Source organism: Tyto alba, unplaced genomic scaffold (assembly GCF_018691265.1).
Source record: "Tyto alba isolate M040663 unplaced genomic scaffold, T.alba_DEE_v4.0 Super-Scaffold_9, whole genome shotgun sequence".
Classification (NCBI taxonomy): domain Eukaryota; kingdom Metazoa; phylum Chordata; class Aves; order Strigiformes; family Tytonidae; genus Tyto; species Tyto alba.
Window position 1 is genome coordinate 32,004,180 of NW_024881330.1, and position 288,358 is coordinate 32,292,537.

The 288,358-nt window shown below is 38.8% G+C and overlaps 1 protein-coding gene and 1 long non-coding RNA gene across 5 annotated transcripts; one reads left to right on the forward strand and one right to left on the reverse strand.

Annotated features, from left to right (window-relative positions):
• Nucleotides 1-359: 359 nt before the first annotated feature.
• On the reverse strand, nt 360-40,104 carry STMN2 (stathmin 2). Its single transcript, XM_033007938.2, has 5 exons — nt 39,851-40,104; nt 13,724-13,819; nt 12,918-13,090; nt 4,582-4,773; nt 360-1,721 (listed from the first exon to the last, which is right to left on the reverse strand). Exons 1-5 carry the CDS (start codon nt 39,867-39,869, stop codon nt 1,662-1,664), a joined length of 540 nt encoding a protein of 179 aa, XP_032863829.1. The 5' UTR covers nt 39,870-40,104; the 3' UTR covers nt 360-1,661.
• Nucleotides 40,105-41,800: 1,696 nt separating this feature from the next.
• Nucleotides 41,801-153,891, forward strand: LOC116965311. 4 transcript variants are annotated; one of them, XR_006164715.1, is made up of 5 exons: nt 41,801-41,861; nt 43,764-43,804; nt 94,670-94,737; nt 151,083-151,222; nt 153,248-153,891. It is a non-coding gene; the product is annotated as an uncharacterized LOC116965311 (long non-coding RNA). The 4 variants fall into 4 exon arrangements; XR_004409277.2 differs by lacking the exon at nt 41,801-41,861 and adding an exon at nt 42,525-43,222; XR_006164716.1 differs by lacking the exon at nt 94,670-94,737.
• The last annotated feature ends 134,467 nt before the right edge of the window (nt 153,892-288,358 follow it).

Consider the following 288,358-nt stretch of genomic DNA (forward strand, 5'->3'; position numbering starts at 1 on the left):
TGCTGCAGCTATTAATGTATGTACCCAGAATTATAATATTCAATTTTCTTTCCCCAAGAAGATTGGGTAAAGAATAAGGGGACCATGTGCATGTGTGTGTAGCTAGTTGTCTTTTTTAATAAACTCAGTGCTAGAGGTCACATTTATAGGCCCAGTTTATATGGTAATCTTTAAAAACAACCATCCTAAGCACTGGAAAACACATAGCAGGGGTTAGCCCTGTATTACCAGAGAAATAGGATTAGTTTATTAATAAATCTTATTTAAGTCTCATTTCCATGCTTTTATGACTACATTAGGTTTTCAGCTCACATGGGCACATGTCAGAGAAGTAATGGAGCGAGAGAAGAGACAAGCCCTTTTTCAGTTCACAGAACCCCAATTCTTTATTAATCACAGCTTGCTCACAATGACATACAGGAAAATAGCACTAATGAAGAGTAGAATATGCAGGCAGCAACCTCCAGGGGGGTAGGGACAACTTCAAAACTGCAGCTATTTTGGGGATGATGTGTTAGGTTTGGTGATACTGTACTTGGCACAAGCACCCTGTCTAGTCATTCCTCCTGCTTCAGCCCTCTTAGTCCTAGATGTCTGTCACTAGGTAGGCTTCGCTAACACTGAAGAGTATAGGTCATGATGAATGGAAGTCAGCAGTGTCAAAAAAAAAAAAGTAACAACTGGCTCATGGGTTCCAGGTAAAATATTCGGTAGCCTCTTATACTATTACACATGTAATGTGGTAGCATCAGATAAGTATCAATAGATCATGGCACCTACAGATAAAGCCACTTGATGCTATCTATTAGTTGCTCCATCAATAAATTTTCAAGTGGTGAATTAAGCTCACTTTACAATTAGCATTTGTATGGCTGCTTGGCATCATCCAGAATTTTCATAGCGTGATGGTTACAATGTGCCCCTTAAATTTGCCTCAAACTGCTCCTACTTGTTTTCTTTGTTACACAGCTATATTTGTTGCCTCTCACCTCAAAAAGGAGAAGCAACAAGTACTGCAGGTGGCGATTTAACTTCAATTATATAGAACACTACAGTGTCCTGTATCGTAAGTTGCATTTGAAGAAACTACATTTTAAGAGCCTTTTGTCTTGGGCAGCTGAATGTGAAGTCACGATACCTCTGATCTAGTCACTGTTTCAACAAAGCTTATTGATGGCAAAGCAGTCTAGGTTATTAGGCAATGACTGGTCTCTAGCACCATAGAACTACTACTGACCTCGTGGTGGGTTGGAATGAAAGTCGCAGGGAATGGAAGTAGACGTGAGGTGCTTCAAATGAACAGACCCAGCAAATTCAACCGAGTGGAAATAGACAACATCAGAAGCCTGTTACAGGACATGTAAGATTATGAAATAACTTGCATAATGCAATACTTGTATTTTTTAACAAAAATGTAAGTATTTACAAAATAAGATCCAAGTTTTTTAAACATCAAGCAAATCATTCTGCAAAGAGACCGCATTGTTTTTGTCTTTATTTTTGTTTCTTTTTAAAAGTTTTTTATTGAGTTCTTGATTTTTATTTTTTTTTTTTTTAAACCATGTCATACATTTCCCATACTGATATCGCATGATCCATAATAATATAGGCAGGGGGAGTTTACTAATGGTGGGGATGGGTCACATCCACCATTGCTGTTTTCAGCCAGACAGTTCCACCTGGAGCTCCTTGTTTCTACGGACCTCTGCAGCATGCCTCTCCTGGAAAATATCAAGAAGGGAACAATCAAACCTCTTTCTTATTCTGTCTGCCCAGGGAGTCTCCTGATGACAACCTCTTTAGGTTGTGCATTTTATGCTTGTGTAAAACTTGTTTCACAGCACAATTATCTTTAAGTGATGCAACTCAGGAAAGGTGTCATCTACCAGACCAGCCTGAGATGTGTTGGATGCTCACATTCTACTTACGCTCTGGATCTCAGTCTTTTATCTGATTGACCTTATAACCCTCAGTGCCTCAGAGAGTTCCATTTTAAAGGCCCACATAGAGAGGTACTGCTTGCAGCATAAAATGTGCCATGTGCTCACATTTGCCTTTTGAATTCCTAGATGTGAAACTAAATATAGGGAAGGATGAGTAGGTTTGAATTAATTGCTTGCACACTGTATGCCAAAGAAGTGTTAGTTACTGTGTTATCTGTAGCATTTAGGAACTGTAAGTAAAGGTCCAAGGATTTAGTACTACCAAGATGGGTCAGTCTGAGTATGTCAAACATCCCCTGGAGCCAAAAGGTGAGCTAGCTGTCCTCTCCATTCTTTCTCCAGCTGTGATGAGGAGGGACATGGTTACCAAAAGTCAAAGCTAGGCCCTTCTGTCTACTTTCAGCCATGTTGTCTTCCCTTTTACAAAAGCAGTCATAACTAATTTAGACTTACTGAGCTACTGTATATTCAGATACTTCCTGTGGAAATTGGCCTGTGGTCAGGAATAACAGCTGTCAAATGAATTTAGGAATGTTCTACTTGGGGTGTTTGTAAAACTATTTTTGGCATGTTCAGGGTTTTAGAGTTTTCAGTTTATGTTTCTCTCCCTTCAGCTGTCAAACTATCAGGCTTTAACCTCTTGTGTCTGATCACTGAAAAAAAACCCCAGAAAACCAAATGACAAGCACAAGGTGACTTTGCAAAAGCAAACATCCATTCCTAGCTGACTTCACTTTAAGGCAATCCTTAAGTATTTCCACTAGAGCATCTTTTATGGTAGAAAATTCACAGAAGTCAACAGTTATGATTTTATTGTCTGAGTTGGACTTTGGATCACAGGCCAAGACAACTTATCACAAAAACTGAACCTGTAAATCACAGTTATTATAAGGTGCATAATTTTGAATGCTAGATTTTGTAAGAGACTTGTTCCTCAGGGCTCCTATTAACTGCAGTGTACAGAAGTTATCTTTGATTGCAGGACATTCGAGACACCAGTATCTCAGGGTGTCCACAGTTCTGTGTAACTTTTGAAGATTTGGACCCAGATATTTCACTTTGTCTTTTCCTGCATATTCAGGGCTCGCTTTCATGCTGCCAAAACTGTATAGGCACACAGTTTTTAATTACTGCTCTGTACAAATATTCCCAAATGAGTTATTGTTATTTTTGTTCAGAAGCCTTCTTTGGATTACATGCACATATACCATCATATTGCTGTGGAAATGGGGTTTAACAGACAGTTAACATTAACCTAGGACAGAGAGATGCTTCAGCTGTCCTTCCCATTTCCTTTTGGATCTCAAGGATGGCTAATTGGCTTTTCTCTTTGTTTTCATAAGCTTTGGGATATGAGCCTGCAAACTAATCTAATGCAAAAATGTCAAGTAAAAATCAGGTTCTTAAACTCAAGAATTATCCTGTTTACGTAGTTACTTGTAACATCATCCTTTGGCTTCTGTTGTTCCTTTCCTACTCTCTGAGACTTTTGTTTCCATCACAGAAGCAGAGGTGCTTATGGAGAAGATCTCACTGAAAACCACTGAGGGATACTTTCTTTCTGTTAGTCAATTTACTAACATATTAGGAAGTTCATCACTGAGAGAAACAAGTGATTGCTCATGCAGAACTAATTATTTATTTCTTAACACTTCTAAATGTTTATTCACATTTTCCCCTCTCATGTGGAAAGGTTGTTTTGGAGAAGGGCACACCGGATCCTGCACGGTGGGGTTTGTGATTTACTTGTTTCCTCCAGCTGTACCAAAGATCTCCAAAGGAAAAATTACTCTCTTTTAGTTGCAAGATTTACAGAAGAACATACTCCTTTTGATGTACAGGAAAGATTTTTTTCCCCATATTTTTTCATCTTTCTCCTCTGAGAAACCAAGAACTACGGACATAGGACAATTGTTTGATTTGATCAATGACTTTTCTTAAAAGCTGAAATCTAAACACAGGTGACCTTTCATTTGTTCACAACACTTCTTAAAAGCTAGAAAATCAACCTTTCTCTGGAGAGAGTCCAGTGAAGGGCCATGAAGATTAAGGAACTGGAGCATCTCAGTCTCTTCTATGAGGAAAGACTGACAGAGCTGGGACTATTCAGCTTGGAGAGAAGACTCAGGGGGATCTCACCAATGTGTATAAATACCTGAATGGAGGGTGTACAGAGCCAGGCTCTTTTCAGTGGTGTCCAGTGACAGGACCAGAGGCAGTGGGCACAAACTGAAACACAGGAGGTTCCCTCTGAACATCAGGAAACACTTTCTCACTGTGAGAGTAACCAAGCATTGACACAGGTTGCCCAGAGAGGTTATGGAGTCTCCCCCTTTGGAGATATGCAAAAGCCATCTGGACATGGTCCTGGGCAACTGGCTCTAGGTGGCCCTGCTTGAGCTGGGGGTTGGACCAGATGACCTCCAGAGGTCCCTTCCAACCTCTACCACTCTGTGACTGTGTGATTACAGAAGTTCAGTCTTTAAAAAGTGAGTGGTGGTTTAGAAAAGCATCAGGGGCTCTGACTTAAAAATTGCTCAAGTGTAGCAACTGAGGTAAGAGCTACCCACAACATCTTTTCAGAACGTTGATTAGATTTTCCTCTCTAGTCTAAGGTGAGGAGTGATGGTGTGGTTACCTTCTCTTGGAGACGTTCAATAAGAGCAGCTAAATTAGCTTCACGGTTTTCTTTGATCTGTTCCATTTTCAGTATCAGCTTTTCCTCTGCCATTTTGCTGAAGTTATTGTTCTCCTCCAAAGCTTTTTGAAGCACTTCTCGCTCATGTTCTCGCTTCTCTGCCAGATGTTTCAGCACCTGGGCCTCCTGGGACTAGAAAAAGAGACACTTGGCTGAAATGCAATACTCACGTGGAGCAAAGTAACCCCCACGGAGCAATGGATCACCGAGCTTGGAAACTGCATAAAGTTTGTTGCTTTGTTGTTACATGCACTGTTTGGAAAGATCACTTCTGTGTATAAACTGGATTAGCATCAATAACAGGGGCTTAGAGACACTGGCTAAATGTGGGGTACACACCCAAGGCAGCAGCCCAGAAGTGTCTGGAGCATTTCTGTTAACAAGAAGTGCTGTCATGTATTACTTCCCTGGGGTGTCCTGGGTTACTGCAGTGGTTGCTCAACCTCTGACAGCTGCAGTCTTTTAGCTGTGAGCATTTTATTTGCAGAGAGAGGGGACTAGGGGCTGAAGGTATGTACAGTGCTAAAAGGGAAGCTGTTGACATGGGAGAGCTGCATTTTTTTTTTGCCTTGGTTAGGTTATCCTTTAATGTGCTTGAATAGTTAATAACAAGTTTTGAAATCTACTGTTTTAAGAGACAGAATCAATACAGACAATGTTTTTTTTCCCATGATTTTTATGTTTGGCTTCATGTCACTGATTAGAAAGGGAAAAAAGGGGGTTTATTCTATAGAAAGTAACAAAAAAGCTATTTTTAGTTAAAAGTTAAAATTTTGCAAGGAAGATGAAAACTGCAGATAGGAATTAAACGGATGCAGCCTATGTGCAATACTGTGTTATTCTTCTTTTTAAACTCATTGCTCAGAAGCATAAACTTTATCATTTATTTTAAATCAAATTACTAACATGAAACCACTAATCCTAGGAGAGAAGCCAAAGAACTTGCAGCATTGAGCCCACCCTCCAGGCAAGTCTAATCAAAAAGACAGTATGTTTCAGAGGGTTTATTTGGAAATGATAAACAACATTGTATGCTTTTGGATAAAATAAATTAGAGGGAGCATGAGAAGCAAACAGAAAACAGGGAATGAAATATGGCTCTGGGAAGTGAATTGCTTACTTCAGTGCAGATCACAATGCACTGTTGCCATTGTTACCCATGAAAATGAATTAGTTTAAGGCCTAAATTAAGGGCTTTAACCAATAATTACAATTAGAGGTAATGAATCCTATTAAATTCTATCGTGTGGCTTTAAATGGAGTGAAAAAGGCTGCTATTTTTTTACATGAGCGAGGTCCACCGAGGAGGAGAAAACAAATATTTTAATGAAGGTAAGATACTCATAAACCCAAATGCACTGACAAGGCAAATTAAGCAGATTCTAGAAAATGCTGCCAAAGTCAGGCAGAACATCTTGCAGCAAGACACTGGAGTAAAACATATCTGGCTTTGAAAGGCTGTAATGGCTTGCCTGCCATCAGAGGAAAGAGCTACTTTCATCCATCTTGGCCACTTACTGTATTTGCTTTCACCTCTGGTCTGGTTGCAGTTAAGGGCTCATTTTTCAAACTGTGATCCCTGAAGCACTTACTGATGGGAATGGTCTACTGAAATGGTCGGTACCTTACAAAGGCTCTTCTTGGCTCTTACCTCCATTATAGCATATGCTGAACAAAGAGTAATAGAGCAAGCATTTTTCTGATCTTTGACAAAGAGAAAATAACTGCTGTGCAGGCCAAAAAATGTTGCAAATGGGAACAAAAAGTCCCCAGATGGGTGCAGCCAAGAGCAGAGGGAGTTTCACTGGTGGAGAGTGGAAAGAGGATGAGCCAAAGGGAAAAATTGCTGGGCAAAGAAGGAATTTTGTAGACTAAGTGAAAAACCATAAAAGCCCAGTAAGTTTAACAAAAACCAGCATAATTTAAATAATTGTATAATAAAAATAGGTTATTTTGAAGCAAAATATTTGATTTCAGACACTTTGCATTTGACATTTGGTACAATGTAAAACTGAAATAATTGAACATCTTCATCCTGCTTTACTATCTTTGGACCAACTTCAGTGGCTCAGTTTGACCAGTGCTTATGAAGCAATTCTGCATTTTCTGTTTAATTTAGTATTCAAAGGCAACATTTAATCTAATTTTTGGAAAAGCTATCTTCATTAAATTTTCGGTGATGATACGAATTTTGTGAACCCATTCCTTAAGTGATCTAAAAGTAACTTTGATAATTTAAGAATCTATCTTCCTTCCTGTTGGAGTTTGACTAGAAAAGGTGCTATGATACTATCTGTAATGTCCCTTCACATGAAACATTTAAGAAGTGACTTGTAAATTTGAAAGGCTAACATTTCATGAAGTTTGAATATGTATATGTAATCTTTTATAAGATGAAAACTTTTCAGATTTGGAGAGCTCTAATTCAGACTTGGAGATGCTATAATAAAAAGTAAGATTTTGTGCCTATAGGCAGCGTATTTGAAAAGAACATTGGCTTTCAACGGATGGTAGAAAGATGCCTTTGAGACTGGAGTACCTGCCCATTTCTTTTTTCCATTCAGACCCTTTGCCTTCTGGAACTATTCCTTATTGTCATAAATCCAGGAAAATAGTGCAAAATTAGAGTTCCACATCAAAGTAGACATGGTTCTGGAGTCTACACCGGCAGCCAACACACTCAAAAGTAATTTGTCCACAAATGCATGATAATGAAGAAAATCCTAATACTCTAATTCAGTATTTACTGGATGCAAATTACATTGGCACCAGTAAGAGTCTGAATGAAAGATAAACCAGGTCTTAGGAATTGACTGCACAACCCTAATGCAATTTTCCTTTACTATATGCCTTAAATGACATTCCTTTTCCTCACTCAAAATGTTCAAGGTACCGAGGACTGGTTCAAAATAAAGGGGCCCTCCTCCTCACCACAAAAAATCCATGGGGTAGAGTCTCATTTAGACTGAGGTCTCTCTTTTAATGCTGTTGTATCACAGCTGCAAGTCTGCCTGTTTCCCTGGTGTTCCAACCATTTTTGAAATCCCCTTATGACAATTTTGGAAGGCGGTTAGTATGTTTATGTACTGGGTTCTCAAATGATTTTCTGTTTCCAACATATTTGGCACAAGAACTTGGCCACCCTGTCTGTTCGAAGTCTACTACACATCCAGAAATGGGTAAATGAATGACCCCAGACACCTAGTGGGACTGGGATTAATAGACTCCTTTTGCTGTTTGTGTTGGCTTTTAACTGCTGTGTTTGTACTCCCATGGTCTTGATACAGGACTCCAATGTACATATGAAGTTTTTATTCCAAGTTTGTTTTCAACATTGTATTGTTTGAAGTGCTGGAAAGGGTATTTTCAAATCCCTGATAGTCCATCTTCTAATACACTTGTAAATGGCTTATGGTAAGTGCTTCTTGTACAGCTGTTGTGAGAAAATGAGTAAAAAAGGCTAGGAATGGGATGAAAGATAAAGAAGATTAATAAGCAGAGAAGAATATGAAATAGTGGAGAAAGAAAGAAAAAAGCAATACTTAAGGGGAAATATCCAGAAGACTTCCTAACAAGGCATAATCAATGCAGCTACAGCTGTAGCATCAAATCCCAGATGTGGAGGAATAAAAATGATGCAAAACATTCCTGGGACAGATACGTTTGCTTCAAGAAATGTACTGCTGTGCTAAAAAGACGGCTAATGCACGCAAACTCCTATGATATTCATGTCATATTTCTAAAGGATCATGTGCAGCCCCAGTTTTCAGAGATGAGGAAATCCACATCTCATACTTGGCTGGCCAGAGATAGATACAGACAACTAAACACTCACTTCATGAGGAAAATTATTTATGGAAACTGTCTTTGGGGATACATGTATTTTCTAATTATTACTTACAGGAAGAAAATACCTGAGTAACAAGGGCTTTATTTTCTCACATTTATCTATTTTTCTCTGACACATACATCCAAATATTGAAGTAGTTTACGCAGAGATAAAATTAGAGGATTACTTTTAAGCAAGAAATGGGCTCAGACAGCTGCTTTTCAACTGGGAATTTCAGCTTGAATGCATTCACCTTAGTTACTAGGAGGTATGAGGCACACTGCCAGTTATGAGAGATCCACTTTTGTAACACATTCATTCACTGGCTGGATTTTTAAAAATTCAATTGTTCAGCAGAATCTGCATTAACCTTGGTATTCTTCAGTGTATTGTGTATTTCAGAGATACTGCTATTGGAGCAGAATGCAAAGACAGGATTAAAGGCTCCTACTGCAACATTAATGTTAAGGTGAAGCCTAGGTATTAATTGGAAAGAAATGGTGACTTGAAGTAGTGATGTTTCCAGGTGGAGGAATTGAGGTTGGGATTTTTCCACATAAAAGCAAGGGAATGGACTCAAGCTAGACCTCACTCATGGCACTGTCTTTTTCAAATCTCTGCATGGTTACATCCTATTCCCCGCTGGGAATACTATTATTTGTATTACATTAGCACCTCTTCTGGCTGTTGTGAGCATGCACTGTTCCAGGCAGTGTGCAAATACACAGGGAGAGGCAATTCCTCTCCCAGAGCAATAAGTCTAAAGAGTCATGAAGAAGAGGGGGATGCTCCTGTTCCATGGCATCACAGAGCAGAGAAGTGAAATGGCCATACAGCCGGAGAGTCAGAGACATACGAGCTGTATCCGTAGGTGAAGTCCTGCTTCCACTGAAACTAGACAGTGCAAAATTTTGCCTGAATTTTGATGAGGAACTTATTTTTTTTTTTCCAGTCTGAGAAGGGATCTTTGGGTCAGGGCTACTAAGAATATTAAGTACAGTAAAAAAAAATAAAGAGCCCATCCACGATGTGATTCAAGAAAACTCACTTTCTGTTCCTCAGCTGGCACAAAATTGCTGCTCTCAGGGTTGTGACCCATGGGGGTGAGCAAGGCATGCTGGAGGGATGCAAGAGGTACCACCTGAGCCCTCTGTCTGATGCTTCCCTACCTGCTCATGAGGCATTTTGCCATCTGCTGCAGTTTGAGGTCTGGCATTTTAAAGTTAATGAAGATCAATGTCAGTTTGTCGTATGATTGTTGATTAGCAGCAAAGCCCACGGCAGACCGCAGGGAGCAGCTTTGCTGGCATTGGGATGTAGGCTGTCTCTGCTCATGACTCCATGTGCTCCGAGGCAGACCCTGATGCCTAACACCAAATCCTCTCCTAGCTGGTAGCAAGTATCTTCCTGAGGGCACAACTCCATAGGCTTACGCTTTTCGGATGAGGAACTGCAAACCGGCTTGCAGTTTTGACTATCTTTTGTAAACATTAGGGGTGAAGCACCATCTGTGGAAACACTGTACTATAAATCAAAATGCGGCAGAAGCACCCAGTACCGGTGCTGACTCCACACGTATAACTGGGACCCTTACATGGAAAAGCACCTCACGCTGTATTCCATTTCTGCACAAGCACAGCTGAGGGCCAGCAGTAACAGAAAGGGAGATCAGTAGATGGGCAAGACAGGAGGCAAATGTATTGGACAGTGCTTGTCCTCCCTCCCAGCCTGCTTGCTTACAAATTTGGTTGGAAACCAAGGAGGGGAGCAGGAATGAGTTGGAAGAAGAAAGCAAGCTCTGATTTTGCCAGGGTAGACGCTGGCCTCTTCTCTCCCTCTCCTCTCTCCTGGAGTGCCAGATTTGTAGGTCCCATGCAATGTCTAGGAGTGACCATCTGTCCCCCAGCTCTGCCAACTTCCCCGCCTGGGTGAAGCCTTTTTCCCCCAACAGCCTGCTGTACCCTGCGATAAAGCAGGAGTGGCTTTGTCAATGCCAAAGGAGAGATGGCTCAAGAGTGTTAAGAAGTGCCTCGGGGCAGGCAGTGGGGCTGGCTGGAAGGGGCAGTGAGCTGGGTGCTGAAGCCTGAGGCAGAGTGCTGCCCTGATGCTGGCAGAGCCGCTCCCGGGGCTTGCAGCGTTTCACAGTAATGGTATTAAAAAACTCATGTAACTGTAAGTCTATATCCAACAGCATGAAAGCTAAAAAATATGACTGTTCTCCTGCATTCTTTGCAGTGCTAAGCACTAGGGACAAGCCTGATTCAATTTCATCCCAATACAAAGCCATTAAAAGGATTTAATTACATACAATTTCTCTCCCATAATCCAAAGTCTAGTAGAAATGTGCATCCCTTTAGTGTTTCATTTTTACACTAGGAAGTTGAACATGGGCAATAAAGATATATAATTCTACATACGGCTCTTGAAGTCTGTACATCAAGGGTAATAATAGCTGAATATTCAAGGCCAATGGATAAAAACTGGTAAAAGTTAGAGATTCTGTAAGAAATAAAATTCTGCTGCATACAATGTCATTGTGCTCTGCTTTCTTAAATGGGAAAGATGAAAAAGTCTGATTATCCACCAAGGTGGGAAAATATAGCACATATATGCCAAAAAAAATAATAGGATATTAATGACATGCTGTAAAGACGATTCTATAAATGGAAAGGACAAATCTGTAACTAGCCCAAATGGGTCTTGCTGCATGGTGCAAAAGTTAAAAATGCCTCAGGTAAAACTCTTGGTTTGGTCTGAGAGTATGAGGTCATACCTGTCAAGTGAGGTAGAGAAAAAGGTGGAGTCTTGTACAAGCTTATAAGGGAATAAACAAGAACAATAAACAGGAAACAATGTAAGCAGGAGGCTGCTGAAGTGCATGCATTGCTGCAGATGTTCTCATGAGTTTGAAAATTTATTAATGAACACTGCCTAATTAACAGAGCAGAACCTAATTCCTAAACTGTGTGAAATCAATTAGTATTTTTTCCAAAAAGGCAATTCTCCTCCATTAGTTATACTTGATTTTAATTAGAACTGTGCTGGAAGGACACAATCTAGAATGGTCACGCCTGACAGCTGTTATACATAGATTGAAAAGTATGATAGCAACGGCTATGCTCTGACATCAGAAAAAGTCTGCCTGGTTTGCCTAGCAGCAGAAAGTGGAAGATGCTGAGGGAAAGTATAGATGAAGTTGGGCAAATCTGCCTTGTCCTTTCCTTGAGATTGATTGATAGATCAATTGATCTTTCTCTCTCTCTCTTCCTAACTTTCAGCAGTCACCAAATTAGTTATTTTTTGAGCCAGAGGCTGCATTCATATAATAATTTCCTATAAGCTAGTGCTCTACCAATTTTGCTTTTACATTTTTGAAATAAATAATATTTTAATAATCTCTAAATAGTCTGTGATAACATATATAGCTTGATTAAACAATACATGAAAAGGTGATTCCCTCTCTCTGTTTTGAAACTGCTGTCTGATGATTTCATTGAGTGTTTCTTCCCCTTTGAATTGCGTGAAACAGAATATAATTGTTCCTATTCATCTTCTCATTGCCATTCATGACTTTGTAGACTTCTATCTTATCTTTCATCTGTTGTGTCTTTCCAAGCTGAAAAGTGGACTAGTTATTTTATCTTCTTATGGAAGATTTTCTGTTCCTCTGATTGCTATTTTTACCCTGCTCTGCACTATACTCTTTTTCAGGCCAAAAATGAAGACAATAGTTGAGATGTGAGAACACTGGGGATTTTAGTAGTGATGTAATGAAATTTTTTGCTCTGTTCTTTGTTCCTTTCCCAGCAATTTCTGCTGCAATGCTAATGTGGAGGATCTTGTCTATTAAAATAAGTCAGTTATATGTTAATTCAAAATGAATATAGTACCAAGGGGAAGAAATGGCAGGTGTCTGTATTGCTATCACTGATTACCAGTTCACTGCATAATGAGTTTTTCTTTAGGAAGAAATGAACAGTAGATGAAATCAATGAAATGAAATCTCAGGACATTCAATTTATATTTCCCACTAAGTATATACATAGAATCAGTCTTAATTGCTGCCATTTCATTCTGTGTCCATATCTTGACTTGAATATTTGTACTCAGTACAGAGGCACTTCACAGATTGAGTCTTTGAGGCATATCATCATTTGGGTGTGTGAAAGCTTGTACTTCTGGGCAGCTGCTAGTGCAAATGCATATTCCTTTCACATACAGTCATGTCCTTTTACTGAAATGAATACCCTGACATAAATATTTATTGGAAAGAAGCAATAGTGCTAATAAACTCCTCAAAACAGGAAACATATTAATAACTTTTGTCTATGCAGGCCACTGTGAGTCAGTGATAGCAATGGAAAACATACAAATGGGCAGGAAACTTATCTGTTATTCTGTACATTAAGACAGGTCTAATTGCCAGAATTTTTTTAAGGAAAGATACCTTTCTCCTCTCCTCTGCAGCCTCCAGCTTCTTCTGGATCTCCTCAAGAGAGAGTTCTTTCTTCTTTGGAGAAGCTAAAGTTCGTGGCGCTTCTGAGACAGGAGATGGCGGCTTTAGGATCAGTTCAAAGGCCTGGCCCGAGGCACGTTTGTTGATTTGTTTCACTTCCATGTCTGCACAAGAAGGTGAGAAATGGTAAGCCCTTCAACACCTCAGCGGTGTCGAGGAGAGAAGCAGCACAGACGTTAGTGTAGGATCAGAAGTACAGACAAAAGATTTAGCATCCTTGCCTTGGGCATTTTAAATGTGATGGCAGATTATGGGCTGAAAACTGTTCTCAGGAGAAGCACATTCCATTTTATCTGTAATAGCTTAATTATACCTTAATCTCATAAAGATAAAAATTTACAGCAGTTTTGGAAGCTTATTGGGGTTCTGTGCCATTTCACACCCCCTGTGAGCGGTGCCCAAGATGATTAATTTTTTAAGCATGCTTTCATCTTTTCTACGTTTCCTTGGGAATTATGTCAGCTGTGAAGAGCTGTCATTCTCAAATGAGTAGTAGGAAAAGTACAGCTCAGTATGAGAGGACTAGCTTTAAGAGTACAGTTAGTTACTATTAGAAATAATATCCAGCATCATGGGTAATAATCATTAGAAAGTAATAGCCAAAACCAACAAAGAAATTGTTAAATCGGCAAAATATCCACTGAGTAGCACTATGGACTGGGATGGTGAACCGAATCATTTCCCAGCACTAACATATTATCTGACCTGCAGGATGATTTCCAGTGAAAGTCACTCACCATCATATTTATAAATGTTCATGTTGCGAGGTTCCGGGTAAAAACAGGAGCAGATCAGAGAGAGCATGGACAGCTCCTTCATCTTTTCCTTGTAAGCTGAAATGAGAGATCTTGTTAGTGTGCTTCACTTCCCCAGCTCCTCCTTAGTGCATCTTTAGCTGAGGTGACTGGCTGGAGACCAGCAAATCTGCTCTAGCGCCCACCTAGCAGACTTCTCTAGAATATTTACTTTCAACCTTTTCTTCTGAACATTGAGCCTTTATCAAATCACACGTGAGATGCTCAGTACTACAGAGACTGCTTCTGATCTCCTACATGACCTCAGCCTTGGGTGTAATGCAGACAATCCTCTATGGTTTATAGAAAGTGAATCTGGCTACCAGTAAATGTATTTAGCATTGGAAAAGTGCCATGACTCCACTCTCTCCTGGCAGGTGGAGACATGAAGCTCTTACAAATTCTCTGACGTATCCAAATGCAATTGAGAACAGTTCTGAAACGCTGCCCATGTGTTGCCATAGGCAGATGCTAAAGACATTATCTGTTACAAATGAAAATGTCATCCAGATAATTAAAAATAAAACCAGAAATGAGGATACATTTATCAAATCCTTTGCCTAATGTCTTTAATATGCGTAACTACTTGAAACAAAGCTTTTCCTTCCTCACTAACTGGCCAAAATATGTTGCTTCCACGCTCAGGTCTAGTGTAGATCAGCTGATGCAATAAATACCCTTGTAATTCACCTTCACGGTGCTACCTTTACTGACTTTGTAATGCCTGCAGGCCCCAGTCATGGACTGAGGAGTTGGTCTACAAATGGTAATACCAATACCTAACCATTATACAATGTTCTGCATTCACCTTTTTAATTGCTATCATCCCAGCTTGTAAGCAGGAAAATAGTCTTGTATCTGGTCACTTAGCAAGTCAATGACAGATCCCAGACTAGAGCCAGCTCTCCTGGGTCCCAGGCAATACCCTAGCCACTGCCCACACTGCATAAAGTATCTGTGTTGAGAGAGGGGTTGTTTCAAAATTCATCTTGGCACACACAAATCCATGTTACTGTCAAAATCATATCTACAGAGGCAGACACACATTTGCTGCCAGCATGTGAAAACACGGCTGAAAATACAACTGCAACTGAAAGTATTGTACTTAGCAGAGTACACCAAATTAATCCTTGAGGTTACTGAAGGAAGATCAGACAGCTCTTTGATCGTCAAATTGTGGATACATATGAAATTGTCATTCAGACTTTCTCATGAATGCTCTTGTGCTTTTTGAATTTGAATTTCCTACTCAGAAAGGCCCCTGAGGTTGATGAGGGCTTGAGAACCTTTGGGCGCTGCTCAATATGGTGGCATTTGAATGATCCATCAGTTCAGGAATGGATTTCTAGCTGCCAGTGGATTAATTAATCTAATTAAGCTTTGCATGGGGGCCTCTCATCATGGACACTAAATAACCCACCTAAAGGACATGCACCTTTTTGGAAACCACTGGTGAAATCCAGCATCTCCAGTCAAGAGTGTACTGAAGATTCTGCTTTCTGTGAACTGAGGAAACTGTCAAAGAATCTTGGACTTGAGAAGTTTTTTGGTTTGAAACATAAGTACCAACTTGCAAGGAACAACTCAGAAATCCTCTGAAGAGACAAATCATGTCCAACTCATGTCTGTTAATAGTCAAACATAATGAGATGTTCATTTAGGCCTTCATCCAACAAAGCCTTTAACTGCATGCGTAATTCGAAGCACACAGGTGTGCTTGTCCACCCTGTCCTTCGAGGAGGTCTTGCCCAGCCGGTTGCCCACACCACCAAAATTGCATCCTTTTCAGCAGGGCGGTTGTGGACACCCCACGTGCTGCCTGGGAGGCTGCTAAACATGGAAAATGGAGGGTGGGTTGCGTGTTAAAGACACTGCCATTGATAACACAAGCTGAAAGCTCAATGTTCTTTGTACAAGGTCTGATGAATCACTGCTACAACGTACGCCTTGAAACATCTTTGTAGAAAGAGGCATGCAAAGCAGTGTCATAGGAGCCCTTCCTCTTGGGGCCTTCCTTATTTTTTAATCTTGACACTGAATATGTCTTGTTTTCTAACAGCATTTAAAACAATTAGAAAAAGGTGTTTGTTCTCCCAGCTCGTCATCTGTAAAACATGGCTGGAGAAAGATAAGAACATGCTCAGCTATCTTTCCTTTCAGTAGAATATCTGCACGGGAAGCATGATGGCATAATCATTGTCCTATTTCATTCTGGCCACTGACAGAATTACAATGACTTTCCATGCTTTACAAACATTACATTTTCTTTTTTCATGGTATTGATTTAGTCTCCATTTGCCCTATACAGTCTTTCAACCATAGTTGGAACTTGGAACTTGGCTTGAATACCCACAGAAAATTCTGGAGACTGCTGCAACCCTGGGAACCAAGTGTTTTTTCTGTTGAAGACTTAAGGGCTGAAGGTCTCAAAAGAACTGAAGAGTTCCACATCCTCCCAGGCATCCAATATCAGCACTGTGATGACCTGTCCACCCTGGCCAGCCAAAGAACATCGTATTGGGCAGCATGGAGTAGCAGGAGCCCTGCTTTGCTCAGCTGTCCCTTCCTTAAACTGCCATACATAAGAAATAAAAAAAAAAAAAAAAAAAAGCAAGCAGTAATGTTAGCCCAGTTAGCGGTCTGATTAGAATGGCTGGCCCATGGCACACAGGTTGAACAAGGAGATAACTGTGCTTTCCCAAATCTCGAGGAGTTAGTGTTTTAGCCAGGGAAGCCTGTTCTCCCCAAAAGAAGCATTTTTCTATTAAAAGAGCAGCACACCTGGGCCGGAAAGTCAACAGCTCAGCATTTATGCAACCTGCTCAGGACTTCTTGTGTTAACTGAAAGAGGCACAAAAATTATCTGTCTTATAGTGGAACTTTTAAAAACCCTTGAAGACAAGCAGTGATTGCAACTAAGTCTATTTTACAAATGTGTTTCAACTGGCTTCCTAATTATACAGCTCCTTGTGAAGTCATGTAGGGTGCATATCATTCCATTAGCTGTGCAAGTTAAATGAAGGGAAGTAAATGATGGTAATCGTAATACTATAAAAGCTTTGAGAGGGAAATTGCTAGGAAAGAACAATGTTGACAAAAGATGGCAACAGAGTCTTCTTAGTTATATACAGAAAGATTTAAATGATTACATGCATTAAAAGGTCAAAAGTTGGGCAAGAGCAGAACACTGATTTTTGCTAAAACCAGAAGGGATTTCAGTATTAGCAATTCTTGCAGTTTTGCTGTGAATATCCTAGTATTTACAGGTCTTCTTAAATTCTGTAACTGTGTGATTATTTCAGAACCTCATCTATTTTTTTTTAAATAAATGCCTCATATTCAGCTTTGCAGAGAACGCCTTAGAAATATTATCTAATGCCCCTAAAAGCTTCGATAGCTTCAGAGAAGAAACTCATATAGCTTTGAAACTCCAGAATGCATTATTTCTTTCTGAATGCATCCCAAATGCACCTTAGTATCATTGCTTTAAGACAATCTCACCATTTTCTCAAACTTCAGGGACTATTTTTTACAGCTCTGTTTAGAAATTGTGAAACCACTCCCTACGTCGGGTGAACATTTCCATGCTCTTTCTTCATGGGCTCTTTATTTGCTGGCCCAGGTAAGATCTGCCAGAGGCTTTCAAGGGCACCAATGCTACACCTGCAGGAGCAGGCAGAGAAGCACAGCAGGACTGGATCTCTGGAGGGAAACAATTCTAAGGACTCCATGCCCATGCTGTATGTATTTTGGGGGGTCTTTTCTTTAGACCAGTTCGGTCCCAATGTCTGAACAACCATTAGTGCCTGAAGCATAGTAGATATACTGCTGCTAATGCACATCTTCCAGTTTCATTATCTACCAAGTAAACCAGTTTGTGCACTCTGAGACTGCTCTTCAGTGTGAACCAAAGCATGGCCAGCTGGGGTGTTTTGATGATTTTCTTTGAAAGTACTCTCCTGACCTCAAATAATATGCTTATTCAGATACATCCCATAGTCCTTCACTAATGACAGAAAATTGGTCCATCGCCAGCTCTGCAGCTTGCGGGCCCATTGAGTGAAACTAATAAGGAAGAGTGCTATGGCTGCCATTAGAAGTCAGCAACCACCTTTTTTGTTGCTGGGAGAAATAGGAAGATTAGGGAAAACACTGGTAAAACCACCCTGCCTGTTCTCATCTGTTATCCACTAGCTGTAAGGAATTTTTTACAGTTTACACTGTAAAATAAAAATCTGGCCTGACTGACAGGCCATGGACAATTTGGGTCACGTTTTGTTCCTTGGCAAAGCACAGCTAGGACAGATTGCTGTGTCACAGCAGAGACCATTATTCATAAGCAAGACTATTTTTAACACATGAAAGCAGAGAGATAAGTCTAAATGTTAGTTATAATTAACATCTGATGAAGGCAAATCTGTTGATTCTTTTTGCCTAACTGAATCCAGTCCACATATAATAAATTGTTACTGATTTTTGACACTTCAAGTTCCACTAGCCAACTAGTTCTTGAATTTCTGCACACCTGGAAGGAAACAGAAACTGGCACGTTGCCCATGGTCAAAATGTGCAACCTGTAACAGCTCAGCCACGTCTTCCCTTGCCAGACACCTGTGAGACAGTCAGTTTTTTGAGACTGAAATGAAATCCTGCTTTGTTTTCTGATTTGGAAGAGACTGCAGGAGTAAGGAATAAGATTAGGTGAAGCATGAAACACAAGGTAGAGAAGACCTACCACAGCCATCATTTACATCAATTTCTCATGGATGTCATTGACAATGCAGTTTGTTACAAATTTCCCTTTGTTAATGCTCCCTTTGAGGTGCTAGAGTTCCTGGTTTGTCAAGACAATGCTTTAAGTCATGAAAAGCCATGTCATTTTGTAAGCATCACTCTGTTGGCCAGTAATTTTTTTTATAATCCATTTTAGTAGTGTGCTGCATCTTTTTTCTGTCAAATGAAACAGTATTATATGATCATAACTGTAATTGCTTCCCCATAGTTTTTGAACAAATCTGCATGACGAGTGCTGGTAAAGTGGTGAACTAGTACTGGGACTGGGAGATGGGGCATGAGTGATAGGGATTCAACAGATCATTTACTTTTTGTCATCCATCTGAGATCTATGAGTGTTGGATTCATTTTAACTAATGCTGGACATCTAGTATTTAAGACAGCTGGTTTGCAGCACTCATAAAAATTTTCGGTTTAGTCACTGGAGAGAGAAGCACCCCAAGAGTGACTGGTCCCATTCCAAGAGAGATGTCTAACGTAAAAGAGGTTGTCCTAAAGCCAATGAATCTCTCTCTGTTGTCAGAAAACCTAAGGATGTTTGCAGGCTTATGGAGTTGCCAGTGATGGAGGGACTGAAAGCAAAAGCCCCTGAAGTGAATACACCTTACCCATCCCTTGCGCTCAGTCATGAGTGACATCTCATTCTGGCGGTTCACATAGGTGGGGCTTACTTTGTTACCATCTCTCTGAATGCAAAACACTGCTCAGCAGAGTATTTGGTGTGAGTCCATCTTGCAATCTTACGTACATGTGTGCTTTTCCAGTTTCCTTAGCAAAAATAAGGTTGCTTTAAATTGTACTAACAGCTCATGGGCTCTTTAATGCCCTACAGTGCTCATCTTTTTTCACTGGTGGGAAATGTGGCACAAGATTCTCATTCACCAGGGGCCATTCTTTGGTGGCTGAGTCTTTACAATTGCACTCTTCATATACCACACTGTAATATAGAGATGAGCACAGAGTTTTGGTCATCTCCCCTGTCCCTAAATTTCTTGATATTTCTGCATCTAGGCCATAGAGCAAGCAGGTGCTATGAAAAAGAAAGTAGAAACAGAAAATGAGGAAAATAAATTGTGAATTACCGAGTTTCTTCTGTCAACGGTGACTCTAGTATTTCCTACCATATATCCAGAAAAAGAGAAAGAAAGAATCTGGTCAGATCTAATCTGCTTTTGTGGCACTTCAGAGTTTAAAAAGTACTTTTAGGCATGAATTTCTGTAACCCTCATGACGGTTCTGAGGTCACTAAAGGTAAGTAGGTCACTACTTAGGTTTTGGCAGAATTATTAGCAATTTTATTCTCTCCAACAAGAGATCCTTTTAACAAACGGCTTTAAAATGGTTTGTGATGGATGCAAGCATTAGTGTCATTCATAAAAGCATGGGGTTGCAATGAAATCAGCGAGCAGTGTAGCACTAGTTCTTCAAAACACACAAAAAAGATGCCACAGGTCTGACCCTTCAGCTCCCCATTAAGACCATGTCAAATTGTATCAGTGAACCCTCAAGCACAAGCCGGTGCATGCCACTTCTGCGGCATAGTTCAGGTGACAGAACAGGATCTGGCTGGAAAACCAATCCCAGGGAATATATAAGCAGCTGTTGGCTTATGCAAAGTCTTCCCAGTACGGATTTTCTTGCATCTACAGTATGTAGATGCAAACAAACATGCAGACTGCAGGGTGGGACAAATCTGACTTAAAACTGCCCCTGAATTTACAGCTTAATCACTGATCATACCTATGGATTTCTGGACTAAAGTGGACTACTCTACACGCCATGTCTGTGATTTTTCCTTACTGTGATTGGATTAAAATATTTCTCATCACTTTATTTTTCTAATGTCAGAATGCTAATCTTAAAATGTAAAGTTACTATTTCATATTATTTCAATTTATGTAATTTCTACTGCTCAATCAATGAGAAAACTCATTTACTGAACCCTGACTGTTACAGTCACCTGTGACGAGTTAATGGGACTATATTCTTGGGTTAATACAACTGCATTGTGAAAATGAGATTTTAATGGGATTTTTTGATGAGGTTTACTGAGATTTTTCGAATTTGGAAAAAAACCCACCAAAATATCTTGTCATGGTTACTCAAACTGTGGTGCAGATGCTCTGTCACAGTCACTATTAGAGTCTTGGGCCATATTGTACTGCCCATTTACAGAAATGAAAACACACACAGTTCCTTCCAGTGTGGAAGGAGTACAGATGTGTGCCTGTCCAGAGCCTGTCAGTGCACTCAGGGCCCTGACAGCCTCACTGCACTGTGTGCTGGTGGAAACACGGGAAGAACAGACAAGAAAGCTATGGGTAAGATTCTCCTCCTTCTCCAGTGCTGCAGGCACTGGTCCTTAGCAGCGGCAGAGCCAGACGCTGCACTCTCTTCTGAGCCATCCCTTTGGAGATCCAGTGCATCACATTGGCATGAGGAAGCCCTTGGCAGTTCCGTTACAACAGTCCTCTGGGACTGCAGGGAAGGCAATGGAGCCTATTATCTAATACTAATAGAGAGGTCTGTGCCCCGCCTGAAATCCATCTGAACTTCAGGGAACTTCAGTCAGGGTGAAAATGAAAATTTCAGTGATTTTCTTCCCAAGGGGAGAAGACCTCCTTCTTTAAGGCTTTTGCCTTTGCAATTTTTTCAAGGCATCCCCCCATAATTCCCTCCCCACCTCCACGCCTGATCTCCCTTCACTCAATTTTCTTCCCATAGAGCATTTTATGTAGGAAAGGGTGTGAGCTACTAAAGCAGACTTCAAAGACAATTGAGACGATGAACAGTGAGGAATGAACTTGATGACTACAGTACTCCTAAAAGAGCTTTATTTCCTGCTGGTGAACTGAAAACAACTGTTTAATTTTTTGCAGTGAGAAGTTCAACCCCTGTTCTTCAGATGCTTTGGCAGGATGCTGATGTTTAAGAGGCTAAACTTATGTCTACCTTCCTAAGAGGCCACCACAGCTACAGATAGTTCCTGACACGCTAGTATCATCTAAGTGTGAAAGCCATGTAAGCATCAATAGTTTGCAAATCTTTAAGGCAGCCCCATCCAGTAACCATCCTGCTGTCTCCTGTATTCTGTGGAAGCACAAAAGATTGTGGAAATTCAGCTATGGGATGATGTGAACCAAAGTGATTTACCTGAACGTGAACTAGTTTGAAAAAGGGAATAGGCTGTAGCAGCTGCACCAGGAGGACATATCCCTCCTTACTTGGCTCACCTTACCTGCTTGAGAACTGTTGTTGGTTTTGCTACATAACATGCACATGGGGAAAACAGTATCTTTTGACTGGCATTGTAGCATGGTTGGCTCTGTCATGTCTTATGGAAAAATCCTCGGTTTTAGTTTAGGATTACTGATAGAGTAGTAGTAATGATTCTGCATGTATCATTCTGGGTCTGATGCTATAGTTAATTTTCTTCTTCTCAAGAAAAAACCCTATGCCTTGAGCCATCACTCAGAGTCTTGTATGAATGACTTAAGAATGAAAACCTTACGTCTTGGAATTTTTGAATGGGCAGATTTGCTTTCCATGATTTAATGCTCATTGTGTGTAATGTATTTCCTTCACATCATATGCCTGAAGGGTTCTGACATACCCTTTTGCCAGCACACAAAGCCATTAAACTCTTATTTCTGAGACAGGATGCATATAAAATGGCTTAAAAAGCCAGATATTCCACTCAAAAATTTCCACTAATGTGGCTTTGAAGATCCCTCCTGTCAAGCAACACTGAACCAGAATCTCAATCTCCATGCAGGCTAAAAGCAGCGTTTTCAGGAATGCTAATGTTCACGTGTAAAGTCCAGAGAAGCTGAAGGCTTCTCAGAGACTCTCCTCAACACACCCACCCTAGCCCTGCTGTACACAGATTATCTTGTCTCAGCATTTCTAAGATGGTACTAGCCTGCCGTAACAGCAGCCTAGCAGAGTTTGCTTCAGGACTTCCCTGCAGCAGGACAGCCCCCAGATTTATGAGCCTTCCCTCAGAGGTGGCTGTGTAGTGCTTAGGAGCCCCCCAGGGTGCAAAGTTGTGGTGCTTGGCTTGGTCCTGGGGCCACGCTGGTGGCTGAAACACGAGGGAAGGACTTTGCAAAGGAGGTGGTACTTCTTCAGCGTGGTGTGGAGTGGACTGAGTTACAGCTTTGAAGTCGCAGAGCCTGCAGGCAGCCTGGACGATCCCCCGGCACGCAGGTATCGGTCACCGCAACGGCAGCGTCCTGCAGCTTGCTGCTGATCCAGGCGCTGGGCAGGAGTGAGATTCTGAGTTCTTGTGCTGAGCACACTAGCTTCCCCTGCACCACCCAGCAGTCAGCGACTCAGCTATCAGAGATGGCTGCTTCCTCCCAGGATACTCTTCAATTAAGTCATCTTGGTATTGTATTGCGGGAGGACGTGGAGGCCCAGCTGAGATCTTCACGACTTTCTGTACAAACATGCTGGATGCAAACACGCTATGCCAAAGTGCTTATGGCGTGAGAAAGACAGGCAAGGGATGCTGGGGGAATAATGACCCAGAGGTGAAAAAAAACCAACTGCCTCGGGTCACAGACCTGCTCTGTAGGAAAGCTTTATGGAGAACACAGGTCTCCCGATTTCGGGATGACTGACACCTCTGTTGGCACAGCCTGTCTCTTTGAGAGTGCTGCAGGCAATACAGGTGCTGGCTGGTGAAACAGCCCCTAGAGTGAGGATGCAGATCAAGTATGATGAAATAGAATGGCAACGATTTAGTTATGCAGCCTACGATGATCAAACAGCATCTTCCCAAGGTACGAATTGTGCTACGGGTTCTGTTTTCACGCAGTAGGACTTGGTTACTAGAGCAGGGTGTGACAGAGATGGCTGTCAGTATTTCTTTTATTTTTCTAAATCTCACCCTCAGCCATGTCTGTTTGAAATGGTGGCATTTATTAATTTTTTCCTAATGATCTGTTCAGAGGCTCCCACTGACTTAATTTTGCATCACTCTGATCCCTTTATGTAGGCTCAACAAACTCTTCCTGGTATTGCATCACCCAGCCATGCATCACCCCCTGATGTTGGATGTAATTCTATTCCATGGCGGCTGTGTACTATCATGCCTAGAGTAATGACATAATCCTGGCATATTGTCAGTCTTCGTAATTGAAAGAAGAGTTCTGCTACTGTTTCTTTACATCTGGACACAATAGATCCTTTCTGGATTTGTACTGATATTATTTCAATTATGTTATGAAATCTCTCCTGTCTTTGGTCTGAGATTACAGTCAAATTGTTCTAAGAGCCATACTGAGCTTCTCAAGAGAGATAATTTTTATCAGAATTACCAACATGTTCTGAAAGCAAGCCACTGGTACAGCATCAAGCAAAGGAATGGCCCAAAATGCTTCAGCAAAGCAGGCACTTAAGAAAGAAAGGGTAAAGAATCCAACTTTGTCTGTTTTCATCATTCATGGAGTATCAGCTGTTGTGGAGTACCTCAATCAAGGGAACAGAGGTGTGCTGCTACAGTGCCAGTTTCCGTTAACAGACAGGCTGGTCCTGGCCATTTGTCTGAGATCAGACATACGTGTGGTTTTAATAGAACTGTAAGTCAGGTAGAAAATCTGACTTTTTTTTTTGTAACTTATAGAGGGGTTGTAACCACAACTGTCATTAATACACATCCTGTGCCGTTCCAAATACCAGATATCTCTGATGTCTTCCAGTATTTTAAAAATTGTGCTTTGGACTGATGAAGGCCAAACATTAGCTAGTCATAAATTAAGGCTCAGAAAACAATAAGCAAATTCAATTTCAAGGTGTGTGGGTTTTTTGCTTTAGATAAAGAAAATACTGAGGGCAATCAGCCAGACAGAAATTTGTGTTTATATTATACGGCATAAATGCAATTATAATTTGCAGTGGGGTTGGACGGACTCTTGATCTTTACATTCCAGTAATTAGATGTATTCCTTGCTTGCTGTGTCATTTCACTGACTGAAGAACCTACTGCAATTGTTTTCACACCATAATTACCAGGATCATCTGTTTTAGAGACATTATGCTGCTGTGAAGGCTGTGGAAGGTACCCCTCAAGCTAATTATTTCATATAGACTAGAAACCCTTATTTATAGTGTCTGAATAGCAAACACAGAGAACCATTCATTATTTAGTTTATATATATATATATGTGTACACATAAAAACTTATATATATTTTTACCAAACCTTATTGATTCTGAGCAATCTGCATGTAACTTAGCTCAAAGTTAAATATGTGTAACTGCATCTTTATGCTACACATTCACTCTTACTGGCTGCCATGACTACAGATTAAATGTCAAAATGCAAAAGACAATGAGAGGGTACAGTTTGAAAAATCCAATTTTCTTCTGGGTTTTGAATAGAATTTTCATTTTGCGGGACATTTTAAAATAAGGATGTCTCATTAGTTTGAATAAAGGCATTAGTTTTCTTTCTGTAGACAATTGCAAATGACATAAGTAAGTAGATTACTTAAAAATGGAGGGTTCCTATCCTTGCAGTAATACAGACAACGGCATACATATTATAATCGTATTAATCAACAACAGTATTTTAAATGTAAATGACTTTCAAGTTTCTGTATAAATCTTACAGATATTAGAGTTTTCCTGTCAATGTAATTTGTAATTGTGGAGGATTTTGCTTTAAACCCAAAGAGGTCTGATGATGGAAATTGTGTTGCAGATGTCCTGATACTCTGGTTTATACCCTGGTGCTTTACATCATATAGCCTAATTCCCTTTTTTCATGTCAAAGACTATAGAAATGTAAATGTTTTTATACAAATTTAAGAGTCTACTCAATTGGATACATGCAGGAGCAAGTGGCTGTATTTCTTTAACTACAAGAGATATTCCAAAGGACTGAATTTCTGGGTTTAGAGAAATTTGGTTCCTATTTAAGAAAATCTCCCCATGTAAGAGGTCTATCAAGGGTTTGTTTATCCTAACAGAACTCCTTTGTTTCAAAAACAGTATCTTTAGGTTTTGAAGGGCTTTGAAAGAACTGCACAGAGTAAACAAAAATGACAGCAACTCCCTGATCGATCATGTTGATACAAAGCAGATTCTGTAAAACTCATCTTTTCATTTGGCATTATCTCCTAACAAGTGGGCAGCAGAATGACTGGGAAAAGTATCTTTTGGCAGGTCCCTAAATCTAGAAACTGGGGCTACTTCTAGACATTTCGGTGTTCAACATGTTCACTGCAAAAATCTATTTTCACACCATTTAAAGACACAAGATAATTTTCTGCTAGTCTACACAGTCCTAAAGAGAGTACAAATGCCTAAGTGGGATTTCAGATGATGTTTCAGTGTGTGGCTACATAAACTCGTAACCGTTCACACTGAAAGCTGAAGCCTAAGCACCAAAATGGGAATGGATATTGGGGCAGTGACTTTTTTAAAAAATAAATTAACAAAAATAAATTCAGCATATGTAGGTTGGCTCTGAAAGTCTCACGAGGAAGAATTTTTTTGCTATTCCTTCCACCTCTCTTTTAAAGGGGCCAGATTGGGAAAATGTAGAGAGGAAGCAGGCCAGAAACAGAGGTTTGTGTGCGAATCGACAGGAGGGGAGGCTGGGTTCGCCAGTGGTTGAAGGTATGTGGTGCTGTGGGGCTGCACCTGAGGTACTGCATCCAGTTTTGAGCCCCGCGATTTAAGAAGGACACGGAGGAAGAGGTGAAGGAGGGCTACCACGAAGGCGAGGGACCTGGGACACGTGGCCTGTGAAGGGTGCGGGAGGGACCTAGGTTTGTTTAGTTGGGCAAAGAGGTGGCTAACGGACAATATACTAGCTGCTTACAACTATTTGAAGGACAGATCAATGAAATGACAGACCCAAGCTCTTCCAAGTAACCGAAGAAGGAACAACAGCCACAAATTGCGGCTTAGCAAATTGTGAGATCATCCATCCAGGAGTTGGCTAGACAAAGTGGTGATAGTCCATCTTCAAGCAGGAGGACAGGCTAGATAACCTCTAGTTGCCCTTCCAACCAGATTCTCTGTTGTTTTATTCCCAGAGCGAGCTCCATTTTACCTGTGTCGTTGTGGGAGGGAGGGCTTGCTAGCAACTTACAGCCCCTGCTCCACTCCTCTTTGTTATTCACATCTTTCAGTGCTTGCTATCCCAACAAAAACTCATCTCATCTCACTGAATCTCTGTGCTACTCCTGTCACTGAGGATTTGCACAGTAGCTTCAGACTCTCGGTGAGCTCATCCCCAGCACATTACAGAGCAAAATCCCTCAGGCTCCCTTCCTGGCTCTCCCCACAACCACTCACTCACTGCTCTCCACCCTACCTCCTTTCTTTTTTTTTCTTTGCTTTTGCCACTTTCCAAGGGAACTCATTGGGGTAGCATCAGGAAAAGGCACCAGCTGTTCAGCTGCTGGACTTCAGATGTTCACCACAGGCCACTTCCTCAGTTATCCTACCTCTTTTCTGAAATGCAGTCTTCTAAGTGCCCTTTCAGATTTCGTCAAAATGCTCTCAGCATTTAAGCTTGCTTGCAAAGAAAGCAGTAAACCACAAAAAAACTAGACACAGGCAATAAAAAAGATACATAAAAGCAAGTAAAGAGAATTATTGTCACTACTCTTAAATTTTGGCTTTGCCTCGCTGGGAAGATTTTGTATAGCTTGCAAAGTCTAAATGATCATTTAATTCTTGGAACCATTGCAAATAAAATAGCAGTCTGGTCATCAGTGAGTACTAACTTCTATAGCACAACAAATCTGGTGTCTCTGCAAGTTCTGTTATTGAGCAAAACCATAAAATCATATTGGAAATAGAGCATGTGGATATAAATGTGTCTATTTTAACCATGAATTGGCACAACTGAAAACATGTACACAGGTCAAATTTAAGACGTAATCCAGGCCATAAAATAAATCTGAGAGATTTATTTAATTGGACATTCCTTGCTTTTTTAGTAAAACTGATTTAGGCAGTGACAACAATCAATTAATTGACTTGTGTGAAGTGATGGATTAAATCTTCAATAACCTTGACTCTTGCTAAGTGACAAGCATTTTCCAATTTGTTACATTCTTAGCCTGAGAAAAAAGACATGCAAAGCATGTACGCTAAAATAAAGCTTCAGCTTGAGCACCCACTGAGCTGTGGCCATTTATCAGTGGCCCTCTAAAAGCCCAACTAGAAGATATAGCCAATGCCCTGCATCATTCTACTACCATGAACTTCTCCTAATTCCCAGTAAAATTAATTTTAATAGTTTGAAGTTTCTGTCAGTCCTGATATTGAGTTGATTAATACCATTTTACTATCAATCAGATAACTTGTGGACAAAATCCCAGACTTTTTTTAAGTCAACTAAAAAGTTCTCTTTGGTGCATTTAAGTTGTCTCCCCTAGATGTTTTCTGGGGTGCTTTCTAAGATGAAATTTTTGAGCTATTCATATCTGCTATTCTGTGGCTTTCAGTTTTTTCCATATGATCTTTAACTAAACTAACTATGGAGCTATTATTACTAATTACCTGATTTATACTTCTACTATTGTATCCTGCCATGTCTTTATGCATATATTCAAACATTTGATTGCCTCCATTAAGAAAATAATGATTCTACTCAATAGCATATTGCTAAAATTTATCATAGTTAGGCATAGATCATAAATATTATCGAGTACTTTAATCAGAATGTGTGTAAAATGAATGAGAAAAAAAAAGAAAAATAAAGAATAACAGCCTCTTCTTTGAAACCATGCTGATGGTGCAAAGAAATTAGTATATTATTCAGAACTCATTAAGTTGGTTGAGAGCAAATATTTGCTGGTGGGATATTTTTGTTGCAATTGATGCTACAATAAAACTAGAACAAGAACCGTTGGTCAGAGGAAGTGACATATGTTTTAAGTAGCTTTGCTCAGATTTGCATAATAGAAATGCATTGATTTTTGAAGATGTAAAATTAATGCATAAATGTCTACTTTGTAACAATTTATATGAACTTTCAGTAATGTGACTGTTCCTAATTAAGTCTTTCATGACCCACCTCTGTTTTTCATCTTTCTCTTCTCCTTCCCTGTTTTATACTCTTTTTCAATTTAGTGATTTTTCTCTTGTTCTGAAATATTACTGAAGATTTCTAGAATTCATTTGGTCTGTCAGTCTATTACTCCCTCTGTAGCTATCTATCTGTCTCTATTTTTTTGCAGTACTGGACTCCACTTACACAGAAGAGGATCACGAGTTCTGAGACACTGCTCTGCTACTAAATTAATGACATGAGGAGTCGGTCCCTGCAGAGATGCTCCACTGATTTCTGTGGGGCTTTGGTTTGAAGGTGCTTGGTTCATCTAGAATAAAAAAGGATCTTCACTTGCTATAGCTAGATTTTCAGGACACTGTGCAACAGTAGATCCCACCATTGACAGTCTGCCATCAAAGGCAAATCAGAACTTCTGTGTTGTTCAGCCCATCTTTTATAATAGACTTATCAAACTTCCAGGACTGGCTTGGCCATCATAGTTTTCAGTGTGTTCTAAAGGCACGAGGAGCTGGAGATATCCAAATGTCAAGTTGTAACGGCCTGCTTTTTCTCTTTTGTTGTACAATCAAATTATTTTTCCTGTACAAAAAAAGTCTCTTTTCCTCTATAATCAAATTCGCCTTTATTAGTGTAGCTGTCTCTTATATGACTTTTCAAAATAATAAAGGAGATGTTTTCTTCCTAAGCTGATGCTTCAGGAGATTTAAAGGGGGAAAAAATGGGTTCATCAGATGTAAATCAACATGGGTCTATTACCATAGATTTCCACAGGCTTAGGATCTAATTCTAGCAAGACTGGTGTTCCTGGCCTTTGCACATCTTAGCCACTTAAATGTGCAACCCATACACCACAGCGAACTATTGCCATCTCCCATATAGTGCCACTTTTTGTCTTACACTGCATGAGAAAATACAGGAGTCCTCCTTCCACTGAACATCACTTTGTTAAATTACAATGATTTGGCCTACAGTTTTTCTTGGCTGGAGGGCTGCCTCTTGGTGAATTTTGGAGAAGCTTTTAGCAAAAAATCATTTCACTATTTCTGTAAAGATGACTAAGGAAAAATACATGCACATGGTAAACTAAACAAGTGCTTATTGTATTTGTTTGAAAGGCTCTACCATTTTATGCCAGCAAATCATTCCTCATTTGAAAAATCTGCCCAGGCCTGGTCATGGAATAAGTCATTGAAATATCTGATTTCAAGCTTCATCATGGCTGGGAGGGTCATATCCAAGCTTTAAGCCAATTTCTCTGAAGACACTTTGTGCTGGACGTGACTGATTCCACATGGGCTGAGAGTGGTTTCAAGTTCTGCTCCTCCTGGTTGCTGCGGACCAGAGGAAAAGTGCTGCTGGAAAGTGGAAAAGGAAGAGGAAACACTATCCCATGGTCTTAATTCCTCCCCTTCTGGCCCTGCAGAAGTGTAGACAATCATCAGAAGGAATGAGCTGTGTGAAGGGACGAGAGTTGAATTTGCCTGGTGGACGAAGTTGACACGAGCAGACCAATTAAAAAAAAAAACAAAGGGAAGAAAAAAAAGGTAACGTGAGTCAGGGGATGGGATGACTGAAACTGGACCGAGAACGAGGGTGACTGACTGGATTATGAGATTGGGTTAAGAAAATGATGGAAAGGGTACCAAGGAAATGGACAGGGTCTGGAAATCAGTAGGTGATGGGGATGGAGCAGATGGAAAACTCTGATTACGATGGCAGATTGTTCAAGAAAGTTCAGAATCATCTGAAATAGAAACTTGCCTGACTGCTAGCTCAGATTTTCCTCTAGTATGTAAATGACACTAAAAGACTATAAAAATATTAGGGTAGCGATTCAGGGACAGACTAAAGTCCCTGTGATATAATACTTTGTTTCCAGGACACTTTTTCTTAATTTTTGTTTTAATTTAGGAAATTATATCCATATAACTATATAAAAATGTAAAAATATATAAATGTAACTTTGTAACTTTTGTATTGTAGACTATTCCTGTTTGCTTCTCTAACTGCCTTAAATTTTCTGCCAGGGTTCAGTATTTATTCTTACTATCGCAATTTTTCACTCTCAACAGTACTGTTTCAGATCTTTTGTGCAGAAATCAGTATGCCAGCAGAACTGATACCTCTAGAATAGCACTGGCAAGCTACGCAAACTGGTAATTACAATTTTGCAGAGCACTTAAAAGTACCTCTATCATGTTTAATCCTGTTTTTCAGGCCTCCCACCACTAGAAGGTGAAATTCTTTACACCGTTCATCTAATGCATTATGATTCTGTAAGTGAGATATTCCTCTTATTGATGTTTCACTGCAAAAAATGTGAATGCACTTCTAAAGGGAATAACTTGAATCCTTGATGAAGATTAAATAAGTATATTACTACTACTTTCCTTAAGAAGTCATTATTGATATTTTACTTAGAAAATCAAGATGTTTAGAAGTAGAGCATTGTTTCCCCATCAAGAAGCTATGTGCCCTGAGAACAAGTATATTGTTGTCAAATATTAAACATTTTGTTTTTTAAACCATAATGAATATGGCTTCTTTCCTATCTACAATGTGTAATATTGAAAGCTCCTGACTGCAGTCTTGACAGTGTCAAAAAATATCCAAACACATAGAAAAGATATTAGCTTAGAAATAGTCTTTTGTATTATATCTAAACAGTAAGTTGAATAAATGCCAGTACCTGGAGGCAAGACTCCAGGTATATTCAAGTGACTATAACTATGCCTAATGAGTGACATTAGTTGCTCTTTCTTTTCACATGAATGATGTAAGAAACAAATATATCAAAATAGTTAAACGTGATACTTAGTAAAGGCTAACAAAATGGGTTACAGAAGTGCATTTCACTTCCAAAAAATGTCTTTGAAAAACTTGAGCTTGATCCATTCATTCATTTTAAATTAAGAGATTTCCTAGGAGCATACAAACATTTCTTACAGCTCCATTCAGGTAATTAGAGGATTTGCAGTACAAAAACAGTAGTAAACCAAAATATTAAATTTTTGCTACACTTTTTTACACAAATGTAGGTAAAAATTCTTGTGCATCTTTGATCTGGCTGTAGTCTCTACAACCTTTTGAAAAGGAGAAAATACCCGTAATAATATTAGACACTTCAGGGAGCCCTTCCAATGAATTTACATCAGGAGTTATCCTAGTGGAAACCAGAGGATGAATTTGAACAGGCGTCTATCAGAAATTTTAGGCCAATAGGACAATTTGTGTTTTCAGTAACTTTAAAAAGGATCAAAAATAGTATCAAGATCAAAAGTTATACCTATGTAGTCACTGAGTGACTAGTGAATATACTTAAATGTAAAAAACCTGAGCATTAAAAGGTACCTTAGCCAGTTTCAGGTAAAGCATACCCTAGCTTAAGGTAAATTCTCAGTTTGTACACTTCTATGCATATCAGTAGTATAAAATATACACATAATTATTTTTTCTTTAGTTAAGAAACTCCCTAAGGATTATAAAAAGTACCTGAATATCACAGAATGCTAATACAGCTTTAGAAGGTAAATTGCTCTGTTTCCTAATCTGATCAGTATGGAATTTTGCAACTTCTGTAACATCAGAGCATTGTTGCACAGTTCCATGCAGTATGAAACATAACCTCACATGACAACTCTGAGTTAAGTATGTGAGATTATCCCATCTTAATGAAGAGAAAGTCAGGTCATAAAATGATTAAGGGACAAATCCAATACAGGAGATAGGTGCCTAAAACGATATTTAAGAAAAATTCAAGCTTCTAAATCCAAAACGTGGATTCTGCAAATTCCTGCACGGCTGTAGAGACATTGTGAAAATCCATAAGTACCACAATTTGTGCTCTTCAAATTGCTGGTGCCTTGTAAGGTGCTACTTTTTTGTACAAGCAAGGGTGCCTCAGACTTGAAATGTTTAATCCCTGAACACTGGGAATCAGGTGTTCTTCCAATCCAGACCCCATTCTCTGGAGAAATCTGTGTAGCCTATTTCCTGAGAGCATGTGGCACACATAGATAGGACAGGGTCCTTCATAAATGCAGGGGCAGCCACTGCTTTCTTTTACACTTTAGCTGAGGGTAAACGTTGCTGGTTGTCTTACTCCTGCCCTTTAGGACAACTGCCCACAGGGAGCACCTTCAACTGGGAAATGCCAGAGCTGGATTCAATCCCTTTCAGAAATGAGGGGGTTCAAGCTGAAGGGTCCCAACTGCCACCCAAAGAAACTCAAGTTTTATTTTCTGCTCCCACAACAGTCTCTGTTTTGCTGTACCATGCAAAATCCAGTGACAGCCCTATAAAATAGGGCTTCCCAGTTCCTAGGTGGAGGTCATCCTCGCTGCTGTGCGCTCTTCTGTCCTCTCTTCAACATGATGCTCTTCCCACGGGAGGGTGGGAAGGGGCCACAGCTTGGTGGCTCTGCTGTTCTCTGGGTAAGGAGGACATGCAGGAGCAAGGGCCACCACATCCCAGCACCACACTTGGAGGCCAACCACCGGCTGTTTGGCTGAGGGGCAGGACTGCACCCATTACCACCTCTTTTTCCTCCCACCACAACGGAGGAGACCAAAGCAGGGCTTCTCCATGGCCGTGGGGGGAAGTGCCCAAGGGCTGGTTGAAGTTTCACCATTCCCCCCTGCATTTCCCTCCAGGTCACTGCGTGGTGAGTACATTCACACTGGGCAGACCCCAGCAATGTGTTGTTTGACCACAGCCAGAGGCACTGACCTCTCCCCAGGTGTTGTGGAGGTACAGTCACAACCTGAAGCCCACCACAGCTGCCTTAGAGCTTTACTAAGTGGATCCTCAGTCACCTCCCTAAACTAAACCACCTGTCTGGGGAAAAACTAGTGAAAAAAACCCCACCAAACCCCTCAAATCCTGTTTTGTGATTGTGTGCGTGAAGGATCATAATTTCTCCACACAATAACTGCTACAACAGTGGTGGGGTTTGTGTATTAGAATGAGTGCATAGATTATAATGTTTATGAACTTCTTAGATTAGACAGCTATACCTTAAAAAAAAAATAATTCTAAATGTATTCAGCAAAGCTTAATGTTTAACTGCACATCCTGGCAGAAAGAGCTTAAATTCACTTCATTTGTTAAATTGTGTATTAGCAGACAGGAAAAAGAGAAACATAATAAGTGAAAATTAAATAATCACAGAGCAGCTTTGTATGCTGGTATTGCTCAGACACACGTCTTGAGTATTTTGTTCTCAGGAGCCAGCATTTCTGCATCAGTCCATTTGTTTCAACTGAGGATGCAGGTCTGTTCAGACTGAGGTCTCCAAAGCAATTTTTTCTGTTTTTGAAAAGTGCTGAGCAACTAGAGCAAGAGATACTGCCTGCATTGTAGTCATGGGTGCCCAGCACCTTGCAGGATTGAGGTAGGTGCTGATTGAGGCAGGTAGAATTGCTGATGTTCACATGGAGACTCACGCTTCCAATTGGGATCAACAGTATTTTTAAACTGAATGAAAAGCAGCAACACCTCAGATTGTATCCACAGAGTTCATAGTGTGAGGATTGTTTTGTAGCCTAGAAACAACTGTGAATAGCAGACATTCCTCCAAATCAGCCACCAATTTTGGTGTCCCCATGGGCCAAGGATCAGCTGACTGTACTGAGGCCAGTGGCTGAACTCCACTGGCTCCAGTGAGGCAAGACTCATTTGCAAAGCTGGTTCATCTATCATCCATTTTATGGTTACTGCTGAGGAAGACATGTTCTCTACAAGCCACCTGACGACAGCAACAGTTTTTGTTTATAAAGGTGACTTGCATGGAGAACTAACTTTGGATTTGTGAAGGCAGTTACTGCAGAGGTAAGTAAGCACTGCTGGTTCATGATGTGACATTTGCTTCTTCTTAAAGCAATGAGCGTGGCAGGATAAAGGGCCCTGAAGCCTCATAACATAAATTGAAAGGCAAATGTACTCAATGTATATACAGCCTGGGGGGAGCACACCTGGCAAGAAGACTTTTGGAGGGCTTTACTTCCAGCTGAGTTGTTGCCCACTGGTCATAGGGCTAGGAGCCACCCTCAGTCCCTTACGTTCAAGTAGCGGCTTTCTCGCTGTACGTAATCCTTAGTAAGGCTTCTAGTGAGTTCATTTTCCAACTGTATCAATTATTTGGAGCGACACCATCTTAGGGCGTCTACTTGAAGATACCTAGGGCTTGATGTTTTTCGAGAGTGCTCAGCAACTCTTGTTCCTTTTGACTATGAACTAATAAGGTAGTTAAACTAGACCTACATGAAAATGCTGCAGAGGTCAAGCATTGCCCAGACCTACCTATCGTGGGAACCCTCTGATCTCTGTGCTTCAGACTACATAATAATACCTACTTCTCACAGAAGGCTCTTAGGAGAATTAATGAGTTAATTTTGAAGGCTAAAATGCTACCTAAATATATTGCGGGATATGAGTGCCCCATCTGTCTTCTGTAATGAGTTTTTTTTAATTAATGCTATTAATTTGAAAAGGGAGGATTCTTTTCTGAAGAAATTAATATAAATGTCACCTGAGAAAAATCTAACCATGAAGTCAGATTACACATATATTTATAGGTGTGCAAAATGAAATCTATATAAATGTCCTATTGCGGTACAAATATGAAATATTTTTTTTTAATTCCAGGTTTAATTAATTAATTAAAGGAAATTAAAATTAACAAAATCGGTATGAATACAGGAATACATTATCAAATAGGGAAGCCTTTAGTCTAAATAGAATTTATATTAAGACAAAGAGGTGATGGAGGTGGAAGTGAGAGAACATTTTGGAAGTGTTCAAGCTGCTGAATTTTATTTTTATTTCCTCAGCGTGTTATGGGATCTCTTCCATAAGATGATGGAATAGATGACGCTCCATCCTCCTGCCTGTACACTTCACAGGGTAAGTAAAGACCTGGTATGAGGCAAAATAAATTCTTAGCCAAATGGACTGTTTTAGAAATTATTACTGCCTCAATTCTCAATAGTAGGAAGAGTAATCTGCTCTTTAAAAACAGGCAAATAATATGAATAGGTGTTAACCTTCAATTGTCTAGTGAATTGTACTTGCCAGCAACTTTATATTAGCTTAGTCATCAAAATTATCGGAAAAATAAACTCATTGAAATGTTTCTTCTGCTAGATCTTGACAACATTTACAATAACAGTGTCCCAGTCAAATCACATTTCTGCTAACATTATGAGACAATAAACTCTTTTCTGAATCTTGTCTACATTCATTCTCATCTTAAAGTAATTTCCTAATTGTCTATTCAGATATGTAATCTTCTGACAGTAGAAAATAATTCAGTGCTGATTTGTGTTCGTTTATTTACAAAAGGGGAAGAACTGTATTTATTTATAAAAGGGGAAGGTTAAAACCTTCTGCTAAAAACTGCATAATATGGGAAGGAGCATGATCAGTCCAAATTCAGTCTGGCACTTAGCCATATGTTGTTTAACTTCAAGCTTGTCGCTGCCACTGGTGTCCAGATGACTACTCGCTCATGTGCCATTGTCAACGAGCAAGCAATTGTTTTCAGTGTACTGGCAGATGAGAGGCAGAATGCTTACCCCTTTGCAGTAAAAAAGCCTAGTTATTAAAATAATTGAACCAGTTAAACCTAACAACCATACACTTATTTATGACTTCATATGTATGATTACATACCAGATAAAACAATAGTGTAGTACTCAGTTAATAGACAAACTCAGCAGTGACACTGCATCCATCAAGCTAAGGATCGAGGTCTGAGCTTGTAACTAAAATGGAAATGACAAAGTAGAAGAACAACTCTGAAGCACTTTTACAACAGTTTAATCAGTCTTACTGAGATATGCAAAGGAGGCTGTGTAGGGCTGCCTGAATTCCCATATCCTCATAATCCCACCCATTTATCACTTCACAGAGTTCCTGACTAGCTCAAAAGGACTCTGAATTAAAACACTTCTTTAACACATTATGAACACATATCCCATGTATTTCTGTTAAACAATTTCCTATAAAATAAACAAGAGCCATAATCGGGACTGAGGCTTTCTGCATGATATTTGTCTGAAGATGTTTTCTAATAAATATTCTTTAAATTAAACACCATAAGGAAACAGTGAAAAAATGGCTTCAGACACCATTTTCAGTTCCAGTGTCATCACTGACTGCTTCACCCTCACACTGCCTTGTACATACCCTAAGCAAGTTTATGCAACCAGGCACACGGCCTATCAGGTCTGTAGTGACCCCACCTGCAAAAGCTGATTTATGTAACGCACATCCAGTATGGTAGGGAGCATAAGGTACGAAGGAGTCCAGCCATACAATCCAGATTTCACTTGGAAGATGGCGTCATGGGGAGGGTGCAATTTAAAAGCCCCAGAATTCCTGTAGAGCCGTGTTATATGAAATTTTATAAAAACCACACTTAAATACAATAAATAAGTAAATGGGGGTGTGTGTGGTGGTGTGGTGTGCCCTGTGTGCATCATTCATATACTGTGTAAAGTAAACAGAAAAGAAGAACTTCACGGGCATTCAGGGTGTACTGAGCTCAAGAAGTTCTTGCAGCTGTTGAAACTCCTACGTAAGCCAAAGGAGCTTTCCTTGAAAACCTTTTATTTAACTGAGCCTAAGAGAAAATGAGGCTTAATTTTGCTTTCTATGGCAGAATATAAACACAGGCTTATCAAGGTATTTAGTATCTGCGTAACCTGAGTTACGTGAAGAGTTCTGTTCAAAGCCAGTAGGACGATTCACATGCTCAAACTCAGACACCTGCTTAAGTGCCTTGCTGGACCAGGGCCAGAAACATAATAGTGGGCCAGCTTAAACTGATTAGAAATGTTCTGTTGGCTCCAGTGGCAGCAGGATCCAGCCTTTATTGCCACTTTGGAAAATATGGTGTTCAACAGGGGAAAAAAAATCAGGCACTCTATAGTTCTCTCAGTGGTCTATTGGGTAAAGCTTGAGTACAAAACAAATGCAGCTTATTTAGCACTAACTGGAAATGTGCATGACTGAGAATGCATCTATTTTTCCACATGAAAATTAAATTTATTGCCTTGAAGACACTCTTGAAATAAAGTGGCTTATTTTAATAGGCTGTCTAGATCCAAATTTTCTCTACAAATAACTGTAACAAGGAAGAATAAGGTTTGAAGAAATGGTGAAGAGACACCTTAACCTTTGTGAGTTTAAAGAGGGAAGATGCTTTTAATAACGCATCTTAAATTTTTTAATTGAACGCTATTGTAATCAGTGTTTTTAGAAACCTGAACTAGGTAGTTACATTGCTTTTCATTGCTTGTGTATGTAGCTTGTTAACCAAGCACTAACAGGCAAACTGGTGTGACACAGTCAATCCATCTCTGGGCAAACCTAATGATTCCAGGCATCCCTCCCTCTTGCTGCAGAAACCTATTTGTGTGCTGCGAGATCATTAAGGAAAGGCTGAAGAGCCCTTTCTTCCCTAGTGACAGAATTCCTAACAGGGCCTTCTGCAGTGATAAGTCTCCGACTGACTACAAATTATCAATACTGATTACCAGATTGCTGCAGTGGGGAGGGGACGGCGTGCTTGGCGCTGCAGGGCTGGCCACACTCCCACAGCCCTTGTCTCCCTCCTCTATTTGCCTCTACAGCTGTCTCATGCCTTGTTCCCAGGGGTGCCACAGCCGGGTTAAAAATGCTTTCAATCCACACCGATTATTCCTCGGGAGCAGAACTCCAGCATTCAAATAAATAAATGCATAATGCATCGGTTACAGCCAGTGCCAGGAGGATTCGGTGTAACTTTGTGCGACGTGATTTAGAGCGGTAACAGAGCCTGCACAGAATGGGAATTCGGATCGGGATTTACTTCTTGGGGAAGGATCATAATTGTGTTGGAGCTCTCTACCCTTATTTTGCGGGATTTGGGTGTGCATGGCTTTAACGGTGAATGATTGTGAAAACTTGAATGCGTCAAACGTAGGTCCTGCCTCATTTCCCCCCTCAAAAAAAAAAAAAAGGGGGGGGGGGAGGAAAATCAAGGAGCAATAGGGTCTGGCTGCTTTCAGCAGCCTGACCCCACGGTTGCTCTCCTTCCCTCGCACCCACACCCATCACTGCGATTTTCCGCCCCCCCCCCCCCCCCCCCCCGCCCAGCCTCCCTCGAACAAAGGGGCGGGAGCCGGGCCGCCGCCTTTCGCTCCCGCCGGGACGAGCCCCCCCCCCCCCCAATAGGAAACCGGGGGGCAAAGGGCTCCCCGGGACCCGGCGGCTCCGCGGCTGCGGCGGGGACCGCGCAGCTCCCGCGGCCGCGCCCCGGGGCCGGGGGGGGGGGGGGGGGGGGGGCGGCGGCTGGGCGCAGGGTGCGGCTTCTGTCCGGGGGGGGAAGCGGGGGGCGGGGGGGGGAGGATGCTTCGCTTGCAGCTGAAAAACGCAAGCTAGCAACAGCCGTGTCAGCTGCCCCCCTGGGAGAGAAAAACAGGGTGGGAACTGCTAGAAAATCCCAGCTATCCATTCAGTGACCTACTTCAGCGCACCCCCCACCCCAATTCTCTTCCCCCCCCCCAATTCTCTTCCCCCCCCCCTCCCCCACACCCCCCCACCCCTCCGGCCAGGCTGCAGGTGCGGGCAGCGCCGGGGCAGCGAGCGGCGGCTGCTGCTCCCCCTCGCCCCCCCCCCGGGCTGGGCGCGGCCGGCCCGCAGTGCGCTCCGCGGCCGCTGCAGCCCCCCCAGGGCCCACCGGCACCCCCCCCCCACCCCCACGGACCCGCCGCGGCGTGGGTGCTGCTTCCTCTTTTCCTCGCCGCACCTCGCGGTTCGTTTCAGGGGGGGAGCGCTGGCGACAGGGACGGGGGGAGGCGTATTTATAGCGGGGGTAACTTTCCAGTTCTTTTTTTTTTTTTTTTTTTTTTTAAATAAATACACATATTAACATACACATATTAATCTTTAAAATAAATGTTTCAAAATTCGGCTGTGCTCATGTGCCGACCTCACCCATCAGTAAATAATTAATCTGATCTCAGGACGTTAAACGAGCCCCGAGATCCCACACCCCCTCTTTTTTTTTTTTTTTTTTTTTTTTTTTTTAATTTTCTCCTGATCAAATAAATTAAAAATGCGTTGAGCGTTGTCTTGATTTTTTTTTTTCCTAAACTCTAGGGACACTGAGAAGAGCACCCAGTGTGGGTCGCGGTCCTAGGAAATCGTGGCAGTTGTACTGGCTGAAGAAAAAGAGATGCGGTTTCTTACCCATTGCTGTTTTAGCCATGGTGGGATGTGCAGGCTCTCAGAGGTGCTGAAGGCAAAGGGGTCCAGCTACAGCAGTGGAGAGAGGGAGAGAAGACTGAATAAGGCACTGAGTCAGCAGAGTGGGGCTGTGCAAGAGAAGGAGCAAGAGGCAGGAGCCCATGAATAATTATCACTTCTCTACCCAAGCAGATTGGCTCTAGAGGTCCCCTGACATGACTCCTGCAGAGCCAGAATCTCCGGGCATTAAATATTGATCCACCAATGGTGCTGGAGTACAAAGTGCCAGAATGCAGTTTGAAATGGAAATCAGTCTTTGAATGACTCTCCCCCCTTGGTCTGGCTTTAATAGTACATTCCATGTCAAATGTTTTATGTCTTACATGAAAAAAGCCTATTGGTGTTGAAGGCTCTGCTGTTGCTACCTGTAAAACATGCACAAATTCATTTTAACACATTTTGTTCCAAAGATATGATAAAAAAAAAAAAAAAAAGGACCAATGGAACTATTTTCTAAACCATTTCAGTAAAACAGCTGCTCAGGTTATTTTTACCTCTGCATCCCATTTTGTACAAATGTATACAGATAACATATAGAATTGTTTTACACTGAATGTTTCTGCATTTCAGTATTTGTTTTAGCATCTCCAGACCTAACCCTGGACACCTTGAACTCTACTAAAACTTGGGGAATGGCAGCTGGACCTGCTCACACTCTCGAAGGGCTCTGGAAAGCCAAAACCTGGGTAAGTGTGAAGAGAGGTCAGTAACCCCTTCCCCGATGAACTATAAGGAGAACCACGGGGTAGTTGTGAGCTCGATTCACTTGATAAAGGGTGCAGAATGGGACTTGATGTGATTATTAAATGAAAGGGGATGGACACATTCTAAGGATTCTCTACATTCATTTTAAGGATTCTCTATCCCCAGCAAGAGGAAAGCCAGTGACATGACTGACAGCTGCTAAACAGATGGGGGTGGCTAACTGAAATTCTTGCTAGAAACATGGGACCTGTTTGTACACCTCCTAGGGCTGGAAGCAGTCACTGGCCTAGCGGAGACAGTATCCAAGACGGTGGCACAAAGAGGATGACACTCCATCTTTACCTTCTCGTCCTTACACTGTCCAGCTGGAGCTCATTCACCTCTCCCGAGGGAGAACCAGCCTTATTAGCAAAAGCTTGCAATGACAAGAGGCTCCCCACACTGTTTGCAGACAGACAGGCACAGGGCAGATTTTCCGCTTGGCATTTGGAGAACACTCCAAACCCCCGTGGAGTTGTTTCACGGTGTGTATGGGTGGGTGAGGAAAGCAGGAGAGCGGGCAGAGGTCTCCAGGGTGGAGCTGTGCCCTCCCGGAGCAGGCAGGGTGTTGGCACCCTTCTTCCTTCCGCGGTGCCATTTGCAGCGTGCTGTCACTAACTGTCACGCTCTTTCTCTGTGCGTGCTTCCCTAGAACAGGTAAGGCAGGATTATGCTTTTCAAGCTTCCTTGAGGTCAGTAAACAGCATTGAGTAAAGCAGGGCCCTGAGCATGAGTCTGAGGCCAGGTTTCTCTTTTGAGTTGCTCCTGATGATTTCTGAATTGCAGGAACTAGTTGTGTTGGTTTTTTTTTTTTTTTTTTTTTTTTCTTTAAATGAGAATAGTAAAATCTGGAGGTGATTTGGGGGAGGGAAACATCCCCAAACTCCACACCGGGCACAGAGAGAAGTGTGTGATCGACCCGCGTGCGAGCTTCCCTGCTGAGGCGGCTTTGGTCGGTTGGCGGGAGGGGGATGAGGCAGGTTTGGTGGGGTGCAGGGGGTGATCTGCCCTCCTGGAAGGCCCTGCCCTCCCGGGGAGCAGGCAGGCAGCCCCCCGCGCCCGGCCGCCTTTTTGGGGTGAAACACTTGAGGGCCTTCAGCTGTGTGACTGCGTGGGGGGGGGGGGGGGGGCGGGTAGGGTGAGGAGGAGGCGGAGATCTAATTACGCCGGGATGGCTGTGGCGAGACTAGCTTATCCCTAAAAGCAAACGGTGAGAAACGACTGAGTGCTGCGCATATTAGGGCGGAGGGAGGGGGTGGACGCCTCACAGGGCTGGGGAGCCTCGCCCGAACCGAAAGACGCCCCCCCCCCGGCCCGCAGCACCCCGGGAGGGATGGCCCTACCCCGGGCACTCCGGCGAATGCATGCCGTGGGGGGGGCTGGCACGGCGTGGAGCTGCGCGGCGCGGCGCGGCGTGGGGCGGGGCGGGGCGGGCGGGGGGTGCCCGGGCGCTGTCCGTGGTGCTGGAGGCGGCGGCGGCGGCGGCCCGGGCGGGGGGGGGCGGGACGAGGAGGGGGTGGGGCGGGGTTAGGCGCGGTAACGCCGCGTTGCGTGGGGGGGGGGGGGGGTGTGTGTGTGGGGTGTGGGGTGTAGCTGTGCTCCCCCCCCCCACCCCAGCGCTCAGCCCGCAGCGGGGGGTGGAGGGCGGCGGTACCGGCTCGGCCCGGCCGCTCCCCGGGGACACCGGGACAGCGCTGCCGGCACGCAGCCTGGCTCGGCGGGTCCCCACCCCCCGCCGCGGCACCCGGCACGCCCCGCAGGCGGCAAACCCGCCCTGGCATCTGTCTTTTTCTTTCATTTTTTTTCCCGCCCCCCCCCCCTTTTTATTTTTTTTTTTTTTTTTTTTTTTTTTTTCTCCGAGCTAAACCGGCAGGCAGAGCGGGAGGTTTCCCGCAGCCCCGGCCACCTCGGGCTCTGCGGTGGCCCCGCGGGAGCGGCGTTTCCCCGGTGCCCGGCGGTGCGGGAGCGGCCCCCCCGGCCCCCCCCCCGCAGCCCCAGCCCCGGGAGCCGCCGCGGGTTTGGCACCCCAGGGAGGGGGGGGTGCCGAGAAAGCGGTGCGACAGAAGGCAGGGGCATCACTGTCGTGTCAAACCCTCGGCGTATACGGGAGCAGTTACTAGACACTCCATACATCATTTCTGATCCGCTGCCACCTTCTAATGTTGTGTTTCGCATAAATTCTAGAGGAGCATGACCTGAGCTCCAGCACGTCCTAGCGAGGCTAGGACTTGTCTTCTTTCACAGGCTGGGCCTTTTCTTGATTGGCAAGAAAATTAATTTCCAGCCAGGCCTACCACCAGGTCTGTGGATGAAGGCGCTGTAAGGATGTGCTGCTGAGCAAAGCGCTCCTTAACTGCTTCTAAATAGCTGTGGGATATAACTGGGACTGTCATCCCACTTTTGCTGGACACTTCTTCTGTGGCCTTGGCCAGATCATTGAAAAGCTTTTGTTCTTTTTTTCCCATTTGTTAAAAAGGATTTTACTTTTTACCCCGTTGCAGGCAAGGGAGAAGGGAGGTGATTCTGGGAAGATAAATGTTCATGCAGCACTGTGAAGACTGTTGTTGCTAGGTAAATTAACTGTATTGGCACTGAAATAATGCAAGTGGCTGAGATGGGAGTAGGTCATGAATCTCTTGCTCTCTGCCTGTGCTTTGTGTCTCTGCTGCATAGGCTGGCAGACTCTCGGGCCTTGTTTAGTTTTTTTTAAATAACTTGAGAAATTCAGCTTTTTCTTACTGACTTTTAGGAGACTTGTTTACACTTAGCCTTTGTCATTAGGAAGTATTATGGATCTTATTTAGAGCAGCTGAGTTTTTTTGTTTAACTTGGTCACTCCTACTTCTTCTCTAGGCTTCCCAGAGCGGTTTCTCTTTGTGTCTATGCAATATAAAAAATAATTAGGAATTAGTTCATGATTAGCTTGTTTTCATCCTTATTGCCTCCAACCCCTCCCCAAAACCTATGGTAAAAGATATTATTCAGACTGTATAAAGAAGCCCTCAAAAGTCAGAGAAGACTGGTGCCTGTGAAACCTCAGTTACCCTTCCTATCCATATACATCATGATATAGTTTTTAATGATATACTTACATGCTATTTTTTTCCACCAGATTCTGCCTACATACATAACAAGATGGACGATACTCCCTTGGTGAGCACTATTTGATATTTTGTTTTCATTCTGTTCTCATAAAATGGAACCTTGACACAGTCCTCTGTGCCCTTGAAAGTATGGGTACAGTAAAGATTTTCTTGCAGGAATGTTTGCCAGAATATTTTCCTAACATGGGTGCAAAAATCTTTTGTCTAGCCTTATTCTTCACAGCAGGTTAAGTATAGAATAGATGTTAACATAGTTTGTGTATCAGTAAGCAACTAAACCCTGCATATTTTAATGTGCAATTTAGAGAGACTGCAAACATATACATGTGTGATTTTGTAATTTTTGTAATGTTTTGGCTCTTTTTGTAAGTTTTTCTGATATTTTCTGCAGAATGCTATAAATATACCAAGCAGATGAAAAGATTAGCTGTGTACTGAAAACATATGGAGAAAGAAAGAGCACTGATACATATACGTAACTGTGTTTTATATCTGAAGCATGGTCCTCATTTTCTTCTTGAATAGTATTTTTCTAATCCCTTCATTTTCCTAAGTAATATTCCAGTTGTAGAGCAGTAACGTGCTGTTATGTTTCTATTAGCATTTCTCCACTTCTGAAATTGTACTTTTTGGCTGAACATTGCCTATCTAAAAATCATCTTGTTAAAGCTTGATAGTGGTTTGATAAGCCAGCTGCAAACAATGTAGCCATTAGTGATTTCAGTTGCTACTCATTCCACATACAGGTTGGAATAGTGCAGCTTTACTGCTCGCCTGCTTTCATGCAGGCTTTTATGCTCGTGTGGCTGCACGTGGTGTTCCTTTCAGCAGCATTCAGGATCACCGTGGGGAAGCTTAATAATGGTATCACGATATTTGCGGATTTTTTTTATTTTCCCCTAGAAATTACTAAGCAGTGGCTTAATGCTAACATGGGGATTGTACATAATGAGATCTCCCTCAACACCCCTGTCCATGAGACGTGAGCTGGAGCTGTGCAAGGCTGCGTGCTGGGGGGGACTTGGTTGCATCTAGGCTCTGTCCCGTGCTGCAAATACATAAACCACCATAGGCCTTGTGGGGAAAGATGGGGCAAAATGAGATGGAAGCCAATTGTATGATTCTGAATGAGGACAGCATGTTTGTGAGACCATGAGAATTGTTATATGGGGTCAGAACAAGGAGCCATCTAACCAGTAGCCTGTAAATTTTATATCACGCCCTTCCAAGGCCCCACCGTGTTCTTGCCTTGGGTGAACGGGTCATCAGCAGCTCTTAGGGGCAACTTGGATGGGAATCTCAGTGCCTGTGGGCCTGCTTTGGTTTCTCATTCTGAGCCATCTCCGGGTAGGCCACCACTGGGCAGTCTCCCCACACGCCTGCGTACATTCAGAGCGCTTGCAGAACTGCTGTTAGAGATGCTCAGCTTGATTCCCTCTGTGAATCTCTATTTTCTACATTTATAATCCTTTGACTCTCCCCTGCCTTCTTGTTTCTACTTCCATATTCCCTTGCATTTGTTTTCCCTAATTTCTTTCCTCTTGAGTTCACTGTTCACAACAAAAGCCTTAGGGTTTTTTGTGTTGGTTTTTTTTTTTTTTTTTTTGTTTTGTGTTTTTTTTTGTTTTGTTTTGTTTTGTTTTTTTTTTTTTGTTTGTTTGTTTTGGTTTTTTAGGGGAGAGCTGACACTTGTCCCTGAAACAGGAAACTGTGTAGGAAGAGTAGCCACAAACACAGGCGTAGGAGTAAGGCAGCAGAGAGCAATCATATATGATAGAGCTCCCGGTATTCTCCCTGTGTATGCAGTTTGAGGCCTTCCTATTGTCTCTATGCATTTAGTAACTGTTTAGTAGTCCAATCTCTCTGTGTTATCACTGGCTGTATGTGAACGCTGGGGGAAGGCTGAGAGTAGAAGCGCATGCTGTACCTCTTCAGGAATTGTTCCAGCCACAGACTGTTCTCAGAAGATGCCTGAACCTGATACTGTTTTCCTTCTCAGTGACCCTTGGCAGATCTTTCTTTCTTCTACAGCGTCCACAGTGTCCCATGGCAGTTGGTTCCACAGGGCAGCTCCTTGGTGTGTAAAGAGACATTGTCTTTTGCTTATTTTAGGCATGTGTCCTACCAAGACCTATTTTGTTTATCTGGGTGTGAGCTACTAAGTGTGCTTTCAGTCCTAGAATCATAGGGTTCTTCACTCTTTAAAGTAAAAAGAAGCAAGAATACCAGATCCAATTCTCCTTTAAAAAATGGGAGGAGACAAGTAGATGCTGGAGAATGAGTTAGATTAGGCTGATGGGGGACCGTGCCATCTGCTGCACCTGAGAGGTTCACAGTGAAATTTTCCTAGAAAAACAAAAGTGTCAGTGTTAGGAAGATCTATATCACAAGTCATTTCAAGACCAGGAGGCCTAGTTTGAAAGTGTCCTCCAAGTCCACCTATTGAAATGAGGTGTATACTGGCACGTTCCTGATTTGGTTTCCTATCTGTACCTTTCTGAATAGTAAAATGTTTCTAAGGTAACAAGAAATCAACAACAAAATTATGCTGCAAAGTGCCTAATTCACTTTGCTCTGTCTTCCTTACTGTTTGCAGTGAGAAAGTACATGACTATTTTAACTTTCTTTTGCTGTTTTTGCTCTTCTTCAGATTGATTAAATTTCTTATGACTGTTGGCTGGTTATCAGCTGTTTCATCATGGCTTTTGTATCACACCCCTTGGAGAAGACCAACAGACCATTTGATACTCCAAGTATATTCCAGACTGTTTTTTTCCATGTTGTAAGGTGTACCCTAGATACGTGTGTTTTAGGACAGTAAGTGTTATGTTATTGTTAACTCTCAAACCAGAATTCAGTTCTGGATATCAGGATCATTATCAATTCTTTTTGCAACTAAAATTTATTTTGACTAACTTGGTGATTTATCACAGTAAAGACAACAGATGATGATAAAGTAAAAATATGCTGAGGATAGATAAACTTTGAAGGTATTAGTTGCATTTGGGTGAAACTCACACTTAGAGGGAAAGAGTAGCAGAATACCACTTTGAGAATGAAGTGTAGGAGAACTTTTTTCTTTCTAGTCTTGCTCTTAACCCATTAAAAAGTTTACAGGAAATTTCATTTAACAACTGTTTTTGCTCACAACTTTGCCAGACTTCATTATCTTAATCTGACATTTTCAATGTTGCATGCCCATTGATTATTGTTTGTGTTTGAAAAAAGTCAGCTGAGATGTCTTAGCTGGTTTTGAGGATAAATTTTATGCAATATGACAATGTTTTGCTGATTCTGGTGGTCTTTTCTTGGAAATGAAGTAGCATGCCTTATTCTGCAGTTGATAATTGAAATCAGGCAGGCAACTGTTTTGGTAGCAGATAGATGGACTGTCTTTTCACTGTAAAAATCTGCTTAAACTTGGCAACATCTTAATGCTTTAGAAAAAACTGTGCTTTATAATGCTTTTGGAGACACTTGCTAAAATCTTAACAGGTAAAAATCTCTGAAGTTTCTCTCTTCACTGAGCATGTTTATTTTCTTTTTTTTTTTTTTTTTAACAGTGTCTGTCTCATCTTTTGGGAGTGAGACCTGGTCAGGGAAATAGGAAATGGGATGGACTAAATGCTAATTATGAAGAACACAAAGAAAGAATTACAACTGGAGTAATGAGGGAAAGCTGGGATTGGCAGGACAAAGAAATTGCAATGAAGAAGCCTTTGGGAGCACGGATAATTAGGGTTGCAGGAACAGACCAGGGAAAGAGTAGGGTTGTGAGACAGGGCCTGGCATTTGTTTGCTGAAGAGATGAAAGACAGGATTTGTGGCATAATGTGGGGAGGTGGTTGCTTGGCAACCTTAATTCAGTCCCCTTATGATACATGTGTGATCAGATACTGTTTTTATGCAGGATGGACCTGCTCTTAGGGACGTACTAGGGCTGTGCAGGAGAGATGAGTGATGCCCGCGTGACTCCTGTCTCATTTATTGCTTGAGCTGGTAAATCATTAATGAAGGAAGCAAGGGGGGGCAAAAGGGGGGTCATGTGACTGAAACAATGCACTGTTGCACTGGACTTTTCCTATCTAGTGCTAACATCACCACTTAAACCAGTTCTGTGATCTCTCTCTGTGGAACCTCTAATAGTCTAGTAGCTTCTAATTATCTGATTTTTCATGACTACCTTTAAAGTACTAAATCCAGTTTGTTCATCAGTCACACCTGTGACTGATGCTGCAACCTCTGTGTTTGAAATATAGTTAAATACTTTTAAATTACATCTATGATGCCTCAGACAGGACATCTAAAACCAGTGTGTACCTCTGCCTTTAATTCTTCTGTTCCTCCACACCCTGTGTTTTAGACAGCAGTACTACCTTTTCTTTGCCACTGTGGATTTTTATGAAGCCAAATTAATTTGCATTTGTGCAGCACTCAGTTATTGAAGTGATGAGTACCATTGAGAAGCCCTGGAGGAAATTAATAATTCTGCAATCATAACGCAATTGAATAATGGGCAGTAAACAAAGCATGGGCCACACAGTGAGTTATGAGGTGAAAGCAAAATATTGATTAGCTGTTTGGTGAATGAAGCAGTGGTCCTATGCAAAAATAGTGATTAAAGACTGTGACAAAATACATGTATGCCAGATGTTGTTATCACCCTTGTACAAGAGAGATTTCCAGGAGGGGCACTAAATGATGTACTGATGCCCCATTTCCTATTATATTCTGTCTCTAGGGCAGGGTCATTTGTTTGGATAGTATGGAGTTTCAAGTTTGTGATGAGCACTTTAGTGGCTGTCCTCCTGTTTTAAATGTGTAAGAGTTATGAGTGTACTCTCTGCTCAGATAAAAGGTGACAGAGATTTTGGAGGTTCTTGTCTCTTACAGGAGTTAGCTCCACACTATGTCCTACATAGTGAGATACACTGCTCATTGCCTCTGACTAGTATGGTTGGGTACATTAAGGGTAAATAGGGCTTAGGCAGAGATTTAATTGGTGTCATGGAAGGTAGTGGCAGTGCATTAACACCTTGAGCCTGGTTGGAGATTAGATAAACATATGTAATGGTATTGTTTTCAAGGAAAAAGGTATTATATTTCATACAGGTAGGGAGCTTTCTAACAACCTAAATTGTCCAAAGAGAATAAAGAATTGTTTCCTTTTGTGTTGACCTTTCGTTTTGATTATTGATACACACAGAGTGGTTTTTATTAGTGTCTGCTTGGAGGTACTGTAGGTGTGGGTCTCAGTAGGAATCTACTTTTTGGATCACATAAAATTTCCCCTCATGTTTGTTGGTTCAGCTCTGAACTTAAAAAAGCCCATGTACCACTTGAGTTCCAGCTCTGTTATATGGGTGGTGGTTCTACTGACTGGCATACATCTGTTCTGTACCTTTTTGCTTTTTCTTGGTTTTTATTTTTATATGCAGCTTTACAAGGCCAGTATGGTGCAGTCTGATGTCACTAAGTGCCCGCTCAGTTTTTGCTCTGTAGCATAATTAAAACAGGTCTTTGTGTTTGCCACATGGAGAAGGTGGTAAAAAAACAGTGCTACCAACAGCCTATACTATTTATGTGTTTTGCTTTGCATAACTGTTTCTTTTTTCATGTCTGGAGTTTGAATGTAATCACTATGTCCAGAAGGAATGAATCTTTTCCAGTAAATCTGCAGACAAAGAAGTAAAAGGGAGTCTTATTAAAGGACAGAACTTGAAAAGTCTGTGAGCTATTATTCATATGAGCTAATTCAACAGCCAATTAAAGGCAGTAACTCACTTTTATCTTTTCTAGGGCTGAAAAATTCCTGTCTGACTTCTGATTTCCTATTCAGTCAGATGCTACTGGATTCAAGTCATGTAAGGGCTCTAACTTTAGCCAGAAAATTAAAAAAAAAAAAAAAAAAAAAAAAGAGCAAAAGCTGCCTTCCTTTGTCAGTGACTCCATGGTGGATAGCTATCGTAATAACCAAATTATATTAGATTAAACCTTCCAGTAGCAGCTGAATGGGACTGACTAGGAGTACATTTTCATACTGGTTTTTAAACTTAATCTCAAATTGTTCAAAAGTTCTTTGAAGTGTGGGGTTTTGGAGTGGACTTCTATTCCTCCAGAGAAGCTGGTAGAGAGAGGAATCTGGATGGGTCATATTGTTGGTAACCCACGCATTACAGCTTCACTCAACACATGAGCAAAAGGAGAGATGATTGAGGGCAGTTCCTGGGGAACAAATGAGGTTGTAAGCTGAAGAGTGAAGCAGTTTCATTCTAGGGAAGGTTCAAGTAGGAATCTACACTGGCAGAGGCACATACACTTCTCTTGCTAGCCACAGTTGTAGTCTGTGGACTGCTATAGGATATCAGCTTCAAAAGGCTGGTAGCTTTTAGAATTAAGTCAATTTTAGAATTAGAAATATTTTATTACCCAAAATTTCAGAATATAGAATACCATCTTTGTATGATGGCTTGCAGTAGAAAATCCAGCTGCTTTCATGTACTGAACAAATATGCAGTTACTCTTACATTCTAACAATTATTTGGCAAAATTACTCTCATTTTCCCCAAAATTTTCTAGAAAGGTATCTAATCCTCACCTGGAAGCACCGAGAGATGAAAAATCCGCTAATACTTGTGAAAAATGATCACTAGTTTTTAATTTTAATTTCTCTGCCTTCTATCTTCTGGTTTTCCTCTTTGCGTCTTCTGTTTTAGTATTCTGGTTTAGTTTCCAGTTTCTTCTTTTCCTGAAAAACCGAGATGAACCGGGCCCTGAAGTTTCTTGCTTTAAGGCATTATCTAAGTCCTGAGCTTTATGGTCCTTATTACATTACTGTCCTTTTTAACATCTTGAAAAAAAAAAAAAAAAAAAAAAAAAGTAGTAGACAGGTACATATTATTCTTAAATGATCTCATCAACAGGCAAAAACTGTCTCTGCTTTTGCTCATTTTTTTTTTCTTTTAACATGTTCAAAAACTGTAGTAACTTTTCTTGCCATAATGCAGCTGCTTAAGAGTTTATGCCATTTCTCCATGGGGACCCACAGACCCCTTTCAGACTCTGCTTTCCAAGTTATTGTTCTCTGTTATGTTAGACTGCCTATTGCCCGATCTATGCCTTTGTATTGGAAGATAATAAAATGCAAATTTGTATTATTTGCAAAATGTAACAATTTTATTTTTCCAGATCTGTAACACATGTTCCAGTGTGTTGCAGTGACCATCTACATCTTAGAATCATAGAATGGTTTGGGTTGGAAAGGAACTTTAAAGATCACCTAGTTCCAACCCCCCTGCGCTGGGCAGGGCCCCCTTCCCCCAGCCCAGGTTGCTCCCAGCCCCGTCCAACCTGGCCTTGAACCCTTCCAGGGAGGGGGCAGCCACAGCTGCTCTGGGCACCCTGGGCCAGCACCTCACCCCCCGCACAGGGGAGAATTTCTTCCTTGCATCTAATCTAAATCAATACTCTTTCAGTTTAAAATGGTTACCCCTTGTCCTATCACTACACTCCCTGATGAATAGTCCCTCCCCATTTTTCCCGTCAGCCCCCTTTCAGTACTGGAAGGCTGCTATAAGGTCTCCCCGGTGCCTTCTCTTCTCCGGGCTGAACACCCCCAACTCTCTCAGCCTGTCTTCGTAGGAGAGGTGCTCCTGTCCCTTGATCATCTTTGTGGCTATAGTAATGATTTAAAGTTAACTGATAAAAGAAACAAACCAAGTGTTCTTTCACATCTGATTTTTAACAGTGTTGTTTCATCCAGTATCAGATCCTGCAATTAACATGTCTCAAGTAGCCTTATATTCATATATAGGTAAGCATCGGTTACCTGAAGTTAACGAGACACTCCCTGACTTTACTAGGACAAGCAGAAGCTCCTCAGTACACCACTCTGTGAGCATGAAACTGTTTGAATGTGGAGAAGTTTGCAAAGACTGGGGCATAGTGTCATCCTGCTAAGTACTATGTTTAATTCTGTGAACAGTTTCATTAATTAGACCTATTGAAGGTGGAGTAAATGCTCCAATCAGTAGAGTGTCATCAGTTCATAATTTTTTAAGTCTGGAAAGGGCTATTACTTTGAGTCATTCTGCAAATAATGATTTATGAAGTCACAAGTTTTATTAGTATTTTCATATCTACTAGCACCAGTTTAATAGTCCCATTTAGATTACTGACAAATGATGCTTAACAGCTGATTTAAAGTAGATCCTGTTTTTTTGGCATCTATATGACAAGTCCCTCTTTAGATAAAGATGCTGTGCTTGCTATTGCTTCTTCAATCTCTCTGATTAATCAGCCTTTAGACATGTAGTATGATCACATTTATTTAGGGCATTTCCAAAAATCAAAACATCACGTTAGTTCAAGTTACTTTTTACAGAAAACTGTTACATGAATATAACAAATTTATATCCCTCATGAGCTTTTCCATGATACTGCTTAAGTTTTAATTACTAAGACTAAATAAATACAAACTTTTAAATGGGATTCCTAGGTATTAATATGGATCAGTGAAGTATTCCTGTATTGCCAAAACAGTTCTGATTCCAGTCATTGGGTTTTAATTTCAATCCTTCCTCTGGTAATAGTTTTCACAAATGGGAGAAATTCAATTGTCTGAAAGGATGATAAGAATCCTGAGCAGCAAAAAGAATGCAGCATCCATCATTTCTGAGAAACCATGTATCCCTTTTGCTAAAAAGGAATAATTTAAAAAGTAAATAAGGTACATTTTGGAGACCTCAAATTTTCAATTCAGTAATGCATTTAAATTGGCATTATTAAACATCAATTATGGCAGCAGTCATTCTAAAGTGAGAATTGTCAGCTAAAAGTTTGCAAAATTCAATAGGTTTGAACTAATATAGTACAGCCCATTCCCTTTTTTTATCTCAGTAGTCATTGATCTCACCATTCTAGCAGTAGGATAATAATTTTTCCTATGTCTACGGTGGTTCTAGGGGCTAAGAATTTGCTTCGAATAGCCCATGGAGAAGAAAGGAGTGTAACATTTAGGTGACATAGTTATTTGAAAACTTCAGTTGTAGTGAAGAATGGAATTGCTATGACAGTAAAACAGCAAGAATTTTTTCCTGGTGTGTCAGGGTTTACAAGATTTTTTTTCAATTTTATAGTTATGGAAACTGAGGTCATGTTGTAATGTGACTTTTGAAATGCCACACCTTGACAGTCAACATGTTTCACTAAGAAATTTGTTTTCTTTACTCGGGAATCTTGGTGCTCAACTAAACCTTCGTATATCAAAAATCCTCACGTGTAGTAACTGTCGGTTGTCTTGTATGATTTTATTCCATCCAAAGGAATCCAGTTTGCATACTCCAGTCAATGGTAGGATGTCCATTGGTAAACAGATTCTTGATAGGAGTGTGGAGATGTCTTACTTCTCTGCACAGAAATGGAATATTTTAAAACTGTTCAAAGATTTGGGAGAACAAGGGAAGGAACTACTAAAATGATTCATGAGCTGTAAGAAATACCTCATCCCTTGAGAAATAAAGAAATTAGGATGTTAGTGAATTAAAAACAAGATTCAGAGGTGACCTCATTAAAATGTGTGAGCATATTCACAATAAGAAAATTCTGAGTACTACAGGAGCAATAGCTGGAAGCTGTCACAAGTCAAATTCAAATTAGAAATTCTATGCCTGTTTTTAACAGAAAGAGTGATTAATCATTGAAATACATGATGAAGGGAAGAGATGGATTCCCCATCTCTCATTTTCAAATTAAGATGGGATGTCATTCTGGAAGATATATTTAAGTCAGACACAAAGTTATTGAGCTCAGTACAAAGGTAATGGCCTGTGCTAAGTAGATCAGATTAGGTGATCACAAATGGCACTTCTGGATTTAAGCACTGTGACTCCATGAGATCACGTCTCTGCCAAGAGCTGAGTGAGCAGCTGGTGTTTTCTGTGTGGATCATAAATTGTACTGCTTCTAAAATGCAGGTTTCCCAGCCCCTACACTATTATTATTCAGGTGTGTGGAATATGCCCTAGAAGAATTTCTCTGTGGTAATCCTGGCAAAATTAACTAGACCAGTGACTGGAGAAGTTACTGAAGACTGTTGACTTTAAAATGTCTTGGATCAGGTGCCACAATTTTGTCTATTAACACAGTGTAAAAACTTCCATACCAACTCAAATCGAGTGCCTCTGTAGCCCTTTGACTTGTTTCTGATACCAGCCAGGATGTTAACAGCATAAAAAAGAGCATGTACATAGGGGTGTAGCACAGTTCAGGTTGGAAGGCATCTCAGGACCACAGCAAGGCCAGACTGAGGAAAGACCAGGTTGCTCAGGGCTTCCCAGCTTCTGGTGGTCACTGGTCGAGAGGCTGCTTAAACAGCACCTGGAATGCTGTGTTTAATATGTGTGGTGTTGTTTTTTTGTTTGTTTGTTTGTTTGTTTGTTTGTTTTTCTCCCAGATTTGTCTAGGGCTATTTATATGTTGACTGTCCTTAGATCTGATAGAGAGTTTCACAATTGTACACTGTACGAAAAGCCCTGCTTTATTCTACCTTAAACCTGCTCTTTACCCACAGTTTATCCTGTGAAAAATAATGAATAATCATTTTCCTTCTCCCATGGTCCACATTTTACTAAAGATCTAGCGTAGTCCTGTTCTTCTACCTTGGTAATAAAATGCAAATATATCTTTGTGCTTTCCTACTTTAATACATGAGATTAAAATCTGATGTTGATGACATTAAAAATAATGGAGCAAACACACGTTGTTCCTAAAGGTCTTAGCTATAATGAGTTTTGGCTTCACTCAATAAAAAATCTTCTACAAAGCATAGCCTATTCAAGACTGAATATGCTGTGGAAAATCAATTTTCCATGGCTGCTTTGGCCCTGTGCAAAAGCTGAGTGGTTTTTATAGCAAACCAAGCCTTTTGTTTTATGATTTGTTCTGCTTATAAATTGTGAGGATTGAGCTACTAATTTACAAAGGACAAACAAATCTTGTGTGACAGCTTAATCACCTAATTAATATCTTAAGTCAGAAGTTTTATTGTATTTTGTTGCATTTGTGGGATTTTGCACATTAACACCTAAGCAGGAACATGTAGTAAAATATATCATGAATTTATCAAATGTCAAAACCCATGACACAGCTTAAAACTATAATTTTTACAATGAAACGATATTTGAATAATTGTCACGTTGTAAAACTGCAGCCCTGTGGAGGCTAATGGAAAACTGCATTTCAGTATAGTTCCTGAGGACTGCTCCCAATGCATTAATTAGGAAAATTACCACTAGCTTTGTTGGGATGAGATTGGGTCCAATTTCTTGGAATAACAATCTGATTTTGTTATGCACACTCATGTGCCATAAATCCTCTGCACATTAGGGTGCCAACTTTCAAGCCAAAGTCTCGTTCTCCGTGAATAAGCTTGGATTCAGTCCTGCGGGCTGCAGATATTAGTACAAAGAGTTAAGGCCTGAGCAGACAGTGTGTGTTATTTGCTTAGCACGAGTGAAGCCACGTTTCTGCGCTCTGCAGAAGACCTGGGAACACGCAGAGCCCCAACAGGAGTCCATGAGCGAGCAGCAACCGGCAGCAGGGGCCGGGCAGGAGGAGGGACCTGGCTCCACTGCAGACGATGAGCACACTTGCCAGCTCTCAGGACTTGATTTGGTCCCCAGTACGAAGTGGAGGTAGTGGCCTCCTTGGCCAAGGCTTGCAGAGCTGGTCTCTGAAGAATTTTGGCTTAGAAAGATTTTGGCAACAGCATCCCCAAAAGCTAGCGGCTGAACATCTCGCGGTGGATGCTAGGCCTAGCTTTCACAGGTCTCCTGTGTTTCTTTCCCTCATCTAATTGAAACGGAAGCAATTAATTGTCGTGCTCAGCAGCTCCACTGGTTTCTCAGTAGAGTTTTTGTAGTCAGTTTGTTGACTCCCTGAATAACTGGACTATAAAGTCACACGTGAAAGTTCTGACCAGCTGCAGCAAGCAGCCACATTTCCATGGATTTACTCTGAATTTATACCAAGGATTACACTTCTACAGGGGTATTTTACTTTTGGGTGATACCGATGCTGTGAACTACTTACAGTGGTTTCTGAAACGGAAAGCTTGCCTAACATTGGCTTTTCTTACTAACTTCAGGCAGCTTTCCTGGAAGCTTCACTCAAGTTTAGGAAACTCTGGGGTTCATGCCTGAAGGTCTTTGCTTCAAAGCAAATCCAAATGAATTTCGGTGCCTCCCCCTGGCTATTGCTTTGAAATTTTGAGTTAATTTGATACCTCCTGCAGATACTTTGGAAATTCTGTAGTGTGGAAGCAATGAAAGTGACATATTCAAGTAACAGCAATGAGAGCCATCCAGGATCCTCTTTGTAGCCTTGGGTAAGGGGTATTCCATTCCACCTTTCAAAAGAGTTAGGAGCAGTCTCTATTTTTCAAAACTAGACATTCAGGTTCCAGTCCCACTCCCATTACTTCAGTGGTGCATTGATTCATTCTGTAGTGTGTCTCAGAGCAGCATTTCTGCATGAGTGAAAGAGAGAAATACAGAAGAAAAAAAAAAAAAGTACTGTTTAAGGCTAAAAATGTCTGCTTTTACACTTTTATATCTCTAGATCTGTATTGCATCATTCTTTTTATGGGATAAACCCAGACTACTTCTTTATATACTCCTATAACCTTAACAGTGAAGTAAAATACAAATATTTGGTTCAGTTAGTGTTTTGTCTCAGATAATTTTGAATTTAAGATGGAAGACCATGATGTGTGTTTACACAATCATTTTCCAGGATTCTTTCCTGAGAATGTCAGTAAATGTGTTCATCCTATTCACATAGCAATGATTGCTGTAGTGCTGTCAGAGATCTCAGAAGTAATTGTGGGCCTGTTACCATGGTGTGCCCTGCTTCAGCTGCTGGAGTAATAAGTGAACTATTATGTAAATGTCCTTGAGGAAACATCAAGTGGTGAAAACAACAGCTGTAAGGACAGGACCCACTTATTAAAAAAATAAGGCCGACTAATTCATTGAGATCCCTGAGGATGAAGAAAAATGACTTCAGGGTAGTTTTACATGGAGAACTAAAGTTTGGTAATGGGACCTTCATTTTAGCAGACCCAGGTGTAAAAAAAGATAGTGACTGGAAGTTGAAAGAAAGTAGTTTCAGCCTGTAAGTATGGTTTACATTTTTAACCATGGATGTTAATCATCTCAATTATTTCTCAAAGGTTGTGATGGTTTTACTGTCACTGGCATTTTTACAAGTCAGTGTTTTCTTAGAGATATGTTCTCACCCGAACAGAAATTAGTTCAGGAAACATCTGTAGTAACAGAAAAGATTGTGTTGCATTATCCCAGTGCTCTTGGCTTGCTTGACAATTGCTGAATCCCTCACAATTTCTGACTACAAACGGCACAATGACATTATTTGCATTGACTTGTATACGGTCACTGTAAGCACTGTCATGACATGGGCATGGATACTTCACTTAGTTAAAGGCAGTGACATAGAGAATGGCATTTCTATGTGCTGCTTAGATCCACAATACTTACTGTTTGCTCAGTAGCACTTTCTTGTGTAAGGGCTGTCTCTCTCTGCCCTTTTGTCTATTTGGTTGTCCACCGGTGGCACCTGGTTCTGAGGTCACCACAGTTCCCAGGTTGGGTGGCAGGGAAGGAGGAGGGCAGGGCGATCTTGGTGTGTGGTGGAGGACCTCTTTCTTGTTGTGCTGTTGGGATGAGAAGGCACACCACTCCGCAGCCTTCTGCTCCCCCACAGTGGGTCTTTACCCAGTGCATCTGGAACTGTGATTTGGATAGCCCAGTGCTGGGACAAAAGTCAGGAGATGAAGATCTGAGGTCCTCTTTCCTCCTCTCTTCCTCCTCGACCAGTCCATGCCTATGAAGGTTCTGTATTACTGCTTAAATTGGACAGAAACCCTTGTGCTGTTCTGTGTTGCATAGTCTGTAGCAGAACTGTGTCCTTTAAGACACTGGGATACACATAAAAATAACTATAACTTTAATAATTTCTAACACATTATCTGAATCTACTTCAGTGAATGTTTTTTTGAGTGCTGATGAAGCATGCTATGTGTCCTGTCTGGGAGATAGAGCTGCAACAGGGTGCATCAAAATCCCCCTTTTGGAAGGATCTAAAGAAGACTTTCTCTTTTTTTTTTTTTTTTTTTTTTTTTAGTTTAAAAAGCAGGATAGAAAGCTATGATCTGTCATCTCTTTTTCAATTGTTCACGTTGGGAGAGTAATAACTCAGAAAGCCTAAGAGTGCTTGAATTTTTTTTTTTTTTTTGCAAGGCATAAGATATTAAAAAGGTTTTATTGTATTCCAGTTTACACTGCAAGTTCTAGCAAAGAGCTTTGCTTATTTTAATATATTTATTTGGCATGCTGAAAGGACCATACTTAGCAATTTTTACTTTCAATGTAGAAGCATTAAATCTTCCATATAGATATAAAGAAAATATTTCTGCACAGTGAGGATAGGAAACACTGGAATAGTTACCTAGGAAAGTTGGTGAGTTGCCATGTTTGGAGATACTTGAAACGTTCTTAGACACAGCCTTGAGCAACCTCATCAAACTGGAAGCTGGCCCTGCTCCTGGAGGTCTGCCTAGATGACCTTAATTCCTTCCAACCTAAATTATTGTATGATTCCTTAAGAAATTTATAGAACAGAGTTACTTCTTGGTTTGGAGTTATTCTGACTAATATTCTGCTAATTACCCTGCTTTGTGATGGTTTTTTATTTTTTTTCCAATGTCTGCATCATGGAATATATGTAAATAAAGGAAAAGCCCTGTAGAGACTTCTGTTTTCCATCATAGTTTTATGATAAATTATCATAGGAGCCACAATAAAAAGAATTGCTCACTGGTGACCACAGCCCTGGTACAGCATACCATACATGTATGTCCATACAGGGAAGCTCTATGAGAGGCAGCACGTCATTCCTTATCTTGCTGATATGTATCACTACTTATTGGATAGAGCTCGCCGCCCTGCCAAAGCATTTTCTGCTTTCTTTTGCTCAGATACATCCTTCAATTCTAGTTACCAGTACACACTCTAGTTTACAAAGTGCAATATTACATACCAAATGTAGGGGCATACATTTTTAACATGTACGGGAGAAATGGTAAGGTTTCAATGCCCATACGTTCGACCTTCAGCTAAAAAGATAACATAATAATAGTGATTGAATGTTCAGCCTATTTAAATTGGTGACAGCAATGAGAGATGTGCATTAGTCCACAGTTGGCTTGATGGTACCCTGCAGAATATTCTTCCCTTAGAAGTTCTCTTTCATCTGACATGATTGCTTTCTCTTTCTATTCTGCAGGGACTCACCTCCAGACCTGCTGGGTTTAGAATTAGTCCCATTAGTCTATTATTTTCCCTTTCAGCAATGACAGCCTCTTTAAGACAGGCCCTTTTTATAGAGATTTTAAAGGTTTTCTGTAGCTGTCGCTGAAGCCTGACAATTACTAAACCATCAGTAAATTAGCCCTGTTGCTCTTCGAGTCAGTGCGCCATTCTCAGGATTTTGCCTTCCCTCCAAGGTCTTTCAGGAATGACTTGTCTTGTTCTCTTCCCCCCAGAAAAAACCCTTTCAGCCATACTAAGCATTCCTCATTGCTGTAAACATAACCCCATCTTCAGTGCAAATACTTCGTAGACTCTCATGCACACATTAAGATGTCTTCTCTAAACTGTGAGACCATTGCAGCAAAGGATCTTTCACTGTAAGTCATGAAGTGCAATGTAAATACACATTTTTACATGGGTTTTAATATCAATAAGCCTGCAACTACAAAATAAAACCCTTCTGGCAAGGCAGGGATTGAGTAAAAGCAGAGAGTCCTGAGTAGAGCATCACCATCAAATCCTTGTCAGGTAGCTTGTACCTTATCATGTGAGCTGGCTGTTTTTAGCTTGGTTTCTGCTGCACTTTCCTGTTTATTAAATATTTATTCTGCTTGTGTTATTAATCTTTGTAATTATTTTATAACATGGTGCCCCTTATTTCATTTTGGGAAATTCACTGTGTAATTCGTGCAAATGGTTTTCAAGATTGCTTTCAAGCTTCTTTTGAAACATTTTCAAGGCCTTACCAATACTTCTGATTTTCTGTTTTCTTTTTTTCCCCATTTGATATCAATAATATTATAATTTCAGATGGCTCATCTCTTTACAGGTTCAGACTCCATCTGTGTTGTTTTTCCCCTAATGTTACAACGAGATCCTGATTTTCATAGTATCATAGATAACCCAGGTTGTTCTGCCTTCTTTATTTCCCTTTGTAGGGGATGGACTGTTCTTGTGCTTCTAGGAGGTTGTTCTTGAATAATTTTGCAGAATGTGAACATGTCGTGCCACCAGGAAGTAGGTCAGGGAGCTTCTCGTTGACATCAAATTAAACATAATTTCCCTCCCTGATTCAGACCCTTATTCATTATTCTTCTACTGAAGACTATTATTCTTGTAGTTTAGTCAAAAATGTCTCTAGAAGGGCATGGGGTGTTAGCCTTCATATATACTTGTGTAAAGCAATGGGTGAAGTTAATCTTTCATAGCTAAGTAGGAAAACAGGAGGAAAAATACTTAGTTTTTCCAAAACAACATGGAAAACTTCTGATTTGGAGGTCTGCCTTGGATCCTCATTGGCCATTTGATAAGGAAGGAGGTGATAGATATTAGCCTTGTCTTGGGGATTTGAAGACACCTTTATAGCTGTGTCAGGAATGTCAGGAAGCTTCATCTTTTAACTGTAGCTCTTTTACAGAATCTGCTGAAATCTTGATCCATTCATTTTCTTTTTTCTATCTTGGATTCATTTTTGGTGGTAAAATGGAATAAACAAAACCTCACAGAAATGTTGTGAACATTAATTAAGGACTGTTGACAAAACACTGGCTATTTACCATGTGGCCTGCCAAAGAGATACGCAGTTTTTTCACATTAACAGTAGAAGTAAATGGACATCCCAGAGGAAAATGATATATGCAAATATCAGCAAATAGGAATTATGGATTACCAGAAAATCTTGAATGCATTTATCCAGAACCATTAATAACAAAGCAGAGGCTTTATCTGAAGTGTAAATCTTTAACTTCAGAATAGTTTAATTTTCTATTTTAAACCCAGTAACTCTTGCTACTGCTGGTGGGCTGTGAGATGTTATTCAGGTCATTTATTCACTATTCCTGATGGAGCAAGAGAAGACAGGTACGAAAATAGTCTTCTTTATCATATGCAATATGAAACTTTCCAAAAAACGTATCAGATGTGATTGGATTTTGTAGAAAATTATTTCCCAGCATTTCCAGGGAACCAGTTCCCTATTTGGGGTGGGGGGGAGTGGGGCATGGGGATGGGTGGGAAACACACAACTGCTTTAATTTTACTATAAAAACAAAATTGTATCAGTTAAACCAAATATGAGATTATACAGTTTATTTGGGAAGTTTAATGGTTTCAGTAACATTTGATTTCATAGGAGGAAGGTGCCTGTGAAGTGAAGGAAGAGAGATTTCTTTTCCTGCCAATTTCAGTAACATTTTTATGGTTTATTTGTTCCACTGAGGATGGTAACCCTTTGTTAAAATACAGTGTGATAGGCTATTATCTTTTTGTTCCATAAGACATTTTTATGCCTTTTCTGCAGACTGTCTTTTGATTCAGAATTTGTACTGAACTGTCATATGAAGTCCAGTTTTGTGCTAGTACAAAGGTACAAGGTGCATCTTGTAACCATTGGTGCATCCCTGGAACACTGCCACAGCAGGACAACATGTTTTTTGATTTAGGCATGTGCTTTAGGAGCATTCCTGTTTGGAGGGACAAAATGTTTCATTATTTAGATGGCATGCATCAGATCAGTGCACACTCTAGTGTCACTCTGCTTAATCAACTAATTATGTTGCCAGCTGTAGTCTAAACTATCATCCTCCATGAGTCACGTTAGAAAGCACAAGGACACTGTTAGGAATTCCTTCAAAAATTATGTTTCTGAGAGCAGAACAATAATTAATTTGATCATTAGATAAATAACTGTATGTTTTCAATTGCAGTTAAATGGATTGTTGTAAAGGGCAATCTTTGTGTACCTCCCTTTGGTGTCTCCTTAAGTTCTACAGAACCCCAGGAAAAATGAAATAGTCTCTATGATTAAAATGTGTTGTCTTATTTTTGATGGTCTTTTAAGTCTCAACTGTAAGCAAAAAAAAAAAAATTAATCAGTGAATAAATCTCATTAGAAGTAATTCATCTTCCTCTGCATCCTTTTATAAGATAATCTTGTCACCCTTTCTCCTATTTTTTAACATGTCAACTGTTTGGTAATAGAATCCATTTCATAAATAATTTTATATTGCCCATCCCATCAGTGCTATGCTGTCCTTAGTACTTTGTGACAGAAAACATTTTATGATAACAGTTCAAGTGGGAGACTGCTATGAAAACATTAAAAGCAAGCTTCTATTTGCAGTTGTAGTGGAAATTAGAATGAAAATTGCTTACAGACATTGCCCGTAGAATACTTCACAGTTGCACTTCTGTATACAATAAAGATTGATTGAATTAATTGTAATGAATATTCAGTGCTTTGAAATCTGATTGCAAGATGGCTCAGTCTTAGGGGAAGCACCCGAGGCACTCCAAGTCTTTCTGTTTCCCTTGACCCGCTAGCTAACACATCTACATTATCCAGAACTGCAGCCCAGACAGAGCAAGGTCTGTACAGTGAAATGCCTTGAGACCCGATGTCCACGATGAATGCATTTTTACTTTAGACTACTATCTGCTTGTGAGCACTGAAATTACATTTCCGACAGCAGAAATTAATTTGATTTGGGTGCTTTTCTGGAGTATACTGTCTTGTTTAGTTTTATCCTGAAAGAATGAAATTCAAATTAATTTCAGTTTAAATTCACAACTGCAGCTCCAAAACCCCTCTGTGGTGCAAGCCAAAGTGAGGTAGGTGGGGGATATCAAGGCATTTGCAATTAGAAGCAGGCTCCTGAACCGAACACTAAAGTAGGTGTACCATTTCAGGTCTATCATCACTTCCAGAAATGGTGTTGTGCAGAGAGGGTATGCAGCATAGGGGTGGGTGTCACGCCGTAAGGGGCTTTGTTCCTTAGTAGTCCTGTATTGACATCTTTGCTTTGGATCAGTTCATCATTACTGTTTACCCCTGCTGACCAGTCTGGTTGAGGCTCATCTGTATCGGAGGATAGAGGTCTTCATGAGGTGCAGATAGATATTTGCTCTATTATGTGAGTCTTCTGATCTTTCCTGCCTCCTATCATAGGCTGCAGTTCCTTACAGCATTTTTTTTACCAGGGGCTGGATTGGGTAGTGAGTTGCAGAAATACCCAAGACAGGTCAAAGCTTTTTAGTGAGGGTGCAGTACTATATGAATTTAGATATTTTGCATACAGCCTGAGCTGCCTTCCACACTGCCAGATAATCCAGGAAAACAGTGGCAGAAAATAGGTGTATTAGCATTAGTAAGGCTCATCTTTACAGTATCTGTGTCTCTTCTAATATTATTTTCTAAGTCTGCTAAATGTCAAGATGTCAGATCATATACAGTGAGGTTCACACTATTGGAATACATTCCTTGGCCAAGCCATCTGGGGTGAAATTCCAATCCCAATGAGAATTTTGAACTTTGGGGGGGGGGGGGGGGGGGGGGGAATTAAGTTCTGACATATTATTCTCAATTTTCTGCTTATATTTCATTTACAGTAAGGAAAAAACAGAGTGGAAACTATGTCTCTTCTGGTGATTTTTTTACTAGATTTCACTTCTTCATGTGCTGACCATGGTGAAAGGCAGTCAGGCTCTTCCTTATTCTGCTCTACATTAAGGAAAGCTGAATGGTGATCCCCCTTCTCTTTGCCTCCCCTCCTGCCCCAAACCCTGACCAGTGGAAATGGAACCTGTATAGGAGAGAGGAAAATTAATCACTGAGGTGAAAGACACGTACCAGGTCAAGCTTGGGATCCAGCCAGTCAGGAGGAGCTGGAGAAGGAGTGTGTCCTCCATTCATATCTGCAGTGGGGCTTTTCCCTCCCATATAATGGATGATACAGGCTGGTTGCTGCCTGCCTTTTCTCTTTATCTCAAATTGTGGGATCTGTGGCTTCTAGCTTTTTGGGGGCTGTAATGTGTCTGTGCATGTAATTGTGTTTTTTTTTCTGATTTTGGTTGAATTGAAAAAAATGAAAGAGCATGGGAAGGAACGGATAGTTCAGGTCATTCCTAACTGGTGAAATTTTAGGGTGCTTTGTTTGTTTTTAAACAAGCATAAACCAAAGCAGGTCAGATAAATCAAACAGAATATTTCAACAGGGAATTTAGTTTTTAGCTCTTTTTATCCCCCTTTTTAAATGCCGAAAAATAAAATTTTGTTTCTGACATAAGAAGTCTAAATGATCCCTTTTGGGAAGGTTGAACAACAGGCATTTGGGAAGGTAAAATTATTTGTCAAATGAATTCTTAACGTGCATATCATTTCAGTGTCCCTCATAAATATTAGTTGTTTCTCTTTCCACCTATTTTTCTTTCTTTAGTCTTCAGTCCCAGCTATTGATATAATTGGCAGCTGTCTTAATTGTTTAAGCCCTTGTTGAAGGCTGTCATAACTACAAACTTAAAATTAATTTAGAATAAATTAGTCACATTTGGCAAATATAGCTTGTTCATCAGTTCACAATGTTAATATCTTAATGTATTTAGAATAAAATAAGAGAATAAGTTAGCAAAGACTAATGTGGCATCTGAAGGACACTGAAAATCTTCTGGTAAGGCTATGTTTAAATAGCTTTGATCTAACTCAAAATATTTGAATGTTTACCTTGATCTGCTCAGATCTGCTCCAGTAGGTAAGATCCAAATAAAGTGTATTGGAAAAAGTTCCATAGGTGGAGCTGATGGAGGAGCACCTAGTCTCTGAATCCTACTAAGAGATAAGCAGGTGTAAAGGTTGGATATTAAATAATTCAATATTATTGACACTTAGGTGATCCTAGCCAGAGACAGTCAGGCGACACAAGAATTTTTCTGTTAGAAAATTAAGCACCCAGTGCTGATATTCTCAAGCTCCACTCTGCAGATACTGGGGAATACCTCCATTATTCTCAAGGTCTTAAAATGAAGCAAGTTGGCAGTGGTCAAACAAGAAGTCACACAGTTATGTTTACGACGTTCACTGAAAAATGTCTTGGGGTCCACAAACTGAAAAGTTGAACTCTCTTGCTGAAGGAAATCTGGATGTCTGACTGGTTAGGTGACAGCTAAGTGCAGTTCAGCTCCCCCTCAATTTCCATCTTGTGTGCACTGGTTAATGGGAGAATGTAATCTTTGGTCCAAAAGACAGCCAGGCAACCATGTCCTATTCTGAGGTTTTTTTACACTGGTCTTCATTTGTAAAACAGAGGTAATAACCTCCAACATAAACCTTGGTCTTGTTTGCTTTGACATGAAATTTAAACCTTCCCTATGGGTCCTGTGTGGAAGTGTCATGCTTAACAGCACTTCTGCTAGCACCCAGCAGCTACAGGATCAGGTTGTCTTGAGGACTGCCCCCCCAATCTGGCAAACAGTAATATATAAATTACCATTCCATAAAGAGAACAACTTTCGAAGACTTTGACCAAATAGGATCATCATTTTTTTTTGTTATCTATTCTGACATGTGCAAGTTTGCTTTTTTTTTGGGGATGCAATGGTGGAAAAAAAAAATGAAAACAGGAGGTTCTTGAATGGTGATGTGCTCTTAGTAGTCCTCACCAGACTTTATTCCATTTGCTTTACATATGAATGACTGTAATCACCTCTGGGATGATTTTTTAATGCATATTTCTATTTTGCATCAGGAAGTGAAAAAAGTATAAATAAAAGTCCCAAAGGTGGAGAAAGGCTCATTGTTTGAACTAAATTATGAAGAAAGGAGCACAGTGGACAAGGAAGAAAAAAAATCCACCGAAAAGAATATTAAATCAGAGGTGATGACATGATGAAAACATAAAACTTAGACATTTTATTATTCATCACTTACTGTTATGGAAATGTATGCAGTGGCTCCACTATGATGCATGCAAATCCTTGACCCAGTCTTCTGACATTCACCATCTGCATGATTTTCATTAACCCCACCTTTTTTAGGTCAGCTTGAAGTGCTTCTGTACTCTTATTTACACTAAAAAACAGTAAGAGAGAGCAAGAGATAAGAAAAGTGTTCATAGTGTAATGTAGCATCGTGGTAGCTGTTACCAGAAGAGCATTGCATGCAGGAACCGAGATCTGCTGATGTGTGTCCAAGTCTCCCAGTGACACAGTGAGAAGACATGGAACTGATGCTTGGTGTAATCAGATTGTAGTGAATTTCTTTGCTATATTGTCTCCCAGCTCCCTTGTCACATAGCTTCTTGTACTTGGAGGAGTTGTAGTGGAAAGGTAGCAGGTAAGAACTATCAGTTTCCATCTGCACAGTTTTTCCAAGTGTCTCTGTTAGAAGGACAGGCCTCCCTCCGTTGCCTTATTTCAAGAAGGGGAATTTAACCTGTCAGTCCCTCCAGGGACGTTAACCAGAAGTAGGATTCATAGACATTTCTGCTTAGGTCCTGACAGTATCTTTTTTTTTTTTTTTTTTTTCTCCCCCTAAATTCAGGCCTTTTGGGATCCTAAATGGTTTAAGCTTATACTTGGTTTTGAACAGAATTCACATACATGCCCTCATGCTGAAATGCTTTATTGAATCACTACAATGGAAAGGGGCACTGCACAAACATGAATCAACAGTACCACAGTGATGAACCTCCCTAAAATAATTTATCCTAGGGCTCATTCTATGATTTTGTTACTAATCTGTTACTACCATTCTCAGATATAAGAGCCCACATACCGTCATTCTTTCTAGCCTCTAGTCTGCAGTCACATAGCTGCTTGTAGAAATAGTTGTTAATTTTGAACAGCAGCGTTCTAAATTTATCTTACAGAAGCAATGACATTTCCCATGTACTTTTAAAATGCTTACACCCTTTAGACCCAATGCATACTATAGCACAGTGGTGGAGCTGTATATGAGACTGTAGTTTCTCAGAAACATCAAGTCAGTAAAATGGTCAAAGCAGTAAAATCCTGCCCTATAGGAGATGCTGAATTTTCAGAAATATGGCCCGACCCTTCATTAGGATGAAAAATCAACATTTTGGAACTTTTCACAAATCTGAATATTCTGCAAACCTTGCTCTGATTAACCACACCCTTTTGACAATCCTATAGGTAATTGAAATGTTTTATTGATAAAGTTGAAATGGAGTATTTTAGTAATTTAGTGAGAAAATATCTGGATTTTGCAGAGATTCCTGCAAATTGCTTCATCTGAGAACTAGAAACTTGTGGCAAACACTAAAATTGGTGCTGAAAGGATGGTTTAGTTAAAATTGAGAATGTTTTTTTGCTAAATTGCATGATAATTTTTGGTACTGAAGTGTGGCATACTATTAGTGCTAGAAATATGAGCAGTCCAGAGTGTACCTGAATACTTAAAACCCTTATTATTAATTACTAATTTATTAATACAGAAATTATATAGGCATCTCTGCCTGTAAGAATGCCCTCAAGAATGAAATATACCTGTATTTCTTATCTTTCCCAGCAGTGCTGCTTGAAAAGGAAGACAGAATGGGGGAGAATTGAATTATATCATCAGAAACTGAAAATTCCTGTAATGCTATGAAGTATTTCCTAGAAATAAAGCTATGAAGAAGTGTGACTTCCTGGCTAATACTGGGAGGGAGTCAGAGATGTATCACTAGTTACTTTGGGTGGATGTCTTCTATTTCCAGACTGATGAGTCTGTATGTGTGAGTTACCTTACTTAAACATATTTATTTCTGTATTGCTTGCTGACTAGCAACTCTTAAGAGGAGATTGAGGCTGTAAAGATTCCTGAAGCTGAATATCTCTGTCAAAAAACATCTGTGTCTAAGGATAAGTTTCTGGGGGAAATCCTGGAGCCCATCAGATCTGCAGTACAGGGTACGCTGCTGATGCAGTCCTATGAGTGCCAGATGGTGGTGATTTGTTCAGGAGCCCATTTCCAGCAGGCTGTGATTACTGGTCTTGGTAGATGCCCTCCCTTAGCATCATGGTGTCTTTCTATTCATGAAAAGAAGAGCAGATGGACAGTAAACTTGCTTTGGATAGAAAATTACCCCAGATCAGTTACTGACTGGCTGATGTTGTCTAAACATCATCTCTGGCTTTGTGAAACAGTTGTACTGATGCTTGTTGGAGCTATTTCTTATGTCCAGAGCCTAATCTTTCATTTAATTTTGGGGTTTACTGTTGTTCTGATCTGTACGTTTTCTGATGCTAATAATGTAAACAAGCAGAATCATCTGTCTAACATATTGTCATTGGTTTCCTTTGGGAGCTGGCACAACTCTGTTTTGCAATGACTTGGTTGAAATCTTGGAGCTGCATCTGCATGCCAGTAGCTAATGTGAGGGTGTGGAGACCACGGCCCTCTGACTCTTCCCGTGAAGTCAGAGCCCTTCCACTTTTCCAGTTGTTGGCTTCATTGCTGATGGGGTTACATAAACTGCTAGGTTGGAGCTGAGATTTAGGCATTTTTAGTATAAAGAGTGAAATCTGATTCTGCTTTGCAGTATACCCCATTACTTTAGGATCTGTCATTTCTATAAGATCACGTTTTTTAAAAACATTTTGGCTGACCGAGTGAACAATAGTAGAAAAACACCTCCATGCCACAAACTTCCTAAGGCAGAGGGAAACTCCTGTGAGAGTTAGTTCCAGAAATGGAAGTCAAGAGAGCAGAGTTTGGGATGTCACACCTATGCTAGTGGTACTGGTGGGAAGACATGTCCTTTACAGAGCAAAAGCTGAAGGGGGGTTTTAATCATCCCTCTCCCAGAGTGAAAGAAAACACCCAGACAACTACAGTAGAGCAGCAAGGTGCTGATTTTATGTAATGGTGTTACAGAGGTATCTATGTAGCTGCCGTAGCTACTAGTAGCTGCTGGAAGTAGGAGGAAACTATTCCTCAAGGTGACAAAGCCAAAGGCAAACCTGCTTTGAATCCTCCTTAGCTTCATTGTTATTAGCTAGGAATTCATTGAAAATGTATGGTGGTGTGTGGAAGCAGAGGTTTGGTAGCTTATAGTTATCAATGTGTGGCTGTAAGCCAGGGAAAAGTGAGAGAAACTAAAGAATGAGGTGGGATAACCCATGGGCTCCTCCACAGGCTGCAGGGGAATTTCTTCCCCTGTGCCTGGAGCACCTCCTCCCCTTCCTTTTTCTCAGAGCCTGGAGTCTGCAGGGCTGTTTTTCTTGCATGTACATAAATGTATGCATATGTAATGAGACTGAGACAAGGAAGCTTCATTTTACCATCAACATCTCTCAGAAACAGCTTTAGGAGCCCATGAATATCAACTAATGCCTCAGCCCCTGTGGGAAGTATATATGACTTAACATTTAGAGCACTGGATGGGTGGAGTGGAAAAATTGTAATTTTAATTTGAAGGGAATATTTGAAGAAATCAAAGAGCCAAAATCCTTTCAAGAATGTTTCTGGATGTCTGCACATACAATTAGCTAATGACTCAGTTTCTGTGGAGCAATACATCAAAACAGGCAATGCACTGCATAACACAGTGCACGTGGAAGTGGCATGAACAGGAAAATTATAATACAGTTAGCACTGACACAGCAATACATAAATACATAACGTATATCACTGCACCCATTTTAGGAATGAGGAAACTAAGTTTTCAAGTACCTTGATAGACCTTGCTTTTATTCTTTTTTCCTTAGCTTCCTCAAAGAGTCAGAACATGGATCATAAACATAATTGAAGGCTTTAAGTGGTACTTAGCACCTACATCCAAAGTTCTTGGTGGTCCTGATGAACTGTTGGGCTGTTCTTGAATTTCCAGAAGAAATCGGGTTGTCTGGCCATAGTTAGGACATTTGCTTGCTTAAAAGCAAGCGAAACTCCAGCGCTAGATCCACTGATGACTTGTGCATTTTATTTAATGGCTGTTTAACATTAAGTCCATATATGGTGACTTTTGTCTTGATCTTGGAGCAAAACTACCTGCAGGAGAAGATGTAGGCTTGAGAACCCTGAATGAAAGGATCCACCTCCTCATAGCGCTTCATACGCTCTGCAGTCCCTGGGGAGTGGTACAATTTGGAAGTCACTCAACTTTGTCTCCTGGTTAGGGTTTAGTAGCTCTTGCCAGTCTTCCCGAATACCAGTGCTTAGCTGTCATCACACTTTACAGAGAACAGGTGAACCGCTGAGGGTTGCTGGTGCTCCTGCAGGATCAAGCCCACAGCGCAGTGCACAAGCAGCCTGACTAAAACCATGCTTGAAAGAGTCACTAAGAATGCAGAGAAGAAGGCAGGATCCCTGATGTGCTGTTTCTTTGTCTTAAACGCACAAGCATTTTAACTTCTTTTTAAAATAATACATTCTTTATGTCTTTGCTTTGCTTTAGGTCTGAATAATTAACTTAAGAGATGTTTACCTCTTACCTCTAGTTGTTTTCTGATACATAAAATCATTCCAAGTGACAGTTTATCTTTGACAAATGGTTACAAGAGCAACATTTAGATCATGAGAAATTTTAAAACACTTAGGGCCTGACAATCAAACACATTTCTTTCCTAAACTAGGAAGTACATTGTAATGAGAACAGTCTTTCCAAATGCATAGAGCAAGACAAAATTTTGGTTTTGCCATGCACCATGTGGGATCAACTTTGTGCTGTCCTGTGTACAGGTGCGAAGACATACCTCATGAAATCAACTCACTGACAGCCACTCTCAGACTCTCACACTGTCAGTGTAACAGTAAGAGAAATTTGAATAGTAAGGCAAAACTAGCCCAAGATAGCTGTTATGAGCAAAGAATGTAAAAATCTTGGTTAAAGCAAAGCAAGTTCTGCAAGTTTTGGAATACAATAGAAATGTAACTGTGAGACCATCTGCCATTTTGGCCTTATACAATGCTGTGGGCCATCACAAAAATGGAAAGATGTCTCCTAGAAAAGCGAACTTGTTGAACAATATAGCAAGGTGTCCTTTAAGCCTGGTAATATGACTGAAATTCCCATTAAGATTCTTGAAGAAAGAGAAATAATTGGGAGAAAACTGGACAGTAACATCCTGACCTCCTGTATTGCTCCAATGTTTCAGAAATGCTAATGACCCCATTTCTTCATCATGTACCTTTAAAAAAAAAAGATAAGTTGAAGCATATAGTATTTTACAGGAATATTAACTATGCCTACAGTCTCCACTCTAAAATGGGCTGTAACACTTGTGTTTGTTATGTTGGTAGGGGTGTTGTCAGTCTTGTTGGTTTTATAGGACTAAAGGACAAATCTCCCATTTGTTCACTGACACTTTTAGGAACTTGGATTTTCCCTGGCTCAGGACCAGTGAGAGCTGTCCAGTTTCTTTTAGCATCAAGTGAGGTTTTCAGATGGATTGGCTGATTGTGCTTATCTGTGAAACTGAAAAGTAATGTGATTTGCTTACAGTTGTCATCATATTTAAAGAGAAAGTTATTCCCGTATTTCTTCTGTGGAATCTATTCTGGGCTCCAGTCTTTGAGGCTTTGGCTTTTTGCCCTGAGATTGTTTAAAGAGCAAAACCGTCTTTGCATTTTCAGCTGATCCTTGGCAAAGTTTAATGTTGCCTCAATGCCTGCCTAACTTTGGCTGCTACCAGAAAAAAATGCTCTTGCAGATGGAGACTGCAGTTGCAAAAAGATCTGCATTTGTGCTTCAGGTGCCAATAGGAGTTACTCTGTTATAGACCAGAGCTGCTGAAATGTTAGGCTAGTGGGTTTGGTCATCAAATACTCTTTGAGTTTTGACAAATTTGCCTTTGTTAGGTACACAAATATGGCTTGTTAGCAAATGGAAATACAACATAAGTTAGTTTTTGTATTTAAAGAATTCAGCTAATAGTTGCAAGAGTCCAATTTCTACCTGTCTGCACACGAATGGCATTTTCCACTATATTCTTTTGCACTGTGCTGTGTAGAGTGAATGTATCAGGAACTTCAGCATTCTTGTGAAGAGTTACAGTTAGAGTCTCACTATAGAGTATAATATAGATGTTATGTATGGTTAAATTTCCTCCTACCAGTAGTCTTTATTGCTGTACTATGCAGATGAAGGGCAGTAAAGGTATGTGTGAATGACACTTTGAAAATATTTGTCAGCTACTACATACAGCCAAATCAAGTCCCCAGACATGTATGTTATTTACCTGGTAGGATCTCAACTCTGTATTCTAATGGGTACTGTTGATATACTATTGATCAAGCTACACTTAATTCTGCATACTTAGATACTCACTACTCAGTGTGAGACCTTCTTGTGTTATGGTTGGTTTCTCAATCAACTGAATTTATCTTTGCTGGGATACACAGACTTATAATTAATTTTATAGAATTATGAAATATTTTGCACATTGGTTGTAAATAGATTAATTTCCATCTGATTTACTGGTTAAAATAGAAGAAATAACTATATATTCTCTCTATATATGAAATCTCTATGCTAATGTTGATTGAGCAGTCATGAGAGTGTAGTTTCTTAAACTGTCTTTGTATTTTTTCCTTGTGCCATCTCCTAAGAAAAAATACATACAGAAATGCATAAATTAATTGTGTCCTTCTTTCTTTCCTTGTACCTACGAGAGAGCCAAAGGTTAAAGATGTAATGTGAACCTTAATGTGTGATTGAAGAATTGTATCAGCCTCCCTGGCATCTCAATACTTCAGGTGCTTCTACTGTGGCCAGCTCCAGTGCTGCATCAGGTGTTCTATATTTCTAAAAATGATGGAATGAAAAATCCCACAACAGTAGTAATGTCGTTTTAAGGAAAAATTACTCTCCTGGCTCTGCTCCCTGGTGCTGACTGTATGAGCAAGGATCAGGAGAGGATTAGCAACTTCAGATTTTGACTGCAGTGAAGGAGAAGTGAGAAACTGTGAAACAGACTGTGGCATGAAACTAATGGAGAGTATGTTGGAAGAGTGAAAGCATAGATGAGAACTGGAGATGTGGAGGGCCAAAGAGCCAAAGTTATGCCAATGTGGTTGAAATATCATAGTCATGAAGCAGGGCATAAAAATAAGGTCCCAGAGAGCTGTTCTTCCATAATAGCGTGATGGCTTTTTATTGTTTTTGTCCACAATGGAAAAAAGCTGGTGCACGAAAGCTACGACAGCTCTAGACAGTGATTTTAGTTTTGATCAAGGCTCAGTGAAAATGGGTGGTAATACAAATGATTATTTTATAATGACAATGAGAAAAATAGTTGATGACACAGGCTCAGATCTTCTGACTTGAGATCAGGGCCAAAGCAATAGGAAGACAGGCAGAGGCCCATGAATAAACATCCCTGAGATGCCAGGGGAACAATAACAAGACAACTACTGGTGATTATCTTTAGGTGTGTATTGAGGCGTTCAGAGCTGCGAATCAGTTGTCAGATATGTGACCATGAATGCAGGTTTTGATAAATTGTGCTGCGTGCTGTCCCAAAATATGAATAGCAACACTAAGCTATTTCCTGAGTTTGATTGCACAAATAAATGTTTGCTGATTGACGCACTGTGTATCATGCCTAATAAAAGAGGTGTCTGCTATTCTAAAGAGCATCCGGCTCTTTGTGTGCCAAGGATGTCAACCTATCATGCACAGCTGATGAGTGGGTAGAGTGTTTTAGTCAGATATCAGAAGACATGATAGAGCACTTCTTAATTAGCCCACAAGTGTTGGGTCATTTATTGACAACCTTCTCTTTGTCTAGGAGGCAGCAGCAAGGTTGTAGCACCTACAGTCAACACAAATATTTGGGTTGTAAGACTGGGGTGTGGAGGAAAGAGAAATTTTCAGGTGGCCTTACTGAACCGGGACTATACCTTGAGGGTATAGTCAAAGAACAGGAGACAGAATTCCAACAAAGTTCAAGTATCGCAGGCAGGTTTAGTCCACGAGCTATTTTGAAAATGGCAAGGATCTGTATGAAATACTTTGAAATAGAGGCTGGTTGAACCATAGGTGCAAGAAATAGTTTTGCATGGGGAGGGAGGAAAAGCAAGGCTTTTAAGTAGCACTTTATCTCTGTAAACCCGAGCTAAGCCTGATCACACAAATTATCAGAGGAAGTGCAAATAGGAAATCAAAGGACAGTACAACACCATAAACCTTTAGATTATGTGGTAGAGAAGTTAAGGGATGTGTTCTTTCAAGGATGAAGCAAATGCATCTGTTATCTCATCTAGACACTTCCATAAAAAAAAAAAAAAAAGGTCCTTGAATTAAGGTCAAAATCCAGAGAAGCTGCTAGTCAAAAATAAGAGCTGAGTGAGATGTAAAAATAAGAAATGACAAAGGAGTCCCATATCCTGAGGGAAAGACAGGTAGCGATGTCCTAACCCAGATGGCTTTCTGGTATCCAAATCTAAGGTATATTTGATGAAGTGCTAAATTTGCTAATTTGCCATGCCTGTATCCTCACTTTTTCACCAAGGGACCTTAGTGTATCCCCCTGACCAGAAGGGTGAAGCTGGAGCATCAGGGAATCTGGCCTTTCCACACCTGGAGTTCAGAATAATGTCATCTGGTCAGTGTATACAGTTATTTTTCATCATTCAGTTTCTCTGGCCCCATCAGGAATGTATAAAGACCTATTCAAATGTCACTGTGATTTGCAGTGAACAATGGGAAGACCAGCTACATGTGATCAGGATTTTTTTTCTGAATTTGGAATTTAATTAGGAAGAAAGACTGAGAGCAATCCCTGGGTAGTGTGTGCCAACTGTAAGCTAGTTTTGTCTGTTGGGCTTCAGGGCAAGAGGCATATAAAACACATGATGGAATAATGTCCAGGTACAATGCAGACAGATTATCACAAATGAGGAAAGAAGACAGATGTATGCATTTTTTGTGTGTGTTTGGCTAGCTATATTGAGCGGTTTGTATCTAGGTTCTTGGAAGTGGTATCACCGCTTCCAGAATAAAGAAAGAGAACAGTACCACTGCTGATGGTGCCAGATTTTCTAAACCATTTGTACTCCAGAGAGATGCCTCCAGCAAGGTGAAGGAACTGCATTATATTGATATAACATTAAGTATACTTCAAAATATAATATTAGCCTTAAGCACAAAGCTATCAGCATGGGAGAAAGCATATTCAGCCACTGAGAGGGAATCCTTGCCAGCTGGTGGGAAATTACAAGACTGACTCAGTATCTGGTATGCACTTACTTGCCTTTGATGGATACTATGTAACCCATCCTCCTGGGTAAAGAGTTGTAATTATAAATGACTGCCATCATCCCTCACTTGCAGCTCTTTTCATTTGAACATGGCCTTGGGAAGGTACAAACACAGATTTCTTTTCCTCACAAGGAGGATCCTCACCGTGTTTTTGGGACATGGGGGAAAGCTGCAGTGAGAGATTAGGAAGCCTATATTAAGGCACGTAGTACTACCAGGGGAATGGAGTGTCTCTTTGACCTGCCCACTGGAATTTGTCTGTTCAGTGCCCACTGAAGTAGCCCCTCCATCCAGGGCAAGGGAGGCTTTGGCCTGAAGTGAAAAAGGACCTCTGAGAGAAGGGGAAAGCAAATATCTTCCAAAAGCTGGTCATGACCAAGAAGCAAAAGGACAGAGATGGCTGGGCGGGTACAAGAGGCAGCCTCTGGGGGAAGGAAGCCTGAAAAAGACAATCAAAAATGCCTATCCTGGCCTCAGCTCTGTGTGATGTTAAGAAAACCTTTAGTGACAGTGGCGTGAGGTATCAGCTGAGTCCCATAGAGATGGTCCTGGAGATATGAGTCCCAGGTGTTCTCTGAGGTCTCCTTTCATGGGCAACCTACAGTGCTGATATTCTTGAGGTGAAAGAGGGCAGAAATCTCTCTGCCCACTCTATGCTTCCTGTAAGTCAGATGCCCAAATACCATCACAGAGCATTTGTATGAGCCTGAGTGGGCCTGATTTTCAAACATGCTAATTTACCCACAGTTGAGACTAACAGGAGAGCAAAGAACAACTGGAAATTTGGCCACAGCATGTAGTATATATACAAAGCTAAAAATTAATCTCTGCCTTGAGCATAAGAATAACAGAGCATTCATCATAGCCTATATCAGTATCACAGAGAAAGCTAAAGGCACAAGTGAGAAGAGAATGTCTGGTGGCTTGAGAAATTGAAAAGAAAAAAATTGGACATTGTGCAAGCCCACATTTGCCCTGCAACATGATGGGTGATGGGAAGATGTCATAAAAGGAGAGGTAATAGCAAAAGGCAGTAAGATGCTATTACAAAGCAACAGACCTACTAGTCCTTCAGAAATAACCCGCTGCCTCATCTCCCAGGCTCCGTGTGTGTCAGGGCTATTTGCAGTGGAGACCCATGATCCAATACTCCAGCCTTAGCATTGAACTACGTGACACAGCTCTGAAGTGCCCTGTCTCTCTAATTCTCCTGAAAGCACTAGATACAGGTGTTGGTCACTACAGAGTTAAAACTGCTTTGGCATCTACCCATGATTTTTGCTAACAAACCATCTGGCTTAGTAAGAGAGGTTGTTCAGCCACAAATCAGCAATTTTCCTGCAGATGTTTGCTATTTGCTACTTCTTAATTTCCTTATTCCCAGTTCTTCCTTTTGCCTTGCACAGCTCTCACTTCGCCATTTGTCTCAATTCTTTTTGCAGAGGTAGCTTCAATTGCAAATATACTGGTGTCTGGAACTCTTATTATAATTATTTCCTTCTAGGTTCAGAACACCAGGTTTTAACATCTTGGGGATAGATATTTTCCATCTGAAATGAAGGTCTGACATCTTCTGCAGACTTTACTGGGATACATTTCTGTCCTGGATGTACAGAGTTAAAAACTTACTCTCCTTCTCTTTGAATTTCATTTCAAAGGCTAAATATTTAAGGTCATGGACAGCATAGTTTTCATTACAACAATCATGTCATCATTTTGCTGTAGAAGAAACAGAAAATGTGCTACATTCTACTACACTTCTGTAAGTTATGTAGCACCCCATTCACAAATATGTCAAAGGAAACCAAAATAAATGCTCAGGAAATTGGGCATTGCTCTTGGAAGAAGGTAAATTATGGAGATCAGAATCTGGACCTTGACGTTGGCGTAGAAGAGAAATGCTGCAAAGGAAAGATAAGTCTTGTGATCTTCAGGGCATTTTTATGAACTTCAACATCCTACTTAATTTTCGCCCTTTATTTTGTCTCAGATGATACCATTCATCTGCATTTGATTTTATTTACCTCCTTAGCTCCAGGTGTGGCATTCCATTTCCCATGCAATTTACACAAAAATTAACCTTTCACTTTGGTGCAAATCCATGTAGGTAGAAATAATATGGTCTGTATATTGCCCAGTAACCAGAGGCTTTTGAGCAGACCCTGGAAGACATTCAGTAAAAACTAATTTACTATGCTTTCTGTAATAGTAGATCCTTTACTAAAGCTGTTCTCCTGCAAGGTGTTGCTATACTGAGTCAGCATGGATTTTAAGATTTTATGAAATGTTACCTGTGCATCTAGAAAATTTTTATCTGGAACAAAAATAATAATAATTTTAAAAACTGTTAGGAAAGTGGGAAAATGTGAAAGAAAACCTAGGGCCTTCATATCCGTGTGGGAGACAACAATGTCTGCAGCAGGTAGCAGCTTCCTGAGGCATTGCTCTTGCCTATTTGCTTTCTTCCTGTGAGTAGTGAGTTTAATGGATAGGGTCCCTCCAGGTAGGCTATTACAAAACTATCATTTTTATTTTTCTGACAGAAAATTGCATCTGTTTTCCCTAGCAGAAAATGACATTTCCCCTAGAAAATTCTGATGCTTTTGCATAAGTGTTTTTCCTTGTCAGAGTATCTCTCTGAAGCAACATTTCCCACTGGTTTTAACAATCTAGGAAAAATCTTGAGCAAATTCTTCTTCTTTACTCATTTATTTTTAGTTAGCATGCTGTTCTGGCAGCACAGTCTCTCCCTAGGTAGCATGGGGAACAGGTGGAGACCATAGTTCCTCTGTCTTCAGTGCTACTAGATTATTCTGTGAGAAAAGAGAGATGATATACAGATGCTTTAGATCTGGTTTTGGCTGCTTTGGAAAATTTTCTAATAATTCGTTAGGAAGAATAAACCCTTTATTTTCTCAGACTAATGGCTGGATGTGGGGAGACTGGAGTGGTCTGGCCCTCATTTCTACAGGTGCAACCACCTGTTTTTACTGGTACAAGAACCCAACTAAAGAAATTAAGATTAGTGTGTTGTAACTGTTTTCATGTCACAACTACAAGAGCCTTGGACCTCTCTTCATTAGACTCTGTCCTGTCCAGCTAACAAAGCCCATCCATGTTTTCTGAAATGTTCTTCTTGTTAACAACTTTCCTCCCTTAAAATGTGGGTATCAGCAGCATTTACCCAGTGCATTTAAGACTGCATTTTACTTTATTATATTGGACATTTCAGAAATATCTATATTTCTAGACATCTCTTTACCAAGCGCTATTAAGAGGACATTCCTCTCCCTCTGACAGTGCTGCAGCCTTGTGAGCACCAGTGGTGCCCAACCCCATGCTGGCCACTGCTTCTCATCATTCTCGTGGAGACTGTTTCATCCTCTGAGCAGTGACTGACAGTTGGTCATAATCCTCTCTTTGTAATGAGAGGGAAGCTTTGAAAAAAGACTGTGTTCAAGCCTGAAAATTACAATGAAACAAAGCATGAGTATTGGTTTACACCACTGAAAATTATGGAAGTCATAGCTGTAGCTAGAATATTAAATTTCACTGTGTTCCCAGAGAAGTCCTCAGAATTTTTGTTCTTTAATTTCCAGTCAAAAAACACAGCAAAACTGAATGTGGATGTCAGCAAGGAACAACACAATGGTCCTAACTTTGATATTATTTACTTCGCACCACTAAGTTTATATCAGACTCTGAGTATTGCTTAAGCAGATATTTTAAAAATGTTTAGACACTTATGCACAGGTTTTATATTTAACTATGCTCAATAGACCTTGAAATTAATTAAAAAACATCATTCATTTAAATCATTTCAGACAACCTCTTTTGCTACTTCCTCTCTTTGACTGTTATCCCTTTGTCAAGACAAGTTGTTGTGAAGCCTGAATTCATTAATAAGGAAGATCCTCTCAACCATCTGTGAAATACTCAGGGGCAAGTATTTCACTGTCCTCTAGAAAATCTTAACTGTGATGCTTTGGGATACACAGATGTTTCCAACACCCTGTCAGACAATCCCATCAGGTTGCAGGTGATAGGTGACCCCATTTGCTTTCACTAATTGAATTGCACTTGGATTTCCCCTGGGTTTGGCAGGGAAAGCATCTCTGATAAGGAGTCATGAGAAGAATAAAGCTCACGTGCTGGTATCAGCTGTTCTGCTAGGAGAGAGAGGGAGAAAGAGGAATTTCCTGCACAGGTAATGTGCAGGAACCTGGTCAATAAAAACACAAGCATTATTACTGAGGGCCCTGATTACAGCGGTGGTTGGTACTATACAGAACTTTTTCTTCAGGCTTCCTTGACCTCTTTCCTTCTAGAAATGAGTCTTTCTTTGGGCATTGGAACTCCTCTTTTTCTCCATGCATAGTTCATCTACGCTGTCTGATGTGAGGGGATGGGTGGACTCTATTGAAAATACACAGACCAGTGACACTTTGTAGACTGTTAAAGGAATGTTCAGAGAAGGGCTTCACAGGATTTGTGCATAGTCCTGAATTTGAACTGGAAACAGAGCCTTGAGCCAGTCAGGCTGTCCTGTGCTAGGAGTATTGTCATCAGGAATGCACCTAGGTATTCAGTTAACTACTTGTGGCTGCTATGAAATCAGAGGAGACTTGCATCGTCTAACTTTGGTTTCTGGGGCATTCATTTTAGGAATACAGTCGTCCCTTCCTAATCGCAACTAGAGGGAGACATTCGCAAAGGCAGATTCTACACTACTCTCTAATCACTGCCTGTGGCAGAAGCTCAGTGTTACCAGAATCCTAATTAAATTTAAAGTGAACCTGGACTGAACCTGGCCTGCATCTGAAACAATGGTGAGGAATAAAGCTGGCTTGCCAAGCATCTCTAGACTGGCAAATGAAATACAGACTTAATAGCTTCCATTTTCCCAGAAAACAAAACTTGCTGCATCAAGAGCATTGGTTACTGGGAATACATCCACAGTTCTCCTGCAACACTAGGTTTAACTCAAGACACCATTACTGATTCCTCATGACAGCCATACAGTAGGTCTCATACTTTTTCTCACCACAGATTTCAGCTTTCTTATAACTTATGTTCCTCAGGAGTTATGAGATCACTACCAAAAGTCAATTTCGGTGGAGAGGAAGCTTTACCACTGACTGGCTCAGGACTGTAGACATTAAGATGGAGTCATTTGGTGGCACTTCCAATGAAGGTGAGGTAAAATTCATGTTTGTGTTGGTTTTCTCATAATTGCAACCCAATCAACAATGTCAGAGTGGGATTAAATCTCAACTTGTTTAAAGAAAAAAAGAAAGCAGGATCACAGATAAAAACTGATATTTGTGTATGCTGCTATTTAGTATAGAGTTAAAGATATTTAGAACTTTAGCAGATCTCAAAGCAGTTTCCTCATATGCAGAGTACAGTATGTGTTTAACTGTTATGCTTAACATTGTTTCCACACACTTTTCATTTTTCTTTGACTGTTCTGTCACATCTACCTCCTGCTATTGCAATTATGTTCTGCTACAGCCTGAGGAGACAAAAGTTTACCTGTGACTGGAAGGCTGAACATGACTAATACAGATGTGCTGTCCTTTGTCTGTATGGATTGTTTAGTGATGCTGGAGACGTATTTGCTGTTGCTGACATTTTGTCAAACTGAAGGCAGCTGCAAATATTATTTATAAGCAAATAATCTATGTTCTTCAAAATCTGTTCCTTTAGATTCTTTAGTTGCATTCCTGGTTTTTGGAAACAGATATAAGTGTCCTCCCTCTCTGCACTTCGTTTCTTCTCCTAAGTAAGTTCTTGCACAAGAGTGTGGTGCAGCCAAGGGGCTGTCATTTAGAAAAATCTGATACCTGTTGCTTGCTGAGTTTGTCAGTTGTCCTTTGTCAAGTCAGAGAAACTGCTAAATGTTTGTCCTCGTATTCAGTTGGATGAGGCAGGTGGACTGTTGCTTCAGCTGCTGATGGCAAGGTTTAGGCAGCTCTCTGAGGAGTTGGATGTGTCTGTTCAGGTTTCTCTCGCAGAATGTGGATGCTGCACTGCCTATGCCTAGCTCTGTTATTAAAAGCAGACTTACCGTTTCTGCACACTCAGACTGCCTTCTTTCTGACGTTAGGTAGTCTGTGTCTGCTCTCAGAACTTTGATGTACTTCAGCTAAGTATATAGTAAAGAGAAATGACAGAATTACCAACCAAAAAGACTCTACCTTGTCTATTTGTTTTGTAGTTGGTTTCTAGGAGAGGTTTGCATATGCTCACAATGAAACGTCCATCAAAGTGCCCTAGTTTCCCTTTCACATTAGTGAAAAATACAGACAGTCTGAGGAACCACGTATATACTGAGCCAAAAGGTTAGTGGCTTGCACATTTTAACATTTAACCAACATACAGATAACTAGATAGCCATGGATGGCATTTATCAAGGATCTCAAAGTACAGTTCAACCATTGAATGTATTGATAAACAGTCTCAGAGAGGAAAAATCAAATGCAGAGTAAATAGGAGAGACATGACTGGCCTCACACACACACAAATGGATACACACACAGATAGATACACATGCATACATAGAATCAAATTTGAATTTTGAATTAACTTTCCCTAGATAATGTAGGGTATGAAATTTGTCTTGGTCCTGCTGAATACACATATTTTTGTTTACTCCTCCTTTGCGTGATGCTCATCTTTTAACCCTATAAGTATTTATTTTATAGTTCCTGGTTTATCAACTGGATTCTCAGAAGAGGTAGAGAACTGTTTACTGCATTATTTCTTGTGATGCTCTTCGAGGTTTTAGGAAAATAAATGTTTAAAGGATACCTCTGAGTGTTCTTGTACTGTCCCATAGATATCAGATTGATTTGTAGAGGAACACTGTGCATTTAAAAATTAACCTTAGTAGCAATATTTGATTTTTAAGGATTGCAGAAAATGGGACCAATGAAAGAGCTGTTTAGAATGTGCTGGGAAGTCAGAGAGTCAAAATTTCCAACCCCTGGAATTTCTGAGAAATGCAAAAATTAGAGGCTTTTATTGCTGGAAAAAGTGGCTCTTATTTTCATAGCAATTTGTCCTTTTTATCTGGCAAATATTTTCAGTAAAAATAATATACTGAAGAGAAGTCTTGTATGCATCTGATCACAGTGCACAATTACAATGATCAGGGAGAATAGAGCTGATGATGCTGTGAATAACTGGCTTTGTTTCAAGGTACAAATGACAATGAAGTCTTCTTTGAGACCCAGAAGATGCATGGAAGTTCAACTTTGTTATTCCCCTTTGTCATGCTGGAAATCATCATTGCACAGGGGAGAATCAATTTTATGGGTGATTATACATATTTTGTTATATCAGCCCAACAGCTCAGAATTATACAACCTTTCTGATTTGGGACAGGAATTCAGATGGGAGTTTCTGAACACACTCCCCTCTAATCCCATCTTTAGTGTCATCTGTCAACACACTAGAATGTGCTTAAAATCAGCTTTAGGCATTCAGATAACCTCAAAGAACACATTTCTTTTCACAGGATTAAAAACATTAGTGGGAGATAAGACAAAGTATATTCTGGATTTTCCTCTTGGAAGTTTGTTCCCAGCATTTGCCCATGCCTGTTTTAAATGATTGCATGCAATGTATGGGTCCTGCTTTGAGGCTGAAGGTTTGCTGGAGAGCCTTTGGAGACCCTGTCTCTCTCCTTTATTCTATGATCTTTCTGTTAGAAAGCTTTTCTGGTACACAACTCCATCTTCTCTTCTACCAACCTAATCTTTCCATACCTTTCCTGTTTTTGTTCAATAAAGAAGACATTTCCTCTCTTGTGCTTTACATTATCTCAGTGTATTTTGGACTGTCTTCTTTAAGTGTCTGTACATCTCTTTAATCCACGTTGGTTAATTTTTTTAAATTTGGTCTCATATTTCATGCTTTCCCATCCTTTGCATTGCTGGACCTTGCATCCAGTCCAGTTGTCTTTACAATTCTGGTTTCTAAAACCATGTCAATAAAAACACCAACCTGGAAGGCTTTCAGGAAATCCATGCCAAATGTCACCTCTACTGAAGGACTTAGTACAAGATTTAGTAAGGTGTTTTGGACCTGCTGGTATTATTTCCATTATTAGCTAGTAATGTTAATTCTTGTGAATGAACAGGGAACCACCTGCATTTCAAAATAATTTTTTATTCTTAAGGAGTGACAGTCTGATAAAACCCTTAGAATTAATTAGTTTGCTTATAGCTGATGATCTATTTGGTGTCTTGAACTCTTTATTTAAATATATCTTTCTCACTAGACCTAGGAAAGGACAAGTCAGATGTGAAACAATTACTGCTAGTGATGGCTATGGGACGGTGAACAACAACTGTTAGCTTTGGGTGGCTCTATTTATCAGCCAAGTTAGATATATAGTCAAGAATAAAACAGAAAGGAACAGTTGTAATCTACATGTGAAATCTATTGAGAAGATATGTAGATCCATTTGAAAAGATTTAGGTCTGTTCAGGGTTTAAGAATAAACATTTAAAGACAAAGAGTAATGTGTGCAAGTGGTGTAACTCATGCATTTTCATTGGGTTAAGTGCAAATATGGAAATGTGCACCAGAGTAGATCTGACCCTCAGTGTTACCCAGAGCATATTCCTTATTCACAGAATGCCCTGTAAAGGACAAATGTAATACGTAATCTTATTTGATAATATACATTCATGTCTCAGAAGATGCTGGGGAATTATTAGCCTTTGACAGACTTCCTTTTGGCTTTAGCAATTAGCAGAAATGAAACTTGTTAAGATTAAATTTATCCTTTGGACCATGCATAATTTTAAGACTTTTTCTATAACCCCATAAAGCAATGAAGGAAGCCAAGCACTGAATTTTTAAATAATTGTGCAGTGATTTAGCCAGCTCCTATTGAAGCTGTTCAGACTATGAAAATGACCTATATGAAAATGAAATTCATGGCCTTCAGAGCTCCTTTGAAAAGCGTGCCCTCTTTCCGACCATCTGAAAATAGCATGTGAGCATAGAGAGTTGTTGAAATGGAGAGGGGAAGCAGGGTTTGTGGCATTGTTTAAATTATTGCCCACATATGTTTTAAGTTAGGTTGAAAGTATCCTCAACGTGAAAAAAATAGCATTCTTTTAGTGTTGGGAAAGTGAAATTGCTGTATAATGCAGTGCTGAAGCCTGTCAGAGGAATAGCAGCGGTCTGTGCCTTATTAGGCAAGCTTATTGATGCAGGTAAATTAAATGAAAGTCTCTACATTGCTGATGAAATGGAGTTCAGTGGATTGTTTAGTCCATTCCATGCTGGATTGGTCTCTACCATACATTACCCTCCACCATGCCCAGCTCAGTTTTAAATAATGGGACTCCTGACACTTTTCTTGTTACATTTACAGAAGTAATGGCTTCCTTTTTCTGTTCACTTGACAGGCTAAAACATATTTAAGTGGAAAAAACTGATGGTAGACCAGTATTTGTCTGAATTGAACATAGAGTTCATTAAAGCAGCAGCCTCTGGTGAAAGTTTATTAATGTGTAAAGGTACCTGCAGATTGGGCCAGATTCCTGGTGGAAGCTGAGCAGAAGTAGCCACTTCCACCCACTTATGGGTGGAATTTAATGAAGCTGCAGCTTGTCATGATTATAGCACTGGACGTGGCGGGCATAGGAAAATACTCCTCCTCACTCATTGACAAATACGTTATTTCTGTCACACAGCAGGAAGAAACTTTGGAAAAAATTAAGCAGAACTGAAGATCTGTATTGGAAATTACTACCTAAAGTCAACTGAGTCTAGGAAATTCTTATGGAAAAATCCACTGACTATGGTAATTTGTATACAGGTGTAAGATTTTATAGTTTGATTAAAGGAGATCAGAAATGGAATTTTCTATTCTGTAAAAATATTTTGAGTGAGTAATCAAGGGTCCTGTTGCTGTTGAGTACTCACAGATCTTTCAAAAGTTTTTTTCAATGGCTGGGGAGGGCAGGGCTGTGGGAGCTGGAGCCTGGTCCTGCTGTGGCCTTGCTGGGGCAGGGGCTGATGGTTTGTCAGCTGCCAGTCACACCGAGTTGAATGGGGCACGTGGGCTGTGCCTGCCCTAACCACCGCAGCCCTGACCCAGAGCGAATCTGGCTTCATCGCAGCGAGAAAAGCAACAGTGGGGCGGTTGTAGGAGTCTATGTTCAAGCAGCGCACATCTGTGGTAACAGATCTCTTTAAATCTTGGCTTGGTAAATGACCACAAAACAAGGCCTCGACCCACGAGTAGCTGCATGAAATTAGAAATAAGGGCTTAGATGCATTATTGCTTTGGAGAGCTCTGATGATGTTTAGGATGTGCGTTTGTCCTAAGGAAGTGTAACCACTCACTGATGCATGGAAAGGCACTGGAAGGATATGCTGACTGTTATTGTCTCAGATTAGATACTACTTTCAGGGCAATGAAAAGTTATAAAGTATTTTAAATGCCTCTGCCTAATTATTATTTCTATGAGTGGCTATCAAAGCCTAAACAGGATAGGTGACAGGCATGAAGTAGTGAGCTACCTAGTGAGCGACGTACTTCCCTCTCCTGGAGCAGGTTTGGAGTATTTTCATTTCAGTCTAGCCAGTAAAGCCTTGACTGATGCTGGAACATCTGGACGACTATCTAAATTATTAAATGCTGTGGGACAAGGCCAGAGGACGAAGAACCTTATCTGAAGAAACCCTTTCTGCTGTTCAAAAGAGGCTCCTGGGCTTTACATAGTCCCGGCACTGGGTCACCAGTACAAGCTGGATTTCATCCACAAAGTGAGACAGAAAGCTCATCGGTGCAGTTATTCCCCAGCCCGTGATGCAGCCTGGCAGCAGAACCGCCCTGGCCCAGGCCCATTCCCAGCACCGCATTCTGTCAGCCCTTCCCCTGCGCTGAGTTAGGCCAGTTAGTCAGATAAGGCCATTCCTCCTTTGCTGCATCTGTCTTTTCCATCTGGGCTTCCCAGCACCGGGATCTTTCCCCACCAGGGGTGGGAAGGACAGTGTGTGTGAGCAAGCACCGCCTGCCTGTGGGACATGCCAAAGCCTGTTCATGATGGAGACAAGCAATCAAAGAGCTTAGGAAGGTACATCGTCTGCTGCCTCTGCTCAGAGAGAGCCAGAGAGGCTATGGTTACTTAGACGTCAACACAAGGAAGGCCAGGGAATTTGAGTTAGCATTTTTCTAATTAATCTTTTTATCACTTTTTTTTCAGTTCAGAATAAATCTATTTAAGGTTCCCTGCTGGTTTCAAAGAAGGCAAGAAAAAGGTTTTTAATTAGAGCTGTACAGTTCATGTACCTAATGAATCAATAGTAATTGAATACAGTGGAAGCTTCTTCAAAGCACACCCGTGGAGTATAGTAAATCCTTCCTTTAACAGGTTTAATTCCATGCCAAGTGATCTTTTAAGAGGATTTGCCATCATATATTGGACTGAATGTATGTTTTTTCCATGTATTCTCTTGAGTTCATACAGGTACTAAGTGCCTGGATGTCCAGTGATATTAATTGTAGCTCTCTTTGAAGATGTGGGTATTAGATGCAGTTATAGTCATACTTGTCAATTAATACACTTCCTAAAATTCTGATATTCTCTGTATGTAGTTTTAGGAAGTGCTAAATGGGTTATCCCTACAGACTACTGAAACTGGTCTATAAATTTGCATTTAAATTGTTTTAACTACTACTTTATTTTAAAAGTTAGGGCTACAAAGTATCTTCAGTCAACAGATTGGAAAAAGCAAATTCAGACCATCAGAAGGAGAGGCCTTCCTGAATAAGTGATGCCTTACCACTACATCAGTCACACTTCCTTAGGGAAGAAGAGAGATTCATAATGGAGCACACTTCTCCAGATCAAGAAATCATTGTACAGCACAGTTTTTGGAAAAGATCCTTCTGTAAGGAAATCCCCCACAACTGCTCCTTCAAAGAAAAGCCTTCAGGTATGGATGCAGACCTGGACCTTCAGAACTTGTCCACACATTTTCAGAGGACGTTTCAAAGACATTTGAGGGCATACCATACCAGGCTTAGGATACAGTAGTTAAATTGATACTGCGTCACTGATGAGGACGACTTCTCAGCCTCACACAAAGGCGCCTTTATTATCTCTAGCCTGTTCTGCTATGGTCATAGATATAATTCGTATTGGCTTAGCTGTCTTTATCCTACTGTGACTTCATCTGCACTAGCAGTTTGCAGTGATACACCTGCACGGTTCATGGGGCAAAGCACTTGAGCAGATCTGTGCTAGTCCTGCTCAGTCCCCCTCCTCCGGTACCCGCGTCAGCCAGGACAGAGGGGACTGCGGGAAGAGCTCAACAGATAATGAAATACTACTTCAATTTCCCCAGTAATTCAGTTTGTTCAAGAATTTTACCGATGCCCAAAGGATTTCTACCTTGTGTAAACCGAGGGGTTGTCCTGTCTTGTTTTGGGATTTTATGTGGGGTCTTCTCACTATAGCTAAAGATAAACAGGCCTTTCAACTGAAAAACAGAGACACTGACACTGACAAAGGGAAGGAAGCTCACATATATGTGCACCAAAACCACACTGTGCTTTAGATGTGTGCATCTTAAGGTAATTCATCCACACTGCAAAAGTTCATCTCTCATCACACAGGGTGAAATTCCTTATCTTGGGAAAAGCCAAGCACAAGGGCATTTGCCTCAAAAAAGACTGCATTGTAAGACCAAATCAGAGTATAGGAAAATTTAAGCTTTCATGTTCAAAAATCTCTCCAGACTTCATTTTTATGAAGAAAATGCAACCTGAAGGCAGGCCGAGACTATAAAGCCAGAAGGCATTAATATGATACACATATATATAATATATTGCAATTATATAATACATATGTTTTATATAATAGAATGTATTAAGAATATTTAATCTCATGATTTTCAGATTAATATCCTCAAGGGTCTCTGTGCTGATTCTGGAACATTCATACTATCAACACTGAAAAAGCTTTCCTTAAGAAAGAAAATAAAGAAGCTACAAAGCAATTTTTTGGACCAAGTAATTGAAAATCTGAAATTAAAATGCAAGCTTTTTTAATTTCGGCTATTCCCATAAAAAGTCTGATGTATTGGCTAGCTAGGATCTGTGTTATGTCCTGCCAGAAGTTGGGTCCCAGCTTCAATGTCTCTTTATTTTTTTTTTTTTCCCCCAAGAACTCTCTTTTTAGAGCTCATCATCTGGTGCCATGTATTAAAATTCATAAAGTTCAGCAGCTTTGTATTAAATTTATGAAACATTTAAACAATTTAATTGTCAGAAGGGTCTTGATAAGGAATCTAGAAACCCTCAATATCTCAATGTCAAAAAAGAGGGACTTTAGCTGTGCTTATTTGAACTTGATTTATTATTATCAGAGAATGTTGGTGCCTGGAGCACCTGAATGTCCTTCTACAGGTAACTCCTGGCACATGGTGAGGAACAGCCAAGCAATTCAAAAACATAATTAACTTTTGGATGCTCTTTTCTGACAAGATAACCCAAGGTTATAATGTGTTCTTTAGGTGATACTAGTGTTCCCAAACTGTATTTTGGCTGAAGGGATCAGTGCTGAAAGGAGCTGTAGCAGAAGGCATTTTCAAGGATTCCTTTCTAGTTGTGACAATTTTAAAATCTATTAGTAGGATGAATGCAGGGGAGATTCCTCGCTCCACTGATGAAAAAAACTACCCCTCATTAGAGTTTGTTTGTCCAAGTGAATTTATATCTTGAAAAATTGATATAATAGTGTATAAGTGGATATAATAATTCTTACATGCCTCAAAATAACATTGTGGTGCATAACAGGCTGATTAATTGCTTCTGTGCTGCGTGCAATGTTTCTATCAATTCTTAGATTTCATATGTATGTGTCAAAAATCGGATTGATAGATAAACGTAAAACAATGCATACAGGAAAAAGCAATTTTAGCTTCACATGTAAAATGTTGTGTTTCAAGAGACCATTACCACTCAGGAATGAGACCTTGGAGAGATTATAGATAGTACCATGAAATTGTCAGTTTATTGTTCAGCAGCAGTCTGAAAAACAAACAAATGTTCAGAAATATTAGGAAAGGAATAGAGGAGAAAACAGAATACATCATTATGACAACAAATACATTCTTGATTTGTCCACACCTTATCAGTTGTGTGCAATTCTGGTCTTCCCATCTTAAAAAGTATGTCCTTAAAGGGGAAAAGCTTCAGAGAGTAGTGACAAGGATGATTCAGAGTTATGGGAGAGCTTCTGTATGACGGTAACCAAGGTACATCCACCAGTTTTAGTTCAGATCAGGTATCTGTTTTTGAAAAAATCTTCAAATCATCCTCACTTACTGCACTTTGGTTTAAACACAAGACAGTCTTGGAGCACGTGAACCGAATTCCTTTTCCATGAAGCAAAACCAACTCATGTCCTGGAACATGCCTAGTACAATTTTGGAACATGCCTAGTGCAATCCAGCTGCTAATGGGTATACAATCTACTGGACTAATTTTAGGCTAGTTAGAAGAAAAAAGTCCCCTGAGGATTCTGGAGACTCTGCATCAATAGTTTTGTTTTACAGATGCACTCCTATTACCTACTGTATAACGTGGGCACAGCTGAGGTGGACTTGGAGACTTCAACCTGGAAAAGAGATGATTTATTAGAGATATGAGAGAGGTCAACACAATTCTGAGTGGCATGGAGAGGAATGGAGAGGAATGCTAGAGATCAACTGGTTGCTGTATCTTTCAGGTACAGATGCCATAGAATTAGGTATGACATTAAAGTGGATCAGGTTTGAAACAAAGAAAAGGATGTGGTTCTTCATGTGACATAAAGTGGATCTGTGGAACTCCTTGCCAAAGGACGTTGTATATGGATGAAGTTTAGATAGTTTTGAAGGCAGACTGGACAAGTACTTGGAAGAGAGATCTGCTGACATTTAATAACTGGGTTAGCAGTTGTATTTCTGGATCAGGAAAACTCTGGCTGAAAGTGGCTAGATCACATATGTTGTCTTTTCTTTCTCTTCCCTACCTGTCCACTTTTGACCACTGCTGGAGACAGATCACCAATCAAAGCAGGCCTTTACTCTGAGCCAGTGTTACGTTCTTTCTGGTCTTATATTATGTTCCTATACTTTTTTTTTTTTTTTTTTTTAAAGAAGTGCTGTAAAAATGATTTTTGAATAGATGGTTAGGCTTGAATTTTACTTTTGTGGCTAGTGCTGGTGATTTCTGCACTAGAAATGTTTCTCAGAAGTCTGTGGATGTTAAATTGAAGTCTATTTTTCTAAAGAAGTTTTAAATGAGTCATTTAGATGATTTTCAGCATCACAGGCTACCTAGACTCTAAATGACTGCAACAATAAAGGGTATTCATTTGAAGCAGTCACAATTTCCTGTTGATATTTTATGTTCATTTTAATTTAAGCTTTGTCATTGTAACACTGCATAATTTAATGGGTGTAGAGAAAAACTGGGTGTGTTAAATGTGCAGTTGGGAAGGAGGAGGGAAGATAGCTGACAGAGACCCCAAGTCTTCTTAGTCTTGGTGTTTATGTTATGGCAAAAAGAGCTTTTTTTTTTTTCTTTTATATATATATGAATGCCTGTGTGTAATAGTGAAATAAATCCACCTTTGGATTGAACATGACAATTTTTAACAATAAACAGCAACACTATATTTGACATTTATGACACAAGGAATGCAGTGTCTGATTGTGATGGTAGAAGATTTGAAACATTCTCCGTAGAGAGATGGTATAGTTAGGTGATGCTGTGCCAGAGCCATAGGAGGATTGTCAAACTGTGAGTCAGATAAAAAACAATTGGTTTAGAGTGATGAATTAAAGCTCTGTGCTTTGGAGAAAAAGGAGCTTGCTTGATCTAATAGTTAGATATGGTCAGAACCTCTTTTTTTTTTTTTTTTTTTTAATTTATTTATTTCACCCAGAGTGCAATGCTTTCAGCTACACCATTTTCCCAACTGCTCTTCTCGGAGGAGGTGTTGGTTCTGGAGGGGAAGCAGTTCTCAGGGTTGGATGCCTGTCTTTGCCATGCTTCGTTGGAGATGACAGGGGGCAGGGTCTTCTGGGTGGCTGGCATGGCCTTGGGTGTGGGGCATGGTTAGATCACAGCTTGGGGTGGCATGGCTGAAGGGAATACTTTTTATTACAGCTAAATGACTAAACTAACCAATAACAGTAAATATTTAATGTGAGTCAGGCAAGCCTTATGAGTCAACACTTCACAATATTACAAGATGTATTTTCTTAATAGTTGAGGACCTTGAATTCCTGTAATTGTACTTGGCTGGTAATGATCTCAGACTATGGGATGGCAAGATGTGACTGTAGCTCTGTCAGGGACCAGGTCCTTTGGGTGCTGGGCAGTGTCCTGGCTCCCAATGGCTTGTGTGGTTTGAACTGTGCTCAGCTGGAGAGCAAAGCACCGTGAGATGGAAAAGTTGCCAAAAAAGAACATAGCTCCACTCTGGCTTCTGGCTTAGTACGCTGAAAAGATTTGTCATTTAAGAGATACGTGATCATTAAGAGATATGTAATATGCTTTTTAAAGATAGATGGTCTGTTACTTATTTTTAGGTACACTTTAACTAATAGTGGGAAAAGCATTTATACAGATACTGGTTATCAGCACCATGCAGTTGTCAGTTTTAAAACTTGCAGAGGGGAGAGAGACTAACAGAACCTCCTAGGGGTGATTTAGAGAGAACTGAGCCTCAAGAGGTTGATATATTCCTACTGTTCAAGTTATCTTTTGATTGTGATAAGAATGACTTCATCACCAGTATTCTGCTCATGTAGCTGTGAATACTTGTTTTGCCCTAGGAAAAATCTGTGCCAGGGTTATTATCAATGCACATGATACCATGCACCAGGTGTTTTCATTATGAAAAATGTCTTCACAATAACTCAGTAGGAACATAATTTCAGGGGTTATTTTGTTTGTTCTCATTGTACCTTGTGTGTATGCAAGAGGGAGTGCACACACACTTTAATGTAGGCAACTAGATATGAGAAAACTGCTAAAACGCATAAAATGCTGTGGTACGGCACCTGTACAAAGACAATTAAGGAGAAACCAAGATTAGGGAACACATTTCTATTTCTCCCAGAAAGTTTTGAATTGATAGATTGTATAAAATGGAGAAACCTAACCTTTGATTTTCATTCAGAGGTTTGATTTTTATTTGACTTTCCCTTCTAATATGAAAAAGATTTTCCTTTGATTGTGGGATGTTTCTGATTCTGAAGGTAGAGGAAAGAGTTAAGGCTCTACCAACATGTCACCAATTCCTCCTCTCTAAGTCTGGGGTAATGTATGGGAAGGTCTATAAGCATGGCATTTTTGTATTTTAATCCTCTTCCATTAAATTCTAATGACCGGTTGCTAAACGATGTCATGCATTTCCTCCTCCTTTTATGGGGAGCTGTTTTATAAAGCAGCAGCTTGGAAGCATACAGGAAGGAGTCATCTCTGGAATTGATTGCATTTCTGATAGAGCACTTTTGTACCATATCCCTGGAGAAATGCTGCAGGTCATAATGGCTTATGTTCTCCTTGTAGCAGCGGCATAATAATTTACAGAAGTAGAGCAAAGATGGAAACAAGATCTACCATCCTTAAACCTCTGACTAGACTCAGTTCACTCAGGGTTTTTTTTTTGTGTTTGTTGTTTGTTTGTTTTTTTTTTTTTTTTTAAAGAAAGCAGATCTTTATTATTAGTGAAGGAGAGTGAAGGGCTATGTACAATACAATGAAAACCTCTGTCTTTGAAACAGCTGATGTTTATAAATTGGTTGGGAGTATGATCTGCAAGAAACATGTCCAATTTGATCAAGTGATGTGGAAAGGACAGTTGAACAAAAGCAATATCTGCATGCATTGGGATGGCAGTAATGATCATGTCCCTTCTGTCTGTCACATGGATTCATTAGAAATGGGTGTCAGCCATTAAGCTTTGATTTTCAGCACAGGTCAGTAATGAACAAGCAAATAGAGGAAACAAAGGCTGGCCAGACTGCAGAGCAGTGTCATGATCTGATTATGCTGAGCCTGGCCACCACTTCCTTGGCTGGCTGTCCAGTGTAAGGGGGTGCTTCCCATTATTTCTGTTTCTATAACTCTGTCCTTAGTCAAATATTGGCAAGAAATGTATGGATCTTACATGTATCTTCCCTGGAAAATTGCTTCTTTGGATTCTGATAGAAATCAACAAGACAGTCCCCTGAGTGAATTCTTCCTGATGTTCCAGATTTGGTGAGTGCCCAGGTGTGCACAGGGCATGTAAGAAAAAGCTTTTGAGGTTTATAAAACATATGCCATTTGCTGTGGCTTCTTTTTTTTTTTCCCATTTGCAAGTGTGTTGGTCCTGAAGAATATATAAAAATAGAGATGGTTTTTACTCTTTCTTTCTGCAAATGCCTGGAATTTTAGCATGGGACTAAAGGCCTGTATTAAATAATAATGGGCACTGGACATCAATCATTCTGCTAGTATCAGGCTGTCACAAGCAATGTTTTATGATTGGACTGGTGTTAGCCTGAGCAGATTTCCCATGACACACTTCCATAGTAGCTCAGGACAATTTTTCATTAATACTCTGGTAATTTGGATGTTCACTGAACTGAAATTTCAGGTGGGTCAAGAAAATACACTGCTGTGACCAGGAAAGGACACAGATACTTAAAATATGCTAGTACAGGTACCTCTGGCTTCTACTATAGCTGTAGGAAGGTCACTATACTTACCTTCTCATTATTTCAACTTGTCCATTTACATGAAGTGGTAGTAATACAATGTCATTGAATGTAGTGGAGTTTAACAAACAAATATTTGCAAGGCATTTGGAGATTTTATATAAAAGGTTTTGTAATACCAATGCCTGACAAGACTGCAAAGTCTTGCTGGTGAAGTCCATAGTGGTTACCCTGAGATGAGAGTGGTCTTGAAAACTCTGAGAGAGAAAGCAGTGGAGCAGAGGTCTCAGGCTATGAAAGGTGAAACAATGTGGAGGCAACACCCTCAGTGTCAGAGTTGAGGCCTTTTTCTCCTTCCCTTTTTTTTGTACTGAGTAACATTTAGCACTGTGAGTAAATCCATTGGTTTCAGAGCTTCTCATGTCAGAGAATCTAGCCTGCTCTTTTTCATAGAACTGTAAGAATATACTAGGGATGGCAGAAGGGAATGTGCAATATATCACTAATGAAAACTCAATATAATTGATATGATTTTTACTAATGATGTCGCTAGCTCCTAATGATGTACAATCATCTTTACATTAATGAGAAAAATTAAAAACTAAAATACAGCTACCTTAAACTGTGGTTCATCCTTTGTTGTATCTTCTCTCCCAAGCCCCAGATTTGTGCAGCAGTGGAAAAGATACAAAGTCAACAAGCTGAAAAGCACTTGAGATTTGCAGGTTTTACCTTTATAGCAAGATGATCTGAAAGTTCATGCACGTGATTTATATTGTGCTGTTCTGTTGGATGTTTTGCTTTTTGCAGTGGACACTGAGCTAAGAATAAGAGGGCTTGAGGAAATCTAAGTTTGAAACTCCTGCCAGAGTTGAATGGTAAGGACCTTGCCCTTTTTTCTGATACTCCTTTTTGGATGGTTTTAGGCATGTTAAATTTGATTGCTTATTCTGTAGAGCCAGCTAATCAAACAATAGTCCAGGAGAAAGTGGCAACACCGGGACAAGGCAAGGGAAGAGTGGGAAAATGACAGAAACCTCAGAAACAAGGCTGAATGTCAACTCTGAAAGCACAGTGCTATCTGTGCAAGGAATATGAGTGATAATGATGGATTAGTGACATCCATTCTCTCTGCCTTTTCACTGTACTGAAAAAATAAAGTAAGTTCTTGAAGAATTTGTTACCAATTATCTGTTAATGTTTGTATTTGAGAAAGGAATCATACTGGAAAACGCTATATTCATGCATCATTACTTTTGTTCATAAGACAGTCTGAGATTTTTGTTGCAAAGCAATCAGAAAAGGACTACCTGATCTTTAGTTTTGAACTTCCTTTTTACACGTTGATATTTTTTTTATGTAGTGAACACATAGTCTTGGAGAGATACATCCCTATTTTGGTGCTCTTCCTACTTGGGTCTCTGGGCTGTTAGGAAATAAAATTTTATCATGTTCCCTTACATTTGAATGAAGCTGATCTCTTTGTGCAAGGCAGGGAAGAGGAGTTGTCACTATTAATTTATCTGTTTTCCAGGGGTCAATTGGATGGGTCTTCTGTCATCTTTATAGCAGCAAAATGACAATGTGATGATTGTGAGGACTCTGGAATAGAGTAATAAGAGTTTTCTCATGTGGAAACCAAAGAAGAGTGTGGTCTATAGAACTAGGCTTTTGCCCACAGAGGTCAGAGAGTTGAATGCTTTTCCTAGGATCTTCCCTTCTCCCTCCTGGATGAGGGAAGGACTTTATCTGTAAATTCAGGAAAGGTGTTAAGAAGGAATAGCTGAGTTAGGAGTAGACTGATTAATGCTCCCTTAGTTCCAGAAAGTCTAGTCTTTAATGGAATGATGATTATTTGCATATCTTGCACCCATTACTAACAGGCCCTCCCCCCCCCCCCCCCCCCCCCCCCCCCCCCAAGAATAGTCCTAGACACGAGTTCTAGCAGAAAGAAGCATCCAGGAGTCTGAACTCAATCCTTTTGGCAAGTTTTATAATCTAGTTCTGCCCACTGCTGCTGTAAAAATCCAGTACATTTCCAATTCTTCTCAAGATAACGTATATTCCTGAATATGTATTTTACATTAACACTTAATATTTACAATGGGTTCTCTGTGCATTATAAAACATAGGTAGCATCCCTAGGGTAATCAAAGCATTAGGATCATGCAGTAAGATCTTTGTAAAGATGGTCAAAGAGAGAGAGAGAAAAGTGACATTGTGTTTAATGAAATGCCTCCACAGCAGTCTCATCCCTTTGGATGGTGACAGTTTATATAGCAACATACTCTAAGCACTATAGGATGCAGTCAGTGTGTTGAGTGAGGACTCGGAATTCCTGTGAGCAGAGCAGTCCCTTGCTAGAGTCACATACTCGGTGCCCAGGGAAAAATGTTGATCACAATGCACTGGGCAAAGTAATTTAAGTGTTAATAGTTATTTTGTAAGCATGGTAGCTCCTTAATCTGTATTTCCTATTTTTTTTTAAAAAAAAGCCATTATGATTTACATATTAAGAAACAGGCAACCCAATGCCTTACTAGATAAGCTATTTAAGTAGCTATTAAAAAAGTGCTATAACTTTTTCATAGTTTTTGTCTACCCAGGGTCCATTTTTACCCTTGGGATCTCATGGTGAGTTTGTTTTGCTAGATTAAAGAGTGGTCTGCCACCAGAAATCTCTTCTCATATGACTATTTGTAGACCACAAGCAAGTTGCCTTTGTTTAATGAATAAACTAAACAGGGCAACCTTTGAACTCTTCTAGGATGAGGCATGTTTTCAACAGATTTTTGACAGTACAACTGGTTACTACGGGTATATGGCTAGTAGTCATACTTATGTGCTAAACAAAGGAAATATTCCCTCAAATACCTATTTCTATACATCCATTTCTGCTTTCCCAGTTACAACAGGATGCAGATGTGGTTGGACTAGTTGATTATGTATTGGCACTCTGAGGTTCTCCTTACTGTCACTGCTTTCATGAATTCTTTAGGTAAGATCCATAAATGTGTGACCTTCCATCTGGCTATATTAAAATGTGTTAGAAGATATTTTGTTGTCTTTATTTTCTAAAGGATAAACTCTAATGGCCTCTGTCACTCTGTAAGTGTGACTATGGCAAGTAGGTGATGCAAGAAGTCTCTCTTCTGAACATATTGTGATTTGGGTTATTTAATTCTCTCCACCAAAATTCTGCTTGCAATTTGAAGTCTCCTACCCAGTCATCTGAGACTGTGGCGGAGTGGTGCTCCTGTATTTTGCTCCAGCTTTGCACCACGTTGGTAGTTGTTTCTCATATATCTTGTGTCCATCCACCACTTGCCTGAATCTTCTGTCGTCTATGCCTTGTTATTAATATCCACTGGAAGGAAGAGGAGTAAACTAGAAATTACCCTATTTCCTGGAAAAGGAAAAAGGTTGCATATTGTTGCATTATTCCTGCTGCAACCTTTCTTGGACATTTACCCATTTTTCCTTCCCAATCAGCATATGTCTCTACCTCAGCAACATCAACAAATCAAAGGCTGTAGTTGTACGGCTTAACATAACTCTGAATTCTCTGAACATTTCTGCAATTAAATCTCGAAAAATATTTTCTGTTAAAATATTTTTCCATATAATATAATGTGTTCCAAAATTAATTATTTTTTTAACATATGCCTGATCCTTTTAGTTTAGTGTGAATTTTGGATACATTTTCCTATTGTAAATAATGTTTCCATTAAGCTATATGTTTAAGATTGCTCAGTTTCCTGTTAGTATTTACCCTGCAGTAATCTTCAGCAATAGAACAGTGAAAGGTTCTTCTGTTTATCATTTGGTGTTCATTTATTATTAATCTAAGATTTGAAAGACTCCAAGAATCTATTGTTTTTTATTGTGGCACATAAGTGAGCTAGAGGAACTGATAGATTTTTCAGGTTTGATGGAAATAGTCATGTGCATTTTCCTAGAGTATTGTTTTCCTAAATACGCTGTCTGCTAAAGGAGGTCATTGTTGTAATCTTTTCTGCTACTTTTGATTTTAAAAGTATCATTGTAAAATTGATTAAGATTCTATTCCAGGTTTAAAAAGGAGAAGGAAATATGATAAAAAGTGCACCATGAAGACATCTGTGTTCTACTGGCATAAACTGATTTAACAAAAAAAAAAAGTCACATAATGTGCAAGAGAACAGTCAATATATTTTTTCATGCTCTCTAACTCTGAGGTCAGTAAATCACGTAAATATGTGGTAGTTTTGGTACACTTATAAATTCCCATGTTTTTCTTGCATCAGAATTCTTATTAAGGAAATTATATTTCTAATGATTATCCCCAATCTTGTTTTCAGAAGTAAATTAAGCTCCTAAATTTGAGTCCAGCTACCATTGCTATGCTCAGGGAAATTAGAACAAATGAAAATGCCTACATAACAAATGATGACATCTAGCTGGTATTGGGAATGGGTACTCCAGATCTGGAGTGCTACCAGATACAACTGCTTTATCTACACCGTGACCTCCCTCAGTATATTGGCTCTCGTATAAGACCTCCTGTTATTTCAGACTGCTGTTATCCGCCTGCTGTTTCAATCTGAATGTGTCTTAGTAAGATGTGTATTACTTGTACAGATAATAACCATTTACCAACTATCCCTGAATATGCTTGGAATCTTTCAGTCTTTAATCAAAGTTGTCATCTGCTCAGATTCCTTTACTCAGACTTTCTTGTCTTTGGGTTTATTTGACCTTTTGATATAGCAATGTCAGGTCTGAAAAGCTTTTCATCTATTTAGTGACTAATATCTAGCAATATACATAGAAAGAAAATCTATAATTTGACAGGTGGCAAGGAAAGTCAGAGTAGTAAATTTAGATCAATTCATGGTTTACATTCTTGGAAATGGTTTTAGCCTTTAGTGAGCTTTAAATTGATGCAAAGCAGTTACTGAAACAAAGGTAAGGATTTATCAAACATCTGTTCATAGTTAAATATAGTAGCAGTATTCAGGGAGATGTGTACCCGCATGATATTTTGCTAATCAGTTTTACTTTGAAACAGTGGTGGAATTGCTAGTTAAGGTTATGTAAATTGTGAACGCTGTAAAAATCAAGAGATACCTGAAGAATTGGCTAGACAGATAGTAAAAGTAAAATTCTGAGACTTTTGGAGTCCACAAAAGTCTGACAATAATTCCTACGCCAATAGAAATACAATAATTCAGATTTCTTCCCTGGGTATACCAGCTGAACTAAAACCTGTGAGCGAGGCAGTAAGGCTTACCTCTTAATTCTCTGTGTATCCCCACCAGAGGAAAGCTGCAAAAACACCAGTTCTTGTTCTTCCCCAAGGACCAGCATGCTGTGGAAGCTGTACTGCTTTAATGATAAGGTACAGCCCAATGGAAGTAGGGGGATCAGAATCATAATCAAAGTATTCTTGCAGCAATTAGTAGAAAAGACCGTGAAAGCAGAAGGGGAAACAGTTCTTTAAACCTTTCCTAAGCTTTCTCATGTAATCACAGGCAGGCAGATGGACGGTGACAAAGATGTAGATATTTAGCTCCCACAGGCCCACACATACGTCTGCAGTTGTGCACACCTGCACCTATTTTTGCTTCCAGTCTGTGTCCAGCCTGGGATTTGAAATGGGATGATCACCTTTCAGCATGGGAAGAGCTTCTGTACGTGGCTGCTGCCAGCAGTGGCAGGGGAGAGGAGGAGAAGAACACTGGAATTTGAAACACAAGACAGTGCATCCTAATGGTTATTCTCATCATTCTAACAACGTTAGCCTGACTCCATAACAGAATTTGATTATGGGGGAGCCCAAGATCACCCCGTGCATGATGACAGTCTTCTTAGCCTGCAAATAAAGCAGTGAAGAAAACAGAACAGTAAAGGCCTAAATCTTTTCCTAGATCAGTTTTGAGTAGTGTACATCTATCAAGAGCATATTACTCTGCAGTGATAAGGAATTGGCTTTCGTGTTCATTATTGTAATTTTGAAGGTTAAATGTGGTCCCCGGGTTGGAAGCACTTAAGCAAGCATTGTGCCTGGAGTAGGATGCTTTGGTACTATTTTAGATTCCTCAGGGAATCCCATCTGAGTCCCAGACACCAACTGAGGAGGCAAAACGTTCACTGCAGGACTGACCATGTCTACCATCCTCTTTTGGTTGTCTTGGATACTTAAATGACACTAAATGCTTAAGTTTAGAGCACTGAATTTTACCCTAGGACTGAAGCCACCCTATCTTTACTGCCACTGTATAACATTGATTTATGGGCATCAGTAGACAAATGCTCATCTGTGCTCCTAATGTTTATGAAGTTTATAAATCCACCGTCTGACACTTCCAGGAAACGCCTGCATATGCATTGTAGAGGAGATCAATACCTTGTTGATAGGAGATTGCCTTTTCGTTTTATGTCCAAATTGCCTCATTTTTTTTCTGGTAGCGTCAGGTTTTTTGTTTTATGTTTTGTTTGGTATGCACCTTAAGTAGAACATCCTAAACTAATAGTGGTCTGGTTTCCCACCTGTATAGATTTCCTCTCTGTCTGTTAAGAAACCAAAGCAGAAAATCTCATCTTAGTAGATTTGCACTAAGTCTCCAAGTGCCATATAGGGAATCAAATAGATGTTTCCTGAAAAGAAATGGGGATACTAGACATCTTTGATAGATTTTAACATATGAAACTATGAAATTTGACAATCTGTGTGTGTAGTGAAGACGAACAGCAGTAAAGGTTAGAGACAGCAGAACTAATGTTAGTAATGTATTGCTGGATTTAGCCAGGAGATTTAGGCTACAGGGGTCTGCCCTTATCTGATATGTGATAAAGAATAAGGTGTTATCCTCTCTTGCTTCTGTTTGCCAGTCTTTAAAATAAGCATAAAGCTGTTGACTTCCATGATGAAGAGAGTGAGCGAGAGAGAGAGGGAGACAGGAAAGAAGGGATTTTTACTCCTTAGGGGAGTAAAAATCACTCTGATGCATATAAAGGTATTATAGACCTGTAAGAGGAGGGCAGAAAGCAGCATTATTTGTCAAAAGTGATGATGTTATTTATGTCTAGATGAGAGCCAACTTATGAGCCAAAAATTGTAGAGTAGGGATCCAAGGTGGGGTGCTCTGAAAAGGTGATGCCACAGAACTAAGTTGACCAGAATAGATTTTTCTCTTCCCAGGTTACTTCCTTGCTTTACAAGTGGCCACAGCAGACAGTTCATCAGAAGGAAGATCAAGAAGGGACTTGATTACAATGTCTAAATGTTCCCTTGGGTCAAAAATATTCAAGAAGAAGAGCCAGTGGCTGGAAGTCAAAACCTCAGAAATCGAAATGAAAAATAGCATGCACATTCAAATTGAATGTGGATGGCTTTTGGGAAGATACGCTTTTGCAAAACTCAAATTATTGCACTTAGAATGGGTGTAATTGAAAGAAAATCTTTGGCCTCTAATAGGAAGATACTCTAATGGTTCCTTTGGCTTTAACATGGGAAGCTATGGAAACAAATGACTGCAGTAATAAGACTCTTTCCTTTCATTAAATGTAGTAGCTGCTATTGAAGGATCTGCCACTGTCTTCTTCCCCTGAAAGTCTGCGTCACAGAAATTTAGCTCCAAAACCAAAGCAAGTTGCCAGGTGTTGAGCTGAATGAATGGCCTCTTACTCACTGCGAATGAAGGTGGCTCTAATCAGCTGACAGAAAAAAGACTTTTGATATGGTAGTGATCAAGGACACAGTTGAGGTTATTTGTGCACCTTACTTCTTTAATGTCTCATACTCTTTTCAGTGTTTAAAAATAATACTGATATGGGATGATTCCTCAACATTTTTAAACAAAATGAAAATGAGAGTCTGCTTTTTCTTCTGGGTATGTTTTCTCTTTGTTTGTTTCTTTGTTTTTTTTTTTTTTTTTTTTGTGTTTCTGTGTTTTTTTTTTTAAAAAAAAAAAAACCTGAATTCACAGTAATGAATGCTTTTCTTTAGTTTCAATTTTATAGTTAGTGTGCACATAGCACAAAATATATAGAGCAGACAACATGCAGTGGACATTCACTCTGAAAAACTTGCAGCATAAAAAGATGACATAGTTATCAGTCATTTTATGTTTTCATATATAAGTTCTGGTTAGTGAGATGCATTGCACTAGCTACAATGGCATCAGAGCTGGGAATCTGGGCATTTTTGTAGGACCTTCAGATATGTTTAAATGAAAATTCAGATGTGAGTCTGGACATATAATCTTCCGTTACTACTCTTTCTTGGTGTTCCCACACTTTCTGATGATCGTTGCCTAGCTTCAGAGTTAGCAGCCCTTTAAAATAAATGCTGTTGCTGAGATCTGTGTGCTATTGTTTCGGTTTGCTTGCTAGTGCAGGAAGACATGACTTGCAGTTGATATTCAGCTCACATTCTCAGGCTTTTCCTTGTACCACAAAGGCCTCGCTAGAGCTGCTTTTGTGCATGATGAAAGATGAGTACCTGGAACATATTTTTGCAGCAAGGGATAAACTGCAGAGTCACCAAATCATGTAGCGTACAGGACCCTGCCTGTAGCAACACATTTGTCTCTGTGAGTTCACATGGATACATAAGTACCCATGTGGACAAAATGAATGCAAATAAATTAACTGCACGTAATTATATGCTTAGTAACACAGAGGGAAGCAAGTTAAAATTTCATTTGTCATGCTGAAACATATATATTTGGAATCTGAAGGAGCAAGGCTGTTTGTTTTTTTTTTTTGTTTGTTTTTTTTTTTGAGATCAATTCACCCTGTAATGAATCAGACAGATCTTTGTGCATGGGCAGCTACATCTTCAGAATATTTTTGCTCATTGACAATTTACATTGTGAATAATGGATGCCAAATAAACTTGATGCCACCAATTACAGGGTCATCTGCAGCTGGTTAGGGATTTTGTTTTCGTTATATACCGTCACTACAGAAACACAGATAACAAGATGCCCAGGAAAATGATGATTCAGTATTCTGTTACAAACTGTACTTTCCCCCAGTCGCATGCAAAGGCTGTGAATCTCTGCGCCTGAGAGCACAACTGGAATCATTAATTATGAGCATGGGGCAGAAGGTTTCATCTTCATTTGAAATTTACCTTGGGGTAACAGGGTGGTATCAAACACTTGTCCCTGGCTTCTGGGCATCTTTAATTACCTGCCTCCAAGTTTCTCACCACCGGGGCTCCCTCTCTGTTTCCATGACAACGTCCCTGCTCTCAGCATCCTGTACCTTTCTGTCTACACTCTGGACGCTTGGAAACCCACCCAGGTAGTTTAAACAATATGGAAATAGTACAGATGTATAGAAAGGTGGATGCAGAAGGACGTTCATTTTCTCCCTTCCCCTGGCAGCTCCTGGGAGGCGGGTGGCTATGGGGAAGCCTGCAGCCTGCTCACACACAAAAATCTGAATGGTTGGCTTGGTTGTCTTCCCGGATGATAAAACCATCTCGCCATGACTTGTTAAATCTGTCAGGTTTCTAGTGAAGTGTCACATGGAGTGAGAGAGGGGAAAGGAAAAAAAAAAAAGGCAGTGTAAGATGGGGGAAGGAGTAAAGAGGAGGCTGGGGAAGTGCCTGCCTGGCTGCTGCCAGCAGAGATGGCCCGAAGCGCTTGGGGCTCTGGGCTCCCCGTGGCTGCAGCTCTCACCTTGCTGGGGCCGAGGATGGGGTGGGAGGAGAGGGCCCAGGGCCGCAGTCCCAACAGGGTGTTCAAGACCCCTCATGCAATCTGCTGGCCCCGAATGGTTCCTTCTGGCTTCTCCAGACTGGAGCGCAATCCTGGATTTGGGTCTCTCTTGCACCCCCAGGCAGTGTTGTTAAGACTTGTGGGTCATAATGTATGAAGAGCACAGCAAACACTGTGAAAAATCACTCTCTTTTCTGCTGCCAGTTGCTGCACTTGAATATGCTGGCCCTTGCCAGTCTGACTGCCTCAGCAGGCCACAACACACATTGGGTTTATCAGCTCTCAATGGATTTATGAGATTCCTCAAATCCAGGAATTTCTGTGCGTATAGTTGCAGTTACGCTGCAGAATTTGCACTGTGGTTTTATGGACCCCTTAGAAACAGATGTGGTGGGAGTAAGGCTCATCTGTTGTTGCTCCGGTTACAAAGCCCCCAAAACAGGAACTGTATCAAGTGCTGTCTTGCACCCTGTCACCCAAAGTGTTGCTGTCTGCCATTTTTTTTGCCAGTGCAGGAATGACATATGTCTGTGTATTAATGGACTTGGCACAGGATGTCATTTCTTGGTAGAGTATGCTAGACAGTGAACCACCAGATTTATGGACATTCAGCTGACCATTAAAGGGCATGCTAAATCTTACAGAAGATGACTTTAGGAAGAAGGGGGGAGTAAACAGACTGTTGACCCATGGGCAGTCATGCTTATTACTCTCTGCAATAAGGATTCTCCGCGTCTTCCAGCTAAAAGGAAGGCCATCTGGGCTACAGGAAAGTTTGCAGACTAATGCCAAGAAAGATTTAGGTAAGTGGAAATACACATGTAGAACCCAATATTTACTGTCTTTTTTTTTTTTTTTTTTTTTTTTTGTCATGCTTTATATCTTGAGGTGCAGGAAAAAATGCTTTGTTTTGAAGATGTTTCAGAGTAATTTTGTTGCTCTCAGTTGTTAAGTTCTTTAGACTTCCAAACTTAATTTCTTTGATTAAAATAGAGGTAAGATTAGGGGCAGAACCACAAAGATTTGGTTTTGAAAGGGTAATGCTGCATGGCTTTGCCAGGCTGAAAGCAGGGAGACAAGAAGTCTTTCAGCTCACAAGGGGAAGGCAAAAAATCACCTCTCATATAGCTGGATCTATATCATTGAGCATATCTAAAGCAACAAAGAACTGAACCCCCAAAAGTACAATTTAAGTAAGGATCTTCTCATACACATCATGAAAATTTTGAGTTTACCATCTGATTATGGCTCTAGTGGGTTTCACCTTTGTGATTCTAGGTCTGTCATTTGCAAAAGTTGTTCCTCTGTTAGACTGTTTACCTGCTGGAAGCAAATTAAACAGACAGACACATACACACACAAAACCAAACATACGTCTTTTTTAGGCAAATTAAAGAAAAGTGCTCAGAGAAAAATCTGGCATTTCCCATTTTTATAGTTATGTACATTATACCATTACAAACAATCAAAACCATGTAATTAATAATTTCTGTATACTCGTGCTTTTTAAATACTTAATGGTGGCACTAATCCTTGCCTGAGCCATGAATTTACTATTTATTTACTTCAGTGTTTTAGGAAATGCTGTGTGAAGAAGAACAAAGAGCAGCTGAGGAAGGGGCTGTTGAGCTGTCTGGGTCATTCACAGGGTCACTAGAACTGAGATTCCTCATACAAATGGATGGGGACCTGTGCTTGGTGTGAAGTACTGAAGCCCTGGTTCTGTATGCCCCTGGACTTCATGTCTCCTTACCAAATTTGGATCCTGGCCTAAGTTTTGCAAAATTCTCTTGCCGGAGCTGAAGCAATAACTTGGCTTTGAACACTGAGTCTAAGTATTTAAAAAATAAATAAAGGCTGTAACTACTCTTCTAAACCTATATTTAGATACCTGAACAAGTGACCTGATTTCTGAAGCACTGAAGTCAAACTCTGAATTAAGGTCTTTGCTGACATCTGTGGGAGTTCTTATGTGTAAGAACTTCAGAAAATCAGGTCGTTCGTTTTGCAACTCTGAATTTGGAGTAGGAGTCTAATGTTCTTAATTTTTGAAACCTGAGTGTGCTTGTAGTCTCTGCTCAGGTCTGACTTGGTTTGAAGATTGGATCCAGGTTTAAAAAATATCTTGTGGAAAGCTGAACTCCGCACCCCCCCCCGCAACACTACTTTTGCTATCTTTTTAAGGGAAAGAGACCTTAAAAGTATAATTTAAGTGTTGTGATGATAGGAGGTTAGGCTACATGTTGGGTAAGGGTAAGAAATACAGGACACCTCACAGTCAGCCCCTTTCTCTGCCTAGCCAAGGTATAGGTCTTAGGATTTTACATTACCTTTCCTTTTGGGGCTTTCTGCTGTCTTTCCCACCTCCAGTGTTACATTACATGTACTGGTCACACTAGTGTAGATATCGTCTCTGATGTGTATGACCAGTAGGTATTTGTTCACATGGGATGTGTCATATAGGCACCTGAGGAAGGAAAACAGTGAGTGAGGTTACTGTCAAAATATTTGATGCTTTTCCTTGTTTTTAATTTAGTACTTTTATACCACCTTTGTTTAGGTGAGAAGGCTCTGAAGAGATACTTGGAACAGAAAGAGTTGCTGCAGTTTAACAAGTTAGCTCTACTTATGTGCAGATGTAAGGCAAATGTGATGGTGGTTTAAAACTAATGAATTTTACTTAACAAGTATTATGCTCAAGGTTCAATTACCAAGGTTCATCCCATGAACTAAGACAACTATTTAGTCCATTTTTCTCCTTAGTACTCAATATCAATACATTCTCTGCCTGCTCATCTGTTTTGGATACATGGCAGGTTAAGCCAAGAAACTTCCCTAACTAATGATGTAAGTTACAAGAGCTTGTACTAACAGAGAGCAGTTTAGCTGTTGTAACGACACATATCCTCTGTGGATTAACGTGCCCAGGGGACAGTAACAGATATCTGCTGCAGGGCCGTGTGTGCATTCAGGCATAGGTTATTGTCTTTCCTATCTTCATCAGTTAATATGAACTTGACAGTATTGATCAAACTTATTAACTTTCTCACCTGTTTTATTACCTTATTTATTTGGGTTGTAAGTGCTTTGGCCTGTGGAAAGCCTCTTATCTTCAATTAATGCTGTTTGCTCAGCCGCATCTTTAGATAATGTTGCCATATGACATTCTAAAGTAATGATTACCAGTGAATGATGGGGTGATTCCTGTTCCATATGTAAAATTGTATGTGCTGCCATATAGAAAATGGCTAAGTCCTGGTCATGTTCTGATAAAGAGTGCACCTGGTCTTCAGCTGGGACTTAGTATGGCCCTGCTGTATAGATTTACAAGAATTTAATCAGAATATGAGGAATTTTACCCTAGAACCCCCAATTAATCCTTCAGCTTGGAGCACATTAAGACCTGTCCAGTTATTTCAAGGATGCATGGTAGTCTGTCAGTGACTTCAGTGGGAGCTAGTCACTGCTCTTCAGCTTCAAAGAAATACCCAAAACAGCTGAAATGTGAGAATGCCATGTAAATATCTGCTTCAAGATCTTCCTCAGTTACCAAACAAGTATCTTCACTACTGTTAATGCTGCCATTCTTGATCATTTGAGTGTGTTGCCACCTCTAGTAAACATTTTAGTAGTGGTATTAGCTTTGTATGTCATTCTTATTTTCTCCATAGCTAGACATGTGAAAATGAACCACTTCACAGTTAGTGATGGAGCACTGGTCAAATATCATCAAATACACATATGTACTGAATAGTGAAATCAAAATAATCAAAATGGGCAGTATTAATGTCTCCAATACTTTAACTGTGTCTTTGTTAAAGTTGACAAACCTGGACAGGAGATATTGCAACATGCAGTGTGCTCACATTTGGAGAACTGATGCTTGCATTTCACTTTTGACTCTCCCCTCATCCCACAGGAGGTGAGCAGCTGATGAGAACACTTGGAGCCCTGGATCCAAATGCATTGATTTATGGGAGGCTGTTCTTCTGGTTGCCCATCCTTTCCAAGAAGGAGTTTATATCATTCACTTTGCATATTGAAACAGAGTGCTCTTGTAAAAAGATGCATCTGATTTAAGTATTAAAGGGAATAGATGCTCTAGCCGGCATGTTACGTGAGCTAGAATTTACATGTGGTTGATATGTATGAAAATAACCTATATAAACAGAAAAGAAGTGAAAAAAAGGTCTTTTCTTATCTAGTAAACTGAACAGAGTATGTTCTCTAGGTTATGATACCTGAGGGCAAGTGCCATAGCAGAATTTATAGCCACGTGACTAAAATTTCAGGAAATTGTTAGGAAAATCTATTTTGACAATCTCACCTCTGTCTTCTTTTAGATATATTTCTTCCACTAATTAATAGATAAACCTTTGTCATTTGTGTCTGTTTCGTGTGACCAACTGTCATTAACTAAGTCCTTCTTTGAAGAGGAGGATAGATTTTTCTACCTATTTTTCTTACATTAAGAACAGCCAAAAAGCTCCTCTTCTGGCATCAAGGAACCTATGCTTTCATGAGTTGTAATTGTTATGTTTCTCTTATTTCTAAGTACACTTCTTCTTCCTCCCACCCACTTTTTTATTATCCAATACAGTGAAGAAAATAGTCAGTCCTGGAAAAAGGTCAGTCCTGTCACTGTTACATACGTATCAATTCTTTGGAATCAAAGGTCTCTTTGTACTTGGCCCAAGAGTAGGAATGTAATTTAATTCCAGTGGAAACCAATTACAGCACTTTTTCATAATTATTTCCCCTTGTAAATGACATTCAGTTTTATGGCTGATGGACAAGGTTGTTCAAAAATTTTATGAGTTGTGCTTTAATGAATTAGTTTGCCTTGAACAAAGAAAATATTTTTGTGGGGAATTTCTGAGTTTTACCAAATAATTTTAACAGGTGTAATTTGAAAACAACAGCAAAACCCGTTAATATCTCCAATACCAGAAGTGTCATTGTTCTTTCTCCTAGGCAATGTTAAATTGGTTGACAGCCCCATTATCCTCCATAGCTTGGGTTCTCAAGTTGACTTGTCCCTTACTGCATTTCAGTGGTCATGTTCTTTCTTAATAATACGTTACAGATTTTCAATAAGAGGGAAAATAATTTTGCATCTGAGAGATGCTTTCCAGTTGGGGAATCAATCTTAGAAAGAAAAGTAGGAAAATTTAGTTCCATAATTTTTATAATCAAGAGATTCTGTGACAGCATCTCTACATGATCTTTTCAGTGAAGAATTTCTATTTTGTTTAAGGATATAATGTTTTGGGTTTGAATTTTTTGCAAAGCTGCTGAGTTCTGTGGGATGTGCCCAGAAGAACATGGTCTATCTATCTGGCATGTAATTACTGCTTGGAGTCAATAGGTGAAAAAAAAGCAGAACATAATTAACAACAAGAAAAACACAAAACATAGTTCAAAGATACCAGTGTGTCCTGATTCAGGCTAGACTAGAGTTCCTGTTCGTTTCAGTAGCTGGAGGAGTGCTGCAGCACCCTGAGACCCCAGGGGCTCCCCAGGGCCCAGTGCCCTCACCTGTGTGCGGGGGCGGGGGGAGCACAGCTGGAGGGATGGGCCCCGATTGGCCGATATGCCATGTCACGTGACATTGTGCTCACTATATAAGGGCAGGAGAGGGCCAGGAGGGGCTCTCACTTCCAGGGGTGTGGCTGTGGGGCCTTTGTGTTGGGGATCGCCGGCTGGGAGCAGGTGGGTGTTGGTCAGCGGGAGGTGAGCAGCTGTATGGTACATTACCTGCTGATACTGCTGTCAGCGTGTTGTTCTGTCACTGTTATTAAACTGTTTTTATCTCAACCAGCGAGTCTCCCTTTGCCCCTCCGATTCCCTCCCCGTTCCCAAGTGGGGGGGAGGGTGGGTGAGCGGCTGTGTGGCATTTAGCTGCTGAGCAGGCTCAAACCACAACACAGTGGAAGAACAGGAAATCAAAGTATCAAGGTTGCTTCAATTCCTGTTTTCAATCTGGCAGAACTGGGTATGTCATATTTTGTACCTAAAATTGTCTTTCGCCACTACATATACATGAACAAATATAGACTAATATATATATATATATGTGTGTGTGTATGCAAACACATATATACATGTACAATGGATGTGCCTGAGTATTCAACAGTTTAATATGGAAAAAAATACTTCTGGAAAAATTACTTCATGGAAGTGATTCACTTAAAGCTTAAGCTTCAAGTCATTGACAACTCAGTTTTTTCATTCTTATATTTTATTATCCTCGTAGGTTCTAGATAGAGAAAAGATAAAAAGAGTCTATATTTTTCTGCAGTGAATCATCTTTTACTGTATTGTGGACTGTTCATTGCTGGAATTTTAAGAAAAACAGAATACAATATAAGAGGACATCCTAAAATCCACATTCTCCTGTCTGTTCTCTGCATAATTCAGTAGTCTGCATATTGGAACTTTCATACATAATTCCATGCTTTTGTAGGTTTTCTCTGGATCCATTTTGAAACTATATTACTTGTGACTTGAGCTAAAATTTGGGAATTAAATTACACACATTTTAATTTCTGTCCAAAGCTGCGAAGAAAACAAAGTATTATTGTTCATATGACTGAAAAAAATGAATGACGGAAGATTATATGTCTTGAGAAACTTGGCTAAGTGGAAAAGATAGTGTTTGAAACTAAGTAAAAGATATTTTTAGTTACTTCTAAATGTAAGATTTTTTTAATAGTAGTGGTTGAGATTTTTCAGCTCCTCCTTGAAAACCAAGTTCAAACATGGATAAGTTCCTGACAAAAATAGAAAAACTTGGGCTAAACTAAAACCAAAACTGTATAAAATACCTTACTTCAGGACTTAAATTACCAAGAAGTTCACTTGACTGTTTGTTGGTTTGCAAATTTTTGCTTTGGCTTGATTTGAGAATTAAATGTTTGTGTAGTTTTACTTGCAATGTCGTTTTCACCTGAACCATGCAATCGCTGGGTCAACAGTGTTCCCACAGATGGGAGGATGAGAGCTTAAAGATTTTAAAAATTATTATTCACAAAAAAGGCCTCATCAAATGCCTCAATCATTCACAAATTCATATTGAATTCGGATACTAGTGTCTACATAAGTAGGAAGAAAAAAAAAATAAAAATTTTGAAATACTTTGTGCTTAGAAAAGAGGCTAAAAGGATTTAACTACAAGTGCAATGAAACATTCAATTTCTGTTCCAGTAAAATGTTCTAGCCAGTCCATCCTTAAACTTAAAAAAGAATTATTCTCCAGTAAAGGGAAACTTTTCATTCCTAGGATCACAAACACTTTTTTTTCCCCCAGATTGTCAGTGACACAAAACCAATTTTTTTCTGCAGTCTTAAATATTAACTGTAGATTTAAATTGATAGAAATTTGTTAATGTAGATGAATGTGTAGTTACTTATTAATGTAGATGAATGTGGAGTTAATATTTCTGATAATTTTTTAAAAATATGATTTAAAACATTCCATGAGTGGAATCCAAATAAAACCGGGTTATTTTTAACGAAGCATATTTTTAAAGAAATATAAGTGAACTTTATTCTGAGCAGTGAAGGTAGAAGGATGTCTCTAACCTTTGCATCTTCCCATGTTGCTTCTGCTCCTGAGCCCACTGGCACAGAGGAGGCCTCAACCTGGTGCATGGCTCCGCACCCCGGGGGCAGCTCTCCCACCGCCCTGCTCCTCCTGCAGAATGCAAGTGTGGCTTCTTTGCAGCTGCTCTTAGTTGGTTTTCCTTCAGTTTTAGTGCCTGGCTGATTTCTTTCTCGCTCCAAGAGGGATCTCTCCGCAGGAAGGGCTGTAGCATCTTTGTGGAAAAAGTTATTTTCTTTTATGATAAGTCCTTTTTGATCTTTTCTCAGTCTTGCAGCTGAATGGACATTAAATCGCATTCTCTTGATGTGGCAAGTTCAGTTATTTGCAGCAATAAGACCATTTAGTCAGTCACCATTGATACCTGACCAGTCAGGAATTTCTCTGACCTAGGAACAGAAAAGATTGTTTCCAATTACTTGAGTTAAAGACTTTCCACACCTGGTTATAGACTTATTAATGGTTTGTTATTTCTCACTCATCTTTTTGGGACTAATGTTGCTCTTTGATGTTTGCTTTAATCTTCCAGTATAAACAATTGCTCTGAAATCTCATAAACCAAACTCCAGAACTGCTAGTATGACATTTGCTCTTCTTAGATAAGGACAGCATGAATGCGGTTGGTTTTATATATATTTGTATAATTTAAAACTTCTAAGAGGTAATTAAACTGCTGTGTTTCTTTCGTTTCAGTTAAAACCACAAAGAATATTTATCCAAAATTTAAAATACCTTTCTCCTGCCTGTGGAACATTTGGTTGTAGTTGCATTGTGTGTTGCTTAATGAGACTGGATCCGAAGACTAAAAAAATATCTTATTTTTAATAAATAGAAAGGACTCCACCTTATTCTGGTATTGACACACTTCCCATTTTCATTCTGGGCTAGTTAACGGGGTAAATGAGCACACAGATCAAGTTACAGTTTTAAAAAAAAATGTCTGAACTGTTTCTTAGAGCTTAGACTTAGGACCCTAAAAAATCCTACCTTGGGTCTTGGGATAGAAACATAGATTGCAAAATTGCCAATAAAATTGAATTTCGACCCTTAATTCTCATCCGTTCTTAATCCAAATATCTGTCTGTCCTCCACTGTCAGCAGTGGATTTCCAACAAACAATTCTGCTTTTTTTGGATGTCTTGGTATTTTCTTTTACTTTTACTGTGTTTCACTGGGATTTCTAAAACATCAATCAATGATTAATACTGGAAGTGGAGCCTTCTTGGAAGATTTGTAGGATTGCAACTTTTGCTAGAATGTAACCAGAACTTTTATGAAAAAGGTATATCACTGGGATGAAAGTGAAAATTTATGAACACGGGAGACATCAAAGTCAACAGAAAAGTGAGGGAGATTATAAGAAACAGGAAAACCCAGAAGAATCTTAAATATGCACCTGTAAATTGCAAAAAAGGTAGATTCTGTGCTGTGGTACATTTCAGCTATATCCACAGCTGTTTTGACAGTCAGGGTGGAAAAAAAGTTTGCCAGCTCAGAACTTCTCAAATTATTTGTTTTTTTCGATAACATTTTTTAGCACTTGATTAATACGGAAATGTTTTCTTCTAACTGTGAGGTCTTACCAGGACACTGTTCTTTCAGAGTTATGCCTGAATAGTTATTACTTCTCGAAATACAATGCATGTGTTTCTTCTCTCTTGGTTTTAATGGGTCAGGAGCAAGCATGGGTGAAACTAAGTAAAGGAGGCATGCACTTCACAAGAAAAGAAAATATGAGTTTGGGAAATAAACTGTTTTTTGTATTAACAGATATTTGACTACTTCTTAGTGAACTTGTACATGTAAATAATGCTGAGGTTCTGCACACATGTATGCAATTAGTTAAAGGCTTGTTTGCTTATACCGGAAAAATTTCCTACAGCTGTAGACACTTCAGGCTGAGTAACTGCTGAGTGATGGGAACTATTTCCAGAAATATGGTGTCCCAGAGGTTATCACACAACAGAGCAGATTAAGTGAGCTTTCAGGAAGGTGTATAATATAGTACACTTTAGGACATCTCTAGAAGGCTAAATCATCATCTTTTCATTTCACAGAAAGCAGCTGAAAAAGAATAATACCTTATTTTTCCAACTGATGGTGAGATAGGGAGTGGTTTTTTTCATCATTTCTGTTTTACCCAAGGCAAATGCATTAATTCCTATTGAATGCAGGACTCTGACAGTAGTGTAGCAACACTGCACTACGAGAAGGAGCCTTGCTCACGGGAGGGAGGAGCCTTCTTCACAGGGCTCCGTGCTGTGTGTACCTTCAGCTATTTTAAAGTCAGAAACCTAGTCTAAGCAGATGCAAAAAGAGGCTAGGATGAATCACTGTCTGAAGATAGCCACTTCACTGACTGCAGGGACAGTCAAAATGACTGGCTAAGATGCAGTGCCTTTCAAATGTCTAAAATTGAGGGAGGTGAAGCCCAGTCAAACATTACTGCTTATGTACAAAGATGGTGGAATTTTTCATGCAGCTGCACTGAGCCTTTTTTTGTTTGTTTCATTGGTTTTGGGGTTTTTTAGTTTGGTGCTTGTTTGATTTGGTTTGTTTGTGTGTGTGTGTGTGCCAAAAACAGCTAGGAAAACATTCAAGGAAAGGGACTGGAATACTGTTCTGTAAAGAACCCGGTAGGAAATAATGCTGAGGAAATCTGTAATACGTACCTAGATATTAATGAAAGATGTAGGAGAATGCTGCTTACCAGACCTCTTGGCTCACTGCTGATGTTTGGTAATTTCTGAAGGTTAAGAAGTAAAACCTGGGATATTCTTTAAAACAGTCAGTGCTCCAGGTTGTTAACAAGAGGTGGAGAACAGAATAAAGGGCGTAAATTAGAGCAAAACATGCCTCAGTGTGTGGATACAGAATGTGTTACAACAGGCCAATGATGAGTATATCCCCTGTGTGGGGAATCAGACATGCCAAGGGATGTGATGGATTAGGTCACTAGCGATCTATTGAGAAGGTCAATATCTGGAGAATATGACACCACCTATGTAATTCTGAAAGATGAAAAGGTGAAAGAACATGAAAGCAAATGCTTTTATGGTATGAAAAATATCCCTAAAAATTAATCAAAGTACTTGTATTTGTTAGTATAATTTATTTTTCCATTTATCTATACTGGATTGCTGTGTTAAAAGTGTAAGTAGCTCTTACTATGTGTAATATCGATTCTTTGATGAAATGCAGATATTAATGAAGTAATATGTTCCTTTATCTTGTGAATTTTTGGTAGATTATGAACATGAATCAAAATCTAAAATTAACTCAATGATTGATTACTTTCCTGTGATTATCTGATGATTATTTTATTAATCTCTAACCTCATCAAATAGAAATCTGAAATTATATTTTTTTAGCATTTTTCAGACATTTTTATCATACTACTTATCCTGGGTACACTCTTCCATCACACACATGCCCCTGAAATAGTCAGTCTTGCCAGGTGCCAGTAGAAGTGCCCCATGCATTGTAGTGGGGAGGATCAGCTGGGAGACCGTGGTCATTGGAGCGGGTCATCTGGGCAGGGATATTGCCTTCCCCTGCCCTTCATCATGCTGCTGCAAAATTAATTCCACCAGGTTGTCACTTTGCTCCCTCCCATCCCCTCATCATCCTACCATTGGCTTTTCTTTTTATATCACATCAAATATGAAGCACTTGACTTCACCTTGAAGGCCCTTCAAAGTTGCACTTTCCCTACAGATCATCTATAATTCACAGAAAGTGTCATCTCTCAGCCCTGGTAGGTCACTGATGCCAGCTTCGACGTTCACTTGTTAACATTTCAAACAAGCACTTTCATGTCTCCTCTCATGCTGCCTCTGAGGAGCTTGCTGCACACCTCAGAGGAGCTGCCTCATTACCCTCCATCAGCCACCACCGAAAGCTCTCCCTGGCCAGGGTGCCTGTGAGTCTCCAGAAAATGAGGCTGCTGCCAGGCTGATCCCGCTGTTGGCTGTACTGCCCACCCTGTGTGCCATTGCTCCCATCTCCTCCCTCTCTCCTTCCTCCTTCTCTCATGTTGTCAGGGTTTTGCCTTTTTTTCCCCTTGACCTTGTACAGAACCAAACAAAATGGGGTCCTTGTCCATGACTCCTAAGCACTGTCGTAATAGCACCTTGTAAGAATAGAAATGTGACTAGCGCTCATGAGCTTAGTTATTTAAGCTTTGACTCAGCACAGAATTTGTCAGACACACACTTCATTCAGCAAGATGTATTTCTGTCCCACTGACTTCAGATGGAGAGAGTGTATATTTATTTTTAAGAGTGTGGTTAAGTATCTGGCTGAATCATGCTGTTAAACCGTAATTTTGGTGTGATCAGCCACGTTGTCTTTGCATTGGCATATGCAGGTCCCTCATTGCCACCTTTGCTCTTTTGGCTGCATGTGGACACTTCACGGGGAATAGCCACGGGCACAGCAGCAATTAACCATACAAGCAGGAAAGGCGGAGAAGGCTCTGTTCTAGGGCTGGTGCTTGGCAAGAAGGTCATGTCTTCAATTCACAGTTAATTGCAAATAACCTCTGTTTTGCATAGCTGCCTCCATGCACATGTGAATAGAATTAAAAGGAAGTGGAAAGTGATATATGGAAATCAAAAGGAGTCTGGAGGCCTGGAGACTGAAAATTATCTAGCACCTCTAAATATGCTCAGGCAGCCCATCATGTTACAGAACAAGAACATATTTGTCTTCTGAGAGACCAGTGTGACCTCTGTGATTTACTTTATACGGAATGCTGGAACAGGCTCCGCAATAGGAGAAAATGTGCTCTGTATAGCAGGGGTAGGGCAAAGGAGAGCATCATTAGTTGCTTTGAATTTGTGGAATAAAATACTTTGAGAGCAATATAGCAGTGCTGGATGTACTCTGCAGAGATGTAAATAGGCAATATTGTCACTCTATACATTTCTGTCTTATTTATGGAGGGCCCAACTGATGGTATTTTGGATTTTGTTGCTGTTCAGGATGACAATTATGCACTTTATTCATGTGAGGTTTCTATTTTGGATGCTGCAAAGTATGAATATAGTAAATAAAGCAACAAAGGAAAATTTAAAGAAATCAAAATGAACAGTGTGGGATGAATGCATTCTCCAGAAAAGCTTAAGTCCAGGCTGCACTGAACTCTTGTGCATCTCCTGGCACAGTTGTAGAAAGTCAGGATGACATCTGAGCTTGTGTGATTAATTAGTCTGGATCTACTAGTGACTGTTTGCACATCTATCAGATTTGCTCTTTTGGCCAGATGACACAAAATTCCACATTGAGTCCAGGCCCCTGCTGATCCCTCCTGCCTTGCTGACTATTCTGCCCTTCTCCAGGCAATATTCAGCCCCAGGGGAGCAGCAGGTCACCTCCTGTGTGCTCACTGCCATGGGGTGCAGTACTGTGACAGCAATGCAAAGATCCCAGCTCTTCCAGGTATTTTTTTTAAACTCTGATATTTTTTAATCAATGCACGGCCTTTCTGCCCTGGTCAGAAAGAGCTCAAGAATATAAGAGAAAATTATGTCTTTTATAAAATAGTTCATAAAACAAGTACATTAATTTCTATACGTTTCTAGACTAACTGCTTTAGAACAGTATTTGTTTATTTAGACTTTTAAAATAAAGTTTGGAAGGAGTTGTGAGGAGCATAGATTTTTTTTTTTGTACTATAATATCATTAAACATTTTTTAAGGTCATGTTGAAAAATACTATATTACTAACTGAAAATAGGAAGTAATCATGGATTACATTTAAATAATTGATAAGCAAGATTATTTCTGATTCCCCAGTTATTTCATTAATATCTTCCTAGATAAGAGGTACCTAAAGTTTTAAAGCGGTAAATGGTGGTAAAAATGTAAAAGAGTAAAAAAATATAAACGATAGATTAAAAGTTAATGAGATACTTCACTTACTGACTGTGACAAATCTTCTAGTATGTTAAAAAATGAAAGGGCTTTAAGTTGTCTAAGTCCAATTTTTATCTAATAGAAGGGCTGGTCAGTATAAATCCCTACTCAGGAAACCAATGCATTTTGTCATGTTGTTCACGTTTTTGTAAGCAAGTTGCCTGCAGTGAATCTCAGCAAAATCTTCCATGTGGGAATGGCTGAGGAAGATTGCATTCGGAGGTCATTCCACACCTGGAGGGGAGGCATTAGTAGACACAAGCGAAATTTTGAAATCGTAGCTGTGAAAATATAAAGCCAAGCCTCATAGGCCACCATGTGGCCAAGGAAGATCCATCATTTTTTATCCATAGGGTCAAAAGATGTCCAGACCCTGAGGGCACTACCAGGCCCTACTGGCCCTACCCAGCCTCCCCCCAGCCCTGCCCATGGGCCCCAGAGCCCCATTTCAGCACAAACCTGGGCACCAAGTCTTTGCCCAACCTATATTTTAGGTTAACCTGTCTTTGTTCACTGGATGGATGTTGGACCTGCGTGGTAGGCTTGCCTCCAGCCCTGTGTCCTCCTGGATGGACCTTCGTCCTGATTCATCACTTGGCCTTGTCTGGGACTGTTAGCAAAACCTCTCCCTACCCCTGTGACCACAGCCCAGTGCAGAGCCGGTGTGACTGTGCTAGGAAGGGCACAGTCCTGCCAGTTGCAAACCAGCAGTGTGCTGTGTGTGCTTTAATAGCATGTCACCTCTGAGCTTGGCAAACATTCTCCTGGGTGAGTCATCCCCTTGACAGCAGTGACTTGCGTGCATGTACACTCCTGGAGAGAATAAACTAACATTTCATGTTCTGACCCCAAAAGCTATGTTTTAATGAGCTATTGAAAAGCCAAGATTTCTATCTGCAATACGTGGTATCCTGCATAGCATAGCAATGGGAGAGATGTTTGTAAATTTTAGGAACATAGTCCCAAATCCAGTCTTAACGTTAGGAGACTTTTCTTCCTCAGTTAAGTTGTCAAGGGAGAGAGAGGGAAGAAGACAATAGATAGCTAAAGTAGGTTTCTGCTCTTTAATGCTCTCTGGAGGAGCTTCCCAGAAAGCCAACCATATCCTGGGCTGCATCAAAAGAAGTGTGACCAGCAGGTCGAGTGAGGTGATTCTCCCCCTGTGCTCTCGTGAGACTCCACCTGGAGTACTGCGTTCAGTTCTGGGGCCCCCAACATAAGAAGGACATGGACCTGTTGGAGCAAGTTCAGAGGAGGGACACAAAGATGATCAGGGGGCTGGAGCACCTTCCCTGTGAGGCCAGACTGAGAGAGTTGGGGGTGTTCAGCCTGGAGAAGAGAAGGCTCCGGGCAGACCTTATAGCAGCCTTCCAGTACTGAAAGGGGGCCGACAGGGAAGCTGGAGAGAGACTATTTACAGGGGCATGTAGTAATAGGTCAAGGCATAATGGCTTTAAACTGAAAGAGGATGGATTTAGACTACATATAAAGAAGAAATTCTTTCCTGTGGGGGTGGTGAGGCACTGTCACAGGTTGCCCAGAGAAGCTGTGGCTGCCCCCTCCCTGGAAGGGTTCAAGGCCAGGTTGGACGGGACTGGGAGCACCCTGGGCTGGGGGAAGGGGGCCCTGCCCCTGGCAGGGGGGTTAGAATTAGATGATGTTTAAGGTCCCTCTGAATCCAAACCGCTCTGTGAATCTATGATATACGGGTGCAAACAAACTTGCTGAACCACAATTTCTCTGGCTGAGCTAAGATGTTAAATGATGATGGCTGACAGGGTCAAAAGCACCTTGGAGTCATTTCAGAACTTTAGGATCATTAGAAAATACTCACTATTTGAGTCTCAGAATAGGCCTTTGCCGGAAAGTTATGAGAGATTTCACTTACACGAGCAACTACCACAGATAAAGTTTACTGACGTCAATGTGATATCACTTTCATGCGTGCCAAACTGAACAGCCAAAATCCATTTATAAGTATATTGGAGCACATAGGTAACCATATACTTGCACAGAGTAATAGACTTATGTCCACAATGCAAGATTTATGCAGTCAATTTAGTGATGACATTTACCATAGCTAAAATTAGAATTTAGTTTTACATTTGTTAAAAAAATCTCTTTAGGAAGAGGACAAAAATAATGGAGATTGATAAGAGTGTCCAGAAGAAAATACACAGAACAGATGAGTATTCACCAAGACATTTCATTCAGTAATCTCCTGTATCTGTGAAAGATAGCAGAAAAATTGCAAGAACCCCACAGATGTTAAAAAACCCCAACAAGCAAGGTAGAAAATATGATAGCTTGGTTGTCTGGAGATTTCAATTTCATCTTCTGATAGCATTACATATTGATGAAAACGGGAATTTGTCCATAGAAAATGTGATAGTGGCTCCTTCAGACTGCATGTGCAGTGCTGCTGGTTGTCACAGCAGAGTGACAGCTCTGCTGACCACAAGCCACATTCAGGAGTCACAGAGTACTGTGGCACTGAGTGTTTATTGTTGACTGTTAACGTGTTTCATTAAAAAGTCATGATATAGTATATTGAATCAAGAGATATATTACATAAACAAAATTATTTGTTTCATTTTGAACAGAAATTACCTTTTGTGTTACTTTCCCTAGACAGTCAGCAAAATTATGTTTTGACAAATCTAACGGCCTTAGTTAGATGGCCCACAAACCATCACTGCTCATGAGAAGTAGATGGTGTCTATCCATCTTTCATCTCTTGTTATCAAGAGAGAAAGCAATTTGAAAGGAGATAAAAGAGTTTACTAATTAAAAAACAGGGAAATCCAGCTGATGTTTTATGTGAAGAATAGAAGCAAAACAAGTTACTAATTTGACTTAATTGTCTCACTTGGTCATATCAGCTAGCAGTACATTGAAGAATAAATTCTGTTGAATGTGTACTATAAGTATTGAGCACAGAGGATTACTTCAAATGCCAGATATTGTGAACTTTCCATATATTTGTAGAAAGTAAAGTGATTTAATTGCAATGATGCAATGTATTCCTTACATTACTTTTTTAATCAAAAAGTATATTTAAATGTGTATATTTTTACAGGTACATACTAGTATAATGCAAAATTTAGAAAAATCAAATGAAGTGGCATTTCAAAACAAAATGAAAGTACCTTTCAGTCAGAAAATACCAAGGTATTCTCATATGGCCAAAAATTTATTTCCTCTATGATTTTATTTCGAAATGAAACTCTAGTAAAACCCCTGTGACAGAAGGACATGCAACAGTGGGATGTGATTAAGTTCATTACCTTTTCCTGTTATCATGTGGAGGTCCATTCAAATGACAGGCTGTGTTGTGTCTGGAAGAGTTGTGGTCCTGATTGTGCTGCAACATACCTACTGTTTCACTCTGGGTCGTTAACATATATTCATTCATATATCCACATATGTGTATGCTCATAAAGTGCACTTCAAATGAACCTGTGTGAAAGCTAGAGATCAGAGTTCATGGCTATGTTAATTTTACAATCATAATTCATTTAATCATTGTTGAAACTAACTGCTTCTGAATGTGGTGAAAAAGTATTTGTAGTCTTTGTGGTGAATGTTACAGGAACCAGTAAATGACTGAGAAATAAGGAAGTTTGAGGTTACATACCTATCCATTATGTTTTCATTTGGAACAGTTTTATCCTGTCTCTGGATAAGTACAATCTTGGAAATAAATATAGGTTAGTTAAAACGCAAAAGAACAAACACAATAATAAGCTCAGGTTCCTTGTCTTAATTAGTAGAAAAATATTTTATGTCAGATCCCATAAAAAGTGATGATACACTGATCTGATCCAATCTCTATCTGCAAATTGAAGTAGAACAGAATGTGCAGTGCCTTAAGCACAAAATGGCAGATAGGTTCTGAGATGGCTTTACAAACAAAACAGATACTGAAAAATTGTTCTAATCAAAAAGATAGTTATAACTCATGACTAGTCATCAAGTAATATCTACGTAGAGTTGGTATATGTTTTTAGTAAAGCAACTAGATAGCAAGCCTGTTTTTCAGCTCTGCTTACTTTACATCTCAGATTTTGTCCCTGAAGCCACTGTAATTTGAATGGAGTAAACTATAATTTTAGTAGCAACTGCCTTTTAAAAGGAATTGATTCATCCTTCCTCTTGCCCTCAAGTTGACTTCCAGTGCAGCTGCTCTGAAACACCATAATTTATTGAGGCTGCCAATGTGGTCCATTAAATTGGTCTGCACCAAACAGTTTGCTAATGTCACAGCCTTGTTGGCTGTTTTTAACGATTATTTCAAATAGTGTTTGATAGTCTTCTCACACTGATCACAGTGTTGTCTCCTTTGTTCTTCTGGAAGCAGCTGTGTTTGTCCTCTCTGGGACACTTTACCCCAGTGCATGTTATTGATGGACAATGATCATCCTTTTCTGGAGTAGGAATGGAGAATAAATAACCTCTGCTGCTCGCTTTTCCAGCCACAATCACATTAGGTAGATCTATGTTGATGAGGTAGATTCTCCAATTCATAAGACAGGCTGCCAAAAGTTTTACATAGAAGAGCAGGCACTTCAAATCAGCTCTTGAAATGAGGATTTGTGCTTAGGAGACTCAGGATGACTGTGTGAAACTGGGTGATTGGAAGAGATGTGGGGACACAGGTAGGGGAATGCATTTTTATTGATCTGGACAGGAGAAAACCTCAGGAAGTAGTTTACGTCAATACTTTGCTGTTTGATGTCATTTGGACTCATAATTGAAAAAACTAATGTGGTTTAAAACTTGCAAGTTGTTTGCTGCCTCTTTCTTCCTGGTGCTCACTTTGAAGTAATTTGCTTCAAGAACCATCACTGAAACTGTTTAACTTCATGGTCGGCCTCAGAGTCTTTCTTACACTTTTCAAGGAAGCTGGTGCATTTTGTTTGAAGCTGTCTACTGTTTTTCTGTTTCCTGTTGGGTGAGAGAAAGTCAGATTGGTTCCGTCACTCATAGAAAGAGAGGAATATGCTTGTTTCCCACAGATTTGTGTCTGGCATCTTCATTGCCTGACATTAACAGCCAGATCAGGAACTGGCGGGAATCCTTTCACTGACAGCAAGGGAAGGCCTAGGTGGAGGCCTGACAGCATCGGCAGCTGCTCACCGCTTCGTAACGCTTTCCTTTTATCTTCCCTCAATATAAAGAATATATATTATTTGCGTCAGGAAATACTGAAATGGATAGCCTCTTTATGAAAGTAAGAGTGAAAATAGGTTTAAGTGATATAATAGTATAGGATATGAAATCCTTCTTCAAAAGATACTTATTTAAAGATGTCTGAGTTGTTTTTTAAATTGTCAAGTTTTCTATGTGATGAAGCTGAGAACGCATAATTCTCTGGAAGTGCCTAACACAGTATTTACTGTTCATTACAATCAATAGTCATGTGACTTTATTTTAATGGACTCAGACCATGGTGGTGTGTGTTAGACCTACGCAGTCTGAGTCACCACCGTGATGGTCTCATGTCCTGTGTAAATTTTTCTCATTTCAGAGAATACAACACCTTTCCCATTGATGAAACATCTAATAACAGTAATTCTTGCTTTCCTGGAGAACCATTATCTCTATGATATGCTAATGTTATCCAGAAACACTGTATTTTAAAGCATTTAAAGGCAGGTCATGAGATTTACTGCTATTCTAATAAATGTTTTATTCAGAATGCATCCACATGATTCATTATACTGTTTTGTCCTCTTGAGACAAATCTATCACAGACTATAAAATTCACAAATGAGATATTTCACAAGTCAGTGGGATAACTGACTGGAAAAAAAATGTCAAAAAGCACCCTTTCCAAACTCCATATAAGAAAAGTGTATAAAAATACTGGAAATTATCTATGTTTTATGCTATATCATGCTTTCTGCAGGAAAAAAAAGAAGCTTCAAGAGCAATATACATGAACAACCCTAAGGGGACATGATCCAGCAATAAAAAATTTGCTCCCATTGGTTTGCAAATAGAACTGACATCAGTATTCACATGACTTTTAAAAATAATACTGCAAGTTTGTTTCCAAATAACGCAAATTAAAGTGTGAGGTCACATACCTCTGAAATGAAGTAAAAAAATATTTATTATGTTGGAATTAGACAATTTTATGAATGTGTTGCTGTTTAGGAATAAAATACAGAAAGCAAGTTAAATTTAATTCCCAAAGTCTGAAAAATTGTTATCCAGCCGCTGTGGAGTTCTGACTTACATTTTGGGAAATCAAACAAAACTGTTATCAGATTCGTGATGACTGTGAGTATATGCTGCAGTTTCATAACACACTGCTAGAGAAACTCATCCAAGTATCAGTAAAACACTATACAGAAATGAAAGCTTCCTTTATTTTTGTTAATGACACCATTTAAATGATCTTTGAATATGGAAATGGTCTTTCTAAACCTCTTGAAGACTGTAAAGATTTCTGATGGAATTAGAAATCAGTATTTTGCAATGGGCTGAAGACTGAGGTGAACTGGGAAGTGACAGAAGGTCTGCTAATGAAATCACTTCTGTTGTTCACCAAGCACACTTTCTGAAGTAAAGCCCTGAGTGCTATTGGCTGAGAAAATGGAGGTTTAGTAAAAGATGTCATAAAATAGCCCATCAGCAGCAAAGGACAATAAAAAAAAAAAAAAAAAAGAAAGAAAAAGAAAAAGAAGAGGAAATTGGAAAGAAATTTTTTACTTTTGTGTGTGTACATATATATACATATTTACATAGCCTCCCACATATTTTTGCTTATGCATGTAAGCATTTATGTGTTTGTGTATACATGTGGGCTGATGCACAGAAGCAAGGCGTTGTCTCCTTTTGAGAGAGAAGCATGGTCTATAATATAGAGTCAAAAGGCAGTAGTACCAGCTTTAAAGAAACTGCAACCCGAAAGTAAGTAAGGAAAACAATATGTTGCAATAATGTGTTGTTCCAGGGGACAGAACACAAGAAGCTTTTCAGAATAAGTAGTGAATTGCAATTCGCTCCTTTTACCCAACTATTTATTTTCACAAACTTTTAGGAACTTCATAGTCTTGGAGGCTTCCGTCCCTCTTTCATATTTCATTAAAATTGCCTACTAGATAAAAATGTCTATAGAAAGAACTATCTCTTTAGGAAACCAGGCTGAAAAATGGATTTATGATGTCTAATTTGTGCACTTGAATGGAATAATGAAAGAAAATTGTTGCCAAGAAAATTAGCAATGTTGAGAAGAATGCCTTAAACATATCTTGAAGTAGAAACTGATGGTTGCTGAACAATCAAGACTGTTTGCTAAAATATTTTAAAGTGATTTTATCTTTGAGATTTATAGAGAATAGTGAAAACTGTGACAGCAGGGACTTTGGATCAGTGATTACAACCCAACAACATCTCTACTGGTTTAAGGGCCTTGTAACCTAGTGACCCATCTCCAATAGTGTCTGTTGGTATCGTTAAGGAAAGGAGTCCAGGACATCAAGAGTCTTTCTCTGGTATGCTCACCTACCTTTTCATTCCAGCTTTAGCAAGGAGATGATGTGATAGCCTTACAATCAAAAGGTATGCTGTCTCCCTTTCTTCTGCGCAACAAATGTATTTGGTAAGAGCAAGAGAATGAATGTAAAAAGAGAGAAACCAGATACAAATGATTCATCTCTGCCTGTATCCTCCTCCATTCCTGGGATACCAGAGAAAAACCTAGAAGAGCTCATCAAACTTCATCTTGCTTTAGCAATCTCTAGAGTTGGTGAAAGCACTTGAAAATGTTGTTTTGACGATTACTCATGAACTTGTAAGAAAATTTGTCACTTCAAAATGGAGCACATCCTTTCCTCACTGCCAGACCTCTTTTCAATAAGTCTGCAAAGGAGGAGGACAGAGAGGAGTGACAGTAGCCTTTTTTCTGCAAGCAATTTCTTGATGAAATTAGAAAAGTAAAATATGCTTCATAGAGGTCAAAGTCAACACCACTCTGGTCCCTATATCATTTTGTGAAGCTCCTTTATCACAAGGAGAAGAAATAAAAAGAAACATAACTAAATCCACCAAGAAGTTCAATTACTTTAACTGTGACAGTCCCAGACCTTGATGTTGTTTGAAATACAGAACAAGAGACATCCCTGTCTTGTTTCATACCCCAAAACAATGGACAAAATTAATGAAACAAATGTATTGACGTGGAAGCAGTCTTCCAAATTTGAGGACTGTTTATTTTCTGAGAAAGAACTTGCAGTCCAAGAATTTTCTATCTCTTTTCATAAGTTCTACCTTTCAAATAGAGAAAATTCAAGTGTCTTATCGTCTTTTAGGAGTGGGTTGATCTGTATTTTTAAGTAGTCAGAATGTAAGACAATCTTCTTACTTGATTGTTACTTGAAGTTACTCAAGAGGAACTCTGTAACAATTTACCTATTTTTCAGATTCTAAAGGTTCACATAATGTGCTTGATATCGTCTTTGGGAATTTACTCAAAATAGGAAGCTGTTAATTAGTAGAAGCATGCAATTATTTTTTATACCTAGAGAAATGTGTCTTTATTCTACTGTTTTTAAAAATTAAATTATTATCCAAGTAGGCAATACCTACATCATGCAATATACTGCCTTGTTAAGGGTGACAAATAAACATCATGTCAGATCCATAGTGCAAATTCTGGGCAGTAGTGAAGACTCAGATTTATCTGCAGTAGAAACAGATGTGAATAAATAATGTGACATCTAGAAAAACAGACAAGACAAATTGAGCAGCATGATTAAAAAATTGTATTATGGTCTCCAGACATTTGTTTTAATATCAGTCATTTACTTGCCTACTCAGTCCTTCAAAACAGAGCAAATTTCAAACTCTACCCAGTGAGAATAATAAACTGAAGAATGCATAAATGCACGCAAATTGTAAGAGACTTCAAAGGAATAAACAAAACACAAATGTTAACAAATGCGTATATATTTTTACAATCTCCAGTCCATGTATCTATCCAAATTGGCTTTGCTATTGACCCTCTCTTTGCATAGGGGTAGTAGAGATTTGCCAGTACTTTACTGCTAAACATCACAACTCTTCCAACTATCCCTGCTGATACAACTTAATTTTTCATGCTCTAGGTCAGGCAAGTCAGCACTTGTTCCCTGGTCTGCTACAGACTACTCTAGGATTGGGTGTAAGAACAGGAAATAATATCATGTTCTGTATTTTGAGTGCTTGAATTGTCACTGTGCCCCAGAAGCACAGAGAAAGAATATTTGTGTGGCAGAAAAAAAAGATGCACCTTACCTTGCTTAGTCTATCTGGAAAAAACTATACTCTTGGAGGACATTACAGTAGGTTGTCAGTAGGAAATATGAAGGAAATGCGTAGATGAAGGGAAAATATTAATACCGAGTCTTAGGGGAAGATTAATCCCATAGAAATATCTGATGGCAGTTTTCTATGCTGATTTTTGGTGTGGTTACTGTGACAGAAATTAATTTAGTAATTCACTCAGTAACTCTATTGAAGTTCAGTTCACAGACATCTGAGGTCTGAAATCTTTATTTTTACAGTGAGGTGCAGAAACATGAGTGATAAAGTAATCTTCACTATAACACAGAGGAATAGCCCCTGTGCTGGGTGTCATGGCTTTGTGCAGACTTTTGCACCTAGGAGGAGGTACGTAGTGGTTGTACTGGAATCAGAAATGAGGCCCATGTTTCCTACTTTTTGTATTGAAACTGAATACAACTGTAGTATTTCAAACTATTTTCTTGAGCTTTTTTTTTTTTTTTAATTTATTTTTTGATATAGATAATTATCTATAGAATCACTGAAAAGTTATAGACCATTTTCATTTCTGAAAACTTTGTGTGGTACTTCCTTGCAGAGATTAATCTTATTTAAGGAACACTACTATGTGTAATATGTGTCGTGGGCTTATCCATGGTCACGCTTTGTGGTGCTCCAGCATGGCTTCATGCACCACCACTGATGCTTCGAGGTGTACCTGCTGTGGCACAGACTTATCCACAGCCACAGATGCTTTGAGGTCTACCTTCTCTAGTGTGGACTTATCCTTGGGCCATGATCCCTTCAGAGGTATACCTGCTGCATCACAGAAATAACTATAGCCGCAGATGCTTCAAGGGGTACTTGCTCTGGTGTGGACTTATCCACAGCCACAGATGCTTCAGGGTGTCCTGCTCCTGTGTGGGTTCATCCACAGGTCACAGTCCCTTCCCTTTGACTGGAATTCACACTGGAGTTCCAGCTTGTCCAGTACAGCAGCACAGAAACAGCAGCGATGTCCTGGCCATCTGCTAGCCCAGGCACATCGCCATTGCAGTTATCAAAATGTTCCCAGGCACAGAAGAGTAGGATGATCAGCACTACAGCAGCACAGCAAGCAGTGAAAGCAAAAAGCAGCCACTAATGAACACAAGACTCTATTTCACAGTAAGGGAAGCAAGCCTCATGGCAGGCACAGGAGCCTGCTGATTAATAGCCAAACAGCCATAACAGCTATAAATTCAATCTAGCACATTCCAATCAAATCTGTTGTTATCTCAAACCCTTTGAGCCCCACGTTGAGCATCAAAAATGACTGTCATGGTTTAGCCCCAGCCAGCATCTAAGACCCACACAGCCATTCGCTTGCTCCCTCCAGGTGGGATGCGGGAGAGAATTGGAAAAGTAAAAGTGAGAAAACTTGTGGGTTGAAATAAAGACAGTTTAATAAGTAAAGCAAAACCTGGGCATACAAGCAAAACAAAACAAGGAATTCATTCGCCACTTCCCACTGGCAGGCAGGTGCTCAGCCATCTCCAGAACATCAGGGATCCATTTTGTGTAATGTTTACTTGGGAAGACAAAACACCATAACTTCAAATGGGCCCCCTTCCTTCTTCTTCCCCCAGCTTTGTATTGCTGATCACAACGTTATATGGTATGGAATATCCCTTTGGTCAGCTGGGGTCACCTGTCCCAGCTGTGTCCTCTCCTTGTGCCCCCCCAGCCCACTCGCTGGTGGGGCTGTGTGAGGAGCAGAAAAGGCCGTGGCTCTGTGTGAGCACTGCTCAGCCATAACAAAAACATCCCTGTGTTACCATCACTGTTTTCAGCACAAATCCAAAACATAGCTGCATACTAGCTACGATGAAGAAAATTAACTCTATCCCAGTGAAAACCAGCACGTATGACATTCAAGGAATATTTACATTTCCAGTGTATACCATTTCTTTTTATTGGTTGTAAAGTACAATTCAGTGAAAGCACCCTGTTTCAGCTAAGCTTCTACTGGAAAAAGTTTCTCAGGTCCCAGATGGAGCTTCACATCTCAGTAAGAACAGCCGTGTCAGCCCATCTTCAGAAGATGAAAAGTCCGGTCAATGCAGTTCACTCAGCATGCCAAAGATTAGGACTGAAGTTTCCGTATTTAAGAGCCTACCACATCCTGGAGGATGCCTTTATCTCTAGACCTGTGTGGTTTCTCATGCTTACATTCAAATCAAAATAAAAGAATTTTTTAAAAAACAAACAAACAACAAAATAAAGCTACAAATGTCATTAAATCAGTTTGGTCACGAGACAAATACCAATTGGCTGAGGTTTCTAAGGTCATGTCTATGCCAGTATATCTAAGTGGCACAGAAGTGCCTGCACCCATACCATCAAACACTGCAAAACTGAGTAGCCACCTCCACAGTTTTAACTGGAAATAGTCCCTAACTCCTACCTGTTCCTGAGTTGTGGGTGGGAGAGTGCTGTGTGGCCCCTGCAAGGGTTTGTTTTAGCATTTTAAAAATTTCAGATTACTTTGCTTCCTTGTTTGGGGATGTTGCTTATTATTGATAAATTCCCAAGAATTATAGCCTAAAAATGTCTTTGTACAAGAAAACTGCTAATCTCCCTAATTTTGGGAAAAAATTATGTGATTAGTTTAAAAAGGTTCTGTGGTGCTTTTCAAACTGTGATTCATTATCTTTTTTTTCGTTTTTGAGGTGAGACATCAAATACAACTGAACTAGGGAAGTTGCCTGAATATTTTAAATCATAATATATTTTGCTTCACTGGCCTTTTTCTGTATAGTTCCCATTAAAATCTGAGGATCAAGTGGCTGTGATTGTCTAATACGAATGCTCATAGAAAGTATGAACAATATAGAAGAAAAATGTTTTAATTCATACTTGTGGTAGAGCTCATGTATAAACCAACAAAGAAACAGAAAAAAATGCTGTAATTTTTTATCGCTTATAATTAAGTAATAGAATTCAGATATTAAGCAGTCATCTTTTTGTATAGTCCAACCCATTTCTCACAGAGCAGTTACGGTCTACTGTGCTCAGAAGAGGTAGTAAGGAATTTCTGATTATGATCTCATCAGGTGTTGTTGGGGGAAAAGTGGAGTATTTATGTTTGCTTCTTTCATCCCTGCAGAAAAGCCTTGTTGGAGGGAGTTCAGAGCTGCCTCTTAAGATATTTCCATATTGGACTGAATGTTATAACCTCGTTCTTAAAGGAGGATCATTGATTTTTCCCTTCTATATAGGAAAACATCCTGGCAGCATATTTTTCCCTGGGTTTCTACCTACTGACATTCATTATGAACCATGGATCATATCTCAGTTCAGAGCCCTCCGCTGCCTTGGACAGGGTTTTGACCAGGCTTAAAGACACAATGTAGAAGTGCAATGGAAAAAAAAAAGAAATCTTCACAATCTGCTTGTCGCTATTCCACGGGAGAAAGGAGATAATAAATTATTCATTGTAAATCACTCAGCCTGCCCTGATAGGCAGCCTTTCATAGTAGTGTAACAACTTTAAATGAACTGCTCCCCTTTCCTCCTCCCAAAAGTACCACCAGTTCTTAATGCATAGTGACACTCGATTAACATGATAGGCAAATGACCTAAATGCTAGATGTGGCCCACTGAAGAGAGCATATTTTTTTATACTTGTGAATATTTTATAGATACTCTTTCTTTTCCACAATCAAACGGAAAAGATCTTGCAAAGTATTTTTTTGCATATTAAAAGGAAAAAAAAAAAATCAGAGTGAGAACATGCTCATTGTAAAGCAGTTTAGTACTGAGGGTATTCTCTCAGAATAGAATACTACCTACCTGTAAGCAGATAGAAATCAAAGATCACTCAGCTATTAGCTATTGCACAGTGAAGTTATCGCTTTCTCTTTCTTTGCAATAAAAATTCGAGCCTAAAACCCCTGGAATGTTGAAAGTCATGGAAAAGAAAAACTTGTTTCCATAAACACTTTTGATTTGAAGCATTTGGCATTTTCAGATGGCAAGCTATTTTGTGGAAAAATGTCAGAAAAGCTTTTGATCCCAGGCTTGGAAGTCAGTACTGTTCCTGTACCTAAAATATGCATTTCACATACTGAATTTGGTTGGTTTGCAATCTGTCCTCTTCCTTCCTCTTTATTCCCCCTCTCTGCCCCTCTATCTCATATATCTACTGTCGTCTTTATTACCATGCTTTAAATGTGAATGATCATGTTCTTGCATGCCAGGACTTAATAGTTTGCCATTATGTCATGCAAACGCTGCTTCTACATAACTCACAGTGTGCTTAACTCTCCGCTCTCTCCATTCCTTATAGAAAAAACTAAAGGAAACTTTCCACTGTCCTTAACAGCTTGTGAAAACAGACCTGAATTTTACTGGTCTGAACAGGTTAGTGCAGGGATATTACTCTAACTGTATGTAAATACTATCAATCAACTTCACAGTTTTCATCTATTGTAAGTGATTCGTCAGGCATTAATTCTTTCTTTGCAGTCACATTTTTTATTGTCTGGAGCTCTCCTGGCTAAACTCACCTTGGCCTCTGAGGCAAAAACATTTGCCATTGAGAAACGTCTTCATTTTTTCTTTTTGCAGACTTTTTTTTCCTTCTACTTTTGCAGGTGTCTTTTTTTCCTAAATGGGCATTTTTTAAGGCTTGGTAGAATCATACAAAAGCAAATGGCTGACATTAGTTATATGGAAGGGTGTTCTGGATGACGTACTGAATGGACACCTGGAGGTCATGCCTTCTGCCGTAGGCTTCCCACATAGCCCTAAGCAAGTCATTTTACTGCTTTGTTCATGAGGGAGATGGGAGATGTGTTTCTACTTCAATTTCTAGCTTGTCTAGACTATAAGGACTCTAGGGTGGTTGCTACATTTACATACATTCCCTAATATACATGTATTCCCCACAGCTTGGCCTGCACTCCGATATTAATTGCAATGGCAAAGATCATGTGAAAAAGAGGGACTTTGAAAATAATTTCTCCTGATGCTTGATCTCCATCATCTGTCACCAGGCTCTGGTGTGTAGATTATAATTTCAGGCAAACTCTGTTTTAATGGTTCTGTATTCTCAAATGATATTATCAATCTGTGATGAAATCACTATCACAGTACTGCAGCTCATGACATTTTTCATTCTGCACTGTAGCTTCAGTGTAGTAACACACAGGTCTGCTTTACTTAAGATCTTCCTAATTGGCAATCTACAGGGAATTGATAGAAAAACGCAAGCGCCCCTCCCTGAGGCAGCCAACCAGGAGACAGTGACGTTTTGTGCATTAACACAGCAGTGTGCAAAATGGATTTCAGGTTTCTCCCCACTGATTTCCCATCTGAAGCCACTAATCCATCCCTGGCTACACCTGCAATGCCACCACAGGAGTGTGCAGTTACAGGCTCTTGAGCAGAACTTACTGTCTTCCCTCAACATGCATCCTGTTCTCTCAGAGCTGACATCCTTGAATCAGATGCTGCATGCCTCCTCAGTCCTGTTTGATGGAGTGCATGGCTTTAATAACCAGTATCTAAAAGTTTCATCTAATGACATTGTGAATAATTCATTGAGGATAGTGTTCCCCTAGAAAATTTCCAGCATTTAGTGTGTTACAGCACTGGTCTGACCATTTTGGGCTGGCCCTGGGCTCCCTTACACTCCTTCAGTATCACGTGAGCTTCAAATCATGCTTTTTCAGAGCTTTTACAAATCCAAGGCAACTCCACTTAAGTACATAGGCATTTCTGTGACAATTGTTTTCTCTCTTATTTTTGGCCTTGAGAAAATGGTTCTTCCCCTGTTGAAGTCTTTCTTCTTCCTTTTGTTTTGCAGAGCATCCTGTCTTATAGATGATCCATGGCATGCTTTTAAAACACCCTGTGCTGAACAAAATGTGCTAACATGTAGTTTTAATTACTCATCCAGTTGGAAGGCCAGAAGTATAGATATACCAGCGTTAGCAACATCTTGTTATTTTGAGGCTGCCCACTAAAAGAGTGGAAAAGACAGGAAGGCAGCCTTTTATAAAGTTGTGAGTTACAACATTTGCTCTTCTTATTGTTTATGCTTTACATTTCTGAAATTAAAATAGGGGGTATACTTTTCTTTTCAGCTAGCACTTGGTGAACATTCTGGTAGACCTCCCCTGCTTGACACTCCCCAGGCCGTAGGCACCAATGTTTTAAAGCTGGAGTAGCCTGAGACAAGCCATAGTGACATTTCTGGCTTTTTCTGTCTCTATGGGTTCCTCTTGTAAGGCTCCAGCATCACCTAGCATCTCTTTGGAGAACTGGCATTTCTCAGTCCAACCAAAAGGCCCTCCAAGAGCTGACTTTTTCTCTAAGACACTAAGAAAAAAAAAAAAAAGCAGTAAGAAAATCAGTTTGGGGGTCCTTAGGTTTCTTAACACTAGTTTTGGAGAAGAAAATCTTGTGTCACAGGTCGACAATGAGACATAAGGATGCCAGGCCCAGCAGATCCACGTTAGAGGATGCACCTCACTGCCTCTGCCTTCCCTGTTTGGCACTGACTCACCAGTGAATGCAGTGGCTGCCCTTCCTCCTCCTTTACCATGCTCCTCTGCAGGCAGTAGCACTTGGGGTGAAGTCTATGCTCTGTCTTCACATCCCAGCCTTTCACCACTGTCTCTGCCTCACCACCAGATGCCTCTGGGACAACCTGCTCTGACACTGCAGCCACCAGTCAGGCTGAAATGCTCATGAGGGTGGCCCCTGACTTCCCTGGGAAGTCAGGTTGGCTCCTGAGGGCAGGACGCAGCTGGAAAGTTATGGAGACACCTCCTTTCCTTTGTACTTCCTGCCTATCTCAAAACTCGTTAGAGTTTCTCCAGCCTCACAGTAGCTCTCCGAGCCCTCTTGGGATAGTCCTCTGGCAGTAGCTTCTTGTGAAAACTTTCTGATTCTTCTCAGGGATCATACCTGGGTCCCAGTTATGTCAGTGCTGCAGAATTTCTTTTTTGGTATTGCAGGTCAAAATTATTTTGCCCTCACCCTTGAGATGGTGATGTATGGTTTTGCCTCTGAGAAGCTCTGAGTGAGTTCTGTGCCATCATATAACCAGTACTGACATCCTTATGTTTCATATGGTCTTAAACATTACCATGCCTAGAGCTCTACTCTGTTGAGCACCCTGGCTGACAGAGCTCTACTTTGAGTGCACTTCTTAAGGATGTGTGACAGAGAAAGCAATTTGCAAAGCAATTATTCCATAGGTATTATGAGAAAAATACAGATTTAAATTGACTACAAAACATGTCTACACAGACAATATACTCTTTGTAAAGAGTTTTTTATCTCACTTAAGCAATTTTGGGCTTGTGACCAAAATCATGAAGAAAGCCTTGTCCTCTTCTGCCTTTTCTTCCCCAAAAATGTTTTCCAGAACATGGATCTTCTTTTCACCAGCAAATCTACATCTGTTATTCTATAATTATTCATATTGCTTGAATAACTTTCATGATAAATGAAGATTTCTGAGGAAAGATCTAATGACCATTCATTTCAGGGACTGTGGTATCCATCCATCCTGGAGGACTGTCATGAAGGATACCCATTACTACAGTATTGGATAGCCTTTCATTTTATAAGTGTATTAGGGTTGAAGGAATGAATTCTCAATGCGAACTAGAACAGAAATGGGATCTCAAAGACATCCACTTAAAAATTATTACTGGAGTGTATTTCCATGGACGTGTTATACTAATCTACTTAAGTTTAGCTTTGTTTCCTTTGTGATTACTTACTCTTCAGCTCCAAAAGGTTGTCTTTTTCATTTTATGATTCTGTTCTTAGCAATTGCTATTATTTGTTAACGAATATTTTTATCCATTATGTAGCCTCTTTTCAGATCTTGTTTTGTATCTCTGTGAGGGTGAAAAGTGATAGAGATTGAGTGTGAAGGAAGGCAAAGAGCATGTGGGAGCTGGCTTGTGCTTGCAAGGACAACTAAGTCTAACAGCATCACCAGGTTATTGAATAAAGCAATATAGGTTCAGGGAAATGAAATGCATCTTCATAACATGTCAGAAGTTTTCTGGGGCTGCTCTGTTTTAATTAACAAGCAATCCTGATGATAGAACTTCAAATTTGTGATTAAAGTTTATCGTGATTTGTTTTAGCTTGTGTTGATTACTGCCACCTTAGAAATAGGATCAGTAAGGACTCTATAAAGTGTAGACAGACTCTTCAGGCATGTTAATTCCCAAATGAAGCCATCTTCAGCAGGCTGCTCAATGGAGCAGTGATTTTAACAGTAGGTGATATACATTAAGGTCCAGCCAGAGACAGGGTTTTTTTTTGAGTGGAAGTGTTCAATGAATATCATCGCCTCAAATGTGTTTAAAATCAGTACATTTGTACATAGTTAAAATGCTTTGCATCAGTTCCAGTACATTTAACACTTCTGGATTTTATACTTCACAATTATTAAGTCAAGATTTACTCTAAGGTTTGGATCTTACAGGACAGGCTTAGTAAATAGATTTCCATGAGAAGACTATGAGATTAACACCCACTGTGCACTCCTATAGGACAAACCTGGGTAATGGGATAACCTCCAGTACAAGATCCAGACACAGGTCCATATGACAAAGATGTCAGACAAGATAATGTACCATCTGCATACAGCTCTATTAAAAATATTTTTTTTCTTTCTTTTCTTATCATTGTTTGCTTTCCATGGGCTATGGTGTCAATTCAGCAAAATTAGTCAGCCTGTCTGAAGATGCTTTGTTGGAAGGGATGCACGAGAACTGTGAAGACTGCAGCATGCTGCTAAGCATCAGTGAATATTGACAAGGTTTATTTGCCTAATCCTCCCTTTCCTTAAAACACTTCGGGTGTGGAAGGGCTAAGGGCAAACTTTATGCCAACTTTGTCCTTTAAGTCTAAGCTAAAAGTAGACCACAAAGAGTTCCTGGAATTGAACTTTTGGCTCCAAGAGAACCCAAAAGAAAACTCAGCAACCCAAAATAATCAGTGTGTACCACACCACAGTTACAAGTGGATCTGCTTTGTTTAGTTCCTATTTAAATATTTCTTTAGCGTATTGAGGATTCTTCTATAATTTATACAGCTGCACTGGAGTTGCAAAAGAATGCACAATCAAAGAAAATCCTCTGCTTTAGGGGTGACTTTTAAGAGAAACTTTCTTTTCCCCTTTGCAATGTGGAAGACCAGTGCAAAGTCAGGGACGGTACCTTCTGCTTTGGGAATACTCTGCAGCTTGTTCTTGGGTGATCCTCATATAAGCTTTATTATTTTATAGTAAGATTTTTGTAAGTAGTCCCAATATGAATTTCTGAAATACATGTACTGATGTGGATTTGATTGGAAAAATGGGGTCTGATCTCTACAATGTGGGAAGAAATGCTCAGAAAATAGGAAGAATGGTGTGGCAAACATAATTATCAGAGCAAATGTAACTGAGATTATAGTCATTCTTGCATCAGTGCCTATATCAAGCTGTTTTCTATCTGTTAAATGGTGATTTGCGATTGTAGGGGAAATGTTCCTCAGAAAATGGAATTGTTTTTCATGGAGTGAACTAAAAACATTCACTCAAACAGTTATTTTTCGTGGTGGTGTTTTTTTTTTTGTGTTTTTTTTTTTTTTTTGCTATAAAGTAAATTAGAATTAAAAACATTGAATTCTTTCATTCTCACCTTAGGAGAAATTTTTACAGTTATGCCTGGGTTCATGATCAGTTGGTTAGCCAAGGACAAATGGTTACAGTAGATTCCAGATTTCTCCAGTGTTAATAAGCTGAAGCAACAGTCGGCCATTTCTCAGGTTGCACTTGATGAAGCTGTTCTATCTACTCAGTGCCCCTCTGTGGGTTATTTAAGGGTTTTACACCAGAAATAGGAGAAAACCTAGAGACGGTCAGCTCTCAGCTGCATTCTTCTCACTACTGCTTCACAGACCAGCCAAACTTTTAATGTACAATGGGCTGGGAAGGCAATGGGATTCAATAATGTAGTGGTTAAAGCAACATCACAATGAAGTGTCCTTCAGATCCTTCTAAGCAGCTGTCCAACCTCTGCACTACAGGATCTTGATTTCTTTTTGGCTCAGTGGAGAGTGAACCCCATTCCTTAGGTATGAATCCAAACAGAAATAGTCACAGGATAGGAGAGGAAAACAGTATTTCTGCATCTTATGAGTGCACATTAGAGAAAGAGCTACTAGAAAAGCCAGCATGCAACCACAGCCATATTTCCTTCGGTACTCTATTCAGAAAACACTTGTGGATTAGGGCATAAGGGAAAACTAGGTGGGAAAATGTCTTTTTTTGTGGATCTGGAGGAATTTTGTAGGTTCCTCACTACCCTGAGTGCAGTCAAGGCTTCCTGAGCACCTCTGGGACTTGATTCACAAAACAGTTGCTCCAGGCAGATGTTACGTCTCCAGAGGAGCAAATGAGAGGGAGTTAGAGTACATAAAACCTTGCAAACCAGTGCCTAAAGGAAAAGTTAGGAGATGTTTAACATCATGATTATGATCACCACAGCTCACAGTATTTCAGTATTTGTTGTTTTTTTTTTTTTTTTTTTTTTCAATGCCCATCCCAGGAATAAATCCCAATAGATCTGTGCTCCTTTGGATCCAGAGAAGTATCATGTCTGGCTGGGAGTCATCTAGGGTAGGCTGCTGACAAGGTAGGCAGCCCTTCTGCTGAGCTTGTAACAAACATCTTGTCTTTCTCTGGAGTTTGAGACTTTAGCAGGCTTTTCTTTCTACTGCAGATTCTAAGTCCAGCCTCCTCTTTCAAAAGTAGCACCCCATAACTTTACTTTAAGGACTGTTGTCATGGTGCTGCTGTTTTCCTCCTTCCCTATATTTTCCTATTCCTCCTTAGCCTGAGCATATTTAGATCACATCCTCCACCTTTCTGGAGGGTGTTCTGTGCATCAGACTGAAGTCTATGCCTGCCCATTGGTGAATGGATAAAACAAAAAGAGGGGAAGAGAAAATATACAAGTTTAGGCAAGACAGACTGAATAAGAGATGGAAATGAACGAGATGCGTTGGACTCTGGAATCTGCTGGACTCTTTCCATTTTTTGCATCACCATGGAGGTGAATAAGATATTGTTTCCTCTAATCCATTATGCTTTAAGCACTTGGAAATTGCTGACTGCTTATTTGCCTCTGAATAACTTAATGGAATAGCTTTACAGAATATCAGATTGTGTTATGAAATCACCTGCAAAAAATGGTGCTAGATGTTCTAAGGGTGAGTTGGAATGATGAATTTCTGAATGATGTACAACACAAGCTGTATGAATTTGGTGAGACTTAAATGTCTATGTGATTTTCTTCATAATCATTACTGTCAAAAACAAATAGAGGAACAGTTTTTATTTGTTAGCTTGCCATAGCTAACTTGTAATTTACAAAGCGGTCATACTTGACATATTTATCTGGATTTTCTGGATGATAAGCTGGTTTTGGTAGGCTTCTTTTTTTTTTTTTCTAAACTTTTTGTCTTGATCAGACAAGAGTGTGATTTTGCTCTGGTACAGTAACTGGAATTCTAACATGACAGGCTTTAACATACGTATATGTAACAGATGTGGCATGCTAATGATGCTGTTGATATCTAATGTGTTTTCTCCTAATTCAGGCCTGTCTGAATTAACAGTATTTGAAGCAAAATATGACAAAAAATAGGAGGATGGGTATGAACAGCATCTTTTTACTAAACACCACTTTTCGCTTTCAATTGGTTACTACTTGTAAGAGGCATCTGAAAAAAATTGTTTTCAGAATACTGCGTGTGGCCCTATTAAGAAGAAGCCAGATGTCATGACTTATTTATTCCTTAAAATAAGTCTTGTAAAGGAGTGACTGAGTGTCTCTGTGACAGATGCAGTCCAGATCATTTTCTAGTGAGTAAAACCCAGAGGACTGAATGTTTGTGCTTTGCTCAGAGGAACAACCAAAAGTGAATAAGGCAAAACTGGTTGAGAAGAAGATGCTTACTGGCTTTCCTTTCTCTTTTTCCTTTCTTTTTCTCAGTTCCTTCTCTCACTTTTCTCCACATTGCTTTAATATTTGCTTCACGCTTGGTCTGGACTGAGATGTCTCACAGAGCATAAAACTTGTTCTTAAATACAGACAGTTGCAGCAGATGTTGGGTAGATCTGTGTGCTGTCTGAGGGATTTGAATACAAAGCAGGAGGAAATCCTTATCTAGGCATAACTGAATCACTAAAATGCCTGGGAAGATCTCTCCCATAGACAAGGCAATGGCAGGAAGGGAGCTGGTGCTTAATCCAAAACAATTCAGGGATCCTTAGTGCAAACCAGGACTGGTCTGAAAAATGTGGTCACTGGGCTTGGGTTATATCAAAATATGGCCTTTCCAGGAAAAAAAAAAAAAAAAAAAAAAAGAAATAAAATAAAGGAAAAAATCTGTAGCAGCTGGGCAACCGGGACAAAGGATATGACTGCACTAAAAAAAATGTTTACTAGGATCTGTTACTGGCCTCTAAGGAGCAAAACCACATTCAAAGCCATATTTGTACAGATAAAAGAGGCCTGTAAAAAAGTTAGAATACACTGATCAAGGGGAATTTTAATTACTCCTACACTGCCAGAAATCTGAACTTCAGAACTGAACTGAATCCTAGAGAAACAAGTTTGGAAAAAGAGACACTGCTTACCCATAAATGCTTAAGAACAAGTGATCATACTGCAAGTCAGAGACAAGATGGGTTTGCTCAACAGGGAATAGCATAAAAAGATTTTATGAAGTACACTTCAAGGGAAAGGAGCTCAGATGAAACGACTAGCATTTATGATTGTTTCAGAAATTTGCGAGTGAGAAGTGATAATTAAGAGATTTATAGTCAAAGCATGTGTGTGCTTAGAGTCCAGGATTACATCAATTTTTCTTTTCCTCCTTTTTTGATTTAATTATGGGCAAGCTTCCAGAAGTCTGCTTTCAACTCTCTTTATTCTTTTCCTAGGGAAGACTGAATTTTGCTGCTTTAAACTCTGTTTGGTGACTGATGTTCTGAGCCATTTTTAGATGATATCCATCTGATATGAGATCCTGCTTTTGTCATACTATTTACAGCTAGGCAGTGATCCATTAAGGCATCTATTTCCCAGACAATTGATAAGAGTTCCACAGTATTGAATATGACCAACCCTGGGTAAAGAAGTGGAAAAACAGATGATACCAGGAAAATAAAAGATCTAAAGACAAAAGGAAGACACAGCTGACCACATAACTTATCACTTGACCTGAAAAAAGAAAATTAAAAGGCATGAGGCAGCAGGGACCCCTTATATACTTACCATTAGACGTACTTTTTTTTTTTTTTTTCAAAATCCAGTTATTCTCATAAATCTCTTAATCATTAGAATAAATATGCCAGATTTTCTTGTGCTTTTCAGTCAGACTTCTAAAGATATTTCTTTAGAAGAAATACAATGGTAAAATTATGAAGAAAGATGCTGCCTATAACTTTTCAGGAAATACAGTTCTGCACGTATTTATTGTCTGTATTGTTAAAGGTAAACTTTAATGCTAATTTAACATAAATGTTATTATTTCAAAAAAACATTTAAAACTACTTGCAGATGCACATCTGTGTCTCTTACATTATTTGAAACATTTCAGACAAGAACTTTTCTTGACCATGGCACAGTGTAACTCACTCGTCCTCCCAGACTTACTGTTGTCTGCGTCAGTTCAGGAAAGCAAGGTGAAAGCCACAGCAGGGATACCAGCAGATCCAAGTCTCCACTCAGTTAGACAAGTGCAAGGAGCTGCAGAATTCTGACCCTGAAATTCACTGCACAGGGGCTGGTAATGGGCCTTTGCAATCCCATTTGCAGGATCTAAATTTCTAACGCAGTGTGAGCATGCCTCAAAACGTTTGCTTCCATAAACTCGCTTTTATGTTAAGTAGTTTTGTCAGAAGCAGGTAAAAGGTCTTTTGTATTTGGAGCCACACTAATTCCACAGATTTAGCATTTGAGCCTTTGTTCAAAAAAGGCTCTTGAGATAAAGTGTATCCATAATTCCCAGTCTTTATCAGCAAAGGACTTCAAAGGAAAAAATAAAATCTCATAGTAGCAGAGGTCCAGGATGCTATCTCAGTATGACCAGCCTCCTGTTAACAAAGGTGACTTGAGTGGCAGAATTAGATCTTTAAAATTCTGGAACACAAGACACATCAAACTGTGATAAACAAGAATTAGCAAGAATTGAACAGATTGAACAACAAGATCACATCCAGGGCAGATAGGAAATTTACCAGACAGAAATACACTAATTTTAGGACACTCCAGTACCTGATAGATGCATAAGCCATTCCCCAGTGCTCTCTGTATCCCTCCCTTCATGATTTCCCTTTAATCAACTTGAAATTTAGGACAAACCCCTTTTCCATTAAAATCAATGGAAGTTTTATCAGGAGAGCTAACTTGCCTTCAGGCTTTCATTTGATTTCTTTCTTTTTAGCTTCCTTATGTTTAGTCTCAAAACACACAGTGCCAGTGCAACATCAGTCCATCCATTCAAAAGTATTCTTTATATAGTCTGATGATATGGTTTTTAGAATTTAGAAAGTATGAACGTAAAATTGAAGCCACTGTAAAAGTAAGCCAGAAAGAGAGAGTATCTATTGTGTGAAAATGTTATCAGCAGTAATTGCATTTTTATTTCTATTGAATATATTTCTAATCCAAAGATCTCAGGATACTTCTACTTATGATAATAAAGGGGAACTATGACGATCGCTCTCTGGCAAATGTATTTTAATAATCAGATTCTACCAGGTATTGATAAGTCTTGAATTTGAGCACAGGAAATTAAACAAGGTGTAAAAAATGTTCTATTTACTTACAACAAGAGCTATTGTTTGGAAAGATACAGAAAAGATATAGGTGCCTGTGAGTCCCAGAGAAAGTGTTGAGCTTGGGTATGATCAACGGAGAAATCAGTATGTCAAAACTCTTGTTATGGAAGTTAAATTTAGATGAGGAATAAAATAAGGCATGTATTTGACTATTCTACCCACTGACCAACCTGAATAAACACCTGAATCATGAGAACATTGATTGCAAGGGTGTATTTTTACATCTTTAGTTATCTTACGCAGTATTCTTTCCTCTTTGTATTTATCTGTTTCATCAAAGGATAGTGTAAGTGGATATCACTCACAGAACAGAATTTAAGAATAGAAGTAGCTCTTTCTTCTCTTTGCAAAGATTTTTTGACAAGTTAAGGACTTAACAGAAATTGGGTCTGGAAAAAAAAAGCTATTTGTAGACTTTTATGAATTTTTGCCTGTATAACTACACAATTCAAGTCTAAAAATACTAAGTTTTTTTTCTTATTTTTTCTAACCTTCTTTTGTAAATTTTCTACACGTTTTCCATGGTAGCATAACAGTCCCAGAACTCTGTATTCAAAGCATTCAGTGATTCACTGTCTGACACTGTGAAGCAACACGGTTGTACTAACCTCTTTGATTCTTCGGTCCTATTTATTCCAAAAAAGTAACACTGAAACAAACAATTTTGCAGATTGTTTTTTTTTGTTTGTGTTTTTTTTTTTTTTTTTTTTTTTTTTTGTGGCTGTGCAATAGATTCAGGATTCATTCATTTTCTTTGTAATGCTGGTCAAGGTTCTCTTATTCCTGAAGAGCACTGAAAGAGATTAAAAATAGTAACATAAAACTGTGAAGTATTGCAGTCACTCACACAGTGACATGGATCATTCTTAAAGTATACCACAGATTTGCTGGGGGTTTTATGGTTTTGGTTTTTTTTCAGTGAGAGCAATTCAGAATTGGTACTTTGTCAAGGGGCCCTGGGAAATTCCTCTTTCCCATCTGTGAACTAGGCTAATATTGATCATGTTTCTCAGGAAACGTTTTTTTCCCCAGAACTTAAAAACACATTTTAAGACATGGCTATAGAACATGGCTATCTATTAAGCATTTCTTGATTAACACGGAGGATAAAGACACCTTAATGGGACGCTGTCTGTGTTTAAAATGGCCCAGTCAATAGGACTGTCCCTGGAGTTAACACTCTGGAGTAGTTAGTCCAGGGATGCTGCATTCTAGAAATGCAGCCCTGGCACTACTGTTGGTGTTATGCTGTCAGGAGAACTAATCTTCATAAAGCAGCATGGAGGTTTGATATCTGGCATACACAGATAGAAGTAATTATCTTAACAAAATGGTAAGCCAAGTGTGTGATTTTCTACCAGAATGACGGAAGGAAGTCAAAAGATGAGACAAAGTACACTGAAGAAGTAAGAATTATCACTGAATGTGGAGGGCTAGGATATTAGATGTATGATAGGATGTATGACATTGCAACGCTGAAGAAGTGAAGGCTATGACTTCTGAAAAAAAAAATACTCTTAATAAATAGATCACTGAATAGATAACAGTAGCTTGATCAGTTTAGCAGAGCTCTGTAGATATTTGAGTAGCAGGAACACCAAAAAAGGATGAAAAATGTTAAAAAAGAGAAAGGTAAAATTAAAATATTTTATCTGTGATTACATTAAGATTAATTGGGCAATGGTCAATAAAGATGTAAGTTTTACATCCACTCCCTCTCAGTGCAAGGAGGTGGAAGATATCATGAGTGTACTGTGCAACAGGGTAGAAGAGGAAGAAGGGCTTTTTTTGGCTTGATTGTGAACTACTCATTTATTGATACCTTGAGCCCTGAAAGGACTTTGTACAGCCCTAAGTGTGGCCTCCAAGATGTATACACAGAGCAAAAGGGGCTTGGAAATGTACGAAGAACAATAGACTGGAGTGAAAGTTGCCTAAGCTGTTCAGTAGGAAATACTAAGAGAAAAGAAATGTCTTAAATCCTTGCCTGTGGTGATATTCTAGACACCTGACATAGCACCACTGAAAATTCAGAAACTTGAATATGTGCTAAGGGTAAGCATGCAAGATCTTTCAAAATAGATCCTCAAATAATTGTAATGCAATATTTTTGTGAATCTAGTCCACAGACAGGAAATAGAAGCAACTTTGGAAGTTCTTGACTCAGCAGAGTTAACGACTCAAAGAATCATTGTCACTGCTGAGTACTGGTCAGATATATACTGCCTCTGACCCCGTACCCTGCTCCCACATCATCACAAGGTGGTAGAGTCTTATTTTAACCAGATCTGGAGTGATATGAAAAATCAGTGCATCTTGAAAAACTAGGCAGAAGATTGCATCTATATATACGAAATATGAGAGAGATAACACATTTATTTGAAGCAGGACTTCTACAAATGCAAATGGTATTAATTTGCATAGCTAGTAACTCAATTTTATAGAGCTGTAAGCTGAGGAAAAATGTAACAGAAAAGTTAATGGAAGCATTTAATAAAGGACAATGAGCAGGCACCATAAATCTAAGCAGGAACAGACATTGGAGAAATATATGCAGCAGCTCATTCAGTGCAGGAAGAATTCCTTAACTGCAGGACATTTAGCATAATGCTGTTATGCATAAAATGGCCCATATATATTCTAACAAATCACCAGCAAGTTTATTTTAACTTTCATTGCAAGACAGTTTTGGTAGTATTTGCAAGGATTCTGGGACCCTAAAGTAGATCCCTTAGATGCACATGTATCAGGATGGCAGGTGTCTAACTGCCCTTTGTAAGGTAAAACACCAGCAATGGGAAAAACTCATCCATGATGTCCAGCTATCCATGAAGCGTTCCCTTGTTCTCTTGTGTTTCATTCACACATCGGGGAGGTCTTCATTACTCTTGTTGCCTCCTCTGTGCAGAAATGTATTCTGCCTTACTTGCAGAGGAGAAGAAGGAGGTGGCAGAGGTAGATCTAACCTCAGTTGTGCAGAAATCAAGCCCATGTGGCTTCGTAGAAGGTGCTTCGCTGACAGCTTTGAAAACTAGTGATGGAAGCATAACCCTCTTAGGACAACCATTTACAATTTCAGGATACCTCTGGTGTGAGGATGAAGAGCTTGGTTGCCAGAAAGCAAGTCCAGACAGTGTGATGCTAGTCCTTTTGCCCATGGAATTCTGTAACAAAGTTTTTAAGACCAGAACTTGATTGTAAGCCAAGGCAGTTTCCTGTATTTCCCCTCGGGTCAGAAACAATTGCCCAGATGAGGATTTGTACATGGGACCATTTCAGCTGAAAGGATCTTTGCTTGAAGCTGAGGCCTTGCCTGTTGCTTCATAAAGTTTTGGAGGAGACCATTATAGGGTCTTTATAATAAAATGTTGCTGCAGTTTGCTATTTTATTACCTGAGGGCCTAATTCAATTTTTTTATTTGTCCTTCAAGTGAATAGCACTCCCACTGACATATGCTGGGCTGCTACCTGACTAGAAATTGAACGTGGACTTCTGAACGTGATCCACAAATAATACATCATGAAGGAAGGAAATGTTTGTTACAAAAATTCATAGTATGTACGTTTTCATCTCTCCCTGTGTCCTTATATGTACATACACATTCATGCACACACACTCACACAACTACACACACTAAGAGTGGAGAAATCTCTTAAGTAACTTTCTGTGGTCATCTATCAAGTGCAGGAAATTCTTTTGATGGTTTTAAACATGTTTCTGAGGTCTAACAATTACCTCAGAAGGTATCTATAGAAGGTATTTATGTGATACATTATATATCTGTTAAAAGAAATACATTTAGGTAAATAGTAGTGTAGAACTACTGTAAGAGAACAGTAAGTGCTAAAGGAAAATCTCTCCTTTCAGATTTTACAAAGGAGTTATTTGTCATTCTAAGTTATATCTTTGATAATATCAGAAAGTCCATGTATGTAAATTGATTTTCCTGCATGAAGTTTCATTTACTTCAGAGAAAATCAAAGAAAATAGGTATGGAGTGACCTCAAGAAGTTGCTTAGTCTATCCCTTGCCCCAAACTAGAAGCAACCACACCTTAAATAGATAGATTTTGCCTAATCTGCTCTTGAAAATTGCCAGTGGCAGAGGTTCTGTAACCTGTGTGGACAGCCTGCTCCAGTGCTTAGTAACCCCTATGAATAGGAAGTTTTTCTCAATATTTATAATAAATTTCCCTTGCTGTCACGCAAACCCATCACTTTTTCTTTCCCCACTGCATACGAAATAGAAGTTATGCTTTTCCTTTTTGAAGCTTTTTTATATTTTCTCTCAGTTTTACCATCTAAAACCAAACACAGTCATTTAAATCTTTCAACTCAGACCACAGTTTTGTCTGGGAAATGATGAGTATGGCCTTCTTCATTGTCTTCCTCTGGATTTCCTTCAAATGACCCACCAGGGAGGCCTTGGGCTTTTCATGATGGACTCCCATTGTCTGCTCATGGCCCAACAGAACTTTCGCTGAGTTCAGAGTAGATCAGCTCACCAAATCCAGGTCTTCTCCACAAAGGTCATGATTTTTATAGAAGTGGGTGTTTAGAACTATTCATCATCCTTTATGGTAATGTCCTGTGCATGTCAGATCATCCTGTGAACCCCCTGGAGTGGGAGGAGGAAGGGAAATCAGGTCAAATTAGGATGAGGGCTTTCTTTAAGCAGACATATAAATAACATTTTGGAAGTGTAGTAAATTTATGTGGTAGTGAGTAGATTTGTATCAGAGATATCACTGAAAAACTGATCTTCCACCTTGTTTCTTCACAACACTAATATTCTACAGCTAGAAGAAAATATTTTTTATAAAATGCATCAAAGATTTTTTTTTAAGATATAATGAAAAGTACAAAATAAATTATTTTATGAAGGTTAACTAACCAAACTCAACATTTTTGGTGTAATCATGGTATCATTAGAAATTTCTTCTTAGTTAGACATTGATGATTGTTGTGGACATTTGAGGTACTTTAGTAATCTGGATTAGAGGTACAGATGTGAGTAAACAATTAATTGTTAAATAGTAGTTTTCAAACTGAAAACTATTTATCTAATATACAAGAAACATCTTCTAATTTCAATATCAGTGTACTCTTCAGAACTGTTAGGTGATTTTTTTGCTAGTATTTGCCATATCTTTAAAGGTAATATAGGGTATCTGAATACCTATGGCCAATGTTTCAGCAGAGCAAGCATGGAGGCAATTACTGATATCACTGAAGGACATTTGATCCTGTGCATATGTAATTATTCCAGGGTACAACATGGATCTGAATGAGGTTCAAAGCTGATCTGTTTGCTTATGGTACTCTTCAGAACAAAAAATTAAAGGGGATGATCGAAGTATTCATGAGCTGTAAACTTGTTTCTTGATATTATGTCAAATAATTATTTTGTAATGAAGGAGTTGGATTTTCTAGTGATCAAAAATGGTACACCACTGTCGTATCTTACCTGACAACAAGGAATTTGTCCCTATGTTTTCAAACTGGGCATGTTCTAAAACTGCTAGCTTTTGATTCAGAATATCCCAACTAAGATAGGGCAGTTAGTTTTTCTGAACTCTTTCAACTGAAGGAATTTATTTATTTTCACTGCTCAAGATGAACTCATACCCTCTATTCACTCTTGGTTCAGCACTACAGTTCCAGACAAACTGCACATCTACTGTGTTAAGCTTTCCTCTTTGGGGGAAAAAAAAAAAAAAAAAGATATTTTTTAAAGAGAAAATATGCAATACACTTTTATTCTGGTCATAAAATGGAATTCCTGTGCTTTTTTCTATTTTCTTTATATTATAAAGAGTGATATGCTCATTTTCTTGCCAAAAGAAGCATTATGTGCAGTAGACTAATCTGTTTTTAAAAATCTCATACTTATCATTCTGCTTTAGAAGCTGTATGAACATTAAAGCTTTTATTATTTTTATTAGCAGAACACAGATAAAGCCCTTCAGAAAAACAATTAGCTATGAAGTTTGGCTGACAGTTATACAGGTGATTGTAATTGCGTTGTATGTGTAAGAAGTAAATTTAGCTCTTGACAATGGGTATCTTTGACAATGGAGAAATCCATGTGCTCACCCCACGTATTTTCTACAGTGATGTAGGAAAATTGTGCATAAGTAAAATTCTGATTTTACATGCTGATCCAAACGAAACACACTGGAATGAGCCAGCATTTTTTATGATTCAATCTTTTAATAAGATATCAAAAAAACAAAGTAGCTTTTAATAGTTCTTCGGCTTAATTCATAATCTTTTGGGAAAAAATGATGCTGTGAATCTATTCTGAATATAAAAATCTTCTCTATAACCAAGCTGTCTTGGCACATGTAGACAGAACACAGATTGCAAATAAACATACAAGTTGGGAGAAAGACTGGAAGGAGCAAACTGGGTTATGATGTCCAGTTGCTGGTTACCTGAGGTGACCGTATTATATGCCTCTCTGTAACATCACTTCCCATAAATTGTTCATAAACCTTGATCTTAAAATCACAGTTTGTTCCCATCCACTATTTCTATGTGGAAAAATATTTCAATACCTCCCTTCTCCGATGCATAGAAATTTTTCTCCAGCTGGCGGTCTAAATGCAATGCACGCATGTTATTGATATTCCCAGAAATGGCCCCATCAAGACAATTGGGTTTGGCTCCTAAATGATCCTGGCCATGCTGTGTGTGTCTGGCTGGGTTGGCAGTAGTGTCATGACATCATGAACAAAGTATCTTTCCACATTGCAAAGGCCAAAAAAAGGTTGACAGTCTATTTGTTTGTTTGTCTCATACTATTTGTTTGTCTGACATTTGTGCACATCTACAGAACTCTCAAGGTTCATGGAGGACAGATATGTATGTATTTCCCATTTTTATTGTGGAACAGTCCCTGCCAAATGCTGCCTCCAAGACAAACTAGCTCTGGGCAAACAACCCTACTGCTTGCTATTGCTTTAGTGGAACGATTTGGCCTTCAAGTATTTATTAAAGGAAATTTAAGAGTTTAAACAGTAACTGATACAGTATTTCAACAACAGAAATCAACAAAAAACTTCATGTTGCTGTAAGAGTTTTAACTTGTGGATTCCCTGAATTATACCTTCAAAGTTTCACTGTTTATCTGTTTGTCTAGTAATTGCCTTTTATATTGTGAATAGCTATGAAATTAACATTTTTGCATATTGAAAGAGGTCTTTGCTTGTATTTTTGTGGTATATCTGCATGCCTGGTTTTTTTTTTTTACCCCAAATGTCTGCTCAGTTCTTTTTGTAGTGTTTATGTATTGCTTTTCGCTATTAGCATTTGAAGATCTTTCAGCATTAACTTTTAAATGGAATCGTAGGTCATTTATCTTAGAATGCATGCTGAGAAGTAATCAATTGTAGCATCACTTTATTGATGTTGTTTTGAAAGTCTTCCAGAAAAACTCTTTGCCTTGTTCTGTAGTTCATTCTGATTGGATTGATTTATGCTAAAAATATTTCCTTGGGTTCCACAAAAGCTGCATTTTAGTGGCTGGCATCTTACTATTCTTCACTGGCAGTATAATAAAAAAAGGATAATGCTCCTCATGAAAATACTACAGCCATTAGCACAATTTAATTATTCAGATAAGTACAACGAAGCCATTAATAAGACACAATAATGACGTCAAACACCACCCACAAAACAGGAACGTTCAGTTATATTCCCATGCAGATTTAACAGACTGAAGCCTTGTTTGTGATAAGAAAAAAAAAAAAAAATTTGAACACAACAGCTGCCTAATTCTGAAGCAAAAGTGATTTCAAATTAAGACAGTCAATCCAATTTGTAAAACAGGGCAACACAGTAAAATATTTTATTCTTGTTGAATTATTTTCTATGTAATTTCTATTAATTCTGTATCAGAAAAAATTCCAGAGGCAAGACAGACCTTTATTAGCTTCAGGTGAAGGTTTCCTGCTTTAGAGGATGAATACTAATGAACTCTAAAAAAAACAATTAAAATAATCAATATGCCAAAGTAAATGCATGCAGGATAGCTGCAAATAGTTTATTAGAATAACAGTGCTATTGTATTTAAAAACCTAAGGACATCTTTGGGGAGATGAACCTGTGTCAGATGTGAAAAGAAGCAAAATTGTTAAATATTTCCAAGTATTTAATGAAACCTCTCATCTAAAACTGGCTTGCTAAATTATTTATTGAAAATCTAATTAGTAAGTGTATCTCTTAGAGCTTGGATTTACTCTTTCTGAAGTGAACCATATATATCTCATACAACAGGATATCAGAAGAATTCCAAAGATTGCAGAAATTGCTAGGAGGTATTAAAATAGCAATTTCATCTGTCCATGTAATAACAACTGCATAATTTTCCTCTCATTTACATTATGGCCAAAGCAATCAATTTTCTATGTTAAGAGACCAAAAAAATCTAATTTCTCCTGTTCCATAAAAGCTCAGCCTTTTGCAATTCATGAAGGAGAAAGTGCCTCCAAGAAGCAAATACTAGGCACCACTGACATGATTTCCTTCTCTATTTACCAACATTTTGACATCAAGTAGTGTCTTTCTGTCTATAATTTGTTGGCAGAAGTTTTTCACTTCTCAAAAGCATGAATTCATGCAAACAAATATGGCAATGGATAGCTTTTACTGGTAATGGATTCAGTCTTCTAAAAGGTACTGTGGTTTGTGCAACACCAGTAAGGGGGAGAGTAAAACCATTATTAGTCAGGATACCTAGAACCATCTAGTATTGCTCAATAGAGGATTAGAACTGGACTTAAAGAAGGTTATTTTCCTCATCAAAACAGGACTTGATATGTTGCCTTTTCCATTCCCTTTTCTTAGTTCTTGGGGGAAACTGGATTTACATGTGTGTGAGAACGAAAGAAAGGGAGAAAAAAGTATAAAAAGTAACAATTGGAAGAAAGATACTTGTCTGAAGTGAGTTCTGGGAAAGATTCCGAAAAAGCTAAAAAAGCTTAGGTAGTCACGGAGGATTTTTTCTATATTCCGGTTGATGCTTCATTTAAGGAATTAATTACCAGTGAGAGAGTGAGACAATAGGAAGAGAATAATGACTGATCATGATTAAAACACCGAATCACAGTGAAGCATCATTAACACTGGCAGGTTACTGGTTGAAGAAAATACTGAATTTCCAAGATATCTAGAGAAGCAGTGATATTATTTACATTTTTTTTTTCATTAGTAGTTAACGTATTATAATGATATATAATGTATTGCCTTAGTAAACTCCACATGTTTTGCAGCAAATTTTCTTTTAAAAAAGAAATATATAATCAAAGAAAATAAAACCCTGAAACAATCTGAACTGGACTTTTCCCACAGCTATAGGAAGCCCTTTCATCAGACCGGATTAAAATATTGCAAAGAAAGATTTGGCAGTTTAAACAAGTAAATAGTTACATCTTTCAAAAACTATGAAGCCAAGAGTTTTGAAACATAAAGTCTGTTGGAGCTGTGAGGGGAGATCCAGATGGGGAACTCAGGTCTCCGTGACCCCTCAGAGAGACCTTGGGGCCTGGAGAGAACACAGTGCACCAGTTTGAAATTGGGCAGCATCTGCAAGGAGTCATTTCAGAGGGAATAAGAACAGGGAATGGCCTATGTCCCTTGTCTTCAGAGCCTGGGTAATATGGGTCACCTTAGGTATTAGCATCTCGTAATCCTCAGCATTACTAAATGGGGGGGTAGGATACCTATTGCAGGGTGACTGGAAAAGGAAAATAGTTCTCAGTCTTCCAACACCTTACCCCTTTTTGTGCTTGCGCGCAGCTTTTCACAGCCTGTCCTCTTGCCTCTCGGGAGAGGAGCAGAGGAAATGTCCATGTTTCTGGAGCCCACCCCTGCGCGTGGCTGGGTTGAGAAGGGAATGGAGCACGTGCCATTGTGATACAGATGTGTGGACAGAACAGGTAAGACAGCTCCTGCAGCACTTAGAGGAAATATAATTGTGTCAGAATCTAGAAATAGACTTTTCAGGGAAAATACGTGTTTTTTTAAAAGCCAGATTGGAAAAGATAAATGGGGTAAAGATGTACTCTCTGCATGCTAATGCCAATGGGCTGTGCTACAGACCAGCATTTGTTTTTATTTCCCTGTTGTTAGCTATTGCAGGTATTCTCTTATGCCTGTATTTTCATATCCTGCTTTTAATATCATTTATCTGTTTTTCTCCCTTTTATTTTTTTATATTAGTCCCAGGAAATGCATTAACTGCTCTGCTGGTTTAATATTTCCTCCTTGCTTCAGGAAGATAGTTTTCAATATTTTGTGCAAAGATTAAAACATTCAGTCAAAGCGCTTGCCTTTCTCATATTTATTGAAGGACAGTATTTATATTGCCTGTACAGTGCCAGCAGTTTTTCCTAGAAATACATCTTCCATTTGGGAAATCTTAACCTCTAGCACAATAAATGCAATAACTGCCACCAGAAAACATGAGCGAGACAGGGAGATACCAAATGAGGGAAAACTGTAAGAAGACAGGTATTGTTTTTATCATATGGAGACAGGCTGTGGTTATTAACAGCTTCTAAATCCCACTGAAAGCTCATTGTGCCCAGTAAGATACAGCGTAGTTCTCCTTAAATTCTTTCCAGAAATTCAGTAAACCAAATAGTAAAGGATTAATTCTTCCATGTGCTGGGGAAAAGTAAGCAAGAAAACGAGAGGGCTGATGGTTATTAGCAATAGTATTGCCATTTAAGAATTCAGGAGGGTCTCTGAGGAGCTGAACCTGTGTCAAATGTGAAAGAAAAGGGTTTTGTGAAATAATTTCATCCCTATAATGAAATCGCTGACATGAAATCTCCCAGTTGCTAAATTATTTAGAGGAGGAAAAAGTAGTAAGTAAATTTACCTCTTGGAATCTGCCTTTGTCTTTCCTAAAATAATTGCTTCTGTATTTTCTGTTTGCATATTTTTCTCTGGAGGCTTTTTACATCCACAAATTCTGGGTGGACTTTCACTCACTATAGGCTTTTGAGAGTTTTTTTTTAAGGAGGAAACCATACAACAGGAAATAATGAAGATAGCCAACAGATTAAACTTGGAATGCAATGCCCAGTAGCAGCAACCACATAATCTTTTTGGACATGTATATTTTATGTGAAGGAAACCTGCAAGGTGTTCTCATATTGACCAGTATGGGTATCCCAGCCAAAGTTCTCCTCTCTCTGAACACTGAGCATAGGCCAAGTGGACCTTGCTAAAGGTCTTTCAAACAAGAGGTAAAGTCCAAATACTGACTAGAGCCTAGTAGAGAGGTAGAGTCCTAGTCCTGACTAGTGTCAGAGGAATTTACACTCTTAAATGCTTATTTTTCTAATGCTTCTTTCACTCAGTCAGATTTTGTCTGAGTATGGTTTGCAAGTTGAATTTCTTTGTGGAGGATTTTCTTTTTGGCTAGAGCACAGGCACAGCCTGCAGAAGGCTTTTTCTCTGGGCTTTGGAACTGACCTCACTGCAGACACACGTGTTTAAGTTCAGCTGCTTTCCAGAATTTACCTAGTTTGATCAGGACAATGACAGACCACCTGTTACTGCAAGAGCCCTTTTATACTTAACGTAACACTAAGGGTAACAATCACTTCTGCCAGTATGTCTTTGTAAATAAGTATTGATTGGGCTTTTGCCTTCTGCTTGTGTTCAAACATGGGTGTTTATGGCTCACTCGATTCTTTGCAATTTTCCTTTTTTTTCGTTATGCTAACACATTTCTCTGGTGAGCGACTGCAGACAAATCTTTTCTAATATGGTTTTCCATCTCCTGTGCAACATTAAACCTTTACACACCACCCCACACCACCCCCACCCCAACCTCTCAACTTTTCACTTCAAGTCCTAATTACTCATCTCAACTGTCTGCTGGTTGTTACTCTGTCTCTGTAAAATGTGATTGCACTTCTAACTTTATTGGTGTCATTTCTTTTCCCTAGGGGTTATCCACAGAATTTTCAATGGGCCTACAACAAATAATGACCAGTAAACACTACTGGAAATGTAATGAGAATACAGCTATTTAAGTGGGACTGAGTATTGTCAGAAGATGAAAGCTAACTCTTGGCAGAATTCTGGCAGCTGGGGAGATTTTTCTTGGTATGACTCCAAGCATTCAAAAGGAAACAATACAGCGTCATGGAAGACTGTAAAACATCAGTGAACAAGCAGTTGTCATTTCTGATAAATTAGATATCATAGCTGTATTAATTATAACAGTAGAAATTATTCATAGTATGCATCTCAACGCATATTCCTTTGGTGTTTTTCTTCAAAGAAATAAACTTATTTTACAGTGATGTTCAGTAAACTAAATAATACGCACCTAGACTAACCAGAACATACAGGATTGAAAAATGGACTAGACATTTTCACTTTCTCAAATTACTCCTCTGAATAATTTGAGAGCAAGGTTGTCAATTTTGGACTTCAGATATTTTTTTTTTTTTTGTCTAAGACCTTAAGTTATTAATCTTTTTTCAGAAGGAAATTCCAAACCAATAGATGCTTAGTTTAGTAAGCCATAAGGTTACTTGTTTTAAATGAGATATCACAAGATTTCTGTAAATGTTTTATAACCAATACTGGGTAATAATAAACAATAACTTCTACCTTGTATCAGTATTTTTTTCCATCATTAATGTTCATTAGTGATAAAAGCTGTTCCATGTGATTACAGTGTGGGATGATCTTGTAGAAATGTTGCTGGAACTGAAATAAGTAGGCTTCATCTGTCAGTGATGTGGTGGAGACCCATAAAAACTATTTTATTTCTGAGATGGATAGTAAGGAGACTTTAACAGTGCTAAAGTCCATGATCAAACTTTTTATTCCACAGGATATGCATAAAGCCATGCTGTTACTTTTATTCAGAGATTAAAAATTCATGGCTTAAAATATCTGACAAGTTGCTGGTTCAGTTGCTACCTTAGAGCTGATACTGCACAGACTTATTCATGTACCCAGATCTAAGTGCACACGTGGTTATGCTAGTTTCAAAAGGAGTATTATCAGGATTAGAGATGCTTGTTTATTTAGTGTGATGAAAAGGCCAAGGGGATTTTAATTCCTCCCTTCAAGCATCTTTCCATACCTGTTTCTTTAGATAAAGCTAGTGTTGATGAGAGAAAAAAAACCAAACAAACAAACAAACAAACAAAAAACCAAAAACAGTGCATTTTTTTAATTACAGATATTTTCTTTAAACCAAGGAATGAGGTACAAAGAATCATTCTGAAGAGGAGGCCACAGTGGAGTAAAAGGTTCACCATGAGATATGAGTAGTCTGAAAATGGTTCTAGTGCTCAGCAGAAGGGCTGATATGAAAAGCAAGATAAGCAGAGATTATGAAAAAAGTGGCATTCAATTCAATTAGCCTAGCCTGTAAATAAACTGCAGAAGTTCCTGTTGGAATTAGGATCAAAGAAATATCCATTCTTTGGTTTAAAGGTTCAGTGATGGTTCTGCAGTGGACTTTCAATAAGAGGTTAGGATTAAAAAAAAATCTTTAACATTTGTAAATTCAGAAAAAACATTTATAATGGGACTGGATGTGGTGACACAGGTTGCCCTTCCTAGTCCTGTTTGGTTATGCAGCTGCTGTTTTAAACAAATATTTACCCTCCCACCAAATATTTCTTCTTTCTTCTGTGGAATTAAAGACAGTTACCTAAGTGCATGTCTCTAATTTTCATGTCTTAGATGAGTGTACTGGGTTTGTGTGGCAAGGTTTTTGGTAGCAGGGGAGGGGGCTACAGTGGTGGCCTCCTGTGAGAATCTTCTCAAAGCTCCCCTGGCTCCAAGTCAGCCCCACCTCTGCACCAAGGCCGAACCAATCAGCTGCACCTCTGTGATAACGTATTTAAGAAGGGACCTGGGAGGAGGAGTTGGACTTGTGGGGAGGAGTTAGGAGAATGACAGCTATGTGAACAGAGGTCAGTGGAAGGAAGTGCGGAAGGTGTGCCGGAGCAGACCTCCACTGTATCCCATGGTGAGATGGCACGGTGGACCCTCTCCCACTCATGGAGGTCCATGATGGAGCAGAGATCTGCATGCAGCCTGTGGAAGACCCCATGCCAGAGCAGGCGGCTGCTTCCAAAGGAGGGTGGGATCCTGTGGGAAGAAGCAGCCCCCGCTGTTGTAATTTGGTGCTGGGAATACTGCAACACACGGAGGTGACCCACACCAGAGCAACATGGGAGCAGCTGCACCCTGTGGGAAGGACTCAGGATGGAGAAAGTTCATGGAGGACTGTCTCCAGTGAGAGAGGAGCCATGTGGAGCAGGGGAGGAATATGCATTGTTCCCCCCACTCCCTGCACCTGAGAAGGAAGGAGCGGTGAACTGTCTGTAACCGCTATCCCCTGCTCCCTGTGCCACTACAGGGAAGGAGGTAGAGAAAGCGGGAGCAAAGCTGAGCCTGGGAAGAAGGTAATTTTTTGATGTGGTGGTGCTTCTCACATTTCCACCTTGTTTGTTAATTGTTGTTTTTTTTAGTGTTTGAATTAAAGCACTGTTCTTTCTTCCCCTAATGAGTCTGTCTTTTGCCCATTACTGTAATGGGTGAGTCACCCCTCCTTGTCCTTATCTCAGTTTCTGATATTTTTGCTTCATTTTCTCCCTCCCAGCACTGGGAGGAAAGGGGTGAGTGAGTGGCTGTGTGGTGCTCAGTTGCCCTCTGAGCTCAAGCCATGACAATAAGGGCCATTTATGAAGTCTGACAAGTCCTTAATATTTTAATGAATCTAAAAGGCTTTTGTGGAACTGAGACAATCAGGAGGCATTTATTTTCATCCGCAGGTGCACTGAAAATGATAATTTATGGGAATCAAGTTTAAACTGCTACAGTTTTTCTCCTGTTATATAGCTATTGTGTTGTGAACATAAGTGAGAGTATTTACAAATTGTTTCTTAACATCAACGTGCAGCCTCACGTCACCACTTGGCTTTCTTATATCTGAGGTGGTGAAGGTTGTTCAAGTAGACCAGTCAATGCTCTGTGAGTTATCATCTCTTACATCTAAGTGATATGCTGGGGTAATATGGCATAGCAGCTGCCTCACACCCTGGTTTAATCATTATTTGATGTTGTATGAAGTCATAGTAACAATAAGTCCAAATTCAGTATCTGTTGGCTTTCTCACAGCATACTAAGTGGCTGATGATTTTTAGTTCCTAGCTGAAATCCAGCAGGGCACAAATTCTTCTGCCTTCCTTTGTTTCCAATGAACTAGATGTTTTTCAGATTCTCTGGTCTAAGAACTTTGTGGTTTTGGACATAGATATTTCCAGCTGTGCATCTGATCTGATGTGGGTGACTAAAATGTAGATCTGCCTTCCTGTCTGAACTAGGTGCCTAAAATTTATTTTTAAGGAGTGAAAAGAAATATGCACTTGTAAAATGAGATTCATATCAGGCCAGAGCAGCTGAAATGAAATATACCCTAAAATTACCTATATACCTATCTCATACTGTTAATTACAAGAAGAACCTCTGGCAATGAGGTCAGAAGTAGAAATCTACAGTTCAGAGGTCAGTCTCAGCCACATGTAACATGCACCTGGGAAGTTTAATACGTAGGTTGCCCTAATGCCTCTCAATTCCATCAGAAATTTCTAACATCCCTGGATGTGGCTTCCATCTGCATGTGCAGTCTCATTTCCAAGAGTTTTTGCTTTTTTCTTACCACCAAATGACATCAGTCCTCATCTTATTCAAGGGACAGAACTTTTCCTCTGATTCTGGGACTTCTGTGAACACTTTGCATTTTGTCCTTTTCAGATTTTTAGCTGCTCTTTTCTTACAGTTCAGAAGTATACAGAAAGCCTCTACACACTGAGAACTAACTGCTAATAGACTGGAGGAAATTACATTTTTTGCTCCCACGTGTGAAACTGTGGCCCATGAGGGTTTCCAAGAGATCACCTTCCCGCACCAGGACATTCTGGAGCACCCCTCACTTGTTTAAAAACTGTCTCTGTTTGAGGCTGTGTCATGGTTCAATGCTAGGCTAAAGTGCCTCTTTTTATTCTTGATTGCACTTCACTTGAGTCTTTAGGGAAATCCCTACCAAACTGTACAAACCAATGACAGTTCAGAAATTCCTGTTTCTGCTGCATTCTGACATGCCACTCTTTGCTTTTAGTACTTGAACTTACTCAATGGACTAGGACAGCCATGAGACGTGATCAAAAGCTCCTGATGAGAGGCTTGGATGACTGTTGAAAACCACTACTGACTTTGCTGCAGTGTCATGGCTCCTGAGAGCGTGACAGTTAAAATCTGCTATATGTTCCCATATTTTAGTCTAGATAAGCTTGACTCCCCAGGATTTCTGTACAGTGGTAGTACTTTTCAAACCATCTTTCATATACTTGCTCACAGAAATTACATGGGATTTTGGGGCACAAGTAGTACTCTCATCACAAAGAGGAGATCCTTTCTGTTTAGAGCCTTTCAAGCAAAGGTGAAGAATATAAGAAAAATGTTTCACTAAGGACCCAAGTCCTCCTGGTGAAACCCTGCTTGCACTGGTCATTAAAATGTATTATTTAGTCTTTGGTTGACATTATTCCAAAACTTGTTCAATGATAACTGTAAAATGATTTGGAAAATTTCTTTGCCTGTACGATAAAGTCCCCACATTATAAACCATCGTCACAGTCATGCCTAGCTGACACCCATGCAAGGCAGGTTCATATATATATCCATTAACTGCATATAGGACATAGGACTAGAAGGCTTGTTATTTAACAAATCTTTGTGATTACTAAATCAGCAGAATTAAACAGAGGAGGAAACACTGCTGAAACAAATTTTAAATAGTGGAATGTTACATGTAACTTTTTCTTGTATTTTATGTATGAAATACACTGTAATTCTGTAGTTTGTTAGTGGATGATATCAAAGTTGAATTTTTACAATAATTTAACATGTTGTCTCAGATGTATCAAAACTGCAGAGCTGGCATGGCTACGTAGTTGCTGTCTTCTTCTGGTATACTAACATCTCTAAAAGTAAACAGAGCATATCCATAGCTTTACTGTTCACTATAGGCTAAACTAAACAATAATCAGGCTGTGAGGTTCAGAGGTTTAAGATCAGTTTTGTCATTCTCTTTGGTATTAATGCATTGCATCAGGCAGCACAACTGCTTGTATCAAATTTACTTTTATATGTTTATACTATAATTCAGTAGTTAATACAGTTTCAGTCTATGACACAGGACATTACTCAGTGTCATTCTCTGGTGTTTCACTGCTATTTCTCTGTATAGCACATACCTGCTATAACTTTTCTAGAGGCAACTTAGTTTTATTGTTCTGTAAGCATTTTTATTCTAACCTAATAATTCTCCAATTATTTTACTTTTCTAATATATTGTTTTTTGAACTTACATTTCCAAGTCTTGATGGCCTTTTTGTTGTAGCTACTCTGAGTTTGAAAGGTTCTGCTCTTTTTAATGCAAGCAAAGAAAAATAATGGACATTAATTGGAAAAATTATGATACCATAATTGAATGAACTCTTACAGCGTCTTGCCAGAACACTGATGCAGGGATCATTTGGATGACTAATGTTGTCTCTCAAAGATGCTGAGAGGTTCAGGGGCTACATTAGATTCCAGAAAGGTTCTGCACCACAGATCCCTCACCTGTTTAGGAGAGATGCATTGTTTCATCTGGCAAACAGAGGCAGTGATGAAAGTGAGGAATAAAAGCAAGAACTTTACACTGTTGAAGAAAATAGACGAAAAGTAGAGTAAGATACACATACCTTTTCAGTTCAACACAAAAGGGCCGGAAAACTGGAAACCTTCAAATGGCAGTTTCTATCGACCAAAGCAATAGCATAATCTCATTAAAAGGAGTGGCATGGGAAGATGCAAAGCTGCCCAGGGGCTTCTAACTGTTCTAGTACTATTTGTTCACCCTTTATTTAACACCACCATTAGAAAGGCTAATGGACTGTTTATACCACACTATTAGACATATGGCAAGATCTTTAGTAATTGGAGAGTGATATATAGTAATGGGCTATTGTTTTCTTGGTGCTACCTACAATGAGGCCAGTGCTGAATACTTATTTACTGCATGTTCCAGATATAAAGGAGATGGGGCTGCCAGAGACAAATGCTAGGGTGCGACCAGGCTTTCCTGAGGCCCTAGAAGCTGAAACATTAGCTGCTTGTTTCATCTGGATTTTTTACACAGCACGGTGAGTTATTTGATAATATCAGCTTGAGGCTATGCTTAGATCATGTTTCTTCAGAAAACTGTCTGGAAGGCTATGCCAGACAGAAGTGCTATTAAATATATATTACAAATGCTCCATCAAATTAGGCAATTAATTACAATTAATTTCTATAGGAGAGGCATTTTTGATATTACTATTCTTTTTATGGTAGATTAGGTTTGATGATGTATTATGATATTATTTCTGAGCCATTAAGACCTATTACTGACTTTGGAGAAAACACACTTAAAAGCAGGAGGTTTTTTACCATGTTTCAAATATATTTCTGAAGTAGTAAAGACATTAGCAAAGATAAACTTGCTTTTGCTTCTTCTGGAAAATAAATCACAAATTTGCATGACTGAATGTAAATCAATAAAGCTCTTTCAGGGGAATTTTTTTAAAAAAAAGGCACTCTCCCACCTCCACAATCACCATTTTTATTCAGGCTAGCCTTTGTGCCTCTCTGGATTATGAGCACGTTATAGGTTTAACTGGCCATTTATTTTTGCTGTAGCAATGTAATACTATCCAACAAAACAAGATCATCTAAACCCCACAGCTAGCCATAAGTAAAAATTCTCAAACAGCAGTTAATATTTTTTTTTTTCTGGCTTTTGTAATGAATTCAAATAATGATGTCTACATAGCAGAACGAAATCTCATAAAAGCTCGATCATGTTCTTGATGCCTGTCTCCATGCTGGGGGGCTGTGGGGCTGTGTCTCTGCAGGGGAGGGTCTGGGGCTGTTTCTTCTGCAGCATGGAGAAGCAGTTGTATTTTTTTGGGGAAGACCAAGGTAGGCTGCCAGCACTGCTGGCTGGCAAGTAAGAGGACCAGACCCTGACAGAGGAACAGCCCCTACTTTTTCATCTTAAATAAATTGACAGCATTTCCTATCTGCTGAGAAATGAAGCAAAAGACTGTAGAATTTTGGAGATGTAATCTGAAAATTACTGCTACAATAAGGAAATATCTGTGCAGATCAATAGGTTGCCTTTGGATGCCATGCTTTGGGGAAGGATACAACTTGGAGAACCTGATTCTTCTTTCAGAGCAATTTAATCTCAGTTACTACAATAAGCTTTCAGCTGATAAACATTCATATTATAAATAATTAAAAGGTCACGTATGCCTACAAATTCCTGAACTGTGGCATCTATAGGGGGTTTGCTTAGGAATAAAGGGCAGCAAATCAGTGAAAATGATTCTCCTGAAAGTGAAAAATAGGCTCTTTCAGTAATCAATGGACAGGACCAATCGATATCAAATTTAAAGAAGAAAAATCAATAGTACTCAAAACACACGGCCTCCCTTTTGCACAGGTTATCCTACTATAATGCTTTCTCATCCCGTGGCTTGGAAAATTCCAGTGTGTTTGCGTATAAATTCTCTTCCATCAACAGGGTCCAATTCCCTTCTTTAGCTATATTATTTGGAGATTGTGGATATGGATGGTGAAAAAGATTGGAAAAGAACACACACCATTGTTTCAATTTCTACTACAAATTATAAAGGAGGCCTGTTCAGGGCTTCTTTTTGTAGCAGTCATGCTTCATAATAGATATTTCATCCCTTCATAATAGTGTAGCATAAATGTTCTGCTGCTTAATTCTTCTTTACTGAAATAGTGTCACAATGGCATCAAAATACAAATTACTTATCAATGTTTTTTTTAAAATATTATAATGGAATTAAAAACATTATTGCTAGACAAAAAAATAGCACTGATAAAGTATAATTTGAGAAAGATCTTATAATAACAAATTACTGAGCAATAAAATATGATGAAAAGCAAGACACTTCATAAAGAAAACAACTAGTCCCTACTGTACCTAGGAGATAAACTGAAAGTAGAAATCAAATTAACTTAATTATTTTCTCCTGAATCTTGACTTGTGTGAAGGAATGTTTGCAGTAAATACGTGTAACAAGTTTCAGTAAGAACTTAGTTACATTTGCAGCACAGTCCAATGGTACTAAGCAAATGGAAGTAACTCTGCAGGTTTTATGAGCTTTCTTTGCTACAGTTCATTACCACAGTGCAAATTTCATTGTGGATCTAATTAACATGAACTGAAACTAATAGGATGGCTTAAAAAACAATTGCAATTGTGATATATTTTTCCCTTTCATAAAGACATCACTGTGTGCATTTTTGCCTTTATAAACACTTCAGTCTAAAGCATTTACTGTTCTTGACAACTGAAAGGGCAGGGGGTGGCCAAATTCTTGCACAGCTCCTTACAACCACAATCATGAAAACCAAATCCAGATACCCATTACCAGAGTGGTAGAATCAATCCATCCAAAGGTTAAACTAAAATCCTAACCAATTCAGTAAAGGTTCACTCGTATAGAGCAATTGTTTCCATCAACATGGTTGTCTTCCCAATGAAACATCTGGTAAAGCATATGTTGCACCAAGGTAAAAAACTTCTCAACCTTCTGGATAAATCATTCTCAGAGTGGCTAGTTAGATGCTTACCAGTGCAAGGCAGCCTACCTATCTACATGTGATATTGCTCGGTCTTAATGACCAAACTCCTCTCATGTCCTGCATTTTCTCAGCGCATTGTCAGACAACAGAAATAAGTGGGTCTGTGTTTCACAGTTCACAGTTACACAGACAACTCTATGTTCTCCTCATGCAGCAATTTATCTGTTCCTTCTTGAAACTCAGGGAAGAAATTCTCTAACCTCACCAAAATTTTGTTGAGTGGTATTCCAGTTATGAGGGTGACGATGTGTTTTGGGGGATAGGATGCTCCTGATTCTCCCTCAGCTCTTAAGTTGCCTCTTCTCTCATAGAAGTTGAGATTTTGTGCCAAAAGTCACAAGATGTTTTGGAGATAGTTCTGGAGCAAATGGAAGGAGTGAATTGTTATGCAGGAAATAACAAAGCCATTGACAGAATGGGGTAATTAAGGTACACCTGGTAGTATGAATGATATTAAGGACAGCACCTAATCAGGCCATAGCTAGAACCCACCTGAAGTCATGTTCCCATGCTGGCCACTGAAGATGTCCTCCTGCCACTTCTTCTGTAGCAAGTACACAGGTCCAAAGATTAGCATGGAGACATAGCTTTTGGTGTCTTCTGTGTGCTGCTACTTTGCATGTCCTCCTCATTACCTGCCTTAGTCTTCCTTAGTCACTATTCAGTAAGTAACGACAGATTTATGAGAGTTAACAGACTGTGACTGTAACGTTCCCTCAGTGATGTCAATTAGTTGCCAACATTCTTCATGCTTTACCTGCAGTCAGGTGGTTGTACTCTTTCCATAACTGCACCTTGCTAGTATTATTATTCCTGCCTTTGCCACCCCAAAATAAGACATCAGCAATGGACTTTACACAGACTCAATTATCGACGCACCTGGAAAAGGTCCAGATTATACTCTTATGAGAAGGAAGATTCCATAGACACTTGATTACAAATGCTTGTAAATGGGTAAGTAAAATGAAATTGAAAAGCATGTGTTTCTTGGTAATGAATATTTATAACAGTATTAGACTGTAGTAGTGTATTCTCTCTAAAACATGTAAACCTATTGTTAATGATTAAAGAAGTAATCCATATTTTGTTTAGAAGAGGCACGTTTCCACTCTTTGTTTTTCAAATAAATGTTTGAAAATGTGACTCAGGCATAATAAATGGGATGTCACTTGCCTGAGTCCACAGAGTCTGAAATAATAGCCCTGATATAGACAACATGCCCCAGGCAGCTCAGTACAACATTAACTGCAAGACATGCTTTTCAAGGAAATAGAAGGGGGACTGTGTGTGTGTGTTTGGCAATGCTGAGTGCAGCGGGCCCTGCTTGCCCAGCCAGTGTGATTCACTTGCTAAATCTTCTGGGGCCTCCCTGTTGCCATCCCTACTTCCGTGGGATAAACTGCAGCAGTTGTGGAGAAGAGGAAATGGATGACTTGCTGCCACAATTGTTGAGAAAGCTGTCCCAGGGGCTGTTCTTCCTCATCTGAGTGGCAGAGAGGGTTATGTCCTAGAGTTACAGGAACCAATATATACTTTTATCTCCAAAATATGTCAGAGGGCAGTATGTGTATTTGCAGCTCTAAACAGAAAGTTCTACCACATCCAAATGCAGAAGATAGTCCAAAAGGCAAAGGAAACTTTGCATAACAAATCTTTTGCATCTACTCTTGATCAGGAGAATTGAAAAATACAGAAAAGCAACTAATTCCTAACATGCCAGAGCTTACTAAGAAGATACTTATGAAGACATTGTGCAAGGATTGCACCATACCATGTGGATAATAAATATATTAATTTCTATGGTTGCCTAAGGCCCAAATTCTTGTCTGAGCAGGGAGCACAAGCTTCAAGCCTAGAACCTGGGCTGGGAAATCACTAGAAGATAAAAAAAACCACTATGACCAGTTTTAGATACATGAATTAGAACAGCTTTTTTTTTTTTTTTTCCCTTTCATTGTTTTAAGTATAATTTGTTTACAATTATAATTTTTTTACATTTATATGAGGAATAGATAATTACTACCACTGTATTAAAAAATAGATATAAGTAATCTGGAAGACATACTCTCAAATAAGTGAGTTATCCTGATATTTCAAAGCATTGTAGACCCTAGGATGTAGATGAAACAAAGGATAATTTAAACTTTGCCTTAGAAATCAAGAATGGCAACTAGTACAGAATAATCTAAGAAAGAATTACGCAAAATAGAATTTTTTTTTCTTTTTCCTGCATCTGAAAAGTCTGAGTCCTACATGCAGTGATTTTATGAGTGGAATTGGATGGGGTAACTAGTAGCCTAAAGATGATGCCATCTGCAGCCAGGGCAAATGGGCAATGATGTCACAAGTAGTGTCTGCAATAAGTGGAACAGAACAGATTTTGTAACAATGTGATCTATAGCTTTCATGATGCTGTCAACCTTGGACTGAATAGAAGGTTAGATGCCTGTGCAAACTGGACTTCTTAACAAGGTATTCTTTTGACTGAAACACATGTTGGTTGGAAAAGGTTGACTTTCTGAGTCTAACTTTACCTGGGAGTGGAGTCTTAGGTGAGCAGTCCTCTCTCTCTCTTTCTTTATATAGAGTTTCTCAGGTTTTCCAGTTTGCTAGGGGTTGCTGTTTAGTAAGGGAGATATAAAATATTGAAAAAGGTTCAAATTTAATTTTTCAGGTTCAGAGATAATATGCTTAGTGAAGACCTAATTAATTATTCTATTTATTCTAGAAAAGGTTCCTCTCACAGACTGAATTTGACTGTTTCTGCCACTGACATCCAGCACATAAATTGTTCCTTGTTCCAATCCTCAACTTGTGCACATGAATTCCACACATAACAGGCGTTAATGTGAGAATTATACATAAAGTTTGTCTGCTATTTGGGCAGAGTCTTTTAACTAGGAGTAAAACCTTTTTATTCACAATTGGATTATAACAATAAAAGTGAGTCAAATAAACCGTTCTGCAAAAAGTGGTGCTGCAGCTGTGAACAGTATGACATAGCGGATGTATTTGCATATTTATGGAGATCTTTTCTTCTTGCTTTTCTGGTTGCATGTACTCAGAACTATATAAATCTGCAGTATACTTCATAGACCAAAAAGTTAGACCATACCAACCTCAAAACCAAATAACTCTCTGTCAAAGAAAGATGGAGACATACCATTCAGCTTACAGTGTCCTGATGACGTTGCGCAGAATTCACCCAGCCACAGTATGATGGGATTACATCTAGTGCTTGAGATGCAAGAAAAAAAGAGATTTGCCAGGAGAGGTAACGCAGCTCATTTGACAAGAAAACTGAATAGTATAGGCAAATTAATACTAAAGTTTATTTATGTCACCTGTTATGAGCATACTGATAGGGTGTTTGACAGCAACATTTGCTGAAATGCCTTAGAACAGACTGCAGGAAGAAGCTGAAAAAAAGATCTTGGTGAAATGATGGGAATTCCAAAGAGATTGATTGATGATTGATTGATTGATTGATTGATTTTATATGCAATAAACTGTGCTGCTCCAGCTTGTAAAAAAGAGAAAGTTGAACTTGGAGGGTGGAGGGAAAGAATAAACTGTAAAGGTCTGAGAAGTCTACAACAAATTCCAGGAGTTGGAGAAGAGAAAGGATGTACACAGGTTGGTCCCAGCTAAATGAGTAAGCACATTTTTCTATTAGTTCTGTTGTAAGGAATAATTGGCAAGTTTATATGTTATTTATTTGCATGTGACAGAAGATGTTAAAAAGTTAGTTTTAAAAGCTATGCTTAGAGTCAATATATATTTCTGTCTGGGTTTTTCATACATGTGGGTGGTATTTTAATTTTGTTTTTAATGTGTTTTTAACATCACTGTATCTCCCAGGATTCACATACTTCTTCCTAGAAAAACAAAATAGGCTTTTCCTTTTCTTTAGCATTTGGTTACTGCTAGTTCTATGCTAAACCAGATCAAAAGAAGGAAGTTGTCTTAATCTCTTATCTCTTTAATGTGATTTTTATTCATTGGGAGCATACAGTTTTCTTCTGGATGAGCCTTATTCCTTACTCAGCCATTTCACCTGTCGCCCTATCACAGCTTTTCCCAATCTCCTAAAATCAGTCTGCTTCACAGTAAAAAGGCCTGTGCAATTTAAAATACAATTCAAATTCTCAAATATAGATCTAAAATGAAGTCTAAGTTGCATTTTTAAGAGAAATGTCACACTTCCATATTAAGGAAAGACCTGTGCTGAGTTTTATTTTGGGATTTGAGATGAACACAGATCATTCATTTTCAAGTTCGGCATAATATTACTGAGTAGCAGTGACCTTTTAAAGGTTTGTACTTTCACCTAGCCATAGACTCTTTAGATCTTGCTTACTCCTCAGTAAGTTTTGAATTCCCCAGTAGGTTTCTTAGTCTTCGCTCCTTGAATGAAAGAAGGGAGAGAAGGGATGGTACCTTCATTATAAACCTTCACTTCATTCTGAGAGTCCCCGTAAATCAAAAACATAATATCTAAATTACACAGTTTGTGAATAATTGCTCTCCTTCTGTAATTTCTCAAGAAATATGATTAACATTTGCCACAGAAAGTCATTAAAAGCTCTCTGCATTAAATACATTTATCAAAGGAGAGATGCAGAAGGAAATGTGGTGCCTTTATGAAAGTAACACCCAATTAATAGCAAAAAATCAAAACTGTACAATCTTACGGTTAGCCTACAGCTTTATTTTGATGCATCATACATGTGACAGGAAGAAGTTCATGCTGAATAAACAACAACAAGAGAAATGCTAGCAGTTGGGACCATCCCTTAAGACACTTTCAGTGACCAAGGGAAAGAATTCTTATTCATGGGGATAGGTGAAATCAGGCACATGGGAAGAGTGACCACCGTGACACAATGAAATGTCTCTTCCTGTGCTGGATTCAAAGGCCTCATGAATTTGATTCCATCATATCGGCACACAGGGGGCCAAAAAAACCTGTTTCATAAGTGTAGATCCAGTTTTTTCCTTAGCATCACAAAGCTTTTGTCTTAGAGTACGTTATTTCATGCACTTCAGAAGACAACCAAAACAACTCCATGAAATGAAGCTTCAGAAAATATCTCATTAATCATATTGAAATGTGACAATAAATTTTAAGCAATGGTATTCAAGCAATGCTCTCTTTTGTGGTGGCAACGGTCTTAAATATTAATGTTTATGCTGCACTTTGTGATTGATATTTAACAGTAGAGCACATGTTCTTGGAACTGTAAGTTAGTCATCTGTGCTTTTGGTTACCATGAGTCATATTTTCATAGCAATTCAATGACATTCTTTGAGGAATATGAATGCTATTCAAGCTTTTACTTTTCCACTGTCTGCAGGGCTGTCTCAGGTATCATGATGGCATCTGTCATGTTTTTATTTTAGTCAAGTAAAGGCAAACTAGTATCTTACTAGGGAATAATTTCAGGGTCTAGATGGAGAATCTCATAAAATTCATTGCTGTTGCTTTTCTTGTCCTCTCCATGCACTAGAATTTTTGAGAGAACAGTTATAATGTCACAAATCTACTGATTTAATTTGAGATCAGACAGCTAGATTGTTGTGTAAGTGTACAGCCGCCAACCAAACAGGAAAAAGCTGGTTCTTAATTTGTTAGGAAATAATGTTGTAGTGAGTCAGCTTTATATTTGGTTTATGAGGAAGCCTGAAGAGTAATCTCTTTGCAGTTAACTGCTGTTTACTGTACTATGAATTTTGGATCTTGATCCAGTTTCAACTACAGATTCATTCAAGCTTTGTAGGATGTTGCCTGGCCTGCTGCTAAATTTAAGGGTGAATTGAAATTGATAATGTGGATGCCTTGTACACTACAAGGCAGAGATATTTTTATCTAGTGGTGTTATTTTCTAACTAGCGTGGCAGGTATTTAGCATTCATAAGGTTTTTTTTTTTTTTTTTTTCTGGCATGGAAAGTCATGAAAAATGTGACAAGGGTGAACTCAGGCCCTCACTTAGATACTAGTTATTGTTGACTTGCCCACAGAAGTCCAGTAAGGTGAAACACCTGATACAGAGGTCATATGTTTTTACCAAAGCACAATTAATGGGACTCGAAAATTGTATCAAAGTGAACATGGGCAAACCTGAATGTACAGAAATCCTAAGGAGTAAGAAAAATCAGTCTTATTTCTATATATTGTATTCCTGCTGTTATTGGCAAACTCTGGTTTCAGCTTTTCTTGATAAGTGCTGTGTCTTCAACAGTTGAACCGCAAAGCTGCATGTCAAGTCCTTGAGGAAATTCGTCTATCACTGTTCAGTGATTAAATTCAGTTTTCATTATTCACATATCTACTGCAATTGCACACTTTTTTGTCTTCTTTTCATTCAATAGTTAAATGCTTTCATATTATAAATATGAATTGTATAGAAAGACTCTTTTGATAACTCCGAAGTGTTTTTCACTTGTGTCTGAGCCAAGCAGATCTGGCCCACATTGGCCACAGCAAATTGTAGCATTGTGTATTACATGAAGTCCATACTGCCAGTAAACCAAGAATTTTTTCATAATCCACAATATTTAGACTCTTTCTCCAGATGAAACAGATCTATGCCTTCACAGATCAGTAGTTAAAGTTCAAAATAATGTATTTGTTTTGGCTTGAATTATCCATGTTGCCCTCCATACTCTAAAAGCCCAAGTAATTGGATTTTGTACTTTGTAGGAAAGAAGATACTGGGTTCACCACATTATATCAGATAGGAGAGTGGTAATGCAGCCTCATATCTCCATCTACTGAATGTATAGGCTAGAAGAGACACTACTGCTTTTCCACACGTTTTTCTGGCAGGGCTTTGGGATCCAAAATATTTAATAGCATTTTTGCATGCATTATGCAAACCGATTTTACTCTTACAAATACTTCTATCTTGCATTCATTTTATTGTAAATCAGAGTGTCTGTCTTATGTAACCCCTGTGTTTTTCAGAGTACTTTTGATTTCAGTTCAATAAGTGGGTTAGAGAGAGCTTTGAGTTTCTCAAGCCTCTGTAGTAGCTCCAAGTCTTCTCTAAATGAAACTGCAGACAAACCAGCTTACCATGTGGGTTCATTGCCATACTGTGGGGATGTTTTCAGGTTTTCTCATGCCATAAACACAGATCTGTGTAGTGCCCCATGACTGGGAGATAACCCAGCCTTTCCAAAATCCTCATCTGCCTTCTTAACTTTGAAGACCACAGTAAATCAGTAGAAGTTGAAGGAACTGCCAGTAGGGAAACATTCATTAGGCCATATCGCAGCTAAGTGTATTTTATAATCTGCTAATAGGTGGCTTTTCCTTTCAAAGCAGTGGAAAATGTCTTATGCTCTGCTTTTGTTCTTCATCTGATTTTCTCCTTCCATACGTTTGATACTCTTTCCCTTGTTTTTTTTTCTGCTACCTGCAGAGCTGGCTCAAAGCTTGTCACGGGACTAGCCAAAGTAGAGGTGAGCTGCCTCACAGACCAGCACAGAGGCAGGAGCAGGCTCCCTGCAAAAGGAAGGGGAGGTTTTTCTTCTACCTCCTCTCCATGCCTATGCTCCCCATGACAAAAGGGCTCATATTTAACCTGATCTACAAACACATGCAAGATCATATCTTCCTGACCACTTTTTGCAACCATGGGAACTGCCAAGTCTTTGTCATCAGAGAACTCAAGTTGGACAACCCACCTTCTCAGGGACCTCTACTAACCAGCCAGCTATTCTCTACCTAGGGAGATCTTATTTTCACTTTTCAGTACCTGATTTTAATGTTTTGTCAAAAAGCTTTTAAGGTATTTTTACTTCCTATGAAAGGTATCTTCTAAATTATTATTTCCTCCCATGAAAGCTTCTCTTTCCATGCTGCAAGTTTCACATCAAAACCCTATTTACCAAGAGTTTCTGTCTGCCTTATTTCCAGGAACCAAGCATTAAATCCTACCTTGTGTCTTGCCTTTACAAGATCCAGGACTCCACCCCTTATCTCCTGCTCCTCACGCATTCCCTGACTGCCTGTCTTCCCTGTTGCTCTGAACATCCTACCCAATTGTTCGGTGTCTCCAGGAGTGGTTGGAAATGAGGAGAAGCCGACAGCAGCAGACCTGCCTCCTCTTGGTGCAGCCTGTGGTGTGCTCTGATTCTGCTCCTCACATTTACTGCATTCCCAAGAGTGGTTCTCAAGCCTTTAGCATGCTTTAATAACACACCTGGTCTTTAGTGTTCAGAAATGAGAGATGTGAAACATCTGCAAGGGATTTTAAGATTGAATTGCTTTTGAAAACCTTTAATGGATAATTTGCTAGATACTATAACACACTGTGTCCCCAAAGTAAGAGAAAAATCACCCTTTGGAATCTAGTTTTGTTTTAAAAAAAATATTATGAAGGTAAGCTTTGACTGGTTTCCATGGCTACCATCTACTGTACATCAGTATTCACTGTGACCAGCATTTTAAATGGCCCAGGGTGAGTCCTCAGTACACAGATTCTCACCTGTGACATATCGTGTGTCACACTCTAGAAGCGGTTTCAGCTACTCATTGTGTCATTGAGATTTGCTGTTATAAAATATTGAATAAATTAAATGGAAAAAAAAAAAATACGCTTGGAATGCAGTGCAGTCAGCTGAACACCAAAGTTAGAAAATGCCACAGTAAAAAATGCAAGTTCCCATCTGGCTTTCTTTTCATAGTAGGTAATATACAGATTTCTAACAGTAGAGCTTCTAACAGCTACAACGTGTGCTCAGAGGAAGGGCTGTAACACAGTTTTCTTACAAAGTTAGGTAAGCATACTTTCTCATGTGTTAATTACAATGCACATACTCTGATCGTAATGGTTGGATCAATCTCCAATGATCTTTTCCCATGAAGTTCTGTCAAGTGTAATGTTTTCTAAAGACTGCTGTCAGTACCTATATATTACACATTTTGTCATAACACACCTCTTCCCTTGCTGAAACACTGACTGTTTTATTTCTTAGAGTCCAAATTATTAGAACTCTTGATCTCTTTTTTTTTTTTTTTTTTCCATTGACAGATGTTTTGAAATGAAAAAGCAAAGTTAGGGAGGCAGTTCTTAAAGTTTTCTAGTCCCCTGGTGATGGATGCAGTCCAGCATATTAAATAGCCAACAGTTTGCCTTCTCCCCAGCTAAACACTGGCTGAATATTTGGCACACCTAACCAGTCCTGGTACAATCCTCTGGAACAGCGAGATGAATTCAAGTTAGCTTTTTTGCACATGTTCACAATTGTGCCTCTACAACTCAAAAAAGTAGATCTTTTTATCCCAGCCATGCTATTTGTCCAGTTTTGAGATCTCAAGTGTACCTCTGGTAGTTTACTGTGCTCACACAAGCAGAAAGAGGAGTCTTCTCCATGCTCACTGCATATTCTAAGTATCTGATTATTATGAATCCACAGGAGCTTCATTACAACAGGACCAAGTATAATAAACTTGCTCAGTATTCATAGAGACGTCTGAGGCAAGTGTTGGGAAGTTTTTTGGTATTGGGTGAGCATTAATAAGAAAATTATTTAGATGAAATGTTGAACAGTAATGAGCTTTATATTAGGCAAATCAGATGTTAATGTTAACAGCATGCTTTTTTAATATTAATATCTGCAATAACCCGCCTAATTTCTTTTTCAGCCATAAAGATATTTCCCATCATGAAAACATCACATTTACATTGCTTTGACCTTTCTATGTCAATTAGTTTTCTCCCTTTTTCTCTTATTAAGTTGTATGTATGATTCCAGTTTGTCAGAAAATGGGGGTCAATGTCATCTTAAATGGCTTGCAAAAGCTTTCCCCAGTGAATGTTTGGACACATAGGGCATTCTTTGAAGATGCTCATCTTCATCCTTTAATATCCTAATACTATTAATTTCCCTGTGCACTTATTCATGAGTTGAATAAAGGAATATCTTTAAATATTCTTTCTTTTCTATCGCATACTACATTCCTTGCTCCTGAAGTGTATTTGTGACGTGTAACACCCAATTCATTCCATTCACAGAATAACTAATAGGAATATGTTGAACCTATCCAGTGGGCAGATGATGAAATCCGTATTACGTTAATAACACTTCAGAGATGGTAACTCCAAATACTTAAAATCAGAGGTCTCCACAAATGAGTAAAATGAGATAAAAGATGAGTAGAGATTTAAAGTGTAACTAGCATCATGTTTTCACTCTCAGAAGTGCTTACTACCAGCACTGGCTCCTGAGGGCACCAAGCAGAGGCTAAGGCATGCGTGTCCTGTTCCCTCTACTCACACACTGCTCAACTTGAACTTCTACCCAACATCAGAGCTGTGGGAGGCTGCACAGGCTATATTACTTCTGATCCTCTGTCTGGCTAGTACACAACAGTATCTGGAGAGAAAATGGAACAAAAGAAGTTAGTTAGCTGGTCAAGGGAAACCATGTGTGAGAGGTTGGATCGATGTCACCACCTTCTCCCAGTACATGCATACAGGAAAAATCTACATCAAAAATAAATCCTACCTTCCTGAGAAAGATTTAACACCACTGAACTCATTGTGAGGGAATAAGTTGAAGTTTTGTTAACAGAGGGGTCACTTGAGGGTTACAATCTGTCAGATATAATGACTATGAGTGAACAAGTTTGCCCAGAGCCTGTAAACCCTTGGTAGAACCTTTTGGTCTTATCTACCATACGGTTCCAGGCAGTTGCAATTCATCCAGGCCATCGTTTTTTGACAGGCAGCCAGATGCCTTCACACTTCCACTCTAAGAGGCTTCAGAGCTGAATGCTAAGCAGTGAGTATCACCACTCTGCAGTACATTTGACACTAACATCCCCAGTGAAACTGTGCAGCTTTAAATAAGAATAAAAAGTAGTAGACAGGGATGTGGAGAACAGCTCAGATAATTACTTTGATCAAGAAAGAATCTATTTACTTACAGAGACAGCTGCAAAGTCTGACACAGTAGTGGAGGTGGGAAGCTGCCTTTGTTTTATTGCACGTGCACTGACAGTGTGTGACCCCAGCAGGGTGGCAGGTATCTGTGACTGAAGATTTTGTAGCAGCCAGAGCTCAGTGTGACCTAGACTTTTCTGCTAAGACGGATTTATCAACCTCCCCAAGCTGTTGTGGGTCTTGTAAAATACACTGATGAGTAAATGTCCACAGGCTTTATTGTTACCATTTGCTTAATTGACTGTGTCCAGGAACAGAGTTCACAGCTATTGAAAGTGATCTTACTTGGTGATCCTTCTCTATCCTGTGTGCAGTGGCGCCTAGATTGACACATCAGAGACAAGTCTGCTGCTCCTTGGTCCAGAGTCTTAGATGAAAATCTAGTAAATTCTAAAGTTATTTTTTGACATGGATTTTTATGTTTCTACAAGTAAATGATACTACTTAAATACCTGACAGATAACTTGCAAGTTCCACTTAGAACACAGATACTAAAAAATGTTAGGAAACGTACACTCATAGAAAATGCAATAACTTTGCTCACTTATACCTGCCTCAAGTTAAAAAAGAAAAGCAAAATTCTCAGCAATGAGAGAGGTGTATCCCACTGGAAGGCTTTCAACCTTGTACATGTTTTTCAGATAATTCTAGCAACCTCTTTTATAACATTTGTCTAAATAAGTCACCAGAGAAAATAAATAAAAAAAAAAACAAACAGGTAAACAGTTTTTAGCTGTCAGAGAGGATTCATGGGATAATAAGTAAACCAAATGCATGTGTGTATGTATAATACATGCACACATGTATATACACGAATATAGGTATATATGTAACATTTGTGTATAAATCATCAGCTTTTAGGGGAAGTACAGTTTTTAATATCTCTGTTATTAATTACATGAGATAGCATGTAGAGAGCTGAAGACACTGTAGCTAATAGCAGCTCCCCACTGAGTTCACTAGACTTTAGATCAGGACCTAAAGTATTTCACTGCTGCCCTTTTCCCTAAAAGTTTTGTGAACAGTGACTCAGGCAGGACATTTGTCCAATGCATCTCATGAAGAAACAGGTAACAAATATTATGCAAGGCTAAACAGAGGCAATCACTATTTTAGTAGTGCTATGAAGACAGAATGTAAGGTAGTTAATGCATCTGACTAGAATTTATCATGTCTGATGATAATAATTTACTTTCAATAGTTTTAATGGCCTAAAGTATTATGCTATTATCATGTCAGTGCTGTATCAGGAAATAATGCTAGTTTGAGAACTAGCATCAGTTTAGTTAGAACAGTTTATTTGAAGACTATTATGATGCATGCTATAGAAAATGATGTAACATTGTTATTTATAAGAGCATAAGAAAAAAGTACTTCAGTACTGTGTCAATTGTCAGCCATTGTCTTAACTCATGCTCTCTAATACAGTGACACTGAGTGTTAGAGTGAGTGGAAGAAGATTAGCTTTGAAATGGGAAAGAATGAGAATTTATTTTCTATGAAGAAGAAAGTGTATGGAAAGGCTGAAGGCAGATCCTCCAGAACTTGCTGACATCATTTACAAAGCACATGCTTGAATAATTTTATTTGAATTTTTAAATAAATTGACTCTTGTGTTTATTCATTTTGTATTTCAATCAGAGAAATTTAGCTAACTATAGGATACGCAGCATGATTTAGGTTAAAGATACAATTTATAAGCCTGACCCAATTGTGTTCACCCACGTGATGTCAATACCAAAGAATTTTTGCATGTGCTAAAGCGGTGTGAGTTGCTCGCTGCCTTGGAGGGAACTGCTGCATCTTTCACAAGCCTGACTTTCTGCATCACTGCCCAGCTACTTCAGTGGGGCATGTTGACAGTGTTGGCTTCCTAACAGACAGGACTAGATGCAGGACCAGATGTGGCCTTTCCAATAATTAGGACAGCAAAACAACACAAATCAGCATTTCCTACCATGTGACTGGAGTATGTACCACACAGGATAATGTTAATAGGGGGCTACTGTCCACATAGCTCTTCTGATAAATTTGCTCCTGCTCACAGAAGTACCTTCTCCTTATGTTACATTTAATTCCCTTGGGCACTGAGGGATCTGTCATGCAGGTCTGTATCAGGCACCTGGTGTCTGACTAAAGCGATTATTTCAATTTCTAAGGCTACTGCTAGACATTTTCTGCCAGTGTTGAGTGCTTATAAGAAGGATCCCAAGAGTTTAATCATCTCACATACATTTTAAATTATTGATTTTTATATGGAAGTAAAATCAACAAGAGTTTATGTAAGTATATAGTTCTTATTCACTTCTAGTGGTGACTTTTAAAATTCAGATGGAGAATTTTCCATATTTAAACTGGAAAACTAAGAACTCCTTGGCCTCTGCTCACTACAGTAGGAGAATTGGTATGGAAAGGCTTAATATTGCCTCATTTTGGTTTCATATCATCTGATAACCCTTCTAATCTGTGAGGCTTCATGGCATCACCTTTCTGTAAATACATATTCCCTGGGAATCTATTGGGACAGGACTCAGGTGCTCTATCTCCTTCAATTATATCATTTGATACAGTCTGTTTGCACACTGCCTGAAACAGCTGAGGTGTCTGCATGGCCCACCCTCCCTCCAGAGAGGATTGATGTCCTGAGGATGGTGCCTCCAGGCTGCATATGGGCCAGACATGTGGGAACAAAGGTACCAGCCAGCTAGCGCAGGTGCTGCCCGGGGCGGTGGGGGCTGCGGAACTGGCTGAGGAGACCCATTGCTGAACCTTCTTAAAAAGCCTGACGTTTAAGACCTCCCATTTTATATGCACAGAGACAAACCTCCTATATTAGCTAGTTAAAGATATATAACCTGCAATCCTCATCCCCCTGGGTAAGGGTGGTGGGCAATTCCCATTGTGCCCCGTTGGGCTGTGCTAATACTTTCTGCATGATAACATTCTCTGTATGTACACTCTATATTTTTATGCCTTATATGTTTAACCTATATAAAAATATTCAAAATATCCTGATCTACCTTCAATCTGATTTTGATGATTTTCAGTTAAACCTTTAGCATGATGTATTTTAAGTGTAAATTATCTTGAAATAATAAGAGAATTAAAGTGAATAAGGAAGAACATAATTATTTTTGTGTGCATGTTATATCTTCTACTGTTGCATTTAGCTCAGAAGAAATAAGCTATCTGCCTCCAGCACAAAATAATTTGCCCTACTAGAGCAATTGAGATATTCCCAAAGGCAAGCTACTGCTCTGCAAAAAGAAAACAGCATTAGACATTTAAAGCTTCAATGGTTAAAACGTTTACTTCATAAATATTAAAGCCAAGCCAAAGCTTCTAACTCTCCCACTCCTGTAAAGGATGGTGTTCAATCACAGTGGAGCAGAGAGGGTGTCAGTGAAGATGCTGGAAAGGATCGATACAGTTCCCTAGCAACAGGGCTACGTGCCTGGGGTTCCTGCATCCGCAGGGACCCTCCTGACCCACAAAATCAAGGCAGCAGTTTTGCCTCTGCTGCCATTGTGCTAACTTGGAGCAAATATTTCCACCACTCTTACCTCTCAGATCATCCCAGAGATAAGAGAAACAAGCAGCATTGGGGTGGGAGGAAGCTAATTATATTGCTTCTTTAAAAAGACAAGCATGTTGTCTGTCAGGATAATCCTTTAAAGAAAGGCAGCTTTATGAAGGGAAAGAAACCTCAAATGCACTGATACAATTATTGCTTTCTAATATCAAGTGATGGACATAATGTTTTATTATAGAGCAATCTCAGTCCGCAGCTATGGAGTATAGTTTCTGAGCAGAGGTTATATTATCTGTACTCACAGGGCTGCATAATTATTATGGTCTGATGGAAAATGCAGACAGTGAAAAGCATACACTGCTTCTTTGTTTTGCCATTCTTTTAACCTTGTTGAACTTTACAATTTCATTGTGGGTGGTAGTTTAAAAATAATTTAGTTTCCTATTATGAAACAGCATTTCTAGGGTTCTTCCATTCTACACAAGAAAGCACTGACTCCACCATATGCACAGGGTTTTTTTCCTCCTTGTCTGTTCACAGGCAATATGGGGGCCAAATAAACTATCTGGTTTGGTTTCAGATTTGGTTACCAGCCAGAAAAAAACAACAGGAGAGGAGAAGCAAACAGCTAAAAGTCAACTAAGATGAAACCTAGAGGCTTCCAGAGATCATTATTTTCATCAGAATGTTGTAGAATAAAATGGAAAATATATGTTTTGTGTCAGAATAAGGACCATATTTTACTACTGTTATCACAGAAGTATGTGTTAATGTTGTGATGCCTCTGGCAAATTTAATGTGATTGTATTATTTTTCTTCAAGGTTTGTATCATGAGTGTATTGCTTGTATATTTTCACTCTCTCTTGTTTTGTCACTTTCCTCTTTAAAGAAAAAACCAAAAAGTTCCAGTGTTGTGTATTTGAACATGTGTATGACTTCTGTGTGAAATGGCTAGGTCCACCAGTGGCAGAGATGCTGGGTAGCGAAAAGAGCTAATGTCAGCAGTAAGGCTCCTTGCTACTGAACCTATTTTTCAAAATACCATAGGCTGTTTGTAAGTTGAGACTCACTCTTGTGCTGACCTTAGATTTATCTTTATTACAAAGTACTCTGAAAATGCCAGAAGACACTGGAACTGTTAATTGATTCCTTTGAGTGGTTATGAAGATCATCTTATAGAAACTAGTTTGCACTGCCTTCACAGGATAATTGTACATAAAAACATTCATACAGTTTAGCAGTTCTTCAAAATCTGAGGGAAAATGCACTATCTGCTGTATATATACCAAATATTCAGACTACTGCCTACCTCAAAATAGTTAATATTTACACAGGTCTCTTGTTTCTCCTACATTGAAGTAATTTCAGCATAGTATATTAAAAGCAAAAAGACTGAAGGTTGTAGAGGCATTGTTGATGATTTTTTCTTGATTATCCTCATGCTAATTGAATTGTACAGGTGTAACCGAGTGTTGAATTGAGTGCTCAGACACAGAGGAAGACAAATTTTTCATTTTCTGAAGCCTATGGCCATAGGCCATTAATTTAAGAAAAAAGTCTTGGGCCAGCACCCCTGTCAAGAGGCTAAATGAGGGTAACAGCAGTTGAAACAAAGACCAAAATCCAATGAACCCTGAATTTATTTTTTAAAAATTAGTATTATAATAGCCTGGACTAGTTGCACTACCCCCTTGTCATTCTTTAATCCCAGCTGGCAACTAAGTATCATGCAGCTGCTCTCTCACTCCTCCCCCCATCCCTGGTTGGATGGGGAGGAGAATCACACAAAAAAGTAAAACTCGTGGGTTGAGATAAGAACAATTTAATAACTGAAATAAAATAAAATATAGTAATAAAAATAACAGTAAGAGTATCAATAACAACAGTAGTGAAAATGAAGATTAAAACCAAAAGAAATAAAACCCAAGAAAAGGGAAGTGATGCACAATGTAGTTGCTCACCACATGCTGACCGATGCCTGATCAGCGATCCACCCCCCAGCCGGGTCTCCCCAGTTTATATACTGAGCATGATGTCCTGTGATATGGAATATCCCTTTGTCTTGTTCGTCTCAGCTGACTTGGCCGTGCTCCCTCACAGCTTCTTGTGCATCTCCTCACTGGCAGAGCACGGGAAAATGAAAAGTCCTTGACTTGGGATAAACACTACTTAGCAACAGCTAAAACATCAGTGTGTTATCAATGTTATTCTCATACTAAATCTAAAACACAGCACTGTACCAGCTATTAGGAAGAAAATTAACTCTGTACCAATCAAAATCAGGACACCCATCTTTCATTATTTTAAACCGGTAGTTAATATCCAAACTCATTAGTTATGGTGAAATCTGAGTAGTTCAGCGTATAAACACTTCACATTTATCATTTCATTGTGTTAACAGGCAACCCCTCCTGTTCTGAGGAAGATGAAGGACAAAGTAATATTTCTCATTAACCCTCCTGTTTCCATGCTGCACTGCAGGACAGGACATGGTTTCATTACTGTGAATCCCTGGACAAGCATTATGCCACAGCAGTTCCTTTCCATTATCCAGGGAATGGGGTTTTACGTTTTGGGTCTTGGCTATGGGAAGATTTTTGACACAGGACTTATATGGCCACAAAGGCTGACCGCTGCTGATATAAAGAATTCCTATAAAGCTCTGACCCATAAAGCTCTAGCTTGTACAGTGACTTCTACAATGAGTCCTAAAAATATCTTAAAGGATACTAGAATTTTCCTTGGCCTTAGGAAAACTGGCTTTAGCCAACTCTATACCATAGCAAAGGGGCATGCAAGAAGCAATCTCTTTTAATAAAGTGCACCTGTTCCTCACCAGTACAATCACCCCAAAGAAATTCTGCCAGCTGATATAAACGAAAGCAGTTTTGGCATTGTTCTAACCTATGGTGAAGGAAAGATGTCTGTCCGTCCACATTCTACCAGGCTGGAGAAACAATAAGAAAGAAAAATTACTTTTTCTTCCATTGCAATCTTGTTCCAGTTTAGCTTAGCTGAACATTTGTACCAGACTCTGGATGTGGGCTCCTTATCAAGGTCTGTGCTCAACCCACAGCCATCACCTATGACCCTAAATGGAAAGGAAGGCCATTTCTTATACAGGTTTATCTGAAAAATAAAAAAATAGAACACTCTGGGATAGGAAAGTCTTTTTTTCTGACAGCCAAACATCTTGTCAGATCCACTGTGCAGAACGAAAATACCTCCTATGCCTCCAAAAAGCTACAAGAATAATTGAACAATTTGGGCTCACTGAGGTGTGGAGGGTACAGCTAGGGAGTGCTGCCACAATTCTTCAGAGCCTGACAGCTCCTCACCAAGAGTCTATTTTTTAGCAAGCTGCTCATTAGTCAGGATTCTCTGTAACACTTGGGATAGCCCCGGGACCTTAATCAATTATATTTTCTCTGTAGAAAACTAGACAGTCTAGCAAAATACAACCCTGGTGCACACACTAGGCCACCCCCTAGCACTGGGTTATGTTTTATGGGGTGTGAGGCACTTCCCGGGTACTGTATGCAGTTGAACTAAATGTTTGTTTGGGGACAACAGTCAATAGCCAATGAAACATTGTGGACTGCCTATTTAAACAAAATAATATCTAAAAAATGACCCATAAAAGTAATAGGGAGACAAGTCACCTTCCTAAGGCAGCTCAGTGCTCTCTCAAGCTCAGTGTTAGATGCCCACATCCCATCAACACCCCGTGGCCACTGATGGGGACTGAGCAGTAGGTTCCTCTGTCCAACAGCATCTCCTGGGTACCCCCAGGAGCAGGTGGCCACAGCCCTGCACCCCTGCAGCAGCCCCAGCTCCTTCTGCCAGCTGAGAAGCTCAGGCCTTGGGCAACAGGGAGCTGTCTATCCTTTTTACCCTTCCTTTAGGCTACTGTGCTGAAAAGAATGGAAGATTTATGAGAGCATAAAAATAAAAGAGCAGGGCTCAGTAACTCACTGATGGCAGTCCCTGTGGTGGTTGCATTTTTTTCAATGACTTTTCATACAGCATGAATAAGCAGTCCCTCCAAAGGGTACTAATCCTCCAAATCCTCAGGGAACCATCTTTGTATGGTGCACTGTAAAATCTTTGAGATAATATGGATGCAATAGTAAAACAAGTGCTTCCAAAACCTTGGACATAGCCAATAGTAGAGGCAGCAGTTTTGTCTGCATGTTTGCTATACCCCATAAATCCTGATTATCTGGTCAAGCTATCATTTATCTTTTCCTATCAACAATTTACGTGTTTAGGAAGGAATGTAATGAGAAATGTAAGCTTGATTATACTGAAAATCGTGGGATCCTATATTAAAAATTAAGCTATGCTGTTATTTTCAGGTGTCAGCATGCTAAACTTCTGTGTCATCAAATAACTACGCTTTGTGAAGCATAAATTTCACTGAAGGCCTATGTTGTATGACTTCTGAAATCATGCTAGTTATGTACAAAGTTGGGACACTGATATTTGTAAATATAGGATTCAGCTTATTTGTTCAAAACTTGAATAACTCACAGTGACTTGGGTTAAAGATGCAAGCATTCTATAGCTGATACATAACTAATACCAAGTATCAGTAATAACTAGCAGAGAAGGTCTGTTATATTTACATTTTCAGGAATTTGGCTCTCGGATCAACAGAACCTACGTTTTCCGACGCCACTGCTATGATAAAGTCTAGAGCCATGCTACACAAATTCTCCACTCACATCTCTGTTTCTTTCCTTGACAGGAAAATGAAAATTACATTCCCTGATCTGAAGGCCTTTCTTGCCTCAGGTTAGCATTCCCGGGAAGCACAATATAATTTCCACTCCATTAAGATGTTTGGATTTGTGCAGCTTTGGTGAATTCTATAGGGAGTGAAATTCAGTGATGTGCCTTATGTCTGTTACACCTCACAATCAAATACCTACTGCATAAAGATATATCATTATAGGATCAGATGGTACTGGTGCAGATTAATGTATAATGACAAAAAACTATTGGGCAAGTATAGATGATAGTAGTTGCACTTGACAAAGAAAAACTTGAATGGAATGTATAGAAAAAAAATTAAAATGTTTATAGGCTATTTCTTTCAAGCTCATCTTGGTCAGGGATCAAAGTATTTTCCTCCAGTTTTCCACATGACTATTTAATTTGTTCCACTTCTGTAATTTCTTGTTGTGCAGACCTTCTCAGCTTGCTGAACAGTTATTAAGCAAAGCAGGGCTTTCCTCATGCTGTGTTTGGTAACAACATTGTATTTTCAGGTATTTCACAATGTCATGTATGATATGGCCATTCACATTTTCCTTAATGAGGGAAATCTCATAGATCTTCACATTTATGCAATTCTAAGTCTTCTTCCAAGACATGTTTTATAGCCTTTTATATTTAATATATTACATTTTAATATAGAAATTTTTATTATCAATGTTGACATACAAATATTTCAATATAATGGCATATAACTATAATATTATAAAATAGAAAATATTATGTGACACAATGTGATTTATAGTTATAATTATTAATATAAATATTTAATATGCTAATGCTAATATACAGCGATATTAATATATTTTTATTTTATAGTCTTAATAATTTATTTTTCTGTCCAAAATAGTTGTACTTTTTGCTGTTGACAGACGTATGGTAAGAAAGCTTAGTGTCCCAAATTTCTGCCCCAACTTTGTGCAAGGAATCCTCTTCCCTGTAGTTACTTTAGCTGAAATATTTTTACCCTATCATGCAACTTGAACAAAGTTTTTCAGTGTTCATAGGCCTCCTGGAAGGACTGTATCATCAGTCCTTATCACATATAATATCTTACTACTTCGTTTAAAAAAATAAATTTTAACTGCCTGGGCAGGTAAACTATTGAAAAGTTTCAATGCAATGTGGCCACAGATAAAACTACATCTCCAAACCAGTTACACTTAACTTGACTGGATATTTTCTAATTTATTGCAGTGATGTGAAACTCTTTTTATTTCTACTAGTGATTGTTCATTGAAAGCTTTTGTAGAACATCACAAATATTTACTTCTTTCATTTAGAGATTGCATGTAAAGAGCTGCTTTTCCTCTTCTGCAGCTTTGATTATCCATTAAATATTAGTTTCCATCAGCTTCCTCAATCTTGAACTGGAAAACCTTACTTTTGCTGATTTACTTTTATTTTATATTCCCCTTGGTGGCTGGGTAGGAGAAATATAGCTTATTCCTTTCATTGGTAAGTAACTAGCAATATCAATATGAATGATATTAACAATCTAAATGGTTTTGGTAACTGCATTGCTGTTAATAAAAATACATGCTCCTGAAAAACCTAGCTCATTGTATTATCAATGATGGTTGGAATAATGGAAATTTAAAGTATTTGCTGTGATTCAAAAGTCATTTGTTTTTGTTTGTTAAGTAATACAGCCACATGATATATTAATGTGTTACACTGGGGTAGAATGTGTTTAGATAGATAGTGAGAGTGATTTGACTCTGGGGCATGAGGTATATTTCATCAAGATATTTGTTGGCTTTTGCTGATTTGTCACCAAAGGTTTTCTTAAGATACTGTAAAGACACTATATCCATAAAGATGTTGTAAATGTGGAATTGAAGTAATTCCAAATGTATTGTAGATCATTTAAGTGGAATAAGGGATCTCAAATACATCATGGAATATATGTAAGGAAACAAATCAATTGAGATTTTGAGGCTATGAAGGAGATTGTTGGAGGAAAATGCTTTGGTGGTTTATCTAAGATGACACCTTTAGAAGTGGTTGGTTATTTTGTTTTACATGTCCAAGGGCCTTTCACTATGTGCAGAAGAACAAACTGCTGGTAATGTTTTGCTATAGAAGGGTGTCTTTTTGGTTCTAATAATAATGATAACTTTACTTTCTAAGTTTCCTTTGAAATAAATATATATTTTCTATAACACAATCTGGAGGTCAGAAATTCAGCAGTAAAAGTGGCAAAGATTAACTAAGCACCGTAAGTAAGATCTCAGTTCAGTTTAAGAGCTGGCAGTATCTTCCTTTCTATGTCCAAATACCTCCGTTCCAGGATTCTCAGGCAGATTTATCACAGCTGCTTGCATAATATGTTCATTTATTATTATGATATGGATTAAGTATAGATGTAAAACAGCAATTGTTTTCAGAGGTACCACATAGAACAATGTAGAAAACTATAAAATGTTGCTAATCAATATGTTAATAAGAGACTTCTAGTGCAAGCCCCTATGTATGACCTGAATTTACAGTGTATGAGATCAAAAAAAGATTAATATCCTGCTGATTTGCTGTAATTCTACCACTCTCTAGAAGAAGCAGTGTTGATAAGAAAGAAAAAATGTTAAAGGACACTGCTTATTTAATGTAAGATCAATATTACCTTTTAAGAAGTAAAATATTTGGCATTTCAAAAGAAGGTGTGTAATTGCAAACACAGATTTGGGCCAATGCTTTTCATGATCAGGTTAAAAACAATTTTCTTTCATTATCTATCAGAATGATTTCACAGCTTTGCTCTAGAAGTGATAATTCAGACCTTTTTGCATTGGTCACTAGTTCAATAAATTAAGTGATTGATATAATGTTGGAACCTTATGACCATAAACCTTATTAAACTAAAGAAAAAAATGCCTTTTTGTTCTTCTTATGCTCTGAAGGCAGAATATGTTACTGTTATGTCCTATGATTATCATCTGTGCTCTTAAATCTCTGCCATAAATCCAATTTGTATGTATGGATACATACAGTATAAGACTTCAGTGGGACTGTAAACAGTGTCAAAGAGCAAAGAATGCAGCCTCTTATTTTAAGAAATTCTGATCCATTATAGGTACATCTTCTACTTAAAAAGCAAGACAAAGATTTTTTTTTCTTCTATTTTGCAATCAGTCAACATGCATTCTTCATTCAGTTGCACAGACTACTCTGACCTAGAGATTTTGCATTGTAAAACATAAATAAGTATCCTGTTTCAATTACAGTAACTTCTAGAGGCATTCAGTGAGCTGAGACAATTCTAGATATTGGACATACTTAGTTTAAGAGATGTGTCCCAGCATTCTTAAAGACCTGGACTAAGATCTTACACAGCCCAGTTACTCTTTGCCTCAGTACTCCTCACTGCAGGGTTACATCACAGGCTAAGAAATACAGAGGAAAGGATTATTACTTTTGTTATTATTGTCTCTATATTTCAGAGCCCTTCCTGGGTTTGCCCAAACCTTGAGGAAATCCGTGTCCGAACCAAACTTTTTAATCAAGCACAGTAATTTCCATAACATACTTTATGGATCTTGACTGAAATAACCATTGATTGTAAAAAAATAAGGAAGGCAAATGTGAAAAATAATCTTAGAAAAATGTTCTTTATGACTACGGCATTGTGTAAATTTGTTTTCGTATGTGACTTACAAGTGATGGAAGAGAACCACCTGGACTTTTCCACCAATTTAAACTGCCAAGTGAGACAAAAAGGGCAAGTCAGCATGAATAACACTGAGCCTTGACTTTCCTTGTGTTTATTTTTAAGTGACCTAAATCACAGTGAGTAACAAATTCTTTCTTATAGAATAATTCAGTAAGGTTTTAGCAAAGTTCTCACCTAGATTCTTTCAGGCTAAATCAACACACATTTCATGCTTTGGTATATCATAAGATGCAAATTCCCTGGAAATACACAGTAGCAGTCAAATATTTTATCATTTACACCACTGTCAGTCCAGAAAGACACCTGCCTCTGCACATACACTCTTGTGATATTAAGAACAGAGAGAGAAAAAAACAAGAACCAATAGAATTGTGGTTTTCCTATCATGGGTCTGTTGGAGCTTTTTTCTACTTCTTCTTTGGTGACTTTGCACTATCAACTATTTAAATTTCACATGTTTCCATTGTACAGGATACAATAAAAAGATGTAAACTTAAGCATGTATTTCCATCCTTACTGAAGGTGTCAACTAAGAGGTAGACACTATCAGTAAACGTCACAAAATGTCTTTACTTAAAAGCTATTACCCAGGAACAAGCAACTAAATGCTATTTAGAACTGGTTGAATACTCATCCTTTTTGTCTTTCTCATACTGAGGCTCATAGCTATTTCCATCCTAGGTTTTCAGAGAAATGACTGCAGGAATTGGGGTAACCAGATATTTTTATGCCTTATTTTAAAAGTGCTACTAGGATTAATTGCCATGAGTGCAATGCCATCTGTCTGTGTCCCACAACAACATATCATGAAAACATCCAATTAGCAAATTCAGGATGTGGTTTAATTAAACAAATGTAAAGCTTCAGATTTAGGACCCCTTATTTCTCTATTCAATTCAATAACACCTTGTTTCATTCAATATGGTGTCATATCAGACCTCTTTGTAGTGCTTTTTGCATTACCTCACCTTCAGTTTGCATCTCAAAGTTGCAATTAAAAACCAATATTTTCCACAGTTTTATGCACTTCGCCTATCATATATACCAAGAGCAAATTTAGAACTACGGTAAATAGTCTTTTTATTCAAAATAGAACCTAACTAAAAAGATTAATTATACTTTTGACCTTCACATTTGAAAGATCAAAATATTTCTGGCTATTGCTGCCTAGGCTTTTTTCACTTACAGGTTCAAACAGCAACAAATTGCATTAAGGACAGCAATAACCTTCATTTGTTATCTTTATTCCTCTAAAGAAACAGTCTGGGAGGCTCTGTGTCTTTGCCTATGTACATTCAGGATTCAGTGAAAGTCCATAACATTGTGTTGGAAGAGAATATTGCAGAACTGGTTTTTTAAGCTTCAATTACTTATTATTTTGCAGTAGAATTTTTTTTTTTCATAAAAAATGTTAAATAAGTTAATTGTTAAATTATTTTTACTCCTGTAAAACTGCCACGATATGACAGAATATTTCCAAAGCACATATTATTCCTGATGGTGATGGCAGAAATTTTAAACATGCTCAATCATTTGATCCTGTAAGAATTAATTTAAGGCTTCTCCTTTTGTTCAAATATTCAGTAGTAAAAGCTAATTCTATCTCTTCATTTTATCCTGCTGCTGATCATAGTGGAAAATCTTTCTGAGGATGCTGTAGAAGTATAGAAATATCATTTTTATGTCTAAAGTGTTTGCTTTGAATGGACTGGTGCTGGTTCATTGTGAGGTAATAAACGGTAATCACAGTACTGAGGAAGATGTCTGGCCCCCAAAGCAGGAAGGTATATTTTCAGACATTATGGGGACGGCCTTACATTTTGATTGCTGTTTACATTGATTACTAGACTGCTTTTTCATCATTTAAAAAAAAATACAGATCAAGAAATAGAGTGATTAAAATGACCTCTTGATACTTGCAGCCATCACTCATCACTCATCCTCTATCATTCCTAAATGTTATGTAGCTGCATTAGCATCCAGAATGGAATAGGGGCTGTTTGCATTGCATCCTGGAATTAGGGGTATTGAAACAAAAGTCTTTCTGAAGGTCCTTTGACCCCTTCTTAATCTATGCCAATTTCTGGGTCAGTTTTCTGGGAAAAAAATAATAATCAAACCCACATTTAAAATGATGATGAAATGGTTCTTATTCATAACCCTGAATGCTGGCACCCTGAGATCAGTGGCTGGAACCCCTAAATCTCAGTTCCACACTCCCTCACATATACATGTTCTTTGATCCTTTCAGTGACAGTGTTTGTGAGTAGTAATAAATTTACAGGCTATTTCATATATCAGCATGTTTGAGATACAAGACAAGAGTGATGAATGACTGTGGGGAGAACAGACCTAAATTCAGCCCTGTGATCAATATTACAGATCAGGTTGGTAAAAAAAATATGGATGTTTAAGGAATACACCCAGTTGTTAAGCAAGACTTAATTGAAGTTCTGTTTCTTCCCTGATGTTTTAGAGCATGTTCAGAAGAGAGTGATGCCTTCTATTTCTTGCCATGCCACCCAGCTCCTGCATAAAATGATCACTGAGTTTCAGATCTTGACCCTCAGCAGTGTTCCCTTTATGCATAAACATACAGATTAGATTTTCAAAGACGGTTCCTTAACCTTTGAATGCAAATTTCTTATGTTTCCTGTGTTACTGAAAGATTTCTTCCAGTGAGAACACATGAAAAGTAGCTGTCAGGGGGATGGAAATGTCAGGCCTAGAAATTTCCCAACTATTTGCTGACACATGAAAAAATGAATACAATCTATCCTTGCAAACACAGAAAAGAGTAAGCTTCCGTATTTTTTTTTCTCTTTAGCATTTTTTTCACTGGTATTTAAATAGCTATAAGCTGTTGATGCACACTAATGTAGGCTGGTATTCACATTTGCATCACTGATGTTTCACCTCTGCCCTCTTCACCATTAAGAAGGCTCTGTGCTCGGGCTTTCTCAGAAGATTTTGTATTCACTTATCACTGCACAAATACAGTTCTGTAGTTCTCTGATATTTCTCATAAGACTAACTATAGAAATTTTAATGGCCTTATTTCAAATGGAAAAGGAAATTTACCAAAAAAAAATAAGCCATCCAAGCAATGAAAAGAGTTTAATTTACAAAGGAATTTAGTCATGGTAATTAGTTGCCTGAGAGAGACACGCGGGTAGGGTTGCGATCCTAAAATCATTCCCTCAGTTGCTGTCTGGTCCCACAGGACCTGTCTTTCTGAGGGCTGTGGAGAAGCGTTTGTCCTCTGTCAATGTGACATTACTGATATTTGTATGTCAAATCACCACTGCTCCACAGACACCCTTGGAGCACCCTAACCCACACAAGACAGCACCATGGAGGACACTTTTGGGGTAGGAAGATATAGTCTCTTTTTCCCAGTGGTTGAGGGGGATGTGGGAGATGTGATCTGAGCTCTGCCACCTTTACACCGTTCACAAGCTATCATCCCACCCAGTGCCTCCTGGAAAGTCAGTCTGATATTCCTTAATCAGAGAAGTTCAACGCATGGGTTTTGGGAGAGTTCCATCATGGAAACTCTACCCAGCCTCTGCAGGATTTTCCGCTGTGAAGACCTGGTGTCACAGGGAATCTGAGGGGAAGGCATCTGATTGGCAACATTGATAAGTCAGGGAAGTTCTGTCTCCACATTCCTCTTGGTGCTTGAAAAGGTCAAGTCACTCTGATGTGAAGAGGACAGAGGGCAAGTACAGCAAACACAAGTCCTCATAGTGCTTGCTCTCATGGAAGGACAAACAGCTCACACAGTTTCCTTCTGCCCATCAAGCAGTGTTCACATCCACACAGTTTTCCCTCAGCTGGTCAAGCACGGACCAGCCTCTCCTCCTCCACCGTGGAGAGGCAGGACACTCCACCATACCTCCTCAAGGACGTGCTCTTGCATTGTGCTACAGGGTAGAAGACACAGGGCAAATGTGCAGTTGCCTGTACTTAAACACAGTCACAAAATAGAGTCTTAAACCCATCAGCGTTGGACTTCTAAGACATAAAAACATGTACAAAGTCAGTTAAAAATCAGCAGATCTAACATTCTATGTTTGTCAGGGAATCCTCTTTTCAGTAGAACTCTTTTCCCAACATTCCTAGTATTTTGCATTTACAGGCCAAGACTGATCCTACTTAGCTTCTGAGAGCTGATAAAACAGTGTAAAACAATGTGTTTGGATGTGGAGTTGAGTTTTATTTGACTGAGATGCGAGATAAGTGTAAAAACTAGTATCTGGCTTTCCCAGGGAACTCATGTGACTTCTCTGCTAAAAAACTCAAAAAAGTGTTTGTTGGTAACACACATGATTATTTTCACTCTATATTCATATAATACCAGATGTAAGTATAGATAATTCATAGGAAAATTTGACAGAGAGATGCTGGTGATTCAATTGACCTTTACTAATGGTAAAAAATAGAACTTTTTTTAGAAGAAAAAAGGTGACCCAGCAAAAAAAAAAAAAAAAGGACAGTAGAATAGAGAAAATAAAAAGCATTAATTTAATGAAAAGGCTTATGAAGAAGTGGATAACATTAAAACATAGCTGTAGCAGTTAGACATAGTTTTCATTTCTGTGATGTAACACTATGCTTCACTGATTATATAGAGGTCAACACTGACTTTTGAGGGTAAAACATAAAATTTATGAAAATTTTGCTTATATCTGCTGTTGTGTACCTATGAATATGAGATAAATCACTAAACTGTTGACTATCACTAGCAGAAAGCCAGGATCATCTCTGAAACAATTATTAAATAACAGAATTTAAATATTTCATATTTTAACTGGTTTTTGCAACCTGTTGTTTTTTATATGAGATTCAGAAAATTACAGTGCCCTGTGTTTGTCAACCACTTGCAGTGTTTAATTTTTATCTCAGTTTTAAAAGTTCTGCACTGAAGTAAGAATGGGGATATATATATATATATATGTGTTACTGTCAATGCAAGAGTAAATTTATTATATTTGTTAAAACTGAATTTTCCTGCTCTGCTGGTAGACAGGAGTCTGCAGATTGATTGGAGGATCAGGTCTGTTTGAGTGACATGTCTGCTGGAGAGGAATGTGAAGTCTGCTTCGGGTGCAGACTACTGCAGGTCATTTGCTTATTCTGTGCAAAACAATGATGCTTTTGTTATTCACCAAAGTTCAGAGGTGGTGGCAGGCTTTGCTTGGTTATCTGGTCTGTGATGGATATTTAGTAACTTCTGAAATGAAAGGCCGAATGGAGAACCTATCAGAAAACAAGCAGGGAAACTCCATAATGCTAATCCTATTCTATATACCACATATTTTCAATGTGACACTGGTTTATTTTGAATGAATAACACAAGACCTCATGGAAGAGGCCCCTTTCACTAGGAAGCTGAATGTGAATTTGAAATAGAAACACAGCTGGTGATCAGGAGAAGGGGGAAGAAGGACCCCCCTCTGGTTAAAGTAATAGAAAAAGATTACAGAGAGATCATATAGCTTTAGTGCTACACTTTGTTCCTTTTTTAATTTCCTTGTTCCAATTATCTCACTGTTACCAATTACCAGAGAAACAATCTGACTTATGGCTGAAGAAAACTGCTACAGATAATGATTGTGATATCTGCATTACTTATTATAACATGGATGGACATAGATTTGGTTCCAAAGGCGTGCTAATGTAAGTACCAAACATAAACGAAATTAGTATCTTTTATATTGAAACCTATGTATCTCAGCCCATATAAAATCAGAAAACAAAATCTGTTTTTATACTGTGAAATCTTACTATGTGTTGATTTTTTTCCATATTTAGCTAAGAAGACAAACAGAAATTTGGAAATGTCTGTGGATGTGTGCATACTAACAGGGTGCTTCTGACTATAATTAATGTTTACTCCACAGTTCTTCAAATACTACATAAACAGAGAGGTCAGAATGATGATACTGTATTGTTCGTGGACTCTATAGACTTATCCCTCTAGGCTGTAGATTTTCTACAAAAGCATTTCTGCTGCCAGTAACTTGAAAGAACATGTATTTGTCTCATGTTTTCCATAGCCAGCTATTGGAATTATGGATGCACCATGTCATAACAGTATTAGTTTCAACTCAGATCAGGAAGGAGCACATTTATGCTCAAGCCATTCTAAAGTGAATCTATTGACTCTGCACCATAGTCAACATCATAACAGCTTTTTCTTCCCCTTTTTTCTCTTCTCCCATGTCATGTGTGCATTGTGCACCCTTCAGCCTTATTTAGTTATTTTTGTTCTTTCTCTGGGCTTCCTTCCCCTCCCTTTTTCCTTTTTTCCTTGCATAACTGAGACATCACTGTGCTTTACTTCTCTTTGCATTCAGAATCAGTTAGCCATGGCTCAAAACACTAAAGACTAAGGGCAGAGAAACATGGTTATAGTAGGACAATATCCTGCTTTGGACAGGCTTCAGAAGCAACTCTGATATTTAATGAATCAATATCTAGTTACCATGGCAACCTTCAGTGATCACGTTTGACCTTGCAGCCATGGAATCCTTCCTCTAAGAAACAGGCAAACAAGAGTGTTTGCTGCATGAACCTTCATACCCCTGATCAAAACCTGAGCACAGTCCTGAACAGTCTAGCAGTATCTGTGGTGTGATTAGTGTAAGAAAAATTAATGCACTAAATTGTGGCTCCGTGTTTGGAATATTCCTTTGAGGTCATAAGTATGGATGAAAATTGGAATTTTAAGTACTTTGGAATCAGATTCTGCCTGCATAGAATGAGTTGCAGAAAAAAAACAAAACAAAACAAAAACAAAAACAAAAAAAAACAACACAAAAAACAAACAAAAACAAACAAAGAAGATGACATTGTCTTTCTGTCTCTCTGTGAGTCTACTGTGTTTTATTATAATATCTTAAATCATGTCTTTTGCAGGAGGGATTAGCAATTGCTATGAATATGCATCATGTCTAATCTTGGTCTATATGATATATTGTGCTGGCAAGAAGCTGAGCTGTTGTCAACTATTTTATTCCTAGCTTGCAACAGTTAAGAATACACTGTAAGATATGATAAAAACAAACAATAAAGAACAAGAGCTTGTGGGAGTAACAGTGCTACCTCCATTGATACTCAGAGGCTAATCATTGCTTCCACTGATGCTTTGAGGCTAAGGGGCACATAAAAGTGTAAGCTGCTCAAATGGCATAATGACTCTTGCCTTGTTATTTTTTGTTATTCACCATATGCAGGCAGTAGAGTTCTTTCTTGTTTTAATAATGCCTCTCTTGACATATAGCTACTTATTATTTTCTGATTGTTAATTTTTATGAGCTTTCTTTTTTTGAATTACTGACACATGGCATATTACAGCTGCCTTCTCTTGCACTTGTGCTGTTTGAACACATAAAAAAATAAAAGCTTGTATTACACCTAGGGACACTTTAAAACATCACCTAATAAAAATCTTTAATATGTAGTTCTTGCTCTTTGGGGAAGTTTATGTACAGCAGCTTTGTGTTCTGTTCCCTGGTGAGTCTTGGGATGGTAATAATAAATTTATGGGGAAAAAAATGATTTCTATTTGAATTTAAGTTTCCAAGTGTTTTAGTCACTTTTTCAAATTTTACTTATAGTGTTTGTTCCATCAGGAGCAGGGTGCTGAGTGCTGTGCATTAAGTAGGCCTAAGATCTATAGAATTTCTGTTGTTGCCTGCACCTTCTGTCTGAAAACAAAACAAAACAAAACAAAACAAACTTAATTTGAAAATTTTGTAAATGTAAGAAGAATCTTCACGATCTCTTTTAGTCCTCTTCTGTGCATTAATTCTATCAAATTTTCTACTGGTTTCACACCAGTTGCATTTCTTCAGAGTCACTTCATGTTTAGATAATGACATACTCTTAATGCTAGCCCATGTGTGATTTACTTTTTGTATCATTGGAAAAAAGCAAAAACCAGTGATGAGTGGTACAGTAAAAATCTCTTTTTCTAAGAAATAACATCAATCATACCAGAGAAAAGATTTGTAAAAATTACATGTCATTGTAGAAACAATATCTGGCTATTATATGCAAGGTTTTTAGATCTGTTTAATTACAAAATTGGATTTTGTGCTTCTTTCATGGTTTTCTTCTTCGGGCAGTTCAGTTTAGGTTTTGACACTTTCTCACAGATTTTAGCATTAAATAGTTCCTGGATACTGGTTTATTTTACATTACAATGTTTTATTTTCAAGTCCTCACTTTTTTTGATTAAAATAATGTATGTGATATGGTTACAGTTACAGTATTTGACCTTCCAAATGGCTGTCCTCTTTCCAAAAATGAGTCAAGTTGGCAAGAAGAATATGGCTTCAGATCAAGACACATATTTTATGTCAGACTGCTTATCTCTGTGAGGAGCTAGCAAAGCTGGGCCACAATGAGGCCAGGCTGGAAAGCTCCTGTCAGTATGGAAGCTCCTAATATTAGTGCATCACTCTGATGTCAGATAGGTTTGAGATGCCCAGGGACAGGAGGGCTACCAAAAAAGCAGAGAGGAAATCAGAAGAATATGGCAAAAAATTTCATCATTTGGTATTTTTAACACACCCTAAGAAAAAAATAAATGTACAGAAGGCAGCATGAACTTGCACTGTTCTATAAAAATCTCTGACAGAATCTTACATCTTTCTTTCAGTTTATAAAAGCACACAAAACTGCTTTCATTGAAGTACTGGGAGGCCTTTACCATACTTTGGCTGCTCCACCCAGCAAGGTTTGCTGTGAAGAACCTGATCTGCAGAACCATTTACCAGGATCTGCTATTGGTGTTGTCAGAAGGAAGCTTGCTCTTTCCTTTCTTCTGTGCTACATCTGGAAAGAAATGGTGCCTAAAGAAGGTATAGATTCCAGTATACTAGGCAATCTTTTGCAGGAAGAAGGGTCTGTCTTTGCCACAATCATGTCCCAGAGCCCATCGACCAAACCTGGGAGTCTTGGTAGTCAGTAGTAATTAGTGATAAAATCTGGGGCATAATGGTTGGACTCGACAATCTCAAAGGTCTTTTCCAACCTAAACGATTCTATAATTCCATGATTCTATAGCACTTTCCAACACTAAAAAATAGCCAGAGAAAATAGTGGAAAGTTTCTCAGTTTGGCTCAGTTTAAATACAGTGAACACAGAATGTTGTTATTTTCAGAGCACCTCAAACCCTTCTCCCGCCTGCACTGCTCTTTACTGCTTTGGATGTTTCCAATCACATGCAATGTTAAATTGCACTGATCATGTCAGGGAAAAGATGGGGAAAGTGGTAAGCTGAAGTCCTTTACTGTCAATCCATTCAGTTTTTATATACCCCGCTGCAGAGAATCTTCTCAGCATTACTTTGCCAGAAATATGATTTCTGAGAGTGGAAGATTATGGTTTCTTGTGGTCAGAGTTGTTCAAGTTCAGATAAACTAATCTATTAGGTGGCCACAGGAAAGCCTGCTATCCACAGCAAGGTGACTGACTTGAATATTGGTTAACTATTTTGTGATGGGAAACTTCTTCTATGGTAATCCAGTCTGAGGTAGACAAACAAGCAAAAATAGTAATCTTGTATATACAATCTACTCTCCTGCAAAGAAGCAAACTCTTGAAAGAACAAATGCATCTTACTGTTTCTTTGAAAGACACTTAATTGAGAATAAAACTCACTTGATTAGCTAATATTTCACTATTATGGAACATAACAATGCCTTATCAATAGTGGTTTTGACACTTTACATCATAATAATGTAGAGAACTGCACTGGCTGTGATGCCATCAGGTTACCCAAAGAAAGTAGAAAGGCACTGACATTGTAAGGAAAGATATTGTCAAACTGGAGTAAATCCAGTAGGAGGAAGATGGTTAGGAGCCTGGAGAAGACGACATATGAGGAGAGGTTGAAGGAGATGTGTTTGTTAACCCTGAAGAAAAAAAGATGTAGGAGGCATCTAATCACTAATCGTTCAGCTACCTAATGGCTGGTAATAGAGAAGGCAGAGCCAGACTCCTCTCGGAGGTATCTGTGAACATACAAGAGGCTCCTGATGCAAGCTGTAGCAAGGGAAACTCTGACTAAAGAGTGGTGGTGGGTTTGGAGGGCTGAGCAGGGGAGCTCTAGGGATTCTTTCCAACTGAAACTGTTCTAGGATATGTGCTTTTTCTTATGTAAACAGAGTAAGTCCCTTCTGTTTCTGTTTCAGTGTTAGAAAGGTACTTGGTATACTGTTTCTTGGTACAAAGCAGTATATCTGCTGCTTAAACTTCCACTTGATAAACCACTAATACTTGGGTTTCATTCATGCTTCCTTCTTTGATATCGTAATTACCAAATCACCCCTCAGTACATGTTCCTTATCAACTGAAACTGCTGCTGCTTTGAGATGGATTAGAAACATCTGCAAGTCCATCATTGCTGAGGCTTTCAAACTCCGTGCAGTCATTTAACGCCTTAAGGGCCTACTGAGTTGTAATAATTCATAATCTTCTTTCTCTTACTCCTCGCCTGTACATTTTTATACTCTAAAATGCAATTAGGAGGTTGCTTGCCAACAGAAAAGGATGTTTGGGGCAGGTTAGTGAATGAGGGAATGATAGGCACATGGAAAGTCTGACATATGTGAAACAGGAAAAAGAAGCATGAAGCATCTTGGGATAAAGATGTAAAGAATCATGAACAAGACCTAAGTAGGAAATGCAGTAACCTGTCAAAACAGTAAGAGCAGAAGATGGAGGCAACATCTGTCTTAAGAACTGGAAGGAGCCTTGAAGCCTGTTTAACTTGCAGGAAATGGAGGTACCAAGCGCTTGATGGTTAGGAAAAGGAGTTAGGAAAGCTGGAAACAAAGGAAGACATATTCATTCTAAGCAACAAAACTAAAAAGACCATTTTTCAACAACATTTTCTTTCACATGAGTCTCATTACACTATTGTGAGATAAGATTTCTCAGCTCTCAGGACCATAAGAATGGCACAAGTATTGCTCAGTGGTTTTGTATCCTACAGTAGAAACTCACTTTCTTGCCTCTATTACAAAACTAGATATGGCCATGTGGCCACGGAGGTGAGTCAGGCTGTCAGATCTTCCCTGCAAACCTAGGTGACAAGGATGCCTTGTGCTATGGCCATTCCTCAGTTTTGCTTTCCGTCAGCTGGTGTGTAACCTGGTGCTTTGCCAGGGCAAGCACAGGCAGGGTGGCACCACGGGCAGCTGAGCTGGGACACGGAGCCACTGCTGCTGGTGGGATTGCACTCCCCCATTCCCCTGCAGGGAACTGAACTCTCCAGGGCTTTCCTTTCTTCTGCTTCTGTCTCTCCTCCTTCTTCTTCCCCCTCCTGCTTCCTCCACTCTTCTCCTTCCCCTGCCCACAGCATGCCCCTTATACCTGGTGGTGGGGACAGGTTTATCTTGGTTGCACAAAGAGAAATTTAGAACTGACTCTACTCTTCCTCTTCTCATCTGGATTTTGTTCCTTCTGACAGTTTTAACTTAGCCAAATTTGTTGACTGTATTTTCTTAATTTTATTAATTTCAACCAGCAATCTACAACTTAACGATGCCAGCCTCATACAGGGGTAGGACGAGTGTTTCAGACAAGCAGTTATATTGGCCAAAATCACACAACCTTGAGCTGAGACTGTGTTCAATTTGGCCATTTAATTTTACAAGAGCCCACAAACAAAAGATATAAAAATGTTTTCTCAGGTGCTACCCTGAGAGCTGAAGAATAGGTTTGAAAAAATGGCCAGGAATTTGTCTGTCTTTATAAATATCCCCATATCAGACAGGTCTTTGTGACCACTTACGAGCAGGTGAGCCAGAGCTGGAAGCCAGAGGTTACAGACCCCTGGCCCTAGACAGTTTCTTCTCTGTCTCCAAGACAGTTGTTACTTGGAAGGGTGATCTTTACATTCCCACCTTCCCAGCTGAGGCCAGAACCTCCCAGGCTCTGACATGGTGACTACTGAATCCCCAAGAGAGGCAAGAAAGCCCCTTAACCTGATTGTTTTTTGTTTGGTTGTTTAGTTGTTGGTTTGGTTTGGGTTTTTTTGTTTGCTTGTTTGAGCAATCATTTATATCAGGTTAAAAAGGAATGTTACAAGGTCTATTTTAAAAGAACAAGTCCCTTCTTGGGAAAAATATCAAACAGCATCAGAACATACTGTATTTGAATAAAATGTAATAATTTGCATTATCCAACTGAAGCCCAGTACTATAGAGAGCCAAAAAGGAACAGAAAATATTTCCTGCAGATTTCTCATTTATTTTTACTGCATTCAGCCGCTAATTCTAATGATTTTTATTAGACATACAGAATCCTGACACCTGTACTTCACAGAGAACAGGTGAAACACTGAAATCCAAAGTGCCATGTTTCTTTCAGCTTCCTTTCAAGTCTCTGGTGTTAAGATCCCATGTGCAGAGAAGGCAGAGGAAGCCATTTGCAGAGCATGACAAGGTTGTTACTTCTTAGGTATGATCAATGCTATGCATTCTGGAGTGCCATCTACTGGCACTTTATTAAATATTTGCATACACAAATAGAAAGTGCTCCTGTAACCTCTGGTGTTAATCAGATGGAGTATTAGAGTATTAGACTTTGTGCTCCCAGGTATGTCCCAATATGATGGTTCCTGTTTCAAAATCTAGTGCAAGGAACTGAAGCTTAAACTTGTTCTCTTGATGTAGAATGATTGGAAAATAAACCCAAGAATTAAAAACATAAACCAATAAATTGTATATTTTAACATTATTCTTAAATGCAAGCCCATTATTAGGAAATAAAATGTACTCACTACCTATGTTGTTGCCTCTTGTCCCTGGGAAAAATAAATTTTTTTAAACCAAAGCTGAGTGATTTTGTTTTCAAATGAGATATCAAATTTATTGTGGTTCTATGTGCAATATTCTGATTTATTATTCTTTATGAGTTATTAAATAATTTTTGTCTCTTTAAAAGGAAAATGAAGAATTTTTTTTTAGACCAAGAAGTCATTTTTAATTGAGAAAATAATTTAGTACTAGAGAATATTTAATGTAATATTTTTGGCATTTTCAAAATGAAACATTTAAATTTTAGTTAATTAATATGAATCATTGTGAAATGTTCCAAAATCTAACTTTCTTTTTTTTTTCCATTGGTAGATGAAAGGCATATGATATCCATCTGATAATTTTGGCACAGCTGTAGATTCTTTACTTTATTTAGTTTTTTCTCAAGGGAAAAAAAAATCAATTTACCATAACTTTGTGTTTTTAAGACAAAACTTACGCATTCCTCCCCAAACTGAACAAATAAAGTTCATTGACTCTAATAAGAGCTTGAATCTTTGCTGCCACATTAGTTCTAGCATGATTCATCTAACAGGTGATAAAAAACGTAATTGGCAAATTTTTCAGCTCTAAGAATCCAGTTTTTCACATCTGTGCTCCCAGCTTACCACCATTGCTGAGGAGATAAAGCTATATTATATTACAAGGTTATACCTGTCAGGATAACACTCATTTAGTTTGCAAAGTATTTGCAGACAAAAACTGCCAGCCAAATTTTAATCACCTCAATTGTATTACACTACTAGACTTGTCACTTCAGAGGCCAGGGATGATGTCTGAAAGTGTGAAGTTATAAACAGTGCAAAGCATTTTTATTATAGTCTCTGGTCCTAGGCTGTGGTGAAAATGGGCATGTTGAACTGAAGCTGAAATGAAGTCCTTCTAGCATTTCTACACTGATTGAGTGGGCTGTTGAGAGAAGGGAATACAAGGTCTATTATAACATTTTTTTTCCTCTGTTTTCCTACTACCACTGTCTGACAATGAATCCCCAGGATATATAAAGCCTTCAGATTCACAGGGGCATAACAAGACCTGGTTCTTACTGTTACAGAGTCACAGGAGAGAATGAAATACACTAAAAAAATGTATCTCTATTTCCTTACTGGGGGCATAGTAACTGGAGTCTTAAAAATAAATGGAAAAGGTGTAATATCACAGGCTTTTGAAATCAAAGTCATCCATAGCACAATCAATAGCAAGACTCCACTTGTTGCCCTACTAATAGGTCTTTTTTGGCAAGTCTGTAGCTAGTAACCCAAAAAGGGGATTAAAACAGCAGAAGCTACATGCTGTTTTCTTCAGGGCTTATTTCCTCCAAGCCTCTGCTCTCCAGCCACTCTACAGGACTTGCAACTTCACCTGTCAAGCCTATGCAAACAAGCCCTGATAGCAAGAAAACTCTCCTCTATCCCTTTTTTATGAAGGAAATGGTTTTCCATATCTGCTGCTTAATCCCAAACCCCAGCAAAGCAAGGCAAATCTCTCTCCAGCCTTTCAAATCCCAATGGTCTGCCCAACATACTGTTTTCTTGGATTCTTTGAAGTTGTTTGGCTAAAGATGTCATTTCATTTGTCATTGTTTAATTTTATGATGATTCCTCTTGACAATCTTTTTTGATTTCATTCCATAAAGTTTCTCATCATCAGAAATTGCATAAAACAACCCCTACTTCATTTGGTTTAGAACATTTATTTGAGATGGAAATAACATTTTAGTTACTCCTAATCTGCTCTACAGCTGGAAAGTTCTGTCCCTGGGCAGTTCTGTTCTCTGTGATAGCTTGTTACTTGTGCTTTCTTGTACAAATTTTGAGATTCATGTGTTTTACAGCTATCCCCATGCTGCTTATTTTGTTTTCCCTTCTTATAAACTATAATGTGTTTCAACTTTCCTGCTGTTAAATCTTGTTGTTTGGCAGCCTCACACTGAAAACATTTAAGCTGTTTTGCATGAACAGCGTTTTTCTGCAATAGGTTTAAATATATATCCATGTTCAGTGAGTTTTTAATGAATTTTTGTCTTCTTAAGCATTGCAGATCTGTTTTTATAATAAGTTGCATTTTGCTGATTGAGGAGGATTTGTTCTACAGCATCACACCTTGAGGGAAGCAGGCATCTAGTGACTGACATTTCAGGCAGCACTCTTCAAAGGCAGCTATGTTATCCTTTTAAGACAGTAGCTGACAGTTTGCATTATGTGTGTAGCTCTTCTTTTACCACAGTTGTTGTTCTGCTCAGTTATGGGCCCTGTGGCCTTACAAGTTAGCTTTACTGTTGGCACAAATGGGAAGAAGGCGCAAGCATTGAATTCCCACTTGAAAACCAGCCCTTGGTGTCCTGCACCTTTGCTCGCTGGGATATTGATTGCATAGAGATTAATCTTGAAAGCTGCTTAAGCTAGTGAACACTGCAATTCAACACATTTGCCAAATTACACACTAATTTCGGAAGAAAACCCAATGTGCCATACATCACGCTGGGTTATCCTCCTGATCAAATCCATGGTGAGGCATATCATCTCTCCTTTTTTGTAGTCAACTTCATAAGCACACAGTTAAGCCTCTGCAGTGGTAGGCTTGTAGTAATTTATAGTGTTTCTAGCCAAGGCCCAACTAATTTATTTCCTACCAAGTGAGACTGGTCTTACTGGTAATATAAATATCATTAAGAAATGAATTCTAGCAGAAGGTATCATTCCAACTGCAGCTCAGAAGTAAGATATATTTCTCCATAATGATGCCAGTACTCCACCACCAAAAAGACTGCAAGTCTCCATAATTTATTTCAACAGAAGACTTAATTTCATCAGGCATATTCTTAACTTGTTTCTCATGACCCACAGAGGTGTCAGCAGATAGCTAAAACTTCCAAAATTCTCTGAAGTGCCCAGATAACCTCACAAATGTAAGAGGACAATGTTCTCGTTGGAGGTTTCTGTTAATTTCTTGAGTTTTACTTTTCCTATTAAGCCATTATATAAAGCAAGGAGGGTTGGGAGCACATATGTTTCAGTCTGTTTACTGTGCTTAGCAAGTGGATTAATTTCCTCCTACTGACATTTCAACTTCAGGACAATCAATCTTTCTGCATCTTGGAACAATAAACACTGCCGTTCATTTTCAGTTCCCTTTCTGTGTGTGACTCAAATGTTTTCTTGAAATGTAGCTGATTTCCTGCAGCTTTTATTGTGGTATAAGGCACCACCAGATTGCAGGGGGTGCTACAGGGTGGTCATCTCAAGGCAACATTCCAGCTGGAGAGAGACAATGATCTGGAGAGGTGGCTGATGTCTTTATTGCTTAGCTAAATATTCACCTGCCCTCAGCAGTTGGTAAGATACAACTGACTGTGGCAGTTACAAGAATAAAGCAAATAATTTACCTTTAAAATTAATAAACAACAAATTAGAGAAATTATTCATTACCCCAGTTATAGAATTTAGAAACACTGTTTCACCTAAATAGGACACTATTCTCAGGAAAAGCAGTGAGAAGTGCCAGCAACATCAAAGTGTAAGTCTGTACTTTACCATAAAATACATTTCTGCCCTGTGCCATTTCTCCCCAACAAACAGTAGAACTGGAACATCAAATATTAATAATATTTAGAGAATTATGTGCAGTCAATCAATAGAGTATAAAAACTGCAACAAGGAAAAAAAAAACCTAATATTTTAAATAATGGATAGATTCTAATAAAGCCTAAGCTGCTCATAGATATTCTGGGAGAAGAATATGCCTAAACTGTCCATGTTAATTATTCATTATAAATTACATGTCTACTGTTAGATACCTATGAAGAAGCATTACAGTATGGTCTATGAGTAACCTAAGCAGTCAATTACATTATATATGCCATAGAGTATCCTGCCTCCAGCTGCTGGTGTAGAAGCACAGAGGTCCCTTGCAGGTGCCGGATCTACCAGCCTCATATGGATGTCTCAGACACCCTGGAGTACATCAAGAGATGTTGGATGCCTTTGTTTAGATCTCTGAAAAAAATGTCAGATATCCTATTTGGCCTCTTGTCATCTACCCTGCAGCACATGAGCATCCCTAAATCTTGTGCCACATCCACAATATGGATGTCCTGGAGAACGGTATGGTGTCACAGGTGCCATAAGACAACTCAGTGGAGCATCCTAAGCCCCTCATCAGCTCAGTGGAACTCTGGGAAGAATTCAACTGGTCAGCCAGGCTCTTAGAGGAAGGTAAACCTTGCTCTGAGCTCCAGACAAATTGCCTTAGATTTTTAAATTTTTTCTTCTATTGACTATAGATTTTTCTACTGTTTCCATGTTACAAGTGAACATTGCATACAGTAGCAATGACCAGAAGTAGGCTGTGAGCTTAAAAAGTCATTCTAAGTTTTACAAAACTTTACATTTAAGAACGTGATTTTTTAGTGTTATTTCAACTTAAATATTATGCCATCACATTAGTGTGGAAAATCTGGTGCTATTTTTTTTTTTTTTTACTACAGCCTCAGAAGCCAATTTCAAAGATGTTATTTTTAAAAAGATGGTCACAAAGCAGATATTAGAAGGGATAGTGGGAATGGCATAGGGAGGCAGTGATGTAAAAATCCATACTTGTGAAGTTTTAGCAAAGCAATACCCTGATATGACAGCTGATGGATTTCCACATTGTAAGTGTTGTAGCTACAGCTCATTTTTAGAGTAAACACCATCCTTTCTCCTTGGTGGTATTCGAGATGTCCAAGACACAGTGGTGCTCTGCAATTTCTATTTCCGAGTTAGTAGTCAATGAGGTCAAATCAGAGAGTATGAATGTCACTGTTATTTCACAGCTGATTGTCTTCCTGTGTTATTCTTTGATTACTCAACATGATGCCTGTGTGATCATAGAATATTCCACTTGTTTGTAATGGAAGGATGCCAAATTGCTGGGAGGACTTTAAAAGGTTTTTTAAATGTAAGGATGGTCATATTGCTGCTACAGTTGCCTGCCTAACTAGAATGGAATTACTCATGACACAAGTCCATGGTGCATAATGAATTAACTACATGCAAGTCTATTTCCAGATATTATACTGCTCATATCTGGTATAACACACCTTGTTAAAAATCCATTAATATAACCACAGTAGAGTTGGGGAAACTTTCAGCAGATTGAAATAACGTAGCAAGAATATGGGTCCTTCTAGATTTGATTCATTACTGCATTACAGTAAAATTACCATTAACACCTAAGGGAAAAATCTTTTTTATAATAAAATATTGAAACTTTTTTTTTTTTTTTTTTTTTATGTTGAGTATTTGGCCATCTAAGCTTGCATTGTAAATTGAGGTTTATTTTCTTCAGTTTTTTGATAGTGTTTTTATCCCTAAAGTATTTCTATTTCTCAGTCTCAAAAAATTATTCTGGAGCTATGATAATAACTGTAGGTATTTGTAATTAGTGTCACTTAATTTAGCAATTAGAACCTTATCATGTAGCAGCACAAAGTTACTGTTTAATATCTCCTTAAAACTACCATCATTTCTATCACATTGTGTACTTGCCTGCTGTTCAAATAATGGGCTCTCTTTTCTTCTTTGCCTTCACTACCCGGAGTGTAGCACCACCAGCTCTAGTGGAGTTTTAGGTTAAGTTATTTTGTATTCAATCTTCATTTACACCATAAGAAGGTGAAGAAACCTGAAGAGGAATTTGCAAATTCACCTTTATTGACATGGGAGCGGAATTCAATCATCCCTGTGCTCTTAGATCACCCAGTAGCCATTGAAGACTTCATCTGTGGATGTTAGAAACTAATACTCAAAACAGACCACAACTGGTTGTGTAAAATGCTGACACAAAAGCAAGTGGGTATAGAATAGCCATGAATAAATGTGTGGATGTTACAAGAAGATTTCAAACACACAGATCAATGTGGGATCGCCACCCACCAGACTGTTACATGGGATTTGCTTTAACAGAGGGCTGGACTCAGAGATTGTTTCAGATCTTTAATACTTTGAGACCATCAAACTGAATTCTGTCTTTCTTCTGCTCTCCTTAAAACTTAGAATGGAAGATATATACTTCAAGGGTGTATTGCAACACAGAAATGGACTGAAAAGTTTCAGTGCCCTTGTGAAATATGGAGGAAGTAACCACCCTCCACTTTCTAGATGGGTTTGCCAAAGCTTCTCCTCGGAGACAGCAGCCTGATTTTGGTAAGTTTTAAGGTTTCACCATCATTCTCATGAAGTGTCCAGTCACCCGTCATTTATACCAAACATGTTCTGTTCAACCTATAGGTATGCTAAATAACTAGCAAGCACAGAAAAACTTACTGGAAGTGAAAAATATAGGCCTTCAAACTAATGATTCAGTGCACATAATAGCTCTGCGCACCCAGTGGCATCACTTCCAGAGTACTAGCAAACCACAAGTAATGAGCCACATACCAAATGTCTGTAACCTTGGCACAAGATCAAATAAGGAAAAAAATGTCGCCATTCCAAGAACAAATACAGTTTATGGAAGTCCCTAGAGCTTTGTGCAGGGGTTAAATGCGAACTAGCCTCTTGATAGTTTCTCTTTAAAAAGTAGGAAAAATTATTTCTAGCAGGATCTTAACAGGACAGAATTAACAATAGTAGTATCACATTAAAAGCAGTGTTTTAAAGACTTGTGAAAATTTCTGCTTTTCTGACATGTATTTATATCTTATTTCATTATGTAGAAAAAAAAAAGAGGCTGAAGGAGAACTTGGGAAAGAAATCTTACTTTTACAAAAACAATGGATTTCATTTTGCTACAAGTTTTTCATTTGATTGTTCATTTGTTTGTTGTTTTGTTTTTTGTTTTGTTTTGTTTTGTTTTTTTTTTCCCATGGGTCAGAAATCTATCCAGCTAAATCCTTTCTGTCCTAGCCTTAGGTTACCGAAACCTATCTCACTGCATCCTCTCTTAAGATTTAAATATTTGCTTGTTCAAGTAGCTGTACTGAAATATCTCTTCTAATGTAGTCTTGCAGTTCTAGGCATTAATCAACTACTCAGCCCTCACTGGTACACAGGCAGAGCTGTGTTTATGGGTGACTGAAGCACAGTCATCAGCTGGTTTCAAACAAATACAAGAAAAAAAATCAAGTAATGGTAGCAGGAGGAGTCAATATCTGGAAGAAGTGATAACTTCCAAACTTCATTTACCCAACATATAAAATTGCCAACATTGCTCATTGCATTTTTAAAAATATCAACCTGACTACCGTGCTGCCATCTACATTGATTATAAATTCTTCAGGATATGCTTGTGGGATAAAAATACTGTCTTTTGACAAACTTCCTTTTTGTCAATGGTTAATATCTCAGGAATCTGAGTGCTTAAGGACTGATGTTTTAATTAATGAGAACACAGACTTGGTACCAGAAAGAGATGGTTAGTGTGCCTGTGAAGCACATAATATTTATGGTGTGTGCTGCCTCCTGAACTCCCAAGTAACAAGTTCGGGGATGTGGCCAGAGTACCATAAGACTCCCTTCTAGACCATGAACCTATTTGCTTTGCATGAAAGGGCTGTGTTCAAGTGTTGTTTTGAATTAGTTAGGATAGAACCATGACACACATTTAGACCTTTGCTGGCAAAATACATCCATGCTCTATAATGCAAGATGAATTTTAAGACACACAAGTCACACAAGAGTTGGTCTGCATTTTTAATATGTGATGTTTTCAATTTGGAGTTTTGTAGCCAGAAATAAACAGGCCGTACAAGTTATAAATTGTATATTACATGGATTTCAGCAAGCTCAGGAAAAATGAGTATGGTTGCATTGTACCAAAGAAGCTTCTGATAGTGTAATTCTTCACCAAAACAAGAGAACAGCTTTGATTCCAGCCTGAATCAATGCAAAAATGCAGTAAGAAATTGGAGAATACAACAAGAGCCAAGGCTTACTGGGAATAAAACATCAAACATAAGCTCAGCACATAGTGGATATTTTAAGAAGGATGAATGTGTACCTTTATTATGAGAATACAATATTAGAAAGAGATGATAGATGAATGCATAGGTGTCATTGGGAAATAGCAAAAAAATACCAGAAAAGAAGCAATCAAATAAACCTGGATTGTGTTAGGTATAATTTAACTCAGTTTAAGTATTCCTAAAAGTAACAAATAACCATTCCTCATTAAAAGGGTGATGAATCTAATAACGTTGTCGAGGAGCCAATACATCTTCCACGGTATATAACAACTGCCTGCCTGGGCTAAGTTGACAACCAGTCCTGCAGTTATCAAGGGAAACAGAACCATTTTCTAGTGTTTTCTTGTGACCTTGAAAGCTTCTAGTATTAAATAAGGGCTTGAAGTACGTACCTGAAATACCAAGTTGAAACTCCCCAGTGTCACAGCTTCCCAAAAGAATTCAGTAATAAACTGTTCACAAAGAGCTACTTTTTAAATTTTGCTGTGCTTATCTTTATTTTTCACATGCTTTTGAGTTTTTAGAATTCTTCTTTAAAAAAAAACAGCCTTGAAATAAATCTGTCATGACTGAATTCAGAAACCACAAATTAAATAAATTCATATGTACCCTTCATAGTCCAGCAGTTGGACAATTTTCCTTAAAGAATTTCTCAATGCATATGTATTCCACTTGCAATTTCTCTGGAGAATAATGCCTATAAAGTTTTTGCTTTCCATTTGCAATTATCATCAGGAGTAGACTGGATCTAAGTTCAAATCATTTACAGAATCAGTATAAATTCTTTTATTAGTTTCAGCTGAAATACAAGACCTCGTGTATGACTTTCCGTTCTTGTCCTTTGGCAACATTTTGAAGAGAATTATCTGAAGGGACTGGCTATGGACTTTTGCCATAGTTAACATGAAAGAAAATTTAAAAGTTATGACACAATTATGTAACAACAATAAAATTATAAAAACTTTATTGCTTGTAGCCTTGAACATAAAATGATATGCAGACACTTGGTCTAGTTCACCGCGTAACAGTGAGGATTTAAGGCATTCTGCAGGTGTATTTACATAACTATTTCAGGTCCAGTTGGTGTATTTTTAAACAAATTGGTTTACAGCACACAACAGTCTTCGAGAGCAAAAGCTGTATTCCTTTTGAGAGAAAACAAATTCAAAAAATGTACCACAGGTGTCTAATTCATTCCAGATGCTAATTTAGTCCCTCTGAAATAAAGCCCCTGAAATGTGTTTTAAGTGGATATATGCAGTAAGCAATTTTTTCACATTACAGGTCTGTTTCTATTGTCCTGAACTAATGGCTAATTTGGACATAGCCATAGCAGGTGCCATTTATTTTGGTAATTTAACAGGAAATTCTGGCCTTCACCAGATGAAAGAAAATTATTCCTGTGGTTAGTTTGCTTTTTTTTTTTTTTTTTTTTAATTTGGCAGTTGATATAAAGCCTGTCCCCAAGTCACATTTCTCTCTTTCTGTATTGATAGGTTTCAGTTATTAATTAAAAAAATGTATGCTAGGGTAGCCTGGCAGCTAGTCAGTGAAAGGAACACCTTGGGCAGCAGTGAATGCAGCCCGCAGATTACTCTCTGCTGGTGGGGTTGGTTCTGCTCACAGGGAGTATACTTCTATGACCTTGGGAACGCTCTCTTCAAGGAACAAGGAAGGGCTACTGGGGAGAGGTGGGATGCATGTGACAAAGCGGTGCAGAAGCATCCTTACTACCAGGCTTGCTGTCCTTATACTAGTTTCTATAAGGAATTTCTCTCTTTACCTTTTTAAGGGGAGAAACAGGGCATAAGTGTACCTAGGACATTGTGACAGGAAAGGTTCCCACACTGTCCCGAGAGATCTGAGCAAATGCGGGGCCCATCTCAAGTGCCTATAAATTAATGCATGCTGCCTGGGAAACACACAGCGGGAATTAAAACATCATAGAATCATAGAATGGTTTGGATTGGAAGGGACCTTAATGATCATCTAGTTACAACCCCCCCTTGCCATGGGCAGGGACACCTTCCACTAGATCAGGTTGATCAAAGCCTCATTCAGCCTGGCCTTGAACCCTTCCAGGGAGGGGGCACCCACAGCTGCTCTGGGCAAACTGTGCCAGGGTCTCACCACCCACACAGGAAAGAATTTCTTCCTCTCAGCTAATCTAAATCTATCCTCTTTCAGTTTAAAACCATTACACCTCAACCTATCACTAAACCCACTGATAAAAAGTCCCTCCCCATCTTCCCTGTAGGCCCCCTTTAAGGACTGGAAGGCTGCTAGAAGGTCTCCCTGGAGCCTTCTCTTCTCCATGATGAACAATCCCAGCTCTCTCAGCCTGGCCTCATAGGGAAGGAGCTCCAGCCCCCTGAGCATCTTTATGGCCTCCTCTGGACCTGCTCAAGCAGGTCCATGTCCTTCTTATACTGGGGGCCCAGAGCTGGACACAGTACTCCAGGTGGGGTCTCACAAGAGTGGAGTGGAGTATAGCGAGACAAATCCCTCCCTCGACCTGCTGGTAACACTTTTCTTGATGCACCCCAGGATATGTTTGGCTTTTTGGGCTGCAAGTCCACATTACTGGGTCATATTCAGTTTTCCATCCACTACTATTTCCAAGTCCTTCTCCTCATGACCACTTGGGATTAGTAGTGGATAGAAAACTGAATATGAGCTAGCAATGTGCTCTCAATCCACTCTTCACCAAGCCTGTATTTGTGCTTGGGACTGCCTCAATCTACATGCAGGACCTTGCACTTGGCCTTGTTGAATTTCATGAGGTTTACACATGCCTATCTCTCAAGCCTGTCCAGGTCCCTCTGGATGGCATTCCCCTTCCTCCAGTGTGTTGACCGCACCACACAGCTTGGTGTCATCAGCAAACTTGCTGAGGGTGCACTCAATCCCACTGTCCATGACACCAACAAAGACATTAAACAGCACTGGTCCCAACACCAACCCCTGAGGAACACCACTTGTCACTCTTCCCTTACCCAGCAGCACTGAAACCTATCAATACAGAAAGAGAGACAAGGATGTTGTGTGGGACAGTGTGAAAATCTTTGCACAAGTCCAGGCTAGCAACTGACAGCAGTCACTCTTCCCTTACCCAGCAACACTGTAAACCTGTTGTAGGAAGCCACCAAATACTTCAGGCACGATTTGCCCTTAGTGAAGCCATGTTATCTGTCATCAATCACCTCCTTATTTTCCATGTGCCCTAGCACAGTTTCCAGAAGGATCTGCTCCAGGTACAGAGGTGAAACTGACTGGCCTGTAGTTCCTTGGGTCCTCTTTATTTCCCTTTTTAAGCCTGTGCAAACATACACAAATGGGATAATTTGGATTACAAAGATGTGATAGGTAACTCACAACTGGACCACTGCATTAGATAAGCAGATGCTTTTTTAGGAAAGACAGGCTGGGAAGATGAGAGCTGGGGGACTGAACTCTACAAAAAGGACAAGCTCAAGTGCACAGACACGTTGAAAACTTACAGGTCAAGATCAGAGCAGTAGCCAACAGCGGGATGCTGTATCTAGTAGAGGAGAAGGTGGACAAACCTTTAACAAATAAAAGGATCCTCCCAGTTGAAAGTTCTGCTTATCATGAGGGACTCCAATCACTCCAATATCTGCTGGGAAAGCAACAAAGTAGAGCATAAGCAATGATTTTCTGGTATAGGTGTGAGACAGGCTGACTGGGAAGGATGTTTTGCTGAACCTGCTACTCATAAACAAAGAAAAACTCTGGCTCACTGCAAGAGGGAAGACGAGTGGGTTTTGTATACCTCAAAAATGTCAGTGTTTTAAGCACAAACACTCCTACTGATAGCTAAAGTGAAACGAAATGGTCTAAATAGATAGTCTATATGACATGTGAAAGACATAACTGGACTGCTGGGCTCAGAGAGCCATGGCCAATGGCAGTCAGTTACAACTGGTTTTCTTGTGTCTTCAGGCCCAATCCTGTTCAATATCTTCATCATTTACTCTGCACATTCACAAAGTTTATAGATGACACAAAACTGAGGTGGATGAGAAAATGGTTTCTATTGATATACTTGAAGGAGAAGGCTTCCATTCATAGGGACCTTGACAGGAGAATCCTGAAGTCAAGCAGTGACAAACAAAGCAAAGTCCAGCAAAGTTTGCACTGTTAACAAACAACCTCAGATGTCTAGGGACAGTGCTGTAAGTCTTGATGAATCACAAGTTGAACACATGTCAGTGTGTCCCTTTGGCAGCAATGCCTACCTACATATTTGCATAGCAAATGCATAACTGAGGGCTCGAGGGACAAGTTTACTTCCCTCTGCTCAGCACTAGAGAGTCCTCACTTGAAATACTGTGTCCGGGTTTGGGATTCCCCTGGCAGACAAGACAAGGCCAACAAGCTGGAGAGAGTATCTTGTACTTGGAGAGCACCAAGTATAAGGAGAGGCTGAGGGAACAGAGCTTGTTCAGCCAGGAGAAGTCTTCCTCTTGCTCTACTCCACTATCTAAAGGGGACTGTAGAGAATATGAACCTCTTCTCAGATATGTGCAGGGAATTGAGAAGAGGCAATATCTGCACAATACATCAAGGGATACTCCAGTGGGCATACGCTATGGTGTGGGAACACCAGGAGAAATTGTCCAGAAAGGTTTTGGAACCTCCATCCTTAGAAACTTTCAAAACTTGACTTGATGAGGCCCTGTGCAACATGAACCAACTTTGAACTTGTCCCTGCTTTGAGTGGAGGTTTGGAGTGGATGACCCCTAACGGTCCCTTCCAACATATATTTCTTACGATTCTGTGTCTCTGTTGAATAATTCTGGTCCTGTTTTCTAGCTGATGACCTTAATATTTTGAAAGTGTGTTTTATTGACTGTGGAGTCTGAGAAAGTTATTCTCACTTTTTTTTTTTTTTTTTTTTTAATTTATTTTTATGTGTCTGGATTATTATGGTGTGAAGTAGGAACATTTTTGTATCTGTAGAATTTAACATGGATCAGAATGTTGCTCTGTCCCCATATCTTCAAAATATCTGTAACATTGCATCTACAGCAATCCACATGATCATTCTGATGAAAAGTCATCCTTAAGGAACCTCTACCATGTTGTAAACATTCAGGGTTTCAAAGCCTTTTATTTGTCAAGTCAGTTTTTATACTTCCTAAAGAACAGAAATTATTTTACTGTGTAGATAGGAAAATCACCACTATTGCCACTCTCTTCTGTCCTAAATCTAAACTCTTCTTCTTTGTGTAAGGAAATGGCTTAGTAAATTGGTGCTGTGCTGAAGCTGGGGACATTCTTATTTATCAAGAGCTTTTCCAAGAACTGGCTACTCTGTACCCAAAAAGCTGTACCACATGAGTTTTAGCTTCTAACTTTTGCCTTGAGATTTGTTTCTCTTGGATTTAAAGAATTGTGCAATCTCTACATGTATTGAATCTGTACCACAGCATACCTTTCTGGGGTTGCAGGATATTTTTTGGTAAATCAGTTAGATATTCTGCTTCAGAGGTCTGGGAAACATTTTTGCTTTTTAAATTCAGGCATCCTATTATGTACTTGAAAAATTACTCTTTGTTAGAACCAAAAGGAAGAAGAGTTGCAGCTTCCTTCACATTACTGATGCATTGAAAGCTTGTACGGTTTTAAACGCATCACTGGTCACTTTTCCTACAGACCCAGAAACTGGTCTTGTGAAACAGAAATGTGATTTTTTCTGCCTGTGTTTCATCTTATTACTGTTTGGCAGAGGATTTTGTGTTTGTGCAGTGTCAGTTTAAAAAGTGCTTTTATAATTATAGTGTTGTTGCCTTTTACCTTCTGTTGTAAACATTTATGCAAAACCACCTAAGCAGATACTTTTGATAGCTGATGAGTAGATAGATGTAGTTCCAGGACAGCGCTAGGAATAGGGCTGAGTATGGTTAACCATCATCCTGTTGGATGCAATGATACTACTGCCTTTGTATATTGCCATGTATATCCAAATATGTGAGGGGCAATTTGCAAGAAATTCAAGAAGATATTTATGGAAAGTAAATGGTAGATCCAATAATGAAATACTGAGACTTCAAGTGTTATTTCACAGCCACTTTGGGGACATACATACAATTGATGGGGTGAAGACAATAACTGCTGGGGTTATCCGTCTTGCTTTCAGATGCTGAGATAGGATATTTGCCAGGAATTTCTTGGCTCTGTGACAAGCCGACAATAATCTTCAATATCCTGTTAGCAGCTCCTTTTCATCTCTTGCCAACGGATGCCCTTGGTAACTCTATACTAATTCAAGATTAACCTTGGGAAAAGTTCTGGCTAAAAGAAGTCCAAGCATGTAAAGCTTGTTAAGAAAACAGGTGGGGGGAAACAGGGAGGAGTTGAGTAGCAGAGGCCAACGTTGAGTAACGGCTGCTGGTGGAGGAAGCTCACTAATTGGTCCCTGAACCAGGAGCTGATGTTGCGATTGCTCAAATTTCAACAATGTCAATGGAAAGAAAGTGTGTTGGCAACATTGCTGGAAGCCCACTGCACAAGGAAAACTGGGAGAAAGATTACAGCCTTACATGGAAACACATGTTTTTTTCACAACAGACATCAATACTTATCTAGAGCTAGGGCATTCTTCTCTTTTCGGCATTGAAAATTTACATAGTGATTTGTTCCTTATCCCTGTGAGTAAGGTGCCTTTTATGTTTACAGAAAGTTCTCCCTTCAATTAAATTTAAATTTTGTTGTCAGAAAAATTACCCTTAATAGTCATTAAATACTAAACTGGGTGGAGTAAAACAACTTGCAGACATCCCAGCTGAGATTTTATCCATTCAATATTTCAAGCAAATGGGAAGAACCAGCATAGTTTGACAAATCATTCTTCCTGCTCCAACAATAGCCTATGTATAAAACTTTCCAACAGACAGAAAATTCTTTGATTATAACTCATCAATACTGTTAATCTCCCAAATTAAACTCTACCTATGTGCAGATGTCTCATCCCCTTGAGCAGTATTTATCACAATGAAAATTAAATATAAGCTTGGCTTACAACAGGCCCATAAATTGAACTTCCTATTAGATACTTTATGTCCCATTGGTTATGAACCTGTTCACAATCCTGCCTATAATTACCTAAATGAATCACTCAAAATTTTTGCTGACTTTGTATGTTTAAAATATTAAGTGTTTGATGCACATATAACTCAGAATAAGTTGAACTGCATCTTAGCTTGAGAGAATCCATAATAAATTTGTTCTATTTATTTCAAACAAAATCAGGGTGCCTTTCATCTCCCTAACCTCTGACACAAATACCCATGGATCAACAATATGAAAAACTGGAACTTCCGCCAGTCATTTCTACTAGTTGTTTGTTTGGTTGGTTGGTTGGTTTTTTTTTTTTTGAGTACTATTTCATGTCTCTGTTAGACATATTCTCTGAAAATAACATGAGGGTAATAGGCTTTTAAAAACCTTGGGCTGAAATAAAATGTTCTGGTTGATATATTTGGACTGTCATTTTAGCTTGGGTTTGAGCTCACCCTTGAAACTGAACTCTCTAAATAATCCTCATTCAGATTTTAACCCTGCAGCCACTCAACTGGCATGTCATGTGGGGAAAGGCATATACGCAATGGGTGCTGGCCCCAACCTCAGTCCTGTCCCCACAGGCTCTCTGGATGCAAGCAGCTCAGGCTACAATGAACAGGAACCCACACCCACGTGTCTAAAAAAAGCCACATAAAATAAACCTATTGAATCCTGTTGTTGTTGGTGTGCCGTATTGGGTGACAGTGATCCCATGCCCCTCACTATAATGAGGGGTAATTTAGCAAGCATTCCCCAGTGCTTGCTAAATTACCTGTTGTTATGTGAAACATATATCATAATGACAAATGTCAGCCCACAGATGTCCAGGAACACTGCAATAATATGAATGTTTATTGTGATGTTACTGCTTTACAGAGGAAAATACTACAGAACTTAAATTTGTGGGGAAGGGTCCTAGGTGTAACTTTTCATTATGGAAACTAACCTATACATTGTAATTTTTTATAAAGAACCATGTGGACCATGGCTTTCCAGCTTTCCAAAGAAACTATGGAGAATACAGTCTAACCTGTAAAGCTAGTTAGAGACCCTAAAATACACATTGCCGAGCTCCTTTTTTTTTGTGTTAATCCCACATCTTTCCTATCCAGTCATCTAAATAACTTCATGGCAAAAAGCCATCATGAGTCTGTCTGTGAGTCACTGAAATTCAATGACATCTGGAAATTTGATTGTGGTGCAATCTAGTGGATGAAGCTCAGAGCCAAGAGTTTGCAACTCCTCACTTCTCATCTGATTTTGCTGCAGACATACTGCCTATCATTTGGCAATCCATTTAAATGCCATGCCATGGTTTGCCATGCTGCACTAATGGGAACACTAAATACCATGGAACCCTGCTAATTATAGCACTGCGCAATCCCACTGTTGGTCAGGCTGGTAAAAGTTTTCTGTGCTACAGCTAGTAGCAAACACATATTCTCCTGCTATGCTACAGATTTTTCCAGTCAAAATTAGTTATTTGATGTAAGATGAAACAAAATAAACTGTCATTTTCAAGTGCTTGCAAGAAATACATTTCTTAAGATAATCACTGCAAATAACACAGAAGTAAATGTTGAGAGAACTCAATTATTTACACTAGTTAATATCCAGAATGGTAAGGTTTCTCTGTCTCTGTACTGCTGGGTATTTTGAAGTTTAGCAAGTTAATGTGTTCTGGAAAGCGCAATTGCATTATTTTTTCTATCCAGCAGCTTTCCTAATATTTTTATGCAAATACCACAATTTGGAGTAGGCCCAGTGAACATGAACACTTCTAATTACTTTAATATTGTCATGTGATTTAAAACTGAATCTTCTGTTTAGTATTAAAGCACTTTTCAAATTATAGCACAGCCTGTTTAGCTGTTTTATCAGCTTTAATATGGTTTACAAAGGAAACAGAAATGTTAAAGGTGTCATATGCTTGATATTTGCAACCTAGTTGTAAATGTCATGTAAAGCTGTAGTTAGGAGATATATCCCCCACTCTCCACCTCAGCATTATTTTTGCAACCTTTTTCTCTATCAAGGTCAATGTCCTGCAGATCCAAGACTGCTGCTCCTGCTCACAATCATGTCACCTTTACCCTTTGTTTTCTCATCCATCACATCAGGCTTTTGTCTTATTGTACTTGGCTTATTAGATTTATAGGGCAGGGACTATGTCTTGCATTTTGCATTCTCTAAATCCAGTGAAGGCTGATATACTGTATATTCATAAGTCACATTCACCAATTAAACATCATTTATATGTTGTTTCTAACTGTTTATACATCATAAATTTCCATCTTGGTTAAGTAATGCCATTAATCAGAGCACAGTAATCTAGATTAAATCACAGTTAAGGACAGAGTTGTTACCATTTCCTGTTTGAATACAAAACCTCTCCTGATTTCTGTGTGTGAGAAGGGGCAAACACGTTTCTGTTTTGCAACCAGAAAGACTCTTAGCATTGAGGCTGGGGTGTTCAGGAGCCCCTGCCTGCGTGAGCACAGTCAGGCAGTGAGGGGCGAATGCGGATGCTCTTGCCCCTGTCTCCTGCTGGGGGGATGCAGGGCGGTACCGTCCGGGCACCGTCCCCCTGAGCGGCACCAGCAATGCTTCTGCTCCACAGCTTTCTGAAGGGTGGTGTGAAGGCGTCCTGGGGTGATGCTTTATATCCTCACAGACCTATTTTGGAGGGAGAAGTGGGCAGGGAGGAGATGCCAGGCCTTACATCTCAGATGTCACTTGTGAATAATTTATCTAAACAAGAAGACAAAAATTACTTTCTCTCCAAAAGCAAGGGCAACTCTAATCCCTAGAGCGTCAGAGCACTAATACCATGTAAAATCCGTTTGCTGACTTTCCCAAGATGTTGGTACTCTCACCTCACCGCAGTTCCCTGTGGTTAAAGGTTGCATGACAAAAACATTACTGAAGATGGCAATGGACTGGCAGCACATTAGAAGAGTGCCAGGGGCTTTCAGCCATCTCGGAAGGCCGGCTTTCATTGCAGCCTGTTTGTGGCTCCTTAAACAGCACTGTGAGATCCTCAGCTGCACTAGTGCCCGTGCATGGACACAGGATCAGTGTCTCCAGCTCCATCATCCTGGTACCTCTCATCACCACCACCACGGACAGATAAGTGTCCACTGTCTCTTCTTACAAAGAGCTCAGTTAGAAAGAGGATCGCAGGATGAGGGTGGTTTAAAGCTGATGTTGAGATGTTTTAGTTAAATATATTCCACAGCTTCTGCTGGGTGCTTCATCCCCACCACAGCCTCATGTCCGCCTCGCCCCACCACAGCACACACACAGGTGCCATAAAGATAAGCAGTCTGAAATCAGTATTCCTGTGAAAATCAAAGCAGACACAAACACAATCTCTGGGGCCAAATTTGTAACTTAAACCAGTTATGTACGGTCCTGCTGAATTAATGGTATCTGAGCCTCTGCATGCAAAATAATCTAATTTTAAAGAAATACAAGTTATTAATTATTCAAGATAGCGTGCTTTTATTATGTTAATACTTTAGTTTACATGCTTTTATAAGTTTGTACTGTCACCATTTCTCATATTAATGGCTTAAGATGAAAATTTTTGATGAATTGTTTATAATATGGCTAAAAGTCACTGTGTAGGTACAGAAGTGTACTGGTTAAGAAGTAATGAAAAGTGACAAAATGACTGTGAGGACTTGTCTCTTCCCACTCCATGGGTTAGGAGGGGGGCGAATCTTTTGAATTCCCCGAGGGGGACAATCCCGTCTGTGCTTGGCAGAGCCCCAGGGCCAGGTTGAGTCACAACAATGACTCAGAGGAACAATTTAGCTGTAACTTTTATTAACTAACAGTTTTAGTGAGTGTAGACAATTTGGCTACTATCAACTGACAGCCTTCTGAGAATGAATACAGGCACTGTGGCAAAGAGACTATTTTCCTAACAACCCATTGCAATTTGTAAAAAACTTATATACCTGAATATATGTAAGAAGAAGAAGAGAGAAAGGAGAAAAGAGAAGAAAAGAATCACTACCCTTTGGATCCTGTGTTGTTGTAGAGTAGCAAACTTGATCCCTAGGTGGTGGGTTGACAAAAACACAGGCGGGGATGTCATCTTTATATAATCTTTTTTACCTCTGCACAACAAAGCGCCCAGAAGGTTCTCATTTTCTTTGCCTTGCTTCAGCACAGCTGGGCAAGTTCTGTCTCTGGGCAGCAACAGGAGGGAGAGAGACAGAAACAGCCCACTGCCCCACCTCCGCAGAACTCGTCCCGCTTCTCCCCCTGCCACAGGGCTCCCGCTCGAGTTGTTTGAGACATCCTTTTTATGAAAAGTTTATGACAGGGCTATGTGGGAAATATTTTGAGATGGCTTAATTTTCATACATTCATTTTACCTGTGCAGAATATAAACATTCCTTAGTACATTAAGGTTTTACATCAGAGATTTGAATACAGAGGACTAAAATTATCTGTCATGGAAATACGTAAACATATATAAAATTAATTTGCAGAGATTTTGCACTGTACCAGCTTTCAGTTGATGACATTTTAAAAAACTCTCAACTCTGGTCAAGTTAAATTGTGATTGCAATAAAAACTGAGTTAAATTCATGAAAATACTACACATCAATTACAATCAGTAGGTCCTAAATATGCTCTACAGTGATGTTAGGATATATTTTGTTCTTTCACAGTTTATGAAGTGATTTGTATAATCTTCAGGCTGTAGCACACATCACTAAGAAAACAATATATACAGAGGTTTAGCTGCTGCTTACCCATTGTTTTCACTATTACAGTAAAACATCTGGGTATGAACCAAAAACATGCCAGGGAACATTTCCAGGGAAGGATTTCTATTGTCTTCTAGGTACGGGTATGAGGATGGTCCCTAGAACAGATTTGGCCCAAGCTGGCTACTGGTTCCCAACAGTCCCAAGTACATCTCAGGAAATAAAACCAGTCACTCCCAAAAGGGACTCTGCATATGGCAATGCTTTTTTAGGTACGCCTACAGTATGCGTGTAGGCCTTGCCTTGGCTGTTGGCCTCCAAGCCAGGCAATGGCATGATTATATGCTAACATAGATGGAGCCATACAGTTCATGATCAAACACAGGGAAAAAAAAAATCTCTTAACCGGAAATTTCAGCACAAGGTCCTATACTGTCAGCCGATTTTTTTTTTAAGCACCTTGATGTTTGACATTTTACTTAAAAACTTAATTTATTGAAATAAATTATTTAAATACTAGCTTCCTTTTGAAAAGCACCTCAACAGTTCTTTTTTATTTTTATTTTCATTTTGATTATATTGGGAGAGGTTGCAGCTCATACTGCAACATTAATTAATTCTAGCATCAATTTTTTGGAGAAATCCAGTACGATGGTGGAGCTGAGTGAGATCAATTTACACATTGGCCATGCACTGCACTGTTAACATAGTAAGAAGGTTTCCTGTCACAGGGATCAATTTGTTCTTTAGCTTTACTTTTTCCAAAGTCTCTTCAGCCTAAAGCCACTGGAAACCTCCAGATAATCTTTTGTTAGTACACAGACACAGAGAGAGGGATTGAAAAGACAACCAAAGACCTGTCTAGCCTTTGAAAGAACTTTGTTGACTTTAAAAGTCAGATCCCAACTTGTGATTTCTTCTTGGTTCTTAAAAAGCAATCCCACTTGAATTCAGTTCCTGACCTTAAGGGAACCGTGATTTTACAGCAAAAGTTGCTAAAGAGTTTTGATGTTCTGATTGACAAACACCAGCATACATTGACAGTCAGTTCGTGGTACTGACACTAACACAAAACTATTCTCAGAACTCTCCCATTAAGTACTGTAGAGTAAAACCTCAAAAGTGAAAAATGAGCTTGCAGTAAAGAGCATGATGTTTCTTATGGAGACATACAAATAAGCTTTAAATTGATATATTTTGAATGTTTATGCTCTATGCTATGAGAAGTGTGTGAAAATAAGTTTACTGTTTTAATCATATCTATCACTGGCTTTTCCTAAAATTATACTAGCAATAAAGATGAATGTTGCAAAGAATCAATTTTAGCCCCGTGTTTTATGCTGACCCTTCCTGACACCTGAGCTTCTGCAACGTTGGGAGCTGACATTATTAGTTGTTCAGCTCTATCAAACTGGAAATTTCACCTTATTAAAATGCAGTTGCTATGGAAACACCATAGTTCTGTGATTTTTGCTTGCAGGCAGTATAGAAAAAAATCTTACTACCAATATACAAGTCAATGCATGTCATTTTAAAATACCTTCTTGATGCTCTGATGCTTTTAAAATGAAAAAATACCAATAGGAAATGTAAGCTGTAACACTTTATCTTAATGTACTGGAAGAGTGAAAGACACTTTTCAACAATAATCTTGGGTATATGCCATAAAGAAATAATACCTAGACAGGGACTGCTTCTGAAATTACAATTTTTTTATTAAAAGTAATACTTCTAAAGGCCCAGTTCGTGTCTCTTTTTTATTCATACTTACTTATTTCATTTTAATATTTTTATTTTAATAGTTTTTTCCTTGGGGTTGGAAGGCCCTTCTGCTTTCTTGAGAACTCTGAAAAAACTTACCTTTCAAATGTACATCATGTTATCATCCTTTATGACAAGGGAAAAGGGCTTTCACAGTTAATAATGAAGTACAAAAACTGATAAGCCATGTGCCTAGGTTGTATGAGAAGCCCTGAGCAGAGCAAAAAATCAAACTCTGCATGCAACGCTGCAGACTAACTTTCATTCACTTCACCATGTTAGTGCTATTTGTTTTACTGACTTTTTTGACATAGTTTTATTTTCTTATACTACCTTCTGTCATCTAGGTTAGGAATATCTATTCAGCTTATCATATTCTTTGTTTCAGTAACATGCAGAAAATGGAAGACAGCCCACAGAGCTGGGCAGTCATCATCACTGGTGCATGAGAACTGGACTAAAGGCTGGACAGCTAAAGTTTTATTCACAGCTCTAGCACAGATTTTCTGGATATGTAGTGATACTAGGGCATATGTACTGGGACAGAGGAAAGGTTTGGTGTGGACAAGTGTCTCATCCCCAGTCTGGTCAATAGTAGATGTTTAAGAACAAACAAAGGGCAATGTTATTTTTGTGATGTTCTCTCATAGCCTTCGGCAATCTGAAGTTCAGGATTCTCTGGGATAGACTTTTCCTTCTATAGTTTTGTCTAATGCCTGGTTTAGTCAGGTAACTTTTATACCAGCCAAACCACCCTACTGTTATCCCCCAAAGTTTGCCCGGGAACTGTATGAAGACCCTCAGTAGTTTTGAATTTGCCATCTGATTATCTCACTTGACATCTTTTAGTTTGTGAATTATAGGAGTCAGTAAGTAATCATGAATGAAGTGTGTAACCCACCTTCTCAACAATCTCATCATTTCATAAAGTTTTATAGTGTAATTCCCAGGCTATCAATTATGGGCAAGTCACTGCAATTCTCCATTATTCTATATCTCATCTTGAAATAGAAATAATGAGAGCTCTCATAGAATACTTCTCAATGAATACTAAAGAAATCACAGTATTAAAGTTAAGATTATGTCAGTGGACTGGTACTAAATGTGACTGAGTGAAAAGAGAAGCATATCAGGCCCCAGTCCACCTGTACTGGGTGTGACAGTGCAGAGTGGGCTCTTCCATACAGGCCCTTTATTTTGACAGCTGCTTTGGGCAGGTACAGCCAGGAGAGCTGGGGAGGGAGAGGGGCTGGTCACACCCCTTCAGTTGCTGGGAAAGCCTTTTAATGCAAGAACAAGACAGACCAACATTATAGCTTATACCTGAGACCTCAGGTATCCTCTACAGGAAGCTTCGCTTCCGATGCTTTGGACGTCAAGATGGGAAGACGGCTCCTGAAGCATTCCCTGTTCCTTACCACTGATTTCTGTGTGGCCACCTGAGACAGCTAGTGAAGAGTGCCTGCTCTGAAATCCAGGAGCAGGATGCTGGTGGGATGCAGCTGAACTGGGGAGGCTGGGGAAGCCGTTGTGCACCGTGGGACAGGCAGAAAAGCAGGGGCAGGGAGGGATCCCGCTTCCCACTCTGCTTGCCCAGCCACCACCAGTGCTCCCATCACTCCTCTTCATGCAGCCGTGCCTTCCCAGCTCAGCAAGCCTGCCTGCAGGACACAGAGCAGCAGGCCCACAACAGTGCTTCAGCAATCTGCGCTGCATTTAGATATGTACACCAGGATGTCATTTTTTAATTTATAATTGTCAGCAGCCCAAGGTAACAAGCACATTAGAAACAGCTATGATGGGGTCCAGTGGAAGGGAGAGAAAGCAACAGAGAGAATACTAGATGTGTGAAAGATTTGTGCAGTAAAAAAAAAGCCTACTGGGCTATCTAAGCAATACTAGGAATTCAGAAGAAGATACATTCAGGCTGGAGAAAGTGGTGGGAAAGGACTGATTCAGTGATGTAGGTAAGAAATAGAAAGTTTTAACTCTATCATGTGATTGGGCAGGAATGTGACTAAACAGATTTCCACTCTACAGATATATTTACTCTACTATTTTGCTGGCCAGCCAGTATTTCAGAAAAGCCTGACAAGGATGCTGTGTTATATTATGTACAGTAGGAAAATTATTTATGGGACATATGGGTTCACCCATTTTGGAAAGTATCTGAATCATATGGGTAGACAGAGCACCAATAATATATTACTGTCATCAACCACTTTTGGCATGAATGGGAAGTGAGTCTTGCTGCATTCACTATCTACCAGTTTTATTCACTGACTATTATGCAGGACTATTGGATCTTGATTTATTTGCCTCTGCAAAATCTAAAAGAAGATTGATATGAATACTTCATTATTCAATATTTGTGTCAAAGTTATTTTTATGTCAGGTACTGTGCTATTCTGAAAGGCAAGATAGTCCAACTAATCATTTGTCCGAGAAGATCATAGAAGCCAGCCATGATCTATTCTTTCTATGCAAGCAGTTTTAGGTCCAAAAACCTAAAGCAATTTTCTGGCACTGAATAAATAAAAATACAACAAAATATAACACATCCATTGAAGAAAAATGGGAAAAATTACTTATAGGAGGAACATGTAACAGGGGTAAGCGTCAGTCCCTGAGTCCTCAGGGTTGCGTGGCACAATGTGTAGGTGAAGGCCCCACTCCAGGAGAAGTAGCCTGTCCGCAGCTGGGTTGTGCCAGGCTGGCTAGTCTTCAGCTGCCCTTTGGTGTTTACAGCCTCCACCAGCACTTCTGTTCCCTTTCAACCTGTGTGGGGATGTACAGTAGGTCCATGCTTACTTGTAAATGAGGCATAAGTTTTAATTTTTTATTAGAAATCATTAACTTTAAAGACTACTAACTATAAAAGAGTCTGTAAGCCATTATCTTGCTTATCATTTTATATATTGTGGGAAAGTTCCACAGTTTTTTTACATAAATTGACTAATATAACTTGGACACTTTATACACTTTAATAATGTGACAAGGCCTTATTTTCTATTATAAAGACACAAGACCTTTTCCACAATGGGTCCACAATCACCCTCTAGCTAAATTGCCATGATAAAATGTGGAGGTCTGACTTCAGGTTAACAAATGAAACCAAGCATATGATGGCATTTAATAATAGTCTTGATTTTTGTTAGTGAACCGAAGTGTGTTTCTCACCAGAAAGTCTAAGCTTTCTATGGAAGCAATCCATTTTAATAGTTCAGCTAGTTTTGCGGTTGACACATAGAAACAAGCTGCTTAAAGATTTGGGGTTTTTTTAGCTATTTATAGTTATACTCAATCACAGACTGTACTTCTTTTTCATACATTGTTCCAGCTCACCTCCAGCATTTACAAAGTTTCCACAGGCTAGATTGGGACATTAATGGCAACTGTGCATTCATTGCTCACAAGAATTCTGTTGAAGATGATCCTTCTAATCTGCTTGACTTTTAAGAAATTGCAGAGTCAAAGGATCAAAAAATATCAGTAAAAGGTTTTCAGTAACCAGGTGAATAGTTACAAGTCAGTACTGAGAAGTAGATCTGTTAACAAAGACCACTTTTTGTTCATTTCAGACTGGCACTATAACTCAAACTGGTGTAGCAATCATATCTGGCACTTTTATAGGGGCATGTTAGCTCTAGATTTTAGAATAATATATAGGATAAATAACACCATGAAACTTGGGCTGTAATATCTCAGTTGTGTCATTCTCAAGGCTTTGTTGCTTGAAGGTCTGTATGGCCTTTTATGTGTTTGCACTGCCTCCACTATCACAATTAATTGTTATTAACAAGAGATTTGTAGATGCAGTGAAGCAAATACAGACCCATTAAAATGTATGAGTTACATATTAATAACACGCACTGGGGTTACTACTTTCTTCTGACATTCAGCTAAATAACTGCTGAAAAGCATACAACAGATGCAGGAAAATATTCTGAGCTACAGACATAAGGAAATTATTTTATGAAATGCTTCTTTTTTAATTTTTGTATTTTCAGTTTGACTCCAGCTTGATGATTCTTTCTGCTTTTAAATTCATTCTAATTGATTTCATAATGTTTTACTTTGCCAAGTAAACAGCCTCCCAGATATCTATTTCAATGTTTTAAAGTTAAATAAAACTCGCCTCTTTTCCACAAGAATTCTGTGCTTTACCCATGTATTTTTTCATAATGTCCATTCTTTCCAGACTGTTGAAATTCTGTCTTACAGAAAGGAAGGTGAAGCAAGCTATCACATCTTAATTAACTACCCTAATCTCTGGACTCTGAATTTAAAAGGGAGTTCTTAGTTCTTCTTCACCTATGGCCTGAAAAAAACATCCATAGAGCTTTAGGGGAAGAATCAGAGCTGTGACCCCCGGATTCAAGTTGCTGCTCTTTCAGCCTGGACATGATACACATCCAGATGCAATACTTACAAAACTCTACTTCGCTTAGTATTTTCTATTAGCTACATTGGCTATTGCCACCATAGGCTGGTTTCTGTGAATGTTACATTACTTTCATCATGTATTGCAGACAGAGCATAGATGATGCTCAGTTATGGATTTTGGGGAGAGGTGTGCTCATGGTTGGACACTGTCACTCTAGTGGTACCTAGGTTTCCTTTGCAGGCACTAGGCATTGAGGTGGTGTCACTTCAGCTCAAAACTCCTACATAAGCTTTCTCTTATTGGAGCTTAATGCTTGAGTTAGGCTACCCTAGGAAGATTTCTGGTTTTGTTTAATATTCAAATGTCCAGGTACTAATGCTCACTCTTAATTTAATGGCTTGATAAATGGGTCAGAGTTGTCCATGGTCCAGCAAATATGGATTCATGTGTTCATACAAATGGAGAAGCCCTAATAACAAAGCTCCCTACCTAAGCACACCTTATCACTGTGTGCTAAGAACACTTTTCTGGAAAATGAGAGACTGTGATTAAGGTATTTTTCTCCTTCACTCAGGAGATTGGATCTACAGGTAAGATCAGTGGAGGTCCTGGTCTGATGATCCTACCATGAGTCAAGTGTGGCTAAATGCTCCAAGTACCTCTATAGTGCCATGGCCTCATGTGGTTATGCATGTGCCCAATAGCCAGAATACTGTAGTATCAAGGGGCAGCTGAAGGGAGATTTCAGAGACATGTAATTATAACACATAGCTGCCTGGTTTTTGCATATTTACCTTCTCAGTGACTACAGTATCACCCTTTTCTTATTTGCCCCTTTACATTGGCAGTTTCAAAGTAGTGGAAGTAAGATTGTGTTCCTTTTCTTTAACACAGAGGTGCATCCCCATGTAGTTGTTCTGATTTCCAACCATCCTTTTGCTGGCATTCAGATGTAGGACTCTGGAGCACTCCTAGAGACACTCCTTTCATTATGGCTATTACTGGTTGTGCATTGACCTTGCACCTGTGCTAATGTCTTCTGTCTCTGTGTACATTTTGTCCCTTTTCTCATATACATTATTGCCAGTGCATACTTTATTCTCTTACCACTTGCCAAGAACATGTCCAACTACTGCAGGTTCTCAGTTACCTCAAGCAAGCCACAGCTTCCTCGCTTTTTGTGTCATTTGTTAGTTACCCCTAATCCCTTCAGGGATTTCTTTTGCCCTGATATTTCAGAGAACAGTTTATATACTGTAAATTGCCTCCTGCCTCCCTTCCCATTAAGTTACCATCTGTTACGCATTATCCTCAAATGTTCTTTGCAGTCCAACAAACTTCCACTAAAAATTATGGGCTATTTCCCTTCATTTTCTTCCTCAATCTAGATTTGGCTCTGTGTAAAGCGTGTATGCAGCTGTTCAATGCTTGCTTGGAGGTTTATCTGCTACCTCAAGGCTTTATTTGCCATCTCTTTTATCTCTCACTCAGTTTCTTGATTTTTCATTCTCCTTTTTCTTTCTAGGATGAAAGGGTAAGGAATAAGTGTGTCCACAGTCTCTCTGCAAGGTTCTGCATTCCCATCCACCCTCTACTATTGCCATCCAGTCAGATATCAGAGTGGGCATCCTTTCAGCTTGTGCTATGAACTCACTTGCCCACTCACATACTTCAGTGAAATGTGACAAGCTGCCAGGTGAAAGATATTTCTGGATTTTCACATTTGCTTCAACAGAACATTTTCTTCCCTTGCCAATGTGACTTTTTATTTGATCCTGAACTGTAGTAAGTAGTGACTTTCCAGTAATGTTTCAGGCATCTGTCCCGAAGCTTTTAAATTTCACCACTTCTAACTGAATGCTACACAGATTCATGTAGCCACGGCTTTCCTCCTGATGAGGGGGACAGATTTGGCCCTCTGTCCAGCATTGTCCAACAGTGTTTCTGCAGCCAGCCAGACCACAGAAAGGACCAGCACTTCCATCCTCCCTGCCTATTAATAATCCTCTTAGTATTAAATGGAAGATCACTATTTCAGTCCTGCAAAATCCTGTTTACAGTTGGTAAAACTGTGCTTCCAGAATCTGTTCAGAAGCTTATTCCTTAGACCAGGCTATTTTCTGTGAGTTATTTGTATCTCTGCATTGCAGATGGTATGCAATTTGTTCACTGATCTCACTAAGAACAACATTCTTTCCCTTTAATCTATGCATGGCTTGTTCCTCCTGGCTTTTTACCAGTGGCCTGGACTTCAAAGATTTACTCACCTGTCACCTCACTTTCATAATTTTCTGTTAAAAGTTTTATGCTTGCTCAAGCATCAGACTCATTCATGTTTTGATATGAGCATCTTTTGTTAGTGAACAAGTGGATACAGTCTCCTCCCAGAGGTGATACTTCAGATCTACAGTCCTAGTGAAGTTCAAGGGCACTACATCAGATAGAATGGGCTTCTCCTTTCTGTGGGTTGAAGGAAAATTTGGGGTCAACTGTGAGAATCTTCATGGACTAGGGCACTGCCAAACCCATCTTTCTGAAATAATTATTGAAAGAAAACTTTTGACTTCTGCAGATTTATTTCCCTTTAGGCCTCTTTTCTCATGTTCTGAGCACAGGGAATGTATTTATTTTACATTTACGAAAAGGTGCTATATCAATGTGACCCTGCTCTGGTATGTTGCTATATTATGATTATGTCATCCCTTGTCTTCCTACAGATAAATATGCTATGAAAAATATATACAAAACCAATCATACAGATGGCAAAGGCTACATGCTAAAATGAAGTAAAACCTTCACAATTTCAACTTATTTCTAGCTATTTCCAGAGAAAAATATTGTTGACAACATTCTAAAATTTCAGCTACCTTTAAAACTTTGTATTATAAAGTGTAGTTTTTTGGAATAATGACAGAAGAATAAATAATATAATGAATCATATGAAAGTGAATAACATTGGGAAACTTTGTGTTTCATCTTATATCAGTATTTTTGGAACATACCTGACACTGAATGGAAGCTCAAAAATCTCACAAGATGAGATATGGCATAGAAATGAATAAATACTATTTTATAATGCATGGTTGACTTAATAAACAGAATTGGAAGTATGATTTCATCAGGTGGGATTTCAAGGATAGATCCCAAGCACTGCAAGCTGACATTCTGGATGCTCCCTTCATTACCATCTAGACAAATGAAAACCTTCATAGATATCCAAACAATCCCTTCTCTCCCTCTTAATGAAATTTTCAATGGATTTTACAGAAATGATACCCCTCACAGTATTCATGATGGCATTAGAGAAACAAAGAGGCTCTAATATAGCCTCTAAAGTGACAGTTTCTGTGCCTAGTGAAGTTGGTGGCAGAATTCCAGTGTTTTGAGGACACAAATCGAATATAAACACAGCAGCTTTCAGCAGATCTATTTAAAACCAACACTCTGATATTGTGAAACTTCTGGTTCTAGGCTGCACCACAGAACTTAGAGCAGAATCAAAACTAGCCTTCACTGACTTTCTATTACCCCATTTTGGCATGTTCTGCAGTATCTGGGTTGCCTCAGGTCACAGGGCTTGTGTGAACCCACAGTTTAAGGTTGCTGATAGAACCACCAGCCAGAGATTGGCCAGAGAGATTGTGCAAATCTGTTTCCTGGTTTCCGACGTGTCTGACTGGAGTCAGTCCTTCAATATGCCACTTGTATACAATGCACAGTCTAGTATTTTTTGTTTTTCCCAATTACCTTTATATATTAAAAAAGACATTTTATTTACAATAGCTAATAAAAAAGTTCTAAGCAACCTGCTTGAATCGACCTTGTTTTGAGCAGAGGGTTTGGACTAGGGGGACTTCCAGAAGTGCCTTCCAACCTCAACTATTCTGTGATTCTGCACTTCAGTTCTCTAGCTTAAAAACATCCAAAGTATTGGGAAAACATCTTATTGAAATAAAGATGAAGATAAATTAAAAATATTCCATAAATCAACACAACCAAAGTAAAAAATTTTTGCAGTATTAAAGCATTGCATTCTGACTGGATATGAGCCACTTGATGTAATTTTACCGAGGTCATCTTAAATTTCTAAAGAAAAAGTAATTCCAGAGAAGGAAAGAGAATTTTTTTCTTTAAAAGGTGTCCATATAGGACAATTTCAATAAGTTTCTTTTTATTTTTTTTTTTTTTTGAGTTGCATAAGTAGACGTCACTTAAAAAGAACCTATTTTTCTATTAGAAAACACATTTTTCAAGAATCCCCAACAAACAAAGGGCCCTTAATCTTGACTGCTTTTAAGCTGTGAGCATGTTCACCTGAATGTTTTCTTAAACTATGCTGAACTTCATGCCATCTTCAGTCTGGCCTGAGGCAGGAGAAGACAGGCTGCCAGAATGGTTCATATTAAGGTCATTTCATGTTATTTATGGTGGCTGTAAAACTTTCAAATATAAAAAATTATCTGGATTATTTCTATAGGGACTATTGATTCTAGAGAAAGGTATGCCCAGGAGACTGGAGATTAAGCTTTTTTGCTTCTGTGAACTGCGGTTCTGGGGTATCTATCATAGGTGAGCTCAAAACCAGATCAAGAACTTATAAATCAACTGTACTATCTGTCTTTATGAAAAATTACAGAGTGAACTGCACTGTTTAAGCTCTTCCCTCATGCCATTTTCAAGAAGGACATGAGCTAGTGCAGTTTTTCATCAAAGGAAACTGGTTCCAAATCCAGATAAAGAGTTAACCATGCTGTCAGTCACTTGCTTAAGACTAAGTAGTGATGGGCAACATATTTCTACTCCAATAATATCTTGTTAGTACCAATAGTATCAACAGTATATTTATCCAGGTGACCCCAACACCCACCAATACCAAAATTATCAGTTGCAATCGCATGGCTTTGGCTGCTCTCTTGGCCCTGTCCCAGCAGTGAGGACCTGGAAAGGCTGGAGGTGGGCTACATGCTCTTTCCTCTTTTCTGCAGCCAGTGATACTTCTGCTTGTTCTCCTCTTTGAAGTTCTGGAGCAAGGCACAGCTGCTCCAAGGGTGGGGGTAAGCAAGGCTCTACACATGCAAAAGAGAAAATCGTGTGTCATTGCCCGGCCAGGTGCTGTCAGTGCATTGCTGAAGCACTTCCACAGCACAGCCTCCACCACAGAGCCGAGTGGCATCTCCAAGGGCAGGTCCTGGGACCAGACTGGTGGGAAGAGTCATTAGCATAAGGGGAAAAAAAGGAGCAACTGGGACCCTCATGAGCAGTCTAACAAAACTTCACTAACCCCATACAGCTGGGTAGACTCCTCAGCTGACGAGTGGCAAGTGTGCTGTTTGCAGTGCTGTGAAAGGCTCAGTGGCATCACACATCACTGACAGGCAGGCTGCTCTTGCAAAGAGCCAGACATGAAAACGGCAGGGTTATAGTCCAAGTGCATGCTGAATGAGGTCCAGCCCTTCCCAGCTGAAAGGCAGCAACACTCTACTTAATATGAGTTGTAGCGCATGAAGCAACATTGTGAATTGTCGTTGTTTTGAAGGGTTTAACTACTTTGTTTTATTTCACAAATAAACATCTCTTTAGAAGCGTCAGAACAAGACACATGTTTGGGTTCAGCATTTCTCAGTCAGAAGCTCTGTAGGCACTTCTTGGAGCAGTCCCAGAGGCAGAACAAGCACCTTCCAGCTTCTCCCTGACCACACAACAAGCAACCATCTGCTTTCATTGATTAAATCTTATTTTTTGTTTTCCTCAGCTCCTAGGGATGTTTGTTAGTATTAAAAAGAGTCTCTTCACCCTGATGAACTATAGGTCTGTGACACTAGTCCGTAATACCTGCAGATGAATATCAAGGCCCACAGCCTACAGGTCTGCCTCCTGCGGCAATGACCTTAACCCGAAGATGTTGCCAGGACCTGGGACCAGCACTGACTGAGACCTGTTTCTGAGACGTCATGCAAGGTTGCTTACAAACTCCGACTCTACAGCACATGATATCATACAGTTTTTTAGGAAGTGCGAGGCTTCAGCTACCCTTTTCCAGGGCAGATGGGATATCTGATGATGCAAGAGCTGTCTTTTTTTCTGGATCATATATCCACATTACTGGAGATGAGGTCTGCTACTCACAACACCATTCTGTTTGCCCAACAATTTGTATGCAGGCAATGTAAACAGGCTGTCTATTTTGTCCTCCAAGACATGGTCAGGATCATTGTAAATGCAGGTATTACAATCTTTTACTTCCACAGAAGTCAGGTATAATTAGAAGACCTTCAGGTCAAAAAGGGAACATTAGACATGCTAATGTGTCTAGGAATACTTCAGCAGAGGAATAAAATACTGCCTGTTTGCTGTGTGATGAAAACACATCTTTGGCAATGTGGTGAACTTCTGAAGACGGTACTTGGCTTCCCCATCTACACTGTGATGTTAAACTCCTGAGGCAAGTTTCCCCTGGGGGTATCTGCTGCTCCACTGTGTCCCACATAACACAGATCCATGGCAATAGACAGGCTTTTTAATATACAGCAAAGGAGAGATTCATTTGCTGGTGACACAGCAGAGGTTCAGAGGATGTCCAGTGTCAGGCAAACACTGGGAGGAGCTGGGATGCAATGAGGGAGACTATATTTCACTAGGCTGTGCAGCTGTGAGCTAAAGAAACCCGCTGCCAGTTTATCCAGGCTGTACACTTCCCAGATGGTGCACATTTATTTTTATATTTCCATTCTCTTCAAAAGACAGAAATGCATCAATAAACACATGTATTAAATAGGATTGTTCAGAGGAAGAAGACTTGAAAAACATTGTTCGTTGATATGAGATACTGAAGGCGACCCATGAGAAAACTCCAAGAAAAATGTGATTATGGTGTTTTACAGCATGTAGTGTGATAAACTTAAGAATTAAAAAAAAAAAAAAACCAAAACAAAACAAAAAAGAAACAAAAAAAAAACCAACAACAACAAAAACAAAACAAAACAAAAAACCCCCCAAAAAACAAAGCAAAGAGCAGCTGTTAAAAGTTGTAAACAACATTGTCCAGAAACCAAACATTTGGAAAAGTGTTGTTTTTAGACTGTTTGGTTTTACGCAAAGCTTGTGACTGAGCTGCTTTGATGCAAATTTACATTATCTTTGTCAACACAGTATGTTTACAGTCTGAGCACATTTATCAAACATTTGAATCAGCTGCAAAAGTAAATTTCTGAAAGCAGTCACAATGTAAGCGGATGCAACATTGGTGACTTCGAAGGACATGTGCCTTTCTGTAAGGGAGGATTATAGTTTGCCCTGATAAGTCTCATTCTTTTTTATATGAGAAATTTTACCCTGATCCAGCAATATATAGGGGCTTTAAGTAGGAGTTACTTTTGCATCCATTTTGAGACCCATTCACAACTTTTTGTTGGATAAAACAGACAAAATCGAGTCCACCTTTTAATCTGTATCTTTTGCTGAAGCCGTTTCTGTGGGTTACCTTCTGATTTTTGAAGGGCTGTAGGGGTGGGAATAGGGCACAAAGGAGATATTTTGAAAGCTCTCCTTGCCACAGCTGCTGAATCTTCAGTGTTAGGGCTCTAACTCAGGTGCTGATCTCTGCAGGCCAGGACCTCACAGAATTTCATCAGAAATTGCAAATGAAATGCAATGGAAACACAGAAAATGTATTTTGGTTTGCAGTTGAAAGTAGAAAGAACAGACATTTTATTCACTCCCGGCAAACAGATGTAGAATGAACCATACAAAAGCAAAGCCTCTCACAAAACAACACCAAATTAGACCTTACATCTAAACACATCAATTTTATTTGCACAGTAGCAAGCATGCTTGCCAAAGGACTAGAGTTTGTAAGGATCTGCTCACACCTACCTCCCATAGATCATACCCTACCATGAAAATGACAGTATTGCAAAGATTTACAGAAACTGGAAAATACAGCGGTGACCTGGCTGGGGAATGTTGCCCTGGTGTTCTGAGTGCTGCAAGGGAGGATTCACTTCTGTTTACTGAAGGCAGTTGATCAACTGAAGGATTTGTACCACTGTCAGGATCTCTGTTTTACAGGCAAAAATCTAGCTCTCCAGAACTCTCTGCTGAAAGAAAAATATTTATTTATCTTTTCAAATATGACCTTAAGATTATTTCTTCTTAGTTTACATCTGAATTTCCTTCTCTGAAGCATTTGAGATACCTTGGGTGAAAAGGCACTTTAGAACATATAAATAACTGTAATATATTATATGTTATGTCTGTTTTATAGCTTTTTCAATTTAAAAGAAAAAAAAAATCCAATCCCCTGGCTCACTGTCAACAGCCAGAGTTATGTAAGGTGAATTTGTCCTTATATAGGAGACTCTGTAGTTTATGGTTTTTTTTTGTTTTTTTTTTTGTTTTTTTTTTTTTTTTTTTTGTTTTTGTTTTTTTTGTTTTTTTTTTTATTGGTGCTGTGTAAAATAGTTCCCAAAAACCTGGCAGAACAGTATCAAAACCAGGAAAGGGGCAAATAAGGCCTGTACAGGATCCACAGGTATTAGCATATTTTCACTGCTCCCATCTTGGAAATTCCCTTCCATATTCTGGGCCACCAGTATGTGATATGTCCTAACCTGAAAAAACATTTGGAAAAATCCTCCTCTGCCTTTCTACCTCCCACTTTGGACTTCAGTGTCATGAGAAAATAACAGCTGTGTGGCAGCTCTAGTTGCCTACAGGAAAGGTGAGGGAGAAGTTGTTTTCCTGTATGCTCAAGAATCAGAGTCACCATTGTAAAAGATGTATAAACTGATTTTGTTCAGAGTCTTTCAGTATCTTATTAGATCCTAACATTTTTCACCATACACCCACTGCTCTTTCCCTTTAGGCTAAATGAGTGTTTGGCTGCTAGCCCTCTGATCCATTATTTCTCCTTTCTCTTCTGATATTTTGAGACAAATAAGCATCAGTATAATTCAGTGAAATTAACTTTCTCGTTGTATGTCATTTGGCATTTTTACTTTCCTGGCTTCCAGGAAAAGAAAAGAGTTCTCTTTGCTTTCCAGAAGTGTGGCATTTAATCTCAGGGTAAGCACTACCCTAGCACCAGGAAAGCATAGCAAGGAATGGAGGTCATGCAGATGTAACAGGAGAATACTGTCCCCTCCAGTAAAACAGCCTCTGATTGTTCACTTGCCCTTATTAAAGTATTTATTTATGTCATATCTGAGGATGAGGGAAAAGATTCAGATAAAGTAAGTAATAACTCATAGGATGATGTCTCAGGATCACAGAAAACAATATATCTCCTCTGGATCGAGCAGTCATGCAGGTATTGTTTGAGAATATCTGGCTTGTCCTGGCTATGTAAGATATAAAATTATATTGGAGAACTGCCTTCATCTAACCATGATTCTCATCAAATCTCACTGTAGTTTATAAAGTTTATATTTATAGGCAAACCACTGCGCTACAGGCAGGTATCAATTTTTATTCAAAAAAGAGAATAATTTCCTAGTAAATTTTACAAATAAATTGGCATTTTACTCTCTAGTGTATTTGACTTTCTATACCAGAATGTACCACAGAGTATACCACAGAGAAGGCATTTTACTACTGGAGCTGTTAACAGTCCATGTCATACATATCCACATTGCCCCCTTATTCTGGATAAGTAAGATCTCATTTCTTTAGGGGTCAGTATTTTCTCTCACTCACCTGATGACGTAAAAAAAGACTGGCAAATTTGAGTATGGTTAGAGTGCTATGAGAGCTATTGTAGCTGTTTCCCACAAGAACAGGTCACAGGGTTCTCAAAGACTCAAAGGCATACAAAACCTTCTCCAGCAAAACAGCTTGCCCATGCACCTTCATACATACCTAGTTGTATTTCCATCTGTCTAATGAAGAGCAAACGAATTGAGCAAATGGACACTTTAGAGACTCTGTAAAATAAATAGATTTTGTAAGGAGCAGGTATTTAAATATTTTGCTCAGTTCAGGTTAGAGCTGACTAATGTGGGCTTTATTACAATCACTTTAATGTAAGCTAAATCACTTTGGCTTGATGTTTTTAATCAGTGGTTTTACAATAAATCAATAGAAAAAAATAGATTTGTGACCTAAACAAGAAAACACTAACAGAACTATCACCTATGACCTCATTTTTTATTGTCTCAGAGGATGAGCAAGAGCCATGTAATATAAAGCTATCTTTCTTTTTTATTACATGCTCTAGTGACAGAAAGTAATAGAAAGGTTACTTAGAGAGTAGTCCAAGTTTATGAAGTAAAAAATGTAACTGTATTTCAGCCTATCCTAGGAATAGCATGCTTTTAACTAAGGTGGATTTAGGACACTGTCAAATATTTGTATATTTTATTTTAAGAGTTTTGACCAATGTGATTTATAATAGTAAATCATTAAAAATATCTTTCAAATCCCTGTCCTTATGAATCATTTGAGATTAAGCTTCCAGCATCTCTGTCACAGTATTTTAATGGTCTGTTAGCACTGGTCTCCCATTTTCAGAGCCAATTAGAGAAGTAAAAGTTAAGAACAGTAATATAAATAATAGCTAAAACAAGATTACGCAAGTCTTAAAAGCTGATGCAGTATGCTAAATTTTAAATGTCTCTCTCAAATCCACAGTGCAATTTAAATACTACCAGCTTTTTACTATATTGAAGTCCAGTTAGTGCTTTATATTCTTCAGTCAAGTGTGATGGAATACAAGGAAGAACACTTTCCTGAATGACAAAAATTAGAGTGACATAGAATACAGCTTTATAAAAAAAATGTGCAATCTAGTAATCTTTCTGGTTTTGCTACCTTGTATATATGGGAGATGATAAGCATGGAGTCAATCACCTGGCTCAGAAATTGAGTCAATAATATAAATTTTGACTTAGCAGAGTAGAATTCTTCATGGGATTTCAGTCTTACATGGCATCAGAGTGTAGTTGTGAGAAAACTTCACAACATTTACTTTCTAGACATTGAAAACTGAAAATCTGTTACTAATTCAAGGAAGCAAGACAAGGAAGTGGAGAATTGTATTTCAGGGCAATTTTTCTAAAATCAGTCCAAGACCTAGAAAAATTGCAGTTTTGCAAACCAGCAGTACACTTGATTTTCAAAACTAGGCATGTCCAGTATGAGCACGCACAACAATTCATTATGTCTGTGTGCCAGCAAATTAATTGCTAGCAATATAATTAAGCTTTTAGTTACACAAACACCAATATGTACATGAGAATGGAAACTTGGGTTTGAAACCCGCTGTGTTTCCTAAAATATCTTCAGCTGATACTAAATATATCTATTTCTACCCAACAGGAATATCCAGGTAATTTGCTTAATTTTTAGATATATTCCTTCACAAAATAAACTGCAATCTACTTTTTGATTCATCTGTATTTTTCAGGTAGTCCTGGAAAGGGGAAATACATGATTTTACAACTTCAGTAAAATCATGGGCCAAGAAATATAAATTTTGATTCATAAACTCACAGCTTTCCACTTATTCCTCAGTAGCCCTGTGCTGGCTTGTATTTCTTCCCTTTTCAGGACAACTGTAATGTGCTCCAACCCTCAACCCTCCTTCTTTGCCCATTCACACAGGGGAGAAGAAACAGGAGCCCTTTAGATCTGTATAATTGAAGCCAAACAATTCACATTTCACCATTAACTGGAAATTGAGATGTTTACATATTCACAGACATGAGGAGATCATCCAGAGACACCCTTTTACAGATCTGCCAGCCCCAAGAGCAGCAGGGACTCTGCCCTGGGGAAAGAAACCACAGAAAGTTCCCCCAGTGCATCCCATATCTTCAGCAAAAGTCAGCTCGCTACAAGGTGATTTCTTTGAATTATTCTCTGCTGAATGAATACGCCTTCTCCAGTGGATCATTTTTATCACAACTTGCACAGCTGTACGTGGAGTGCCCAGATCACTGTTCTTTATATAAAGAACCACACAATTAAGACTGGAAGGTTAAGGTATTTTAAAATTTTAATCCCAGGCTTTTGAAGCTACATTTGAATCTCTCTTGTGCTATCTCTACAGGGCAGAAGTTACCTAACGATACACATCCACATTTCTAAATGTTTTCATGCTGACAATGACATTTACTCTGACCTGTAGAAAGGTATCATCTCTTAATTCCATTTTAAACTTTGAGCTGTCTAGGAACCTCCTTCTATTAAAATTTTGTAATAATAATAAAATGATTAAGAAATCTAAGGACAATATTACCACATTATTTTTATTTTATTTTTTAATTGCACAATTCATAATCATGTAGAAGGAGTTAAATGCAACCAGAGCAGGCTAGCAAGCAATACTAGCATTTGCCAAGCAGCTAGGGCATGCATCACTTTTATCTTTTGCAATAAGTATTGCCCTGTACACATTCTCTTTCTTTGCCTTCCTGTTACACATTTACTAGTGCCTACAGGTATATTTGTTAAAACATGCATGTAAATTATACCTGAACAATAGGAAAGTAAGTGTCTAAGAGGAATAGTCACTTTTGCTGCTTTCAAAGCAGCTACTTGACAGCAAAAGCTCACACCCCTTGAGGTGATGACCTGTCTATTGTGAAACTGCTGGATGGCAGCAGTGACCATCTTTGATGACAGAAGCTTCTGGCTTCATTTGCATCAAGTGCAATGGGAGGTAGAAGTTATTTTAATACACAGAATCTTCAGAATTTTGTTGGACTTTGGCTGAAAATTATGCTTGTTCTCTAGAAGAATATTTATTAGCGTATTAGTACCCTTCAATTCTTTAAAACCCTCCCAAAGCAGCCTGCCCACAAAGTAAGGCAGTTGCCCAGGGGCAAATCATGGTTTAATTGCACTGCCTATAAACAAGCATTTTCATTGACTTCAGATGAGTCAGCTTGTACCAGAAAGAAGTGCAATCATCTTTGCAGGTCAGTACTTGCAGCTGTTGAAGCTAATGTTGGCTCTCCTTTTTTTTTTTTTTTTTTTTTTTTTCTTCCCTCTATGACAGCCTCATTGAAGAAATACATATCTTAGTTTAAATACAGTCTGTTTATTCACACAACTCTTTCCACATGATTTCAACTAATTGAGACTTGACTATATATGTGTATATGTGTTTGAGGAATACCTAAATACATTCTGTCACCTAGAGTTACATTTCTTGTATGTTCAATTGCTAATTAAAGATAGAAGCCAAGATTGCTGCTTGTTCATTTTCTTTAAGCTTCAGAAATAAGAAGCAGGAACCAGGTAAATTTTTTCAGGAAACATTTCCTGGATAGGGACAGATTAGATAAACTAAAAATGTATATGCTATAAATAATAGTTCAAAGTAGCCAAGAATAACCACAGTTTACTTATTCATTTTTTTTCCTATATTTCTCAATGAGAATTATTTATCATAATTGTGCCCTATTTTTATTCATATTAATATCAAAGACAGCTTATAAGCATCTTTATTTCTCTGTGTTTAACTGTACCATCTAGACAAGCATTGTAAATTTTGTTGGTAGTAATATCAAAAGAATTCTGGTGTTTTCACTCCTATGGATTATGCTCTAATATATTTAGAGTGCAATCAGCCACTCGTTTTAAATTACCTCTAAGTATTGGCATAGAATAGCAACAGCAAAGTGAATCACGCTGGTATAGTGACTGATTCCTTCCTTGAGATTTCTTCTTGATTCCTTCTTCACGCTCTTTATGAGTACATCCAATTCTCTTAAACTCTATCTGTGGTCTAAATTCTATCGGAGAGGAATTCTTTTTAACATAGAGATTTTGCTTTCAGAATGTGTCATGTCTCAACAGAGTGAGAACAGGGTATTATCACAAACCTAAAGACACCTGGCAGTACATTTCTTCACTTTGACTTTTAATGGATAACTCAGAGACTAATTTGCAAACAACCTGAATGATGCAGTTCCTGAAAAAGTGAAGCCTCTGTGAAAGCAACTCCTAAGTCCTTTGGGAGATACATTTCGTTCTTTGCTAAACAGTAATACAACTTTTATTGCCCATTTTAAATTGGGAATGTTTATTGACAAATCCAAAGTTTTCTCTGTAAAGAAATATGACATCTCAACATCTGCTATGTTATTATATCACCTAGTCCTGCACCAACTTAAAACAACGTACTTTTGCTTTATACAGTTGTCCTTTGGTGGAATGCTGTGTTTAATAATAGTGTATATACTGAGTCTCTTCTGGCTACATCTTAGCTTTCAAAGCCATTCTAGGACCTTCATATTAACAATTTGCTTTGGTTAATAATTCTGGTTGTTGTTTGAAATACAGTTTAGCTGGGAATATATGCCCTATTTTCTGGATGCTTTCAGAGTTGTAGTGTTTCCTTGGAAATATAAGTCTTTGTCAAAGGTGGGTGATTTTTCCAAATAACCATTCCCAACTTACATACTTTTAAAAATAACATCTGATGTCTCTTTCTCAGACTGAAATTCTATTCATTTTTATAAATAACAAATGTTATCATTATTCTTCCTCTCACAAGTACTCCAATTCCCCTGTCATGCCTGCAGACTCTTGGTTGAACATTCCGATGCTTGTTTCTGTTGCGCTTAGTCCACTGCCAGCAGAAGTTTTGGGGTGAAGGGAAAAGGTTGAGCTCTTTCAGGAAATCTGTACATTTCTAGTACTGCTTTTGTAGAAGCTTATAAATAAAATTTAGGAAAGGCACTCGACAAATCCATGCAATTTGTACTTCAGCCTGGACTCACAATGGCCATTTTTCCATTCACATTCATATAGTAGAACTCCAGTTAGAGTCTAGCCTACAGAATGAGTAGACTAAACTTCCTCCAGACAAGCTAGATGTAGAGATAATATTCAGCCTTTGCAATTTCTCATATTAAAAAGGCCACATAAATATTTTAAAATGTTGTGATGAACATTAGTAATGGAGTAATATCACGGGAAGAAGCATCAGCTCTACCTGTCTCTATTATGAGGAATAATGAGTGACTGCAAACAACAGAAAGCAATGTTTATAATCATAAATGAAGAATAGTTTTCTCAATATCAAACAGAGTGAAGGAAGATTCTCACTGGGGATCTTGTTGGCTGCTGCTCCTTCATCTTACTATTTCTTCAGATTTTTGAAGGGTTCTTTTTAGAAGAGAAAACCCCAGGGGAGAAAATAATATCAAATAGCAAGACTGGCAAGAATTAATTTTTTAATACAGATTTGACTGAATAACCCTCAGCTGCCATTCTGCTCTTACTTTGGCTTTATTTTCTGGTTATTTTTTGCCTACATAAAATTTTAAAAAGTAAATAAATCTTCAGGAATGCATTCCATTTATATGCTCATTTACACCTGTTTCTCAGAGTCAAGCTAGAATTTTATTTCCCAGTCCAATTTTTTCTTTACTTCTACACTTTCTGAATGGCAGCACTATTTCTCTCTGGAGATTTCTGAATGTCCCATTAAAAAACCAAAAAAGTATCAGAACAGTGGTCGTTGAACATATGGCTATCTGGTTACACAAACATCTGCTCTAAGTATCAGTAGTTGGACTGGTGCTGACTGCTTATTAGAAGGGCTCCTTCACCCCCTATTGTGCATGGAAGTGATTATTGTCAAGACAGCCCATCCTAGATCTTACAGAGGGCAAAGTTTCTGGACATAAAGTTATCTTTTTTTCCCCATGCATGGTTAGTACTCCTTACAACAGCCTGCTACCCAGACACTGTGAAGTTTAGGTTACAGAATCACGTGTTCCTGCTACGCACAAATGGATTCAACCTGGATCCCTTGCCAGAAGTCTGACATGAATTTCACTTGGCAGAACCTTCTGGCAAGCCATCCTGGTCTTTGGTATTTTCGCAAAGTAAGCCGCCAGGACCTGATATGACAACAGTGGTATGGAAGGTTGGTTTTGTGATATTTTTCTGTCTTCATTTTAGAAATCAAGAAAAAAAGTCAGAAGTTTAAATCAGAAACTTTGTTTTTCACCTTACTGTTTAACTGGTTTGTCTTTAACCAATTCCCACAATGATATATTATTGTCCTGTAACCATGCCCCCACATTTTTAATAACAAGGTCAAGCAACTGTTGTCTGTCTTGCTCCCTCCTCCTCCTTTTTTTGCTAGTAATATGACTGGAGAGGAAACACAGAGAAAACAAATATAAAACACAGCATAAATAAAGGATAAAGATGCCATTACAGAAGGAAATGTTGATTTATTAATTACTCTGACAGAAACTGTAAACACAGAGCTTGGGTAGAACTTCATTCAGTTTTGGAAGGCTCAATTCAAGTCCTTACTAGTAAGGTATATTGTTAAACTTACCAATGCCTATGTAACATGTGGAAGCATTAGTTCTCTCACAAAGGATAAATGCCATGCCTTGTTTACATACTATATATACATATTTTCCCATGAAAAGGCAATGTAAATACATATTCTGGCAGTTTTAAAGAAGAGCACAAACAGTAGGAGAGCAAATTGTTTGGATTAGAAATTGCGAAATGGAATCTGTAAAAAAGCCCTTTTATGTCTCTAATACTCAGAGTTTATTCATGCAGCATAATTTGACATGTACTTGAAATAGTGCAGATTGGCATTCAGAGCGTCAGGCATTTAATACAGCACCTTTTCTTTACTGAGAATTAAAAGATTAAGCCAAAGTAGTAATTTATCATACAGGACTATCACCCTACGTATTTTTCACTACAGTCAGGTTCCAGTAGGATTATCTCATACTTGTCAATATTTAGAACTTGAAATGCAAAATGATGGAATAACTGAAACTTTAAAAAGATCAGTCCATAAACACATAACCAGTAAAAAAATTTAATTAAAAACAAGAAGAAACAATTTTCTCTGCTTGCTCCACTTAGTAAGAATTGAAAAGACTGAAGGACAGAACTGAGATTGCTAAATCCAAGTGTTTATATGTCAAGTTCCAAATTAAATTAGAAATTATAACTGTTTAAATCATGACTCATAAGATGTTGCCTTTTGCTCCAGTTAGATTCATTAAAGTTACATGGATCCTGCATTAACAAGATACTACATAAGAGATATAACTTCATTTAGGTTATTTATAGTTCTATACAGATTAAAAAGAAAATGTTTATATTTGGCTTGAACAACATCATCCTTTTCTCCTATGTAAATTAACATAAAGCTATAGTACAAGACCTTAGATGGCAACCATGTACTCAGACCAGAAGTCACGAGTGTTCTACTTACGTGATCCACATCACCTGAAGCTAATAGGATGCAATAAAAATTTCAGTTTGCATGAAACTGAATGCAGAAGCAAGCTCTTCATATTGAATATCTCTGCTTTTTGTACAACAACAGAAGATAGTCCAGGCTTCTTTACATATACACTACAAAATGTGCTAAACTAGACCATGCCATTGCTGTAAAAGTCACTACAATGGTAGAAATTCCCAGTCCCAGGATGGTTATTGTTACTGATGATTCTTGGTCTTTGTGCAGGAATCATAATGCATATGTAGGCTCAGCTTCATGATACCGGCCTTGCCTTATCACATCATTCATGGCTTTCTCTGTGACAGAGGAAGAACAAGGTGCTTATGGGTCCTGTTCTTCATGGCAATTTCATTAGAAGCAAACCCCATCTAAGTGTTTTCCATTCTTTTAAACATATACTCTTTCATACAGAGAGTTGACATAAGCATAACTGAAGAGGACTGTAAAATGAATCAGTAAAGGGAAGAAGAATGACTGGCTGGAAGTAAGCAAAGATGACAATTTGTTTTTAACTGGCATTAACACTTGGAAAATGTTAACAATAAACTGGAGCCTGAGCATGGGATCCACAAAGGTTAGCACACTGTACATGGATGCTCCTTGTAGGAGATGGGGGATTTGGAGAATATTTTTCTCCAGGTTTTGAAAGCAAATCTCTGTACAGGAAGGAGACATCGTTTCCTGCTGAGGATTTCGAGGTATGGACCTCCTCACTGAGATAATCACTTCCTCCTTTTTGCCCAAAGCTCAAAAGAAAGACTGATGCAAGTCTTTATGCCAACAGTTCAGCAACTCAAATGTTCATTCACAAGTAGAGAAATCAAACTTTTCTCCTGCATTTGCTAAGATACCTGCAAACTAAGCCAAAATCTCCTACTTATCAGAACAGGTCATTAGTCTCTGGGCTAGCAGGGTGTTCTGTTCTGGACCACTCTCAGTTACTCTTGTTAAAGCTCATCCATTTACTGCCAGTTTCCACTGGGACAAGGAATGGATCATGTGTCATACAAACAACTGGCTAGTTATCAGGCTGCAGTATTCTTGGCCTTCCATAGTTTTGGCTCAATATTTTTGACACAATACTGCTGTAAAATATAAAAACTGAAGGACACAGATTCCCACAGTTCCTTAATAAAGGATTTCATTGCTTTCTACAATGCTTACCATTATTATTACAATCTGGGAAAAAAAAAAAAAAAAAAAGGAGAAAAACTGGGGCTATTTTTCCCTACAGTCTCCATCTGACATAAGAAAAATGGTGCAACAGTCTTGTAGAGCAGAGTCCTAAGTTCTAAGAGGACTAAGAGGAATTTTCTTTGTATCTGTACTTCAGAGTTTGACTCACAGTGCACCATTTTAAAGCCCTGTGTGCTGGAGATCAGATATTTCCCAGAAGATCCAGAGAAGTGTCCGGTGGCTTCTCACGTGCCTTCTGTTCTCAAGGTGCTTGAGACTGTGGGGAACTGAACAGAAAGATTCAGATGGCACCTTTCAGTGATACACTCCTGAAGGCTTCACATTTTTAAAAAAACATTTTATTGGAATATTTTCACAGCCTTTTGGAAAGTAAGAATCACCTTCACTCAAAAAGGCAGCAAAAAAATATCTGGCAGCACTGATACATTTTATGCTGCTCCATCAAAATTTCATCTTGCTCTTTGCATCTCTGACTCTGCAAAGAGTAGGTATTAATTTCTCAAATTTCAGTGTCATTTACACTGTAAACAACAGATGAGGTGCAGTTTTAGGATTATCACTCAGGACATAATATGACCCAGCAATGTGCACTCGCATCTCAGAAAGCCAACCATATCCTGGGCTGCATCACGAGAAGCATGACCAGCAGGTTGAGGGAGGAGATCCTCCCCCTCAACTCTGCTCTTGTAAGACCCCACCTGCAGTGCTGTGTCCAGTTCTGGGGTCTCCAACGTAAGAAGGATGTGGACCAGCTTGAGCAAGTCCAGAGGAGGCCATGAACATGATCAGGGGGCTGAAGAACCTCTCCTCTGAGGACAGGCTGAGAGAGTCAGGATTGTTCAGCCTGGAGAAGAGAAGGTTCTGGGAACATCTTATAGCAGTATTTAATGGGGGCCTACAGGAAAGATGGGGAGGGATTCTTTATCAGGGAGTGTAGAGATAGGATGAGGGATAGCTGTTTTAAACTGAAAGAGGGAAGATTGAGATTAGCCATAAGGAAGATATTCTTTCCTGTGAGGGTGGTGAGGTGCTGGCCCAGGGTGCCCAGAGCAGCTGTGGCTGCCCCCTCCCTGGAAGGGTTCCAGGCCAGGTTGGACGGGGCTGGGAGCAACCTGGGCTGGGGGAAGGGGGCCCTGCCCATGGCAAGGGAGGTTGGAACTGGATGATCTTTAAGTTCCTTTCCAACCCAAACCATTCTATGATTCTACGATTCTATGAATAATGCTCCTGAAGAAGTCAAACAAGGAGGCCCAGGCTTTATCATCGCATTTAGACTGAGGGTACCCTGCTGTTTTTAATAATATTTATAACCTCTAAGCATTAAATAAAACATTGTCATAAGACCTATGTCAAATGATATAAAATAGGCTTAGAAAGTAGTTTTGGGGAAGCTAAAAGAAATAGATTTGGGGTTTAATTCACTCCACTTTCCAGTGAAAGAGAAATCTAAAGAACATCAAATATCTATAATAAATAATAGAGGAAGTAGGAATGAATTGGCACTGATTATGGAATGTAAAGTAAATTGCATTCTAATCCATGCTTGCTCTTTTTTAGTGCATCAACTGTAATTTAAATATAATACTCTTTTCCTGTAGTATAGTTAATTTTCTGTAGATTTTTTCTGTAAATGTGTTTAGTTATTATTTCCATTGAAAAAGTCTATGTGTTTGTAGCAATATGAAATTACTAGTGATATATTTTTTAGGGAAAAAAATAAATTGTGCTTTGTCCACACAGACAAGATGCGAGAGTTTGCAGAGGACGTAATTTCTTTGTTGTCTTTTGGTTTGGGAATCTCTTATAATCTTCCTCCAAAACAGGTGAATGTGTGGACAGTAGGAAGAGAAGACACTGTTTAGGAATATGCGGAATAACAAGTACAAATTTCTGAAAAACAAAGCAATGTATTGCCAGAACTATTATGAGCCTGAAAAGCCACATACTTTGTAATACAAGGTATTTTATTCTGATCCTCACAAACTTCCATTTCTTCCTTTCATACTTCAGAAATATGGGAATGTGTAGAGCAGTAAAAAGGGAAAATTTAATAGAGAACAAGTGGGCTGAAGGCAGCTTAACCAGTGGCATAAAGTTTTGCAAGGCAATGAAGGCCACTTATGGACACTGAGGTGTGTTGCCCTGTGGGATGTTCTGTCCAAGAACTCATTAAAACCCCACAAGATGTTTCTTCCTATACAGGGAGGAAAAAAAAAAATAAAAATTCCAATTAATCCCTACTGATGAATACGATTCCATAATGATCCCCTTCTGTTTTTAATTTCTGTGCTTCCATGGATCATCAAATATAACTCTTTGGGGAAGTCATGTGGTTAGCTCTTAAAAGTGGAAGTTATGTTTCGTTAGGGCTCAGGGAGAAATGCAGTTACCTTTAACAGAGAAAAAAAGTGAAAATGTATACAAAAGACACATGTGCCCTGTTAATCATGTTCTTAGGGCATCAGGAGTTCTCTGTTGTATCTAACACTGTAAATGGGGAAGGTGAAGGAGGTAGTGTGTGGTTCTAAACTCAGCTGGGCCTTGGGAGACACTGCCTCGCACCACAACAGGCTATCTCTGATGGTCCTCTCTGGGCAAAGTAGCAGCTCTGGGCTCCAGGTGAGTGCCCAGGGGCACCATGGTACAACAAGTCTCATCCTCTTGTCCTGTTGAAGGTTTTCACTGAGTAGGCATGGAGCAGTGCCCTGGTCCTGCCCCTGCCCAAGGTTCTGGCTGATGTCAGTCTACTCCACAACACCCACGGGAACTCAGCAGAGGCTGGAGTCCCTTTTCCCCTGGAGACACCATGAACAGCAGCCATTTCCACAGATTTCCTACAGGCATTCCAAAACCAAACTATTGCCTCCCCACTCAAATGGTAGTGTGGTGGTATTCAAAATAAACCATAAATTACCTCTAGTGTTATGGATCAGCATGTGATACAAAGGAGTTTATGGGGGTAAAAGAATATTTACAGGTCTGTCAAAAAATTCACCCATAGATCAAACAGGCAGAAGAAAATAGTGGATATAAATGATGTTTTTTTTAGAGGAAAATATGTCATGTCACATCCAGTAGTTCAAGAGAGACAAGGCTACCACAGTTCCTTATCCCCAGATCCAACCAGTGATGAGGCTGAAAATGTTTTCCCAGCAGGTACATGCACAAAGAGCATACATATACACCCCATACATACACAGTTGGTCCCACAAATCACATACAGAGAACCTACATGAACCCAGACAGCACCAACAGCCTTACCCTGCTCCTCTCTCTGGCTCTTCAGGATGGAGGTCTGCTAGTGAGACTATATATACACGTACGTAAAAGATGGATCCCATCAACAACTGGTCTCACTCGGTCAGCCCATTAGCTGGGGGAGGATACTCCCACACATGCTCTCACTCCCAGAGCTGGCCCTTACAGGCCCACTAAAGCCCTGGGCTCCCAGGGCCACTTTGCCTTCTCACTGGCTCCATCTTTTCTAGCGATCACTTGTGCAGCCGCACTCACTGCAGTCGCTGCCCTATAAACACATGGGCCCTTTGAATCATGGTCTGGTTCCTGTTTCTGCAATCAGACCCTCATACACACACATGCACACAGAATAGAAATGCTCAGGAAAAAGTTAGAAAGGAATTTAATAAGAAGGTAGAACAGACTGCACTGATCAGGCATGGAGCATGGGCAGACAAGCAACAATATTAACTTTTTAAGATGTCAGGAAGTATAATAGCAAGGATTCCACCTACACACTTCTGCAATTATTAACAGTTGCAATGATGGGCCCAGTAACTCATAAATTTAATGTATCTTTCCTTAAATAATTGGCCTTGCATGACTGATTTACTGAGTGAGGCCAATACTACAGATTAATATATCTGCATACAGACCAAGCATGGTAATAAATAAATCATGTAACACAACACTTGCAAAAAAAATGCTTACTGCTGTCAGCTGAACTGGAGAACAGCTCTAATAGTTCACAGTAGCTTTCCTGAAGGGAGAAAAACTAGTTCAGTAGAGTCAGGTGAAAATTTCAGAGAAAAGAATCAGGTTCTGCCAGCTTCCTATCGACAGTCCTGTGCTCTGTAATTACTTTCATTGATCAATGTGGCTATTCATGCAGTAATGTTCTTCATGTAATGAAACAAACCTAGTTCCACATAAATTCAAACTCAACATGGTTAAGGTGTACAATCTGGCTCATTTGTTTTGTAGCTACAACCCACTGACTTTCTAAATTATTATGGAAGTATCAACAGCTGTTCTCTCCACCCAGCTATTCCAAGTCAAGCTGGAATGTACACTAATCCACCAGTAATGAGAACCAACCCCTTCAAAGAATATGAATAAGCAAAGAAAATCTTACTGGAAAAACTGGATATGTAAAAAAAGATACGTAGTGATCAAAATATCCTGTGTCTTGGAGAAAATAATACATAGATGATTCACATGAACAATCACCCTTGTGAGGAAGGGAAAAAAAGAATGTTCTGTTTCTGTGTTTGGTGTTTGAAAACCTTTGCCAAATTTGTGAAGACAGATTCTTCCATCACCCTGGGGTAGAAAGGTATTAGCATTCACACACATACAAAGACAGCTACTAATATCTGAAACTTGTGATTTTCCTTCTGATCTGTAGCTGTCAGGGGACTTTACTGATAGTCCAAGACAGAAGGACATTACAAGTGCAGTGAAGAATCCTGCACTGCACAATATTTCACAGCAAAAACAGAACTCTCACAAAAATATCTTTACAGTATTTAAAGGTGGGAAATAAGAGGAAAACTGGCACCTCTGATATTCAGCAGAAAGGCTGTTCAAGTCCAGGTTCAGAAAAGTATTCAAGAATAATTTATTTCTGAAAGGACGAGGCAGTCTCAATTTCAATTTCAATTTTCAATATGTGTGCTATTCAGATAGGAAAAGGGGGCAAACAGCACCTAAAAACTGCCAGCAACCGTTACCCAGCACATTGTTTTTGACAAGACTTCTCTCAAGTCCATTATTTTCTACAAAATTACGTGAGTTAGAACTGAGCTGGGGGCTCTTTGACTGTTCTGCTTCCTTCTACTATAAGTCCCAAAGGTGGGTGTGTGAAACGTCATCTCCAGCAACAGCACTTTGCATCACATGTGGTTTTAAAGCCACAAACAACATTTAATTTAGAAATTAAATTTAGAAATATGTAGCATTTGACAATAATTGGTAAGTATTAGGATATTTGTGGCAGAAAGTGTAAATGAACCTCAGTGATTTAGGACTGTGACAAAAAGGCTTGAAGAGCCTTTGTTATGGCAACTCAAGTGAGATGTTACCTCCCTCATCTATCTACCTCTTCTGATGCAACCACCTTCATAGGACACGCACACAGCCTGTTTCCCCTAATCCACCATCTGGACTTAACCCATCCTATTTATGCACACAGCTGTGACTGTTAGGGTGCAGGAACATGGTTGGAGAGTAAAAAAAGGAAATGAAAGGAAGGTCCTTTAACAGCTTAAATTACTGGAAGATTTTCAGCTCTGGATTCATGAGGAATGATCCTTAGATACCAAACCCAGAGGTTTGGTAGTGACTTTGAGAGGCTGAAAGGGGCTTTGTATCTTGAAAGAAACACAAGTCCCATGTTAAGTGCCCAGGCATCATGAAATTAATGGAAAGGTTTATGTGAGTATCAGGAAACAACTTATACAGTAAGGAATACTGCAGAGAACAGGCCAAATATGACTGCCAAACATGACTGTCTTCCCCACCACCACCACCACATTTGTCTCTACCAGTCATGGACTTCAGACATATTTAGCTTGTACATGAAGGGCCTTTAAACACACAAAGGGCTGAACAAAAGCTGTATGGTGCATTAAGGATGCCAGTAGTGCCTAAAAAGATTACCTTATACAAGTGAATTGGTTATTACATAAACAAAGGACTTCTGTAGATCTCCACTGTGTGATGAGAGTTCTAAACATTCCATTCAGGTGCCAGATAAATGCCTGACTGTTTATAAAAGTGCCTAGGCTAAATCATGTGCCTGATTTGCTTTGACTTTCTATGGATATTCCCTTGGAAATCAATGGTAAATGCCTGCTTTACTCCAGCCACTTCAGATACATCGTGAGTTGTCTTACCTTGGGCTTTGGGTACCTCTGTAAGATAATTCTTCGTAAATATGACCTCTTGGGGTTTTTACTTTCACCCTTATTAAGTTGCAATTTCAAATCTCCATGAACAAGTTGGAAAGGAGCTCTTCAAGACTTTGGTGCATAATGCACATTCACTCTGTGTATTCACTTCCTGACAGTATTTTCATATGAACTTCTGTGTATTTTCCTTTGAAGCATTTATATGTTGTCACTGCCTAGCCTCCATATTCTGGTAGTGGTTAAGTATAATAGACAAAAATCAGGGGATGTAGGTACCATATTCAGTGTTGCAAGAAGCAGACCATTCTCACTGAAATACCACTTTGAGACAAAGAGCTTATAAGTGGAAAATGAAGGGAAATTATTTGTTGAGAGTCATACAGGATATCACTGGCAAAACATAACTTCTAGCTTTTGGGTCTCCAGAAACTCTTCCATGGTCTGTTCATCAAATTAGTCTTCTCTTGAAGTCTTCTATATTGAAAAGCATCATTGTAATATACACAATCAATCAGAGCTAAATTTTAGCCACTAAAATCAGAAATGTTGCATTAGTCTATCCTCAGCACAGTTTACTCTCAGTAAAAGAGGGGACTCACAAGATACACAAGAGGTTGCCTGAGTAGACCTCAGAGAAAATGGGTGTCAGCAACAGTCATTTTAAGAACAAGCTACAGCCAAGGTCAGACTGAGTCCTCCTGAGATAACTCCAGAACTGGAAGTAGTGCAGAGGGACCCAAGCTCAACACATGGAAATGCCTGCCTACAGGCACATGTTGCAAGTGTCAGGACTAGTCAGCTCAGAGATACTGCAATATAAACAGAACTACACTGTCTTGGATCTGAGCTGTTAAGTCCGCATGTGCTACATTATCTGGAATTCACTTTATGGGTCAGTGTCATGTCCAAGCTTTCTACAGCAAGATAACTTTGATTGAGCTGTAGCTATCATGATTTTTTGAATTTCAAGATAGTGCTAGTTTTGTATTTACAAATAAATTCTATTTAAAGAGAACCAATTGTCAAAGAAAGATTGTTTAGATTTTGAATTATCAGTTAGGAGCTAACATAGACTCACAGTAGCAACTGTATTTTTCAGTGTTTCCTTTAATTAAAAACCTGTTATATTTTTGATTTTTGTGTATTTATTATATTCCTGAAAAAAAAAAATGTCTTCCAATTAAAGTAGGTCAAATGATAACCAATTTCTGTTTTAAAAAATGCATTATTGCAATAAAAACTTCTACTTCAATTTACCATGGCTTCCAAAATTTTGTTATTAGTTATTCACAATCTATGTCTGTGGGTTTTAATGAAAAAATAGTTAAACTTGCCACTAACTAACTCATCAGTAATCTCCTATAATACATACTGAGTCAAGGAACAGAAAATCATCACATGATTTATGGTTGTATTACAAAAACTTCTAAGTGTATATAAAATGCATCTGATAATTGTAGTTAACATTTTTCTAGATACTGCCAGTTGTAACAGCCTTATGCTAATTTACATTATCCCACAGTAAACATCAGGAATACAGCTGATGCACTTTTTCACTCTTTAAGGTTTAAGTTGTATTTTCAACCTGTTTGCAGGCTATGGGATAACAACTGAAGACAACAGAGTGTATGTTGCCTGACTGGATTAGGAGGATATCTTTGCAATGGGTAAGGCAGGTAGGTGTAGACAGTTGTGTAGCATGACTACTTGTCCTGGGTTAGAGTGAGTGGTAGGGTTTTTGGTAGCAGGGGAGGGGGATACAGCAGTCACCCCCTGTGAGAAGTTTCTTGAAGCTCTCACGGCTCCAAGTCAGCTCCACATTTGCACCAGGGCCAAGCCAATCAGCCGCACCTCTGCGATAACGTATTTAAGAAAGGATGTGGTGAGGAGGAGTCAGACTTGTAAGGAGGAGTTGCAGCAGCTGCGTAAACACCAAGGTCAGTGGAGGAACGGAGGAAGAAAGGAGGGGGGAGGTGTGCCAGAGCAGAGACCCCCCTGTATCCTGTGGTGAGATGGCAGGGCTGCCCCCCTGGCCACCCATGAAGGTCTACGGTTGAGCAGACACTGATTTATGGCCTGTGGTGGGCCCTGCAAGTATAATTAAGGTGTCTATGTCTGAAGTCATCTGGGATCTAGTGGGAAGAAGCAGCCTCGGCTGTTATAGCTCAGTGCTAGGAGGGTTGCAGCATATGAGGGTGTCCCACACTGGAGCAGCTTGGGAAGGGCTGTAGCCCATGGGAGGGACTCCAGTTCTTGAAAGTTGGTGACCCATGACGGAGCTACTTGGAAAATGCTGCAGCCCATGGGAGGGACTCAAGTGGGAGAAAAGTTGTGGAGGACTGTCTCTTGTGAGAGGGGGACCATGCTGGAGCAGGGGAAGAAGTTCCAGAAGCTCCCCCCACCGAAGATGGAAGAAGCGGCAGCACTGACTGCAGCACCACCCCCACCCCCCACCCCCATTCCCTGTCCCTGAGCTGCTGGAGGGAGGAGGTGGAGATATTGGGATCAGAGCTGAGCCCAGGAAGAAGGGAGGGGTGGGGAGAAAGTGTTCTCAAGATGTGGCAATACTTCTCACTGTCCTACTCTGTCAAGTGTTGTTGCTAGTGTCTGTAACAAATCTATGTTCTTTTTTTCTTCCCCTAACGAGTTTGTCTTTTGCCCATGACCATAATGGGTGACTTATCCCTCCCTTTCTTATATCGAATCCCATGTCTGTCTTATTTCCTCCTCCTCAGCACTGGGAGGGGAAAGGAAGAGTGAGTGGCTGCGTTGTGCTTGGCTGCACTTTGAGTTCAAACCATGACACTACTCAATACTGGACAGAGGCAGAAGGTAAGCTAAAGCTCTCAAGCAAGTACATCTATGCTATGGTTTAAACAATCCTCAGCCTGTTCCTGAAGCCAAATGTGTCTCTTGTTCACCATGACAGAATCTTTAACTGACAATTGGAGATAACAAAGGAGTAAATATGGATCCTTGTTATTCAATGCATGCATGCATACATAGTTGAGGGAGAACAACATTATCCATCTCATCTGCCCTAGCTATGCTGATGATGATGGACAGCCATTTGGTCATGTAAGGTTTTCCAGAACTTCCCAATTCTGCAGACTGCCAGAGTACTGGGATTTATGGCCAATGCAAGCTAAAGCTGTCTTTGAATATTACAGGGTCACAAGTGCTCAGCTACAGGAACCAAAAATCCGGCAGAGTGAGTGCAAGTGCAAAGAGCTACATTAGTAAACAATCGGGCACTATCCCAATCCATTCTCCAGTATAAAAAGATAGACATGCAGATGGGGTCCAAATGACCTCTGCTTACTCTCCATCATTGCTAACAAATGGTGTCCCATACTCAGAGGTTAGAAGGATAAGAAGCAGTGGGTTACTAACTGTTTTTTGCTGCACCCAGCTGACACAGGGCAAAATGAAATGAATCTCTCAAGCTAAGCAAATACATAAGAAAACTATTTCTGACTGCAAGCCATCTGTGACTGTAACTGTTCTGTGAATAGCAGTTTTTACGAAACATGTTTGAAATTACTGAGTAGGCTAGCAAGGCTATTTGGCCTTAGATTTCAACAGAGGATTTTTAGCTGAATTAGTGAACCGATCTGCCAGTTTTCTGACTCCATCCAGCATTTCAGTCAACACATTCATAGGTAATGAATACCGAATGCTCAGAGCAAGACCAGCAAAAACAACAGTAGAATGAAAACTGGAAAATAACAAACCTAATTAGAGAAGTTGGGACTTCTTACAAACTATACTTTATTCCTAGGGAAGGTAAGAGCTTCAAAAGTCCTAAGGTACCCGCTGTCATCTTCCGACTATTGCTGATGCTGTCAGAACTGCCTTTCTGTGGCTGGCAGTGCCAAACGGAGGGAGGTGGTCACGCTACCTCATAGCTCACTGCCTGCTCTGAATTCTCACTCTAGAGTAGAATGAGTTAAACCTTCCCTTTCCTGCACAGAGGAAAGTTCAACATTATAAAACATGGTCTTATGATGATGCAGAATGAAAGAAATTATCTTCAGATTTCCCTCTGAAATGAACATCCAAAAATACTGGGGGAAAAGAGATTCATTATAGAGATCTGAACATTCATTTTGACTTTTCGTATTATTTTTCCACTATTTGACAGCATGCCTCTCTTATGCATATTAATCACCTAATGCTATTGCAGGCTTTTTATTTATGACAGTTAAAATGGATATAATAGTCTATGCTTTTGTTTTGTTTTGTTTTGTTTTTTTTTTTAAAAAATGAATTTTTAAGACAGCTGCTACATAACAATGATTGAAACATCTTCTTTTCTAGATCACTGTCTTTGTGTCAATATTGAAATAATTTTCACAAGCAGGAAACACTTTAGTGGTAAACCTACAATGACTGAAACCATTTTTAAGGGATAGATATTGCAACAAAAAACCCCAAATTATTCATAAGTTCTTTGAAGATCTTAGCCCAAATTCTTAGGTAATGAGTAGCTCAACCAAGAGTAGTCTTTCTTAGCAGTCCAAGCATTTCTTTTCATCTTCTGTTTACAAAAGAAAAAATGAAGAAAAATGTTTGGTTGTCAAAACTTTTCATTCTATATGGCTAGATGACAAATTAGTAGTTACATGATTTATAACTGTCATGAGATAGATCAGCAATGTGGATCAAAGTGAAGACTGTTGTTCCTCCCTTCATTTACTCCGATGTGTTGAACCAAACTGACTTACATTATAAATTAATGATGGACATTAGGTTTTATTAAGGAGGGACTCTGAAGATATCCTGCATTTCTGTATTACGTGGAAGGAGGGGCTGCCACAATACCATGTTGTTTGATACACTAAGATTGCTAGAAACCGAATGTCAGAGAAAAGGAGACAACACATCAGAAAATAGTACACATTCATAAAATATTTGGGCCTTAATCCACTCCAAACCTGTTTGTTTATTTCTTTCTGCAGTAGTAAATGTGGCAGGGTTTATCTCTCTCTCTCTGCATGCACACAGGCACCCAATCACAGCTACACATATGCATGGTTTATAAAACTCCTCTTAACGATCTTCAATTTAATTTATTACTGAGTTTCACTAAAAAATGGCAAATTAAAAAGAAAAAAAAATAATTCTGAGCCTTTCATCACTTGCAGTGTCTCAGTCAAATGCTCTCTAATTCTTCTGTGCTCCTGGCTGAATAATACCGGCAATCTATTTTCAGTTTCTCATTGTAATATAATGATATTTTCCCCTACAGAGACCTATAATTCCTTTATCGTTCATCTAGGCTATTATCCACAGGAGACTTCTTTTTAACCTGAGAAAGAGGAACTATTTTTTAGATAATTGATATTCAGTATTTGTGATTAGATGTAAATCAGATAAATGCAGAGATCACTAATGGTTACAAAGACACATTTTGAATCATAACAAAAGTTCACTAGAGAACAGGGAAAAAATAATTAATTCCTTATTTTTTGCCTGGAAATTTTGTTTGATGTACTTTGATAATAAGAAAAAAGTCACAAGAACCTAGAGCCTTATGGATGAAATAAAGTCCAGACCTGTCTGTGCTTTGGCTGGGGTTTCATCACTGTCTGTCTTGGTGATTTTCACCAAGTGAAAATAGCATGCACTATATTTGTAAATTTTTTTTGTAGACAATCGCAACACCTAATCATGTTTGCCTTGTTTGGCAAACGTATCAAACATATGTGATGAGCAACACTGCACAGCCAAACGAAGCAAGTCATCTGCACAGGGTGTGAATGCCTTTTTCCACCACACACTGTGAGAATATGATAGATGCAAGGTTTCCAGTTTTCAAACCTTATTGAGCTGAAAAGGAATCCCTTCAGAAAATGTCACCTCCTTCTCAAGTAGAAAACTGATGTATCAGAGCCAGCCAGAACCAGAGTTGGAGACAGGTAACTCCATTTTTAGTTTTTTACTGTCCTGTGAATTAGGAAAATGAACAATTTCTGTGACAATGGAACAAACCCCTTCATAGGAAGAGGTTGTGGAATAGCTTAAAGCTACATGAATGAGATGTGTGGCTCATGGCTGTGATACAATATTCTTTGACATGTTTCAACAAGATGTCTGAGTCATAAATGGGAACTGTAATGAATAACAAAGCAACAGCTAGAAAAGGTCATGAGAAAGGGAAAGAAATATATGTCTGGCTCTGGAAAAGTAGTAATTCTGTTTCCCACTACAGCTAGCCTCTCTTTGCCTGTTCTTGAGGTTCTTGCACCCCAGCACAAACTTCTTTAAGGCATCTAGACACTTACAACCAGAGTATTATTTTCTTCTAATAGCATTCACTATACACTGAGAAAGAAGGTGGGACAAACTTCTCATGACACCCAGACCTCTACTTCTTTTCGCAGTAAAGTCAAACACTACTATAGATGCTTTACCTGGATATAAATGCTGATGAAGGCTACCTTGCAGCATGAGTTACAGAAATACTCTCATGGACAAGACCCAGGGTTGTTGGCTTATTATCTCCAGTAAACTAGTATAGCAAAGGGGTTGGAGAAGAAAAGAAATATGGAAGGGAAGGAATGCCCTCATGTCATAAAAGAAAAAAAAAAAAAAGATATTACATTGTTCCTCAGTAAACCAGATAGAGAAAGCAAGGTGGTCACTGACAAAACACACACACCACATACCTTGCAGAGCAGCAAGGCAATGATATCATAATTCATTGTGTGCCTGGGGAGATTACAGCCAACAGTATGTTCCAGATTGATGGATGGTCCAGCTACAAGGTAAGTGCTTCTGTTAACACAGGGTAGCAGAAAAACTGGAGTATTATGTGGTCCTCAAACTATCACAAGGTTTTTTGTAAAAAAAAAACAAAAAACAAACAAACAAACAAACAAACAAACAAACCAACAAAAAAACAACACAGGTGTTGAATAAGAAATCACAGTTTATTCTTTTTAAAAGTATTATAGAAAACATTAAAGATTATTTTCTTGCTCAGTTTCATAGTAACCTATCACATCTTTAAAGCAGGGCCAAAGCAGAGACTGATTTATTCATAGATCAATAAAAATCAGGTGCTCTTATAAATTATCTCTCTTGCTGGAGAAAAATCAACATCATAAGTTTTTGAACACTTTTTGAGACAGTATTGTTTCTTTTCAAAAGCAAAATACAAATGCAGACACTCACAGTTCTACATCTTACCAGCTTCCTGAGGTCTTCTTTCTTCTACCTACAGCTTATTTATAGACAGGTCCAAGAATGCAGATAAGGTATTTGTATGAAAACTGCAAGTTTAGTCCCAGATTATGATGCAGCTCAGAAATGATGCCCCCTGAAGTTTGCTCACAATACCCGTTTTGCTTCTTTTAGCAAAATCTTTCTGACAAGATCACCAGTGGTGACTTACTATCCCATCTTCTAGCTCAGCAACTCTTGCCAGTAACTTTTTAGGGATATTTATTAGGGATACTCATCTCCTCCATCAACTCCAGAAAAGGAATGGAAGAATGGCAGGTGGGGGAGATTGTTTTGCAAACCTGGACAAGCTTATGGAAGATCACAGGGATTTTTTAAAGCCATTCATGCTCCCAATTAAGCTGGCTAAAAGTCTAGCCGGATGATTTTCAAGCATAGACACCTGAAGCCATGAAGAATTTCAGATTTTTTTACAGAATCACTGAACAGGTGCTATTAAAATTTCTAGAGCCCATTCACTGCAGTTTCCAGATTATGAACTTGATTTTCTTGTCTGTAAGCAAGCAGAGTCTTATACTTTCTTCTGCCTCTATCATTCATTCCTGCCCTCCTTGAACATTTTGGTTAAGCATTGTTCTACCATTAATTGCTTGTCAGTTCTCCTCAATACCCTCCCATCTCCTACTGTGGCTCAGTTAACCTTCCTAGTATTTCATTAAATGAAGCACAGTGTCTCAACAGATCTGGCAAACCCAGGGCCACCTGCTAAAATGACAATTAATACTCTGTAGCACTTTTCATGTTTCACAAACCCAAACTAACATGTGAATTGTATATATATATATATGTGTGTGTGTGTGTGTATGTGTGTATATAAAAAAATGGGGAAATGTGTGTGTATATATGGATTGTGTTTGTATATATGGATAAATTACATATGACAATAATGCATGATATTTTGTGGAGGCACATGGGGAATGCAGTAGATAATTGAGGCATCACACAGAAATAAGGCAAAATTGTGTTACTGCCTGATTTACTATCTGGTAATCACTAGTGCTCAGTATACCTGCCCCAGTAAAACCTATTCTATAACTGGCCCTAAAACATACTCTGTGCCTATGGGGGGTTTCCCCAAACTTTCTGGTTCTCAGGTTACAAAAACAAATAAGTAAATCACTACTTTGCTTTCCTTATAGTCCCAGGGAAGAAAATGCATCTGCAGGAAGTGAAATACCACAGTTTCAGAAAGTGTTGGTTGGCACTTTCTGGTTTATCATACTGGCAATGAGCTCTGGTTTACCTCTCATTTAGCAAAGAATCTCCAGCAGCAACATTTCCCTTAGCATTGTGCTGAGCTACAGATCTGCATTAACTTTAGTTCTGTTACTGAAATGACATGTCAGTCAATGGGCCTACATGTCAGCTGCTTACAATCACAAGTATCTAGGAGTCAGAGTAAACAAGACTATGCAGGGATGACTACTGCCTTCCACTGCAGGAACTAAAGTAAACTTTGAAGATATTGTATTCAGTATACTGGTTCATCTGAAGCTTGTTTCATTTGCAGGATTTGACAATTGCTGTTTCAAATCTCTGTTACTTCTATTTCTTTCAGGAATTCCGATCCTATCAGAGCAAGGCCGTGCCCAACGTGACAAATCGTGAGCCAGCACAGCAGATGTTCTTCATTGGATTTGAATGCCACCTTTGATCAAGCAGCATGGGTATTGTCAGAAAGAGCATAAGCCTTCCAAGAGGACAAAGTTCATGTGTAACATCAGAGCTACAAGCCAAAAGAACAATTCTGTTCTTGCCTTTACTCAGCAAACTGTTTTCCCTCAATAGTTATCACTGTTGTGCTGAACCTTAATTACAGGCCAAGTAGATTGCAACATCACTAAAGGGATACATATGGCTGATTTATTTCTCCATATAAAAGTTAATAGCTTACTCATTGCACAAGTTATTTTAGGGTAGCTGAATACATAGATGCAAACGTTTCCAGGAACAAATGCCCGGCTATTGGCCATGGGATGATTTTTACTTGCTGTCATTGTGACAACAGCTATTTGCAGGACAGCGTGTGAATCCTCCGCAACTTCAGACAGCCTGTATAAAAGCTCTTAACCACAAACAAGATCTGGTATTGAGTTATGTCCAAACCCAGGAACTGCTGATCGCAGAGTATTTGAAGCCTCACCCTCGTGTGCCTGCAGCTGAGGAGGGGGGGCTGATGCCTTGCCTCCTGCCAGCACTGCCACGGCCAGGGGAGCAAAACGAGACCCAGACTGCAATGCCAAATGGGAGAGTGAGAAAGGGACTGAGATACTCGTATGCATGTGTATCCATTGGTGAGCATACAGATTAGATTTATTTGCCTCTAAAACAATTTTTAATGATGTAATACTTCTAAGTTACATACTCCGTGTCCCTGAAATCAGCTACTGACAGAGGGACAGAATCACGCTGGCATATAAGCATGTTCCTAGAGCCGTTCTGCTTATTGACACACTCAGTGTGTTCTCTACTGTCTACTACTGTTCCCATGGCTTGTTGGGATCTGTTTTGTGTTGGAATGCAAATTGCTCTGAGCAAAGTGTCCGTGTACTTGGCCATACCTACAGCACTCTGATCCTGGCTTGGGGCATAATTGTTTTCATTGTAAGTAATGAGTGATAAAATTAGCCACATAACCCAAGAGAACAATATCACCAGGCAGTTTCTAAACAACCTGCAGGCAGGAATTATTATAGAAATGATTCAGCAAGCACTCAGTATGAAATATTTGACAGAATTAAAAAGGCCTTATGTGTCACTAACTATAGGCAAAGCTGTCTATGGTGAACTTAAATACAACACAGTTTTATATGACAAAGCTTTATTTCCAATTGCTTAGGACTTTTCTAAATGTTAACAGTTTTAAATGAAAGTTTTATATTCTACCTATTAACTGAACTGTACCTTTTTTCCCCTTAATGTTTCTGTCTGAATATTTCTGAGAATGAGGTTGGGAGAAAAAAAACCTTGCTGTTTGGTCTCATATGAAAATATTTAATACTGTTCAGGGTTTTTCAGTTTGAAAGGGAACATCATGCTCTCTATCATGATCAAAACCATAAATCAAATACAGTTTTGCAAAGAAATATTTAGAAATATTTTGATGAAACCTATGTGCATCATGCATATTCTTTGAATGTGTTTGTTCAATATACATTATAGCTGTTAGAGAATTTAACCAGGTAGAATAAGTCATGTATCTTCTGGTTATTGACAAAAGAAGTACATACACCTTACTAATTATCAAAAATTAAGAAGATCCAAAGCATGTTGTTGGAGCTGGCATGTTAGTGATATGTATGTTAGTGACTATAGAGTATCTTAACAAGATCAGGATAACCCACAGTCTTGTAATATAAAATGAAGGATCTTTCTTTTTGTCTTTTCCACAGAATAAATTACATATTCACAAACTTATTGGAAAATGTGGGCAAATCAATTTGTCGGAAGAAGAAGGTTCTATCCTGGCGGAGCTAGCATAGTCTCTTACCTAAAAGTATAGTACAATTATGAAGAAAGATCAATATATTTGTCCTCTGATCTTGTGTTTAAAACTGAATGCATTTCCATTTCCCAGGAGGGCTCTGCTATATACTTCCTTAGTGTAACTAGCAGCAATTAATGGATTTTACAAATTGCTATTTAAGAACCTTAATATCTTGTTTCTTGTAGCTCCTTCCCAATCAAATCTATGATTAAAAGCAATTATATATGTTAACTCCTCATCATATCTGACTCCTCCTCAGCAGCACACAATACTCAGAAGGCTGAATGTAAAGTCTGAGGCTAGACCCACACCAGTAAATAAAATAAAGTGCAAGCAACACCATGGCTTACATCCAAATGACTGAACTCCCTTTTCCTTCCCAAACCTTTTCATGCCTGAGCAGAGAGCTTTTTGGCATGGGTATGGACTAAGGATATGTTCCCTGGAGCATGTTAACAATTTAAGAGAATTCATGATTCTGGGTAGCACATAAGTCCAAGCATGGACCATGCTAAATGTGCTGATAGAAAGATAGCCCCAGAGTCTAAATTAAGTTCCCTTTCCTATCCTGATCATCAGCGTAGCCCAAAACATAGATCAACCTTGGCAAATAGTTTCTGACCTACACCACATTTCTCTGCAGGGATGCATGTAACTTTTTCTCTACACATTTTCGGTGATTTGTGTTGTACTCAAAATTGTAGTTTATTTACAAGTCACAACCTAGTAAAGATGATTACCTATATTAGAGTAAAATGTGTCTTAACTCCTAACATTTGTAACAATTATGGTAAAGTTGTCACAGAACCTGACTTTATTCCTGATGGTAGCTGAACCTGAAAGCAAGAAGCCTTTGTGATTTAGACATGACTACCAAAAGAAAGACACTAGAGCAGTATATATACATATATTTATATATCTTTTATTTTAAAGTTTTCATGTTATTTGCAACAAGATTTTACTTGCTTCTAAAAAAAAGGTCCTGATTCTGATCTTAATGAACATACAGGTTCATGCATTGCAATGATGTAAAATATCAAGATTATAATTTCTAAAGTTTATGTAAGAATTTATAGAAATGTTAATGAAAACAGTAAGAGAACTATAGAAGTAAAATTAGCATCTCAAGAATAATTGCAGAATATACACAAAAATCTGAATTCTGTATTACATTCTTAATGTGAATGATGAATGACAGAACTCAGCAGAGTTCCAGATAATAGGTTTCCAGACTCAATTTACTTAATGCAAAATATCATGAACAATCCAATTTATATCCTCTGTCATTCTGGAGAGATGAGACAGTAGAGTTGGTTTGGGTTATGTATGTTTGTTTGCTGTACAATTTACTGTTGAAAGTTTGAGAGAGACACAGGGAGTCTATGTTCAAGTCATGACAGAACTGGATCAAGACCTAACAGTACCTTAAAGATAAATTATAACAATAATTTATCTTTATTCTGCAATATAATAAATTATATTGTAAAAGGTCACCAAGGGTTGCATATCAGGTGAAATATCAGTGCCTCGCAGCCTCTGTAAATTTAGACCCAGGAACAGTTCTATCCATCTTCTATAATTTGCATTTTTTTTCTGTTCATGAGACATCACTTCTTGGTGTTTGGAGAACTCAGTAGAGGTATTATATTTGGACTAACAATGCTAGCAAAACAGATACAAAACACATGATAAAAAACTGACAGAAAAGTAGTTCTTCAGAGGAGACAGGCCACAGGAAAATCAGAATATACTCTTTATTTCTTAATTTAGTAATTCCCAATCAACAGGTTGTATTACAGAAGATAATTACAAAGGCAGTGAGGCTTTGAGGATTTTATTACATTTCCTTTAGTAAAGACAAATTGCTTCCTTTTCTAGTTGCCAAATCACTGCAGACTTTGAAGTTCAAGTATTATTTGCCAAACATTCAGAGTACACAGGCTCAGATGCCTATCTCCATAAAACTAACTTATTATTTTATATGCTGATATTCATAGGGAAAAAAAATCAGGACATTTTCAAATACTTCTATTTCTGCTATGGGGATCAACGACAGAAAAATGAGAAACTCAACAATTATTCCCTTGGACACTGTCTGCTCTTTGCAAAAGTGAGCACTCAAAAAGACAGCTCATGAATGAGCCCAAATTCGTTATGTCTTCAGCAAGACTTTATATTTTGGGGGGGATTTTTTGGCTGGATCTTCTTGTACTTTTAAGAAGTTCTGAAGATAAGAAAAAATAATACCTCTGTATGCAACAGATAGATGTCTGGGTTTAAAAAAATACTCGGGAATTTAAAATGTATTATGCTGTTGATATTAACATAACTTCCCACATAATATTCAGTGCTATGATAGAAAAGATACTGTGTTGTTGGATAGGTCTATTATTATAATTTTATAAGCACATACAATGATATGCAGCAGTTCTGACCACCACAATTTATTGGTCTTGTTTCAGGATAAGAACTGGAGCACATACTCACTAGGACAAAGCTTGTTTGTTTTGTTGATTTGAACTTCATTAAATTTGAGGAAAAGTGTAGTCTGATTTTTTTTTTTTTTTCAAATACAAGAACTGTGCTATGAAAATTATTTTATTTTCCTTTAGCTGAATGGTGCACAAACCAGGTAGAAGCTAGGATCCTCCTAGTTCATATAAACCGTACATGAAAATATAATCTTAATTTATGCTGCATAATGTATTCTAAAACATACAAAGAAAAACATCTACAAGTATCTTCCTCTCCCTTGCTTTCCTCTCCATTTTGTTTCCAAATACAATGTTTCAGGTGGGAGTTCTTTAAAAACTACCAGAACAAAACCCTTTGGGATTGGTCACGATTTGGCAATTAGTTCCCCATCTGGTTCAGCCTTTCTTTCCGATCTCAGAGCAGAATCACTAAGATAACTTTCAATGCCAGACTAATGCTCCCTGGGAGCACTCTGACAGTGCATATGTGATTAAATGACACATCTTACACTTTGCAAATTTCAAACTGTGAGAACTAAAGTGATTTAATAGCATTTATTGCCTATTTAGAGTCCTGCTCTTCTCTTTGTTTCTCTCTCTAACCTTCCTTTCAATCCGTAAACCTATGCAGAATTGATGGATTGCACGATTTTGCTCAGGAGTATATCCATTGTTTTAGGAATGAAAGAGTTATTTTTCAAAGCATTCATCCAGAAACTTGGCTGAGAGAGACCCAATCACAATGGTACTCTATTTCCCTTATGACACTTCCCTTTTGTTCTAGAAATGACAAGGCGCTAGAGAATATTTAATTAAAAGGAAGAAAAAAAAAACAAACCAAACCAAACCAAAACAAAACAAACAAAAACAAAACCAAAAACAAACAAACAAACAAAACTACCACCAAAACCTAAAAACCTCCAAACTCTACCTATGGTAAACAAAAGCAAGTAAACATTGGAATATTTTGCTTTTGTGAATAATTGTGTTCCTGAATTACGTACAACAAGTATGCTGAAGAGAGTCATTGCATGCTTGACTAGTTCTGGGTGTCCTGAATTAATGTCTTATTTCAGCTGAGGAGTGTAGTTCTGAGATGAGTCTTCTGATCATCCCTATTTACCAGTTAGATTCACACAGGGAGCAGGCTCTGAGTGCTCAGCCTCAATTCTTTTCAGATGACACCAAACCAGAAAGTGTGGTCCCAAAGCACGCTCCTCCAAACCCTAAAATATTTAGTCCACAGCCTGTAAAGCTGTGTAGTAGAGTAAACTTCCCCTATAACACATATGACATGAATGTCAGAGCCTTAACACGCATTCATTTGCTCTCCAAATAATTCTGTAGTGCTGTACTGATTGTCACCATGAACCTTGCCTCTATGGACACGTTAGGATATAATTTCTGCACACAGTCATGAAATCTGTTTGTGCTAATAACAAAGAGTGTTATCTAGGGCCATGCTGGAATATTGGGTTCAGTGAGTCCTCTTTCTCTGAAAGTCACTCTCTAAATGCTGCAGGTCAGTATTTCAAAGCATATGACAGAGCGACTGTAGCTGAGACCAATAAGGGCAGAAACTTTGGGATTAATTTAATCCCTTAAAATGAAAATTTTTAAGACCTTTTTTTTTATTTGTGTATGAAGATATGTCTAACAGAAATTACTGTGCTGAGATTTTTCAAATGATGTCATCTTTGTCACAATTTTCATTGTTATATTGTCATGAGTACCTGCATACTTGCAACTATCTACAATTGCAAATTAACGAATCAACAACACATTTATCAAAAAAACTATTTGCAGAGCCATGTTCACACTGTTTCTACATGCCCATAAAGGAAAAATCACAGCAAATTACTGCAAAATCTGATCTAAATTTCCAGAAGCTATAAAATTATTGTTTGTTGCCAACACATGTGAACCCAGACATGAAGTACCTCAAGAACAGCATTTGGGACAAGTGTATGTTTATGAACACATGAGTATAATCAGAGAAAGCTGGATGAATTATTCTATGAAAGCAGCAGCGTCTTGTTATGTAAAGAAAGCAGAGTTTGGCATAAACAAGCATTTCTGTGTACAAAAGAAATGGAAGGCATATGTGTGAGTTGTTTCAAAAATTGAGGTCACGATAGTTGTATGGTATATTTCAGACATTTCTGTGAACACAAAAGCATAGTTGTGCTGGTCTTAAAAAAAAAAAAAAAAAAAGTAGGTAAAAAATGGTATCCATATTTTCACTGTCTTTGGGAAGCACACATGTAAGAGCTAAAAATAGTTACGAATGAAAAAAGTTTTGTAAAAAGATTACTGCTCCTTGTGAAGAAGAACAGAGATGGAAGACAGAATGGTATGACAGCATATCAATGTGCACAGCTAATTAGGAAGAATTTTTAAGTCAGGAAAATGTCTTAAGAGTGGGAGGAAAAAGTGTTGCTCTGCTGCAGAGTTTTCTGAGATGTAAAGTCCTAGATTTTTATGCAACAAATTATGGAGCAAGCAGTTAGGATACTGTAGAAATTAACTTGCATTTGTAGGAGGTGGAACAGGAAAAAATGTAATAGACCTTTTTCAATCCAAATAGGGTATACTTTTCATTGCAGAAATTAATTTTGTAAAATAGGTCTATAAATAGGTCTCTACCATGCTAGTAGAGTGAAGTGTTGATCACTGTTCCAGAGCTGCAAAGCCCGACAGATACGGTGTCGAGTATAACCAGGGGGATAGTTTAGAATCAAAGAAATATGGTTTAATGTGACTGGGTTCTCAGCTCTTTTTCAGAAGGATATGCTGAAATTATTTCAGACAAATTATAAAATATGAAGAAAGATCTGAACACTGAAGTATACTTTTAAGGATTCTTTAATTATCTTGTTTCAGACATTTCATACTCCTGACAAAGACTACTCTGAGAACAGAAAAGTCCCACGTTAATATATTTTTCTGACAAATACAGGAGGCTGAAGTGAGAGATTAAGTTAAACTAACCTGTGTTCACGTCTTTGGAATATTGTTGTCTTATTTCTCAATGATGGCATTGTATAAAAGCTGATCAAAGTGAAGAATAAACATAGGGTGATTACTCAAACTAGTGGTTTCAATGTCATATTGGAAGACAATTTCAGTGGTAGACACTATAAGAAATACTGGTGTACACAAACCATGATTTTATCAAGATGGAGAAGATGACTCCAAAGACTCCAAATGAGTCCCCAAAAGCCTTCAAAGAAGAAAAAAATCTTCATATTTTCAGACATATCAGATTTGACTTTTTGGGCACACTCTAAGGTTTGTTTGATGTAGGCAGGTCCTACATTTAGCCCAGTAGTCTGTAAAATCAGTTATACAACAGTCCAGTCAGACCCTTAGGAACCAGAAAGCAGATCAAGTCTGCTTCCTTAACCTTGCTAGTTGTCTTTGTCCTCCACTCCCTCAATTTATGTGGGCTTTGTTTATGTGGAAATCTGTGATAAGGAGCATGTCACTTTATTGAAGTGGTATTTAGTAGATTAAAATGATTAAATGGCATTTTGATGAAGCTGGTTTAGACTGGAATTCATATATGGTGAGTGATCACATTCAGGGTTTGGGAACAGAATTGGCGAAATAGCATGATCAAAAACTCTCCAAGGCAACTGGAATTATTAATTAAGTACTTGCATTAAATTCAGCTTTCCCTGATACTGAAAGGCATCAGTCTTTATGGAGCTTTTCTGTTTGGTGGGCTTGCAGCTTTCTTCTTGCAACACTTTGCTGCTTTTAGGTTAAATACTTGCATCATAATATCTTAAGTTTATAATAGCATTCTACAAGAGCTGTTAGAAAAGCTAGGGCCACCTGCTAATTCAATGACAATATGTTTTGTTGAAGCACCTTTTAGGAGCCTGTGGAAAACAATATCACTTGTATCTGTTCTGCTAAGATCATAATTGTCTGTGTCCAACAGTACAGTACTCTGTCCTTCAAGGCTCCAGCATGGTAAGTCCTGGTGATGCAGGGCTTAAAACATGGCAATAATCCAACAGTGGAGAAAAAAAGGCATCACTTTATCAAAGACATACTTAGAAATAAATATGATTTTTCAGAAATGCTGCAGAAGACTTCAGTGTAAAAAACAATTTAATCATAATCATAAAACCCCATATTCTTTATACTACAAATTAATGATTAACCAATCAAAAAAATTACCCTTGTTTGCTTCAAAGAAAAAAGTATAGATTACTTCAATATTTTTGCAATGCTTTATAAGTACCATGTTTCACTGTGTGAAAATAAGTTTCACATCAACAAAACATTTATCACAGATTCACCAGTACTGATTCCATATTGGTGATTTATATTTTTATATGAAACTAATTGTTGCCATCTTGCTTTCCATAAATATATGTAGAGTTAACACTTTATGAAATAATTTTTCAGGTGATATTTCAGTTGGCTGTGCAAAGATATTATTACTTCTGGAGGTATTTAAAACACATGTAGACATGGTTCTTAGGGACATGATTTAGCGGTGGACTTGGCAGCATTAGGTTAACGGTTGGACTTCATGATCTTAAGAGTCTTTTACAACCTAAACAATTCTGTGATTTCACTGCCCCAATGGCTTTGCAAAGGCAATCATTCTAAATGTTCCATTTTGGAATTTCAGTCTGACCAGAGTTCACAGTTGGGATTATTTGGTTCAGGTAAAAAAATAAACCCAAACATTTTTCTCTTTGGATTTGTTCCATGTGGAACAATTTTTGCTGGTGAGATCAGAGCAGAAGGACAACTGTGGATCACAGGAGGATCACTCTATGCACTGTGGTACAGCAGCCCTGATAGAGTGCAGAGACAATTTGGAGCTCCCAGCTAAAATGGTGCACAGCTGAAGAAGCAGCATCAGAGGCTTTGCAGATGGAGCATTAGAGATCATGACATTAGCCACAGGAGTATTCAGGGGCTGATTGCAATGCACCTCCTCCACAAGGCCATTTTATCCTACTTGGGAAAAAAAACCCACCACTCTATTCATATTGAATAAAATGGACCCTTTTAATTTCTCATTCTCCAGATTTTCTATGTTCATTGATTAAAACTGACGACACAGCACCAGTGTATTTATAAAACCCAATTAACCACATCAATCTAGCATTTGGCTTGTTTATGAGGTTTGTCTGTGATTTACAAAATAGAAAATTAAACTTGGCATAGTGAATAAAATCTGATTGTTACTATTCCAATCATTAATTGTATTTCACTTGTAATTTTCATACTGTCAAAAATATATATCAGTTTGTAATTAGTTTAATAGCTTTTGTTTATTCCATCATATTAAGTTTCCTCCTAATTTTATAGAATGTTTGGGTTTCCTAATCTGAAGAGATCTAATCTTTCCTAATCTGACTGTAACTTCATGATAGCATTACGATTACAATGCTGATAATCCTTTCCAAGGAAGTGTTTAATTATGTGGGGTTGATTGAACCAAGTGTTCTGGAAGAAAAACTGAGGACAGAGAATACAGTATCACTTACTTGATGTTTTTGCATCAATATGGACTTCAGTTACTTATTCTGAATTGGATTCTCAAACAGTCCTACAAATGCAAAACATGCCTGATCACATACAGCCTGGATATTCCATATGCAGAAACAGAAGTTTAAATGTATAACCAGTTCCACACACAAGTAGACTTCCTACGTACATCTGTAGTTACTTGTCTCTAATCACAGTGGTCTAAATCTACTTACAAAATTACTTACCTTCTCACATTGCCTATGCAAGCATACAAAAATGCAGCTATAAATGTCCTTTACCGCAGTACTTTGTACACACGATATGTACTTCCCACCTATTTTCCCACAACTTTTTCCCACCTTATAATACGAAGTACAACTCTGTTACATTAAGAGACAATGTATTTTTCATACAAGTATCATGCAAAAACAAAATATTAAGGATATTTTAAGAAGCCCCATCTTTAAAACATATTTGAAATTGGACAGTTTACCAAAAATTAAGTGAAAATATTGACAAATATTTCAGTCTGTACTATATTAAAATTAACCCAGTGCAGCAGAATAAATTAGGACAGAAGCTTGGTTATTATTGTCTGCTAATTATTTATGAATGATACATAATCTGTAATGTATACCTCCCCTTAATACTTTTTAAGTATTTATCCAGAACCTCTAGAAGCTAACTTACTTTATAAGGAAGGACAATTCCAAAGATTAAGTATTTTACAATGTTTTTGTTCTGCTGAAAAAAACTACAGTCTATGCTACTGCATGTCAAATGTTCATACCTAGTTAGTATTCTAGCACTGGTTACTTCTTAATTACCTCAGGCCTGGAAAGTTCATCCATTTCTTCCCCTTCTGCTTTATCAGCTGTTTCAATAAAAAAATATATTGTTTCACCCCATAAACTCATCTTCTCTCTATAAATGACTTATAGGTACACATTGGATCTTATTAATTTCCTTTTTATAACAAAAAATACATATTAAAATCTCAGTTTTGCAAATTTAGCTTTATCCTGGATAAAACTGGTTAACAATAATTTTCAAGTGAGTACACTACAAATACAAAGTCTTAGCACAAAAAGCAGCACGATCTTTCCTGGAAAAACATAGATTTTTTTATATATATATAAGAAAGTAGCATTTATGTGACAGAACACAAATTATTGGAAATAAAAAGACAGTCAAGCAAGTATGAAGAAACTCCTACCATCTGTATATTTGGCATATGTGTCTTAAGCATCTCCTATGCAAATTCAATGGGGTTTCATGAGCTCACTTAAACCCTGCCTTCTTAATGGTTCAGAAGCACAAATTCCACCAACTTTGAAGTCAAAGGATGTAAACCATCCAGCTTTTTGACATCTGACTTTGTGCCACACTCAGTCTTTAGGAACGTGCATACCTCTGAAATCATGACTTTGAAAGTTATATTTTACAAACCTATGGATAGGTACCCTCTCATAGTTACACTAGGAAAAGAAAGGGGGGATTTATCTCACCTAATTTTAACTACTTCTAACTACCATTTAACTACCACTTTTGCTACCAACCAGAGAAGTTAGCCCTGCCATTAAGTCAGCCATCCCAAGTCAGTGTAGAAGCCAAACACCTCCAAAGGAGTGATTTATTCCTGGCTATTTTGTACAGATCTGATGGTGGTGGATTTTAGACAATTGGTCTATGTTAGATGCCTAAATTTCAGATAACTGAATTTAGATAAATTGAGGACAACTTTAATTTTCTTTAATTTAATATTACAAGATCTTGGTTGATAATCTCTAATATGTCAGTTCTTTCAATTGCTGAGGTTTCTTAATGTAAACAGTTTGAATATATTTTGACCTCAGCATCTCTCATTGTCAGATATTATAGACCACACAGATGAATGTGGCTCTGTTCTATTTTTAAAATATTTTTAAAAACCCTTTTGCCATAGGAATATATAACCAATGAGGGAATAATCTTGTTTATCCTACTATATCTTTTCCAATACAAGCTAGCCTATTGTTTTCATTTAAGCAAGTCTGATTGTTAATTGATGCATCTGTAATGACTCAATACTATTACCACTTAATTTAACACACAGTGCTTAGATTAGCAACTACTGTTAAAGAGCCTTTATCACAAGTATTTGTACTATTGTGTACACTGAAATGTACCTTTCATTAGATCATGCATCTCATCTAAACATTCAAAATCTCTGCAATGATTCAAAATCTCTTTTCCATTGAACCTGGAGAATAATGTAGCCAATATATTATAAACACTTATACACTGATATTACATTTTAAAGTTTTTATCTCCGTCATCTACAGCTTCATGTAAGACATTCAGTGGGCACACTGACATTCATGCAGGTAGAATACAAATGTTTGCTAGACAATTCTTATAGTTTTTATTTTATACATAAGATTATCCCCAACAACATTTGTGTCCTGGTTTGGGCTGAAATAGAGTTAATATTCCTTTTCAGGGACTAGATGAGTGCTGTGTTTTGGATTTAGCTTTGGGTTTGGTATGGGAAGAATGCTGATAGCACACTGGTGTTTTCAGCTGCTACCGAGACTTCAAGGACTCTCCGACTCCCCACGTCCTGCCCATGTGCAAGGGCACAGGGAGCAGGGAGGGAGCACGGACACAGCACCTGACCCTAACTGGCCAGGGAAATATTCCATATCATGGAACGTCATGCTCACTATATAAAGGAGGGGTAGTTGGGAATGAGCTCTCTCGCTTCCAGGATTGTGATTGTGGGATCTTGGTATCTCGGGGTCACTGGCCGGGCACGGGCTGGGTATTGGTTAGCGGGTGGTGAGCAATTACGTTGTGCATCACCTGTTTATATATATCTTTTTTTTTCTATCATCATCATTGTTCTCGTTTTATTGCTATTATTAAATGGTGCCTATCTCAGCCTGTGAGTCTCCCTTCACCCCTCTAATTCCCTCCCCCATTCCCAGGTGGGGAGGTGGAAGGGAGGGTGACCAGCTGCGGGGGTTGGTTGACGACCAGGCTTAAACCACAACAATTTGCAAGGTGTAAAGAATTACAGAGAGTGAAGCAATCACATAGTTGGGACAGTAAGAGGAGGCAGGATCTGTGCAGATACCCCTGAAGTTATCATTAAACAAGTGTTCATTATCAAAGAGGCTGACAAGTAATTGGAATGGGAAGGAAAAATCAAAGCTAACTACTTCCATATGATTACATGTAGAACTGACCTTTTAAGGAATTACTTTAATTGCTTAAATCTGCCCTTTTATGCCTCTCATCTTGGGTCTGTTTAGCTACAGATTAAGTATTGCTCTCTTGAGTTGGGAGTTTTGATGAAAACTGTGTTGGTCTTTCTGCGTATCCTGGAAGATTTACAGTGTTTTACTATGCCCTGTGTGGTCTCATTTAACTCATGAGCAAAACGTGAGTATTTCCTGCAGTACAAACCAATGATAAAGATAGTTAATGGGTTTTTACACACTGTTTGTTATATTGTGAAGCAGGGAAAACCTATTTAGGTAGTTGCTATTTCTCATTGTATGAAGCTACCTAGAAACTTAACACAAGGTATTAAACACAAGTTTTGAAGTTATCAGCCAAAATTATTAGCAAGCATTTTATAGGAAAACTTTACAGGAAAGAAACATTACAAAGAGAACAAAAGGTAACAATTACTGACATTTTAACAAATATTCCTTGTTTTTGCTGTGACTGTATAAAGTGGCTAATAGCATCCATCAAAGCAAAATTGCTAAAAGCACTATACTTTCTTAATGTTATCCTATAGGCTTGTCCAAAGTTTCAATAGGAGCTGACCATTGTAACTGTATTGAGATAGGGCATCACAGAATGTATAAGTAATTTAAAACAACTTGGCATTTACATTCTACCCATCCAAGGCTGTAGCAGTAGTTTCTGGAGCAACACTGAACAGAGTCTCCAAAACCTTTCACTCTTGCTTTTGTAGACTTCCCCTACAACATTGGTCAAATTACTTAATTTTTTTCTGTTTTGAGACCTCCCTCTGCAAAGCAGAATTAATCGTATCTGTAACATGCTGTAAGACATGTAAGCAAATGCTGGAACTGCTCACATTCATCACGCCAGATGTGGACAAACTGGTTTTCCTGGAGACAGAAATGCTATAGAGATGCAACCCAGAATTCTTGGAGTTAGGTAGTTAGTAAGTCACTTCTATGTGCTCAGCTTGCAAGAGAACACTTTGTTAAGCTCAAATAGCGTAATTTCCTTAAAGTTTCATGCAAACATGTACTTACTCTTTTTGTGTAATTTCTTAGTCAAAAAGCATCATGCTAAAGATGTCCTTCACTTCTATGCTAGCTTTGGTGCATTGGAGGTCTGGTCTGGTTTTGCAATGAAGGCTTAAGTCACATCAGCATTCGTGGTGGTTTCAGGGATTGTTTGTGTATCTTTCTAGTTTAGGCTGATACACAGTTACTGGCTACTGAAGCAGAATGAATTCAAGCACCTGAAGAGGTGGTTTCTTCTGGTCCTGTCAGCACATGAAGAAAAAGTTCTGTAATTCTTATATGAAAGGTAAAGTTGTCTTCTTAAAACTGAGAGATACAAAATTAAATGGAGATGTTTCTATAGATCTTAAGGAAAAATTTTAAGGCATTTCAAAAGCTAATCAGAGCATCAGAAAATGCTGAAACACTTCTAACATCCACATAATTAATGTTACCATCAATTAACCTTTGCTGTATACACTAATAAATTATTCAGTCACTTAATAGCATTTAAATTTAAGTGCAATTGTATAGGTCCCTAGATCATAGTTAGAGTTGGCTTAAAATGCAGGGTCTGAAGTGGACTTAAGTGGAGCACTGAATGGCAATGAAATCTGAAAGGCTAAAACCATGCAAAAGGGCCTGCATGTGGGCTGGGAGCAAGTGAGAAAAAGGCATGCTCTGCTTTCATACTTCTAGGCAAGAAGTTAGCTGTTTACAGAACATCTTCCCAGCTCCTTTCAACTCTAGGAAGAGGCCTCTACAAGCAGAATTCATGGCCAAAAGTAGATACAGAGCTATGGAGGGACAACACTATTTTTGCTATCTCTAAAAGACTCGAGTGGCTCAACAGTAAAAAGAAAAGAAATGGTGTAACCTGAAGATACAAAACATACTGTATATGTACATTATTAAAAGGAGTTGAAATAATTTAATTCACCTGAATGAGCACACCGTCTTGGAATTTAGTGTCCTAATTATGTGATTATGTCTTCCCTTCCACCTGGGAAGCGTAGGGGCACACCATAACAGAGTGGAGTTCAATCAAACTTTTGTCTGTATATTTTTCTCTGATACAAATACTTCACAAATTAAAGTCCTTATCTGCATTTCAGTTTAATGCTAGAAGAGCAGATTCTGACTGGGACTTCTATGTCTATATACTGTATATTTTATTCAGCCACTTTTGTCTGTTTTACAAATAATTCATAAAATCTAATGTTGATCATGCTACTAAAAATTTAACAGTTCAGATACATAATTTGGAAAGCTAAGCTATGAGACTTCTGAACGGAGAGCTAGTCACTTAAGAATGTGTTTGTTTGTCATTTGGCTAAATCAGACCCAGGCAATGTAAGTATCACCAGCTGGAAAGTATTACTATAATACAAATAAATTTTAAAAAAGAAAAACACAAAAAAGAACTCCAGAGAAGTATATCTGAGTATGCATTGGCCTATATCACTACTTAAATACTCAAATGAAACCTATGGAACTAAATATCCATATAGGGCCATCCTAAAATTTGCAAGACCATGGAGAAGCCTTCACTGAAGGAGTTCAATTTCTTTTGAAAGACAGTGTGGAAAACTTCAGCTGAGTTTTATAATGGCTGGATGAACAGTCACAGTAATTGAATCTTTCTCCAGCATAAAAACTAGATGACTTGTAATCCAGTATTACTGCATCTGGCCATATGTGCTGGATCATTAAAGTCAGTTAAATTAAACAGAGAAGCAGGAAATCCAGAGTGTCGTTACAAATCTAAAGTGCAATCAGCTACTTCCACAAAGCTTGTATAAGTGGCCCAGTGCTCAGCAGTCTGAACTATGAAAAATGTTTACACATCTTACTCATAAATTGTCCTTCACAGAATGCTTGGGACATGGGAATAAAAGGGTTTGCTTGTAGTTTTGTGACTTTGGGAGAAAAAGTATTCTTACTCCATAATAAATATATATTTTCAAGTCTGTTCTTTAAAAAGCTAAATGCATTGACAAGGAAATAGAGGCCATTACTGAAATGAATAGAACAGTATGGACATGTGATACTAAAAACAGTGGCAAAAGTACTGAGTGATTGAAGTGAAAACTGAACTCTCTGGATCTAAAATTCTCTTAAGGGGATGATGCAAAACCTGAGATTGTCACTTCTGAAAATCTAGTCATGTCCGCCCTACAAGAGAACGGTCCACAGCTTGAACCTGCCACAGCTGGGAACAGCCAAAATTTCCATAGCAGAGGAAGGAGGTCCACCCTGTGTCCAGGTCCTCAGACCATCAGGAGCTCTCTAAGGCTTAAAATGCTGATCCAGCATGCAAAGGTTTCTTAGGAGAGCTGAGGAACACACCAGCCTTCACAGGTTGATCCTGGGAATCAGCCATAGACCCACAGAAATCAAAGTGAAAAGCTGAAGTTAGAGCTCGATGAAAAAAAAAAAAAAAAAAAAAAAAAAAAAAAAAAAAAAAAGAGAAAAGAAAAATTTACCAAAAAAAAAAACCACAAAAAAAAAGTTTGCTTAACTTAAAATTTTGAAGCTACTTCTTGGTGGAACAAACTCTCCCCAACTTTATTTTGGGCCCCATTCTCTTTCTGATCCTACTCTGGAAGGAACATATTGCTTTTTTTGTCTGCAGCCACCAGAAAAGTTCTCAGAACCTGGAGTACCATTGTTCTAATTTCAGGTCATATCTGCAGTGACGGCCCACAAAGATCTTTTACCAAATGGCTAAGCAGATGCTTTTATTCTATTACAGCACAGGATATTCATGTAAATCAAGAAATATCCGTATTTTATTTTTCAGTGATCTTTTTTAAAGGATATTATTAATGGAAGAAAAATATTAATTAATGGAAGAAGCACTATTTTTACCTGATTTAAGGTACATTCAGCCAGCTAACATATCTAGGTGGCAGTTATCCAAAATGCAGTCTTTTTCAAATGGTCTGCTGGAAGCAGAACAAAACCTCTAAATCTGAGCCAAAAATATATATTCTGAGGAAGAAACAGAAACCAAGCTGGTTATTTAAAAGGCAGATGTTGTATACTGGTATTTTTAACTGATGGTTATTTATTTTGCCTGGAAGCAAGCCTACCATTTTCATACAGTTTGTTGGGGGGTTTTTAACAGTTTTATGCTATTGGGTAGTATTTACTGATGAAATGCAGTTAGAAGAGCTGTTTGTGTAATTGCACTTTCAGTGAAGCAGTTAAATCTCTCCTTCAGCACTTGCTTGCTCTCACACCCACATACTCTTATTCGTATGCAGTGTCTTATCTCTTGCTGTCTGGCCTGTGAATTATGTGTCTGCTTTTACGTTTTCTGCCAGTGTTTGCTCATCACCGGTTGGTCATTTTTCACCTCCTGAGATACACAGTCATCACAGTTACCAGCTGTACTTCCATGATAGAAAATTAAAAGTATGTCCCTTCAATATTTAACCCTGTTTGTGCTAATAGAGGCTGAGGACTACTCTAGTCAATGTGGTTTTTTTTTTTTGTTTTTTTTTTTTTCTAATTGAGGTCAGTCTGAAGCTGAAAAATTAGGTAATGTTTCCTTAGTGTTTTGTTACTAAAGTTACTAGTCAGAAGCAGTCTTGGCCTCTATCCATGAAATACTGGGTCATAACATCACTGTGGGGTTGAATCTGCTCTTCCATATTATGGTACATAGCAGGCTGAGCTGGGGAGAGACAAATTAAATGGAGATGCACACCAGTGTGTGTGAATCAGAGAACACCACAGGGCAGCAAATGGTTTCTTAAAAGGACCAAGAGGCACTTAATCAGAGGGATCATGTGAGAGGCAGGAATTACTTGCTCTCTAAGCTGGGAGACACTGGAGCATCTGGCTCCAACGCTCATTAAACTACCATAACTCCCCCCGCATGCAGTGCAAAGAATCACATACTGGTGAAGTGACTGTCTTTCTGGTATTGCTGCCAAAAATACTTCAAGGGCATGTGTGAATGGAGGAAAAAAACCAACAGGTTGCTTTTCAGACTGAGTTACTGGCACAAAGATGCATGCATTTTAATGAAAAGTCTGTTCACAGAACAGAGTGTTCAAGAAATTCAGATACCTACGGGATTTCCAGTAGCATATCTTAAGGGGATTCCTCTTTTTATTGTGAGCTTTATTAAGAAATTAATTGCTGACAAATTTATCACACATCATGTGCACAGATCCTCAATCACCTTTGGCCGTGTGTTTCTTTACAGTGCTTTGTTCTTGGCAAAATCAGAAAAGTCGCTAGGGGTGTCAATAATAGTAATACTTATGCAGATTGGTTGGCCCCAAGTGGATGTCAACAGAAAAAAGACAAGTTAATACTTTGCTGGTATTGCTTACAAAGGAAAAAACAGACTTAAACAATCATCCATTTATGAAATGCTGAATCACAGACCCAGATACACCCTGGGTATGCTTCCCATCCTGTTTGGGTTTTTTCAGTAGGTTTTAAGGGATCAATAGAAATGAGGACTTTCTCCAAATCTCTGACCCTTTGGCAGCAATTGTTAGAAAAAGAATTCTCACATGATAACAAACCCATCTCCACTAAGGAAGTTACAGTTTGCCAGCCCTCTCCCGGCAGCAAATGCCCATCCCTCTGTGGTCTGATGCAGGTAGGACTCCAGCTTCAGAAGCGTGAGGCTATCCAACCCAAACTGTGCCCAGCCCAAAATGAGATCAGTGCGGAGGTGCTCACTGACACCAGTAGTACTGGTCACGGCCTCACCAGAATACCAGTAATGCTCCAACCCAGTCAGGAGGTAGCTCTGGGGGAAATGTCCTCCTTCCCAGCCGGGGCGCTACCAGCCTGCTGACACAGGCGAAGCTGAGCTGATCGGAGGCGCGACTACTTGGTCAAGTACCGCAACGAAGCTGCTGCCCACTCCTCAGCGAGCTACAGGTTTTGGTAGGGCATGTGCTGGAAATCACTGCTCCTTGTTTCTAGCAGGCACTCAAGGAAGAACGGCACCTGCGGCAAGGTCGGGGGAATGCCAGATAGGACAACGCTTCTGAAACGCCTCTAGTTAAAGTTTACTTTTATGGCACAAAAGAAAAGAAGTAAGAAGTTGCTTTTCAGCAGACTTGAGCTGAATCACTCTGCAGTTTGTTTCCCAGGAGGGCTCCAGGAACAATCAGTACATTTGCTGCTGGAAAGTATAAAACGCAACATATTCCCAGCTATGGTTGCAGTTCCTGAAATGGCTGCGCTGCCAGCCATGGTCTATAACCTCTGTATATTCAGTGTTTAAAGTGCCCTTTATTTCATGAGAGCTAGAATTAGTGTGAGAATAAAGCAAAGGCTGTCTGGTATGAATTAAAGCCATATGCAAGCAACACTGTAGAAATGAACATGCAAAAATTCATGTTTTTGTCTTCTGCAGCGTGCAGCAATGTAAGTATACATCTCTGACCTTGTAAGCCTGAAAGTGTACTGGAAGCTCAATTGAGTAAAACAAGTGTTGTAGAACATGGGTCAGTATCTTGTTCTGCTTCAAAATACAGTTGTGTAGCTAAATAGTGCTGCCAGCAGGATCCTGTTTTATAGAACCAAAACAAAAGGCTGGAAACAACCTGTGGACAAGACACCTTGGGTTTTGCCTGACTGACCTCTGCTGCCAAACACTCTTCTGAACACAGACTAATTTTTAACTGTACGGAGAGAAGAGTGTGCTAAATGAGGCACACTTCTGGCAAGCAAACCTACCTTAAAACCTAGAAATCTTGGGGTTTATAAAGCAAAAGTCTAGACAAATCTGGGAATTTTAATATGGTTTGAAAGTTTCAGAAGGCCACTTATATGCTTTCTCTCCCATTCAGGACCTAAGAACATCTCCCATAGTCACACTAAAAAGTCCTTTTTTTTTTTTTTTTTTTTCACATTCTAGCTTTATGGAGTACAGATAGGCCATTTTTTAAACAATTCATATTTACATTTTGTGATGCTCTGATAAAAAAAAAAAAAAGACATTCAATTCTGATCATCTTTGTCCAATACCTGAGAACAACATCCTAAATTTTGAAAAGTTCTCCTCATGTGACACATGAATTTTCCTGAGGGCTGAAAAATTTTTAGGACATGTCTTTTAAATGAGTACTTCATTGCCAACTATTATCTTCTGCCATCTGCAATTTTGGAGAATGTGACTGAATTCCACTGCCCTTGATGAGAAGGAAAAATAGATGTTTTTCTCTAGCTCTGGAGACTGAAAACACTGAAACTACATGGCTCTCTAATGTAAGAGTCATTTTGTATAATGAATATCTGGAAAAAAAACAAAACAAAACAACAAACTTTTCATCACTGAATATATTATAGATAAGCAAATCTATTTTATTTCACTTGTTAGTTTGACTTCACAAACATCATGGGTTCAAAACATGGAGCAGCTGGGAAAATTAAAAAATAAGAAAAACCAAAAAGGAAAAATGAAACCACAGAAAACAAAGGTGATGGAATGTTCAGTTGCACAAAAAACTGGAGAAAAGTGGAAACGACCTTTTCCCTACCCCAAAGGGCTGAGTCCTGGTGCCTGGGTTTCTGTACCAGCGCTGGCCTTTCCATCTTTGCAAGGAATGCTAATTCAGCGAGCTCCTGCCTTCCCCTCCACTCCGCAGCAGGGGTGACAGTCATGGGGGGTGATGGTAACACATCTGCAGAGGCAGTGGGGCTGCTTTGGCGTGAGAGAGCCCTCACTCCTCCCCAGGGACACCCCTCTGTGGGGTCCCCCCGTGCCCCCACATCCGTTCCCACCGCTGCGGGAAGACTCTCACGAGCTTTGCTGGGGCCAGCTAGCAGGGTGTCACCTCCAGGAGGTGAGCAAGGGGCAAAAGCAATTCCACATGAACGAGGCACAGTCTCAGGTAAAGCTCCCCGTGTGCTGCTGAGTAAACAGCCTGCTCACGCCACGCAATTGCTTCCTGCCCCCCTGTGTGACACGGGCTGGGACAGCTCCCTGGGACAGTGGCCCGAGGGCTTTTCCAACGCACAGCAGAGAAGACAAACAAGAAACTGAAAGAGATTGCATTTAATTTCCTAGCTGCTGCCAGAAATTGTGAGCCAAGGTGAAAGACTGTGTGTGTGTGCATAGATACACGCATACGTATCCTCCACGCCATAGGGAGCAGTCAGTGTCTAGTGTTGATAGTAACTGCCATTTCTGTTGCCTTTCAGGACAAAAGCACCAGAAAGGAGAAGGCACTGAAGCATAATTTTGGTCCAAGGGATGTAATTACATACTTCCAAATTCTTTTTCAAGGCCACAGCTTTCTAACAAGTTTTAGAAGGGCTATAAGTGATGCCAAATCAACAGCGTACATGGGCACGGTCCTCTGAAAAGGGAACGAAGCCCTTGTTCCTCATTCACTTGGTGTAACCAAAATGCGAAAAGTAATTGTGAAAAAGGAATTGTGCAAACTCTGCTAACCAGACTTGTTGCTATAGAAAACTTTCAAATGGTCTATTACTTTTCTTTACTCAAAATTATAATGTTAATATCACATATTTAATAGGTTATTTTTCAGTAATTAGGCAAATCCTTTCTCAGGCAATCACAGATTTTGAAGAAAGTATTATTGTAAATGCTGTGTGTATGATATTCTGCATTTCTATTTCAATCTTTTTCATGTAAATTGACTTCTATAATTTCCTTTTTTTTTAAAAAAAAGTACGTCAGGAGTTGTGAATACTTGAAAGAACATGAAACTATCTTTCATGTTTCAACTTTCATCTTTTAACTACTCTCAAGAAGAGTGGGAAAAAATCTCTCGCACAACATTTAATTAAAATGTGACATTAGTATTTCAAAACACAAACAGGAAAATACCCATGTCAAGTGAAAATCCCACAGGCTATTATATCTTTCTCTAATTCGACAGATACAAAATAACGTAGTAAAAAATTAACTTCAGGCTGCCAGATAAATCAGCGTGTGTTATACTCACATGTTGCTACATATTTTGTTGCTATGGTTAAGCAAATGTTCACTTGAAACAAAGTATATGCTACATGGTTAAAAAAAAAAAAGGTACATACAAATGCAGGTATATACATGCTGAATTTTGCACAAAAAGCAGGAATTCATCTAACCTTCCATAGTATGCAAAAGGAATTTCAGCCTGCAAACACCAGCCCCACAAACAAGAACTAACAAGAGAACTTTGTATCAAGGATTCAGTTGACCCATCATTTATTTTCACTTCATTAGAATATTTTTCTTCATTTGCAGTCAGCATCTGAACTTAAGAGATGTATTTCCAAACAAAGAGATAAAGTAATTTTATACACCTTTGCCAACTATATCCCTTTGTTATATGCATTGGTAAAGATAGCCTTCTAGTTTAAGATTATTTTCACTAGTCATTAACAAATGTCATCCTACCTAAGATGTTATTCACTAAATATGCACTTTAGAGTTTTCAAGGGAATGTTTACTGGAAATTTATTTTAAAACATGCCTTTCAATAACCCTTATCAATATGTACATCAATGAATTCAAGACTAAAAAAGAATATTCAATTTTAGTTTTCATTATATTTTTAAAGTTTTGCCTATTAGTGCTCTTTTATTCCTGAATATATTAAAGCATTCTATTGAGTCATTGTTTATATATTCCAGAACATCTTGTATTCCCTTATCCCTTTTTGGATAAAAGTTTGTTTTCCTTACCCTTTTCATATTCACCAAAGATTTGTTTAAAATTTTAAGTTTACCTTAATTGTTCATTTCAAATTTTCAGATGACTTGCATTCAGTGTTATTACCTGTATTCAGTTTTCATATACTTTTATGCCACACAGTCAAACCCCCAATAATTTTGGAAAGTTCCTGACTGTATCAACACCACTGGCAGGTATCCAAGTCCTGTTTGTTATAACAGTGTTCATCTTTTTGTACTATTTGTACTATTACCATGAAAATTACTGTAAGGAGCCCAGATTCTTTTGTTCCTATTCACAGAGAAAAAAGAGAGGAGCTTTTCTGCTGTAGATCAAGGATGGTTTTTGAAGTGTTCACCAGTGTCAGCGTACAGACAAGATATTCTCTTCAACTCCCTTTCAGCCTTACTTTCTGTGGTTCTGTGTTATCATCAGATTTTATGTAGGTATGTATATACATTTTCATACATAATATATGCAAACATTTATTGGTATTTGGTTATTACTGTCATATAAAGAAGATTATTATTTTACTTTAAATCCTGAATTTCTCTTATTTCATATAACAATGCATCTCTGTACTGCAACACAACTGTTTGTTAGTGGGTTTGTTTCCCTGGAAAGTAAATTGAGATAAGTATTTTGTAATAATTCATCTATTTTTATACAGCAATGATGTTTTCCCTGTCAAATAATTTGCTTGTGGAGAGCTAACCATACAGGCTCCAAACAGTCAGTTCCTAAATTCTAACCGCTAAAAGGCATTGAATTTACACCATCCCCAGACGTCACCATAAAATCTATTTGGAACAGCATATATTTTCTTTAGGAAATACAGAGCTTCAGCTATGTATGCTCTTTGCAAATCCATATAGCCACAGGATTATGTATAGAAACACATCTTATTCTAGCAACGGGATACACTGGTGGCTATGATATAAAGCTCCATACAGTAATATCACGAAGAGTTTGATCAAAATTTACATTGCAGTTACACTGGATTTCCACTAGATGCCAATATATTACAGCAGATATAATGGAAGTCAAATTATACTAATTCAAGAATAAGGAGAATAATATATATTTTTTCATACATGCTCTTGGCCTAATCTGGATTAAAACTTCTACAGTTGAAGCTACGCCAGATTTCTATTAGCTTCCAGTCCTTGTCCCAGTTTTAACTGGAGTCCATCATGACCAAGTGTAATTTAAAACTTCTCTAAACTAAGTCTGGTTCTGCAAATTCAGCAGACACCTAATCAGATGATACTCTGGAGCCTTCTAAACCTGCTTATTGAGCCTGGGCAGACCTGGCACAGGCAACCATATCTCCCTTCAGCCCGAACTTTAGGTACCATGTGATCTGGTGTGATCACCAGCGTGCTGTGCAAATTATGATTTATATTGATTCAGCTGTTTTATTGTGAGTTGGCATCTTATGTAGCAATGTTCTTCTTCCCCCTTCAGTTTTACATGAGTTTCATTTGAATTCCTCTGAATGAGAGCACTGCATAACACAAATGAAGCCACAGACAGATTAATATTTTTAAAAATAATAACTTTTTGCAACCATGGTGTTTTGGCTGGCTTTATAAGATAAGTTCTAACAAACAAAAGAGAAAATATGTAGTCATGCAATCTATTGTAAGGAAAACCAAGGAAAAGACACAAGCTGTCAACAGGTACCTACTACTCTGGAAGTCTTCTCTCTCATCATATAGAGACAGGATGCCTTTTTTATATGATACATATTTTCTTTTTCTTTACATAAATATGTACCTTGCTGAGTTTGGGGTTCCTAAATTTCATAAGTTAATCACCTTTCATACAGTACAATCATTTTCTTTTACGTAGTGAGTTGCTATAGTACTATTGTCTGTACTGTGATTACACCTATATTCATCAGAGAATCCTTATTTTCACTCTTTGGTTTACCAAATATTGATTATCTCTAACTATTTTTGATATCCAGCTATGCATTGGGAACCAGAAAATCTTTTTGCATAAGCAGACAAAAAGTTTACTTTAGATTTTTGAAACATAATACAATGATTAACGAAGAGCCTTGCAATATAGAGCAGACATGGAGATTTATGTAGTATAGTAATGAGAATATGAAATTTGGGATTATGTGCAGCAGGAGAAAAATAAATATTGAAAGAAAAACAATAAATATTTTAAACTAAATCATTACTTTGAAATGCTCACATGCAGCTATCTTATTGGATTAAACTAATTGCAGTAGAGTATTTTATAGTTTCTGTAAATGAGATGTTCTGTGTAAGTATGTATGCCTTTAGCGTTAGATGAACAACAGCCCCGAGGTTTCATTTCACTCACTGGGATAACAGATGACTTAAACATCCTCCTTCTCTACCCTTAACTGTTGAGTAGGATAGCTTCCTGTCTGGCATAAAAAACCTCTTCTTTCCCCATGGGTCTGTTCTTTCATAAAGGTCAGCACAGCCTCTGCTTTGCCTTTGTCACTTAAAACAAAAAAGAAGACAGTGAGTATACCGGTATATTCTGTAACCCTTGAGTTCCTAGGAGTTTTTTTGTCCTTCTTCTTTAAAGACATATCCTGAATATATTGTGTGGTGGGTTTGTACTTTTCTTTTTTTTTTTTTTTAAAAAAAAAAAAAGAAAAGAAAAAAAAAAAAAAAAAGAACAAATGAGAGAAAGACATTTCTCATGGAAAAATGTTTGCTTTATGAAGCAAACTTCAAAAAAACCTCGTATTGCTATTTGGCAAGTATTTTTTCCCTTGCCAGACAGAAAGTTATTTTTAATTAACAATTAAGGCACTTGCTAAGATGCTTCCTCAAAGATATTTCTTCCCACACAACTATTTTGTCAAATGACTGCTAACATCAAAAAGAGGATAGTTGTACTGCACTGACTCTTAAGGGATGTTTTCAATAAAGCAAGCTGGCTGAAGAAAAATCTGAGTGCAGCTTCAGTTGTTGGGCACTAGGTATTTTAAGTGCATTCTTGTGCTATACAGTGTTCCAGATGTTTGCATTAACTGTTAATATTAGCCTTGATTATAAGTTTTAGCCACATGTTACTTTGTGTCCGAGCTCTCTAATTATACGCTTTGTATTTTTAGGAATTGGTCATAATTCATAAGGCATGTAAAGCTAACAAAGAAGCCTGAATTATAACATTGCTCAGTGTAATTTGAAAGAGCACTGTAAACCACATGCATATGTCAATATTATTCTTTATATGCAAATATTCCCTTTGTTTGCATAATCCTCAAGAGTATCGTGTTTCAGTATTTGGCTGCTTCTAACAGACCAAAGGGCAAAGTGGTAGAGCAGCAGTTAGGTATATTATGAGAAGCCTTTGAATAAAAAAAGCTTTTTGGCCTCAGCAAAACCAAAGTTACCAAATTAAGTCTGTGGTTACAAGTAGGCCAGTTTTATATACATCAAGTGAAGTTTTCAGGAGTCAAACAAATGAGATCCTGCCTATTACTTCACTCTTCCCCACAGCCCCTGTTACTCTCAGCACAAGGGGAAGACACGCTAACAATTCCACCCTAGGGCGTGATACAGCAAGTGTTTGTAAATCCACATACACATTCAAATAAATAAAGATAATACTTTACAATCTGGAACATATCCCCTGCCTTAAATAACATTTTTTCATTCATTCGTTTAACCAGCCTCTACTGTCACTCAACGCCAGCCATCGGGTCCATCAGACACCAGGCTCAGCCCAACACGGCTCATTTCACACACTGGCAATCCCACCACGGATCCTAGTGGCGAGGGAGCTCGCCTTGCACACTAGTCCAGGTAGCCACTGACCAGTTACTGTGTGCAGTAATCAAGGCTTTCTGCCTCTTGAGTCAACTGTAAGTGTGGTACTTTCTCTTTCACATATGTATACGTGCCAAATCCTGAAATCCTACCTCCTGACCGAAGAAGAGTGTTTTTTCATTTGTAACATCCCATGATGCAATAAACAATAGTTTTCACTGCAAAAACTAGACTGTTCTTGCTTAATATTGTTGACTTGAAAACAAAGGTATGTCTATACTTGGCCCATTTAAAAGTCTTCCATAATTTCTCATTTTCCTTACGTACCTACAGGTGCTCATACTCACAGACCTCTGCCTTCGATGTGGGACGCTTCTCTAACCCAGAAATTTCCCTGGAAAGGCTTCTTCCCAGGCCCCCCTCAGCATACACCCTTGCTCGGTTAGCTCCACATTTCCAGCACAGGATACAGCTTAAGCTTCAGGTGTTCAAACAGCAGTTCCAGCTGACCTACTTACGGGATACTTACTTGACAGAGGAAGTTTTTTTAGCAGTAGTATTTTTTAGTATCCTTGACTCTTCCTTCAGACCAATTATTCTTTATTGCAGTCAATTTCAAAACTCCAAGTCATTCTGAAATCCATTATCAGACACTGACTGATTTTATAAATCTGTTCTTTTTCCATGTAGCACATGTATTCCTAGAAGAAGGTTTCAATTAGTGGCTTTGTTGTTTTGTTTGTGTTTAAGTCAGTAGGAAGTACAGCTTTACAAATCCAGCTCAGTGATCCAAAAACTGTTCTTATTCCCAGCGAGGTGCTGCATATTTTATTTCCAGTTTCACCCCCCAGTTTGCCTCCTGCATTTATTGCCTCAGACATGCAGCACAATACATTACACTTGAAGATAAGGAACTAATTAGCATTTTTTGCTAATTACCCAAACAGTGCTGATAGCAGTGAGACGCTTGCATCTTTGCGTGGCCATAGCAGAATTCCTTTGCACTCCTAATAATTCCTTGGCACAGTAAACACTGGGTGCACAGAAAGAAGAAGGCAGAGGCGGTGGCGATCGCAGCGTGAGTGGCTCAGAGCCGTTTCCCCGCTGTCTTGCTGCGCCAAGCCCGGGGAGGTTCGGCTGCTCTGATGCGAAGGTGGACAAAACCCATCCAGGAGGCAGCTCATTGCGTACGGCCTTTGAGCTAAAACACGGGCTTTGGCAGAAGGTAACGTAAGTGCTTCAGGTCAAGTTTAGGCTGCATTATTAGACAGGCTTTATTGCTAATTTTTAAAGACAGTTCTAGCTCCCTCTCGTGGACGATCAGCCACAGGCAACGTTTTCCCTATGAACAGGACACACCGGTTACACATTTATAGATTCCTGGCCCTAAAGTTTATATACTAACAAGATTAACTCTTTTATTAAACAGATTAAAAGAATCTCACACTCTAATTTATAAAACACCAGTTCTTTTATCTGCATTGCCTTCCTACACTAAACCACCCCATTCATCAGCACAATATTTCTTCATCAGATTTCAGCAAAGCTTCACAAGGCTCCTTTCTCTCCTCAGCACTTCCCTGACTCTGTCCGTGTGATATCCACCTTGCCAGCCGACCTCTGGCTCCTGCTCACACCATACCTGAAGATGGAAGATGCTCTTCCTGCATCACACCAAAAGATGACCACCCCTAGGATAATCTGAACCAACCGAGCTCCTTTTGAAGACAGTATTTATATTTTGTTCTTGTGGTTGTTTTCTGAGCAGTTTCAAATTTTTTTTTACAGTATCTCTTTCATAGCAGTGACATAAAAAGTGACACCGCAATCTGGTAAGAGAATAACTGATGCCACATACAGAGGTAATACCTATTTCCCTCTTGTTCCTTCATATTTCCATTCAGCTCTCCGTGGATGCATGAAATACAAAGATTACATCATCTTACTAAGTGCTCATGTTTATTTGATGGTCCTTTATGGTCTGAAGTCCCTTCTTTCCTTCATTAAACAGAAAAAAAAAAAAAAAAAAAAAGCAAAGTGAAATGAGAACCAGGGGGAAAAAAAAATCATCTAGACTTAAATCCTTACAAGATGCTCCCACATTGTGTCTGACTAGTGAGAAGGTACTAGTTTTCTATATCCTGTTTAGAAGTGGTATTAACTGATATGGCATATCAAAATAAAGAGTATTTTATTAAGGTCAGCATTCCACCATGTGTCATGTTCATCGCTGCACTTAAAGTACAGACCATATGCAAGAAGTCATTTTTTTGTATGAAAACTACTTTTTAAAAAGGAAGTTGTACAGCCTTATAGATACAAAAAGGCAAGTGATTACACAACATCAGTGTTCTGTGAAATGCCATTCACTACTTCTGCTGTTCATTTTTATGAATTTTTATATGATTAGTTTCATTTTTGTCTATATAGTGGTAATAGATATTGCAGCTGATAAGTCAAAAAAAAAAAAAAGAGTAAAATCACCCACAAGACTGTCATAAGAGAGGTGGATGATTTTACACAGAAGCATCCCTTAGAGAAGGGTTACTTGTATTTTTCCTAGCCTTCACTGGCCTTCACTAAAGCAGTCAAATGGTTCCATCACAGTGAAATGTTGAATTTCACCTCCATAGTTGCAAGAGAACAAATACAACAGCTGCTTCCTAGGAAAGTGCAGTCAAAATAAGTAATATGGATGCTCCTGGACAAATAGTGGACACCTCCTACGCTGCCCCACGTGTCATCCAGGCTTGAAAATGTCTGTATAGTCCCAATCTACATCAGGCTACTTGATTATCTCAAGTTCAACTGTTTGGATAGCTTAATCTTTGTAACTATGTGAACACTCATGTCAACAATAACATAAATAATAATAATGTTGAGTGCAATCTCCCTTGAGAGAATTTAGTAATTTTGATTTGAAGCTATTGTACTAGCGAAATCTGACAGAAGCAATAGACATATTTTGAAAATGCATGCTCCTCATAAATTGAAGATGATACAATGGTAGTATATCTTCTCTTACATTTGTTATGTGCCTTATTTTCATTTTAGTTTTCAGAAAAACAATTACCCCTTGTAAAGTATCTAATTTGCAATAACATGAATCTGTGGAAGCACAGATGAAGCTTAGGAAATAAGAACAACATACTTGCATTACTGTTCTTGTGACTGGTCTTTGCAATGTCTTATTTCAGTATTCTGAGGCAACTCACAATCAGCGAATTCACATCCACTAGGAATTTACCCTCCTACTCAGATGAACTGAAAGAAATAAGTGGCAAACACTGATTCTGCCAGTATCGGTAGTGCTTAGCCATCCAGAGCTCCCAGCAAAGAACACTTGCACAGAATTTTATTTTTCTTTTTTTTTTTTTTTTTTTTCTCCTGGCAAAAGTAATTTTTAAAATATGGTGTTAAAGAAAAAAGAAGTCAAACCAAAACAAAACCCCAAGTGTGCCTCCTTATTCTACTCTTGAACATAAACACGAAGTATATCATGCAAATTGTTCCACATGCTAACTGAAATTTGCAAGAAGCTTTAAAGGAATGCCAAAAAATGACACGCATGTCTTGTTAAAACCTCCAAAACTCTGATAAAATCATAACTTTAAGCTTGTTGACAACATTATTGGCCAAGACAGTATTTCACTTGTACAAAAGTAGTCAAATTAAGTCTTAATTGCTCGTCACTAGGCAACCATTGACTTTAAGAGGTGATCAATTTGGGGGGACAAGGAATAAGCTAAACATAACAGGAGTTAGCAGTTGGTCCTTTAAATAATAATTTAAGCCAAAGATTCACTCTTTTCTCTCCCCAGAAAACTACTCTTTTTAACTCACAATTTCAAAGAATCACAGCAGGTACATTCAAGCAGTTTTGTTAAAACTATCCCTGCTTTTAATTATGTAGGGGATATAAAAATGAAAACAAAAATGAGTATGAGACAGACTTCAATGTATTGTAATTCTTTCCTAAACCTCAGGACTGAAAGGTGTTATTGGGCCATTTCACCATGTCTCTTACAACCTCCTACCAAGGGTACTTTCGTACTGTTACTCTGCCTTTTTTTTTTTTTTTTCTGATGTCTTTTTATCTCTGCCACAAAATAGACTAAGTGCTTCTTCTAGTGGAAACAGCTCCAGAAATGTGTTTTCTCCCTTGGTTAGCAGTCATCTTCCAGTGTCTAGCCTGAAGTTTTTTGTAATCTATTTACATGGATTTGTTTTGGCGTCACCCATTAGTTTATCTAGCTTCTTCCCGTTGTCCCCAGTCTCTAGATTTACCTATGAGTAATAATCCCATTCTCTGTGTTTGGTAAGCAAAAGAGATCAGCCTATTAGCTTCCTTTTGTGCTAGAGGATCTCTGCCCCCTTAACATAAAATATCTGTATCAGTTCTTGTCAACTTTTGTTTTTCTTGAATGTGCTCTAATCCCCTTCTTCCAGATCTGTATTTCAACAGTGCCTTACCACTAATATTTCCTCTCTTCATGGGAAATAACCTTCCCCATGACCTGCCAATTTTATCTGTCCAGAAGTGAGAAAGAGATCTGGCATGATTATTCCTTAAAATAAGTAATACAAGATGGTAAGGAAACAAAAACAAACCATCCTTCTACAGAACACTTCAGACATCTGTACCAGTGAC

Excerpts from the sequence above, each read along its gene's own strand:
- STMN2 (XM_033007938.2), bottom strand. Across the intron at positions 13,091-13,723 it reads GAACATTTATAAATATGATG|ACATGGAAGTGAAACAAATC; the intron begins GTGAGTGACTTT and ends CTTCTTGTGCAG. Across the intron at positions 4,774-12,917 it reads CTGCAGAGGAGAGGAGAAAG|TCCCAGGAGGCCCAGGTGCT; the intron begins GTATCTTTCCTT and ends CTCTTTTTCTAG.